Consider the following 288,358-nt stretch of genomic DNA (forward strand, 5'->3'; position numbering starts at 1 on the left):
CTATATTTTTTGGAAAAATCATTATGCTCAGATTTATCTCTAGGTTTAAACTTGCGACGTTTTTATATAAAACTTTTCAGTAGAAGGAGAAAGCTTTTTTTTCTTCTGAATTTAACAGGCATATCAATAACAAATTGATCACAAAATTTACCCAATTGTTGTCTTTCATTTAATCTATTTTTCTTAATATGATAATTCATTTTAATATCATTACAAACAGTTAATCCTTCTTGAGCACAAACACTAATTATCTTGCCATAAGTAAGCAATTCATAGGGAATCTTAGCATTAGTACCACGAAGACTTTTTCTAACACGTTCAGCAAAAATAGAAGGCAGTTCATCAATAAATTTTGACTTCCAATCATGCAATTCCATAACTCTACTAAGAAAAACATCTTTATACCATCTAAAATCAGATAATTGTCTATAACATAAATTCTGTAAAGTAGTTCTGATAGTTTCAGCTTCATCAGTCCAACGACCACAAAAATGCTCAACCATTGTAGTAACTAAAGTATACACCGCATTAGACTGCATTTGGAAAGTACTAGCATCCTCAGTTTCATAAGTTAATTGACCAACTATAGAATGGATACTAGTGATTTTCATAATCGTAGTATGTTGTTCTTGATTTAAAAAATTATCCCCCAAGTCTTTTAATTGACCAGTAAAACCAGCAACAATCATAGAAGCAATATCCTTATCAGTATTTTTATTAACTTTGCAAATTGTATGTACTATACATCAACATTCTATGCATAGTAGTAAAAATCTGTTTGTCATTAAAACCATCAATATTCCATTCATAAATTTCTCGACTATTATAACTGTTACTAAAAGTGTGATCACGTTCTTCATTTAAAACATCAATAGGAGTAGACCTGTTATAATAATGCATGCGTTGAATTGGCTTATTAGCCCATTTAGTATTAATTCTATTTACAGAAAAATCTTGTATTGCCTGTTGGCTAATAAAATCTTCTTCTTTTGCAGATAAAATAGGTTAGGGTTGCAAATCTAAATTAGTAACTTGAGAAGATAAATCCAAATTTTTTAATTTATCACGCAACAATTGTTCAATATCACCAGAAGATTCTATTTTAAAATTTTGTACTTCAGGAGGTGGTTGTAAAATATTTTTAACAATTTTTTGTTCAACCTTTTCCTTATTTTTGGTAAAAGACTCAATCTTTTCATGTAAAGATTTAGTTTGTTTTAAATAATTATCTAGATTTTTATGCAAAGACATAACATGTTCACCAAAAACAGTCAAATAATAATTAGCATAATTCTGCTGTTTAAGAATCAGATTAACATGTTCACAATTTAATACAACATTTTTATTTTCAAATAATTTGGAGAAAGCGGTAAAATTAATAGTTTTACCATCTTTACGAATATCAAAAGCTTGAATAGGAGGTAAAGAAGAAATAACTATAGCACCAGAAGCAAATAAATGATATTCATGTTCAATCACAGATAAATACTGTCCTACATATTTAATCATAGACCAAGGCACAAATGACAATATAATATTTTCTTTTGCTAGATCAGCATAAAAATCATCTTGAAAATATTTATTTTTTTGGGGGGGGGGGGTAAATGATGAGAAAAACCATGTTCTAAAAGATTCCTATTTTTGACAAAAAAATTCAGTTGATATTTATTTCCTTGCCGGTGAACCCGGACTAAAATCAATGGTTGTATTATCCATGTAAACCAGTTGGAAAATTCATTTCGAAATCTTTAGGATCACTTAAATTATCCTTTCCCCTAGCAATATTATTATTATCTAATATAATATGGTCAAAAGTCTGGAAAATAGTTTCTCTAATCTGAGATGTAGATGCCCTAGAAAGTATATCTACCAAATAATTAGCAGGTGAAATATATGAAGAAACAGATCTAGTTAATCTAGAAGAAGAATTAGTAATTCTAAGAATATTATCATTTTTAAAACTAAGTCTAACAGTTCCATCAGAAATTTGTGAAATCTCAGAAATCTCTTCACAAGTAATGTTTTGAGGAACAACAGCCTCCTCAATAATCCATTAATCAGGGAAATTAATTTCTTCCTATTTAATTAATCTACGTGTAATAATTCGTGATTTAGAAAAATTATTTTCAAACAAGACAGTTTCATTATTTTGGTCAGCAATTCGACACCTAGGAGATAAAGTATATAAAGGTCTAGAATTATTATTATTATTATTAGTAGTAGTATTAATATTTTTATTTATTATTATTATTATTATTATTATTATTACTATCATTATTTTTGTTATTATTATCATTATTTTTGTTATTATTATCATTATTATTAGTACATTTTGTTTGCTATTATTATCATTATTTTTATCATTATTGTGTTATTATTATTATTATGATTATTATTATCACTGTTATTATTATTATGGCTATTATTATTATTTTTATTGTTGTATTATTGTTGTTGTTATTATTATCATTATTATTATTACTACTATTACTACTACTACTACTACTACTATTATTAGTACTATTATTGCTATTACATGTTAAACTTGCATATATGATTTGAATATGTTGTCACTCTTGAATGCAATAGCTAACATTATATAGATGTTTGGGTTTGGGTACCTCTAATTAAAGTAGGTCATTATAATGGCTAACTTATTTTATGTATAAAACAATATTCGTCTATTATTTTTAAGTTCGAAAATCCTTTTCTCACTTAACTATTAGCTTTATTTTCGAAATTTTAAGCAACATTTTCCAGTTTAATTATTTAACCTAAGTTTGGTCGGTAATCGTTTTTAACGAATCTTAAAGGATGTTTAACCCCTTCCCTTTAGGATAGCTAGAACCCTTACCTAGAATCACATAAGTTAATTAGACCACTAATTGGATTTCATTTATATTAAAATTAGTTAATTATTTAGGTATCCTAATTTACCTTAAAAATAATTAGGTGGCGACTCCATAAATTAAATAATTTAGAAATCATCAATATGTTGTACACCGTTTGACCTCGAGTTAAAATGGGGTATAACACACTATTTCACACAAAGATCAGTAAATACTTCAATCTTACGTATATCGAATAATATAAGCACATATGTATAGTTGAAAAAAAGAAATCTGGGAAATAAGGAAAGGGGTGTGGCAGAATCCATATGGAAATATAACATTTGTATAGCAGCATTTCATATTTCTATAAAAGTTTCACATTAAAGAAAAATAAGAACGTATCTCTCTGGAAAGCAAAACAAGGTATTAGAGAGTGATGCAGGTTGTTAACATGGTGATTGGTCTTTTCTTAACAAAACGAAGGGAGCTTCGTTATGCTTTCTTCACAAGTGTTCCAGAAAATGAGACTCCTCAACTAGGTATGTGTATGTTGTAGGTTTCATTTTCTAAACTAGTTCACTTTTAACCATTTATCACCAACTATTCAAAAGTCTCAAGTAGGAGCGGCAAATGGATAGTTCAGATATGGGCAGGTCAAAAATGAATAAATATTCTATTCAAAGTTAATCGAGATAGCCAACTAGCATTAGCCTTATCTTTGAATTCTTTGGAGTCGTTTTATTGGTGTAGTAAGAATAATAATCCTAGGATGGGAACCAAAGGATACTATGAAATTTTTTCGATAACCAAGAAAATCCTTGTGGGTTAACTCGCCTAACCTTAATTATGCTCACAAATTAAGAACTTAGGTTCACCTTTCTATCCTGCTCCTACTTAAATACCATGCTTTAGTCAAGACACTATCTCCTTAAAGCTTGTCAGAACTACCCTTGAGAGACTTATCTAGAAGCAATACTGACCCTATGTTTTGCAGCTGAGCTGAGTCCAAAAAATGACCCGATGTCTGCTTCATAACCTGATCCGAACCAATGTTTTCAGAACCTAAAATTTGCATCGGAGTTGAACACAATTCACCACAAGTTCCTTGCATTTGATCAGCTCTAAAAGACTGACCCCCACAACCAGATCAAACACAAATTTTTGCAGCTGATCTGAACACAATCTTTTATCAAAATTAATACCCAAAACTAAGACTGGAGAATTCAAAAGTTGGTCAGAATCAAAGCCTAATGACCCTGACGCCTGCAGTTTTTTTGAACCATCATTTTCTTGCATCTGATCAGTTATAGAGGACAGACCCTCAACAATATCAGAACAAAAGATTTGCACGAGTCTTTAGCAGTATAACGATCCTGATTTTGAGCCAAATCTTGAGCATGAACAGCTCCTAGCTCATTTGTTGTTACTGAGCTAGACTTCACTAACAAATTCTGATTAGAAGCCAAATTTGGAACTTGAGCACCATCTAAATTTTCCTCGTTCTTAGTTGAAGCTAAGGTCTGATCAGGAACAAAACAAGAACCTGAAACTGCAGCCAAATTTTGAGTCAACAATGAAGCTTTTTCTGAACTCAAACCAGTAGAATCTTACATGTGAATAGGTGCATTAATGTTGGCATGGGACTGCATCATCCAGATACTCATAGAACCTGGTTGAAGGGGCTGATTTTGGCTCATAAACTGAGCTTGATCAGCTCCTTTCTCCTTGGTCATAGCTGTACTAAGTTGCAACTTAGAATTTTGATTGGTTACCAAGTTCTGTGAACCCATCCCTGTACTCTCATGCTGAAATAACATTTGCAGGTGATTAGGAACCAAACCAGAGCTCAAAGCATGCTGCTGATCAGCACCCAAAATTGAACACTGAATTTGCATCAGATAAGTGCTAGAAACTTTAACCGAAATCATTAAATTCTGATCTGATATCAAGTTAATTTTCTGAACCTGAGACTAATTTGAAGCTATTTTCTGAACCTTCTGAGAGCCACAAACCCGAGCATTTATACCCAAACCAACCTGAACTTTATCAACACTCAAAGCTGAAGTTGAATGATGCACAATATGATTTGTACCATAATATTCTGACGCCATAAGATCAACCTAATTTGGTCCCAAATCATGAGCTGAAATATCACCTATTTGATCTAATAAATTTTTCGAAACTTGACCAAGACTTGCATCCAAGTCATTTGGCATAACTGAGCCAGATTCCACCAAAAACAAAAATTGATTCAAAGCCAACAGATGTTCTGAACCCACAGAACCAGTAACAACAATAGAACTTTGAGGCTGAGCTGCTCGAGCAATTTGCTGACCAGTGATTTAAGAACTTAGGGTTCACCTTTCTATCCTTCTCCTAATTAAATACCATGCTTTAGTCAACGACGGTTAAAAATATGACCTATGCCTAACCTGCAGTACATGTGTTGCGTCGTTACCACTAAACCAAAACCCTATTGGCCTTAAAGGGTACTAACATTAAGTATGAAGATTGGAGAAAAGAAACGGAATAAGATATATATTGTTTAGAGATAACATAATTTAGCTAAAATCAAATAATTTCTGACCAAATCTATATGAATATCCAATAAACATTTAATAGAAAATCTATCTGAATATGTATAAACTCAATAATTTGAAGAAATATGAAGAAATCAGAAGAACATACCCCAACAATATCCAACGACAGATTTTTCCTTCAGCTAATGGCGTCAATTTCTTTCTTCTTTCACACACACTATAAAATCGACAATTGAAAAAATTGACCAAGTAACTTTATAGCTCAGAGAGAGGATAACCTAAAATTAGAAAATAAACCCAAAACAGAGATGAGTAAATAGAGAATATAGCCAAACTTGTGAACTCGATTTTAGAGCTCTGTGTATCGGGCAATAAATTTTGGAGCTCTGGTGTGAGTTAGAACAAACTCACACCAGCGATTTTATGTATCAACCCACCACAGGATGGGGATAGAAATGGAGAATGGCTGGCGACACTGACGATATTCTTAGGGCTTTTTGTATGCAGACATCGATGATGAAGAGAAAGGAGGTTCTTAGAGAACTGGACTGTTAATTCAATTCTTAAGGGAAATGTATATGTTATTATATTTTTGGGAAAAGAAAAATATTAGTAGTATATATTTTTTTAGCGGTATACTGAAATTAGGGGGGGGGGGGGGGGAATAAGGAGGGAAATAATACACAGACCGTTGGCATATCCACTCTATTGCAACGGTTGAGCATAATCGTTGCACTACATGTTCTATTGCAACGGTTCTTTTTTAATTGCAACGGTTATACCACATCTATGGTAATGGGTTTTGAACCGTTGTCATAGATATGGTTGCTATAGGCCCAGTTTCTAGTAGTGATGCTACTCCTAAGGGGCTTGAGTATAAATAAAAATTGTTGTACAAATCCTTGCATATTTATAAAAAAGTTCCTTTTTAAAATTTTCTATACACTCTAGAAAAATCTAGGCCTTCCAAGACTAATCTATAAAATTTTAGATTTCTCTAAGTCTTTTCAAGAATTCTCTTGAACATTCTAGAGCCTTCTATTAACCTCTCCAAGACTCTAGATTTCCCCCTCTTCTTCATGATCAAGTGACGGATAATGCCACTCTCCCCCACCTGATATAGCGACGATCTCGACGCACTGTTGCTACAAAAGCTCTCATATTTTGTCTTCAAGCTACCATAAGTCTTCATATCGTTCCTATGTGACCTCCTTCGGATATTGTCCCTTCCCATGGATAAGGAACATGTCAGTGGCCTGTTGTCCCTATTTTTGCCTGGTTTAGTCAACACTGACCTCCGTTTCTCTTGGCGCCTTGGAGGCAAGTGGCTGGGCAATTCCTTTGGCATCATGTCCTTCTACATGCAAGGTGGCAACACCTCTCCAACACCATTGTCTCCGTTCAAACTTGAAATGGTGTCTACGAACATCGGTACTCCCTTCTCTAGACCTTTCACAAGTTGCATGGCCGATAGTTGGGTTGGTCCTTCCGTCTTCGACACCTTAACTAGGGGCACCATACACGATCCTCTTGCTCTATGACCAGGAGTTGTTGGAGGTAGGGGTCGATCACCGTGTGGCATCATTGAAGAACTCCTACCCAAGAATTATATCAAATATATCTAAGGGAGCGAAGGTAAAGTTGGCCTTACCTTGCCACTTGCCCAACGTGATGCATACTCCATGAGAGACTGTGAACATTGGTGTCAGGGGTGCATTAACCGTCCTAAGGCGACCGTCACTTGGACTGTAACTTAGCCCCAACTTCATAGGTACTAACTTGGTCATTATGTTGGCCTCCGCACCTGTGTCAACCATTGCATGAGTGAGTCGTCCATTGATCGTGATGTTTGCATACTGCGCGCCGTACTCCTTTGGCTTTTTTGATTGCTTTGCGATAGCTCCGCATAGTCCAATCAGGCCCAATTGCGTCGTGTCTAAACCTTGCTCTTTCCCCGGTGCATCTTTCTCCTTCCACTCCCATAAGATGGCACCAAGGTTCTTTAGTTCAGGACATCTTTCATAGCCATGCGGCCCTCCGCATATGTAGAATCCATTCCCCTTTGTAGTTTGTGCCTTCCTGTCGGCATCACTATGTCATCCAACTTTCTTGCCATCGAACTTATAGGTGTCATAGTTTTTGGGATGGGGTTGTTGCTCTTCTCCATAATCTCCCCCACCTTGGTCATGACTACCTCTTATCTCCTCTCCTCTTTCTCGGTTATGCTTGTCATGCCTGAAGTCTGTTAGAGCTTTTGCTTATGTGATGGTTTCATTGATAGTCTTGACTTGTCAGCGTTCCAACTCTTTCTTGGCCCAATTTTGTAGCCCATCTATGAAGTGGAACAACATGTCATCATCTATGAGGTTGGGAATCTGAAGAGTGAGAGTGGTGAACTCCTTCACATAGGCCTTTATGCTACCCGTCTTCTTTAGCTCCCTGAACTTGTGCTTTGCCTCATAAATGAAGTTTTTGGGGAAGAAGGCCTTCTTGAACTCATTCCAGAACTGCTCCCAGGTATTGATGGTGCATTGCCCCTTCTCTATTTTTGACTCCTTACGGTTCCACCACAACATGGCCATCTTCGAGAGGTATAGCACAACTGTATCAATCCTTGCCTCGTCATTCTTCACTTTGTTGCACTTGAAATAATTCTCCAAGTGACAAAGGAAGTTCTCCACCTCTTGTGCATCACAGGTACCTTTAAACATATGTGGCTTGTGTCATGACCCGACCTAGGGCCTAGTTGTAACACGGTGATCGGAATGTGAGGGACCCCAACCATAAGCCATCTTAGCATACATCGCATACGTAAGGTAAAAAATAATATAAAGATGAGAAGAAGTAATCCACAAGTGAGAAATGGGACTAAGGGAAGTCAACTCCATAAACGTCCAATTCGAACTACACCAATATAGCGTCTAAACATACCTCTAGTCTAATCTTTGATGGGGGCTTAGGAAAAGCTCCTAGCTCACCCTAACAATAGATGAAAGTGAAGACAATAGTAATCATGAATAAAATTCTTGTCCTCGGTAGAATGAGGACTCACCAACTTCTTTGAAATCCAAAGAAAATCTCTAGCCATGAGTAGGATGATCGTGCATGTCGTCCGTCCCTACATTATGAGACAATGTAGGCAAAATATGCGTTAGTACGTTTGAAAGTACTAAGTATGTGAGATATGCATGAACAAGTAAAAGAACGTATCAATATGCCATAAGATGAATGACCAATCATAGTGAACATGAGTATACCTTAAAAACAATTTAAAACATAAGAAACGCTTGGTCAATGTATATCATAAAACTTCAACTTTCAACTCATAACTTGACACTTCATAGCTTAACTTGAACTAGAACTTGTGTAGGATAAGACCGTTAATCGACAACTAAGACCATGCAAGCTACTATGTGGAATCCAATGACTCCTGCATTGAAATAGGCCGATAAATCCTGCATCAAAACAGGGGAGGCTACCTTGCCAGGGCATACTCTAAGATAACTCAAGTCAACTCAACTCAACTGATCTATGTGGATCCACTAGTTAGGCCATGAAGGAAACCTACGTAGGCAATGCAGTTTGGGACTTTAGGTTGCTACTAGGATTACCTTGGATAACCAACTACGTTATCCGACCGAACCCCACTTAGAAGTTCTCTCGATGCTTAGTCAATATCCTAATGGAAACCCATAAAACATAATCATAACATAGTAGGGAAAGATAGTAACTACCTATAGATTCATCTTTAAAATATTTAGAATAACTCATCTAACTTGGTGATTCATAAGAATCTATAACTTCGGTGAGAATTGTCCTTATCACCATCTCAAAACATCTAATGATCTTAACTCTGATCATCATCTCAATCTTTAACTTTAAAATCATAATCTCAGCTGTAACTCATTGAAAACTATCTTTATAAATCATTTAACTCATGATTAACTCATAAAATCATCTTTACTTCATAATCATAGCTTGAAAGTATAGCTTTATTCATGACATCTATAATTCAACTTGAAATCATGCAATTCATATAAGAACATGCATATAAAAATCATTGATAACATTTAAAAACGAAATCAAATCATCTCAACGCAATTCATCAAAACTAGGGTTCCTAATTAATTGTAAATTGAATGAAAACTTTAGAAATCTTTAGGAATTCATGGGTGAATAGGGCTAATGAATCAATCCTCACACACCTTGCTTGAATTCACTAAGAATTGAAGAATAACCTTGCAGAAATCTGGAAACCCTAACTTGAATTTAGAGAAAAACCTTGAGAGACCTTGTGAGTTCTTTCCTTGGGAATTTGGAGAGAATGAATTGAATAGGAGGGGATTTTGAACAATGGAGCATTTATAGACTTTGAAGTTGGACATAAAAGTGAAGAACTGATCTTAGGAAAATACACAATTGCCCTTCATTAAAATCTGAAAGTTGACCCTATGGACCCCTTTATACGGACTGTCTTGGCAACGATGAGCCATCTGAACAACTCATCCTGCAAGTCTGAGAAATGGGTCTAAAAATATAGTCTCTGAAGTTTGGAAACGGGCAGGGTTTATGACCTTTTTTTAAGTAAATGACCCATCTTTTGGGCTCATCCCGCAGGTCCCAAAAACTTGCAAAATACAAGTCTCCAAAGTTTTGTGATGGGTGGTCTTTACGACCCGTCCTGCAAGTTCGTAGACTTAACCCTGAGGGATCCTTGAAACTTAGCCTCTGAGCTTAGCTTATACGGTGTTTCTACGAGCCATCATCTTGAGGACGATTCATCCTAACAAGTTGTAGAGCCTCTCCTAAGGGCAACTTCAACTTTTGTTCGAAGGGTCACTCTACTACTTAACTTTCGAGCCGTAGAGGGACTCGTTCACCTGGATAGGTTCGAATTTCTGGGACTTTGCTCCTTGGTTCCAACTTTCCAACTTATGGAGTCTTATAATATATCCCCCTTGGGAATATTCGTAATATATCCCCCTTGGGAATATTCGTTCTCGAATAAGATTAACTTATCATAGGAAGGACACGGAAAGAGGACTAGCAACACAACATGAGCATGATAACATCTTACTATGCATGGAACATGAAAACTTCAACTTTAACTTAAAATCATAACTTTTAAAATCAACTTTTTTATGAACATGCATGCATATGAATGACATAGGAGGAACTGAATACGCAATAGTCCAACTAGATTGAATAAGAACACTTACTACTTTAGGCTTGAGTAGAGAAAAAGAGGTACAAGTATCGTTTCATCATATCTGCCTCCACCTCTCAAGTAGCACTCTCTACTTTCTGATTCCTCCATAACACCTTGATGGACACAACTTTTCAACTTGCCGGTCTAAGATTTCTACTAAAACTTCTTCCTAAGTCAAATTTTCCTCAACACTTAAATCTTTCAATGGCACAATAGAGTTTGGATCACCCACGAACTTCCTTAACATAGACACATGAAACACCGGGTGAACCATAGCCAACTCAAGTGGAAAATCTAACTCATAAGCCACTTTGCCAACATGTCTCAATATCTTATAAGGTCTAATATATCTAGGGCTCAATTTCCCTTTTCTTACCAAAACGCATTACACCCTTTATGGGTGAAACCTTCAAATAGACCCAATCATCCACCTCAAATTTGAGCTCTCTTTTCCTAACATCAGAATAAAAATTTTGATGACTTTGAGCTATCTTTAACCTCTCTCTTATGAATCTTACTTTCTCCATAGCATCTATCACCAAATCCGGACCAATCAAGGCCATCTCACTAATTTCAAACCATTCCACCGGGGATCTACATCTCCTTCCATACAATTCTTCAAAGGGAGCTATTTGAATGCTAGAGTGATAACTATATTATAAGCAAACTCAATCAATGACAAGTTTTCATCCCAACTTTCTTTGAAATCAGTAACACATGCCCTTAACATATCTTCTAAAGTTTGGATCATTCTTTTGGCTTGATTGTCGGTTTGAGGATGAAAAGTGATACTTAACTTGACCTTTGTAGCGAGACTCTTTTGAAATAACCTCCAAAAGTATGAAGTGAATTGTGTACCTCAATCTGATTTGATGGAAAAGGGCACACCATGAAGTCGTAATAACTCATAAACATACAACTTAGCATAATCTTCGACACCAATGGATGTTTTAACCGGTAGAAAATGAGCCAAATTGGTCATACAATCTACAATAACCCAAATAGAATCATGTTGCTTCGTAGTACGAGGTAAACCCATTACAAAATCCATATTTTTATCTTCCCACTTCCAAGTAGGAATTTCAATATCTTAGGCTAGACCTTCCGTTCTTTGATGCTCAACTTTAACTTGTTGACAATTTGGACACGTAGCTATAAACTCCGCTATGTTCTTCTTCATGTCATTCCACCAATACACTTCTCTCAAGTCATGATACATTTTGGTGGAACCTGGATGAATCGAGTATTGGGAACTATGGGCCTCATTCAATATCAACCCGCTCAACCCATCAACATTAGCTACACACAAATGATCTTGGTAACATTGCACACCATCCCCCCCTTGGGAGAAAGCCTCTTGGCTTTTTTGGCAACTGACTTCTTTAACTCAACCAATATTGGATCTTGGTCTTGTTGGCCTTGACATCCGTTACAATAGATAATTCTGAACCATTATGAACAAGAACACCTCCATCATTGGAATCAACCAAATGCACACCTAAACGTGCCAACCTATGAACAAACTTAATCAGTTCCTTCTTATATTTGTCAACATATGCCATGCTACTCATAGACAATCTACTTAGTGCATCGGCAATCACATTTTCCTTACCCGGATGATACAACCCACTCATATTAAAATCCTTCAACAATTTAAGCCACCACATTTGCTGAACGTTCAAGTATTTTTGTTTAAACACATATTGTAAAATCTTGTGGTCAGTGAACACATCCACATGGACACCATAAAGATAGTGTCTCTAAATCTTCAAGGCAAACACAACCGCCTCTAGTTCAAAATCATGAGTTGGATAGTTTCGCTCATGCACCTTAAGTTGCCTAGAAGAATAGGCTATTACCTTATCATGTTGCATCAATACACAACCAATACCAACCCTTGAGGCATCACAATATACCACGAAACCATCAGACCCTTCCGGCAAGGTCAAGATAGGAGCGGTAGTGATATGATCCTTCAATTCTTAAAAACTCTTTTCACATGCTTCTGACCATTGAAACTTCACCTTCTTTTGAGTCAACTTGGTTAAAGGTGACAATATCGATGAAAACCCTTCCAAAGATCTTCTATAGTATCCATCTAGGCCCAAGAAATTTCTAATATCCAAAGGATATAATGGTCTAAGCCAATTCTTAACCGCTTAAGTTGTTTTAGGGTCCACCATAATTCCTTCACCGGACACAATGTGACCAAGGAAGGATACCTCCCTTAACCAAAACTCACATTTGTTGAACTTTGAAAATAGTTGTTTATCTCTTATAGTTTGCAATACAATCCTCAAGTGACTTGCATGCTCCTACTCATTCCGAGAGTAAAACAAAATATTATCGATAAACACAATCACAAACATATCTAGATATTGCTTGAACACCCTATTCATTAAGTCCATGAAAGCCATGGGAGCATTGGTCAAACTAAATGACATGACTGGATATTCATAATGTCCATACCTCATCCAAAAAGCCATTTTGGAAATGTCACACTCCCTCACCCTCAATTGGTGATAACTGGAATGAAGTTCTATTTTGGAGAAGTAACTTGCCCTTTACAATTGATGAAACAAGTCATCTATTCTTATAATTGGGTACTTATTCTTGATGGTTACCTTATTTAATTGCCAATAATCAATGCATATACGTAGTGAACCATCCTTTTTTCTAACAAATAATACGGGAGCACCCTATGGAAAAATACTTGGCCTAATGAACCCTTTGTCTAATAAGTCCTTCAATTGGTCCTTCAACACCTTTAATTCCATTGGAGCCATCCGGTAAAGAGGAATAGAAATAGGTTTAGTATCCGTAAGAAGGTCTATATCAAAATCAATCTCCCTTTCAGAGGGGGGGGGGGGGGGACACTGGGTAGATCATCGGGGAACACATCCAAAAACTCATTTACAATAGAGACCGACTCTAAGATAGGGGCTTCGAAATTTTCATCCCTAACCCTCACAATATGGTATACACAACCCTTGGAAATCATCTTCCGATCTTTAAGGCACAAAATGAATTGACCTTTAAATATGGAGTTACTACCTTTCCATTCTAGGACTGGCTTATTTGGGAATTGGAACTTAACCACTCGGGTTCTACAATCAATAAAAGCATAATATGCATATAGACAATCCATCCAAAGGATGATATCAAAATCGGTCATCTCAAGGTCAACTAGATCACATAAGGTAACTTTATGGAAGAGTGTAAACAGACAACTTCTATAGACTCTTTTAGCCACAACCGGCTCACCTACGGGAGTATAAACGGAGAAAGGCTCTAAAAATATCTCAGAACTAACATCAAATATCATGGCCACATAAGGGGAAACAAACGATAAATTTTCACCCAGATCTAGCAAAGCATAAACATCATAGGGAAAGACCCATAACATACTGATAATAATATCGGGCATCTCCTCCACCTCTTGCCTATCATGGAGAGCATAGAACCTATTATTGTGTTGATTACCCTTTGGTTGTACTTTGCCACCTTGAGTGACTTGGCCTTGACGACGAACATCTTTAACCTTACATTCCTTAGCATGATGACCTGGCTTACTACACCGATAGCATATATTTAACTCGGCTAGGCATTAACCCTTGTGGTTTCTACCACACTTCTTGTATGCGGGAGTAACTTGGCTTATAGGATAACCTCCTTGAGGTTTAGGGTTGGGAACCCTATCTTTGTCAAACTTTAGAGTAGTAGCATTAGAAGACCTTTGGACGGAGTACCTTTGGCAAAAATGAGAATGTCCACCGCTTTCGGACTTAGCATGAGATAATTCACTTCATCGGTCCTTGGCCTCTTAGACTTCCTATTCTTCAACTTTAACTTTCCACTTTCTACTTACTCCGAATAGGTCATGAGTCTAGATATATCCATCTCCCAAATTAACATAGCCATTTTGCACTCCGTTGCAACCATATTCGACACACCCGATACAAACTTGCTCATATGAGCTCTTGAGTCGGCAACCATGAATGAAGCATATTTTGACAATTGAGAAAACTTGAGGGCATACTCCCTCACACTCAAACCACCTTACTTAAGGTTGATGAACTCTTTCACCTTAGCCTCCCTCAACTCTAATGGCAAAAAGTGATCAAGAAGCACCCTTCTGAACTTATCCCAAGTCACGAGCTCCGCCTCTCTAGGCATTTCACTTCTCCATTGATTAAACTAAATTTGAGAAAAACCTCTTAATTGGTATGTAGCCAACTCCGCCCTTTCAACCACCATAATCCCCATGATCTTAACAATCTTATGGATGCTATCAACAAACTCTTGTGGATCTTCATCAACTTTAGAACCCGAAGACTCCGAAGGATTCATCCTCATGAAATCACGAACTTTTATTGCCACTGTACTAGCATTCAGATTCATGGGAGCAACCACCTTATAATTTACTTAAGCTGTAATGGCTTGAGAAAGTACTTGGAAGGCCGCTCAAAACTTGGCATTGGAAACTTGATCATTCATAGGGTTATTCGGAGCTTGTTGATCCTCTTCAACCATGTTCCTTCTAACAGGGTATCTTCGTGAAGGCATATTCTGAAAATTATAAAGAACAAGCATTAGAGGGAAAAGACTTAACCACTCTACCGCACAACATAGATCATAAAAGAAGTGAGACTTTTCCTAAGATGTTTCCTAGCATCCTATTCATGAATATAGGGCGCTTCACACCAATGAATAAGACTCTACTTAATGCGGCATGTTAGACTCCCTAGGACTATTCTAAACCTTATGCTCTGATACCAAATTTGTCATGATTTGACCTAGGGCCTAGTCATAACATGGCGATTAGGATGCGAGGGACGCCAAACATAATCCATCTTAGCATACATCACATACGTAAGGTAAAGAACAATCCACAAGTAGGAAATGGGACTAAGGGAAGTCAACTCCATAAATGTCCAATCTGGACTACACCAATATATCATCTAAACATGCCTCTAGTCTAATCTTTGATGGGGGCTTAGGACAAGCTCCTAGCTCACCCTAAAAATAGAAAAAAATGAAGACAATAGTAATCATGAATAAAAGTCTTGTCCTAGGTGGAATGAGGACTCACCAACTTCTTTGAAATCTAAAGAAAATATCTAGCAACGAGTAGGATGATTGCGTGTGTCATTTGTCCCTACATTATGAGACAATGTAGGCAAAATATACGTTAGTATGATTGAAAGTACTAAGTATGTGAGGTATGCATGAATAAGTAAAAGAACGTATCAATATGCCATAAGATGCATGACCAATCATAGTGAATATGAGTATAGCTTAAAAGCAATTTAAAACATAAAATCTTGGTCAATGCATATCATAAAACTTCAACTTTCAACTCATAACTTGACACTTCATAGCTTAACTTGAACTAGAACTTATGTAGGATAAGAGCGTTAACTGACAACTAAGACCATGTGAGCTACTATATGAAATCCAATGACTCCTACATTGAAACATGCCGATAACGCTTGCATCAAAACAAGGGAGGCTACCTTGCCAGGGCATACTCCAAGATAACTCAAGTCAACTCAAATCAACTGGGCTATGTGGTTCCACTAGCTAGGCCATGAAGGCAACCTTTGTGGGCAACATAGTTTGGGAATTTAGGTTGCTACTAGGATTCCCTTGGATAAGCAACTACGTTATCCGACTGAACCCCACCTAGAAATTCTCTCGGTGCTTAGTCAATATTCCAATAGAAACTCATAAAACATAACCATAACATAGTAGGAAAAGATAGTAAATGCCTATCAATTCATCTTTAAAACATTTAAGAATAGCTCATCTAACTTGGTGATTCATAAGAATCTATAACTTCAGTGAGAATTATCCTTATCACCATCTCAAAACATCTAATGATCTTAACTCTAATCACCATCTCAATCTTTAACTTTAAAATCATAATCTCAGCTATAACTCATTGAAAACTATCTTTATAAATCATTTAACTCATGATTAAATAATAAAATCATCTTTACTTCATAATCATAGCTTGAAAGTATAGCTTTATTCATGACATCTATAATTCAACTTGAAATCATGCAATTCATATAAGAACATGCATATAAAAATCATTGATAACATTTAAAAACGAAATCAAATCATCTCAACGCAATTCATCAAAACTAGGGTTCCTAATTAATTGTAAATTGAATGAAAACTTTAGAAATCTTTAGGAATTCATGGGTCAAAAGGGCTAATGAATCAATCCTCACACACCTTGCTTGAATTCACTAAGAATTGAAGAATAACCTTGCAGAAATATGGAAACCCTAACTTGAATTTGGAGAGAAACCTTGAGAGACCTTGTGAGTTCTTTCCTTGGGAATTTGGAGAGAATGAATTGAATAGGAGAGGATTTTGAAGAATGGAGTATTTATAGACTTTGAAGTTGGCCATAAATGTGACTATGTTCATTGAACCGATTTTGAGAAAAGAAACAATTGCCCTTCATTAAAATATGAAAGTTGACCCTACAAACCCTTTTATATGGGCCATCTTGGCAACAACGAGCCATCTAAATGACTCATCCTGCAGGTCTGAGAAATGGGTATAAAAATATAGTTTCTAAAGTTTGGGAATGGGTAGGGTTTACGACCCGCTTTTAAGTAAACGACCCATTTTTTGGGCTTGTCCTGCAGGTCCCAAAAACCTACAAAATATAAGTCTCTAAAGTTTTGTGAAGGGTGGTCTTTACGACCCGTCCTAGCTTCTATGACTTGTCCTTCAAGTTTATAGACTTGGCCTTGAGGGATCCTTGAAACTTGGCCTCTGAACTTAGCTTAAGAGGGTTTCTATGAGCCGTCATCTTGAGGATGACTCGTCTTGACAAGCAGTAGAACCTCTCTAGAGGGCAACTTCAACTTTTATTCGAAGGGTCACTCTACAACTCAATTTTATGAGCCGTAGAGATCTCTATAAGCCGTAGAGGGACTCGTTCACCTATATAGGTTCAAAATTCTAGGACTTTGCTCCTTGGTTCCAACTTTCCACCTTACGGGGTCTTACAGCTTGGGAGCCGCAATCTTGGCCTCCCTGTTCGCATCGTACGTCAAGCATCTTCAAGCCTCAGTGTCTTCCTTGAGCACTTTTATCTTGTCCCTCATGGAATCCATTGTGCTTAGCGCTCTCATAAGCCGATGCTCCATGGAAGTGATAGTCTTCTTCATCTTATACTTGACAACCTTCCACACATCCAACTCCTTCCAAATATCTTTATTCTCCTCAAGGGCGAATTCCTCCAAGGTCCTGAACTTGCTGTCAGACTTGTTCAAGCATTTGCCCAAAATCTCTATGGCCTGCCGGGAAGCATCCACCCTTGTAATCCACTCCAAACTAGGAATGATGTCCATAGGCTCTTCTCCTTACTCATAGTCACTCACCTTACTAGCCAAGGGTGAGTAGGATGTTAGGGCCTCGGTGTAGGCTTGAGAGATACCTCTTTATTCCTCTTAGAGTTCTTGTTTCCCCTGCGGTGCTTCCTTCTAACATCTCACTTGACTTTGGTGGCGGTAGTGGCATTGATGTCTCTCTCACTTTCCATTTCCCTTAGTACAACCTCGTTCTGATACCACACTATCACGGACTTAGACTTCAACTAAGATAAACTTCAACTAAGACCTCCTTGTAGCCCTTGACAACTTACTCACACATCTTTCAAGCTCAAGTAAGCCTTTAAGACTAGATCGCTAAGAGAACATGATCTAAGAAAGACAAAAGAGCTTTTATGAAGATGGCTTTATATTGCTTGGAAGAATGCTTGATTTCTGGATGGTTTGTTACAAATGAATGCCCCTTCTATTTATACTACTCCTAAGGGGCTTGAGGGTAAATAAGAATTGTTGTACAAGTCCTTCCATAATTACAAAGAAGTCCCTCTCCAGAATTCTCTACACACTCTAGAGAAATCTAGGTCTTTCAAGACTAATCTAAGAGATTCTAGATTTCTCTAAGTCTTTTCAAGAATTCTCTTGGACATTCTAGTGCCTTTTATTAACTTCTCTAAGACTCTAGATTTTTCTCCCTTCTTTATGATCAAGTGATGAGTCATGACACTTAGTCCACCTAAATGTTTCCCTCTTTCAAGTGAGATGCTAATTATTTTAGGGCTAGGTGTTGGTGTGAAAGCTAAAGGTAGTAAATGGGTTAGACAAATTTTATGAGCCCCGTAGTTCAGAAACTCATGTTTGTGATAAAAGGGATAGGACTTGATCCAGATTAGAGTTGGAAGTGGACCAACTAAAGGGGATGAGAGTTAGGTTTGAATGAATTTAATGAGGTTAATGAGAATGACGAGAGTTTTTGCATAAAGGTTGCCAAGTGTAATTCCTTAAGAGCACTCTTCTTCTTGTTAATTTCTTTATATTATGCGGTGGGTATCGAGTTAACTGATGATGCCTACCAGTACGTGATATTTGTACTAATACTACTCTTGCTATGCCATTTAACATAGTCGGATTTCAGAATCAGCGATGTTTTATAAGTGAAGAAAAAGATGAGTCTCCAACAGCTTTTACTCTTCATTCCTTATGGTGGGAGCTGTGTCTTATTTTTATTTATACTCTATATCTTTAGAAGATTTTATACTTATTTAGACTAGTATCCTTGGGGATGTTAAAGTATTTTTCTTGTAATCAAACTTGGATTTAAAATTTTAAATATGGTGTATTTGTAACTTTTTTAAGACTATGAATGGTATTTTGTTAAACTTCCGCATAATATTTTGTAAGTGTTTTTCTATCTAGGTGTTAGAGTAGGTGCCTGTACGGTCCGATGAGTTGGGTCGTGATAATAAGTTTGAATTATTACCCTTTCCATTTAATTTTACTTGTTATATTTGCCTATTAAAATAATAATAATTGACATGGCTATTTTACTATACTACCCCTATTACGTCTAAAAATGATTTGGAAAATAAGTAGTTAATCCTAAGGATAAATTATGCAAAAAAATTTAATAATACCAAATAAAATAAAATTTTATTTTTAAAGTAATAGACAAGTAAAAATGAATAGAGGAAGGGAGTAGTATTTAACTATGTTGATTTAAAATAAAATAAAATATTTAACTATGCCCAATACCTAAGGGCCGAATCAATTGAAAAATACTCTATGAAGTACTACCCATGTCTGCATTTATGAAAAATAGAAAAAGGAAAAAATGACATGAATTAGCAAACATACACTAGTTAATTAATATACATAGCTATAGTTTAAGTAATTCCACTCGCAATAAATTTTTTTCAGTAATTAATATACATAGCAATAGTTATCCATAATTTGTATAATTAAGCTCCAATTGTATAAATTCAGAATTTGTTTGTATAAATTCAAAATTTTCTAATTGAATAAATTCAGATTTTGTATAAACTTATCCTACCATGTATATAATTATAATATTGATACATTTAATTTGTATAAGTTCTAAAAATTTCCTATTAATACATAATTTATATATACTTACTCTATTTGTGTATTGATATCGTATTATACAAACAGCTATGCAAATTATACAAATAGTTGTTATATCTATAGTTACGAAATGTAATTATCTAAATTGTAGCTAGTTCAACCTATTAGGATTTTTATAGGAGTTATTTGTGACATTTTCACATAGAAAAATGAGCTAACTACTTAAATGATATGTTATATAGAATTAATTATGAGTTTTAATAAATATTTTTACTTTACTAAAAATGACAGTACTTTTCTTATCCGAAATAATAACAATAGAATAAAAACACCCTTCTTTTTCTTCCCCCCTCCCTCTCTCCTTTTATTTTTTTCTATCCGTTTTCCCCTTTCTCTTTCGTCCTCTTTCTCTTTCTTCCTCTTTCTCTTTCTCTCTCTCCTTCATCATTTTTTTAATATCCGTTTTCACCTTTTTGCTATCCATTTTTTCTCTCTCTTTCTCTCTTTTTAAAAAATAATAATTAATTATTCTAATTTAAAACTTAATTTTAAATTAGATATTACAAAAATGATGTTTTTTACAAATGTATAATACATATATAATGCGTTCCTGACACAATAATAATAAAAAATATAAATGATAAGTGTAATACATTTTGAATTCAATATATTATACATATTATAAACATGTTTCAATGTATGTGGTGAATATATAACTAAAATATTTTTTATACAAATGTATTTTTAACTATTATGTTTGAATTTCAAACATTCCAGTTCTATTCAAATTAATTTATGTTTTTAGAAATGTATTATATTTGTTGAAATAACAACAATCGAATTCATAACAATGTATAATATTAAATTCTAATTGTAATACATTTTGAATTCAATATATTATACATATTATAGACATGTTTCAATACACGTGGTGAATATATAACTAATTTTTAATAAAATAATATATTCCATTAATAAGAGAAAAAATAAAAAAATAATTATAATTGATTTTGAATTCAATATATTATAGACATGTTTTAATGTACATGCTGAATATATAACTAAAATATTTTTAATAGAATAATATATTTTAACATCATTAATGAGAGAAACAATAAAAAAAAATTATAATTATTTTGAAATCAATGTATGATACATATTATAGGTATCTTTCAATGAATGTAGTGAATATATAATTAAAATATTTTTAATACAAATATATTATAAGTATTATATGTGAATTTCAAACATTTTGGCACTATTTCAATTAGTTTTAAATTAAAATAATTAATTATTACTTTAAAAAAGAGAGAAAGAGAGAGAGAAAAAAAGGACAAAAAAAGAAGAAGATTGAGGCAAGGACACAAAAAAAAGAGAAAGGACGCAAAAAGAGGGAGAGAGAGAGGAAGAGAGAGAGAGACAGAGAGAGCATGTAATGTGGTGATTTTAGTTATTAATTAAGATAAATATGTTACAGACCGTAATAAAAAAAAAATACCTTAAAAATGGTAGTTATTAATATAAAAGAATTTATTTATGTAAAATATCCAATAAAAGTTTTATTACACCATCATATCTTCAACTTCAATAGCATTATATGGTATCATTTGTAATTAAGAGCTTGTTTGACTTATGATTTTTGGCTTATTTTTGTTATTTTGGCTTAAAAATAAGTGCTTATAAGCACTTTTAAATTTTATCTAAACACTTCAAAACTGCTTAAAAATTATTTTGGCTTAAAAGCACTTAAAATAAGTCAATTCTGTCACGACTCGATTTCTTAGATCATGATATTGCCTACTATGACCCACGAATAGACAAGCCAACCCATATCTCAAAACTACAAGTAATAGAATGTCAGGGTAGAAGACCAACAATCTAATCATAAACAGTAAAGTAATAATATGAGCATACAATGAACGGGCGGAAGAAACTAAATATATATACAAACAAAAATGATCCCTCCTAGAACCTAAAAGTCATATGTACAGAGCTTCTAATAAAAGAGTACAATTACCAAAAGTGGACCCCCGAAACAGAGTTGTCTCAAAAGAAAAAGACAGGCAAAATATATGTACAGAAGGAGACAGGTAAATCCAGAACGCAATGTACTCACCCTTGCCTCCGATCAAGACTGCGGCTAGCTCGAATCGACGTCGGTAGCTAGTACTCGGACCTGCATCACAAAAATAGATTGAGAATGTAGTATGAATACAAAAACAATAAGTACTCAGTAGGCATCATAGGCCTACTGAGCAAGATAAGAAAAAGTAACAGAAATGTGAGTAACAGATCATAACCAAAGACAGGGTAAGAAGTAAATGTAGATATGTACACGAGCATACTAGCAAACAAAGAGAAAGAATCTAACTAACTCAGCTGGGCTCTCATAAACCAGACGGGTACGCTCGTGCACAAGTAAAGAGTAACCACCTGCACGGACTCCCATAAGCCCGACAGATGCAAGAATAACTGATAGAAAATGAACGAAACCAAAAGGATTTTAATAATATCACCATTTCTTGGACATGAACCGAATCATTTCCAAACTCTAAAACCTCAACCTATAGATGAGAGTCGATGAAGACTTAAATCGAAGATTTATCAGGGAATCAGGAATTTAACCACTTGCAAGCTGGACCACGGACTGTAACTTGGTAATTATAGCTAATGAGTCGACATGAATAAGCTAGACCACGGACTTTTACTTGGTAACTTTAGCCAAGGGTCGAACACGGGTAAGATAGACCATGGACTTCAACCGGGTACCTATAGCTAAGGAGCCGAACATAAGTAAGCTAGACCACAGACTTTAACCGAGTATTGTAGCTAAGGAGCCGAGCACAAGTAAGCTGGACTATAGACTTTGATCGGGTATTTGTAGCTAAGGAATCAGATCGAATTAGACCCAGCGACCAATCATGAATCACGGGGAGTACCCCTAACCCGAGTTTCATCAATGCACTGCTTCAGCCCGAGCCAAATATAACCCGAATCACCAAGAAAACTTCCAAAAATAAAGAACCAAGTGATACAGGACCGATAGGAGAATAAAGCATTATGGAGGTAAGGTCACAAGCTAAATTACTGCCTAGCTAAGGCTCAAACTATCACACTCCAGTCTTCTATATCAGTCTACAGGGATCTAACCGTTCAAAACGACGTCGGAGAACTTCTAAGTCCCAACGACACCAAACTAGCGCAAGTCCAGGGAAATCACTAGTCTAAGACTAGACTAAGGCCCAGCATGCTTCCAAACATATAACCACTGGCATAATATTCATCACAGGATAGGGACAACCAACAAATACAAGAGTCATGCTTAAATAGTCCAATAATTTCCCGAAAATAACACCTATAACATGGAACCTTGGAATTTAGCATGGTCAACACCCAAACATCCCCAAACTCCTACAATTCAATATACAATTGCCTAAACATGCTCAATCTAATAAGGGAAAAATCGTAGCCTACCTGTAAGACGACCATGCGTACTCCAACTCATAAAACCAGAGCTTTTCCCTTTTGAGCGGCCTTTGAATTCTGCCACGCTATCAATAATAGAATCGCAATATTATTACGATCGTTATGACACTAAAAATATCAATTTCGGAGATGGAACAATTTTGGGGTCTAAAACAGAAAATATAGGACCCGCGTCCGAAATTCTAAAATTGATCACAAAAATAGGTTCTAAATAGCACCCCAAGCTCACAAATAAGTTTGATAAATAGTGTGGGGTTGGGAAACTATGCAAAACGAGCGTGCAATGAGAATTCTCATAATTTGGGCTCAAAAGATGCAAATGGAAGTAACTTTATGCAGTTATTTCTCACACATGAAACCCCCATAACCCAAACCAAACATACCACGATGTTCGTTAGAAAAGCCCCATAATCTAGCCTAAAAAATCACTAAAAATGGAGTTAAATTGGCCAAGTTACAGTTCTCCAAAGATTAACAAAATATCACTCCAAAAATAACCAAATCAGTAGCTAATTACATAAATTATCCCACACAAAGCTTTCTCTCAAGTTTTTGAGCTCACCAATGAATTTCCCACAAAATTGTCTTAAATTTTAACCTTTGAATGCCTAATTTGAGCTTGTGATGAAGGAGATATCAATGTTGGAAATAAAGAACTATGGCTGATTCCCATTTCTGGTCTTAATGAAAAGATCATGTGATTGCTCTTCGCGATAGCGGGGACACGTGTTGCGATCGCGAGGGTCAGGTCTCGTGATTGCAAAGACCAACTGGGTCAACCCCCAGTTAACTCTTCATCTCGATCGCGGTGGACTCTTTGTGAACGGGATGAGGAAAACGACCTGCACTAGATATCAGCTAAAAAGCTGAGTTTTCTCAAGCTCAAATATTCCGACAAGGTTCTTAGAATTCATTCGGAATTCTGTGTGCGCAAATGAGATATGCTACCCCACCAAATTCGATGTTGCAGACTCAATGATGCAGTCAAAATTTCCATACGAGGTTGTTATGACTAAAAGTGGGTCCTACACCCTAGCCAAATTCCACAATGGGCCTCGGGATTAGACCAAAAGCCTCGAGAAGCGAACAAAGGTCCTTCTGGACCAAGCTCGTTATTTCAGAGCTAACTGCGCTGCCAAAATTTTTATCCGAGCGTGTTTTCCAAGAATGTTGACCAAAGTCAACTATAGGCCAAATATTAAAGGCAAAAGCGCCAAATTGTCCTAAACAACTAATTGCCTTAGTACTCGTGCCGACCATGCTACTAGTCTAATTTGGCCATTTCATTGCTGATGGAACTGTCAGAATTTGATTCTGAGGTCGTTTTCCTAAATTTATACTGAAGTCAACTTTTTAAGCTATAAAAGCTCTAAAATAGGGAAACGGGCCTAAAACTCAAATGAACAACCAGGCGACCGAACAATCATTGCCAGCAAGTCATAAATGACTTGGGGTCACTAAAGGAATGCTCTAAACGACAAAATGAAGGCTTAAATTCAAAAATGACATCGAGGGTCATTACAATATCCACAATAAAAGAACTATTATCCGCAAAAGTAAGAGTCAAGAAGTATCTAAAGGCTCAAATAAGCTGGGGAACTGTGCCCGCATCTCATGCTAGATCTCCGAGGTAGCCTCCTCGACTGGACGATGCCTCCAATGGACCTTAACGATATGAATGGCTCTAGAACGCAACTGCCTGGCATCTCAGGCCCAAATAGCAACTAGCTTCTCAATATAGCTCAAACGATCATCCAAGTCAATTGCGTCATACTGAAGCACATGGGACTCGTTTGGCACTTACAGATGCAGTATTAAAACATGGAAAACTAGATTAATAGCTGAAAAGGCCAGGGGAAAGGCTAACTCATATGCAACCTCACCAACTGTCCTCAATATCTCAAAAGGGCCATTATACCTAGGACTAAGCTTGTCCCATCTTCAAAATCACATAATGCCCTTCATAGGTGATACACGGAGGAATATTCTGTCACCAATGGTAAATCTCAATGGTAGACACCTACGATCCGCATAGCTCCAATGTCTACTCTAAGCCGTCCTGAGCCTATCCTGAATCACCCTCACATGATCTAAGACCTCCTGTATCAATTCTGTACTGCACGACCTGGGCTCCATACACTTAAACCAACTAACTAGTGAGCGACAACGCCTACCATATAAGGCCTCAAATAGGGGAATTCAAATACTGAAGTAGTAGCTATTATTGTATGCAAACTTCACCAAGGCTAGAATTGATCCAACTGACCTCCAAAATCCATAACACAAGCCCGCAATATATCCTTGAGAACCTGTATAGTGCACTCTGACTGACCATCAGTTTGCGGATGGAAAGCTGTGAGCCCCGATCGGAGATGATAGAAGTAGGCACACCATAAAAATAAACCACCTCCTAAATATAGATATGGGCTAACTTCAGAGTGTTGTAGGAAGTATGAATGGGAAGGACATATGCTGACTTGGTCAATTGATCCACGATGACCCAAATACTATCAAGACCACGGGAAGTGCGAGGCAACCCCATAGTGAAATCTATAGTAATCCACTCCCATCTCCACTCGAGAATAGGTAATCTATGAAGCTCGCCACCAGGCCTCAAAAGCTTGGCCTTAACTAGTTGACAACTCCAATAAGCGACACATAATCCCCAATATCTCTCCTCATACTGCTGTACCACTAGTGCTGCCTCAAGTCACGATACATCTTATCAATATTCGAATGGATGGAATATCTGGAATCATGGGCCTCACTAAGGATCAACTAAATCAAACCCCCCAGCTCTCGAAACAAAATATCGACCACCAAACCTCAAAACCCCATCTGAATCTAAGGTAGCTAGGCTAGCATCACCTCTCAAAAAACAATCTTACAGTGCAACTAACTCCTCATCCTCAAACTAACGACTGCGAACCCGGTTCAACAGATATAAATGAGCTACCACATAAACGTGAATCCCTCGCCCTCAACTGGAAGAGTCAATATAGGAGCGGTGGTAAGCAACTCCTTGAGCTTCAAAAAGCTTCTCTCACACTCCCCCGACTAAACAAATGTGACATCCTAGTGAGTTAACCGAGTTAGAGGTATTGCTATAGTAGAAAACCCCTTAATAAAGTGCCTATAGTACATTGCCAATCCGACGAAGCTACGAATCTCAATTACAAAGGTGGGCATGGCCCAATCACGAATAGCCTCAATCTTCACTGAATTTACCATAATGCTATCCTAGACACCACATGCCCCAAGAATGCTATGGACTTAAGCCAAAACTCACACTTTGAGAACTTGGCGTAAAGTCGCTGATCTCTCAAATTCTGAAGCACTACTCTCAAGTACTATGACAAATAAGTCCAAGTACGGCCTAAACACTCGGGTCATCAATTCCATAAATGTGCCAGGAGCATTTGTCAATCCAAAAGACATCACTAGGAACTCATAGTGGCCGTAATGAGTCCTAAATGCGGTCTTTGGGACGTCCGCTACCCTAATCCTTAATTAGTGGTAGTCAGATCTCAAATTGATCTTAGAAAACACCACAACACCCTGATGCTAGTCGAATAGTCATCAATCCTAGGCATAAGGTAATGGTTCTTTACCATCACCTTGTTTAACTGCCTGTAATCGATGCACATATGCATAGTACCATCCTCCTTCTTAATGAACAAGACTGAGGCACCCCAAGGCGATACTCTAGGTCTAATGAATCCCTTATCCAAGAGATCCTAAAGCTGAACACTGAGCTTCTTGAGCTCTAGGAGGGCCATATGGTACAGTAAGATAAAAATAGGATGAGTACCCAACTCTACAAATAGAAAAGTCAATATCACGATTAGGAGCGAGGCCAGGCAGATTGATAAGAAATACATCTACAAACTGTCAGACATTAGGACCCTCCCTACTCGCATCTCTAACACAAGCCAAGTATTCCAAACACCTACTAGCCACTAACCTTTGGGCCTGAACAAAAGAGATCTCCCCAACCAGCGTGCAACAACAAGAGCCCTGCCACACCACCTATGGAATACCAGGCATAACTAAGGTAATGGTCTTGGCATAGCAATCCAAGATCGTACAGTGAGGGGATAACCAATCCATGCCCAGAATCAAATCAAAATAAGATAAACTCTAGTGTCATGCCCCTGAATAGTCACCACACAGGATCTAAAGACCTGATCCACTACTAAAGAATCACCTACCAATGTAGAAACATGCAACGGCTCAACTAATGGCTCTAGGCTCATACTCAGCCAAGGGTCATAATAAATAGATATATAAGAACATGTAGAGCCTAGATCAAATAAAGCAGATGTGGGCTGATGGCATAATAAAATTGTATATGTGATCACATTATCCGAGGCCTCAGCTCTTCTCTAGCTGGAGCTACATAGAAATGGGCCTGGGCTTCTCTACCCTGTGTATTGACTTTGCCTCCTAATCTGCCTCCCCGAGGACCTCCCTGTGAACCCTGATGATCACTACTGCAGTCCTGGACCTGGCCTTCACCTCTAACTAGAGGTGCTAGCGTAGGTTTATCTGCCTGTGGAACTTTAAAAGGCTAGCCTACCCTGAGGGCACTCGCATGAATAATGATCTAGCTTTCCGCACTCATATCACCCCTGTGAATATCAGTTGAAAACTAAAGGTTGGCCACCTCGGCCGGGAGAACCCATTTTAGAACCACCTCGGCCATGACTCGGACTAGAACTAGAGCTAACCTGAGGGTCCTGACCACTCTCTGAAGTCTGAAGAGAGACCTGGAAGGGGGATAGACTGATCCAACTAAAATCTCTAGTGTGATCTATCATAGGCCTCCCGGGGTCTAAAATGGTGCTCATCATGGATATCTTCCTGTCTAGCTCTCTTGCTACTACCTCTTAGGGCCTCACGATGGAGCTACTCGAGTGTGTGGGCATGGTCTACCACCTCCAAAAATAAGTGGCCCATTAAGACTAAAGACTTCGTCTAGATCTGAATTGGAGCCTCAATCCTCTGATGAAGTATCAAACTCTCGCCTCTTCTGTTGGTAAGATCATGGAGGCATACCTGGAGAGCTCATGGAATAGGGCCTCATACTCTAATAATATCATGGATCCCTGCTTCAATCATGAAAACTGATCTTGGAGCTAATCTCTGATGCTCCTAGGGATAAACCAGGCTAAGAAGGCCTTTGAAAACTCAGCCCATGTGACTGATGGAGACCCAACTAGCCTAGTCTCCAAATATGTACGCCACCACTGCCAGGCGGGATCGTCTTGTTGATAGGCGGTGAAGTCAGCTCCTCGCGACTCCACTAAACCCAAGGTGTGCATCCACTCACGGTAAGTAAGTATAAATGCGTGGGCATCCTCACCCACAGTCCTAGAAAACCTCAGCAGTGATAGTTTAAGGAACACCCCAAGTATCTTTTACTCTCTAAGAGGCATATCGCCCTACAAATCATCCAGCTGAGTAGTGGGTGCCTGCGACTGCTGATCGACCGGTGCTTCTGGTGAGTCTGGTCCTACGCACTTGAGTGACGGGAGCTAGGGCCTGCTGCACACCCCCAATGATAGCCAAAATCTGGGTGAACATCGCCTATAAGTTCGGAGTTATAGCTAGCTTGGGCAGTGGTTGGGATGGTCCTGGCTTCGGAGTTTGCTCTCGATCATGGGCTAGTGCTGCATCTATGGCATGACACCAAGGTCGGCCTCTACCCCCAGCGCATGTGTGAGCTATCTTGTAAAAGAGTGGAACAAGTGAGATTTAAAGAAACCAATAAGATACATACTATACGACAGCGATCCAAAAGAGACATGTTCCTAAAGAAATCCTGTAGCCTCCCAAGGATAAGTCATGTACGTCTTCGCACCAATCCACAAGACTCTACTAGATGTTAGCTTTATACAAGTGAGACCGGTGAACCTAGGGCTTTGATACCAACTTTTCATGACCCAATTTCTCAGGTCATGATGAAGCCTACTATGACCCACCAGTAGGCAAGCCGACTCATATCCTGAAACTATAAGTAATGAGATGTCAGGGTAGAAGACCGACAATCTAATACAAAACAACAAAGTAATAATAGGAGCATCCAATGAATAGGAGAAAGCAACTAAATATATATACAAACAAAAAGAATCCCTCCCAAAACCTGAAAGTCACATGTACAAAGCTTCTAATCAAAGAGTACAAGTCCCAAAAGTGGATCACGGAAAGAGAGTTGTCTAAAAAGTAAAGGACAAGCAAAATATATGTACAGAAGGAGATGGGTAAATCCAGAATGCAATGTGCTCACCCTTGCCTCCGATCATGACCACAGCTTGCTCGAATCAACGCTAGTAGCTAGTACTCAAATCTGCATCACGAAAATAGATGCAGAGTATAGTATGAGTACCAAACCAACAGGTACTCTGTAGGCATCATAGGCCGACTGCGCAAGATAAGAAAAAGTAACTGAAATGCGAGTAACAGATCATAACCAAAGACAAGGCAAGAAGTAAATATAGGTATGCACACGAGCATACTAGCAAACAAAGAGAAAGAATCTAACTAAATCCATCAAGCTCCTATAAACATATGGGTATGATCATGCACAAGTAAAGAGTAACCACATGCACAGACTCCCATAAGCCTAATAGATGCAAAAATAGCTGACAAAAAATGAACAAAACCAAAAGAATTTTAATAATATCACTATTTCCTGAGCTTGAGACGAACAATTTCTAAACTCTAACACCTAAACCCATAGCTGAGAGTCGATGAAGACTTAAATCGAAGATTCATCAGGGAATCAGGAATTTAACCACTTGCAAGCTGGACCACGGATAACAATCGGGTAATTGTAGCTAATGAGTCGACATGAGTAAGCTAGACCATAGACTTTAACTTGGTAACTTTAGCCAATGGTTGAACACATGTAAGCTAGACCACAGACTTCAACTGGGTACTTGTAGCTAAGGAGCCGAACAGAAGTAAGCTATCCTAGGGACTTCAACCGAGTAATTGTAGCTAAGGAGCCAAACACAAGTAAGATGGACCACAACCTTTGATCGGGTATCTGTAGCTAAGGAATCAGGCCTAATTAGAATCAGTGACCAATCGTGCATCATGGGGAGTACCCCCAACTCGGGTGTCATTAATGCAATGCTCTAGCCCGAACCAAATATAACCTGAATCACCGAGAAAACTTCCAAAAATCAAGGATTAGTGATACATAACCGATAGGAGAATAGGGCATTATGGAGCTAAGGAGACAAGCTGAATTACATCCTATCTAAGTCTCTTACTATCAAACTCCAGTCTACTATATTAGTCTACAAGGAGCTAATCATTTGAAATAACATCGGAGAAGTTCTAAGGCCCAACGACACCAAACTAGCGCAAGTCTAGGGCAATCTCTAGTATAAGCCTAGACTAAGGCCCAACATGCCTCCAAACATATAACCACAGGCAAAATATTCATCATAGGATAAGGACAACTAACAACCACAGGAGCCATGCTTAAACAGTCCAATAATTTCCCAAAATAGCACCTACAACATGAAATCTAGAAATTTAGCATGCTCAACACCCAACCCCCCTAAACTCCTACAATTCAATATACAATTTCCTAAACATGCTTATTCTAATAAAGTGAAAACCGTAGCCTACCTGTAAGTCAACCACGTGTACTCCAACTTATGTAATTGGAGCTTTTCCCTTCCGAGCGACCTCCGAATGCTACCATACTATCAACAATAGAATCACATCATTAATACGATCGTTATGACACTAGAATTATCGAATTTGAAGATGGACCAATTTTGGGATCTAAAATGGATATATAGAACCCACGTCTTCGATTCTGGAATTGACTCAAAAAATAGGTTCTAAATAGCACCCCAAGCTCATAAATTAGTTTGATAAAATAGTATGGGGTTGGGAAACTACGCAAAATGAGCATGCAACGAAAATTCTCATAATTCGAGCTAAGAAGATGAAAATTATAACAACTTTATGTAGCTATTTCACACAAACGACACCCCCACAATTCAAAACAAGTATACCATGATGTTCCTTACGAAACCCCCCATAAATTAGCCTCTAAAATCACTAAAAATAGAGTTAAATTGGCTAAGTTACAATTCTCTAAAGTTCAACAAAATATCACTCCGAAAATAACCAAATTAGTAGATAATTACATAAATTTACCTCACATGAAGCTTCCCCTCAAACTTTCAAGCTCACCATTGGATTTCTCATGAAATTCTCTTTAATTTTGACCTTTGAATCACTTAATTTGAGCTTGTGATGAAGGATCTATCAATATTGAAAATAAAGAACTATGGCTGATTCCCGTTTTTGGTCTTAATTAAAAGACCAGGTGATTGTTCTTCGCGATCGCAAGGACACATATCGTGATCGCTACCAGCTTCCAAAAGAGACTATCTCGATCACGAAGACCAACTGGGTCAACCCTCAATCAACTTTTCATTGCAATCGTGGTGGACCCTTCGCGAACGCGATGAGGAAATCCACCTGCACCAGATATCAGCTAAAAAATTGAGTTTTGTCAAGCTGAAATATTCCGATGGGGTTCTCATAATTCATTAGGAGTCCCATGCGCGCAAACGAGATATGATACCCCATCAAATTTGATATTTCAAACTCAACGACGCAATTAAAATCTCTATACGAGGTTGTTATGAATGAAAGTGGGTCCCATACCCAAGCTAAATTCTATAATGGGTCTCGGGATTAGACCAAAAGCCTCGAGAAGTGAACGAAGGGTCCTTCTGGACCAAGTTCGATATTTCGAAGCTAATCACGGTGTCAAAATTTTTATCTAAGCGCATTTTTAAAGAATGTTGACCAAAGTTAGCTATAGGCTAAATTTCAAAGGCAAAAGAGTCAAATGGTCCGAAACTTGTACCAATTGACTCGGTACTCATGCCGACCATGCTACTTGCTTAATTTGGCCATTTTGGATTTAATGGAATCATCAAAATTCTGTTCTAAGGTTGTTTTCCTAAATTTATGACCGAAGTCAAATTTTCAAGTGATAAAAGCTTTAAAATAAGGAAACAGGCCTAAAATCCAAACGAACGACCAGGAGATCGAACATTTAGTGCCAGCAAGTCATAAATAAATTGGAGTAGTTACAGAAATACTCTAAACGATGAAATAAATGTTTAAATTTAAAAATGACCTGGAGTGTCATTACAAATCCAAATGGGCACTATGTAGTAAAGGATGGACTATTTTTAGAACTCTTGATAAGGTCCAAATAAGAAAGCATAAAAGATAATTTTTTTAAGCAAGTTTATTTTTGCAAAATTATTTAAAGACTTTAATACCCTTGAACTCTTATTTAACACCCATAAACTAACATGTTGAAACCATCCAAAACATATAAAAAAATTGACCCACAAGTTTATATTTTTTAAGAAAAAATCCACCATAATATCTAACATAATATTTTGCGAGAATACCAAATGACTGATGAAATATTCACGAAATATTCACATGATTATATAATTACTAATGATATTGACCATATTCAAAAGTAGTACACTACAATTCATGTTCAATTTTACGTTCTTATTGAAATAAAATTTAATAAATAAATATTGTATTTTTTTTGAATAACTTGTGATAGTATATTACTCCTTTGTTATGAACTTTTGCTTATTTGATAAGATTGTAGTGTTTTTACAAATTATGACATTTTTATGTTTATGAGCAAAGTTCAATTTTACCTTTTTATTGAACTAAAATTCAATAAATAAATATTATGTTTTTTAGAATAACTTATGATAGTGTATTATACCTTTGTTACGAACTTTTGCTTATTTGGTAAGATTGTATAGTTTTCACAACTTATGAAATTTTTATGTTAATGAGCGAAAAATACAACTTAAAAATTTAAATTGCATGTCCAAACAAAACTTCAACTTCATCTCATATGATTTTATATAATGATTTCAAATCATGCTTTTATCTCACATTAACAAATGGGCCCTCAGACTGTTGAATCGTTTAACCATTTCATCTTCTCGTATCATTAAATAGTATTTTTTATAGAGTAATATTTTAAACTGAAATAGTAAAGTTATATTAATTCAGAGCCTTCTGAGTACACTGTGTGTCCTTAAGAATTTTTAATTCTCTTACTCTCTGGATAAAACGGTACAAACCATTCGGTAATAATCGCAATTTAAATTACAAAACTGTGGCTTATTCAAAGAATAGAGCAAATCACACTTGATAATTACAAATATTAAATGTGAAGTATTCACTGATCATCACAGTTTGCAATATTTGTTCACTTAGAAGGATCCGAATCTAAAGCCGAGAAGATTGATGGAGTTGCTCAAGTATTATGATGTGACCATTCAGTACCATTCGGATAAGGCCAATGTGGAGGAGATACATTGAGCCTGAAGATAGTTAGCATGGCCAGCTTAGCTTGCTTAGGGGGTGTCCAAGTGACCCTTAGACAGAGAGATTCAAGCCTTGGAATCTAAGTTCATACAGGTGGGAATTTCAGACAAAGGTGGAGTGTTGGCCAATATTGAGATCAAATTTTACATTTATTGAGGACATTAAGTCTAAGCAATTTGAGGATGAGAACTTGAATAAGATTTGAAACAAAGTGGTGTATGGAGAGACTCAATATGCCACTCCTAATACAAGAGGTGTGCTTAGTTTTAGAGTGTGGATTTGTGTCCCTCGAGTTGATGAGTTGATCAAGAATATGTTGGTAGAGTCACATGGTTTGTGGTATTCAATTCATCCATATGTGAACAAGATGTATCAAGATTTGAAGCAGCTTTATTAATAACATGGGATGAAGAAAGACATTGCTGAGTATATATCTAAATGCCAGAACTATCACTGGGTAAAGTATAAACACCAAAGATCTGCAGGTTTACTCCAAAGGATGCCTATTCTTGAGTGAAAGTGGAAACAAATAGCCATTGATTTTTTAGTGGGTCTTCATAAGACCTTAGGGAAGTATGACTCAATTTGGGTCATTTTAGAAGGCTGACTAAATCAACCCACTTTATTCTAGTCAGAGTGGACTACAACTCTCAATAGTTGGCTAAGATTTATGTCAAGAAGATAGTAAGGCTGCACAAGGTTCCCCTTTCTATCATTTTACACCATGGGACTCAGTTTACTCCTAAGTTTTGAGGTAAGTTGCCTGATGCGTTGGGTACTTAACTCACTTTCAATACAACTTTTCTTTTACAAACTGATGGTCTTTCAAAGAGGATGATTCAGGTATTAGAAAAAATGTTGAGACTGTGTGTGATAGATTTTGAGGGCTATTGGGATCATATCCTACCCTTATGTGAGTTCTCCTACAATAACAGTTAACACTTGAGCAATAGTATGGCACCAATTGAAGCACTCTATGGGAAGGGATGTAGATTGCCTATAGAGTGGTTTGAGGCTAGAGAGATGGATCCTTTGGGTGTTTATCTAGTTAGGGAAGCTCAAAAAAAGTAAGAAAAATCCAGACCAAGTTGTTGATACCTCAGAGCATACAAAAGAGTATGCAAATAGTAAGGTAAGAGACATGACTTTACAGGTTGGTAACAAGTATAGTTGAAGGTGTGACCTATGTACGGAGTTATGAGATTTGGTAAAAAGGGTATGTTTAGGCCTTCTTACATTGATCTATTTGAGATTATTAACAATGTTGGGCCAATGGCTTACAAGTTAGCACTTCCACCAACTTGTCTAGAGTTTATCCAGTTTTTCATGTGTGTATGTTGAAGTAGTACCATGGGATAGAGATAACATCATCAAGTGGGACTCATAAGTGCTATATAAAGATATTTAATATGAGGAGAAACCAGTTACTATTCTTGATCGGGATGTTCGAAAGTTGAGGACAAAAGAAATCAAATCAGTAAAGGTTTAAGGGATGTATTGTCTAATTGAGGAGGCTACTTGGGAGAGTAGTAGGGACATGCAGGACAAAAATCCTCACTTCTTTGAGGATTCAGGTACTTCTTTTTTTCAAACTTAGCCAAGTTTTCTTTTTGATCACCTAGAGATGAGTGATGGATAAATTGATATCTATTGTAATGATTCATTCTGATCATTGTGGGTAAACCAAATGGTGAAAGAATTGGGCCAGAAAACATTTTGGGTAGTGACTCAAAAATTTTAGGCTAGGCTAGTCTTAGATAAAAAATGCGTGAGGTGAGGACTAGGAAAATTCTGGAATGGTTTGAGATTGAATTCTTAGTATATATTGGTTTTTCGAATAAACAAGACATTAAAGAGTCCATAGGGCTTTACATAATTAAATTTGGTTGAGTAGAACTTTTGAAATTTAACTTGGCTTAAGAAGGTTGGTTTGGAACGTCAAGAATTAAAGGTGTGTTATAAAATAGGGACTTTTGGAGAATTGCCAAGCTGTAAGACCGTGCAAGCCGCTATAGTGAGCGGGTGGTGCTATAGAAGGATACACTTTAGCAGGCACTATCATAGGGGAAATTAGGTGTTGTAGCAGGGTTTTGGACGTTATAGCAGGGTAGGGACACTATGAAAAGGTCTCTATAATGGGTCATACCACCATAACAAGCCAGGGTAGGTTGGGATTTAGTTCAGAAAATTCCCAAAACTAGTCATTAATTAGCCATCTCATTTTGGGAAACTGCAAGGGAGACTTAAGGCATTTTCACTAGTTTTTCATCTTTTTCATCGATTAAGTTGTTATTTTCTTCCCCAACTTGTAAATTTGATTATTAAGCTTTAGAATCTATGAGGGTAACCTTGGAGAATGGTTTTAACTTAAAATTGATGGTGGGAAGCCTTAGTATTTGTCGAATAATCATGAATTGTCCTGGGTTTAGGATTTGAGTATAATCTGGGTATTGTTAGGCCACTATCGATTGATTATTTTGTTTTATTATTGATTTAGACCAAGAATAACTCAGGATTTGTAACAAGAGGAAAACTTAGGTTTCACAGATTTTCAAGGCTTGAATCAAAGTAGGTAATGATTTTTGTGTTTCCAAATTATGTATGTATGCGTGTTTATTGATTTTTAGTGTTACTTGTGTAGTGCATGTGAAGAAAATTATAAGGCTACTGTGAAATGACACAATATTGATAATCTTATGCAGTGAACCTATTATATTTACTTGTGGCTTTAAGTGTGTTATTTGTTGTGATTGTGCATGTTGTTTGTGATTGATAGTTGGATCAGGTACTACATCTGGTATGATTATTTATATATGGTTAGCTTGGGCACCATGCCAGTAGAGTATATCTATATGGTTAGCTTGGCTACCACGCCTATTATGATTTATAAATAGTTGACTCGAGTACCATGCTGGTACACTAACAATTGTATTTAGGTTCCATGAGAGGATTAGGTATGTGCTTTGTGTGATCATGTGGGACATGTTTTATTTATTGGTTGTTTAGGATATTGTGATTGGAAATATGTGATATGTTGTGACAATAATATACACGTATGTGTATGTTGGTGTATTTTACTATGTTATAGTTGCTTGTTTATATTTGTGCTTTGGACTGGCCGTGTGATCTTGCCAATACACTATGGTTGTTTACTGATACTGCACTTTCTCTTTCTTTGTTTAGTATGGGGCATATTCAAGTAGCTGTTGAGAGACACTTGACCATTAAAATCTAAGGGTGTGCTAGTTCTTTCGAGTTGTCAAGGGTTCATCTTCATCTCTTGATCCATCTCTTCGAACTTAGATATTGCTTAGAATTTTTAGACTATTAATTCTTGTTTAGGTTGCATCATCTTTCTTTTGACATTTAGAGTTTTGGTACTATGACCTTCAGGTTCTAGGGGGTTTGTTTTTTCACCTTGATTTTTGATAACTATTGAGTTTATGGGAACTCAAGTTTTAATTTTTTTAAACCACTTTACTCTTATATATTACATGTTTTATTTTCTTTAAAGGGTTTTATTGGTTAAGATGAGTTAGTTATTGGTTCTCCCATTCTAAGGTTAGTGTGGGTTCCACTAATGATGGGCCTGGGATGTGAAAAAGTTGGTATTAGAACCCTAGATTCGTTGATCTCATATTACCAAAATGAGTCTAGTATAGTCTTGCAGAATGGTACGAAGACGTCTATATTTTTCTTTAGGAGACAACATGATTTTAAGTAAACTCTCTTCTTCATTCCTTCATGCTATAACTTGATTTTAATTGGTATATGGTGATCCAAGTTGGTATCTAACCTTTTTCACTCTTCTATCTACAAGTGGTTTACACAAGGAGAAATAATGTGAGGATAGTAGCTCCTACGCTGGAGCCAGTAGCACATGGTAGAGGTTGAGGAAGAGATTGAGGTTAAGATAAGGGAAAGGGTAGAGGAAGGTCAGCACCTTCCAGGGGTAAATCTCACCTGCCAGGGGTAAATCTTAGGCAAATAATGCACCCAGGAAAGCAACCCCTCCCCCACCCCAAGATCAGGTAGAAAAAGAGACTGAGGTTGAGATTGAAGAGAATGATAAGCTAGAGTTAGTAATACAGGCTAGAGGTATAGGTTTCCCCTATGTCTTCTGAAGTATTCTAGTAGGTATTAGCCTTCTTGAGTGAGATGGCAGGTACTGGAGCCACTCCCCCGCTGCTCAGGCTCCATTTTATCATCTTGTTACTTCTATGATCCCGAAGGCTAATAAAGTATTGGGTACAATTGCATTTTTTTGCCCATTGATGGGATTTGTTATTACTAGTATAGAGCATGATATATTGACCAAGTTCCTCAAGTTGAAGCCTCCAGTGTTTAACAGGTTAGAGAGTGAGGATGCCTTTGAGTTCATCTTGGATTGTTATGAGAGACCGCACAATTTGCACATTGTACAACAACATGGGGTTGAGTTTATGACCTTCTAAGTTCAAGGTCAAGTGCACTGGTGGAGGAATTTTGTAGAGTATCAATCATTAGTTCTACTCTCATTGACTTGGACTTAGTTCTATGCTTTTTTCTTAGAAAATTACATGCCTTGTACTTTAAGAGACCGGAAGAAGGATGAGTTTATGACTCTTGAGTAGAGAAACATGATCATAGCTGAGTAATATGAGGTCTAGGGAAATTTGATAATGACTTAGGGTTAATGTCTAAGCATGCATTGTATTTTCTAGTAGCTAAGGAGTTAAGAAGTCTATAGGACTTTTGGGAACTGAAATCGGGTTAGTAGAACTCCCGATATCAAACTTGGCATGAATGGGTTATTTTAGAACATCAAGGTTAGAGGGTGTGTTGCAAAGTAGGGCCTGGGGGAGAAATTCAGAGTTTTTGTCTCTAGGCAAGCCACCATAGCGAGTGGAGTCCTATTATGGCAGGGCCGTTAAAGCGAGTCAATCGGGGATTTAATACAAAAATATCCCATAACCACTCTTTATTCTAAAGCTTCATTCTTGGAAGTAGAAAGGGAAACCATGGGCTATTTCCTTCTATTTTCTACCAATTCTTGCGGTAAAGGTAATTTTATTACTCCCCTAACTTGTATTTTGATTCTTGGACCTTATAATCCATAGTGGTTATCCTTAGGGGAGGGCATTTAACTTTGAATTAATGGTGGGAAAATTTGTAGTTTAGGTGGGATGATAATGAATATGGCCCGGAGGTTAGGATTTGAGTATAATATGGGTATTATTAGGCTATTGATCATTGATTATTTGATTTATTGTTTCTTTTAGACCAAGATCAAGCCAATGCATTATGAAAAGGGAAAGCTCTAGTTCTTTAGAGCATTCAGGCTTGTTTCAAGGTAGGTGATAGTTGATGTTATTTTCCCATTTAGGTTATATGTGCTTGCCAACTGCTTTGTTAGTATTGTATGAATGATAATGGTTAGGGAAAAAGAAAGAACATGAAATGAAATAATAAATGATGTCAGTCACATGCAATGAATGTGCTTATTTGGGTGTACATGTGTGTTTACTATTTATTATGGTAGTGGTTATGATATGTGTGATGATTGGATCGGGTTCCATACCAGTATATATTAAGAGTGGATTGGGTATAACAATAATACATATTTATTGTTAGACCGGGTACCACCTGGTACACTAACTAATAGTTAGATCAGGTACTAGGTCAGTACACTAAAAACCTATGTGTGGTTTCATGAGAGCACCGATTGACTGTTCTGCTTTGATTGTCCATGATTTATCGTTATATCAATTCAGAGTAAGTAGTAGAAGTTCATGTTTTGCTATAATTCTAATGTTAGTTGTGTATCATATGTTTTACCAAGTTGAGATTGCTTGTTAATATTTCATGTCTTGGAGTTAGCTGTATAATCCTATTTGTACACTATGGTTTCTGTGCTAATACTGCACTTGCTCTTTGTTTGTTGCGTGTAGGGTATCTTCAGACGGTTTCTGAGAGACCTCAACTGTGGGACTACCACTACTAGAATCCAAGGGTGAGCTATTTCATTCATGATTTCATGGATTTCTCTTAGTTTTTTGTCTATCATTTCGGATACAAACATTTTAGATTTGATTATGTTTCTTTCTTGGGGTTGCATCCTCTTATTTCTGGACTTAGTTAGAGTTTTGGTACAATAATTTTTAGATACTAGAGGGTTTATTTCTGCACTAATTTTGCAATATTGATTGAGTTTATGGGAATTCAACCTTTTACCTATTTTAAATTATCATACTAGTATTCTATACAATGTCACTTGCTTCATAAATGGTTTTATGGGGTTTACAAAATAGTTCTTCCACTAGAGGATTAACATGAGTGCTACTCACAGTGTGTTAGAGTCCTAAAAAAGTTTTTATTAGAACCCTAGTTTCATTAATCTTATCTTATCAAAATGAGTCTAGTAGAGTCTTGCAGAATGGTACAGAGACGTTTGTACTTTTCTGCAGGAAGCTACACGACTTCAAGAAAATTAATTAGTTTCTTCTTTCATGCTATAACTTGATTCCAATTAGTATATGGTGATCCAAATTGGTATCTTATCTCTTTCACTCTATTATCCGCAAAAGGTTGACACACAATGTAATAATGCCAGGACAATAGCTTCAGTGGCAGAGCCAACATCAGAGGACATGGTAGAGGCAAGAGAATGGCTAGGGGTAGAGAGAGAGCAACACCCACAAGAGGTGGAGCTTGGGTGCCAACTAAGACAAGGCAAGCAACCCCTCCGCCATCATAGAATAATGTTCAAATTAAAGTTGTAGAGGAGGCGAAGGTAGAGGTGATAACTCAGGCTGGGGGTATAGGTCTTCCTCCCATGTCTTCTAAAGTGGTTTAATAGGTATTGGTCTTCTTGAGTGAGTTGGAAGGAATGGGAGCCACACCCACTATATTGATTCTTCAAGTTCAAGGTAATCAACCTTTTGCTACCACAACCCAAGGATAGAGGGAGTTTTAGGCACTGGAGCATTCTTCCATCCTTTAATAGGACTCGTGATGAGTGGTATAGAATATGAGATGCTGACTAAGTTCTTGAAGTTAAAGCCTCTAGAGTTCCAGGGTACAAAAAGTGAGGAGGAATTTGAGTTCATCTTGGATTGCTATGAGAGAATGCATATGCTTTGTTTTTTGCAGCAGCATGGAGTTGAGTTCATGACCATCCAGTTATAGGGTGAATCAAAACAGTAGTAGAGAGTCGATGTGGAGTGTTGATTATCAACCTTGTCTCCACTAACTTAGACTTAGTTCCACACCTTTTTCCTTGAGAAGTAGTGCCTTGCACTTTGGGAGATCGAAAGAAGGATGAGTTTCTGGCACTTGAGTAGGATAGTAAGATAGTTGTAGCTTATAAGGCTAAGTTTCATTCCTTATCCTATTTTTCTACTCAGTTTGTGAGCATTGAGGAGGAGAGGATACATTTGTATGTGAAGGGAATGAACACTCACTTGCATCTCTTATCTATGCATTTTACCTTTGTAGGTAAAGGCTTCAATGAGGTGTCATATAATGTGAAGGAAATTTAAGGAGTTTGGTAAGTTGGGAAAGCCAAGCTATTGACTAAAAGATACAAGAATGTGGGAAATTTTAGTGGTTTTTATGCTAAAGTGTATTTAACCCGTCCGATAAATCTGTCTTTCCCACTTCTATGTGTGGTTTCTTAGGGGACCCACAACAGGTTCTAACTCTGGTTGTTCAAGGATCTTCTTACTCGTCAACCAGTCAACCATCACTCGATCAGGTATGTTATAATTGTGGTGAGCCAGGACACTTTATGAGGGAATGTCCTCACAAGCAGATAGTTGGCCAGGTACAACAATAGGTAAAAGCTGTGGTACCAGTGGGTAGAGGTGGTAATTGTATAGTATGCTCATAGGGTAGGCAAGGTGGTTATTAAGAAGGTCGTAGAGGCCGAGTAAATAGTAATGTATAGAAAGGAGCGGCGTAGCTAGGTATAAGGGTTGCCCATAATTATGATAGATCATAATGTTATGCCTTTCTTGGCAAGACTGAGGTTGGGGCGTCTGATCCCGTGATTACGTGTACTATTCTTATCTGTGACCGGATGACTACTATTTTGTTTGATTCGAGCTCTACTTATTCATATGTATCTGTTAAGTTTTTCTTGAATCTTTACTTGATATGTGATATCTTTGATGCCCCTATCCATATTTCTACCCCAGTTGGAGAGTCTGTTATAGTTACCCATGTGAATCGTACTTGTTCTGTTGTGTTTGTAGGATTCCATACTTGGGTAAATTTGATCATTTTAGACATGTATGATTTTGATGTGATCTTGGCTATGCATTGGTTGTCCCTTTATTACACTGTGCTAAATTGTAATGCTAAGACAATGACTCTAGAGATCTCGGGTAGGAAAAAACTAGAGTGGGAAGAGGTGTACAAACCTAGGCCAGTAAAGATCATATCTTTTATTTAGCTAGCAGGCTACTGAGAAAGGGTTGTTTGGATTATTTTACTCACCTATGGGATGCTAATTCATAGTCCCTTTCTAGTGAGTCAATCCTAGTAGTTTTAGAGTTTCAGGAAGTCTTTCCCATAAATTTGCCTGGCATGCCTCCAAATCGAGACATTTATTTCTATATTAGCTTGGAGCCAGACAATCACCCAATTTCTATTCCTCCCTATCACATGGCTCTGACAGAGTTGAGAGAACTCAAGAGCCAGCTTCAAGAAATGCTTGATAAGGGTTTCACTAGTCCTAGTGCTTCTTCTTGGGTGCTCCAATTTTCTTTGTAAAGAATAAAGATGGTAACATGAGGATGTGCATAGATTTTAGGAAACTAAAATTTAGGTTTTACTCCCTTAATTCTTTCCTCCTCTTTTTCCTTTTCGACTCTTTATATCAATGTGATTTAATTCCAGGTCAGCCTAGTTATATGATAGATGTTAGGAGTTTTGTGGGTTTTGGTAGCGACTATCGCAAATTTGTCAAGAATTTTGCCTCTTTCTCTACTCATTTGACAAGGTTGACTCAAAAGAAGGTATCATTTAAGTTGACTGATAATTGTGACCAGAGATTTCAAAAGTTCAAGACACTCTTGATCACTGTTAGTATTTTGACATTGCTGCTGGAAGTTAAGGACTTTATTATTTATTATGATGCTTCACATTCAGGATTAGGTGTAGTGTTGATGCAAAATAGGAATGTCATAGCCTATGTTTTAAGGCAGTTAAAGATTCATGAGAAGAACTACCTTACACATATTTGGAGTTGGTAGTTATAGTGTTTTCTCTCAAAATATAGTGGCACTATCTCTACGGTGTCAAGTGTGCGGTGTTCACTAAACATCACAGTGTACAACATGTGTTCACATAGAAAGGTTTGAATCTGAGGCAACGAAGATGGATGGAGTTGCACAAGGATTATGATGTGGTTATCTAGTACCATCTGGGTAAGGACAATGTGGTGGTAGACACATTGAACCATATGACAGTTAGCATGGGTAGCTTGGATTACTTGAGGGTGTCCAAGCTATTATTAGCTAGAGAAATTTAGGCTTTAGAATCTAAGTTCACATAGTTGGGAATTTCAGAGAAGGGTGGGGTATTGGCCAATATTGAGGTCAAAACCATATTTATTAAGGACATCAAAGCAAAGCAAACTTAGGATGAGAATTTGAAAAGCCTCTGAAATAAGGTGTTAACTGGAGAGGCCCAGGATGCCACTCTTGATGTGTGTGGAGTAGTTAGTTTTGGAAAATGAATTTGTGTTCCTCGAGTTTATGACTTGATCAAGAATTTATTTGCAGATTCTCATGGTTTGTGGTATTCTATTTATCTGGGTGTAACCAAGATGTATTATAATCTGAGATAACTTTATTGGTGGCCAAGGAAAAAAAGTACATAACTGAATTTGTGTCTTATTGTTAGAATTGTCAATATGTGAAGTATGAGCACTAAAGGCCTGCATAATTGCTTCAAAGAATGCCTATTCCTGAATTAAAGTTGTAAATAATGGGCATGGATTTTGTAGTAGATCTTCCTATGACTTTGGGGTAGTATGACTCAATTTGGGTCATTGTTGACAGGTTGACTATATCAGCCCACTTTATTCTAGTTAGAAGGGACTACAAGTTGGCTAAGATTTATGTCAAGGAGATAGTGAAGTTGCATGGTGTTCCCATATCTATCATTTTAGATAGAAGTAGGCAATTTGCTTTAAAGTTTTGGAGTACGTTGCATGATGAGTTGGGAACTCAACACACTTTTTGCATAACTTTTCACCCTCAAACTAATGATCAGTCAGAGCGAATGCTTCAAGTGTTGGAGGACTTGCTGAGAGCATGCGTTTTTGACTTTGAGACCTATTGGGATCAATTATTATCCTTATACGAGTTATATTACAATAATTATTATCACTCCTGCATTGACATGGAACTGTTTAAGGTACTCTATAGAAGGGAATGTAGAAGGCCTATAGGGTGGTTTGAGGCTGGAGATGTGAAACCATTGGGCATTGATTTGATAAGATATGCTTAGGAAAAGGTAAGGGGTATCAAACTATGTTTTTGGTAGCCTGGAGTAGACAGAAAAAGTATGTGGATCGCAAGTTTATAGACACGATTATGCGAATTGCAATTTTAGAGACACGACTTTTTAGGTTAGTGAACAGGTTTTATTCAAGGTATCACCTATGAAAAGAGTCATGAGGTTTGATAAGAAGGGTAAGCTTCGCCCTCGTTACATTAGCCCATTTAAGGTTCTTGACTTTGTCCGGCCAATGGCTTACATATTAGCCTTTCCACCTAGTTTGTGTGGAGTCCATCCATTGTTTCATGCATCTATGTTGAAGAAGTGCCATAAGTATAGAGATTAAATTATCAAGTGGGACTCAATATGGTTAGCTAAGGATCTTCAGTACGAAAAGGAACCAATTGCAATTCTTGATTTAGATGTCTAAAAATTGAGGATTAAGAAGATCAGATCAGTGAAGGTTCAATAGAAGCACCACCTGGTTGAGGAAGCCACTTGGGAAACCAAGAAGGACATACAAGACATGTACCCTCACTTGTTTAAGGATTCAAGTACTATTCTATTCTTGATGTAGCCCAGTTTTCTTATTTGATCTCTTAGAGATGAGCAATGGGTAAATTGGTGTCTATTACAATAATCCCTTCAGTCATTATGGGTGAACCAATCATGTAAGAATTGGTCCAAAATTGTTTTTGGGTAGTAACTTAAAAATTTCAGGCTAGGATAGCCTTAGATGAAATCTGAGTAATATGAGACTTAGGGAACTCCTAGAATAGATAGGGATTAATGTATAATTGTGGATTGTATTTTCTAGTAGCTAAGGCATTAAGAAGTCCATAGGACTTTTCAGAACTAATATTGGGTAAGTAGAACTCCTAATATCAAACATGACATAAAAATGACTGTTTTGGAACATCAATATTCAAGGGTGTGTTGCAAAATGAGGGCTAGGGTAGAAATTATGAGTTTCTATCTCTATGCAAGACACCATATCAGGTGGAATCCCGCTATAACTAGCTGGTGGCCCTTATAGCGAATCAATCATGGTAGAAAAGTACCAAAATTGCTTTTTATTTTACAACTTCATTCTTGGGAGTAGAAAGGGAGACCTAAGCTATTTCCTTCCATTTTCCACCATTTCTAGTGGTAAAGGTAATTTAATTACTCCCCTAAATTGTATTTTTATTCTTGGACCATAGAATCTATAGTAGTTATCCTTAGGGGAGGTCTTTTGTCTTAAATTAATGGCTGGAAAAGCCCTAGTTTGGATAGGATGATCATGAATATGTTCTGGAGTTAGGATTTGAATATAATTCGGGTATTTATTAGGCCATTTATCATTGATTATGTGATTTATTATTTATTTTAGATCAAGATCAAGTCAAGGCATTACGAAAGGGGGAAACTCTAATTTTTTAGAGCATTCATGCTTGTTTCGAGGTAGGTGATGATTGTTTTTCCCATTTATATTATATGTGTTTGTCAATTGCTTCATTTATATTGCATGCATGATATATGGTTAGGGAAAAAGAAAGAACATGAGTTAAAATAATAAATGTTGTCAATCGCATGCAATGAATGTGTTTACTTGGGCGTACAAGTGTTTTGCTATTCATTGTGTTTGTGGTTGTGATGTGTGTGATGATTGGATAGGGTAACATGTGAGTACATATTTATTGTAGATAGGGTACCATGACGATACATGTTTATTATGGATTGGGTGTCATGCCAGTATATATTTATAGTTAATAGAGTACCCCACCAGTACAATAACTAATAGTTGGATCGGATACCATGTTGGTACACTAACAAACTATGTGAGGGATCAATGAGAGAACCAATTAACTGTTGTGCTATGCTTGTTCATGATTCATTGTGTATATCAGTTAGAAGTGGAATTCTGGGTTTTGCTATGATTGTAATGTTAATTGTGTATCATCTGTTTTATTAAGTTGAGGTTGCTTGTTTATATTTCATATCCTAGAGTTAGACATATGATCCTACCAGTATACTGTAGTTTGTTTACTGATACTACACTTGCTCTTTGTTTGTTGAGTATAGTGCATCTTCAGACGGTTGCTGAGAGAGCCCAACTATTAGACTTCCACTACAAGACATTTTAGATTTGATTATCACACACATCACAACCAGACATTTTAGATTTGATTATGTTTCTTGCTAAGGATTGCATTACCTTCTTTCTATACTTAGTTAGAGATTTGGAATGTAATTTTGATAATGGAAGTCTCCCAGACTCCCATAGAGTGGGATTTCTATAATGATCCTCCAGGTAATTTTCTCCATTGTCTAGTATTTTTGGCATTTAGAGATTTTCTATAGAGCCCTTAAGTCATTTATGACTTATTTTATAGCTTCTAAAGTTTAGATATTTGATTGTGGTAAAAGAATTAGACAACAACCTTGAAATGCAATTCTTATGATTCTATTAGCTTTGGAATATCAATTTTAGTCTAAAGGACCTTTAGTTCTAGTCCCGAGACTTCCAGGCTTATTTTGAGCTTCTTGATGGATTTAGCTAAACTAAGAGTATGTGGTGTGGGGCTAATTTATTTTAAAATGACTTTTCATTGATGTTTCGATGGTTTCATTAAGACTGAAATGTCAAATTTAGTGGGGTAGCATAGTTCATTTGCGTCCATGGGGTCTTGAATGAATTTTGAGCACTCAAACGAACATTGAAACCTTAGCTAATTTTTTTTACTTTACTGGTGGGACCACTTTAGCGTCCTCCGAACTGCTTTAATGGTAGATGCTTTAGCGTCTATGACCTCTTTAATGGCCTCTTGACCACTTAAGTAGTAATTGTCCACCTATGGCCTGACCACTTTTGCAGTACTTGACAACCTTTGATCGGACTGCTTAAGTGGCCATGTGGCCTCTTTAGTGGGTAATAATTTAGCGGTCACTTTGTTGCTTTAGCGGTTATCACTGATGCTATATTTCTATCATCTTCTTCATTTTTCATAATTTGAAGAAGTGAGTTATAGAGCTCGGTCTTGGGTGATTTAGTAGGGATTTCAAATGTTGAAGTTGGGGATTGCTTGGGAAAATATTAGGGGTAAGTAGGTTTTCCCGCTGGGTGAGACTTCGATGGATTAATTTGTTGATGTTGCGTTAACATAGGAAAAAGAAAAAGGACAGGTTATTTCAAGCTATGAATTTTGGTGAATCCCGAGAGGAGATGCTTCATACAGGTGTGGAAGGGCTTCACATCGAATGAGTAATCTTTTATTATCCTTGTATGTTGCCATAAATTTTTCCGTTAAATTTCCTTTAACTAGTATTCTTGAACCTTAAATTGAGGCTGATTTGGGGCCCTATTTTTACTTTGATTGTTCTCAAATTTGGAGTAGAGTTCTTTCATTTATTAGGGACCTAGAGTCGAGTTCAATTTCAAAATTCCATTAACGGATCCCATGGAACTAATTTTAATATGATTTTAGGCTCAAGTTACATTATAACAATATGGGTATTGTTCTTCTTATAGTGACACGTAGTTTATAATATTGATAGTATCTTAACATTCGGAGGAAGTGAAGAAGAGATGGGAAGCTCATGGACGGTCTGAGTTTGCAGTTCGACTTTTAGGTTGGCTACGGTCTAATTTTTTTTAGATTGTACTCTATGAGATATTGTTTAGCATAGATTGTATGTAAGTTAGGAGTGTATATAATGGTTTAGGATTACTTTCTTATTCCTAATTTCTTGATTCTATAGGAGCCTTTGACCAGTATTGCTTGGCGAAATCCTTAGCTTAGGCAGGAAATTCCTTACTTATGGCTTAGTTTGGTGTCTCTATCCTCTTTGAAGTTGATGTTTGAGGTTTTAGTATAGTTTGGTGATCTATGTTCCTTTGAATGAATCCTTAATGATCCTTTAATAATATAGTTGCTCCCTATAGTAATTACTATGGTTTGGTACCCTCTGCTAGTGCATGGATTAGGGGTTTTCCTTGGCATTATGGGAATTCACCCTCATTAGACTCGTACACTTGATGTTTATCCTTATATCAGATTAGGCTTTGAAATCTTAGCTGCTTGGTACAGCCGTAGGCTGACACTAGTTGTGCTTAGTATGCAATTGAATTATACCTTTGGGTAAAGTTTGAGATCCTAGAGTTACTCTTTCGGTTTCTTGATACTTCATAATTTCCTGAGTAATGGTGATCATATTGTGATTTTACCTTGTTATATGTGGTATATTATTGGGCTCGAGGCTTTGGTCGAGGACTAATTGAATTCCAGGTTAGTTTTCTATTCTATAGGAGCGAGGTGATTCTGGTTATGTACTTTAGGTTGTTTAGAACTATTGTTTGGATGCTGGTGATGACATGAATTGCATTGGTACTAACTTTCACGTGTTTGTGGTACGATCCCTGCAAATGAATGGATTTTCACTTCCACTTTTATGAGAAAGTATGGTTTTGCACTTTTAATCGAAAGTTGGTTTTTAATGAAAATGTACCACCTTTACCATATTGATAAATGGACTTTTGAGATAAAAGAGGAATCAAGAATATGCTCACTTTACTTAATCGGATAGGGGAATCACCGACCTTTTCTAAAAGAGAAGATCCAAGTGGATTAATTGTTAAAGTCCTCAATCGGGACCGGACAGGTATATGAGCTTCCCAGATTCCCGATGAGACCCTCTGTCATTGTCACCCATTGAAAAGAGAAGAGGCGCATAGGTCCTACCTAGTATTTCGAGGGTAGGAGGTAGGTGTATATACTTGGTACGTGACACTTTGCATTGATGGCACTACTGATATTATTGCATAACTTGCATTTATATTGTAACACCCCCTAAAACGTTATATGTGGTATTTCAATTCACTACAAAAATGATACTGCTTCTAAATTTTGGGCATAACTTTTCATAGGTTAGTCCAAATTAGGTGATTCAAAATTTCAAATACCCCAACGTCATTACCTAAACTTTCGTGAAGATCATATCTTAAGATTCAGAGGATAAGTAGGTCAAATAAATTAATTATTGCAAGACATGGTGTTGTGACAAAATAGAGTGCTTGTAGAAGAAAAATCATATCTCATGGTAAAATGCTCCATATCAGTTGATTCTTAAACGACATAAAAGTACACTTCTAGAGCTAAATTTCAAATGAAGACACCAAATTCTAATTAGAAAGTTGTCTTGTTCAAATGCTACTCCGAAAAGGGTATTCCATTAAAAGAAGGTTCATCTCACCAATCATGGAAAGAGCTAGATCCATTTGACATCACCCATGACATTAATAGTCCTCCATTTAACATCACCCATGAAATAACAATCCTCCATTGAATTTTCAATAGCATCTTTTGTAATTATTATTATTTATTGTCAGGTCCCACCTCCAAACCTATAAATACCCACCTTATTTTCTCATTTTATTCATTAAGCTTTTTCAAGCAACTCTTCTCTCTATATACTTCTTTACTCATTCTCAAGTATAGTTTTAATTTTTAATAGTATGAAAATACTATTCCGATGATTCTTATACTCTGAGTAGTACACCAAAATACTCCAGCAAGGAGAAAACACTAGGGGTTCAAGAGTGTTCATTGAGTTCTTCAATTCAGAGTAAAGCTTCGAATTCCAGGTATGTAAGGCTATTCATAGCATTGGATTGAGTTCGTCCATGCGCTCAATATTTAAATTCATCGTACTTGAGTTATAATTTAGTTTTACCCTAATTCTTGAATTTTAAATGAGTTAATTCTTCTTTGATTGAGTTAGATATATTTATGTATTGGAATTATTATTATTTTTATCTCTCGTATTATTGAAATTGTTGTTTATTGCTACTTTCTCATTAACCCTAATTGATTTGATGTTCATGCATGTTTTGAGTAAAGATGTTGTCTTTTAATATGTATTAACAAAAAGGGTAGTTTGAATTAATATTATATATGTATTTTATTGAGTTTTGAAAGAGCAAAAGCATTAAGTTTAAATGAATTTAATTTTTTGGGTTAAATGAAATTTTGAGTAAGATATTTTTAAGTATAATGATTTGATGAAGAGGTAATGATGATGATGTATTGAGATGAGTTTGATATTTTAAATAAAAGTCCAATAAGACAAGATGATCAGGTTAATATAGGCACATATTTTGGGAGTAGTATTGAACATCGAGTTGGGTAAGAGTTTAATTGACTCAAACCCCAGAACTACATAGCTAGTGTTGGATGAAGGTTATGCCTCTTATGTCCCAAAAAGAGGTCTTTGATGATTGGATCAAAGATGGTGATATCCTTTATCCTGGCAAGGTATTAGATGGATGTGGCAACTTTATCGCTTCGTTGTATCATCACTAGCTTATAAGTGATGATTGTCGGTTAGAGAAAATTCCAACTGAGTAAGTATTATGTATTGGTGTTGAGATGATGTTGAGTTCTGAGCTGAGTCTTCCTAAGAGGAGTTTCTTGATATATATCCTTACTTTTTGGCTAATTTACATAATCATACATTCCATGTACTGACATCATTTGACCTGCATCATTTTATGATGTAGATACAGGTTTAGCGATCCTCAATAGGCGCTTCGTTAAAGATTATTACTTTCTAGCTATTCGGTGAGTCCTTCTTATATTCAGAGGAACTCTTTATCCTTTTATTATTATTGGATATTATGTTTCTTTTGAGGTAGCCATGGACATGTCATTGGCACCGTCTAATAGTGTTAGAGGCTTTGTAGATAGAGTTTGATGATGTAATTGGAGTAGTTCTCCTTTGAAACTACTTCATCTAAGAATTATTTCTTTCCTTTGATGTTGATGATGACGAGCCCACATAATATTCTTATTTTCACTTAAGTCTTTCGCTGATGAATGAATGAGTGGTGAGACTAAGTAGTTATCACCAGTATAATTGATTGTTGTTTGCACCTTACGGTCATATGGGGTTTGACTGGGTTATGCTTATTGTTATGTACCTTCCAAGCTTAAGGAGGCTCGTTTAGGTTATTATTTGATTATGATTATGTTGTTTGTGATAATATGATTGATGGTTTAGATGATTGGTTTAGATTTTCCCTTGTTTTTTGCTATTTTGACTCTCGCTATTTTGACACTTTCATACTAAGTTGGATTGGATTGTCCTAGTTGCTTTTATTATGTTTCATAGTTGATACTATTAGTATATATTTCATTAGTTGATTTCCATGGTAGAATTATGTTATGGTTAGGTTATTGGGTTAGTGCCTCAAGGTACATTCCTTTGCCTCAGCTATCTGCTTCTTTTATCATCTTTCCTGGACTCTACTTCCTTTATTATGCATTATCTCTTCTTTAGCAACTTGTGATGTATATTCCTACTCTACCTACTTTTTTTGCTTACTTTTATCTTTGTGCTTAGTCAGTCTATGCCTATTGAGTACCATATGTTTGGTACACATACTACACTTTTATACCCTGCAGATCCTTGTACAAGTCCTCGCGGTTGACCTGTGCCTCATGCATACCAATTTCTTGTATTTGGAGGAACTCTTTATCCTTTTATTATTGTTTAGTATTATGTTTTTTTTGAGGTAGCCATTGACATGTCATTGTCATCGTCTGATAGTGTTATAGGCTTCGCAGACAAAGTTTGATGATGTAAATAGAGTATTTCTCCTTTAAAACTACTTCTTCTAAGAATCATTTCTTTCCTTTGATGTTGATGATGGCTAGCCCACATAAGTATTATTATTTTTACTTAAGTCTTCCACTGATGAACAAATGAGTGATGCGACCAAATGGTTCTCTCAAAGGCTAAAGATGGTTTTTGAGTATCGGCCAGGCCTAAGGTATCCTCTCGGAGCGTGACAAACTTGGTATTAGAAAATAGAGTTCAAGAGTCCTGGGGTGTCTATAAAGCTGTGTCTAGTAGAGTCTTGCTTTTGGGTGTGTCGTGTACCACACTTATAATCAAGAGGCTACAGGAGATTAGGAATTGTTTCACTTCTTTAATAATCTGAGTTCGTGCGATCAGGTTTAACCCTATAAAACTTCCTTTCTAATTCGTGCGTTTACATATTGCAAACCATGCCTTCTTAATGTACAACTAGTCATAGGAACGCTGCCAGCACTGAGGTTCTATAGTCCGAGATGCCTCTACTGAGAAATAGTGGCTGACCTACAAGGTCTACTGTGGTACCCCAAATACTTACTGTTCAGACCACTCCTACTTCAGAGGTAGAATTCAAAGGAGCTATTGCCATGCTCACCCAACTTGTAGCTTCCTAGATGGGTAACCATAGTTCACCAACTCCTAGCTCTAGCTCTCAAGAGTCGTGTTCCACCATAAGGATTAGAGATTTTATGAGGATAAACCTGTCAGTCTTCATAGGGTCTAAGGTTGAGGAGGATCCTCAAAATTTCATTAATGAGACATGGAAGATCTTGAAAGCGATGCATACTATTGAGGTTGAGGGTGTTGAGTTGGTTTCCTACAAGCTTAAGGATATGGCGAACGTGCGGTATGAATAGTGGGAGAAGAGTTGCGATAAGAATGCTGTACCTGTAGTTTGGGATGAGTTTAAAAGAGCTTTCCTTGACCACTTCTTTCCCCAAGAGCTACAGGAAGCAAAAGTTGAGGAGTTTGTGAACCTCAAACAGGAGAGCATAATTGTAAAGGCATATAGTTTAAAGTTTATTCAGTTGTCCAAATATGCCCCAGAAATGATTCCTCATATGAGGTCCAAGATGAGGAAGTTTGTCTCTAGCCTAGGGAAACATGTAAAGAAAGAATGTAAGGAAATGCTAATAACTTCTGACATGGATTTTTCTAGATTGATGGTGTATGCTCAGCAGGTTGAGGATGACAAGAAAAATAACCGAGAGGAACACTTAAGCAAGAAGGCTAAGTCTGCTGGGCATGAGAACGAGCAGAAGCAAGGAAAGGGTAAAAAGTCCTTCTTTCAGAAGAGGTCTTCTAATTATGCACCTTTCTCAACAAGTGCTTTTATACCTAATCAGAGGTCGCTGAGTCACTAAAACTTCTAATCTCAGGTTTCTCAGTCCTAATTAAGTATGGCTCAAGGTTCTAGAGGAAAGCCACTGTGTGTTAGATGTGGGAAGCTCCATTTGAAAGAGTGTCATATGGGCATCAATGCTTGCTACGGATGTGGAAAGATAGGGATATGGAGGTAGTAGAGCTCTGTTTTCTTCTGCAGCACCGCAGAATAAAGGTAATCAGCGAGGTATATTTTTAGGTGCAGGTGGAGGAACAAACAATCTGTATGCTATGGGTAGTCGCCAAGACCAAGAGAATACACCCGATCTTGTTACTGGTATGCTCTGAGTCCTTTCTTTTGATGTGTATGCATTACTTGATCCGGGTGCTATATTATCTTTTGTGACTTCTTACTTTACTAGTAAACTTGAGATCCTTCCTGAGTGTCTTCGTGAGCCTTTAAGCGTGTCGACTAGTGTTGATAAGTCTATCTTAGCTGATAGGGTCTATAGAGATTGTACTGTGTAAATCAATCACAGGGATACCATGGCTGACTTAGTTGAGTTGGATATGGTTGATTTTGATGTAATTCTTGGCATAGATTGGTTTTATGCTTGTTATGCCTCAGTTGATTATAGAACCCGAATTGTCAAGTTTCTATTTCCAAATGAGCCTATCTTAGAGTGGAAGGGCATTTTGTAGTGCCTAGGGGTAAATTTATTTTCTACCTTAAGGACAAAATTTTAATCTCTAAGGGATGAATATATTATATATTCTGAGTCAAAAATATTAATGATCAGACTCCATTTCTTGAGCCAGTTCCCGCTGTGAGTGAGTTTCCTGAAGTCTTTCTTGAGGATCTACCCGGAATCAATCATGATAGAGAGATAGACTTTGATATTTATGTCCTTCCTGATACACAACCTATCTCTATTCCTCCTTATATGATAGCTCCCACTGAGTTGAAAGATTTGAAACAACAACTAAAATGCCTCCTAGATAAGGGATTTATTAGGCCAATTATCTTACCTTGGGACACTCTTGTCCTATTCATGTGAAAGAAAGACGGGTCCCTTAGAATATGCATTGATTACCCACAACTGAACAAGGTCACCATAAAGAACAAGTACCCTCTCCCTAGGATAGATGATTTATTTTACTACCTTCAGGGTGTCACATGCTTCTCTAAGATAGACCTCAGATAAGGTTATCATCAATTGAAAGTAAGAGAATGTGACATCCCGAAGACGGCTTTTTAAACCCGCTAAGGTATTTTTGAGTTTCTTGTTATGTCCTTTGCATTGACAAATGCTCCCACAGTTTTTACGGACCTCATGAATCAGGTATTCAAGCCATAACTAGATATGTTTGTGATTATCTTCATCGATGATATTTTGGTCTACTCTAGAAGTAAGAGTGATCATGCTAACCACCTTAGGATTATCATTCAAACTCTCAAGGAGAGGGAGTTGTATGCTAAGTTTTCAAATTGTGAGTTTTGGCTTGCACCTAGGCCATATTGTATCTGTTGATAGAATTCGAGTTGATACTCAAAAGATTGAAGCAGTTAAGAACTGGCCCAGACCCACCTCTCCAACCAACAAATAGAGTTTCATGGGTTTGGTTGGTTACTATAGGAGGTTTGTTGAGGGATTTTCATCCATATCCTGATCATTGACTAAACTGACTCAGAAAAAGGATAAGTTTCAATGGTCTAATGCTTGTGAGAAAAGCTTTCAAGAGTTGAAAGCTAGATTGACTACTACTCTAGTGTTGTCCCTACCCGAGGAAATGAATGGTTTTGTAATTTATTGTGATGCTTGCAAAGCTGGGATGGGATGTGTGTTGATTCAAAAAGGTAAGGTCATTGCCTATGCCTCCAGACAGCTTAACACCCATGAGAAGAACTACCCCACTCATGACCTTAAGTTGGCAGCTGTGGTATTTGCTCTTAAGATCTGGCGTTACTATCTTAATGGTGTACATTATGTATTCAGTCAGAAATAGTTGAACTTAAGGTAGATGAGATGACTAGAGTTGTTCAAGGATTATGACATAAGCATTCTCTACCACCCAGGTAAAGCAAACGTAGTTGCTGATGCTCTTAGCAGGTTATCCATGGAGAGTACGGCCCATGTGGAAGAGGAAAAAAAGGAGTTGGTAAAGTAAGTGCATAGACTTGCGCATTTAAGAGTTCAACTTATTGACTATAGTGAGGGTGCTACAATAGTTCGAAATGGAGCTGAATCATCTCTAGTTGCAAAGGTGAAAGGAAAGTGAGATCAGGACCCCATTCTCCTTCAACTGAAAGATGAGGTTTGCAAGTAGAAGATAATGGCTTTTTCCAAAAGGGAGATGGAGTATTGAGATATCAAGAGAGATTATGTGTTTGAAGTGTTGATGGCATTCGAGAGACAATCATAGTAGAAGCCCATAATTCCAGGTATTCCATCCATCCAGGTTTGAAAAAGATGTACCAGGACTTGAGAGAAGTATACTGGTGGAGTAGAATGAAGAGAGATATAGCAGAGTTTGTGTCCAAGTGCCTGAACTGCCAACAAGTTAAAGTAGAGCACCAAAGGCCTTGTAGAGTGGCTCAAAATATAGAGATCCCAAAATGGAAGTGGGAGATGATCAATATGGACTTCATTACCAGTTTACCGTGAACCCGAAAACAGCATGACTCTATTTGGGTGATTGTGGATAGGATGACAAAATTAGCCCATTTCTTGCTATCTAAGACTACGGACACTGCAGAGGATTATGCCAAACTGTATCTTAGAGAGATTGTTAGACTGCATGGATTTTCTTTGTCTATCATCTCAGATAGGGGAGCTCAATTTTTAAAGTCATTTCAGAAGGGTTTGGGTTCAAGAGTGAACCTTAGAACTGTTTTTCATCCGCAGACAGATGGCCAGGCTGAGCGTACGATACAGACTTTGGAGAATATGTTGAGAGCATGTATCATCGACTTCAAAGGTAATTGGGATGATTATTTACCTCTTATTGAATTTGCATACAATAATAGCTTCCATTCGAGTATTCAAATGGCTCTTTAAGAAGCTCTATATGGAAGGACATGTAGATCACCAATTGGTTGGTTCGAAGTTGGTGAAGTTGAGTTGATTGGACCAGACTTGGTTCACTAATCTATGGAGAAGGTAAAAACCATCTAAGAGAGGTTGAGGACTGCTTATAGTCGCCAGAAATCCTACACTGATGTTAGAAGGAGAGATTTAGAGTTCGAAGTGTATGATTGGGTATCCTTGAAAGTTTCACCCATGAAGGGTGTGATGAGATTTTAAAAGAAAGGGAAATTTGGTCCCTGCTATATTGGTCCTTATTAGATTATGAAGAGGGTTGGTAACGTAGCCTATGAATTGGAGTTACCCTCAGAATTAGCATCTATTCATCCCGTGTTTCACATCTCTATGCTTAAGAAGTATTTGGTAGATCCTTTACTTGTTTTCTTGTGTAAGAGTATTGGGGAGAAAGAGAGTTTGAGTTATGAAGATATTCCAGTCCAGATTCTTGATCGTCAAGTTCGCAAATTAAGAACTAAGGAAGTGGCATCTGTTAAAGTCTTATGGGGAATTCAATTGTTGAAGAGGCTACATAAGAAGCTGAAGAAGATATGAAGGATAAATATCCCCCATCTATTCGTGCCTTCTGTGGATGATGTTCAAGGTAATATTCCTTACTTCTACCTTTGAGTCGATGTGTATTCTTGAGTTTGAATCATTGACTATTTCAGTATGGGTTGTTTGAGCATTTGATTATCGGAGTTTTTGAGAAATTGATGTCATGAAGATATTCATTATTTATGTCCCATAGTTTCATCTTCATTCGAGGACGAATGATCCCAAGGGGGAGATATTGTAACACCCCCTAAAATGTTGTATGTGGTGTTTCAATTCTCGATAAAATAATACTGCTTCTGTATTTTGGGCATAACTTTTCATAGAATAGACCAAATTATGTGATTCAAATTTCTAAATATCTCAACGACATTACCTATAACTTTCGTGAATATCATATCTTAAGATTTAGAGGATACGTAGGTCAAATAAATTAATTATTGCAAGACATGGTGTTGTGACAAAATAGAGTGCTTGTAGAAGAAAAATCATATCTCATGGTAAAATGCTCCATATCGGTTGATTCTTAAATGACATGAAAGTACACTTCTAGCTACAATTCAAATTAAAACATCAAATCCTAATTAGAAAGTTTTCTTGTTCAAACGCCGCTTCGAAAAAGGTATTCCGTTAAAAGAAGGTTCATCTCACCAACCATGAAAAGATCTAGATCCATTTGATATCAACTATGACATTAATAGTCCTCCATTTAACATCACCCATGAAATAACAATCCTCCATTGAATTTTTAATATCATATTTTGTAATTATTATTATTTATTGTCAGGTCCCACCTCTAAACCTATAAATACCCACCTTATTTTTTTATTTTATTCATTAAGCTTTTTCAAGCAACTCTTCTCTTTATATACTTCTTTACTCATTCTCAAATATAGTTTTAGTTTTTAGTAGTATGGAAATACTATTCTGGTGATTCTTATACATCGGGTAGTACACCAAAATGCTCCGGCGAGGAGAAAAGGCTAGGGGTTCAAGTGTGTTCATTGAATTCTTTAATTCGGAGTAAAGCTTTGGAGTCCAGGTATGTAAGACTATTCATAGCATTGGATTGAGTTCGTCCATGCGCTCGATATTGAAATTCATCGTACTTGAGTTATAATTTAGTTTTACCCTAATTCTTGAATTCTAAATGAGTTGATTCTTCTTCGATTAAGTTAGATATATTTATGCATTGAGATTATTATTATTTTTATCTCTCATATTATTGAAATTGTTGTTTGTGGCTACTTTCTCATGAACCCTAATTAATTTGATGTTTATGCGTGTTTTGAGTAAAGATGTTGGCTTTTAATATGCATTAAAAAAGAGTAGTTTGAATTAATATTATATATCTATTTTATTGAGTTTTGAAAGAGCAAAATCATTGAGTTTAAATGAATTTGATTTTTTGGGTTAAATGATATTTTGAGTAAGATGTTTTGAAGTATAATGATTTGATGAAGAGGTAATGATGATGATGCATTGAGATGAGTTTGATATTTTAAATATAAGGCCAATAAGACTAGATGATGAGGTTAATATGGGCACATATTTTGGGAGTAGTATTGAGCATCGAGTTGGGTAAGAGTTTAATTGACTCAAACCAAAAACTACGTAGCCAGCGTAGGATGAAGGTTGTGCCTCTTAAGTCCCAAAAAGAGGATTTTGATGATTGGGTCAAAGATGGTGATGTCCTTTACCCTGATAAGGTATTGGATGGATATGACAAATTTATCGCTTTGTTGTATCATCACTACCTCATAAGTGATGGTTGTGGTTAGAGAAACTCCCAACTTAGTAAGCATTACTTATTATTATTTTTAAACTTGCATTACATATTAATGTTGAGATAATGTAGAGTTATGAGCTGAGTCTTCTAGAGAGCAGTTTCTTGATATTTGTCCTTACTTTACGACCATTTTACATACCCATACATTTTATGTACTGACATCATTCTACCTGCATCATTTTATGATGTAGATACAAGTTTAGCAATCCTCAACAGGCGCATCGTTGAAGATTATTACTTTCCAGCTATTTGGTGAGTCCTTTTTATATTCAGAGGAACTCTTTATTCTTTTATTATTGTTGAGTATTATATTTATTTTGAGGTAGCCATGGACATGTCATTGGCACCGTCTGATAGTGTTAGAGGCTTTGTAGACCGAGTTTGATGATGTAATTGGAGTAGTTCTCCTTTGAAACTACTTCCTCTAAGAATTATTTCTTTCCTTTGATGTTCATGATGACGAGCCCACATAAGTATTCTTATTTTCATTTAATTTTTTCACTAATGAACGAATGAGTGATGAGACCAAGTAGTTCTCTCAGAGGCTAGAGATGGTTTCTAAGTGTCAGCCATGCTATTTTGACACTTTCATACTAAGTTGTATTGGATTGTCCTAGTGGCTTTTATTATGTTTCTTGGTTGATACTATTAGTATATATTTCATCAGTTGATTTCCATGGTATAATTATGTTATGGTTAGGTTATTGGGTTAGTGCCTCAAGGTACATTCCTTTGTCTCAGCCATCTGCTTCTTTTATCATCTTTCCTTGACTCTACTTTCTTTATTTGTGCATTATCTCTTCTTTAGAAACTTGCTATTTATATTCCTACTTTTTTTGTTTACTTTTATTTTTGTTCTTAGTCGGCCTATGCCTATTGAGTACCACATGTTTGGTACACATACTACATTTTTGCACCCTGCAGATCCTTGTACAAGTCCTCGCGGTTGACCTATGCCTCATGCATACCAGCTTTTGGATTTGGAGACTGGGTGAGATCTTGGCATTCAAAGTTGTCCTTCACCTTCTATTTTTGGCTAGACTAAACTTTATTTTATATTCGGAGATGGTTTGATATATTTATATTTACTTTGTACTCCTATTTTGATTAGTATCTCAAATATTGATTAATACTAGGTGTTGGAACTATATTAAATATATTTCATTCTCGACTTTTCATTTATTTTTATAATTGTCCTTTATATTCAGCATTCTTCTCTTCCGCATAATAGCTATTACTTTTGATTCCGGGCTATGGATTTAGCTTACCTATTGGGGGGCGTAGTAGGTGCGATCATAACATTAGATTTTGGGTCATGACAATTTTACTAGGTATGTTTTTGTTGTTGATGTATTTGTTGTTAGTTTTATTTAATCAATTGTGACATGTAAGAATCGATCTTATCAAATTTAGACTTATATTGAAGATTTTAGGGATGTCTTAGGAGGGGTGTGTTTCCAAGTGGTGAAAAGTACTCACTGTTTTGATAAAAAAAATTCTACTCATTTAATAGTTGATATTACAACCCAAAAGGTCCTATTGATCCTATGTATCAAATTCTTTTGTTAATCAGGCATGACAGTAAGAGAAAGATTGTGGTATATCTTGTATGCATGAGAGTTTTTGTAAGAATGAGCGATATTATTTTCTTAAATGGCTCGAAGATTGCGATATTGTAAATGAGTGAGGGGACATCTCTCTTGAGAAGTGAAGGCACATAAATAATTTAAACTTAGGAAACTATTTTATTTCTTTTCTTAATGACGTGATTATTTTTTCCCTTTATATTATGTTGGTGGGTTGCTTATAGAGGCCACACCGTCTAAATAAAATCGTCTTTGTGTTGAATTGCTAAGAGCACTTAGAAATTGAGAGTTGCTTTGATTTTTTAAGTATCTTGGTGATCTAAGTAGGAGTAGACCTTTTTGATTAATGAATTTAGATAGGCAACATGTTTTGAGTGTTTAGTAGTTGTTTAAGGATAAACAAAGGTTAAAGTGTGATGTGGTGATGTTAGGCATATATACATATGTTTTAGCCATGCTTTGCCTATGTTTATACCTTTTCAAGGAGAAATACGCTAAATACTCCTAAATTTTACTCATTTTTATATTTTGAAACTAATTCAATGTGCTATATGATTTGTAAGTGAAAAGACTCAAAATTCGACTAAGTGTTAGACAAAAGCAACTTCATCACCAAGCAAGGCTGAGGATGAACAAAAGCACCTCGCGGAGCGAGCCATATGGAGAAGGCCCCCTGATTTTTCAAGCTATCTAAAGTTAGACCTTGCCATAAAAAAATAGGAGTGAAGGCAGGAGCCTCGTGGTGCAACCTCTAGGGTGAAGCACTACCCTTTGCGATGCGAGGCAGTGAAGAAAGGGCCATTTTGGATTATTTTGTCCACCCGTTTAGGTGTGCCCTCCCTCTTAGGTGTTTGCCCTTTTAAAAAAAGTCACTCTTAGACATTTATAAGTCATATTCGATCTGTGGAAGCACAAAGCAAAGGCAATGGCCTATTTAAAAAAAATACAGAGCTAACTAAAGTATCAAAACAAATAAGAAATTACATAAGCTCAAAAAAAGTTATTTGTGTTGTTACACTTGCATAATGCCAAATCCACCTCCACCTCCGCACCCGTGTTGTCTTGCCTCGTTCTATTTTCATCTCTATTAGTGACTTTTACCAAAGAGTAGTATAATTATTATGGTTTGTTTGGTCTTATTTTGAAAACCATCCGGCAGAAGTATTAAAATACCATAAAGTGCACTATTATAAGGTTGTCAATTGGATAGGGTAGGGTCAGCCCAACTCATTAAAAACTTACACATGATTTCGATACTAGGACAGATCAGATTAGAACTAATTGGATCAGATCCAATCCGAGTTCAATTGATGGGTCTGACAGTCCAACCCATATACCCTTTTCCTCTGGGTTTATTGGGTCGGATTGGGTCATGGGCCCGTGTGCCTTAATGGGTCAGGTTCATGGGTTGGACCAATTTATTTCTTTTTTATTTACTTAAACAACATTAAATCGTTCTCCAATTTATTAATTTGGTATCTATTTAATATATTGTATTATTATCTATCTAATTTTGAAATAAGACCCATGTGTCGGACCAGTTTAATCATTTTTTAAATTTATTTTAAAAACATTAAATTGTTCTCCAATTTATTAATTTGCTATCTATTTAATATAGTGTATTATTATTTATTTAATTTTAAAATAATTATAACAGTTGAATTTAAAAAGTTGAAAGTTCAAATTTTATTTTTCACATAATATTTTCTCCATCTATCTATAATTTCTAATTAGTTCCTTCCTATTATTCAATTTTTCAACTTCATCTTCCATGAAATTAAATGAATTAGAATATTTAAAAACTTTTTAGTGTATTGGTCAATTTGGAAATTGAATTTTGAAATTTGCAACTTGAAATTTGAATTTTGATATTTGAAATTTAAATTTTAAACTTAAACTAATTTGAAATTTGAATCAAGCTATACAAAAAAATAAATAATAACTAACCAATATATATATAAAAAAATATAAACATTCACATAATATACTATCAAGATGTCACGATCTGAAAACTTGAGTTATGATGACACCTATCATAACCCACCAGTAGGTAAGCCAATCATATCTAGGAATCACAAGTAATATGATATTAGGTAGAATCATAATGAAAGAGTAAATAAGGATAAATCATAAACAAACACATCGGGAATGAGAAAAACAACAATATATATATTGCCTTACAAAAAGATACAATCCCACGACCTGCTAGGCACAAGTACAAAGCTACTAAAAGAGATACAAGTCCCAAAAGTGGACCAGTAGTGCAGACTTGTCTAGTATACAAAAGACTAGACAAAAACTATATATAGAAGGAGATAGAATACCATCAATTCCCCCTCAACTCCGAAGATCTCCGTAGCCGGTTGAATGCAGTCAGCTGGTGCTCAGATCTGCATCAGAAAATATATGCAAAGTGTAGTATGAGTACCAAAATAATAGGTACCCAATAGGCATTATTGGCTGACTGAGCTTTGAAAGTAAAAATAATATGAAAACCGAGAAGGTAAAGCAACTAAAGGTCAATCGAGCGAAACAATAATGGAAAGCCTAACAATAATGCCCATGAGTGTAGCAAAGGAAAAAATGATAAAGTAAACAGTTATCTAAAATCTAATTGTATCCCCATAAGCGCAGAAAGTACAACACAGTTGAAAGTAAATAACCTAAATAGATCCCTATAAGCCTTATTAGTACACAGAAGAGCTAAGGAAACCACTAGTTGAGTCTAAGAGATATCCCAGAACTACAAAGTCCATCCAGGGACTCTAACCGCGGTAAAGGTAACTCGATGAACCCAATAGAATCAACAAATTAGGGCTCGAACCTGACAAATAGGAGTGATGCACGGACTAGAACCGAGGCTAATGGAGATGTGCAGGGGTTCAAACCTCGGTTAATAAGAATGTGTCAAGGCTGCGAACAGTGACTAAGAGATGCGTCATGGCCTCAAACCGTGGCTAAAAACTCTAAGGTTCTCCAAAGCTCACGCTCTTCTTCATGTGAACACGAACCATAGAGCAAAACCATTATCAGAACCACCAGGAGCCCACTCCAGCTTGAAACCCAAGACCCGATCCAAAATAACCAATGAGGCCAAATATCACAACGCAAACACAGCAGGGCTAGAGCATAAGCAAAGTTATGGATGAACAATCATAACAACTGTGTTGTCACCTAGCTAAGGATTCATTCTATTAGACTCACGTCTGTTATATCAGTTTACTAGGAGCTAATTTGTCTGAAGCAACATCGGAGAGTTCTAAGTCCTAAAGGCTCTAAAACGCAAGTTTAAATCAATCACCAGCCTATGCCTAGGATAAATAGCCTATGCCTAGGCTAAGGCAAAGAAAAAAATATCAATGTCAATATAATCCAACATACCACAAAGCATGATACATCAATAAACACATGATAAAGATGCTCATTTTACCCGAAAGGAATCTAAGGCATGGATTCTAATCACAAAACATGATATCAACTATAAATCCACCCCAAAATTAGCTAATCAACCTGAATTTACTAACACAAGTTTAGTCTAAAAGCGGTAAGCCACAGTTTACCTCAAAAGTTGACCACGCATGCTCTAAAACTATTATACTAGAGCTGTCTCTTTTCGAGTGGCCTTCGATCATTGCCTTGCTATCAAATATATAATCACAACATCAATACCGATGTTTAGACACCGTAAACCAAAACAATAAGAGATGTACCCAAAATTAAGTCAAAAATAGAATCATGGGACCTGCATAGGAATCTTGAAATTAACTCTGACAAAAAGTGCCAAATAGCTCACGGTACTTGTGCTCCAAATATTAGCACCATTGGAGCTCAGAAATTGATCAAAACAAAGCATGAAACAAATTCACTAGGAAAACACCATTAAATTCTACCAAGGGAGGTTCAAGATGAGAATTACCTCCTAGACAAGTCCCCCACACTTTTTCAAAGGTCCCAATATATAACCTCTTAAATTACCAGCAACTAGCAACTTGAATCACCCAATTTGGAGGTCTAGAGATCAAGATATCAAGTTTTCATATTTGGAAATGAAGATGAGTTCGTGACTGGTGTTTAATTAAAAGACCAATCAACTGATATTTGCGAACACTGGACCTAGTCTGCAAATGTGAAGGGTTGGGCCCCCAAAGATCATTTAACATGGCACCTAGACTGTGAACGGGGAGGGCTAACTCCATAGTCTTTACAAATATGGCACCAAACTTAAAACGTGGAGGCCAAATACTATAGAAACCATGATCGTGGCCTGAGGCAAGTGAACATGAAGAGGAATAGGTGTTGCACCAGCTTGTTTTACTAAGTCCCAAAATTTCTGCCGGGGTGCTCAAAATTCATTTGGAACCTTGTGCATGCAAACAAACTATGCTACCCCACCAAATTTGATATTTTAAACTCAATAACGATGTTGAGAGTTCCTATAGAGGTTGTCTTGACAAAAAGTGGATCGCACACCCAATATCCACTTTGGCCATAAGCCACAAGGTTGTTTGAAATGAGTCTGGAATCCTCGAGACCTGAACCAAAGGTCCTTTTACATAAAACTCGATGTTTCAAAGTTAAGAAACTATTAGAATTACATTATGAGGTTGTTTACCAATGTTTTGATCAAAGATACAAATCACAAAACTCGCATAAAAAACAAATAAATGACTAAGTGACCAAACTGTCGATCCGAGTAAGTTATAACTTACTTTGGTTTGCAATAGGAATGTTCAAAACACTGAAAGTAAAGTAATAAAGAGGAAATAACCTAAAGGGTCATTACAACATCCACTATTATAAAGACTTTCGTCCTCGAAATTAAAGAGTCAAGAAGTACCTAAAGGCTCAAACAAGTTGGGAAACTTCTTCGCATTTTGTTCTCGGTCTCCCAAGCAGTCTCCTCGACTAGACGGTGTCTCTATTGGATCTTTACAACAGGAATGGCTTTTGAACGCAACTGCCTCACATCTCTTGTAAAAATAGCAGTTTGCTCCTCTACGAAGGTCAAGCAGTCATCCAATTGAACTAAATTATACCAGAGTAAATGGAACTCATTAGGAACATACCAGCTAAGCATAAAAAGATGAAAAACTTAATGAATAGCTAAAAATGTAAGAGGTAGGGCCAACTAATAAGCAACATCATTAACAGTCTGACGAATCTCAAATGGCCCTTTATACAGGGATAAGCTTACCCCACCTCCTAGATCTCATCATACCCTTCAGGGCGATACTCAAAGAAATACTTGATCACTAACTCTAAACCTCAAAGGTCAGTTCCTATGTTCTATATAACTCATATGCCTGCTTTGAATTGCTCTAAGGCTATCCTAATCACCCCAACACTATCCAACGCATCTTGAATAAAATTAGTATTGCGTGGCCTAGGCTCTGAAGAAACCAACCAGCTGGAGAGCGACACTACCTACCATATAAGGCCTCAAAATGAGCCATCGAATACTCGAGTGGTAGTTTTTCTTATACGCAAACTCTACTAAGGCTAAAAACTTATCCTACTGACCTTAAAATTCCAATAAACAAGCTTGCAGCAAATCCTCCAAAACTTGAATAGTACGCTCTAACTGCTGTCATTCTACTAATGGAAGGTTGTTCTAAGATCAATATAGGTATCCAGCTCCTCCTAAAAGGTCCTTATAAAGCTGAAAGTGAACTGAGAACCCTTATCTGAAATAATGGACATAGGCACCTCGTATAGATGAACTACCTCCCAAATGTAGAACAAGCCAACCTCAAAGATCAAACGACAAAGTAGTGTGTTGACTTGGTCAATCAATCAATAATGACCCAGATATTGTCAACACCTCTATAAATCTAAGGAAATACCATAAAAAAGTCCATGGTGATGAGGTCCCACTTCCACTCTGGAATGGGTATTCTTTGAAACTCACCACCAAGCCTCAAATGTTCGACCTTCACCTACAGCAACAAAATCAATGTGATACATAGCCTACAATATCTCTCCTTGTACCATACCACTAGTAGTGCTGCCTTAAATCACAATACCGTATCAAGCCTCCAAGTCTCAGAAAACAGATAGGATCACCAAACCTCAAAATACCATCAACACCTAAGGTGGCCTTCTTGGCACTAACTCACAAAACCCGCTCTTTAAAAGTTACCAAGGTATCATCCACAAATTGCGAACCACAAATTTGATCCAAAAGAGATGAATGAACCCAAACATAGGCTAGATTCTACATAAAATCTTAAACATCAAGCTGAATTATCCTATTGGCTAAAACTTGAATGTCTAAAGCCAAAGGTTGCTCTGAAGTAGAAAGGAAGGCTAGACTACCCATACTCACAGCGTTTGCTACCATATTTGCCTTACCTGGATGGTATAAAATAGAGAGGTCATAGTTCTCCAAGAGCTTAATCCACCTACTCTGCCTTAAGTTAAGGCCTTTTTGGCACATAATATACTACAAAAACTCATGTGATCCACGTAGATCTCATATCTCACCCTATATAGGTAATACCTCCAAATCTTAAGCACAAAAACTACCGCTGCCAACTATAATTCATGAGTGGTAGTTGCACTCATGCACCTTAGGGTGCCTTAACACATATGCAATGACATGACCCGCTGTAAAAATACACAACCCAAACCAACACTAGATGCTTCATAATACACGATGAAGCCCTCGCCCTGCACTGGAAGAGTCACAACATATGCAGTAGTACGAAACTCCTTGAGCTTCTGAAAGTACAAATCACACCCATCTGACCTTTTAAAAGGAACATTAAAAAGTGATTCAATCGGATCAAAGATTTTGCAATAGACAAGAATCCCTCCACAAACCAACTATAGTAACCCACTTATCCGATGCAAGTATGAATCTGAGTTACTGTAATGGCTTTGACCTAATCACGAATAGCCTCAATCTTCTCTAATCTACCATAATGTCATCCTTGGTTACCACGTTCCCTAAGAATAGTACAGACTCAAACCAAAATTTGCACTTTAAGAACTTTGAATAAAGTTGGGGTTCTCTCAAATTCCGGAGCACAGTCCTTAAATGTTGTCCGTACTCCTCCGAGCTCCACAAGTACATAAAAATGTCATCAATTAACAAAATGGAAAAAGAATCAATATACGGATGGAACACTAACGACATCAAGTTCATGAACGCTGATAGGGCATTGGTCAGCCCAAAATACATCACTAGAAACTTAAAATGACCATAATAAGTCCAAAATATTGTCTTAGGGATGTCTGTCACCCTAATCCTCAGCTGATGGTAGTCAGATCTCAAATCAATCTTAGATAACACCACAACACCCTAAAGTTGGTCAAATAGATCATTAATATAAGGAATATAGTATCTATTTTTCTACATCACCTCTTTCAGCTGCTAGTAATTGATACACATAAACATACACCCATCATTTTTCTTCAAAAATAGGATTAGGGAACCCCAAGATGACACACTGGGTCGAATAAATCTCTTACCTAAGAGATCTTAAAGCTAAACACTAAGCTCATTGAGCTCTGCAGGGGCCATACAATAAGGAGGAATAGAAATAGGATGACTGTCGGGCTCAAGGTCAATAGCAAAGTCATTATTGTGATCTAGGAGAAGGCCAGGTAAATCAGTATAGAACACATCTACAAACTCTCGCACAATAGAGAAATGATAGGGCCCTCCCTACTAACATCCCTCAAATAAGACAAATAAGGTAGACACCCACAAGCAACTAATCTTTGCGCCTAAACAAAAGTGATAACCCTAGTCTGTGTGTGACTAAATGAGCCTGCTACACAACTAGAGGGATACTAGGCATGGCTAAGGTAACGGTCTAAGCATAGTAATCAAAGATGGCACAGTAGGGGGATAACTAGTCCATGCCATGAATAACATCAAAATCTAACATATCTAACTTAATAAAGTCAGCCCAAGTGTCACACCTCTGGATAGTTACCAAACAAGATCTATAAACCTAATCTACCACTAAAGACCACCCACAGGAGTCGAAACATTCAACGGTGCTGACAAAGTCTCAGAACACATATGTTCACAACCCAAAAACTGGGTGTGATGGCACCCGTCTTATCCTACCAAGACAGATCATCCTAAACAACCCTCGATAAGATAAAATATAGAAACTAAAAAGGAAAAAGAACTAATTATAACTTAAATGTGTGAAAATAGAATATAACTCAAATTTCCACAAAACCTGATGTCACGTGTACAAGCCTCTAAGTAGTATAATAGAATTCAAACAATTACAAGTCTAGATATCTCCGTTTCTATAATAGAATAAGGAAATAATAAAAAAGTCAATGAATTTTCCAATATAACAAGCAACTACCTCACGAGCTCCAAAAGTAAGCCTCGAATGAAGATGAGAATGGGTAATGAAGACGTCCATGGCCCATAACCTACAAAAGAGTAGAAAGTTAGGGATTGAGTACCAAACAACAACAGTACTCAACAAGCATACCTATCTATCCCCAAGTAAAGCAATACTGAACACATGTATTCCCAACACCCCATCAAAACCTCCACATACTACAACCTACACAAAAGTCAGACAACCTAACTAGCTATTCACAATATATAGGACAACATATTACATATAACACATCATGAAATACGCCTCAACACATACATATTATCATCACAGAATTTCATACTCAATAATCACACGGCCATAACCATTCACTCAGAAAGTTCAAGAAGCCAACAATGAAGTGCAATGCAATGTCGTGCAATTTTATATAAAGTGATACATGTCTATTCTAATGATATAAACCCGCTAAATATCAGGCTGGGACCTATGGGAGACTTCTCAATTCGTTTACCTACCACAGCGCGTGGCACATTCCCTCTTTCTTGATATGAATCTATCATGACACATGGCACATCCTATTTTCCTTAATATAAATCTATCACGACTCTGGCACGTCCCCTTTTTTCTCATCACTTCCATAGAGCACATCACAACACTGTCATAGAATCAATGCAAATAGATATGTACAAATGCTCAATGAGAGAAGGGTAACTTTCACACTAACAACCAATCATAATTAATCTTGGCACATCATCAAAGAGAGTTAATATAACCACTCAACCCATTCTTGGCATACCATAAATTATTATAGCTACGAATTCCCTTTTACACCATAATATCATTACTAGAATTCAATCAACATTTAACAATAAAAATTAATTACTAAACCCTTCACCAATTCTCATTACTCTCATCCACACAAATAGAGCATACAAGATTCAATACGCTTAAAAGAGAAAGCAATCAACCATGCACTTGAGACTTCCCTCTATGATAGGTCCACATGCCTTAAAAGATAAAGCAATCAACTATGCACTTAAGCCTTCCCTCTACGATAGGTCTTCGAATTAATAGAATCTAAACAATTATAGAATCCCAATAAGAAATCACAAACAATGTTACACATATTGATAGTTTTGGAAATCAGTTCCAAGTTAACCCAAAAAGTCAATTATGAGGGTTAGGGGTAAATATAGATTTTTAATAAAATTCTGATACCAAAAGGTTTTGAAACTCACTGGTGAAAATCAGTGTGAAAATGAGCTTAAAATCCCAATTTTTCTAAAAGTCCAAGTTCATAAGAAAACCCACAAGGTTTGCATTCAAAATCAACAATTATGTGTTAAAATCATTACATAATCAATGGGTAATGAAGGTTTGAAGTCATTATTACTTACCCAACAGATCAATCTCAAAAAATCCCTTAAAAATTGCCTCTACCGAGCTATTGGGGTTCAAAAATGAGGAAATGGGGATGATAGCCTAACTTTTGGAAATAATATCTACCTAGTATATTTCGTTCTTTTCAATCACAATCAACGTCTCGCGATTGCGATGAGGAAGGTGTTCACACCCAATTTTCACCCTCCACAATGCAAATTCGCTATCGAGTTTCTTTAAATTTTGAACATTTTTGAAATAATTAGCTTTTGCAAAAACAAATTTTATTTTTTTTTATTTTAAACTATTTTTATCTTTTTTATAAATTTTAGTATAATATACATATTTCTATATAACTATATTTATTATTATTATTTATGTGGTTATTCGAAAAGAATCTCAAATTTTTTTTATTTTTAACTAAATACAATGTTAGATAGGCAAGTTTAATTATAGTTTGTATTTTTGAAATTTTTAGTTTTATCTTAAAAAAACACTATTATCCCACATTGAAAATTCATAAAGAATTTGGAGGTTTTGGAGTCTATATAAAGGCTCATATTCTCATTAAGAAGAGGGAAAGAAGTGGAAAGTTTTTTAGGCACCCAAAATTAAAAATTTTCTTTACTTGGATATGATTTTGGACTCTTGTCCCCAGCCTAAAAGTTGTAAAAAAATTTAGCTTACAATATATATATTTTTTTCGAGGAAAATAGGAGATTGAAGTTGAAATCTAGGCTAAGAACATAATTCTTATAACGTCGAACTCACGAAGGTTCGAGTCTAAATTTTCAATTATTTTTTTTGGGATTGGAATTCTGTTAAACTCTTGAATGGTGGTGAAGTCGTCTTCCGCTCATGTCTTCAGTCTTGCTACCTAGAAATAGGTAAAATCTTTTTTTCAGCTTTATTTCATGTTTTATATTTAGTTGATTCGTAATCTTTTTTTAGTTAGCATGTATTAAGAATAATTAGATTAATGATAGAAATTTCTTATAGTTAGTATGTGTTAGAATTAATTAGCTAGCATGTTTTAGGATTATTTTATGAAAGCTCTTAGTTTTGTTCAGTAATTTTCCAAATAGTTTTCTTTATCAATATAATTTTTTATGTTTTCAATTTCTTTTTTTAACATGATTTAGATAGAAAAAAATATATGTAAGTTATTATTTAGTTAGAACTTTCATGAAATAATTGATTTAATTCTTTCTTTAAAATTTGAGTTGTTATAGCGTATATATTAATTTTGTATCCTTTAGTTAGTTGAATATATTTCTTCATTCCTTTCTTTTTCTCTGTCTACATATATATGTTGTTAGTCATCTCTAAGAGGCCCATCAATTTGATACCTTAAAATATCATGGTATATTCCTTAATTTAACTTAATATTAGTAGATGCTTATGTAATTTTATTTTGATACATGTGATATCAATTCGAGTACATCTTTGGACTCCATCCTTGCATATCGTTGAGTTTTGAATCTCTCATCATCTTGCTCGAATTGCTGGAAAGTTGATACATGAAAAGGAGGCTAATATACATGGTTTGAATATTAATATTGGGTTGTATACACGAAATACAGGTAGAAAACAGTGTTGTAGACACTAATATAAAGTATACATATAAAGTCCGATATGCAAAAAAATAATATTGTATACATTGATATACAGTGTATATGCAGTCTGATATACAGTGATATACATCAGATATAGAGAACGAATAGGTGGTATACAATGTGTATATAGTTCGATATACAGAAATAATATTGTATACAATAGAATTAGGCCAAAAGCCCAAAACGCAGGTGGCTTAATAGCTTAGTCCTAGCGTACAGATATTAGGTGTCGGGCCATATTTCATATGTTATTTATTATTTATTTTTATTGATTCGGTTTGTAATAATTGATTTAGTTATGTTGTTTATGATTGCTTAGATATTAATCTTAATTTAGTTGAACTTAATTCGATTCCCATAAAGATAAACCATTTTATGTTAATTTATTTTTTAAATAATTTTCTACCTTTATTTAGCCATTTTGATAAACTTTACTTTCTTTTCATATTATTTCCAATGTATAAGCTTAATCATTTTTTTCAAAAAACAGTTTTAAAGTCTTTATTTCCTTTTAAATTAATATTTTCAAAAGTTAGTCAAATAATTTTTAAATCATCGGATAACCGCGTATTAGCGGCGACTTTGAATGATAATACCTTCTCAAATTGAAAATTTGAACCCTTACCCATTTTCTCTAATTTTAAGACTTAAATCTTTTAGGGTCTTTAAAATTAAGGTTTCTTGATTTTCCTTAAAAATTAAGCGGCGACTCTCTTTTCTAAAATTGATTTTTCTCTAAAAAATTGAAATTAATTTTAAACTATTTTTTTCGACATATACAGAAATGACGACTCTGCTGGAGATTTAATTAGGTTCTAACCATTAGATTTGCTTGATTTATTTGACTAACTATTTTGGTTGTGATAATTTGTAACTCTTACTTTACTTCATTGCGCAATTATATGTTTACTCTATGCTATTAAACTCTCATTTCCATTCATGGCATATTTTGTCAATCGACTCTAATTTCTTGTATTTGAAAGAACAGTTTTGCGAACCCGCAACTAGTCTTTCTTATACATAACCCTTTTCAAAATGCATGATAATTTATGGATTCGTCATGCGGCCAATGATTGCCACAAGTTCTAGACTAAGTTGTCCGCTTAGGTTACCGATCTTTCGTCACCACCCGACCTAGGGCCTAGTAGTAACACGGCGATCAAAACCCCGTAGGGCTCCAACCAAGCCTCTTGTACATATCATAAGCATACATAAGGTAAAATATAAAAGCGGAAACATTATAAGAGAGTCTAAAACATGAATAGAAATCTGAAAATGCCTTATGACAACATAGACTCGAACATATGTCCAACTAGATACCTCTAAACAGGAGTGTGGGCGAGGGATAAGACATGTCCTTAGCTCACCCTCAACATATAATGTAAACAAAAAGTCTTTTGAAAAGAAAACAGTAAGTAACTTGAAACTAGTCCCCGATCATTGAGGACTCACCACAACACCATCAGATGGAGAACACCTACTAGTTACGTGGACGATTAGGATCTTCAACCTCAACTCCTACATTATGAGACAATGTAGGCAAAAAGTATGCACTAGTACATTGGAATGTACTAAGTATGAGGGCGTGACATGGAATGTAAATCATGGAATGCAAAGGTCAAGTAAAACACATGATAAGATGGAATAAGTAAAGTCATGAGAAAATCATATTGACCAAACCTTTTAAAAGCATAAATTCCAAAATTATAACATACTTAAGAGATCATACATATGTGGGATAGGAACCATAATCGACAATGAAATCATGCAAGCTATAACATGGAATTCGATGATACCCATATCGAGAAGGAGGAGGCTACTTGCCAAGGTAGACTCTTGATCATGAACATGTGCTATTTGTGGATCCACTAGCTAGGCCATAAAGGCAATCTACGGTGGCACGTAGTTTATGGGACATGAGGCTGCTACTAAGACTTTTGGTAGGTCCCCCACCTCAAGTCCACTCGATGCTAAGTAAAATCTCATAGAATACATACATAACAGAAGATCATAATTTCATATATCATAGTTATGATCATAGGTTTGAAATCATATAGTAGCTCATTTTCATAACATACTTGTAATGTGAGAATTTTCTTTTCATCATTACAACCATATTTGCATAATTCATATCGTTAGGCCTTAGGTCACCACATAGGGCCCAAAGTCACCTTACTTCATAACTTGCATGAAATTCATACCTTCAACTTAGAGTAAAACTCAATTGCATAATCAATTGACTTTGAAAATCATGTAATTCACTTGAAAACATGCATGATCATAAACTTTATATCAGCCCATACATAATTCATATAGATAATATCCTTTGGAAATATAATTCAAAATACTCATAATTTACAACATGAACCTTAGAGATTAAAATAGGAGAATTCATAGAAAATACTTCAATTTCAATGCAATAACCATCAATTTATATCAAAATAGACTAATGATCATACTTTAAATCATAATTCATGCAATAGAAATAGAGATCATAAAACCCATAAAATACTATACTTTAATTTGATAGAAAATCTTGAAAAATTGATTGGGCTTCATGGATGAAAGGATCCATGAATCAATATCCACATACCTTGAGTTAGAACACTAATTAATTTGGAAGAACTTGAGAGTTTTGAAGGAGAGCTTGAGTGAATTTACTTGAAGTCTTGAATGGAAACCCTTGAGAACTTTTTTGTAGAGAAAGAAATATTTGATAGATGAATTGTAGAAGAATGAATAGAATTAGAGGTTTAGGTAAATTTATAGAGTTGAATTAGGTCCAAAAAACGTCTAGGTTCATTAACTAATAATTTGGGAAAGGTCTAAAACACCATTTAAAAAAACTCAACTCGGCCAAATAACCCTCCCAGGTCCGCGCCCAGACCTGTCGCGATCAACTCGATCCGAAAACTGTCATAGGTCAGCGATGCGGACCTATCACGGATCCTACTATTTTATGAATTTTCTAAATCTATCTTCCGATATATGGGTCCTAAAAATCCACCGCGGCCATTTTCCTGTAGATTTTGACCCCTTGACTGATATTCCGAACTCAGATTTTTAAAAAAGATTAAGGATAATGCATTACATGAGCGGTCTATTCCGAAGGCATTCTTAAGATATTTTGTGAGCATTGTTTAGGGATGTTACATCTTTCAAAAGCCATACTTAGTCAACCTAGCGCAAAGGGAAACCAAAACCCCGATTTTAGGGCATTGAACTAAGTTGATCCAACATCCAAGATGTATTGGCCCATTAGAAAGACCACCTTGAGTCCAAAATGACCTTCGGCTTAAAAGAAAGATCATACCTATATGTTTAAATTTGAAGGTTGTATACGCCATTTGGAAAACTATTATCCCTTGAGGTTGGAGTTGATTTTAGTTGCTTAGTCTAGTCAAAGAAGGATCTTCACAAGCTGTTATTTCATCCAAAAGGCGTTGGATTTCGGAGATGTCAAGAAGTCAAAAATGAAAGAACATCATGCGATAAATGATTGGATCTCAATTTTGAGAGATCAACAACCTCTTCCTAACCAAGTTTTCTTTGTAGAAGGAGAGATGAAATTATTTCAAGAGAGGAAATCACAGAAATCCCAAAGCTACTGCAATATTCAACGACAAACTTTAACCCTAATCTTTTTCAATTATTTAATCTAAGAAAAATCATAACCCTTTCTCTTATGGATCTTGTAGGAACAAAGAGTTCATGAAAATAACGATGACCTTATATTTCACAAGACACCAATACACAGCTTGAACGATAAATTGGGGGAGTCTTTGACTATGAAGTTTTACTCTTATATTTTGTTATTTATTTTTTATAATGACCCCTCTTTCACACTTTTCTCATATCTTTGCAGAAAAACCATCCCCGATAGTCGGGGATGGTTATACCAATGTATGATTCTCGTGAATAGTTCGAAGAATTCAAGTCATAAGAAACAATCCCTAAAAAGAACATAACAACAAGTGATTCCTGCAGGAAATTGGAAGAACATACCAATTTATAATCTCTAAAAAATATCTAATAAATAATACAACGATACCTGCCCTCACTGATGATTGAGAGGACATGAAAGATATTGGTTCAAATAGGCAAAAGACACTCTCCAACTGAAGATGTCAACGAGCACTAGACTTACGAGATGTCACTCTGAGTTTGTCTAAATCTTTAAATTATTTTATATATTATATCTGCAAGAACTATGCACACCTGATTCTCATCTAGGTGAGATACGTAGGCAGCCTTCTTAGGTTCAGTATTTCCTTTTTCAATAAAAAATAAAAATAAATTGTGTACATATTTTAAGAGTCATATCTTCTTGATTGGGACGAATACAATTGGGAGCATGCAAAATATTTGGTTGATGAAAAGGATTGGCTTTGTGGTAAACCATAGCTTCTGTTGGTATCTTTTATTTGTACTTTTGTGATGCTTGAAAATTCTCTTGCAAGCATTCAAGGTAAGAATAAAAACAACCTCATGGTTGCATGTGCATTGTGTGGTGAGCTTTAGATTAAAATTCAATTGCATCGCACTATTGATCTAGAACTTGACCTGAATGTTTGTTGAGGCGAAATCCTGAGTAATCATTGGTTTGAGAAAGGATTGTAGGTCTTTTTTGACCTCGATTGTTCCTTTCAAAGCCTACCAAATAATATTAATCCTTATTTTTCCCCACTTTGAGTCTAATGTCTTTTCTTTGGACAACCACATCTTAGCCCTTTCCCTTATGAGTGCTTACATGCACTATCCCTCTCTTGGACCAACCTTCTTGAGCTCACTAAAGACATGTAAATCACAGAAGAGGATCCAACTTTGAAATTGTAAAGGGCAAAAGAGCAAAGTCTGCAAAGTCAAAAAAAATGAAGATGACTTCTAAAAAAGGGAGAAGTTGAAAGAAATATGAAAAGATAAAAATACTCTTACAAGGTAAATGAAATATAAGAAAGAAAATACTCAAACAAAAGAGGTAAAAGTTCAAAAAGAAGGGGTGAAAAGAGGGAAAACTCTGTCAAATAAGGACTCAAAAAAGTCAAGACAAAAGAACGAGGATCAAACGTCAAAGGCGTATCAATTGTCAAAAGCACATATTCAGTGTGACACTCAAGTAGGAATTAAATCACTTTTATCCTAAATAAATATCCTACATGTCCCTAAAACCACATTAAAAACTAATGACAAGCCCTACATGATCTCATTCCAAATATTTTCACATTAGTGGAGACTTACATGCAGGCCAAGCATATGATCTGACAGTTGCATGAGTTGAATATTCTTGAGAGTGTGAGTGCAATTTGGAAAATATCCTTAAATCAAATACTTTAGATATGTGTGAAATAAGACTTTCTTTATTTAGAAAGCACTTGAAATATGAGGATTGGTATAATTCTAAACTTTTGTTTGAAGCAAGATGAAATATCTTGTCGACACTTAAATATGTTTGAGGTACTACTTGATGCTATAAGAATTACCTCGAAATCAATCTCAGTTATAAGAAAGGAAATGAGATAAATTTCTACGCAATCCTAATTGTTGGTACCAATTATAGTCAATATTTGATCTCCTTACATTAAAAAAACACAAGCACCCATGTTTTCTAATACATTCTAAAGCAACTTCGGGTTCATTCTCTTTTAAAATTACTTTTTTTTGAAATTGGATGGTTTACTCTAAATAATATGACATTAGGCTAATCTCATTGGTGTGAGATGCCTATTTTACTTCATTGGATCGCCCATATCAAAAGGGTGGCATATCTCATGTTTTTAAGCGAAAAATATTGCAAGGAATACATTTTTTCCTTTCATTATGCTCATATTACACATGTGTCTACTGATAGTCTTGTCTCAAATTTTGTAGTATTCATCACCCATAAGATTGGAACTACATTTGACATGATTCCTACACCAACAGGATATATAGACGCCACAATGGATCAGTCATGTTTCCCATTAGATTTTCATTTCTCCCTTACAATGAAAACTAGGATAGAATTTTTGAGAAGATCTCAAAAATTCACAAGAAGATACTATCTCCAGCAAGTCAAGATTGGTGATCATGTTAGTATATGCAAATGGGACAGAATTTTTGAGAAGATCTCAAAAATTCCACAAGAATGTCAAAATTCTTTTTTCAGCAGCTCGAGATTTGTCAAGAGATCTAATTGGGATAGAATTTTTGAGGAAGATCTCAAAAATTCTGTCAAGAATTGTCAGAAGTTCGAAGTCAAATTAAAATGATCTCCAATATTGCTAGAATGGAGTGAACATAATTTCAAGATGTGAGTCACTGATGCCTCGTATAAACTTCCATCAAAGAAATGAGTCCCAAAGAACACAAATTGTTCAAGAGAAAAAATGAAGGAACATGTGAAAGCATCGAGAGGATGACATTTTCACAATCATTGAGCCATCCACCTCGTTACAGTGGACAAACATCGAGCCATCTACCTTATTACAGTGGACAATCATTTAAATTATCCAAGAGGATGACATTAGCATTTTTATTTGCCAAGAGGGCCATTTTATTTTTATTGCATTACCAAGAGGGTCATGCATCATTCAAATCATCCAAGAGGATCACATTGCATATTCATTTCCTAGAGGGACATTTCATTACATTGCATTGCCAAAAGGGTCATGCATCATTTAAATCATCCAAGAGGATAATATTGCATATTCATTATCGAGGGGGCCATTTCATTTTCATTGCATTACCAAGAGGATCGTGCATCATTTAAATCATCCAAGAGGATGATATTTGCATACTTATTTATTGATGGGGACATTTCATTTTCATTGCATTACCAAGAGGATCATGCATTATTCAAATCATCCAAGAGGATAACATTGCATATTATTGTCGAGAGGGCTATTTCATTTTCATTGCATTACCAAGAGGGTCATGTATCACTTAAATTATCCAAGAGGATGACATTTACATATTTATTTGCCAAGAGTGCCATTTCTTTTTCATTGCATTACCAAGAGGGTCATGCATCATTAAAATCATCCAAGAAGATGACATTGCATATTATTGCCAAAAGGATCGTTCATATTATATTACCAAAAGTGATAATATTATTGCCAAGAGGGCCATTCATATTATATTATCAGAAGTGGTAATATTATAGCCAAGAGGGTCATTCATATTATATTATCAAAAATAGTAATATCATTACTGAGAGGGTTATTGTATGTTGATCTTGTCGAAGCGAAACATCAACATTTTCCAGCGTTATAAACGCTTGAAGGGAATACGTAAGACACATCAAATATCAGAGAAGATTTGAAGTGCAACTTGCCAATGGATCATTATCCTACCGATGGAGCGGCATATATCCTACTAATGGATTATCATCCTACAAATAGATCATTATTTGTTCTATTGATGGACCAACTTATTCTACCAATGGATCATCATTCTTCCTATAGATGGACTAACGTATCCTACCAATCGATCTTCATTCATCCTATCGATGGACACACATTTATATCCTACCAATGGATCTTCATTCGTCCTACCAATGGACAGACAGTTATTTTGCCGAAATATTCTATTGATGGATCACCTTCATTCGTCCTACCAATAGACATGCATCATATTCTGTCGATGGATCACCTTCATTCATCCTACCAATGGACATGCATATATCCTATCAATGAATTATCATCCTACCGATAGAGCAGCATTATCCAACAGATGGAGCATCTTTATTCGTTCTACCGATGAACATGTATTTATTTTGCCAAGTATCGTATTAATGGATCACCGTCCTATCAATAGAGAAGCATTATCCTACCAATGGATCAATGGAGATTTTCAATATGCAAAGAGGATGAAAGTGTCACAACCCAAGCCTAGGGCCTAGACGTGACATGGCGAATGAGGAACCCGAAAGTACCTCAATCAAGCCTCTTAGCATTCTTTTAGCCTTTCATAGGTAATGATGATAAATAAACAAGCGGAAATCATAATAGTAAATCTTCAACTTACATATGTCCAACAATACCTCTAACTATTAGATTTAACGGGGCTAAGACAAGTCCCTAGCTCACCCTCAATCATAATAGAAGAAATGCCATAGTAAAATATCTTAACATATCATAAGCTAGAAAGATAAAGGAGTATTGTTCTCGGAACATGGGAACTCACCAAAAGTAGTCTTCAATGGAATATCAACTAGCCACATGGAGGAGAACGAGGAGGATCACTGATCCCTACATGGTGATATCATGTAGGCAAAAGAGTATGCGTTAGTATTTTGAATGTACTAAGTATGTAAGGATGCATGAACATTGAGGAAACATTAAAACATTTATGTAATATGGAACATAATTTAATGTATGCATAATAAATAATATATATATATCCTTTAAAACATTCATTTTGTGGGAAATTAACCATAACCGACATTTAAGACCATGCGAGCTATTACATAAAATCCAACATAACCCCCTACGTTGGCCGGGGAGACTACTTGCCAGGTAGAACTCCGTCAACTTCATTCATTTCTTTAATTTTAACTTTAAGGGCTATTTATAGATCCATTAGCCTAAGCCTATAAGGGATCCTATGTTGGCACATAGTTAATGAGACAAGGGGTTGCTACTAGGATTCCCTTATCGAATCCCACCTCAATGCCTCATTCGGTGCTAAGTCAATCCCACGGAATAGTTTAATACTTCAAAATATTCATAGCATATAACTTGAGAATTCAAACATCATATTCGGTAGAATAGCTCATTAAAACATTTGATAATTCAAATATGCAAGAATTGTCCTTATTGCACAAAGAATCCATCATTCATATTATTTCATTATTCTTTCACTTCATTAGACTCTCTTTTTGATCATAGATATTGCTTTCATAAACATTTATTTAGAGTCAAAGCTTTCAAGTCAAACTTTATTAAAAACATAGTAAAACTAGGTGGGTTCAAATCACTTCAACTTGCAAATATGTATGTAAATAAATATACATAAATACTTTGAAATCCATTAATTAAAAATCATGTTTTAAACAACCCACCATGAATTTTAAGAACCTTTAAATAGATAAATAGAGGAATTACTTGTAAACCATCAATTCATACATATAAAATTATGTTGCATCAAAATAGACCAATAATCATTAGTTTAATCATGATTCATACTATTAAGTAAAAATAAGAATTACCATAAGAAAATATTATTTAAAATCAAAATACTTAATTGAAAGAGTTTTTGGACTACATGGGTGAAAGAACCCATGGATAAACACCCACATAACTTAGAGTAGAGCTTAAAAAAAATATAATTTATCATATGATCCAAATAATTTAGACATGAGAGTGGAAGGAATACTCTCATTGAAGACTTACATACCTGGAATCCGAAGCTTTAGTCGGTACCGAAAGACTTAATGAACACTCTTGAGTCCTAACTTCTCTCCTCGCCGGAACGTTTTGTGTACTACCCGGAGTATATGAATCACCGGAATAGTATTTCTTCACTACTAAGAACTAAAACTATATTCTAGAATGTGTAAAGAAGTGTATAGAGAGAAGATTTGCTTTGAGAAAGCTTGATGAATAAAATGAGGAAATAAGGTGGGTATTTATAGGTGGAAAAGAGGGACCTAACAATAAATAAAATAATTATAAAGAAAAATTTAAAAATTTAATGGAATATATTGATATCATGGATGATGTTAAATGGAGGACAATTTATGTCATGAGTGATGTCAAATGTATCTAGATCTTTCCATGGTAGGTGAGATGAGTTATTTTTAACAGAATACTCTTTCTCGGAGCTGCGTTTGAATAAGATAAATTCCTTATTAGGATTTGGTATCTTTAAAAGAATTGTAGATATGGAAGTCTAGTTTCATATCGTTCAAGAATCAACCAATTTGGATAAACCTATAGTGAGATATGATTTTTATTCTATAAATACTCCTTTCCATCACAGCATCCTACCTTACAAAAATTAATTTATTTGACCTACGTAACCTCCGAAACTTAAAATATGGTCTTCACAAAAGTTGTAGGTAATGATCTTTTGGTTACTCAAAAATTTGAATCACCCAATTTGGATATTTCTATGAAACGTTATGCCCAAAATATAGAGGCTGTATCATATTTAGGCGAGAATTGAAACATCGTATACAACGTTTTTAGGGGATGTTATAGAAAGAAAGTGCGAACGGCATCAAAAAGGATGCAAAACAACGTGGAACCTTTTCTTAGCATCGAATTAAGATACAGTCCAAAGAAGAATATCAAACTCATAGGACACGAGCTGAGGAACGACTTCCACCACAATAAACCACATTCCTATCCGAAGGTGTGTGGGTATTTCAGGGTTCGGCCATAATTCAAAAATTCATACCAACCCCTTTTCAAAAAGATGAAGAAGGAGTCGGTCAAAATTGGATTTATCAATTTTCTTTGTCCAGGATAACTTTTATCGATCCTATCTAAAGAAAAGGACAGTTGTTGACACCCAATTTTGACCCTACACATTGCAAATTAGCTATTGAGTTTTTTTAAATTTCAAACATTTTTGAAATAATTAGCTTTTATAAAAACAAAGATATTTTCAGGACTGCCCTTTTTATATATATTTCTATATAACTATATACATATTTTAGTTTAGTTTAACTTTATTAGATTCTCATAAAGATAAACCATTTCATGTTAATTTACTTTTTAAATAATTTTCTATCTTTATTTAGCCATTTTGATAAACTTTACTTTCTTTTCATACTATTTCAATGTATAAGCTTGATCATTTTTTTCAAAAAATAGTTTTAAAGTCTTTATTTTCTTTTAAATTAATATTTTCAAAAGTTAGTCAAATAATTTTTCAAATCGTCGGATAACCACATGTTAGCGGCCACTTTGAATGCTAATACCTTCTCAAAGTTAAAATTTGAACCCTTACCCATTTTCTTTAATTTTAAGACTTAAATCTATTAGGTCTTTAAAATTAAGGTTTCTTGATTTTCCTTAAAAATTAAGTGGCGACTGTCTTTTCTAAAATTAATTTTTTTCTCTAAAAAGTTGAAATTAATTTTAAAACCTTCTTTTTCGACATATACAGAAGGTAGGGCAACTCATTTATTTGACCATCGCAGTAGCGACAAGGGCCACGCGAAGGTGCTTTACAATCAGAAGACCCTTTATTATCATGGTACCCCTCTCACAATCTCAAAGCTTGAAAACATACCCTTACACGATCGTGAAGGATAAGCCGCATGAATAGCACATTAGACACCAGAAACAACAACAACAGTAATCCAAGGCATAATAATCTCCAAATGAACCCTTAGGATTTGTTCGGAACACCTTGCACACAACTTATATACCTTTCTAAGACATAATTTAACTAACTTTCACCCAAACAGACCAAAACTCTCTTAGAACCTCTAAAAATAAACCAAAGCTCAACCTAGACTAAAATCACCTCTTAAATTCAATATAATTAATGGAATTCGAATTTGAGCGTTCGAACTCCAAATATTGACTAAAGTCAATTCTTGTCCTAAATTCACATAAAGTTCCAACTCAAAGGCTTGATTCCATATAAAGACTTAAAAAGTGTAGACAACAATTCTAGACCAATTCGGTATTTCAGAGCTAATGGAATAAATAGCATTCTATTCTAATACTTGTAACTTTGGATGTTGTCAAAACTCACTTTTAACAACTCTAAGCTTTAAAAACTCTACAACTTCTAATAATATCAAACTTTTGAGTCAATTTCTGTTATAACCTCAAATACTAACCAAACATTACTCGAAGCAACTAACGGAAGGGGTAAAATAATAATTTTCTAAAATTTTCCAAAACTGACCTTCAAGGTTATTACATATACTCAATTAGGAAGCATAATACATTGATATATTTGAAAAGGTAGAATTCGAATCAAAGAAATTCGAGGTGGGCTAATAGCATAAATGAATCATGTCTTTGCTGGAGCTGCATAGAAGTGGCCCTGTCCACCTCTGACCTAAGAATCCAATATACCATATGACCAGCCTCCTCAAGCTTCTTGATGACCACCTTATCGGTCCAAACCCTGGGCACAACCTCTAGCTAGAAGTGCTATCATTGAAACAAACTGAGCTGAATGTGGAACAGTTGTAATGATCCCTCACTAAGGACACTTTTTAGACCAACAACTAAGCTCTCCACAATCAAAACAACCCAAGAAAGCATGGACATAAGAAGATCAATCACCCTGGCTAGAAAAACCTAAATATGAGCCTCTAGAACCCTGACACGCATTCGGAACACCCTTACTATACTGACTGGCCTCTAAGGCCTGGAGTGTTGCTTGAATAGGCAAGCTAGACTAACCATACTGCTGATAACGCTGTTGATACCTATCATAGGAGCCCTTTTCCCTAGAATGAAAACCACTATAACTTTCCTAGTGATGAGCCCTCTCGTCGCTGTCCCCTTAGGCCTCATGATGGAGCTCCTCCATGGTACGGGTGTGATAAAAAAAAACATGCAAGAATGAGCATCCCACTAAAACCATAGACTTAGTCTTGATCCACACCTGTAACCTCAAACCATAAAAAAGCAATAGACTCTCTCCTACTTAGTAGGTATGTACAGAGAGCTCATGAAATGTCCTCATACTTTGATACGGTCTTGGTGACCTACTCCAATAAAGAAAAATGATCTCGAAGTCTATATTTGATGCTCCATGGTATAAATCTAGCCAAGCCATTCTGAGAAAACTCAGTCTATGACACCAAATGCAACTCAGCTTTTCTACACTCTATAAACATGTGCCACCACCTCTTGGATCACCCATTAAATTGATAAGAATTGAAGTCGGCTCCTCTAGACTCCACTAAAACTAAAGTATACAACTGCTCATAGGCATCCTCCCTTATAGTCCTAGAAAACCTCAGAGGAGATAACCTAAATAATACACCGAGCATCTTCTACTCCTCCAATGGCATAGCTTTTAATATAATAACTGGCATGGTGAAAATAGGTGTTGATGGTACCTCTATCTGGGGTGATGCTTCAGGAGGATGATCCTATAGTGTTAGCCTAGCTGGAGTTGGGGCATACTGCATGCCCCCTAGCATGAATAGTAGTTAGGCGATAGCCTTCTATAGATATGGAGCCATATCTTGTCTAGGTGGTTGATGGGTTGGTCCTAGACCTACTAGATGTGGAAGGATAGAAGCTACCTGAAGCTCCTCTACTGGTTCCAAAGTCACCTCTCTACCACAACCCTGAGCTGGTGTTGTATCTCTTTTACGACCTCGAGGTCACCCTTTATCCTCTAACAGAAGTTCTATTTACAGGCTTGGGTGAATTACTCCTAACCGCTAAACCCCAAGTACAAGCCATTCTGTGAAAGAGTAAAGCAAAAAAGATTCAAGAAACCAAATAAGACAAATAAATGCATGATAATGAACCAAAAGTAAGAAACTTTTTAAAGATATCATGAAGCCTCTCGAAGATATGTTACAGACATCTTCACACCGATCCAAAGAACTTTAATAAAACATTAGCTTTGTATAAGTGACACTAGCGAACCTAGGGCTCTAATACCAACATGTCATGGCCTAAAAAATTGAATCACGATGTCATCTACCATAACCCACTAGTAGGTAATCTAACCCATATCCCAAAAAGATAAGTAACAGATATATTGGGTAGAATCACAATCAACAAGTAATAAAAGGACAATATATAAATGAACACAATGAAAATGAGAACAACAACAATATATACACAACCCAACAAAAAGATACAATCCTACGACCTGGTAGGTGCAACAACAAAGCTACTAGAAGTGGGTACAAGTCCTAAAAGTTCAAACTTGTCTCGTATACAAAAGACTAGCTAAAAACTATATACAAAAGGAGATAGGGTGAACTAGGACGCTATTAGCTCACCCTCAACTTCGAAGATTTCTGCAATTGGCACAAATCAGCATTATCATCTATCATTCGAATCTGCATCCATAAATAAAAAAAGAGTGTAGTATGAGTACCAAAATAGTAGGTACCCAGTAGGCATCATAGGTCAACTGAGCTTAGAAAGTAAAAACATTATGAAAAGGAAGAAGGTAAAGAAATTATAGGTCAATTGAGCAAAATGATAACGAAAAGCCTAACTATAGTGCACATGAGTCTAGCAAAGGAAAAACGATAAAGTAAATAACTATCTAAAATCTAATTGGACCACCATAAGCTTAGAAGGAAAACTCATGCAAAATTGAAAGTAAATAACCTAATAAGACCCCTATAAGCCCAATGAGTATACATAAGAGTTAAGGAAGCCGCTAGTTGAGTCTAAGAAATATCCTAGAACTGCAAAGGTCATCCATAGACTCGAACAACAGTAAAGGAAACCTTATGAACCCAATCGAATAACAAAGTCAAGAATCCAATCTCAAAAATAAGAGTGATACCCGAGCTTGAATTGAGGCTAATAGAGATATGTCAAGTCTTTGAAGCTCAGCTAATAGGTATGTGTCAAGGCCTTAAATTATGACTATGAGTTGAGCCAAGGCCTTGAACCATGGCTAGAAACTTTGAATGTCTCCAAAACTAATTCTCTTCTTCATGAGAACATGAATTGTAGAGAAAAAACATCATCAGAACCAATAGGGACCCACTCTAGCTCAAAACTCAAGATCCAATCCAAAATAACTAGCATGTCCTAAAATCACAATACATACACACCAAGGCTAGAGCATAAGAGAAGTTATGGATGAATGATTATAAGATTTGTTTCATCGTCTAGCTAAGGATTCATACTATCAAGCTCAAGTCTTTTATATCAGCCTATAAGGAACTAAGTCGTTCAAAGCAACTTTGGAGAGTTCTAATGCCTAACGAATCCAAATGCAAGTTTAAAGCAATGACTAACTTATGCCTAGGATAAGGCCAAGAACAAGCATATCAATATAATCCAACATATAAATTCCATAAAGCATGATAAATCAACAAATATAAGATAAACATGCTCATTTTACCCAAAAATTACTCAAAAAGAAGCTAAGGTTTGGATTCTAATCACAAAATATGATATCAACTATAAACCCAAAAAACTAGATAATCAACATGAATTTACTAACACAAGTTCAGCCTAAAAGCGCTAAGTCATAGCCTACCTCAAAAGTTATACATGCGCGATCAAAAACCATTATTCTAGAGCTTTTCCTTTTTGAATGGCCTTCGATCGCTATAACACTATCAAAATATATGATCATAACACCTATACAGATGATTATATACCAAAATTGAAACAGTTGTAGATGGGCCCAAAACTGACGCAAAAGTGAAATTGTGGGACCTATACTGGGATTCCCAAAATCAACTATAAAAAATAGTTCACATAACAAGTGCAATGAGCACAATTCAAGCTCGAAAACTAATCAAAATAGAAAATGCAAAAAAATTCACCAAGAAAGCACCATTAATGTCCACCAAGAAAAGTTCAGGCTGATAATTTACCTCCTAGAAGAGTCCCGTGCACTTTCCTAAAGGTCGCAACCTGTAGCCTATTATATTCCCAAGAACTAGCAACTTGAATCACCCAATTTGGAGGTCTAGAGTTCAAGATATGGAGTTTTTAAATTTGGAAATGAAGCTAAGTTCGGGACTTCTCTTTAATTAAAAGACCAATCAACTGTCCTTCACAAACACGGAGCCTAGTCTACAAATGCAAAGGGTTGGGCCCCCAAAGCTCCAAAACATGGAGATTAGCCAATAAAACACCAAGGGAAAAATCCACTAGTCTCCACAATGCGGGACTAGGTATGATGACCCAAAAACTTGAGTTATGATGACACCTACTATAACTCACCAGTAAGTAAGCCAACCCTCAACTCTAAATAACAAGTAATGGGTTTACGGGAAAAAACTATGTAGGAATAATCAAATCATAGAATTAATAGGAGAAATAAAGAGGAAGCATCATATATACACGTCAAAATAAAAGATCATTCCCACAACCTGCAAGTCACAAGTATAGAGCTACAATAAAAGAGTACAAGTTCAACAAATAGATCAAAAATATACAAACTTATCTCAAAAGTAAAATACTATCCAAAACTATATAGAAGGAGACAAGTATATATGATCTAGAATGCTATAAGCTAACCCTCGTTTCTAAATCCAACTGTATTAGTGATTGGTGCTCGGACCTGCATCATGAAAACAAATATAGAATATAGTCTGAGTACCAGAACAATAGTGACCCAATCATAGACCGACTGATCTTGAAAATTAAAAGTAATATGAAAATCAGGAATTAAGCAGAATTGATGTCAAAGTGTGGAAGTCTAATCATAATGCACACTAGTGTATTAAGGAATTGAAATAAAGTATGTAACTAGCTAACTAAAACCTAACTAGGCCTCCATAAACCCAAAAGGTACATTCATGCGCAAGTTTAAGTCAAAACCCGAATGGACACCCATAAGCCCAATGGGTGCACAGAATAGCTAAACTAAGAAGAGTAGAACCTGATGAGTCTAGAGACAGAGAGTGTGTAGCCTAAACCTCGAATTGCAGATAGTCTCCAAAGTAACAAATAGAGTTATCCAGAGGACAAAGAGTGCATAACCCGGACGTTGAACCATGGATAGACTGTAAAACAATCAATAAGATCTAGCTAGTAGAAATCAACTCCGTAGAGGATAAAAGAGCCCAAATTACGGACTGGGTATGTAGATCAAAAACCAAACCCTGAATCTATGACATAAATTTTATGGAGATTCCATGTATACTACTCATCATAGAACCACTGTGGAATGATGTCCATACCAAGGTAATCAATGCCTTGCTCCAAGCTCTACCCGAATCTAATCCCAAACCATCGAATGAAGCCCGATCTATTAACCTTGAACCACTAGGGCCGGAGAAAAGGGACTTATGGATAAAATACCATCGGAGCTAAGTTACCTCCTAACTAAGGCTCATTATATTAGAACCAAGTCTTTTACATAAGTCTGCAAGGAGCTAAGACATCTGAAGAGATGTCGGAGAGATTCTGAGGCCTATCGGCTACAAAATACACAAGTCTTAGGCAAATACAAGTCCACACCTAGACTAAGGCCAACATGATCTGAAAATCAATAGAAAATAAGTACAATTCATAACACAAGGTAAGGATGATCATAAAATAAGAAAAACATATCGTTAAGTCCTGAAAATATTGAAAATAAGCTTCAAATGTGATTTTGAAGTAGATAAGCATAATCACCTAGAGTCCCGGTCCAAATTCAAAATAATCAACATATATTTACGTTTCCAAGCTCAATCTAAAGAAAGGGAAGTTATAGTCTACCTTAAAGTTGATCACGAGTGCTAACATCACAATTCTATAACCTTGCCATTCTAAATGTCCTCCAAATGTTGTCGCATGATGAAAATAGGATCACAACATCAACAAAGTTGTTTAAACTCTAAAATCACATTAATTAGAGACAGACCCAAAATTGGGTTTATAACGGAATTGTGGAATCCCCACCAGGAATCTAAATATCGACTCCTTAAAGAGGTTTATTTTTACTCCCCGAACTTGTGTCCAAACATGGAACACAATTCGGGGCTCAAAACATAGAGAATTGCTCCATGCAATAAAAATCACAATTAAAGCATAAATAAGAGAGTTGGCATCCCCTTTGGGGTTGAATTTATCTCAAATAAAGAGTCTCAAGCACTCCATGAAAAATCCAACACGTTCTCAGAAACTCCCCAAATACACCAGACTTGAAATCACCCAATTTGGACTTCTATAGCACCCACAATCACCAAATTAAATATTCAGCTCAAGCTGATCGCGTCAGTCTTTTATTTAAAAAATCTTCTGTGATTAACTATCGTGAATGTGGATAGGGGATCCTATGAACATGGAGGCTCATTTATCCTTGTCTTCGTGAATGTAGAGGTAGCCCATGATTGTGGAAGGCAGGTTGCTAGGGCTCCACAAATGAAACATAATCCTTGCAAACACGGAGAAGGAAAGGCCAGGCCTCCATGAATGCAGAGACCATTTCATGTGGCTTCCAAAAATATAGCCCAATGCACGTCAACATGAAGGGAATTTCATGCATGCACCAGCTAATGCACATAGCTAGTGTTGGCCAAACACAAAATATATAATGGGGTGTTCTGTCATGCCACAAGAGAGTACCCTAGACATGGCCAGTACTCGGAGACCATTTTTGGCCTCAAGCTAACCACTCGGTCTGACCATTCATTCAAACACTAAGAGGAAGACTTATATATATCAAGTAAGATGAGACACTCAAGTGGACCAACAACTCAATAAAAGAATAGTTTAAATAAACAATATTAAAATTCACCTCAATTCTCATTTCCTAATACCAAAAGTATGATTTAAAACAGACTCTAGAATTAACCATCTACTCAACTCTGACTTTATCCATAAAGCCTCTATAGACTATCAAGAAGGTGTCGAGATAGGCACACGGCTACCTCAAAAGTAACTACTCAATAGTAATAGTTGAACCAAATGTTATTCATCCAAAAGCAAGAAGGTCTTACCACTAATAGAGGAAGGAAATAGATCTTCAACGGAGCGCTAGTTGATGATCTCTAGTATATGTATCTGCATCATAAAATGATGCAGGATAAATGGAATTAGTACATAGAATGTAAGAGTATGTAAAATAGCTAGAAAGGAACACAGTCAACAATACTCAACCTCATGAAACTCAACTCAAGGGACTCACTCTGAAATGACTTGGCTCTAAAAAGCATAAAGTAAAATAATACAATGCTTTAAATAATATGCAGTAAGAGATGCAACTCAATATATAAAAAATATAATATTTTACTCTCGGAGAGTTTCACAACCATCACATATTAGCTAGTGATGATACAACACTTAAAACCGCCATTGCCACAACCATCTAATACATCTAATACCTTATCAGGTTAAGGAATGTTCAAACTTATTGGATCCAAAATCAATCAAAGTTCATCATTTTGGGACTTAGAGAGGTATAGCCTCTATCCTACGCTGGCTACGCAATTTATGAGGTTTGAGTTCCCTCTACTCTTATCCAAATCGGTGCTCAATACTACTCTCAAAATAATTTATTATGCTCATATAGTAAATAAAATATTCAATTAACTCATTTAGTCTCTTTGGACTTAGCTCAAAACTCAACTCATCTCAACTCAAAGAATGCATTTAAAGCATTATTTAACTCCTCAACTCAACCTCAAAAATAGATGTTTAATCAGCTCATTTATACTCAAAATATTGAATGGATAATATCTCAAACTCGACTCATGTTCAAACTCTTTCTCAATTAAAGATGAAAATAGTCATTCTTTAAACTTGAAATAGTGCATAAAATAATGAATGCAAAAACATTCACAAATCATTCTTTAAAACCTCCATCAATGCATAAACAAAAAATGATATTTCAATTAGGATTCATGTGAATGAAAACATGAATCCATACTCTCAACAAGGCTCAACTCAAGAAACTCATCAAGGAGTATTGTAATATATATAAGAAAATCATGGAATTTATATACAAAACTCAATAGGAATTATAAGTAACAAGAACTCAATTTATGGAACCTCGAAACACAAATCAATGAATATGTAGGGCATGTGGACGAACTCAATCCACATTATGATTAGCCTTACATACCTAGAAATCGAAGGAACTATTGAAACTCGAAGACCTCGCTTGAAAACCTTGAACCCTATTTGTTTCTCCTCTCTAATCTTTGATCTCAAGTAATTCTAAGTGTTATGAGAGTTTAAGTGTATATGGTACCAATAAAGAACTTAAAATAGCCCTAAAATATTAGAGTTTTGGTTTGTAAAGAGTGGGAAAAGACCAAAATACCTTTTATTAAAACTGATTATGGCCGTCTACGGGTTATCATACAAGTCGTAGAGTCTTCTATGAGACATAGAAGACCAGTCATAGAAGCCTAGGTCCAAAATTGGACTCCACTAGAAATTACATCATGGGTCTACGACCACCCTTCTACAAGTCGTCGACCATTTGATGGGTCGTAGAACTCTCTCGTAGACTTACCTGAGGGTTTGAGATTGGGATCCATGGGTCCCTTCCTTCGACTTGTAGATTTCTCTATGGTTCATAAGGTTCATTCATAGAACCCTTGTGCACATTCCAATAGCTAGTAGAATGTGACACTCAATTTTGCGCCCAGTTCTTATGAGTCATAGAAAATGTTACCACTCATAATATTGACTCGTAGGAAAGCATTGAAGATTGAGATTTGACTAAGTGTCAAGGGGTTTTATGAGTCCTTTATATGACTCATAGAAATCCTTATGAGTCATAAGGTCATTCATAGGAAGGGTCTTCAAAACTCAAAAATTCACCAAGTATTGGAGGGACCTACGAGTCATCCCTTCAACTCATAGAACTTTCTATGCTCATAGGTGATACTCATGGTCTACTAGATAAGTCCCTTTTCTAACCTTTTCTCATAGTCCTCAAACTTAGTCTAGGCTAGAATAATATGGGGTATTATAATATCTCCCTCTTGGGATCATTCATCCTCGAATAAAGACCAAGCTAAGGGTTTACTCAAGGCACAATACAATCAAGAACTCAGATACTCAGACACTCAAACAATCAACTACTTGGACTTAAGAATACTTATCATATACTCAAACTCGGAATGAACATCAACTCAAAGATAAGAGAAAGGAACATTACCATTAATATCATCATTATAAGGCACGAATAGATGCGGGTATCTAGCTTTCATATCCTCTTCATCTTCCCATGTCGCCTCTTTAACAAACTGATTTCGCCATAGAACTTTGACGGATGCAACCTCTTTAGTACTTACCTTGCAAATCAGACGATTAAGTATTTGGAATAAAATCACTTCATAAGTCAAAATCTCTTTCACCCAATGTTCTCAGTCAGAACAACAAGCATAGAGATGTGAAACATAAGATGAATAGCTGCTAACTCTAATGGAAACTCCCACTCATAGGCTACATTACCAACCCTCTTCACAATCTGATAAGGACCAATGTTTTGGGGACTAAGCTTCTCTTTCTTCCCAAACCTCATCACACCTTTCATGGGTGAAACCTTCAAGTACATCCAATCATGCACTTCAAAATCCAAATCTCTCCTCCTAACATTAGTGTAGGATTTTTAGCGACTCTGAGAAGTCCTCAACCTCTCTTGGATGATTTTCACCTTTTCTATTACCTGGTGAACTAAATATGGTCCAATCAACCCCACTTTACTAACTTTAAATCAATCAATTGGTGATCTACATCTCCTTCCATACAAAGCTTCATAAGGATCTATTTGGATACTTGAATGGAAGCTATTATTATAGGCAAACTCAATAAAAGGTAAACGATTATCCCAATTACCTTTAAAGTCGATGACACAGGTTGTCAATATATTCTCCAAAGTCTGAATTGTACACTCTACCTGGTCGTCTGTCTGTGGATGGAAAGCAGAGCTAAGGCTTACTCTTGAACCCAAATCTTTTAGGAATGACTTTTAAAACTGAGCAGTGAATCGATCTTCCCTATATGAGTGAATAGAGAAAGGAACCCTATAAAGTCTTATAATTTCTCAAAGGCATAATCTGTCATAGTCCTTTGCACTGTTCATAGTCTTAACTGGTATGAAATGAGCTGATTTGGTCATCCTATCTACAATCACTCAAATAGAGTCATGTTTCTTGTGGGATCGCGGTAAACTTGTAATAAAGTCTATATTTATCATCTCTTATTTCCAATCTAGAATCTCAATGTTCTGATCCATTCCACATGGCCTTTAGTGCTCAACTTTGACTTGTTGGCAGTTCAGGCATTTGGACACAAACTATGATGTATCTCTCTTTATTCCACTCCACTAATATACTTCCTCAAATCGTAGTATATCTTTGTAGAACCTAGATGGATGGAATACCTGGAGTTATGGCCTCTGCCATGATCCTCTCTTGAATACCATCAATACATGAAACACGCAACCTTCCTTGATATCTTAACACTCTATCTCCCCCTTTAGAAAAAGTCATCACCTTTTGCTTATGGACATCATCTTTCAACTAAAGGAGAATGGAATCTTGATCTTTCTTTTTCATCACCTCAATAACTAGGGATGATTTAGCCCTATTCTAAACAATAGCACCACTTTTACTAGAGCCAATAAGTTAAACTCCCAAACATGCAAGTCTATGCACCTCTTCGGCCAACTTTTTCTTTCCTTCCTCTACATGGGTAGTACTCCCCATAGATAACCTGCAAAGAGCATCAGCAACAACATTAGCTTTACTTGGGTGGTAGAAAATGCTCATCTCATAGTCCTTGAGTAGCTCAAGCCATCTCCTCTGCCTCGGGTTCAGCTCTTTTTGAGTAAACATATATTACAAGTTCTTGTGATCAGTGAATACATCAACATGTACACCATAGAGATAATGACTCTAAATCTTGAGATAGAACACTATAACTGCTAACTCAAGGTCAGATGTGTAACGCCCCTAATGACTCTAAATCTTGAGATCGAACACTTGATGATATGATCAACTGCTACTAATTCGAATTTAGAAATTTAGGAAAGCTTATAAAATGAAAGTTCTCGATAATTGAAATACCTTTCCAACCATAGGTTGTGCGCTTATATGAGACATCGAGATAAGACGTTATAGACGTTTTAACGCAGAAAGGTCAAGCAGGGTGATGATTTTGGGCCCAACCCGAATCCAAGTTGGGTCAGGCCCATTTTCTTTGACATTTAAAGGATAAGTTCAGTTTATCTCTTTCATTGTAGATCATAACTTTCTAGAACATCATAGAGAAAGAGGTAAAGAGAGAGCTTCTAGGCTAACAAGCCATTTTCTACCCAAATCCGAGTCCCGAATTCTGAAGCTCGTGAAGACAAAGGTGTTGCACGTTATGTTGTCTTCACTTTGAGCTAAAAATCAGATATTAAGGAGTGTGTGGTCATAGTTACTTCACACCTAAGGTAAGATTGAGATTCTTTTTCTTGTTAACAAGCTTGTTTAGAGATTTAACAGATTAAAATGGAGGAAGTAGCGTTGTAAACTTGTTGGTTGCTTTGTTGAGACTTATGGATTAGGGACTGTTTTGGTTAGATTAAATGAGTGGAATTAGTTAATTTATTATGTATAATGATTGTTTCTATTGTTGTTGATGTTATTGATAAGTAGTTGTTATCAAAATTGAGGGAATAAACTTTGTTTGCAAACCCATTTTTGGAGGGTACTTCCGTTAGTGCGTTGATGATATCTTTTTGTAAACAATGAGTTTTGTGTTTATTTCTTTTGTATTGAAAACTTAAGACATAGATCTAAATGTTTTGTGAGGGAATAAAGTTTAGTTTTGCCGTTTTCAGTTTGCAAACTTAGATACAACCGGATAAGTGTGGCTGTCCAGATTCTCATTTTTAAGTAGCTGTTAGTATTTGGATGATATCTTTTTGTACAAATTTATTTTTTCATTGATTTCTTTTGGGTTGAAAACTTAAGACATAGGTATAAAAGTTTCATGAGTGAATAAAGACCAGTTTTTCCATTTTCAATTCCAAAAGTTAGATACAACCTGAAGTGTTTGGCTTTTTGAATTTACTGTTTTAGTAACATAGTTCGGGTGGAAATATTCTAGGCTTATTTTTAATGAGAAATCTTGTTTTATGTCAATATTATGGAGATGCTGGGAATTAAAGAGGGCATTTAATGGTATTTTCAAGGTTGTTTATATCGTGTACAAATTGAAAAACTTCAGACACGGTTTGGTCTACGGTTTGAACTCCTGAAGTCGTATTGGATTGTGGTATTCTAAAAGACTGAGGTTTGTGTATAAACTCTTGTTTCCTACTAATATATTGAAATTCTCTCTTGGTATGGTTGTTATTATCTTGAAATCTGTCTTGTCATGTTGGTATCTTTGGAACTTTGCAAGACACTTGCTTAACTCGCCCACTTGTACGGATTGCTCGATCACTTGACATTCTTGTGGACCTTGTCCTTCTTGTAGTTGTGACTTTGTGACTATTGGCATGCCTCTTATTTCAGACCCTTTGCCATCTTGATTATGGATTTTTAGTTCGTCTTAAGTATGGAAGTTGTCTATTTTAAGTATGAATTAGGAAGCCATTTTTAATATGGTTCTTGGTTCTCTTGATTATTGGGTCTTTACCCTTCTTGATACAGGGCTCCGGTCCTTCTTGATACTTGATCATGTTGGTGTGATGGCATGAAGTACATATTGGGTGAAACATGATGCTAAATCTTGTAAATGTACTTTTATGAATTATTTACACTTAAGCTTTTACATTTAGAACTTGATACTCGTGATATAGTTGTTGGCTTGATTTAATTATTATTGTACATTGGTGCGGCTCATGACTTGAAAAGGATATGGTGGAGAACCTAAAGGCTCCAAACTTGTATTTTTGCACCACTAAGTTTTATGCTTAGCGATAGTTGTTTCTATCGTAGGAAATGTCCGAGAAGATGCTTGAGGTTGGCCATTGGAGATAAAGTTTTTGGGAGCTTAAAGGAATATCACATTTGCATATAGACATCTATATTTTGTAATATGTTGGGACATGTATATGATCTATGGGGTACTTGTGTATATGTATTTATGTATTTATTTGTGATGGTTGACCCAGTCATGACACCATGGATTGTAACTTAAAGTTGGTTGCTTGTTTGGTTATTTTGGGGCATGTAAATTACCAAGTCTGATGTACTAAATTACCTTTGGAGTTGGAATATTTGGATGACGCATGAGTTAGCTAACCTTGTGTACTTATTTGTTGATAATAATTTATAGCATGAATTGTAGTGATAAGGAATAATACATGAATATCTCAAACATTGTTTCTTAAATTATTTTGAAACATAGCCCCATCCTAAGTTGGAGCTTTTATTTGATTTAATTGGAATCAAAGAATTTTTAAACTAGCAAAAAAAAAGAAAAAAAAACTTACACCTTTAGCCTTTTTTATTTTTTTTGTGTCACAAGCTTTATATACGTTTTTTTAAAGAGTAGTAGCATCCTCCCTGGAGGGTCACTATAAGTGTTGGTATCAGAGCCTAGGTTTGTGATTCTAGGAATTTTGTTGTGATTTACTTACACACTTGTTTTTTTTAAAAGGTTTGGGCTATATTATGTGATCACTATAGGGTAAATAGCATATTTAATTCATACAAGTTGAAAATGCATCATATTCATGTCCCTAATGCAATGTGATCTTCACTTTTTAAGGAGTTACGTTATGGCCTCTTCTTCTCATAGACCTATGGAAGCTGCTCGTGAAGATACAGGTGACTCTTATTCCCAACCTTATACACTAGAAGGGGTTGGCGAACAGTCCTCGGGTCAATCTATTCCTCATACTAGTGGGTCCGGTATGGGAAATCAACAAGGTGTAAGAGTTGGTTCGCATTCTCACAGGAGCCCTGGTATTCAAGTTATAAATCCTCCTTTTCAATAGATGGCTGAATTCTTTCACCGTATGGATGAAACGATTCATGATCCCAATGGGTTGAACTTCGAAAAAATAAGAAAAATGGGTGGAGTTGAGTTTGAAGGCACGGTTGATCCCATCGATGCTGAACAATAGCTTGAGCGCATAGAGAGGGTGTTTGAGCAGTTAAAGTGTTCAGATGTTGCCAAATTTAGGTATGCCATCTCGTTATTGCAGAAGGATGCTTATGACTGGTGGGTAAGTATGTCAAATACAAAAGCAAAACCTCCAATTCTTACCTAGGATGATTTTGTTAAAGAATTTCATATGAAGTATGTCCCACTGATTATTGTGATGCTAAGAAAAAGAAGTTTTTGAATCTAAGGCAACGAGGCATGTCTATCGCTGAGTATCAACAAAAATTTCTTAGACTCTCTCGTTATGTTGGAGGCATTATTAATGATGAAAAAGATAAATGCAGGAGGTTTGAAGATGGCCTGAATGATTCCATCAAAAAGAATGTGGCAATCTTGCAACATGAGAACTTTTGTAAATTAGTTTTTGCTGGTTTTACTTGGGAAAGACTTGATAAGGAAGAAGCTAGTAGAAATGAGAATAGATTTCGGAAGCCTAGGTCAGAATTTGGAGGTCCATCCAAAAAGGGCAGGTTTGATGATTCTAAGGCTGGTAGTGTCAACAGGTCAGATCAACAAAAGCAAAGCAGACTAAATTTTTCTACGGCTAGTACCCCGAGTTATAGCCAAGGCAAGACTCGTGTTCCCACTTGTGCAGAATGTGGAAAGAATCATTATGGTGCTTGCAGGAGAGCTTCTGGTGCATGTTTTAATTGTGGCAGCTTTGATCATAAAGTGAGGGACTATCCTAAGCCTAAAAATGTCCCTTCCTTGCATACTGAGGGCTCGGTTCAAAAGTCTTCTAATAATTCTCCTCAAACCAATAGAGGTGCAAGTCCTAAAAACAACCAAGCAGTGGGGACAAGTGGAGCAACTCAAGCTAGCGGGTCTAGAGCTATTGTACGAGCTTATGCTATGAGGCAGAGAGATGATCAAGAGGGACATGATGTGGTTGTTGGTAAATTTCACTTATATGGCTTATCTGTGTTTACACTATTTGATCCTGGCTCTACACATTCCTATATTTGTTCATCATTTGTTCTTCCTGAAAATATGAAATCTATGAGACTTAACTTTGACGTTCTAGTTGAAAGTCCTTTGGGTTACCAAGTTGTTTGTAATCGAGTTTACCAAGCTTGTCCCTTCATGATTCAAAACCTGGTCTTTCTTGCTGATTTGATTGAAATGCCTTTCCACGATTTTGATATTATTATCGGTATGGATTGGCTGTATAAATATCATGTTGTAGTGGATTATAGGTCCAAGCATGTGACTTTTAAGGACCCTTCATTTTCACACATTATTGTACAAGGTGAAAGATCATTGTCATCTAGTATTATTTATGCGACCTTAGCAAGAAAGATGATTCATCAAGGTTGCAGTGCATATCTTGCTCACATAATTGATACACGTATGGAGAGTACTAGTCTTAACGATATACCTACTGTGTGTGACTTTCCGAAAGTGTTTCCAGAAAATCTTCCTGGGTTACCACCAGAAAGAGAAGTTGAATTTCCGATCGAGCTCATTCCTGGATCTACTCCTATTTCTATCACCCCTTATAGAATGGCACCAGCAGAATTAAGAGAATTGAAAACTCAATTGCAAGAACTTCTTGAGAAAGGTTTTATTCATCCAAGTGTTTCTCCTTGGGGAGCCCCTGTGTTATTTGTGAAAAAGAAAGATGGTACTCTTAGACTTTGTATTGATTATCGATAATTGAACAAAATAACAATCAAGAATAGATATCCACTACCAAGGATTGATGATTTGTTTGACCAGCTAAAGGGTGCCAATTTATTCTCAAAGATTGATTGAAGGTCTGGGTATCACTAACTGCGTGTTAGAAAGGAAGATGTTCCTAAAACTACTTTTAGAACTCGATACGGTCATTATGAATTCTTAGTGATGCCATTTGGATTGACTAATGCTCCTACAATATTCATGGATTTAATAAATCGAGTATTTAGGCCTTATCTTGATCAATTTGTGATGGTTTTTATAGATGATATTTTAATATATTCCAAGAGTAAAGAAGAGCATGATAAACATCTTTGGATTATTTTGTAAACTTTGAAGGATAAGGAACTTTATGTTAAACTGTTAAAGTGTGAATTTTGGCTTAATGAAGTGGCTTTTCTGGGATATGTTGTGTCAGCCGAAGGTGTGAAGGTGGATCCTAGTAAAAATTAAAGCATTTGTTGAATGGAAAACTCCTAAAAGTCCTACTGAGGTAAGAAGTTTCTTGGGTTTAGCAGGATACTATAGAAGGTTTGTGAAAGGTTTCTCCATTATAGCCTCTCCTTTTACTAGACTTTTGAAGAAGGAAGTGAAGTTTACTTGGGATGAAAAGTGCCAACAGAGCTTTGAAACACTCAAATCCTTGTTGACACAAGCGCCTATACTTACTCTACCAATGGAGAGTAAAGAGTACGTGATATATAGTGACGCTTCTCATCGTGGTTTGGGATGTGTGTTGATGCAAGAAGGGAAAGTTATTTCTTATGCTTCTCAGAAATTAAAACCACATGAATTGAATTATCCTACTCATGATCTAGAACTTGTTGCTATAGTGTTCGCCTTAAAGATATGGCGGCATTATTTGTATAGAGATATTCACTGATCACAAAAGCTTAAAATACTTGGGTATGCAGAAAGAGCTGAACTTAAGACAACGCAGATGGCTTGAACTCATCAAAGATTATGACTACACGATTGACTATCACCCAGGTAAAGCTAATGTGGTTGCAGACGCTTTAAGTCGCAAATCCTTTACAAGCTTGCATCTGAATCCTTTGCCTTTGCTTCTGAGAGTTAAGAGCCATGAATGTCTATTTTACACTTGATTTGTATGGTTCAGTGGTTGCTAATTTGCGAGTCAAGCCAACATTGCGTAAACAGGTGAAAGAAGGGCAAAAGTTAGATGAGAAACTCATAAAATTGACCAAAGAAGTTAAAAAAGGGGAAAAAAGATTTTGAATTAAAGGAGGATGGTGTCTTGTTATACCAAAATAGGTTATGCATTCCTAATGATGGCAAATTGAAGAGACAAATCATGAATAAAGCACATACTTCACCATATGTAATGCATCCGAGAGGTACCAAAATGTATCAAACCATCAAAGAACATTACTGGTGGAATGGTATGAAGAAGGATATTGCAGAATATATTTCTAAATGCTTAGCTTGTCAACAGATAAAGGCCGAGCATCAAGTACCAACAGGGTTACTATAACCCTTATCGATACCTGAGTGGAAATGGGAAAGGATAACCATAGACTTTGCTTCTGGGCTTCCACAAACTCAAAGAAATCATGATGCAATTTGGGTTATAGTGGATAGGCTAACCAAAAGTGCTCATTTCTTGTCCATCAAAATGGACTACTCACTTGAACATTTAGCAGAATTATATGTTAATGAGATTGTGAGGCTACATGGAGTTCCTATTTCTATTGTATCTGACCGAGACCCAAGGTTTACATCTAGATTCTAGACTAGCTTGCAAGAAGCTTTGGGTACTAGGTTGAACTTTAGTACGTCTTTCCATCCTCAGACAGATGGCCAATTCGAGAGGGTGATTCAAATCTTGGAAGATATGCTTCGAGCTTGCATTATGGAATTTGAAGGTAGTTGGGATAGATACCTAGCCTTGGTAGAATTTGCTTATAATAATAGCTACCAATCAAGTATTGGCATGCCTCCCTACGAAGCCTTATATGAGAGAAAGTGTAGAAATCCTCTTTGCTGGAGTGAAGTTGGTGAACAAAAACTGATTGGTCCTGAGATTGTACAACAAACTGAAAATAAGGTAAAAGTCATCAAGGACCATCTAAAAATTGCTTAAGATAGACAAAAATCTTATGTTAATCTTAAGAGGCGTGAAATTGAGTACCAAGTGGGAGATAAGGTATTTTTAAAGGTTTCTCCATGGACGAAGATTATGAGATTTGGCCAAAAAGGAAAACTTAGTCCTGGATTTATTGGACCATATGAAGTACTTGAGAGAGTTGGTCCAGTTTCTTATAAACTAGCTCTTCCACCGAAGTTAGATAGAATCCACAATGTCTTCTATATTTCTATGCTTAGAAGATATCGCTCAGATCCATCTCATGTTCTTCCTGTCGAATCCATTGAGATAAGCCCTGATGTGACATATAATGAGGAACCTATCCAAATCTTAGCCCATGAAACAAAAGAGCTTAGAAAAAAGAAAGCTTCTTTAGTAAAAGTCCTTTGGAGAAATCATTCTGGCAATGAAACAACCTGGGAGCGAGAAGAGGACATGCGAATTCAATATCCCCATTTGTTTTGAGACTAGCATAAGGTAAATTTCGAGACGAAATTTCTTAAGGGGGAAAGAGTTGTAACACCCCTAATTATTTACGCTAATTTTGACATTAAAGTGGTTATTTCTTGATGATATGATCAACTGCTACTGACTCAAATTTTGTTACGAGAAAACAAATATTTTTGTTTAGCTACGTTTTCGGGTGATCAGACTTGGGTAGGCCATACACCCATTAGAATTTGGAAATTTGGAAAACTCATAAAATAAAAGTTCTAGATAATTGAATATCTTTCCAACCATCAGTCGTGGTATTATATGCGACATCGGGATAAAAAGTTATGGATGTTTTAACGCAGAAAGGTCAAGCAGGGTGATGATTTTGGACCCAACCCGAATCTAAGTCGGGTCAGGCCCATTTTCTTTGACATTTAAAGGATAAGTTCAGCTTATCTCTTCCATTGTAGACCATAACTTTCTAGAACATCATAGAGAAAGAGGTAAAGAGAGAGCTTCTAGGATAAGAAGCTATTTTCTACCCAAATCCGAGTCCCGAATTCTGAAGCTCATGAAGAGAAAGGCGTTGCACGTTACGTTGTCTTCACTTTGAGCTAAAAATAAGATAGTAAGGAGTGTGTGGTCGTAGTTTCTACACACCTAAGGTAAGATTGAGGTTATTTTTCTTGTTAACAAGCTTGTTTAGAGATTTAACAGATTAAAACGGAGGAAGTAGCATTGTAAACTTGTTGGTTGCTTTGTTGAGACTTATGGATTAGGGGCTGTTTTGGTTGGATTAAATAAGTGGAATTAGTTAATTTATTATGTATAATGATTGTTTCTATTGTTGTTGATGTTGTTGATAAGTAGTTGTTGTCAAAATTGGGGGAATAAACTTTGTTTGCAAACCCGTTTTTAGAGGGTACTTCCGTTAGTGCGTTGATGATAGCTTTTTGTACAAAATGATTTTTGTGTTGATTTCTTTTGCATTGGAAACTTAAGACATATATATAAATGTTTTGTGAGGGAATAAAGTCCAGTTTTGCCGTTTTCAGTTTGCAAACTTAAATACAACTGGACAAGTGTGGCTGTCCAGATTCTCGTTTTTAAGTAGCTGTTAGTATTTGGATGATATCTTTTTGTAAAAAATTATTTTTTCATTGATTTCTTTTGGGTTGAAAACTTACGACATAGGTCTAAAAGTTTCATGAGTGAATAAATACCAATTTTGCCATTTTCAATTCCAAAAGTTAGATACAACCTGAAGTGTTTGGCTTTCCGAATTTACTGTTTTAGTAACATAGTTCGGATGGAAATATTCTAGGCTTATTTTTAATGAGAAATCTTGGTTTATGTTAATATTATGGAGATGCTAGGAATTAAAGAGGGCATTTAATGGTATTTTCAAGGTTGTTTATATCGTGTACAAATTGAGGAACTTGAGACACGGTTTGGTCTACGGTTTGAACTCCTGAAGTCGTATTGGATTGTGGTACTCTAAAAGACTGAGGTTTGTGTATAAACTCTTGTTTCCTACTAATATATTAAAAGCCTCTCTTGGTATGGTTTCTATTGTCTTGAAATCCGTCTTGTCATGTTGGTATCTTTGGAACTTTGCAAGACACTTGCTTAACTCGTCCACTTGTACGGATTGCTCGATCACTTGACATTCTTGTGGACCTTGTCCTTCATGTGGCTGTGACTTAGTCACTATTGGCATGCCTCTTTTTTCAGACCCTTTTCCATCTTGATTATGGATTTTTAGTTCGTCTTAAGTATGGAAGTTGTCCATTTTAAGTATGAATTAGGAAGCCATTTTTAATATGGTTCTTGATTCTCTTGATTATTGGGTCTTTACCCTTTTTGATACAGGGCTCCGTTCCTTCTTGATACTTGATCATGTTGGTGTGATGGCATGACGTACATATTGGGTGAAACATGGTGCTAAATCTTGTAAATGTACTTCTATGAATTATTTACACTTAAGCTTTTACATTTAGAACTTGATACTCGTGATATAGTTGTTGGCTTGATTTAATTATTATTGTACATTGGTGCGGCTCATGACTTGAAAAGGATATGGTGGAGAACCTAAAGGCTCCAAACTTGTATTTTTGCACCACTAAGTTTTATGCTTAGCGATAGTTGTTTCTATCGTAGGAAATGTCCGAGAAGATGCTTGAGGTTGGCCATTGGAGATAAAGTTTTTGGGAGCTTAAAGGAATATCACATTTGCATATAGACATCTATATTTTGTAATATGTTGGGACATGTATATGATCTATGGGGTACTTGTGTATATGTATTTATGTATTTATTTGTGACGGTTGACCCAGTCATGACACCATGGATTGTAACTTAAAGTTGGTTGCTTGTTTGGTTATTTTGGGGCATGTAAATTACCAAGTCTGATGTACTAAATTACCTTTGGAGTCGGAATATTTGGATGACGCATGAGTTAGCTAACCTTGTGTACTTATTTGTTGATAATAATTTATAGCATGAATTGTAGTGATAAGGAATAATACATGAATATCTCAAAAGTTGTTTCTTAAATTATTTTGAAACATCGCCCCATCCTAAGTTGGAGCTTTTATTTGATTTAATTGGAATCAAAGAATTTTTAAACTAGCAAAAATAAAAGAAAAAAAAAACTTACACCTTTAGCCTTTTTATTTTTTTGTGTCACAAGCTTTATATACGTTTTTTTAAAGAGTAGTAGCATCCTCCCTAGAGGGTCGCTACAGGATGTGTCATAATAGATCATAAAACCATCAATTCTATTAGGTAGGGACAAAACTAGATCAGTAGTCAACCTAATTTTAAGCTCTAGAAAACTTTTCTCAAAATTTTCTGACCATTGGAAATTAGCCTTCTTCTGAGTCAAATTAGTCAATAGAGATGATATAGATGAAAATCCCCCAACAAACCTTCGATAGTAATCAGCCAAGCCCAAGAAATTTCTTATGTTAGTCGGGGATGTGGGTCTGGGCCAGTTCCTTAGCACTTCAAACTTTTGTGAATCAACTTGTATACCCTCATCAGATACAACATTACCTAAGAATGTCACCGAACTAAGTCAAAATTCACACTTTAAAAACTTATCATACAACTCCCTATCTTTGAGAGTCTAAAGAACAATCTTGAGATGATTGGCGTGCTCCTCTTCATTTTTGGAGTAGACCAATATGTGATTAAAAACACAATCACAAACATATCCAAATATTGTGTGAACACTCAATTCATCAAGTTCATAAATATTACAGGAGCGTTAGTAAAATCAAAGGACATAATAAGAAACTCGAAGTGACCATACCGGGTCCAAAAAATGGTTTTTGGGATTTCATATTCTCTCACTTTCAACTGATGAATGTCTGATCTGATGTCTATCTTTGAAAAAATAATAGTACCCTGAAGTTGGTCAAACAAATCATCTATTCTAGGAAGAGGGTACTTATTCTTAATGGTAACCTTTTTCAGTTGATGATAGTTAATGCACATCCTAAGGGAACCATCTTTCTCTCACATAAAAAGGATAGGAGTGCCCCAAGGTGAGACACTCGGCCTAATGAATCCCTTATCTAAGAGATCTTTCAACTTCTTTAACTCAGTGGGAGCTATTTTATATGGCAAAATAAAGATAGGTTGTGTATCAGGAAGAACATCAATTCCAAAGTCGATCTTCCTATCATAAGGGACTCCAGCAGATCCTTAGAATAGACTTCAGGAAACTCATTATCCATTGGGACCAACTTGAGGGATGGATACTCTACACTATCATCTCTAACTTGAACTATATGTTAGATAAAACCCTTGAAGATTAAATGTATGGCCCTAAGGTATGAAATGAATTTACCCCTAGGTACTGCCGGACCACTCTTCCACTCTATGACAGGTTCATTTGAAAATTGAAACTTGACAACTCGAATTTTATAGTCAACTGAGGCATAACAAGAATATAATCAGTCCATGCCAAGAATAACATCAAAATCAACCATGTCTAATGCAACTAAGTCACCCATGGTATCTCTATGATAGATAGACACAGGAATATCTCTATAAACCCTCTCATCTAGAATAAACTCACCAACAAGATTAGAAACACTAAAATGCTAAAGAAAATGCTCTGGAAGAATCTCAAACTTATTAGCCACATATGGGGTCACAAAAGATAATGTGGCACCCAAATCAAGCAAAGACATCAAAATAAAAGACTCGAAGCATAACAGTAACAACATCTGGCGAGTTTTCCTACTCCTGGTGACTAGCTATAGTATACAGATGGTTTGAACCTCCGCCTGTACCAGAAGTAGTACCCCTCTGATTATCTTAGCCAAGTGGTGCCGCACAAAAATATTGGGCTTTGTCACCCAACATCAGAATTCTCTCTAGAGATCACCCACTTTACCATATTATAGCAACCCCTGATGCCTTCTCTACACTATCCCAAATGGAGCCCACCAAACTTGTTGCAAGGCAGCTTCCCCTTCAGACCTTGAGCAATACTTCCTTGGGATTGAAAACCCTAAGCTCTGAAATTTTGGTGACTCTGGGATTTCTGATCGTATCTGTAGTTGGGTACAGGTGTACTCGCTGATGATGGAGCATAGTTAGAAGAGCTCTTCTAAAAGAAGAACATGTTTTCTTTACCTTGTTTCTGCTCATTCTCATGCCCCGTTGACTTGTCCTTCTTGCTCAAGTGCTCTTCTCTGTCTTTCTTCTTGTCATCCTCAACATGCTGAGCATACACCATATGCCTGGAAATATCTATGTCAAAAATCAATAGTGATGCCTTACACTCCTTCTTCACATGTTTTTCCAGGCTGGAGACAAACTTCCTCATATTAGATCTCATATTTGGGATCATCTCCAGAGCATATCTGGACAGCTAGACGAACTTAAGACCATATTCTTTCACTTTCATTCCCTCTTGTTTCAGGTTCACAAATAAGAGAAAAGCACCATCAAACTCATCCCAAATAGCAGGCTCAGTATCCTCACCTCTACTTTCCTCCCACTAATTGTACCAAATATTTGCCACGTCCTTGAGCTAATAATAAACCACTCAACTCCCTTAATTTTAGTAGCATGCATCACTTTTAAAAAAAATTACATCTACTCGATGAAGTTTTGGGGGTCCTCCTCCATCTTAGAACCCATGAAGACTGGTGGGTTCATCCTTAAGAAATCTTGGATCCTCACTAAAGTTAACAACCCTTGAGAGCTAGAGTTGAGAGATGGGAGCTGGTGAACTCTAATTACCTTTTGGGTTGCTACCAACTGAGTGAATATGGCAATAGCTCCTTCAAATTCTGCCTTGGAAGTTGGAGCAGGCTAAAAATTAGGCATTTGGTAGCTACTCCCAAGCACGTAGACCAAAGATCTCACCTGTCCTGGATAATTATGTAGAGATCTGCATGGGGGTTTCCTTTGTAGATCAGGCAACTCGGCCCCAAGTTCTCATTCCAAAAAATGGGGGCATCTCTTACTGCGAAACCTCAGTGTTGGTGGCATTCCTCTGACTGGCCGTATGTTTAGGAGGTATTATCTGCAAATATGTAACACATGAATTAAGAAGGAACTTTTCAGAGTTAAACTCCTTCGCACGAACTCAGAATATGAAGAAGCGAAACAATTCCTAATGTCCTATAGCCTCCTGATTATAAATATGGTGCATGACATACCCATAAGCAAGACTCTACTAGACACAGTTTCGTAGATACTCAAGTGGGTGAACAACTCAACAACTCAATAAAAGAAAAGTTTAAATAAACAATATTAAAATTCATCTCAATTCTTATATCCCAATACCAAAAGTATGATTTAAAAGAAATTTTGGAAATAACCATCTTCTCAACTCTGACTCCATCCATGAAGACTTCATAAACTATCAAGAAGGTGACGAGATAAGCCCACGTTTACCTCAAAAGAAACTACTCAATAGTAATAATTGAATGAAATGTGATTCCTACGAAAGCTAAGAGGTCTAACCACTAATAAAGGAAGGAAATAGATCTTCAACAGAGCTCTTGTTGATGATTTCTAGTACCTATATCTGCATCATGAAATGATGCAGGCTAAATGGCATCAATACATAGAATGTACGAGTATGTAAAATAGCTGAAAAGGAACATAGTCAACAATACTCAACCTCATGAAACTCAACTCAAGGGACTCACTCTGAAATGACTTAGCTCCATAAAGCATGAAGTAAAATAATACAATGCTTTAAATAATAATATGCAGTAAGAGATGCAATCAATATATAAAAAATATAATATTTACTCTTGAGAGTTTCTCTAACCGACAAGCATCACTTATGAGCTAGTAATGATACAATGCTTAAAACTGCCATTGCCACAACCATCCAATACCTTGCCAAGGTAAGGAACGCTCAAACTCACAGGATTCAAAATCAATCAAAGTACATCATTTTAGGACTTAGAGATGCATAGCCTCTATCTTACGCTGGCTACGTGGTTTATGGAATTTGAATTTCCTCTACTCTTACCCAACTTGGTGCTCAATACTACTCCCAAAATACTTTATTATGCTCATATAGTTAATAAAATACTCAATTAATTCATTTAGTTTCTTTGGACTTAGCTCAAATCTCAACTCATCTCAACTCATCTCAACTCAAAGATTGTCTTTAAAGCATAATTTAACTTCTCAACTCAACCTCAAAAATAGATATTTTAATATAATAATGTTCAACATGTTTATACTCAAAATATTGAATGGAAAACTACTCAAACTCGACTCATGCTCAAACTATTTCTCAGTCAAAGATAAAAATTGTCATTCTTTAAACTCAAAATAGTGCATAAAATAATGAATGCGAAAATGTTCAAAAATCATTCTTTAAAAACTCGACCAATGGATAAACTAAAAATCAAAAATCTCAATTAGGGTTCATCTGAATGCGATCACGAATCCGTACTCTTAACAAGACTCAACTCAAGAAACTCATTAAGGAATATTGTAATATATACAAGAACATCATGGAGCCGTTATTGCGGGATGGCCCTATGATGCTGGTGCAACTGGAGTTGGAGCCTGCTACATACCCTTCAAAACTATCAGTAGCTAGACGATAAGTTTAGGAGCCAGAGTTGGTACATGTGGTAGTTGGGCGGGCCACAACCCCATCGACTGTGAAGGAACATAGGTTGCATGAGGAAACCTCGGGGTCGTCCTTGGCCCCTAGATGGGGCTATATCAATGGGCTCGATTACATCACCCCTGCGTATTATGCTTTGCATGAGCCATCCTGTAGAAGAATTTAACAAATTAAATTCCATGAAATCAATCAAACACACGTTTCATGAAAGTGATACAAATGACAGGATCTTCCTAACGATATTTTGTAGCCTCGCAAAGATAGAATGCATATGTATATGCACTATTCCGTAGGACTCTTGTAGACATTATCTCTATACAAGTGATACCGGTAAACCTGGGACTCTTATACCAACTTGTCATAACCCAAAAATTGGATTCATAATGACGAATACTATAACCTGCCAGTAGGTAAGCCAATCTATAACCCGAAATAACAAGTAATGGGTTAAAGGAAAGAAACTATGCAAGAATAATCAAATCATAAATTTAACAGGAGAAACAAGGGAAAAGCATCATATGTATACAAACTTCAATTAAAAACCTAGAAATCAAAAGTATAGAGCTACTATAAAAGAGTACAAGTCCCAAAAGAGGACTAAAAATATACAAACTTGTCTCAAGAGCAAAAGGCTAGCCAAAACTATGCAGAAGAAGACAGGTAAGATCCAGAATGCCATAAGCTCACCCTCATCTTCGAATCTAACTGCAATCGGCTCAAAATCAGCGTTGGTGATTGGTGCTCAAACATGCATCATAAAAATAGATGCAGAGTGTAGTATGAGTTCCAAAATAAGCTGACTAAGCTTGAAAAGTAAAGCAATATGAAAAGAAGGAATTAAGCAAAATAGAGGTTAAAGTATGGAAATCTAATCAAAACGCACATGAGTATAATAAGGAACTGAAATGAAGTAAGTACCTAGATAACTAAAACCTAACTGAGCCCCCAGAAGACAAAAGGTACACTCATGTTCAAGTTTAAGTAAAACTTGAACAGACACCCACAATCCCAATGGGTGCACAAAATAGCTAAACTACTAAGAGTAGAACCCGGTGAGTCCAGAGCTGGAGAGTGCGTAGCCCAGACCTCAAATCGTAGATAGCCTCGCAAAGTAACCAATAGATTCATCAACTATACAAAGAGCGTGTATCTCGCACCTCAAACCGTAGATAGCCCCTAAAATAATCAATAGGATCTAGCTGTTATGAATCAACTCTATATAGGGTAAAAGAGCTCAAATCACGGACTGCGGCTTAAGATTTATTACCGGACCTTGAATTTGTGATATAAAATGATTGAGGATGCCATGCGAACTCATCATCATGGAACCACTATGGAATGACTTCCATACCATAGTAATTAATGCCATACTCCAAGCTTGATCAAATCCAATTCCAAACCATCGAATGAAGCATGATCTATCAAACATAAACCACTAAGGCCGTTGAAGTTATGGATAAAATATCATAGGAGTTAAGTTACAACCTAAGTAAGTGTCATTCTATCATACCCAAGTCTTTTGCATAAATCTATAGTGAGCTAAGTCATCCAAAGAAATGCTAGAGAGATTCTAAGGCCTATCGGCTCCAAAATACGCAAGTCTAAGACAAACAATAGTCTAAACCTAGACTAAAGTCAAATATGCTCTCAACATAAGGGACCATACATATTTGGGATATATCCATAACCGACAATAAGACCATGTGAGCTATAATATAGAATTCTGGTGTCTCCTATACAATGGAAAAAGTAAAATCTACTTGTCAAAGTAGATGTTACCCTACTAAGCAGGTAATCATGAGCATGTGCTATATTTATATCCACTAGCTAGGCCATATTAGTAATAATCCTACTATGACAACGTAGTTAAGGGACTAAAGATTGCTATTAAGGACCCATCGGGTCGAGTCCCCACCTTAAAGTCTTTTCGATGTTGATTTAACATACCACGGAATACATATCATCATCGTAAATCATACTTATCATAAATCATAAGCTTGTCATAAATCATGATACATACTTGTCTTGAAATCATAACTTACCATGTGGAAAGGCAATCAAAAGCTACCAATCCAATTCATAAAACTTGTTCATAGGAATAGCTCATTATTATGTAATTTATATAATGTTGGTATAGGTCTTCCATCATTACGAATCTTATTTCATAAGGAGTATCATTAGGATCTTAAGTCACCATTAAGGATCTTAAGTCACATGTATCATTAGGGTCTTAAGTCACCATTAAGGATCTTAAGTCACCCTTTTGTATAAAGTTTCTTGAAATATCATTAAAAAACATTTATGACCTTTCATGAGTCATTCATAAACCTTGATAATAAGCCATAACATTCATTGAAATCCCTTGAAATTCATGATCATAATTCCTTGAACACATACTTGAAAATAGCATATAGCATGGGTCAAGGAAAATCAACTTGAAATTCATGCAATGGGATGTGAATTATGCATAAATTGATCGATAATAATAAGATAAATCATAATTGATAAGATCTAATGCAAACTCATGAAAATAATATCAATTTGAAGTATAACTAGAAACACTCATCATCCATACCATGAACCCTAAAGAGTAATGTAGAAAATTCATAAAATACTCTTTAAATTTATGCAATAATTATTATTTCATGTTGAAATAGGTTCATAATCATATTAAATCATAATTCATGTAATTTAAATTGAAATCACAAGACCCATAAAATACACACTTTGAATTGATTGAAAAAGTTGAGACTTTGTTGGGCTCCATAGGTGAAAGAGATCCATGAATGAATATCCACATTCCTTGGATAAGAAGTTAGAAGAAACATGAACAAATTTTGAATTTTGATTAAGAGCTTGAGAGGATTGCTTGCTTGTCTTCAATGGAGATTTCAGAGCCTTTGTAGAGAGAGAAATTTTGAATTTCTACCAGTTGTCTAGATATGCCATGGTTGTCCTTCCTGATGAGATAGAGTGGATTCGCAGATTTGTGCAAGGACTGAACTATTCCATTTGTACAGCAGTTTTTTGACCCTCCATAAGGGTACTTTCTTTCAGTCCATTGTGGGTGCCATCTGGAGAGAGACGAGTTCGGGGACCCTAAAAGGGCTCATTGTTCTGGTCAGTTTTTGGGTACCTCATCTGGAGGTAGAGGGTCCTATAGAGAAGGTGGTTCTTTCCAGCATAGAGGACCAATTCATGTATCTATGCCGACTTCTGAGGATGATTAAATACCCCGTGGGTCCTACAGTACAAGTTAGAGTTATCAGGGCTCACAGCAGAGGTCGGTGAGCTGGGGTGGTTATAAAGGTTCATTGTAGAGGTTTTCCTATGGTAGAGCATGTTATACTTGTGGAGATTTGGATTATCTTTTATGGCAGTGTACATCTTAGGGTTGAGAAGGTACCTAGCCTAGTTCTTCAGTTTTAGTTAAAGGACCAACACCACTGGTCAGAGGTCGAGGTAGAGCCCAGACTAATAGAGGTGGTCGCACTCCTGGTAAGGGTGTTGGTGGTTCTATAGTCCCTCAAGGATGAGGTAGAGGTGTTGTGCAGGATAGAGGTGGTAGGGGAGCTCAGTGTTATGCTTTTTTAGAGAGACCCGAGGTTGAGGCTTCAGACATAGTTATCACAAGTATCGTCCCAGTCTACCATCAACCTTCATCTGTGTTATTTGATTCAGGGTCTACATTTTCCTATGTGTCTACCTATTTTCCATCTATCTTTATTTGACATATGATTGTATGCCCATGCTTGTTCATGTTTCTACACCCATGGTTGAGCCCTTAGTGGTGGATCGAGTGTATCGATCCTATCTTGTTTCCTTGGCCGGGTATGATATTTAGGTAGATATGATTATTATGGGGATGGTAGATTTCGATGTGATATTGGGTATGGATTGCTTTCTCCCTATCATGCTATTCTTGATTTTTATGCTAAGACTATTATCTTAACGATACCTAATACCCCGAGGATTGAGTGGAAGGGTAATAATGGCTCCTATCCTAGTTAGTTTATCTCACATATTCATGCTCATAGGTTGATTGATAGAGGGTATAGGTCTTATTTGGACTTTATTCAGGATACCAGTATTGAGTCACCTCCTATGGAGACTATTCTGTGGTTAAGGAGTTTTTTGATGTATTTTCTACTAATCTTCCTGGTGTTCCTCTGGATATGGACATTGATTTTGCTATTGACTTATTGCCTGGCACTAAATCTATTTTTATTCCTTCATATCGCATGGCTCCAGCTGAGTTGAAGTAGTTGAAGGATCAGTTACAAGACTTGTTGAGTAAGGGGTATATTCACCCTAGTATGTCACCTTGGGGTACACCAGTTCTGTTTGTAAGGAAGAAAGATGGGACTATAAGGATATGTATTGATTATAGGCAATTGAACAAGGTAATTATTAATAACAAGTATCCTCTTCCCCGTATTGATGATTTATTTGATCAGCTTTAGGGAGCGACATTATTTTATAAAATAGACTTGATGTACGGTTATCATTAGTTGAAGATTAGGGCATCATATATCCCTAAGACATCTTTTCAGACTCGTTATGGTCACTATGAGTTCTTGGTGATGTCATTTAGGTTGACCAACACCCCTGCAGCATTCATAGAGTTGATAAACAGGGTGTTTTGCCTGTACTTGGATTCTTTTGTGATAGTATTCATTGATGACATCTTGGTGTATTCCAAGATTAAGGTAGATCATATCCTCCATTTGAGGTTAGTACTTTATAAGTTGAAGGAAAAAAAGTTGTATTAGTACTTTAGAAGTTGAGGGAAGAAAAGTTGTATGCAAAGTTCTCCAAGTGTGAGTTTTGGCTTAATTCTGTGACATTCTTGGGACACGTGGTGTCCAAAGAGGGGATTAGAGTGGATTTGGCTAATATTGATGTAGTTAGAGGTTGGCCAAAGCCTACTTCTCCTACTGAGACTTAGAGTTTTGTAGGGTTAGTCGGTTACTACAAACGGTTTTGTAGGGCTTCTCCACTATTGCAGCTCCATTGACTAGATTGACTCAGAAGACCTTGGATTTTCATTGGTCTGACTAGTGTGAGGTGAGCTTCCATCTGCTCAAGACTTTATTGACTTTGGCTCCTGTTTTGATGCCACCCAAGAAGGGTGTGGGTTTGACTGTATATTATGATGCTTTCGGTGTTGGTTTAGGCGATGTGGTGATGTAAAAGGGGAAAGTTATTGACTATGCTTCAAGACAGTTGAAGGCCTATGAGAAAAACTATCCTACTCATGATTTGGAGTTAGCGGTTGTGGTCTTCGTGCTTAAGTTGTGGCATTATTACCTATACGGTATGCATTGCGAGGTCTTAACCAATCATAGAAGTCTTCCGTATTTATTCAGTTAGAGGGATCTGAACTTGAGGAAATGTAGATGGCTTGAATTCCTAAAGGATTAGGACATAACTATCTTGTATCACCCAGGAAAATTCAATGTGGTGGCGGATTCCTTAAGTAGGAAGTCCTCTATTATAGGAGTCTTGCTGCGATTCGAGTTGAGGAGCGACCATTGGCTAGAGATATTTAGAGGCTGGCTAATAGCCTTGTCCAATTGTAGATTTCAGAGGATGGTGGTGTTCTTGCCTTTGTGGAGGCTCGTTCTTCCTTAATTGAGCAGAGTTAGGAGAGGCAGTTTAAGGATGAGAAGTTATGTATCATTCGAGATAAGGTATTAAGAGGTGAGGCTAAGGAGGCGGTACTTGATTCGAAAGGGGTATTAAGGATTGGAGATAGAATTTGTGTGTCTAAGATGGGTGACCTAACTAGACTTATTTTGGAAGAGACTCATTATTAAAGGTATTCTATCCATCCAGAAACAACCAAGATTTATCATGATCTGAGCCAGTACTATTGGTGGTGTGGGATGAAGAAGGACATTGCAGAGTTTGTGTCCAAGTGTTTGACTTGCCAGCAGATAAAGTGTGAGCACCACTGGCCTAGGGGTGTAAGTTAGAGGATTCCTATTCCCACTTGGAAGTGGGAAATGATCACTATGGACTTCGTTGTGGGTTTACCTCCCACCGTGGGTGGTTATGATTCTATATGGGTGGTTGTTGACAGACTGACCAAGTTCGCCCATTTCATTCCAGTTAAGGTGAGGTACACAGCGGATAAGCTAGCCCAGTTGTAAATTAGTCAGATCGTTTGCTTTATGGTGTCCCAGTATCCATTGTTTCGGATCTGGTTTAATATTACTTTGCACTTTTAGCAAGCATTATAATATGGTTTGGGCACTAGACTTGATATGAGTACAGTTTTTCACCAACAAACTGATAGTCAGTCCGAGCGAATGATTTAGGTGTTGGAGGACATGCTCCGAGCTTGTGTTATTGATTTCGGTGCTAGATGGGATCAACACTTGCCCCTAGCAGAGTTTGCCTACAACAACAGTTATCACTCTAGTATCCAGATGGCCCTATTTGAGGCTTTGTATGGTAGGCAGTGTCGATCTCCTATTGGGTGCTTTGATTTAGCTGATGTCACAACCCAAATACGGGTGTGATGGCACTCATCTCAATCCACCGAGATAAGTCAGCCTAATACCTAACGAAAAGTAGATGCGGAAGAAAAAGAAAAGAATCAAAATTTAACTTAAGCGAAAACACAAAAAAGAAACTCAACATCCCCCAAGATTGGTTGTCACGTGTACAAGCCACTAATTTATTATCAAAGTACGGAAAGAAATACAGTCACAATGTCTTTGTCTCTAGAATAGGACTAAAACATAAGAAAAAATCAAGAGGTGTCTGCTAGATGAATGTAACAGCTACCTCGACACTCAAACTGATAGCCTCGGATGTAGTAGAAAATGCTAGAAGATCAAGCAGGTCCGGGCTCACAACCTACACAAGATTGGAAGCAAAGGGTGAGTACCAAACAACACAGTACTCATTAAGTTGATAGCTAAAACTAAGCAAAGCTTAATAGATACAAGTATTCCTATCCTCCCAACCGAACCTCCTTAACTACAACCTGCATAAAATCAGTCTAACTCTACGCTTGTATAATAACAACAGTAATACAGTCCACAAATACTCATCAATAGTCTCATCAATGAATCATACCAAGTCAAGTTCAGCACACACAGAGCAATATGGGGATAAACACAAGTTCACAAATATCAACAAAATGCGATGCAATGCAATGAAATGATGCATGTCTGTCCTATCGGTACACATCCGCTGAATCACATTCCGGAACCCAGGAGGGATATTTCTGTCCATGTAACCTGCCATAGAACGTGTGGCCCATCCCCTCAACATATATATCTTGCCACGGAGCGTGTGGCCCGACCCCTTTTATTTCATAATACTTGCCACGGAGCGTGTGGCCCGACCCCTTTTGTTTCATATCAATTTTAGTCTCAACACAATAGGTCAGAACCAATGCAATCAATTCATGTTCATATAATTCACGATAAAAACATGACAACAACAATAATTTTTCCTATCTCACATCAACATAGTCATTTCACATGTCCAAAATCATAACATATCAATTCCACCAATACATGTCATTAGATCACCATTTTATACCCCTCATCTCCATTTTTAAGGTCTATCATACAGTCAATAACCCAGTCCAATTCCCATTACTCCCTAGTATATATGACACGGAAATACAAGTATCTATAAGCTTAAACTGAGGTTTAGAAATTCACTTGCTTAATTACTCAGGTAATCACTTCGAAACTTGAGCCTTCCCTTTTTGTTGGCCTCCGAATCAATGTAATCTAGTTAAATAAATAATCACAATAAAATTTCAAGACTAATAATACCTATATTATTATATGTCTAGCCTAGACCCAAAAATTCACTCAAATCTATAAACATGTTCCTAATCTTGATTCCAAATAACATATCAACTCTCATATTTCTAAATTTTAAGCCTAGGGTTAAACCTTAAGTCCTCCAAATAACCTAAATCTAATGATATTTATACAATACAATACACCTAATATTTAATTACTTATATCAATATTTCAAAATATGGATTATATATGATAACATATCAGAAACCCTAACATCGAGATCGAACTTGTATGAACATTTCCACTCATCCGGGACTTTCACATCATGACAACAAGATATGGCCAGGGGAACAGATGAAAACAAATTATATTTAAGTTTAGGACTTTCAGGAGAGACCAGAACAATCCGAGCTTTTCCATCAGTTCATGTTGCATCCCTATTTACACTATCACAGTGCTTTTCTCTGTTATGTACGAATATGAATAATTTTCTTGCCACCCATCCTTATCACCTTATTGGCCAATCAACTCCGAACATTAGTGATCAATATGTAGGAATTATAATTCAAACTTATCTTTAAACGATACATTACTTATCATTCTATATACTACTTAACAAAACAATAAAATAATCATAATAGGATTTCATCAAATACATATATATCTAATTAGCTGTAGAAATTCTAGGATTAGGCATGGGTTTCTCTTACCTTAACTGAAGTGCGGCGAGCGCTTCCCGTCGTCGTCTGCAAGGTAGGTTTCTATTTTATTTTTTTTATTTTCTTTTCCAAACTAATTATGTACTAAAAGTGACAAATCCTACTAACCTATTTTATTAAATATAGGAAAAGTGGTATAAGTATTAAATAAATTAACACTTTAGTCCACCAATTAAATTAATTCTCTAAAATTATCCCTCAACTAATTAACCGAAGTTATCGAAAGGTCCAAATTTCTAATTTAAATTTATGGAGAGAGTATTTTATGGAAGAGAGATGACTCATTCTCAAAATGATCAAATAGGTCATTATATTATCCACCATTAAAAGTCATGTTCGTCCCCGAACATAAAGCTAAGGATTATACCTGAAGATTCAAAAAGCAGGGGATAACTGGCATGCATATCAGCCTCTGTCTCCGAAGTCACCTCTCCGACTGAATGGTGCTTCCATTATACCTTCATTGAAGCTATCTCCTTGATTCTAAGCTTACAAACCTGCCTATCTAGAATGGCTATAGGCTCCTCCTCAAATGTCAAGTCTGGACCCAACTCCACTGAATCGAGTGATAACACATGAGACTCATCCAGAACATACTTCCGAAGCATGGAAACATGAAACACGTTATGCACAGCCGATAAACTAAGTGGTAAGGCCAATCTATAAGCCACCTCTCCAACTTGCGCTAAAATCTCAAATGGGCCAATGAATCGAGGGCTGAGCTTGCCCTTCCTCCCGAACTGCATCACGCCCTTCATGGGCGACACTCGAAGCCAAACGTGATCTCCCACTATGAACTCCAATGGCCGAACTCTCCGGTCTACATAACTCTTCTGCCTACTCTGGGTTGTCAAGAGTCTACCCTGAATCCTACGAACCTGCTCCATAGCATCTCTAAGCAAGTTTGTGTCTAAGGAGTCCATCTCAGCTAAGTCAAACCATCCAATAGGAGATCGACACCGCCTACCATAAAAAGCCTCAAATGAAGCCATCTGGATACTGGAGTGATAACTGTTGTTGTAGGCGAACTCTGCTAGGGGCATGTGTTGATACCATCTAACACCAAAATCAATAACACAAGCTCGGAGCATATCCTCCAACTCCTAAATCATCCGCTCGGACTGACCATCAGTCTGTGGGTGAAAGGCTGTACTCATATCAAGTCTAGTACCCAAACCATGCTGTAATGACTGTCAAAAATGCGAAGTAAATACTGAACCTCGATCCTAAACAATAGATACTGGGACACCATGAAGCCAAATGATATGGCTAATATATAACTGGGCTAGCTTATCCGTTGTGTACCTCACCTTAACCGGAATAAAATAGGCAGACTTTGTTAGTCTGTCAACAACCACCCATATAGAATCATAACCACCTACGGTTGGAGGTAAACCCACAACGAAGTCCATGGTGATCATTTCCCACTTCCAAGAGGGAATAGGCATCCTCTGACTCACACCCCCAGGCCGCTGGTGCTTACACTTTTCCTGCTGGCAAGTCAAATACTTGGACACAAACTCTGCGATATCCTTCTTCATCCCATACCACCAATAGTATTGGCCCAGATCATGATACATCTTGGCTTCTCCCGGATGGATGGAATACCTTGAATAATGGGCCTCTTCCAAAATAAGTCGAGTCAGGTCACCTACCTTAGGCACACCAATTCTGCTGCTAATCCTCAATACTCCTTCTGAATCAAATACCATCTCCTTAGCTTCACCTCTTAACACCTTGTCTCGAATGATACATAACTTCTCTTCTTTAAACTGTCTCTTCCGAATCTGCTCAACCAAGGAAGAACGTGCCTCCATAAAGGCAAGAACACCACCATCCTCTGAAATCTGCAACTGGATAAGACTATTAGCCAGCCTATGAACATCTTTAGCCAATGGTCTCTCTTCAACTCGGATCACGGCAACACTTCCCATACTAGAGGACTTCCTACTCAAGGCATTCGCCACTACATTGGCTTTTCCTAGGTGATACAAAATAGCCATGTCGTAGTCCTTCAGCAACTCAAGCCATCTATGTTCCCTCAAGTTCAGATCCCTCTGACTGAATATATACTGAAGACTCCTATGATCGGTGAAGACCTCGCAATGCACACCGTATAGGTAATGACGCCATAACTTAAGTAGGAAAACCACCGCTGCTAACTCCAAATTATGAGTAGGCTAGTTTTTCTCATGGGCCTTCAACTGTCTCGAGGCATAGGCAACCACTCTCCCCTTCTGCATCAACACACCACCTAAACCAACACCGGAAGCATTACAGTATACAGTAAATCACACACCTTCCTCGGGTAGCATCAATACAGAAGCTGAAGTCAATAAAGTCTTAAGCTTTTGGAAGCTCGCTTCACACTAATCAGACTAATGAAAATCCACAGCCTTCTGAGTTAATCTAGTCAATGGAGCTGCAATAGTGGAGAAGCCCTGCATGAACCGTCTATAATAATTGGCTAACCCCACAAAACTATGGATCTCAATAGGAGAAGTAGGCCTTGTCCAACCTCTAACTTCCTCAATCTTAGCTGGATCCACTCTAATCCTCTCTTTAGACACCACATGTCCTAAGAATGTAACAGAATCAAGCCAAAATTTACACTTGGAGAACTTTGCATATAACTTTTCTTCCCTCAACTTTTGAAGTAGCAACCTCAAATGGCGGACATGATCTACCTCAATCTTGGAATACACCAAGATGTCATCAATGAATACTATCACAAAAGAATCTAAGTACAGGAAAAACACTTCATTCATCAACTCTATGAATGTTGTGGGGGCATTCGTTAACCCAAATGACATTACCACAAACTCGTAGTGACCATAACGAGTTTGAAAAGCTGTCTTAGGGATATCTGACGCCCTAATCTTCAACTGATGATAACCGGACCTCAAGTCTATTTTGGAAAATAATGCCACTCCATGTAGCTGATCAAATAAATCATCAATACGGGGAAGAGGATACTTATTTTTAATAGTTACCTTGTTCAACTGCCTGTAATGGATACACATCCTCATAGTCCCATCTTTCTTCTTTACAAAAAGAACCGGTGCACCCCAAGGAGACGCACTAGGGCGAATAAACCCCTTACTCAACAAGTCTTGCAACTGATCCTTCAACTCCTTCAATTCAACTAGAGTCATGCGATATGGAGGAATAGAAATAGGTTTAGTATCAGGCTCTAAGTCAATAGCAAAATCAATGTCCCTATCCGAAGGAATACCAGGAAGATCAGTAGGGAATACATCAGAAAACTCCTTAACCACTAGAACAGTCTCTATAGGAGGTGACTCAATACTGGTATCCCGAATAAAGGCCAAATAAGACATACACGCTCTATCAATCAACCTTTGAGCATGAATATATGAGATAACTTTACTGGGATAGGAGCCACTAGTACCCTTCCACTCAATTTGCGGGGCACCAGGTATCGCTAAGTTAATAGTTTTAGCATAACAATCGAGAATAGCACGATGGGGAGAAAGCCAATCCATACCCAATATCACATCAAAATCTACCATCCCTAGAATAATCATATCTACCCAAGTATCTTACCCGGCCAAGGAAATAAGACATGATCGATATACTCGATCCACCACTAAGGGTTCACCCACGGGTGTAGAAATATGAACGGGCATGGACATATGATCACATGTCAAATCAAAGTCAGATGCAAAATAGGCAGACACATAAGAAAATATAGACCCTGGATCAAATAATACAAATGTAGGTCGATGGTAAACTGGGACAATACCTGTGATAACTGCGTCGGAAGCCTCAGCCTCGGATCTTCCTAAAAAAGCATAACACTGAGCTCTTCTACCACCTTTGACCTTCCCAAAACCTCTACCTCCTTCCTGAGGAACTATAGCACCACCAGCACCCCTACTAGGAGTGCAACCACCTCTACTAGTCTGGGCTCTACCTCGACCTCTGACTGGAGCCGCTGGTCCTCTAACTAAAACTGAAGAACTAGGCTGGGTTCCTCCTCGACCCTGAGATGTACACTGCCATGAAAGATGATCTGGATCACCACAAGTATAACATGCTTTCCCGTGCGAAAACCTCTGCGATGAACCTGAAGAATTTATATAACCACCCCATCTAACCGACCTCTACTGTGACCCCTGGTAACTATGAACTGTACTGTAGGACCCACGAGGTGTCTGACCATCCTCAGAAGCCGTCATAGATGCATGAACTGGTCCTCTATGCTGGAAGGAACCACCTCTTTTATAGGACCCTCTACCTTCAGATGAGGTACTCGAAAACTAACCAGAAGCACGGGCCCTCTTAGAGTCCCCAAACTCCTCTCTCTCCATCAACTCCGCCTCCTTGGCAGCACCTATAATAGACTGGAAGGAAGCGCCCTCATGGGCGGGTCAAAAACTGTTGTACGAATGGTATAGTTTAGTTCTCGTACAAATCTGTGAATTCGCTATGTCTCATCGGGAAGGACAGCCATGGCATGTCTGGATAACTGGTAGAAACGAGTCTCATATTCAGCATTTGTAAGTCCCTCCTACCTCAAATTCTCAAACTGTAATCAGCTCTCTTTCTTCACACTCCAGGGGATGAAACGGTCATAAAAGGCACTAGCAAACTCATCCCAAGTCATCTGGGGTGACCCAACTGGCCTGGAACTTGTATACACTCTCCACCACTTTCTGGCTGGTCCACGCAACTGTATTATAGTATAACGAACTCTGTGAGTCTCAGTTAACCCTACTGCCTCCAACAACTCTCGACACATGGTCAGGAACTCATGGGCATCCTCAGTCTTTCCACCCTAAAACTGTGGGGGGTTCATTTTTCAAAATATCTCATATCGACGTTGCTCGTCATCAGTTAATATAACTACAGGTGCACTCTGAGTTCCTCTTACATGTACTTCACCCTCATTATCTCTAAGTCTAGTAGGTAGCTGGCCTACTAGATCCTGAACAACTGGAATCTGATGCTGCCCTAGGGTTTGAGCTCCTGCTCTAATCTGAGAACCCTCAGGTGTACCATTCGCCCTCATAGTCTAATTAAATCCTTCGAGTGCATCCAATACTCGCATCAAGGTGGCCTGAAGCAATGGTGTAGTAGCAGGCTCTGAAGGGACCTGATCCTCTCTAGCATCAATTTGTGGCTCAAGAGAAGTCACTCTAGCATGACCTCTAGCTGGCGCCACTCCTTGGCCATGACCTCTGCCTGCCGCCGCACCCCGACCACGGCCTCTATCTTTACCCCTAATTAGGGTCCCAATATCAACCTCAGGAAGTGCCTCTCTTTCTCTACCTCTAGCCGTAGTCCTGGTCCTAGCCATCTGTCATAAAAGACACGCAAAAGTTTAGTACCAACACAACACACATAATACAAAGTGAAAGAACAAAGGGAAAATTTCCTAAAAGTACTTATAGCCTCTCAAAGATAAGTACAGACGTCTCCGTACCGATCCTCAAGACTCTACTTAGACTCGGCTTGTATACACGTGAGACCTATGAACCTGGGGCTCTGATACCATTTCTATCACAACCCAAATACGGGTGTGATGGCACTCATCTCAATCCACCAAGATAAGTCAGCCTAATACCCAACGAAAAGTAGATGCGGAAGAAAAAGAAAAGAATCAAAATTTAACTTAAGCAAAAACATGTAAAAGAAACTCAACATCCCCCAAGATTGGTTGTCACGTATATAAGCCACTAATTTATTATTGAAGTACAAAAAGAAATACAGTCACAATATATTTGTCTCTAGAATAGGACTAAAACATAAGAAAAGTGCAAGAGGTGTCCGCTAGATGAATGTAACAACTATCTCGACACTCAGAATGATAGCCTCAGATATAGTACAAAATGTTAAAAGATCAAGCAGGTCCGGGCTCACAACCTACACAAGTGTGGAAGCAAGGGGTGAGTACCAAACAACACGATACTCAGCAAGTGGATAGCTAAAACTAAGCAAAGCTTAATAGATACAAGTACTCTTGTCCTCCCAACCGAACCTCCTTAACTACAACTTGCATAAAATCAGTCCAACTCTACACTTGTACAATAACAACAGTAATACAGTCCACAAATACTCATCAATAGTCTCGTCAATGAATCATACCAAGTCAAGTTCAGCACACACAGAGCAATATGGTGATAAACACAAATTCACAAATATCAACAAAATGCGATGCAATGCAATGAAATGATGCATGTCTGTCCTATTGGTACACATCCGCTGAATCATAGTCCGGAACCCATGGGGGACATTTCTGTCCAAGTAACCTGCCACGAAACGTGTGGCCCATCCCCTCAACATATATATCTTGCCACAGAGCATGTGGCCCAACCCTTTTTATTTCATAATACTTGCCACGGAGCGTGTGACCCTACCCCTTTTATTTAATATCATTTTCAGTCTCAACACAATAAGTCAGAACTAATGCAATCAATTCATGTTCATATAATTCACGATTAAAACATGACAACAACAATAATTTTTCCTATCTCACATCAACATAGTCATTTCACATGTCCAAAATCACAACATATTAATTCCATCAATACATGTCATTAGATCACCATTTTATACCCCTCATCTCCATTTTTAAGGTCAATCATATAGTCAATAACCCAATCCAATTCTCATTACTCCCTAGTATATATGACACGGAAATACAAGCATCTATAAGCTTAAACTGAGGTTTAGAAATTCACTTGCCTTAATTACTCAAGTAATCACTTCGAAACTTGAGCCTTCTCTTTTTGTTGGCCTCCGAATCAATGTAATCTAGTCAAATAAATAATCACAATAAGATTTCAAGACTAATAATACTTATATTATTATATGTCTAGCCTAGACCCAAAAATTCACTCAAATCTATAAACATATTCCTAATCTTGATTCCAAATAACATGTCAACTCTCATATTTCTAAATTTTAAGCCTAGGGTTAAACCTTAAGTCCTCCAAATAACCTAAATCTAATGATATTTATACAATACAATACACCTAATATTTAATTACTTATACCAATATATCAAAATGTGGATTATATATGATAACATATTAGAAACCCTAACATCGAGATCGAACTTGCATAAACATTTCCACTCATCCGGGACTTTCACATCATGAAAACAAGATATGGTCAGGGGAAAAGATGAAAACAAATTATATTTAAGTTCAGGACTTTCAGGAGAGACCAGAACAATCCGAGCTTTTCCATCAGTTCATGTTGCATCCCTATTTACACTATCACAGTGTTTTTCTCTGTTATGTACGAATATGAATAATTTCCTTGCCACCCATCCTTATCACCTTATTGTCCAGTCAACTCCTAACATTAGTGATCAATATGTAGGAATTGTAATTCAAACTTATCTTTAAACAATACATTATTTATCATTCTATATACTACTTAACAAAATAATAAAATAATCATAATAGGATTTCATCAAATACATATATATCTAATTAGCTGTAGAAATTCTAGGATTAGGCATGGGTTTCTCTTACCTTAACTGAAGTGCGGCGAGCGCTTCCCGTCGTCGTCTGCAAGGTAGGTTTCTATTTTATTTTTTTTATTTTCTTTTCCAAACTAATTATGTACTAAAAGTGACAAATCCTACTAAACTATTTTATTAAATATAGGAAAAGTGGTATAAGTATTAAATAAATTAACACTTTAGTCCACCAATTAAATTAATTCTCTAAAATTATCCCTCAACTAATTAACCGAAGTTACCGAAAGGTCCAAATTTCTAATTTAAATTTATGGAGAGAGTATTTTATGGAAGAGAAATGACTCATTCTCAAAATGACCAAACGGGATATTATAGCTGAGATGAACTCTTTAGACACAGACTTGCTTAGAGATGCTATGGAGTAAGCTCATATGATTTAGGGTAGACTCTTGACAAACTAGAGTAGGCAAAAGAGTTATACAGACCAGAGAGTTCAATCATTGAATTTCATGGAGGGTGATCATGTTTGCTTCGATTGTCACCTATGAAGGGCGTGATGTGGTTCGGAAGGAAGGGCAAGCTCAGCTCTCGATTCATTGGCTTATTTGAGATTTTGGCCTGAGTTGGAGAGGTGGCTTACAAATTGGCCTTACCACATAGCTTATTGGTTGTGTATAACGTGTTTCATGTTCCCATGCTCTAGAAGTGTGTTCCAGATGAGTCCCATGTGTTATCACTCGATTCAGTGGAGTTGGGTCCAGACCTGACATTTGAGGAGAAGCCTATAGCTATTCTAGATAGACATGTCCATAAGCTTAGAATCAAGGATATAGCTTCAGTGAAGGTACAATGAAAGCACCGTTCAGTCTAAGAGGCAACTTGGGAGATGGAGGCTGATATGCGTGCTAGATATCCCATCTTTTGAGGATTCAGGTATATTCCTTTACTTTATGTTTAAGGACGAACATGATTTTTAGTGGTTGATAATGTAATGACCCGTTAGGTCATTTTGAGAACTAGTCCTTTCTTTTTCATAAAAGACCCTTTCCATAAATTTTAAATAGAAATTTGGGACTATTCACTAACTACGGTTAATTAGTTGATGAGTAATTTAGATAATTAATTTAGTTGGTGGGCTAAAGTGTTAATTTATTTAATAACATATACCACTTAGCCCATCGATTAGATAAGTTGGTGAAATTTAGTATTGTTAATTCATAATTATTATACAAAATAAAATTGCCCTAGCACGTGACTTCGTGAAACATTGACAACGAAGATACAACTTCCTGTAAGCGAATCTCAATTTAGCTTTAAGTTTGTCATGAATTCACTGATATTTGGTGGCTTCTTGCTTCAATTATATATTAAAATATGGTTGGATAAGGAAATAAAAGTGTAGCACTATAGCATTCTTTTTGTTTGGAGTTTTGAGGGAAGAAGATTTTATTTTTCATTATTAACTAAAGGATTGTGGAATTTATTGAGAATTAATGATTAACTAATTAGTGGGTAATGATTGTAGAATGATTAGGTGTCATTAGTTGGAAAGAAAGTTAAAAAAATGTGGCAATGTAAGCTTTAAAGTTGTTGTGCAATATTGATGGATTCTGGTGGGGGGGGGGGCAAATCCTAGTCGCTATCATCATCATTAGACAATGATTGGGTAGGAAAATGTAGGTTTGATATGATTAGGAGAATATAAGGTTATGGATAGTATTTCTACAACCTGTTGATTCTCAGTGAATTAACGTATTAATTCTTAGATTGTCTTTTAGATTTTTCTTATAGTTTTTATACTTTGATTTAAGTTTTGATATATTGGTATACGTAATTGAATAATATGTCTGGTATATTATATAAATATCATTAAATTTATATTATTTGGAGGAATTGAGACTTAACTCTAAGCTTGAAATTTAGAAAATATAAGATTTGAATTATTAATTGGCATCAAGATTAGGAACTTGAGTATAAATTTGTGTGAGTTTGTGGGTCTAGGCTAGACATATGGTAATAAGGATGTTGTTAGTTTCAAAATCTTGTTGTGATTATCTATTTGACTAGATTACATTGACTTAAAAGCCCGACGAAAGGGGAGGCTCAAATCCCAAAGTGATTGCTTGATTTTTTTAAGGTAAGTGAACTTCTAAACCTCAATTTAATCTTGTGGATGCTAGTATTTTCTTGTTATGTGCATTGGGGAGTAATGAGAATTGGACTGGGTTATTCACTGTGTGAGTAATCTTAAAAATAGCGATAAGGAGTATAAAATAGCAATCTAATGACGTGTATTGGTGTGATCGATGTGAGGAGATTATTGACTTATTTTGGACATGTGAAGTGACTTTATTGATATGAGATGTGAAAATTATTATTGATATCATGATATTATTGTGAATTATATGAACCTTAATTGATTGCATTGGTTCTGATATACTGTGCTAACACTAGAAAATGATATGAAATAAAAGGTCTGGTAGGATATGTATATTGAGGGAATGGGCCACACACTCCGTGGCAGGTTACATGGACAGGAATGTCCCCCATGGGTTCTGGACTGATTCAATAGATGTGTACCGATAGGATAGACATTCATCATTTCATTGCATTGCATTACACCATTTAGATATTTGTAAATTCGTGTTTACCCCTTATTGCTCTGTGTATGCTAAACTTACCTTGATATGATTCACTTGATGAGACTATTGATGAGTATTCATGAACTATATTATTATTATTATTGTACAAGGTGTAGAGTTCGACTGGTTTTATGCAGGTTATAATTAAGGAGGTTCGGTTGGATTGACAGGAGTACTTGTAATTTATTGAGCTTGGCTTAGTTTTAATTGTCCACTTGCTAAGTACCGTATTGTTTGGTACTCACTCCTTGCTTCTACACTTGTGTAGGTTGTGATCCCGGACCTGCTTGATCTCTTAGTATTTCCTACCACATCCAAGGCTATCATTTCGAGTGTTGAGGTAGTTGTTACATTCATCTAGCAGAACACCTCTTACTCTTTTAGTATGTTTTAGTCCTATTCTAGAGACAAAGACATTGTGACTGTATTTTCTTTCATATTTTGATAATGTATTAGTGGCTTGTACACGTAACAATCAGTGTTGGGGGATTTGGAGATTATTTACTTATTTTTGACTAAGTTAAACCTTACTTTATCTCATTTACTTCCGCATTTACTTTTCGTTGGGTTTTAGGCTGACTTGTCTCGGTGGATTGAGATGGTGCCATCACACTCGGATTTGGGTCATGACACTGGAGCCTCGGGACTTGATCCAAAGGTCCTTGTAAACCAAACTCAATATTTCGAAGCTAAAGGAATTATCGCAATTGCATTCTGAGGCTGTTTACCTAAGTTTTGACCGAAGTCACCTGTTCAAGTTTTAAAATCTTCAAAATATGAAAAATTGCATAAAATCAAACGAACGACTAGGTGACAGAATTGTCAGTCCCAGCAAGTCATAAATGACTTGGGGTCGCTATAGGAAAGCTCTCAATGCCAAAAATAATGTAATAAAAGGGAAATGACAAAGAGGATCATTACACAATAATAATAAATATTGATATTATATAATATACTTAAAATATATACCAAATATTCACATATGATAATTACAATGTATACCAAAATTTTCAATTTGAATCAATATATACAAAATAAATAACCAACCAATATATAAAAAAATTATAAATATTCACATAATATGCTACTTACACTACATAATACTTACAATATATACTAAATATTCACATGATATACTATTATAATAATAGAATACTTACATTACGCAGTATACTTACAAGGAAATAACCAACCAATATATCAAATAATATAAATATTCACATAATAAAATATATTTTAGACTTATTATAATAAGTATATTTAAGTATTGATTTATTATTTTGTTTATAAATTTAATTTTGAATAATGTTTATGTAATGTATGCTAATAATATATTAAAATTATTTAATTAAAGATATGTAAATTTTATGAAAAAAGAAATTAAGAAATGTAAAGACTCAATGAGCGTTTGACTTTATTAATATATTGATAAAATTCAAATTTTACAAAATTATAATTACTTATCTCTAATTTCATAAACTTAAAATTAGAAAAATAAAATTTAAATAAATAAATTGCAAAATCTATATATTTCTAATCATTCTTTTCAATTCCTTTGTATTAACATTAACAGGAATTAGCTCATAACTTTCAAATGAACAAATTCATACATTGGACTTGCTTGTGCTGAAGGATCTCCAACTAACATTATTTCTTCAAGTTCTTATTTTTCTTTCATATCTCGTGCTCTTCCTTTATTTCTTTGTTTTGATCTAATCCAATCTCTAAGAAAAACTAAAACATTTGATGGCATTGCTCCCTAATGAGTGTCGATTGTCTCCGATCTGCTGCCTTCTTTGATTAAATGCGCTCTCTGGTGCAACAATTGACATTGAAATATTTAGTACATTCCTAGCCATTGTTGAAAGTACATTATATCATTTTTGATTGTTCTTCAACCAATCCAATGTCCTAATATTATTTTGATAGGACTCTTGGGCCTATCTCAAACAATAGTTAAGCTCGTCTCAATTTACGTTCCTTTATGATGTAGGATGTATTATACTCCAATTAGATAAATTAGTAACACATTGCCAGTCATACATTATGCGTATCTTTTAGAAGTTGTTGCCTCATCAAAAGGACAAGATAAAGAAACAGTATGAGTAGGTACAACATTGTCAAGTAAAGAGACATAATGATTATATAATGTTTGGATGTGATCATTCGTACCATTTATCGCCTTGAACATAGTAGGTTCTTTATCATTTTTAATTTCAAAAGAGTTATATATAATACGAACAAATTCAGACATAGTAGCAAATTTCATGCATGGATTTTACATACTACTAACCAAATAAATAAGATGAATAGGAAAAAAAATATTTTAAAATTTTTTAAATTATTTCAGAAAAACGTCTTTGTAATCTTCTTTAAGATTATATTCACTAAAAAATAAAGAAAGGTTGGCTATGTAAGCTAAAATATTACAAACAGTAGGATAATAAGTACATAAAAATTCAACTGTAGTGGCATAAAAAAAATTCAAAAAATTAACAACATCATTAATGTTAACCCAATTAGATTCTAGCAATTTGACTTCGAGAAATTGTAGGATATTTGTTAAATGTTGTAGTTAAAGAAACTCTATAAATATTGCAAGTCCTTAAAAAATCATAAGTAGAATTTCACCTAGTCTCTATTTCTTCAGTCATTAATCTTGGTCTAAGATCATTTTTCTCACATTATTTTAAATTCTTTAAATCTAGCCTTTCTATTATTTTCTTGAATAAAACCAATAGCATGCCTAATTTTATCAATTACGTACTCATAAAATAAAGATCATCTTTTACAATTAAATTATATATATGGCAAGCACATCTAATATGAAAATATCTTCTGAAGGGGGAGACAATCTTTTAAAGAATCAAAAGTAGTGATGTTGTTAGATGCATTATCACACAATATATATAAAATTTTGTGTTCAAGACCATAATATTTCGCAACCATTGATATAGTTCAGAAATAAATTGTGCAGTATGTCTATGGTCTTCATCATATTGAAATGCTAAATACATTTTTTCATGAAAAAATTACTATCTATCCAATGACAAGTAATAGTTAAATAATCATTTTTATTTTTTAGCACAACCAAAATCAAAAGTAAGAGAAACTTTACATGAATGATTTGCTAATAATCAACGTAAATAGTATGCATATTGTCCATAAAATCTAAAAATATCTGATCGACAAGTACTTTTAGGAATACCCTTAAATATGAGATTATAAACTAATTGTACATAATGGAAAAAAAATCATGAGAAGAAGCAAATGAAAAGGTAAACAACTTAAATCTATCATTTTTTGCTAACTCGTCACGGTCCTTCATTTTATTATAGGTGTCAACTAACTTACCAGTATGTGGATTGAATCTAATTTGGGTTGACACTCCAGTAAAACCTCCAGCTTTTTCTCATCGCTCTTTTCAATCTGGATGCATTTTATTCAAACACTACTAAAAAAATTGAGTTTAGCAAAGGACAAATTTTGTAGTTAAACAGCAACAAACATTGCTAATTCTATTTAGCGACAAATTAACGATGGAGCTTTGTTAGCTACGAGTGAAATAACAATGAATTAGCAACGATGTTCGTAGTTCATTGCATTTTTTAGTAGTGAAATGTCTAATCATTTTGATCCGTCCCACCAAGATAACCCCCGGTCTTATGCTCATATTTTTTCTGACAAAGTATGCATTCAACCATAATTGTTTCTTCTATTCAAGTAAAATAATTTCACACTTTACTATTTTTTTTTGTAATTTTACAGGCCATGGAGGAAGATTACGAGTTTGAGATTGAGCATTAACAATAACATGACTAGTTGGTGTATCATTATCTCATCATCTTCATTATAGTTTTGTTCTACTTCATTTCTTCCTCTATACCGTAAGTTTTTTGAAGCTCAGATTCATTCATATTATTGCACCTACACTTATGTCTCTAATTTCACTAGGTGGTGCTTCAAGCATACAAGAATAAAATCTACTTGTACCATCATTATCAATATCGTTTTTTTTTCTTAGTACTACTACTACATTCGGGGCACAAATTTTCAATATTTTTACCTACTTCCCTTAAATGATCCATTATTCAAACTAAATTAACAAAAATTATAAACACAAAAATAATATGATTAATTATTCAAGAATTAATATACTAAACAAAGTAAGATATGTAACGAATATACCAAATTGCTAGAGACAAAGAAATAATCAAGCAACCGTAAATTGATGAATTTTTGAATACTTGAAAGTTAAAAAATTTCACTTAATGTTGTTAATTGCCAAAAATAATAGGAGTTTGCTAACACTTTAAAAGAGAAATTGAGAGGGAATTAGATGAATGTTGTAGAAAGCAATTATGAAATGTGGAAAGTATTTATAGGTAAACATGTAATTTTTAAAACTTGGGGATTAATTTATTTTTTTGGGATTTGGGGGCCATTTGGGCTCATTTTTTGAAAAGTGATTGTTGGCCGAATGACCACTTTTCAGAAAATGGCCCAAAAATTTTCAAAACAACCACATTTTAGCATTAATAGGGCTCATTAGTTACACTTTCAATATTTATTGACAATAACTATATTTTGGTTTGCTATGGGGCTTATTTGTGTATGTTTTTTTTATTATTTAACTAATAGAGTACAACTTATAAATAACAAATTAACGAAAATCAAGGGAGATAATCTCTTAAACTAGGTAAATGATGTTGAAAAATATAATTAGTTACATTACAAAGTAGGAAAGAGAAATAGGTGATCTCCTTTTGATTACACAGATTCTTTCTCTCTTCTTCTTCGTCCTCCATTAGAGAAATTAAATTCTCCATTGATTATCATATGTTTTAATAGAAGGCGGAACTATTTTTCAGAATTTTTCTGCGAAAAAGGAGATCGACATCAGTGAAGAAGATTTCGGGCAATTACAGTTTGATCCTCGAGCTATAATCGATCAAAATATGATGATTCGTGAATGAGATTGGAATTAAGTTTCGAATTCAATTTTTTTTTGTATCCAAAATTTTCAAAGTTTAAATACGTAGTGAAACGGTATTGAACTCATAAATTGGAAGATTGATTTCGAGTTCAAAATGACATTTTACAGTTTTATTAGAAAAATACATTTTAATTGTGAGTATAGGTGATTTGATACAAATTGTATATTCAACATAATACATTATAGAATACAAATCAATATTTGAAATACATTTTTTTACTTTGTAATCTGTTTGGATTGGGATACAAATACTTATTGGTTGAATGTTTTGATTTATACAAATAAATTTCTTAAGTATACAAATTAGACATAAATACAAGTTAAGATGACAAAAGACATACAACTACTTTGAATACAAATATAAATGAGAGAATACAAGTATCAGAATGAATACAAATAAAACTAATATAAATACACAAATTTAATTGGCATAACTTTGAAATGAATGAAAACTCATGAATACAAACTTCTGAAGACTTAATTCAATTGGCACAACTTTGAAATGAATACAAACTCCTGAAGATTATAATAGTAGGAGAATACAAATATGGATACAAACATATTTCTTAAGTATACAAATTCCACTGAATACAAACTAATTTGAATACAAATACAAGTAACATGTAAATTATAATGAATACAAAATAAGAAAGGAACCAATATACTGAAAAAATACAAATATATAAATTAGTTTGGTATACTTATTAGATTAAATACAAACTAATAAAGGACTTACAATGTTAGTAATAAATATACAATTACTCTACCTAGAAACAGAATATCCTGAACATCAAACAAATTAAGATAACAATTCAAGATTGGATACAAATCTGTTTATTGTATTGTATTTTTACCTAAAACTTCGATTCAATTGAGCATGCAACCATATAAATAAATACAATGTTAATACACAAAAAAGGAAATTGCAAAGAAAATCCCGATAAATAAAATAAATTCGTAAAAATACAAAAATAAATTGTAAAAAATACATATCAAAAATAGGATACCTAAATCAATGGGACTGTTGTGTAAATCTTTTAGGATATTCTTTCAATTTTTGAAAAAGAAAAAAAAAGTGGGAATTGATAAGAGAGATGCGGGAAGAACAGAAGAAAGTGGAATTAGAGAGAGAAATTATGAATTAATTTGAAAATTGGAGAGAGAAAGATTGACAAAATTAAAAGAAAGAGAAAAAAAATCAATTTGTTCATAAAACATGGAATAAAAATCAATTAAATTAAGAACTAACTTAGGATACCATTAATTTGATATACAATTAAAACATTGTTCTTTTTAATAATATTTTAAAACTATAGTTGTTTTTAATGAATTAGTTATAAAATTTGCCTAGTTAAATATTTTTTCCTTTTTTATACCGGGCCAAACTTTTGCTAGGCGGCCCAGCAAGGGACAGACCCACATTTTAAAAGGCCGGCGATTGGTCTGGCTTTATTGGTTCTGGGTCCTTAACAAACTGGGCTTATCGAGCCAGAATCAGGTCAATCCGGCCGAATTGATGGGTTTACATTAGGAAAATTTACCTATTTACACATTATTTTTTACCATATTTTTAATTATTTTCTACCATTCTAAAATATTATAAAAATTCTTTTTTTTTCCTTAAAATCTCACTGATCCAAATACATAACTCCTCAACTTCATTCTACACGTTTCTCTTCTTATTTTCACTCCCTCAATCTAAATCTCTTTCTATTTTCACTCTCTCAATCTCAGTAGTTACTTTCCACAATTTTAAATCTGTTCTCTGCCTAGTCATTCAATATCAATATCCTCAAGGTAGTTTTTTTTCTTCACTATATTTTAGTTTATTGATTTTTCGTTCTATATATTATTTTTATTTTTCATCTACAAAGTTTTGATATATATGGATGAAGCTCATTTTTTTAGTATTTGGATTACCTAGTTAGCATCACATAATATTGATCGTGTTTATGATTCTAACGACGATGATTTTCTTAAAAATAGATCCAAACGATTGCGCGGTTCATTATCAATGAAGAATTAGAGTGTGGAAAATGCGAATTCGAAAAAGGATGTACCTTCGACTTCTAAAGTGAATGTGGAAAAAAATCCCAAAAAAGCGTAGACAAGTAGGATCTGCAATTTCTCTCCCTACACTACCTTAATTATTGATTTGTGGTGTATTTACTATATGTTGATTTCTAATTTTATCTATGTTAGTTGCTTCAATGTTTTGATACATTACCCATACAGGTAGAGAACCATTATGCAATGTATTACGATTTGAATTTAATGATTAGTCGAAGAAAGATGCATCTTCGTCTTTAAAATCAATTGTAGAAAAAACGCCCCAAAAAAGGAGAAAAATGCCAAGTTGTTGGTGGCTTCCAGTAAAGACTTTGGGCCTAGATCCATGGGTGACACCATTGTTGAAAGTGCCATTGTTGAAAGTGAAAAAAGGCTACGAGAGTTGATACAGAGCAAAGGAGAAAGCTCGAAGAATTTCTTCATCATTTTTTTCAGTAGATCAGATTGTTGTTTTTTCTTCTTCATTTTTTTGTTGTTATCTTTTTTTGATACATATGGGTTCAGATTTTTAATGTATCTAGTTGTTTTGTTTCTTAAATTAATGTATAATGCCTTCGTTTTAATATTATGATAAATTATAATTTTATCATGCACAATATATCGTGTTCAAATATTGATTTTGATTTATCAGTTTAATTTATTAAAATACAAATTAGTATGTATCATGTTCATACCTATACAATTACAAATTTCGTTATTTTTTTACTACCAGATACATACACTCAAACTTATTCAACTAGAAAACTATGTATTTATAGACATTATCAAATATTATTGTTGATACTTAAACACTAATGTTTTATAACAATATTAGTTTATATCATAATTTATGTATATGACACAATATTGATAGATCAACTGGTTGGTTTTTTTATTTATTTAATTTTTTATTGTTAATCTTTTTCTGATCTATATGAATTCTCATCTATTTTCATATCTCAACTTGTGTGCCTAATGCCTTTAATTATTTATCTAAACCATAATTATTATAATTTGTATAATTTACCATGTATCAGTTGTTGTTATTTATTTACAGTTTTTAATTTTTGTTCAGACTTATTCAAATTAGAAGGTTATGTGTATGTACACATTATCCAATAAATACACTTGATACATAAATCCTAATGTTCTATATCTACAACACTCTAAATCAAATTAATTGATATGTACATGATACATAATATATATCAAATTCAATAGTTTTTAAATTTTATTACATGTATCATATACATATCAACTCACCATTGTGTTATGTATCACACAAAAAAATGCTATTGGGAACAATTACATGTATAAATGTACCTTTTATAAAATACAGTATTTCTCAAACAAAATAAGATACATAAATAATAATGTATCATGCACTAATTTTTTGGGCATTATACATAAATTCAAACTTATACTAAATGTATCTGATACATAGAAACTACAACACAACAATCTATCAATCTCAAACCTAACATCTTGTGAGCAACAATTACTTATTTAATGTATCTAGTAAAAATACAGTACTTAACAATTTAAACAAAATATATAAATAGTAATGTATCATGATAAATCTATTCATCTCGAAAACACAATTTAAAAAATGATTACACAATATTATAAAAGGTATGGATGATCCATCAAAGTTATGTATCTCTTCAGTGTTTTGTCTGTTGTATCAATGCATAGCGGATACATTAAAAATCCAGGCTCTTGTTTCGTCACCTCAACATATAATTTTACTCTTATGTCATTCCTAATTATCATTGGAGATGAATTACCTCTGCGATGTGTCGGATCTCCAAATTTTCCTCGACTCATCGATTTCTAATTCAGCTGAAATTGCTTATTTGAGATTCACAAAAGCAATTATTTGTCCAACAACTATTTCATCACTTTTGTATCGTTCATATCTCACCTCACTTTTTCAGATTCCGAAATGTCTCAACAAGATAGATATATTCATCATGTATCATCTGTTGTTTTCGACTTTTTTGAATCTGTTACGATTTGGGAGAGAATTGAGAGAAAAAAAATTAAATTTTGAATTGTTTGAATCTATAATGATTTCGGAGAGAATTGAGAGAAGAAAATTTGAAATTTGAATTGTTTGAATCTGTTATGATTTGAGAGAGAATTGAAATAAGAAAATTTAAAAATTGAATTGTTTGAATCTGTTACCATTTTAGGTTAGATTGATATCTTTTTTTTTTGCTTAATTTATGGGATTTTCCATTCCTTCCCCCCCCCCTCTTTAGCGTAACAACTTGTTACATTATTTATCTGCAGTAATATATTCGGCGTGTGAGTTATGTATTCGAAAGTTATAAAAATAAAGAAATTATTATAATTTAAAAAATAGAAATAAAATATAATTTACTCCTTACACTAGGTAATTCCTAAAATTTTTACTTTACATTAGTAGCTCTTCAACCTTGGTCCGATTTCACGCTAAACCATAACTTATAAGAACATACATAAATCAACAATAAGCGTTTCTTCTTCTTTTCTTTTTTTTTTGGTCGACAGCAAGAGCTAGTGGTTAACAGTTGGAGATTGGCTCAATTGGTTAATAATTACGAATTAAAAATAATGAAATTGAAATTTGACGGTGGTTAAGCTGGAGTACATCATTACTAGCTCAGAATAAGTAGTTGCCTTGCACACTACAGCTTTGCAGCTTTGCTTGACCTTTACAAGTGCTGCCAGATATTTTAGTTTTTCCCCTTATTGAAAATGACACTTAGTTAAAATCATAATTTAATTTATCAATCTTCAATCAAATAAATTGACTACAATTACAAGTCACTTTCAGCACAAAACGTGTCTCTTTCTTATTTAATTTAATGTGTTGACAATAAGTACCGTCGATTGAAACTTCCAATATATATATAACTAGTGAATTGAATTGATCCGTTTCGCGCGATTATTAAAATTTAATTAAATTTATAAATTTAAATATAAAAAGAATTTCGTTATAAAAAAAATTGACTGATGTTGTTCACAATTTTTTTTAAAGTAATCAAATATTTTAAGCAATTTCTTGAGACTTTTAATTGTAAATATACTACAAAACATTATCTCATTTGGATTCAATCTTCTACATAGTTTTGAAATTTAATCCTTTATGTTATAAATATTATATTTTAATCTCTCAAATAATTAATATTTTAGTCTTTTCTTTTGTTGTATACAATATTTTGTATGTAGTTATTAAATATGTAAATTTTCTTTTTTTAAAATTCTATATTCAAATGTAAATAAATGAGAAATTATTTTTTAAATCCTAGATTTTGAAATGTGTCACCTCACCTTCTTCTTTCTCTTTTAATTGAGCAATGAATGTGGGTAATAATAAACTTATTGATAGAGTTATTTTAAATTTTCAGCAAATATTTAGACAAAAATTTAAGAGAAAAATATTAGAAAAAAATAACAATAATGATCTTAGAAAGGTATTACATCATCAGGTTTATATATATATATATATATATTATAAAAAACAGTTATAGAAAAAGTGAAAAAGTTTGAAACGTAGATATGTGTTAAAGTATCCAATAAATAAAAATTATCGAGGGAAGACAGCAATTTAGTTAATTAACCTTTAACTAAAGAAAACTGACAAAGAAGACAAATATAATATTGAAGTTATTAGCATATTCTAAGCATTTTTCTCTCATAAGTGCTTTTAAGAGAATTAAAGGTAGCACATTTAACATAATAAAGAGGTAGTTAAGAGATAGTTAAGAGAGTTAAAAGAAGTAATTTTCAACATCCACATAAATGAGAAAAAAAGAGAATAAAAGGCAAAAATAGAAGAAAGAAGAAGAAGATGATAATTGTATTTCTTGATCATAAAAAAGTCCACATCTCTCATTTTTTTTGCTTGACAAATATTTTTTTTTATTGATCGTTACATTTTTTCATGTTAGTCACAAAAAGATTCATTCTTTTTGAATTTTTCTTTGTTAGTTTTCTTCTTTTCATTCTATTCACTCGAATTCTCTTGATTTTTATTTTCTTATCAAAAAATTAATTTTCGCAATTAAAAACTTTAATGAAGTAGTTTTTCTTAAATAATAATAAATAAATAAATTTGGCAAAGTTTGAGACTTTTGTTAAGCCATTTAGGCAGTAGAATATTTTTAAAAATAATTTATTTATTTTTGGTATAGGAAAAAAAATATAAATTTAATTCCTAACCACAATTTTTTTAATTGGTTGTCATTTTTTAATGTTAGGTTATGAGATGTTGGATTTATTTATTCTAATACTTGAAGAAAAAACTACTCAAATTTGGGGTATTAATTGTAAAAATTGAGTTCTTAATAAGAAAGTAAAAGAAAAAACCAAGAGAATTGCATTAAAAGAAAGAACAATTATGGGTCTCAGGCGTCGTTTGTTAGAGTGTGTTAGAAAAAATAATTCATGCATTAATTAAGTGTATTAGTAGTACCTTGTTTGATACACTTTTTCATGGCATGTATACTCTATTATGTATTAAGGCTTTTATTACTAATACCATGAATTTCTATATATTAGTAATGCAAGGAGATTTAATGCTTGCAATAGTATGATTAAAGACCCAATTAATTACTCATCCAAACCCCTTTTACATCTTTTCCATCATAATTGTTGAGGATGTTTTTATAAATAATTTTTTTTATGCAATGCATGTTATTTTTAATACACAAAATCAAATAATGCATAAGAAATATTCTATGTATAGCTAATGCAAGCATAACTAATACAAGTATGACTAATGCAAGCGTTACTAATATACTCTATTTAGCATTATTTTGATACACTATATCAAACGACCCCTTAGTGATATACCACATCATCCAAATTAGAGTGAATTGAACAAAAAGAAGAAAAATAGTGAAAAGAGTTTATAAAAAGAACAAAAGAAGATGATGAATTTTTTATCAAAGAATTATGTCACATCATCATGCTTAACATGCACAAATAGATAAAGCTAATATTTAAAAGATAAATATTTATATAATGAAACACTAATAAGTTTTATGCTTGTAACAAAAAAATCACTTGAAACTCTCTTTTGATGATTAAACACATGATTTATTAAAAAAATAAAGAAAAAAACAAAAAAGGAGAAAAAGATATACTAATAAAAAACAAGAAGGAAAAAAAGGAAATGAACATCCAACAACTCCATATATGATTGATATTTATAGATTGATTAAGCTATAAAAATTAGTAGAAGGGAGTTGAGGAGAAATGCTAATTAAGTAGAGAATGTAAATAGATGGATATTTTTTTTAACTTATAAGATATAATTAGATATGTAAATAATAGAATTTATTTTAATTATACTAAACAAATTGATTAATGAAAAGAATGTAAGGAAAAATTTTCAAAAAGGAGAAAAAAGATAAATATGAATGATGGCCTTAGAGAGGTGCCACATCACTTGTCTACATTTGGTTTTATTATATATATGGGTTGGGGTAACATCCCATGAGAGGATTGGTTTATTGATGGAGAAGAATCATGAACGGAAAGAGTTAATGTCGTTGCATTCATTTAAAGTCTTTAGCGGTAATTATAAAGAGTGTTAGTTATAAATATTCATATTATATTATTGTCATCAAGTATAATACATTGACAATTACATTATTATTGCTAAATAATTGCTGCAATTTTTTTTATTTATTGTAGTGATTTCTTTGTAAACAATTTTGAGGATATTATCAGTTTTAAAATTTCTATTATAAAACTTGCATACTTACAATACTAATTAGGGACTTAGCGAAGTTGTTTACTTTATTCCAAGCTAAGGATGAACCCACACGAGGTTTGGGGCATGAATTGAACTTTTTCAAGTACCTAATATACATACATGTATTGGAGGGATGATGTCTGTCGATGTGAGGTAAAAAAATAATAATTTAGCTATTATTTATTTTATATTTTAATATTCTTAATTGTCTTTTGAATATTAATTATATTGTTTTATTAATATTATAAGTTGATGTGTAGAAATAAAATAGTATGAAAAATGAAGAGCTCTGGAGCAAAAATTGAATGGAAAAGCGGAAGAAAAATAAAAGAAAAGAGAGGAGGAGGAGGAGACAACAATAAATGGCTTGACGATTAGAAAATTATTTGATAATGAGTAGATCTATTGAATTGTTAATTGTTAAACAACAGCAAAACAATTGAAAAAGAAGAAAGCAAGTATAGAAAAAATGAAGAACGTAACGTACCTGGCATCAGTGAAGGGCTAGGGATCGGTCTGGCAAGGGTGGTGTGAGCTTGATGAATTTTTGTTCGATTCAATTTAATTTTGATTTTTAGAAGTTTAGACTTTTTCATATTTTATAAATACATTTTAAGTACATTTTTAACATAACTTGACCTGAGGAAAAGCTAGAAATCGTCGCAGAGGACAGAAAAATTGATTTTATCTTTTCTTTTCTATATTTACATTTTTATTTGGATGATTTGTACCATTTTCTCCATATCTATATGGAGCTAAACTTCTTGTTCTAGAATTGTGGTTCTTTCAAGTTCGTTGTTAATCTAATATTGTTTTCAATCAATTGGTTTCCTTTCATTGAGTTATTTGTTTATTCTTGATTTTAATTGTTTGACTATTTGACGAAATAGTTGAAGAATATTTATGGTTCAATAATTAAACTTGGAAGAGGGAATTACGAGCGTAATAAGAATAAACAAAATTTGTTTGTAAACCTTATAGCGAATTGATACGCTAATGAAAATAGAAATATACTCTCTAATATTTCTCAATTGATACACAATGTACATGCACTTCATTATTTTTCGACTGCCATGAATATATTGATATTAGGAAATCGAATAGTCTTAGAGTTATCGACATAATGCTCAATAAGTGATATCAACCTGTAATTTTCTCAGGAAAATCAATTAAAGAATACGACATGATTGTTAGATGGCGCATAACCCTAGATCTATTTCAACTTATCAATAACGTAAAATTTGTTCTTCATTTTTTTTTAGTTAGTTTATAATTATATCTTTAGAATTTAGTGCTTGAATTAACAATTAGCATTAATTTAATTTAATAAACAGCTGAATTACAAGTCCATGTGGGTACGATGTCTGGGCTAGTAGAACTCCATTAATTGAACTTGGCGTGAAGTTGGCGTGAAGTATTGATTTTAGAGCATCATGAGTTGAGGGTGTGTTGCAAAATGGGAGCTTGAAATTCAAATTTATACATTCTGTCTCCGTGAATCCGATCAGAGCGGAATTATTCTCGCCAGGGCGGGGCCGCTGTGTCGGGATTAAAAATGAAAAAAGTCCCAACAATGTTATTTTCTGCAAAACTTCGTTCTTGAGAGCTAAAGGGCGACCTAGAAAAGTTTCTCATTATGTTTCCATGAATTCTCACACCAAAAGCAAGTTAATTACTCCCCTAATCCGTATTTCGATTCTTAGAACTTAGAATCATGTTTGGTTATCATTGAGGAAGGGTTTTGACCTGAAATTAATAGTGGAAAAAGTCCTAATTGGCCATTAGGATCATGGGTTTGGCCAAGAGTTGGTATTTTGTTATAATTCAGATAAGTTAGGTCATTTTATTGATCCTTTGCATATGTGTGCTTGTTTTTAGACCAAGAACAAATGAAAGGCTTAGGAAAGGGATATCTCCAATAGTTTAGAGTTTCTAAGGCTTGGTTTTGAGGTAGGTGATGATTTTGTCTTCCCGTATGTGTCATATGTGCTGGTTAACTGCTTCATTTGTATGCATATATGTATGTGAATAGGGAAAGATGAAATGAACCACATGAATGATTGTTTATTGTCAATGGCATATAATGAACCTGTTACTTGATTGTGTAAGTATGCAAACTATTCATTGTGAATTGTGATTGTGATGTGTTTAATTGGATCGGGTGTCACGTTCTGACACATAACTGGATCGGGTGTCACGTTCTGACACATAACTGGATCGGGTGTCACGTTCTGACATATAACTAGATCGGATGTCACGTTCTGACACATATTTAGATCAGGTGTCACGTTCTGACATAATATTAGATCAGGTGTTACATTCCGACACACTAGCAAGTAAAGGTAGGTTCCATGAGAGAACCATTCTTGACTGTGAATTATAATTGAGACTGTTGATCTCTGAAAATATATATGTACGGTTAGGAGTTGACAAGTGGCAAAGTGTTCTGTATATGTAGGTTTATTGTGTTGTAGTTACTTGTTACATATCTCATTTATGGGAATAACCACGCGATCCTATCAATACATCGTTGTTTTGTGTACTGTTACTGCCCTTGCTCTTTGTTGAGTACAAGATATCTTTTGGCAGCTGTTGAGAGACCTTGAATAGACGATCGTTGAGTTTACAAAATTCAAGGGAGAGCCAGTTCTTTTAGGCTACCATGAGTTTCTTCTCAATTTTTTAGATATTATTTATTTTATGACTTTTCGGGGTTGCATCCTCTTTCTTTAGACTTGTTGTTTCGTAAGAGTTTTGGGACAATGACTTTTAAATTCTAGGGATATTTTCACATGTTTTTAATTTGAATTGGCTGAGTTTATGGGGACTCAACACCTTTTTGTTATTTAACTTGTTTCTATAATTTAAATTGCCTATTTCTTATTATTACTGATTAGTCTAGGTTGTAATAGTGGTTCTACCACTAGACAAAATCCTGACAAAGTTGGTATTAGAGCCCTAGGTTCATTTATCTCATTGTACTGAAACTAGTCTAGTAGAGTCTTGTGAAATGGTGCGGAGATGTCCGTATTTGTTTTCGAGAGGCTACCAAACTTTAGAAAAAAATTCCCTATCTTCTCTCCTTTTGTGCTATAACTTGATTTCAATTGGTATCTAACCTATTTAACTCTTTGTCCACAGATGGTTAACACGCATTACAATAGTGTCTCGCCCATAAATCCTGTTGATCCAGAGAAGGAGCCAGCTGTTATAGGATGTGGCCGAGGAAGGAGTAGGAGAAAAAGACGTGATAGAGGCTAGAGAAGGGCATCGCCTGCTAGGGGTGAAGCTTAAGGTGAGGATGTACCAAAAGAAGAGGCCGCTCCCTCACACCAAGTTAAGGTAGAAGAGGATATGGAGATTGAGGTAAAAGAGGATGCTGAACAGGTAGAGGATACACAGGCTGGGGTTTCAGGTCTTCTCCCTCTGGACCTGAATTTACTCAACAGATCATGACTTTCTTGAATGGGTTAGTCGGCATTGTAGCTACCCCACAGTTCCTATAGCCCAAGTTCTAGTTGCTCGTCCATTCCCTATTGCAGTTTCTTAGATGAACAAAATATTGGCATTGATGCCTTCTTCCATCCCTTTATGGGACCAATGATGACTGGCATTGAGCATGATATATTGACTAAGTTCGTGAAACTAAAGCCTCTAGTTTTCCAAGGTTCTGAGAGTGAGGATGCCTATGAGTTCATCCTTGACTATTATGAGAGGCTGCACAAGTTGGGTATAGTCCACCAGGATGGGGTTGAGTTCATGGCCTTCCAGCTTTAAAGTGAAGCCAACCAGTGGTAGAGGGCCTGTGTGGAATATGCTCGCTAGTTGTTTCCCCAATCATTTGAGTTCAGTTCCATGCTTTATTCCTAGAGAAGTATGTACCCCAAACCTTGAAGGATCGCAAGAGGAATGAATTCATGGATTTAGAGTAGGTTGGTCTGACCGTAGCCACTTATGAGGCTAAGTTTCATATGTTGTCTAGGTATGCTACTCAGTTGGTGACTACAGAAAAGGAGAGGATCCAGTTGTTCGTAAAGGGATTGAATCCCGAGTTGCAGGTATTTCCTGTTCATATAACCTCTACAGGAACAAACTTTAACAAAGTGACAAACTTTGTGAAAAAATGTAGAGGGAGTTCGCCGTGACGGACAGGCCAAGGCTTTGGCTAAGAAGCCCAAGAATACCAGTAACTTTCATGGCTCTTATTTCAGAGGATCAGGCAGTCTGGCAATTGCATCCCATCCAATTCAGTTAGGTATGCCTGCTTCTACGAATAGTTACTCCGGTACTCCACAGCAGAATCCTACCTAGGAGGGCTAAGGAGCTTCATTCATGTCAGGAAGCAGGCCTTCCTTTGAGTGCGACTGATTTAATAATGGAGAGCTAGGAATATGAAGAGAGAGTGTCCTCTCCCTAGCATGACTTATTCAGCGCCGCAGCAGACCAGAGTAATGGTGCCGATGAGTAGAGGTAATAATGGCAAAGGATGTCCACAAGGTGGGTGAAGAGGGAACCAAAAAAGTCGTTGAGGCCGAGGAAATTGTAATTCAGGTCAAGGAGTAGTGCAGCCAGACAAAGAGGTTGCCCGTTAGGATGCCAAGGCTCAGTTTTATGCCTTTCTAGGCAAGATCGAGGCTGATGCATCTAATGCAGTGATTACAGGTACTATTTTTGTGTGTGACTGGATGTCTACTATTTTGTTTGATCCGAGATCTACTTATTCATAAATGTCACTATAATTTGGCTTGGGATTTTATGCGATTTGTGATGTGCTTGATGTTCTCATCCATGTTTCTACCCATGTTGGAGAGTCTACTATAGTCACCCATGCCTATTATGCGTGTCCTATTCTGTTTATGGGTTTCCAGACTTGGGCTTAGTTGGTAATATTAGATATGACTGATTTTGATGTGGTCTTAGGCATAACTTAATTGTCCCCCTACTATGTTGTGCTTAACTATAAGGCTAAAACTATGGCTCTAAAGATCCTGGGTAGGGAAAAGTTAGAGTGGGAAGGGGTGTACAAGCCTAAGCCAACTAAGATTATATCCTTCCCCCGGGATAGAAAAATAGTGGGGCACAGTTGGTTGGCATATTTGGCTCATATTCAGGATGTTGATGCTGAGTCTCTTTTTATTGGGTCTATTCCTGTAGTGTCTGAATTTAAGGATGTGTTTCCTACCAATTTTTCTGATATGCTTCCTAATAGAGATATAGATTTTTTCATTGACTTGGAGTTGGGCCCTCGCCCAATCTCTATTCCTCCTTATCGCATGGCTCCGACAGAATTGAGAGAGCTTAAGCTCAAATCCAAAAACTACTTGATAAAGGTTTTATCTATCTTAGTACTCTTCTGTGGGGTGCTCTAGTCTTGTCTGTTAAGAAAAATAATGGTAGTATGAGAATGTGTATAGATTATCGGTAGCTAAAGAGGGTCACCATTAGAAATAAGTACATATTGCCTCACATATATGATCTCTTTGACTAGTTGTAAGGTGCGTCTGTCTTTTCAAAAATTGATCTAAGATCTGGGTACCATCAACTAAACATTAGACTTGAGAATTTCCCCAAGACAAGATTTAGAACTCAGTATGGGCACTATGAATTTTTGGTAATGTCGTTTGGGCTAGCCAATGTACCTGCAACCATCATGAGTTTGATGAATGGGGTATTCAATCCATTTCCAGATTACTTCATAATTGTATTTATAGATGATATTCTAGTTTATTCGAAGAGTAAGAAAGAATACACAGATCATCTTCGTATTGTTCTGGGTGTCTTGGGAAAGTGGAAACTGTATGCAAAATTCTCTAAGAGTGAATTCTGGCTATCTTAATTGCCTTTTTGGGGCATGTGGTTTCAAAAAAAGGGGTAATGGTACATTCTCAAAAAATTAAAGCAGTCAAGAAGTGGGTTCGGCCCAGCTCTGTGATAGAAATTAGAAGTTTTGTTGGACTTGCTAGTTAACATCACCGGTTCGTGAGGAATTTTGCTTCTATTTCCACCCATTTAACAAGGCTGAATTAGAAGGAGTTACCATTCGAGTAGACTAATAAATGTGAAAAGAGCTTTCAAAAGCTTAAGACTATTCTAACCACCCACATATTCTGACCCTGCCAGTTGAAGGTAAAGATTACATTATTTATTGTGATGCTTTACATTTAGGCTTGGGTGTTATATTGATGCAGGATAAAAATGTTATAGCCTATGCCTCACGGTAGTTGAAGCTTCATGAGAGAAAATATCCGACGCATGACTTGGAGTTGGAAACGGTAGTGTTTGCTTTAAAGATCTGGAGGCATTAACTTTATGGTGTCAAGTGTGAAGTGTTTACTGACCATTGTATCTTACAATATGTGTTTACTCAGAAAGACTTAAATCCTAGACAACAAAGGTGGATGGAGTTACTCAAGGACTATAATGTCATCATCTAGTATCATCTAGGTAAGGCTAATGTGGTGGCAGGCATATTAAGCCGGAAGCCAGTTAGTATAGGCAGTCTAGCCTATTTGGGTGCCTCTAAGTGGCCCCTGGATCAAGAGATTTAGGTCTTGGAGGCTAAATTTATGAGGTTAGGAATCTCTTAAAAGGGTGAGGGTGCTAGCGAGATTTGAGCTAAGGCCTAATTTTATTGAAGAAATTAAAGCCAAGTAGTTTGAGGATGCAAAGTTGAATGAGATTAGAAAGAAGACTTTGTTGAGCAAGGCTCGGTATGCATTCCTTGATGCAGGTGGAGTGTTCTGCTTTATAGGAAGGTTTATATCCCCCGAGTAGATGGCTTAGTTCATAAAGTGTTGTTCGAGTCCCATAGTTCATGGTATTCTACTCAACTCACTTTCAGCACAACTTTTCATTCACAGACTGATGAGCAATCAGAGAGGACCATTCAAGTGCTGAAAGATATGTTGAGAGCGTGTGATTGATTTTGGAGGACATTAGGATAAATTCTTGACCTTGTATGAGTTCTCATACAATAATAGCTATCACTCCAGCATTGATATGGCACCATATAAAGCACTCTATAGGAGAGGATGCAGATCACCCATAGGGTGGTTTGAGGCGGGTGATGTGAAACCTTTAGGGGTTGACTTGGTAAGAGATACTTAAGATAAGGTAAGAAGCATTCAAGCCAAGCTTATAGAAGCTCACAATCGACAAAAAGAGTATGTTGGCTGTAAGATAAGGGACATGACATTTTAGGCTGGTGAGCAAGTTCTTCTAAAAGTGTCACCTATAAAAGGGGTGATGAGGTTTGGAAATAAGGTCAAGCTCAATCCTCGCTATATTGGTCCCCTTGAGTTCCTTAACTATGTAGGGCTAGTAGCTTACAGGTTGAATTTATCACCTAGCCTATTTGGAGTCATTCAGGGTTCCATGTGTCCATGTTGAAGAACTATCATAGGGATGGAGACTATATCATCAAGTGAGACTCAGTCTTTCTAGAAAAATATCTTGAGTATGAGGAAGAGCAGTTGCAACTCTAGATCGCGATGTTCGGTAGCTAATAACCAAAGAAATTAAATTTGTGACAGTTCAATGGAAGCATCGTTCGATAGAGGAATCTACTTGAAAAACTAAGAAGGATATGTGAGACAAGTATCCCAGTTATTCGTCTAATCAGGTACTGCTCTATTTTTGACTTAGCCCAAGTTTTCTAGTTTGGTTACTCAGGGAAGAATGATGGGTTAATTGATATCTATTGTAACAACATATTTCCGTCGTTATGGATAAATCAATAGGGAAGAAAATTTGACCAGAAAACTTTTAGGTAGTGATTTGGAAATATTGAGCCTAGGCCAGACTTAGACAAAATCTGGATTAGTTGAGGTCTAGGGTAAACCGATAATGGATGGAGGATTTAATTTTTAGTTTGATCATTGGAATTGGTAACCAAGATGATACAGAGCTTGTAAATTTTTAAAGAATCATATTCGGGCGAGCAGAACTTTTGTAATTGAACTTGGCCTGAAGTATTGTTTTAGAACATCATGGGTTGAGGGTGTGTTGCAGAATGGGAGTTTGGGACGTAAGTATCTACATTCTGTCTCTATGTATCCCGTCAGAATGGGATTATTCCCGCTAGGACGAGGCCGCACTGACTGGATGGGATCCATTGTAGCGGGCTAGTTGGGACTAAAAATAAAAAAGTCCCAAAAATGTTATTTTCTCCAAAACATCATTCTTGAGAGCTAAGGGACGACCTAGGGAAGTTTCTCATTTTTTTCCCATGAATTCTCGCACCAAAAATAAGTTAATTACTCCCCTAATCCGTATTTTAATTCTTAGAACTTAGAATCATGTTTGGTTATCATTGGGGGGGAGGGGTTGGCCTGAAATTAATGATGAAAAAGTCCTACTTGGGCATTAGGATCATGGATTTGGCCAAGCGTTCGTATTTTATTATAAGTCGGATAAATTATGCCATTTTATTTATCCTTTGCATATGTGTGGCTGTTTTTAGACCAAGAACAAATTGAAAGACTTCAAAAAGAGAAAGCTCCAACAGTTTAGTTTTCAAGGCTTGGTTTGGGGGTAGGTGATAGTTTTTTCTTCCCATATGTTTCATATGTGTTTGTTAACTAATTCATTTCTATGCATATATGTATGTGAATAGGGAAAGATGTAATGAACCACATGAAATGATTGTTTATTGTCAGTGGCATGCAATGAACCTGTTACTTTATTGTGCATATAGGTGAACTATTTATTGTGGATTGTGATTGTTGTATTTGATTGGATCGGGTGTCACATTCCGACACATAACTGGATCGGGTGTCCCATTTTAACACATATTTAAATTGGGTGTCACTTTCTAAAACAACATTGGACTGAATGTCACATCCCGACACACTAACAGGTAGAGTGTAGGTTACATGAGAGAATCATTCTTGACTGTGAATTTTAATTGAGACTGTTGACCTGTGTAAATGTATTTGTACTGTTAGGAGATGACAAGTGGCAAAGTATTCAATATATATGTGTTGACTGTGTTTTAATTACTTATTACATATCTCACATTTTTGAATAGCTGTGTGATCTTACTAGTACACCATTGTTTTGTGTACTAATACTACACTTGCTCTTTTTTTATTGAGTACGGAGCATCTTTAGACAGCTTGTTAGAGATCTCGAATAGACGATCGCTGAATTTATAGAATTCAAGGGTGAGCCAGTTCTTTCAAGCTACCATGAGTTCAATCTTGGTCCCTCCTTCCCCGACTTAGATTTTTTAGACATTATTTATTTTATGACTTTTCGGGGTTTCATCCCCTTTATTTAGACTTATTATTTCGTAAGAGTTTTGGTACAATGACTTTCAGACTAGGGATATTTTCTCGTATTTTTAGTTTGAATTGGTTGAGTTTATGGGGACTCAACACCTTTTTCTTATTTAACCTATTTCCACATCTTAAATTGTCTATTTCTTATTATTATTGATTAGTCTGGGTTGTAATAGTGGTTCTCCCACTGGAGGGTTAGAATGGATGTCAATCATAGTGGATAAGGGTCGTGCCATGAAGTAGGATAAACATTTATTAATAAAATAATATTATTATTAGGAAAAAAATTCGGTTAAAAGAAAAAAATTATTTATTTTAAAAATGACATTTTTGACTCATTAAGTAACAATAGTCATTACTAAAATGCCTAAAAATCAAGGGCCAAAATCGACCTATCCATCGATTAATTGGGCGAACCCGGGTGACAACTGGTGCACTTATACTCGTCTCCTTTTGGATTATTTCGTTTTTATACCAAGTGACAATGTCAGCTAATCTTGATCTTGTTCCTTGATTTTTAACTTTTACTCCACGATGGTTTTATTTAATCATATTAATCAACCGACGTGAAAAATAAAATCGATGAACATAATTGGTTTGTCAATCAGTAATTTGAAAAAAAAGATCAAGAAACCCAGGCACCGACCATGTCCATCAATTTGTTCTTCATAATCAAAGAATGAACCAACGGATAATATCATTTTTAAAATTGTTTTGATCTAATTTTTTTTAGAAAATCAATGGACAAACGAACCATGTCAATTGGTTTTCTAAAAAAAATAATTAGATGTAGAAACCTGAAATATTAATATCTCACTTGTTAAAATAAAACACAATTCAATATACAGCTAATAACCAACACTAATTGCTGCCAAATCAATTCTAAATTAGTTATTACACCAACACCATACTAAATATCTAATAAAAACATCAATTTTTATATAAAAGATCCACCAAAACATCAATACTATACTCTCTCTCCCTCTCTCTCTCTCTCTCTCTATCTATCTATCTATCTATATATATATATATATATATATATATACTTTCAGTATTGTCTTCTAATCATCATCATCAAGTGAGGTAAGATAATGGGACACACCACTTGAGACTCTTTCAATCAGGCTATTCATGTGTACCTTCAATGCCTCGACGGTCGTATACATGGTGCTATTTTGAAATTCATGTAGCCTCTGTCTCTATCAATATACAAATAAATTATTTGATCTACTATGAATAACAACATTTTGAATACGGTCAATTACCTCGGCCTAACGTGAAGTGCCAACACTGTTCAGTCCTCACTAAATGTGTTGTACTGAATTTTTGAAGACTAGTCCATAGGCTCTCCCTTTTTGAATCCCTCCCGTTGCATATCGGATCCATATTTCAATAGTGACATTATGTGGAGGCTGGGTTGGCTCGCTAAGGACTTGTTGAGTCTGAATTTACTCAAACAAGTATTATTTTTTAGCAGTCTGCATATATTAAAATAAAACTTAATATATGCATATAGAGTCAATTTATATTATTACTTTGTATTAAAAAAATTCAAACTAAAATAGTCTTCTTGAGCTCCAGCCTCGACCCATTCATCCATATTCATCTCATTCTTCTTTTTTTGATATGTGTAGCCCGACAGAGCTTATCCTAAGTCAACGCCTACCCCAAAATTTTGACCTGCAAAGCAAATATAATTAAATTGCTCTATTCTATTATATTTACTTTAAAAGTATAAGTAGTAAATATAACTTATCAATTCTCTAGCTATAACCCCTTATTTCTTCACACCCAAGTGTGCAATGATCCACCTTTTCCTTCCTCTGAGGCCCTCTGAGCTTGCTTAACTTTAAGTTTTGATGTCCTCCAGTAATTCTGAAGTTCCTCATAAAGATAAGGTAGAAGTCAATTATGCTTCTTTTTCTTTTGTCTATACATCCCTAAATTATGCGGACATTTTGGTACTGACTTTTCTCTTGAGAGTCATAAAAAATTATGATTGTACATTGAAAGTCCAATACATAATATTTCAAATAGTAAGAGTAGAGTTAGATGACATAATATGAATAGCTAATGCAAAAAATTAATAATAATTTATAAGTTTTATTCCTTAACTCATCAAACATAGTCCGTATATTATTTGGGATATCACCCCAAGTCAAATTTTGATGATGATACAATCTTTGAATGCTCTCCTTAAGAACACACCCGTTCTTATTTGCTGGATGGAACCTAAAAAAATATAATAAACATATTATCAAATCATGTATAATTAAGATGAAAAAAAAGAATGAAACTAAATGAATTTTGAAAAATAAACTTATCCAACTCCATAAGGCTCATTCATCATTCTACTAATACTGTCTAATAAGTATTTAGGTTCTTTTTCGTGCATTGTGTCTGAGTACTAAAGCTGGGCAGGTACCACTAGAGGTGGCAGTAGTAAAAGTTTATATCGCTGAGTCAATAATGGGATGAATGTATGTGTATCAGAGTTAGAGTTGCTATCTCTAAGTTGCAAGTAAGATAGATGTGGAATGCATCATGTGGGGACAAAGTACATGATGAAGTAGATGCCAAGTTGCCCTGTAATGAAAATAAAGATGATGTAGGCATGAAAGTACAAGATGGTGTAGGAGAAAAGTGTGTCTGATGAAACGTACTCAGTGCGAAATGCCTAGTGTTTAATGAATTATAAATTATTTTTTTAAAATATTGTCACGGCCAAGCTACGCTCTAGATGTGGCATGCTGATTATAATTCAAAAGGACTCCAAATAAGTCTCTTAGCATATATAGCATGACAATTCAAAGTATGAAGTAGAAGACAAACTTAAAATGCGAAATAGTCTCAATATAAAGAATCTCGAACACAGAAGAATTCAAACATAAAAGCCAAATGACTTAAACATATTCATATAGTCTATACATGCCTCTATTAACTTTAGATGAGGCATAGGCCAAGCCCTAGCTCACCGAACATAGAAGAACATAAGTCTTGAACATAAAGAAATGACACGACGGGTTCGCCATAGAAATATGAGGACTCACCAAAAGCTATTCTGAATAGATCACCAATTAGCCACGTGCGAAAAAATGAGAATCGGACCCTATATTGTGAGACAATGTAGGCAAAAATATGAGTTAGTACATGAAATCTAGTAAGTATTAAGAAATATGCATGAATATGAATAAGCGGACATAATAAGTATGCACATGTGATGCATGACCAAATATCTTGAAAAGCATAAAGTAAAACATGAAAACATATAATTAGGTCAATGCATCATAAAAAACATCATTTAAGAGCTTATAAGACAAATATAGTCATTTTGTGGGATATTAACCTTCGCTGACATTTAAGACCACATGAGTTATAACATGGAATCCGATGTAACTCTCACATCGAGAAAAGAGAGGCTACTTACAAAAGTAGACTCCGTATTATAATCATAATCATGTTCTATATGTGGATCCACTAGCTAGGCCAATTAAGACAACCTATGTACACACTTAGTTTTGGACTAAAGGTTGCTACTAGAAACTCTCTTACCAAGTATCCACCACAAAATCCTCTCGGTGCTAAGTTAATCCCAAAGAAATAAGTAAATTATTAACACTGAAAAGGCAAACATGTACCAATTTATATTCATAAAATACATCATAAGAATAGCTCCTTGAATCATGAATTCATAACTTTGTTCATATAGACACTGTCACGCCCCGAGAGGGTACTCTAGACGTAACCGGCACTCGAAAACCATTTCTGAATTCCAAGCGAACCACATAGCCTGATCACACATCCATTCATTCATTCAATCAGCGGAAGACAAAAAAAATAAAGAGAATATTCGATGGGCAACCCAAAACATCAATCTAACTCAAAGAATAAAGGCCATGGGCCAACAAATCAACTCTAATATTTGTTATTAAAAATAGTTTGACAAGAATAATTTAAGGAAAGAAAATACTCAATCGACCCTTCACTATCTAGTCTATGAAGCCTCTATCACTACTATCTAATTGGTGCCAATGACATGTTTATGGCTACCTCAATTCAAAATGAAAAGGGCTAACTCGATGCAAGAATGATATAAGCGGTGTCCTCCGGATATAGGGAAGGACTCACCAATACGCTGAGTGTGTATAGATCCTCAATGGTGCTTCTATTGACGATCTCTTAAACCTGTCTCTGCATCATGAAATGATGTAGGTCCAAATGGACGTCAGTACATGGAATATACGAGTATGTAATATGGCAGAATGAAACATACCTTAAGGAAGAATAACGTTGGTTCAAATATCTCCAAATCAGAAAGATAAGAGAGACTCAAATAAGGCGTCATAAGTCTAAAGTAAGAATACATTTTTAGACAAAGACCAATCACACATCATACAATCCAATACAATCATACACAATACAGTTTAATCAAATCGTATACCATTCGATTCAATCCAATCGTATACAATCAGTTCAATCCGATCATATACGATCCGATCCAATCCAATCATATATCTTTCCATCGTACACTATCCAATCACATATCATATAATCCAATCCATCACACATCATCTAATCCAATCATATAAAATTAACTCAATAATCAACTCAATAATCAACTCAAAGGACTCAACTCAATAACTATGGAAATTAAATTATGCAATGTTTTACAATTCAACTCAATCATCTACAATCACATTCAAACCAATCATATCAGGCACAATCCATTCAATTGGGAGTTTCTCTAACCGACAACCATCACCATATGAGCGAGTGATAGTATAACAAGCCGACGTTGTTGCCACGTCCGTTCATACCTTGCCAGGGTATGAACGAATCAACCAATCATGGATCCAATCCAACCAAGTCCTATAATGTTAGGACAATAAAATGGGAAGCATCCGACTTTAATGGTTCCATCCCCTCCTACGTTTGGCGATGTAGTTTATTGGTTCGAGTATGGACTATAATCTTACCCAATTCGGTGCTCAATACTCCTTCCAAGACTCAATATGCTCATATCTATCAAGTGAGTAAAATACTCAAAATACTCATTTAGTCTCATTGGACTCTTTCAAATCAACTCATTTAGTCTCATTGGACTCTTTTCAAAACTCAAATCAAATCTGGCCTCATTGGACCTTCTTTCAAATCGACTCATCTCAAATCATCAAACTCTTCTCTTTAAATTGATATCATCTCAACTCAATGGATGTAGAAAATATTATATGCATTTAAAATATAATTCCAACTCCTCAACTCTACCTCAAAATAGACATTTTTATGTAAAAATATTCAACTCATTTATACTCAAAATACTCATATTCAAAATAATTAAAAGACTTTTCAAACTCAACTCATGCTTAAACTCATTTTAAATCATAGATGAAACTAATAATTCTTTAGACTCAAAATAGTGTGTAAATAGTTTATGCAAAAAGGTTCACAAATAATTTATTTAAAGCTCCTCCTCAAAAGATCATTTATTTTCAAAATATTCCTAAGACTCCAATCAACTCAATTTATGCACATCAGATACCACAAAATTACATTAGACTCCAATCCACTTCATCACACAACATCCTCATCAACATAACCTCTTTATTCACATCATCGTCAAATACCAATATTCACATCGTCATCAAACATCATCATCACATCATCGTCATCATCAAACATTATCATCACATCATTATCAAATATCATCATCACATCAATCGTCAAACATCTACTTCAAAATCCTTATTTTAGTCCTATGTTCAATTTATGGGAGCAAAAGGACATTCTTAACTATCCAATTCATTCTTTCCATTCCAATCAATAAATATATACACACAACTATCCATCTCAACCTCAAGACAATTATGACAAAAGAAATCTCATCTTGGGTTCATGTGAATGAAATATGAATCCTTACTCTCAACAAAACTCAACTCAAGAATATCGTCAATACCTATAAATCTATATACAAAGGAACATTTGTAGTCGATAATATGAAAAGTAACTATTTAGTAACTCAAGTTATAAAAAAACATCAATCAACCAATAGTATCTAAAAACATTCTATGGTTTATGAAAACTTTTAAGAAAACCTTCTTAGAAGGTTCAACTCTTTCACAACTCCTATCCAACACATCTATGGGCATATGGAAGAACTCAATCCATATTTTAGGTTAGCCTTACATACCTTGTTTGAAGACTTTGAAGAGACCTTGATGTTAGACCTTCAATGGGAGACTTGAATCCTTGAAACTCTTGAAGGCACCCTTTGTTGGAGATGGATTTGGAGAAGAAGAAGAAGAAGAAGAGAGGGAAAATATTAGGACTTTTTAGAGAGAGAGGAAGGACTGAAAAATGGTCCAAAAATGTCCAAGGATGGTGTATATATAATTAGGAAAAAGTCCAAGTTGTCCCTCTTCAAAAATCTGAAAAATTGGGCAAAAACCTTGCTGGCGCTATAGTGGCGCGTCGCGCCACTGCAGTGCCAAGCCAAAATAGGCTTAAAACCCTGCACATCTAATAGTGGCGCGTCGCGCCAAGCCCCAAACTACTGAGGTTATTTTCTGGCGCTATAGTGGCGTGGGGCGCCACTGGAGCGCCAAGCCCAAATTTCGCCCAGATTTGAAATTCCTACAGTACTAGTCTGTAGTAAAATAGCCATAACATTTGACCCCAAACTCCAAAAATTGCAATCTTGATGGCGTTGGAAAGAAGACTCAAAGACCTTTAATTTGATAGGTTGTGGGACACCCAGTTCTTTATATCCTATGAGATATGGTCGTTTGAAGTTTACCCTTATACTAACTCATCCGAAAACTTAATCGATTGGAGTTCTTTGGACTCGACTTGGTGTTAGAGATCCCTTATGACCCCTAAACACATCTAACAAACTTAAAATAATTAGGAATTAATTCTAACTCATGTGTAGAATTACAAGTCCTCCGGTTCGAGTCTACCCACACGTGAGAAAATATTCAAGGCTTTGCGAAAAAATTTCTGGGGTGTCACAGACGCTTAAGCATATAAATCATGATTCTTCATATTGTGATAAAACCTTTCACAATTCATTCATTCATACTTGAAACATACTTCATAACTTTTCATAAATCCTTCATAAGTTCATGATCATAAATTCATAGTTCGTAATAAAAATCATTGAGATAACGCATGGGTCCATGTGAAATAAATTTAAAATCATGTAGTAATGTGAATTCATGCATAATATAGAAGAATAACATTAATTGAAATCAATTGAGAAAGACCCATAAAGAGTTGAGATGAGACCCCTTTAAAATTGGATGAAATTAAATTAGGAGAATTGAGCTCTTTTGGGACCCAATGGATGAATGAAATCCATTGGTGAATTCCCACATACCTTATCTATCAAAAACCTAGCAAGCTCTATCAATGGAGACTTGAATTTAAACCCTTGCTTGACTTGAAGAAGAAGCTTTAGAGAGAGTTCCTTAGAGAAGATTTTAGCTGGGAGATTATTTAAGAGAATGGGGGTCTTGAGGGTTTGGAAATCAGTTATAGGTATAGGAAATAACCCAAAAACGTCAAATATTTTATTATAAAAGAGTGGGTAAATGTTCATATTGCCCTTAAAATAATAACTGGACGATCCCTTATACGGCTCGTACAAGCTTCTATAGACCGTATATGTGTTAGTGAAAAAGGTTGCTACTGATTCCTGAGAGGGTAACCTTATACGGAGGGCACTATAGGTCGTCAACGTCTTCACGACCAGTGTTCCCTCTGGTGGACCTTGCATTGCCCTTTTCATTTTCTCCGAGCACTTCCACGGGACCCTATACAGGTATTTGTTACTTTCACGGACCGTGTGAGGATCTTTATACCCTTTTCCTTTGAAGTCTTCTAGTGGTAATACCTACGAATGGGTCTACGATCCGTAGGACCTTGTATGGACCGTATGACAGTCTTTATGAAGTCACTTCCCATTAGGGTCTCTTGTACGGGCAGTTTTTATGGACCGTAGACTTTTATACGGTTTGTGAAGGACCCGTAGAAACTCAAAATATTGCAATTTCCTTGATCTAGACACGAACTAATCCTTCTCTCTCGAATGTATGCCTAATTTTCGTCGAATTGTTTTTATCACCTTCAAAAACAAACTGGAATTCCTTCTTGACTTGATAAATAGTGATGTCCACCTGTAGAGCGTAGTCCTCCCTGAATCTTCGTAAAGTCGATCATTATGAGTGTTATGATTCATTCGATTGGCAGGTCCAATCGATTCATAGCCTCTCGAGCACAACCCATATTCATGCAAATGTTTTCCCTTTTTCTAAACTTTCCAACTTCTAGGGTCTTATAATATCTCCCCCTTAGGAATATTCGTCCTCAAATGGGACTCAAGCTAGCATTAAAAGAATATAAAAAGAGATCTAACAACCCAACATGAATGCAAGAACACATAAATATGCATAAAATCAAGGAGTAATCAATCTCAAGCTAAACTATGACTTAAAAACTCATTTCATGAATATGCATACGAAAATATGATAGTGACTAAAATACATGAATTCGAAGGAGTGAACATGAAGGAACTTAATACCTCAAATTGAAATGGAAGGAAAGAGATGAAGATAATGGAATATCATACTAGCTTCGGCCTCCCATGTAGTACCCTCAACTAATTGGTTCCTCTAAAAAACCTTCACGGATGCAACTTCTTTGTTTTTCAATTTCCAAACTTGACAATCTAAATTCTTAATCGAAGTCTCTTCATAAGATAGACTCTCTCTCACACAAATGCTGTCCAATGGCACAATGATGGTAGGATCACCAACACACTTTTTCAATAAGGAGACATGAAAAACCGAATGTATCGATGCCAATTTTGAAGGCAAATCCAACTCATAGGCTACCTTGCCAAAACGCCTCAAAATCTGGTATGAGCCTACATATCGGGGACTAAGGTTACCTTTCTTACCAAAACACATCACACCCTTCATAGGTGATATTTTCAAGTAAACCCAATCATCAATATTAAATTCAAGTTCTCTTCTCCTTGGAACCGAATAGGACTTTTGTCGGTTTTGAAAATCTTCAACCTTTCTCGAATGAGTCTAACTTTTTCCATAGCCTCACAAACCAACTCGGGCCCTATCAAAGAAACCTCTCAAATCTCAAACCATCCAATAGGAGATCTACATCTTCTACCATACAAGGCTTCAAATAGAGTTATTTTGATACTAAAGAGCTAACTGTTATTATAGGCAAACTCAATCAATGGAAAGTGATCATCCCAATTTTCTTTGAAGTCAACTACACAATCCCTCAAAATATCCTCCAAAGTCTTAATAGTACGTTCAGCTTGACCATCGATTTGAGGGTGAAAATTTATAATAAGCTTAAATTGAGTACCAAGACTTTTTTTAAATGACCTCTAAAACTGAGATGTAAATTGAGTACCACAATCCGAAATGATAGACAACGGAATCCCATAAAGCTTATCCAACTCTCGAATGTAAAGTCTAACACAGTTCTCGGTTGAATAAGAAGTCTTAACAAGAAGAAAATGTGCCAATTTAGTCATTTGGTCAATAACCACCCAAATAAAATCATATTGCCTACAAGTATGAGGCAAACCTGTAATGAAGTCTATATTCAAGTCTTTCCACTTTCAAGTACGAATCGCAATGTCTTGAGCTAAATCTTTCGGTTTTTAATGCCCTACCTTTACGTGTTGACAATTAGAAAACTTAGCCACAAACTCTGCAATATCCTTCTTCATGTCATTCCACCAATACACCTCCTTTAAACCCCAATACATTTTCTTGGATCTCGGATGAATAGAATACCACAAACTATGAGTTTTGAACAACATCATTTCTCTCAAGCGATCCACATTAGGAACACATGGTCAATCTTGATATCTAATCACACCATCTCCCACCTGGGAGAAAGCCTCAATGACTTTTTCGGAGACCGTTTTCTTTAACTCAACTAAAATCGGATCATTGTCTTATTTTGCTTTCACATCCTTTATAAGAGATGATTCAGAATTATTTTGCACAGCTACACCGCCATCTTCAGAATCAACCAAGCAAACACCCAAACAAGCTAGTCTATGAACAACATGAACTAACTCTTTTTTTCATCCTTAACATGGGCAACACTGTTCATCAATAACCCACTAAGAGAATCATCAACCACATTTGCCTTACCCGGATGGTAGACAATACTCATATTGTAATCCTTCAATAATTCAAGCCATCTTCTTTGTCGAAGGTTCAAGTCCTTTTGGTTGAACACATATTGAAAACTCTTATGGTCAGTGAATATATCAACATGGACACCATAGAGATAGTGTCTCCAAATCTTCAAAGCAAACACCACGACCATTAATTGCAAGTCATGTGTCGAATAGTTCTTTTCATGCACCTTATGTTGCCTAGAATATAGGCTATCACTTACCGTTTTGCATTAGAACACAACCAATACTAATCCTTGAAGCATCGTAATATACCACAAACCCACAGAACCCTTCTGGTAAAGTCAACATTAGAGCGGAAGTAAGTCGATCTTTTAACTCTCGAAAGCTTTTCTCACATGCCTCGGATAATTGGAATTTCATCTTCTTTTGAATCAAAGTAGTCAAGGGTAATGCAATGGAAGAGAATCATTCCACAAATCATTGAATATCGGAAAAAAACAAAGGTCTAGGCCAATTCTTAACTGTATTAATCTTCTTAGGATCCACCATAATACATTCACCGAAAATGAAATCGACCTCAGCCAAAACTCATACTTGCTAAACTAAGCAAACAATTGACGTTCTTTGAGAATTTGCAAGTCAATCCTCAAATGATCCACATGCTCATCCTCACTCCGAAAATATACCAATATACCATCAATAATTACAATAATGAACATATTCAAGTATTGCTTGAATATCGTGTTCATCAAATTCATAAAAGAAGCAGGATCATTTGTTAGTCCAAAAGACATAACCAAGAATTCAAAGTGACCATACCGAGTTCTAAAATCTATCTTCGCAATGTCACATTCCCTCACTCGAAGTTGATGATAACCTGATCGAAGATTGATCTATGAAAAATAACTTGCTCCTTGAAGTTGATCGAACAAGTCATCAATCCTTGAAATAAGATTCTTATTCTTGATTCTGACTTTGTTCAATTGTCGATAATTGATACACATGCTAAGAGAACCATCCTTTTTTCTAACAAAGAGAACCGGAGCACCCCATGTAGAGATACTCAGTCTAATGAAATCTTTATCTAATAAATTCTTTAATTGATCTTTTAACTCTTTAAGTTTCGCTGAAGCCAATCTATAAGGAGGAATAAAGATAAATTGGTTATCAAAAAGAAGATTAATACCAAAGTCTATATTCCTTTTGGGAGGGATACCTGGAAGATCATTGGATAACACTTCCAGAAATTCATTAACAACCAAAACTGACTCAAGAGTTGGAGCTTCAGAATTTGTATCCCTAACCCGGACTAGATAGTAGATATAATCCTTAGAAATCATTTTCTGAGCTTTAAGGCACGAGATGAATTGACCCTTAAACACGAAATTACTACTTTTCCATTCTAGGACTAGCTTATTAGGAAATTAAAATTTAACCACACAAGTTCTACAATAAATGAAAGCACAACATGCATGAATCCAATCCATACCAAGAATAACATCAAAATTGGTCATGTCAAGCTCTACAAGGTCACCTGAGGTGATTTTATGAAAAAATGTGACCAGACAATTTCTATAGACTCTTTTAGCCAAAACTGACCAACATGAGTATAGATCGAAAAAGGATCTAATAAGATCTCGGGACCAACATCAAAGTTCATCGCAAGATAAGGAGTAACAAAAGAAAGAGTAGCACCAGGATTTAACATGCATAAACATCAAACTCAAAGACTCGTATCATACCAGCCACCACATTAGGAGAATCCTTCAACTCCTAACGAGTCTGTAGAGGATAAAATATGTTCTGCATTGACCACTAACAAAACCTTAAGTAGTACCATGCTAAGTCGGACAATCGGAAGTAGTAGTCTGATTCTTAGGACAACCACCTCCACCCTCTAGTAGCAACTGAAGAAAAATCTTTTACTTGGTGATTCATCTTGCCGCACCTAAATCATGCACCTAAATCTTTCAAGCACTCTACTCGATGGCTTTTCCCACACTTCTTGAATGCGGGGATAGTCTGACCACTAGAAGCTCCTCTTTGATACTTAGAGTTAAACACCCTATCCTTATTAAACTTTGGATACAAAGTGTTAGAAGAAATTTGATCAGAAAACTTTGGACGAAACTGAGAATGACCACCATTAGCGGACTTCCCATGAGAATAATCACCACCATCAGACTGAGCCCTCTTGGACTCCCTAGTTCTCTTCTTTAAGTTTTCCTCCTCTATTTTCTCGGCATATGTCATTAACCATGAGATATCCATTTTTGTGATCAACATGGCAGTTCAACACTCTTTGACCACCAAGTCCGATACAACCGAGAAAAACTTGCTCATACAAGCTCTATAGTCGGCAACCATGAACGAAGCATACTTTGACAATTTAGTAAACTTTAGTGCATACTCTCTCATTCTCATGTTATCTTGACTTAGGTTGATGAACTCTTGGACCTTACCTTCCCTCAACTCCAATGGAAAGAAATGGTCAAGGAAGGCACCTTTGAACTCTTCCTAATCATCCGGACCCGCATCTCTAGCCCCGTTACCCTTCCATTGCTCATACCAAATTTGGGCAACTCCCTTTAGTTGATATGCAGCCAAGTTCTCCTTCTCCACCGGACTAATTTCCATGATGTCCACAATCTTGCTAATACCCTCGATAAACTCTTGTGGATTTTCATCCACTTTAGAACCATGGAACTCCGGAGGGTTCATCCATGTAAAATCTCGGCCTCGAGTAGCCGTCGTACCCACATTTTGGTTCACCAGAGAAACCACCTCACAATTAGCTTGTGTCGTAATAGCTTGAGAAAACACTTGAAATACCACTTGAAATTCAGCGTGTGAAACTTGTTCGGCTAGAGGATCGTTGAAAACTTGTGGAGCTTGTTGCTCCTCATTCACACTGACATTGGCATCCTTCGGACGTAGGCTTTTCGTGGATGCATGATTCTGTAATCGCAAAGAGCGTTATAAGGAAAACTTAGGGAGGTCAACTCTATCACACGACTCAAGAATGATAAATTTTAGGATTCACTCCGCGGAGAGTTAGTTCGAGTGTCAGTCACATCATATCTCAATTTTGGGAGACGTGATATTTACTTAAACACATAATTAATTATTCATAAAATTAGTTTTAACGGTTTAATCAATTTTCACTGTTTAATTTTTATCAATTATTTTTAATCAACTTATTGAATCCGATTCTTACGCCTTTTTGATTAAGAGATTTATCCAATCAATTTCTTTTATTTCCTTGTGCTTCATGTTAATTTTTGGTCTATCAAAAACAGGACTAAGATTTGTATATATTGTACATTTTTCGTATCCTAAATTTAAAACTATACAAAATATGTTGTTGTTGATGTCGACGTTGTGCTTTCATATTAAATTAAGATTTTAATAGAAGCAAACATGAGGACATATAATATAATCCTAACAAGTTGATCTGTCAGCAGCAACATCATGAGTTCCTATAATATGCATAGTTCCAAAAGATATGAAGTCGTCAGAATGATTTGAAGGGTTCAGTTGCAGCTCTCGATATGGTTGAGAGTTTGAGAGATAATAGATATATCCACAACACCGCTATTGGTGTCATTGGGGATTTCGACAACAATGGTTCCCTCCACCCTGCCTGCCTCCCCAACCTTTTTTCCTATTTCTTATACACTCCAAAAATAATCACAGCCACAAACCATTTGAAATTCCATAAATATTAACTCTTTTTTTTCTTCTCATTTAAATATCACATAATTTCATTTAAATCCTTGCATTGCATGCTACACTCTTACCTTTAAATCAAAGCTACGAAGGGTAAATTTTATAGATGGTTAAACAATTATTATTATTTTTCAAAAAAAATAAAAATCACTAACCATCTTTATAACATAAAAATCACTAAACTTATCATGTATAAATAATTAAAAAATACAGCACACAAAATAAAAATTGAATAAATAATTTATTTAAAAGATAAGTCTAAATAAGATAAGCTCCACTTTGATATATTCGCGTTTAGTCCTGTCAAATTGTTGTGACACTAAATTTATTTTATTTACTAAATTGCTAATACTTCCTATAATATTTTAATTGTAAATATAGCAGGCACTTTGTTAAGAATTTAGATGATGTCCATATCCTATTTAATTTAGTGATGGTATAAAAGTAAGAATACTAATTTTGATTGATTTGAGTACCTAGAAAAATTACCACATTATTTTGAACCAAATATGTTAAAATGGTAGTGAAAATAAAATAATAGTGTCAGCGGTTCATGGGATATTTAATTTTTTTCACATGAATTTTGGGTTTCTGGTTGATCAGAATTTTTAATTGAGTTTTGTTTATTAGATTTTAAAAAAGAGTATAAAGATATATTCATCAAAAAGTTAAAAATTTTCAATGGTATGATTTTTGTGTTAAAAAGATAGTTAAATGAGTGCAAGTAATATTTCTAATCCCCCAAACGTTCATTGAAGTGAAGTACTTTTGGAGACGTTTCATCAAGATTTTTTTTTGGAGGGTTCAATTTTAAGAATCTTTTTTATATATATATATTTTTAATTATTCATCAAAAATCAAAAATAACTTCAATTTATATTTATGGTCAGATACAACTCTAATTTTAAATATTATATTGCATTTTTAAAATACAAATTAATTTTATTTTAAATTTTAGAAAATATGTGTTGGGTTTTAATGATGTGAATGAAAAATGAAAGGTTGTGACCTTTTCGAAAGGTTGTGATCTTTTCAAAAAGTTGTGACCTTTTCAAAAAGTTGTAACTTTTTTAAAGAGTTGCGACTTTTCTGAAATGTTGTAACTTTTGAGAAAGATTGTGTCTGTTCTAATAAGCCACAATAAGCACCTGTTCACACTACCCTTTGTTGTCTATAAATAGAAGATTTTTCTCTTATTTTTAAACATCAAATTTCTCTTTCTGCATATATATTTTCTTTCAAACAAAGTTGAGTCTTTGTGTGATTTTGTTGCTGACTTTTGAGTTCGCTGAAATTATTAAAGTTTGAGGTACCGCTACTTCTTTAATAGTTTATCCGTTTTACCTTGGGAGAAAATAATCCTTAACCTCTGATACAGTGAGGGGATTAAATTTCTTAAAAACACACGGTGAATTCTGTGGACTCGAATATTATTTTTTATTTTCATATTTATTGTTTCTGATTTGCTAACCTTAATACTGGAGCGATAACAATCTTAGAGAATTTAATATTTTTTTTTGTATCTGAGATTTTTGAATTGGGGCACGACAGATCTTAGAAGTCATTGTCATGGTATTTATATGATTCTGCTATGTCTAAATAAGTACATTATTAAGGAATCTTTGACTTGATACTATAAAGTAGTATTTTTTTTCTTACCATAACCTTGGTCAAATTAAAGATGATTAAGTTAAATAATGTGTTAGTGTCTTAATAACTTTCACAAACTATTTTCAAAGGTTTATTATCCGTTGTGATAAAATTGAATAGAGAAATACTTTTGTGTGTATTACATTCACTATTGGATGCATCTTTCAAGAATCTTAATCCAAAAACTTAGATAGGAAGACATTTTTTTTTCCAGAAAAGAAGAAGAAAAGAAAATATTCAATTTGAAGAATATAAAAAACTTCATCGAATATTAAATTTGTTCCATAAAAAAATATTATTTGAACTGACTACGCGAAAGCTCTATAGAATTTACCATTTATAGATTTAAAATCAGTCCAACAAACTTGGTAATGAGGGATAGTTTTTTGAAAAGAAAATCATATCCTTACAATTTTCTAATTCTATTTTGGAGACTAAAACTTGTGTAGTTTACTACTCTGTGTGGAATTCGATTCTATCTGATGTTTGAAAACTAATAGCTTTTGATTTTCTACTCCTTTGATTTGAAGAATATAAAAACTTCACCAATTTATGAAACATTGTGTTTGAATGAATATTCTAACTTGAAGAGTATAAAAACTTCGTCAAGAATACAAAGGGTAAACGATTTGAAGAATGTAAAAACTTCATCGTTAACTGAAAACAGTGTTGTATTTTTTATTTTTGGAGATTAAAACCTTTTGATTTTCTGCTCTGTTTGAATTTGAAATTGATTTGAAGTCATAAAAACTTCATCAGCATTCAAAGTTCATTCAGTTGATGATTTGAAGAACATACAAACTTCATTGTTAAGTAGAAACAAGCCGTACAAAGATGTAGTCTTTAGTGTTAGTATTTTCAATACTAAGTGGACTGTCTAATTGTGACACAAGAAAAAAAACATACTAGTAACATAAAATTAATAATTTTGTGCCTACAATTGATGCTTCTATGAATTAAACTTTGACAATATGTAAAGATTGTCAGAGAAAATTGAAGCACTACAATTTTTTTGTAGAATATTATCTTTAAAAGAGATTTATGCTGTCAATATGTATTTTGATAGTATACATTTGAAAGCATGGAAAAACGAATATGTGAAAAATTATTTTCAAATACTTGAAATAAAAAATTGAGATCATATTTAAAATATGGGGTTCTTTGCTTGTGATAAAGACAAAATTAGCCTTGGCATCTAATTTAAATGTTGAAGCACAAGATATGCAATTGAATGACATTCTTGTATTCTGTTAGACCCACAAAATTCTGGGAGTATATTTTGACCGTTGAGTTTCTCTTTTACTAGTATATGATATGATATGACTAGTATGAAACTACCAAATTATATATATATACACACTTGTTCAAAAGAGTTGTGTTCTCTTATGAAAAAGTGTCATTTAAAATATTATGATCTTTCATGAAAATACATGTCTATTAAAATACAATTATTTGTATAGACATGAATATTGGTTTTAAAAAAAATTATGTGTCATGTTTTCTTTTATAAAGAAGCATTCGGTTCATATACTCTTATTGGACTCGATGAGATTATGTTCATGGGTAATTCTGCAACAATCAAAATTGAAGGTTATGGAAAAGTTCTCTTGAAAAGGACAATTATCAAGGTATTGACTTTAAACAATGGTTGTATTTGACAAAGTTGTAATAAATAAGAACAAAATATTTGTAGGAGAAGATTAATCTCACGAAGGGTCTTTTCAAACTCAATATTTCTAGTTATTCTTACTTGCTTGAGTCAAATTATTTATGACATGAACGTTTGAAAAATGTCAATTACAAAACCTTGTGAGAACTAATCAACTTAGAAGATTTACCTAATTTTGAGTGCAATAAATCAAAATGTCAAGTTTGTGTTGAATCTAAGTATACTAAGCATCCTTGTAAATCTATTAAAAAGAATTATTTCTTAGAATTGATTCACACTGACATTTGTGATATGAAGTCAACACCATCTCATGGTGGAAAAAAGTATTTCATAACTTTTATTGACAATTGCACTATTATGTCTATTTGCTGAGTGGTAATGATGAAGCAATAGAAGTATTTAGATAATACAAAACTGAAATTGAAAATCAGGTAGGTAAAAAGATAAAAATGATAAGAAGTAATGGAGGTGGAGAGTATGAATCTCCTTTTGCAGAAATATGTTTGGAAAATAGAATCATCCATCAAACTACTACCCCTTACTCACCTCAATCAAATGGAATTGAAGAAAGGAAAAATCAAATTTTAAAAGAAATGATGAATGCCTTACATATAAGTTCAGGTTTACCACAAAACTTGTGGGGGAAAGCCATCCTTACAGCAAATCAAATATTCAATAGAGTTCCCCACAGCAAAACACAGTCTATTTCATATGAGAAATGAAAAGGAAGAGAATCAAACTTGAAATATTTCAAAGTATGGGGTATTTAGCCAAAGCCCAGTTCCAAAACCTAAGAGGGTCACAATAGGATCTAAGACTGTGGGTTGTGTTTTCATTGGATATGGTACAAATAGTAAAGCATATCGATTTTTGGCTCATAAGTCCAAACATCCGGATATTCATGAAAATATGGTAATAGAATCAGATAATATTGAATTTTTTGAACATATCTATCCGTATAAAACTAGATTTGAAGTATCTAGTGAAAGGTCTAAACGACTTCGAGAAGAATCAAAGGAGATTGTACCTAATAAAGAGAATCCAAGGCACAGTAAACGTCAAAGAACATCTATTTCATTTGGATCTGATTTTGTAACATTTCTTCTTGAACATGAGCCTCAAACATTCAAAGAAGCTATGTCCTCTACGGACTCATCTCTTTGGAGAGAGGCTGTCAATAGTGAGAATGATTAAATATTGAGCAACCATACTTGGGAATTGGTTTATCTTCCTGCAGGAAACAAACATTTGGATTTAAAATGAATTTTCAAAAAAAAAATGAAAGCTGATGGAACTATTGACAAATATAAGGCAAGACTTATCGTCAAAGGATTTGGATAGAAAGAAGGCCTTGATTATTTTGATACATACTCACCTGTAACTAGGATTATATCCATTTGGATGTTAATTGCACTAGCTGTAGTATATGGACTTGAAATCCATCAAATGGATGTAAAAACAACTTTTTTAAACGGAGAATTGGAGGAAGAAATTTACGTGGAACAGCTCGAGGGCTTTGTGGTTCCTGGTAAATAAAATAAAGTTTGCAAACTTGTTAAGTCACTTTATGGACTAAAACAAGCACTTAAACAATGGCACGCGATGTTTGACCAAATCATGTTGACAAATGGACTTGAAATTAATGAGTGTGATAAATGTGTTTACATTAAACACACTCCAAACAAAGTTATTATTGTTTGCTTATATGTGGATAATATGCTAATAATGAGTAACGACATTGCAAACATAAATGCTACTAAGCGTATGTTTTCTAGTAAATTTGATATGAAAGATGTAGGAGTTGTCGATTTAATATTGAGAATTAAAATTAACAAAACTTCTCAAGGTCTAGCATTGTCTCAAACTCATTATATCTAAAAGGTACTTAAAAATTCAAGTACTTAAACTTCAAAAGTGCGAAAACACCAATTGATGTGAACTTTGATCTTACTAAGAATAAAAGTAAAAATCAAGATCAATTGAATTATGCAAGAGTGTTGAAGAATAAAAGTAAAAATCAAGATCAATTGGATTATGCAAAAGTGTTGAAAAGTTTGATGTACATCATGAACTGTACACAGCCAGACATAGCTTGTGCTATAAATAAATTGAGTCGATACACAAGTAATTCCAACCAAAATCATTGGATCACAATGAAACGAGTTTTGAGGTATTTAGAACATACTCAAAACTTTGTTTCACATTACAATAAGTATCCAGCAGTTGTTGAAGGATAGTAATGCAAATTGGATTACTGGGTCAAATGAAACTAAGTCAACAAGTGCATACGTTTTGACCATTGGTGGAGGAGCGATATCTTGAAAATCATCCAAACAAACATGTATAGCTCGCTCTACAATGGAGTCTAAGTTTATAGACTTAGACAAGGTCGGTGAAGAAGGAGAATGGCTCTGAAATTTCTTAGAAGATATTCTATTTTGGCACAAACCAATGGCTCCTATATGCATACATTGTGATAGTCAAGCTGCAATAGGAAGAGTTGGGAGCATTATGTATAACGATAAATCTCATCACATACAACGAAGACATAATACCGTTAGGCAATTACTCTCTAGTGGAATTATCACAATTGACTATGTAAAGTCAAAGAATAATGTGTCGAATCCACTTACAAAAGGCCTAACTAGAGAGGGAGTTGAGCGATCATCAAAGAAAATGAGACTATGCTGAGGACAAATCATCGTGGCAGTAACTCTACCTAGAAGACTGGAGATCCCAAGATCTAAGTTCAAGGAGATCAAACAAAGTCATTGATGACGGTTCAACATTGTCAAAATAATTTTTATAATCCATTCTCATGATGCGACAATGTTCAATAACAAGGATAAGACATTAGTACCTTTTAATGATATCTAAGTTTGATACATGGCATATCAAATGGTGTTTTTATGGGATAACACATTTAAATATCACCTATGTAAGTGTGAAGTGTAAGCCGCTTCAAGGAGAATCCGGTAAGGCTAGTTCTCTACACACTTATGAACCAAGAAGTGTTCATGGTTGAAACGAACAAATCAATGAGAACCAAAAACAATTAAAGGATTGATTGTGTGACTTATGTTGTCTAGGTATACACCAAAACTCGACGGTTCAAAGATATCAAATCTATCGATTGACCGAGTATATTCGATATATGTTCACTATGAAAAGTTCAAAGGGAAACCTACTTATCCAGATGCAATTAACTCTTACTTACAAATTACACAGTTTTTTATGCATATGTTTTAACAATAGTTATTTCCCCATTCATGTAGAGGATTGTTGGGTTTTAAAGGTGTGAATGAAAAATGAAAGGTTGTGACTTTCTAAAAGATTGTGACTTTTCCAAAAAGTTGTGACTATTTTAAAGAGTTGCGATTTTTCTAAAAAATTGTGACTTATGAGAAAGGTTGTGTCTGTTCCAAATAGCCACAATAAACACCTATTCACATTACCCTTTGTTGTCTATAAATAGATGATTTTTCTCTCATTTTTAAACATCAAATTTCTCTTTCTTCTGCATATATATTTTCTTTCAAACAAAATTGAATCTTTGTGTGATTTTGTTGCTGATTTTTGAGTTCGCTGAAATTATTAAAATTTGAGTTACCGCTACTTCTTTAATAGTTTATCCATTTTATCTTGGAAGAAAATAATCTTTAATCTCGAATACAGTGAATGGATTAAATTCCTTAAGGACACACAGTAAATTCTATGAACTCGGATACTATTTTTTATTTTCATATTTATTATTTCTGGCTTGCTAATCTTAATACAGGATAACAATATGATCAATCAAATGTCCACTAACTTAAAATGTGAAAATATTTTAGACTCGACAGATTACATACTCACCTTCCACTTTGGATTTAGTTTTTCCCAGTTATACGGACTGTAATCCAAATCTAGTCCTGCTCAGAAAGCACAAAATGTAGGAAAAAATTGTAGGATAAATCTTATGTTAGAATAAGATTTATTACGTACCCAATAGTCCGCCTAGTACAATTATTCTCTTTTCACCAAAGTAGGAACCCAAAATAACCTTTCAAATTTAGGCAAATGATACTATAATATACTTTCCCAAAGTTATAATTTTTTTCCAAATATATTAAATTAAAGCTGAAAAGAAATTGTGGGGGGTCTTTGTTATTTGTTTGTCATCTAGTCGAGTAAGGTAGTTAAAATTGTTTCTTCATTTGACCAATTCCAAAACCCATGTGTTAACTCATAAATTATTGTTTATTAGTTTCGCACATAACTAATAGAAGAATTAATAAATACTCAACAGGTAAGTCACTGAGCTGTCACCTTAGATCAACTACATATTATTATTTTGTGAATATTCACTTTGCCGACAGGAAGTAAATAGCTTTTAGAAGCACATAACAAATACAAGAAAGATTCTTTAAAAACGAATATTAATAATTAGAGTAATTGTATAATTCTTTGTAAAATATGCTTATGCTACACTTATTTTAAGATTTAAAACTAATAATAAAACCATAATATCTTATGCACTTAGGAATCTTTTAGCATTGTAAAGAAAATCAGAAACTATTGTTTATTGTAATTACTATTTGCAACAAAAAGTGAAACTTCTGGCCTAATCTAATCTAGAAGACCAAGGAAAAAGCCCCAACTTTGGATCATGGGGTCGCTCATAACTTGTGAATGGGACCTATCAACAAAATTACCATTAATTAAAAATAAAAATTTGTGAAAAAGGGTTTACTCAGTAGCTGTCACCATTTACCCCATCTACCATCATAATATCATGTGATTGCCCCAAAGCAAAGGAAGAATACTAGTGCAAACCCATTAACTTCCCTCTAAAGATCCAATTAGCAACTCTCCATTAAAAGGTGAAAAATTTATTTATAAGATGTTGAATTATTCATAATAATATGAGAGTTTTGACTCAAAATGATTGTGTTTAGCCCTAACACAAAATTTAGCCATTTGTTTATGCAGTTACTAAAAGCTTGTCTATGGGCTAATTTGCTACATTTATCAATAGCTTCAAAGAAAACACACAACAACAAAAAAAAGTGAACTCTGTAAACAAGATCTCTTACATGGGAAGTAAAAAAGAAACCGTTTATAAGGAGTCAAATGTTTTTATTGACCCAAAACAAACAATACCACATAATGAATCAAGAATTTCAGTTCAAGTTTCACTAATCTCTTATGCTCGAAATTCTTTTTTTGATAGGTTATACAAGGGTAAAAATAAAAGTCTCAAACAAGAGGTTGTTTACAAAATTGGTCTAATTTCACAAACAATAAATTATCCACAATCAACCTTAGTTAGGGTGGACACAGTCTTAATTTATTTTCCTCGACTCAATAAAAGTTATAGCAACTCCTTAAAAATGTATTCATAGTAAAAAAAAAAAAAAAGGTAACATGGGATACTCATCCAAATTCAGAACCAAAAAATTATATGGTGACTGTTTTCTTCACCATAAACAGTCATTAGGAACAATAAAGTTAAAAAAAATACATCAAAAACAGAAGAAAAAGCAGAGATTTTCTTTGGGGACATTTGTTGAAGGAAAGTAAAAAAAGATGACCTATTTGAACAGAAAATTTAAAATGTGGACTAAATTCACAGTACACTGAAATTAGTTCTAACAACACAATAAGCAAATCTATAGTTTGCCACCGAAAGAAAAATCTTTTTTTTTAGACACTGCAAACCATACATTTGCGGTGTAGTTGAATTACTAAAATGCCCATCGACAAAACCCCTGATTTGTCAAGTTCCAAGGACAAGACAATTGACCAAAAGGTGCAACATTTGGATCTTACTTTTTCAATTTCTACAGTTTGCCCCAACAACTAATTAGAAACTGAAAATTAACCCCCAGAAAAACAAGAAATTTATACCTTTAGCTCCCTCCGCCAATCATCTCCTTGTACTTGAGAATGGAATCCAACCTCTGCAACTTCAACTGTTGCTTGAACTTGTTAATGAAATCATCGGCTTTCGCATCGACTTCATTGTCTTCATCGCTTGTCTTAGCACTCTTCTCCCTTGTAGTCGCCGGTCGCCGAGCTTCCACAATGGCTTCTTCTTCAAAATGCGCAAATGGCGATTTCATACTAGCTGATTTCCTCATCTTCGTCGGCAACTTCACCGGAGCTTCACCGGCCGACGGCTTCGTATCTGATCTACTTCTGCTCACGTGTCGTTCCCTTAACTGACTGTACACTTCATCCAAGCTTTTTATCTCACCTTCCTCTTCTTCATCATCTTCATTTTCTTTTTCGAATTGCTGAAAATCGAAATGGGTATCCATATCTTTAAGTTTCTGTTCACGGCTTTGCTGGAAAATGTACTGGGTGGATTTCGATTTATCTGGAAGGCTTTCTTCGAAGTGGAAATCCGGTTCCATATTTCCGAGTTTCTGTTCATGGGTGTGCTGAAATAGGTACTGGGTTTGTGTATCTGGAAGATTTTCTTGATGGGTTTGGTGGAAGTCGTACTGAGATTGTGCCTTTTGGACATTATTCTCTTGATTGAAAATATACTGAGCGGTGGTGTCTGGTTGTATGGTAGTATGTTCAGGAGCTTGTTCAAAAATGTAATGTGTTGGTGGTTCGAATGGTGTTTCTTGTTGATGGGGATGTTCAAAGTCGTAATCCTTAACAGGTTCTTGAGATCTGTAATTGTAGAAATTAATGGATTTGATGCGTTGAAGAAGGGAAGGAGATCTCGCAAGTTTAGTGGGCTGTTGTTGTTGTGGATGATTTTGTGAATAGTCTTCGTGTTGATGTGGGTTGTCTTCTTGTTGATGGTGCTGCTGTTGTTGTTTTGGATGATTTTGTTTTTGGCTAGCTAAAGAAGAAGTAAAAGCTATGGTACCTATCATGACATTGAGAAGAACAAAAAGAACAGTAGGAGTGAACCAGCTATTCATGGATGTCCAGATTGAAGAATAAACAGTAGATACAGAATCATCGAACATGGTGATTTTCTATAGAGAGAGAGAGAGAATGGAAGTGAAAGTGGAGAGCAAAGATTGGAGAGTGGAATCGAACAGAGTTTGGAGATAGTAAAAGCAGAGGAGAGAGAGAGAGAGAGAGAGATACAGAGGGGCGAGAAGATGGCAAGTAGTGGGTGGGATCAGGACATGGGGATGAATGATAGTTGGGTGCGCTACACTTTATTTTCTTGCATGGGATTTAATTTTTTCCAAACAAAATTAAATTAACATATAAATACTGAAATACATGTAGGAGTAAATATGTGATATGATAACATACTAGTATTATAATTGGTAAGATTAAAATGATAATATAAATATTATTTCATAAAAGTACATAACTTATAGCTTTATCTTTAATAAGTTAAATTTATATATGATGAGTACAATTTTGCCAATGACAATAAAATTATCTTTTGCATGTGAACACTTCATACTTCTTAGTTAAAAATTACATGTAATTAATTTTTAGCAAAAAAGGAATGTAACATGAGAACTTCTTAAAATGATAGTGAAGTTTGTTGTAGTCGATTAGATGGTCTACACACATCAGGATATCTCCAACATGATGACCTACATGCACCAAGAAGAGGAACATGAGTTAAGGTTTAGATTAGATGAAGAAAGAGGGCAAAATAATAGGCTCATACCAGAAGGCAATTGTAATGAGTTCTAGACAGCATGTGTCAGGCCCATAATCTTAGGGAGGTATAGGCCAATAGAGGCCACTACGAGCTATTTGTGGTAAGTATGGGAAGTGCCATTCTGGAGTATGTCAAAAGGGCCCAAGTATGTGTTATAGCATTGAGGTAGTAATCACCCTATGAGGGATTACTCAAAGATTAGTCATAATATGGATGGTGATAGTGCATTCTTTATATAAAGGCACCAGGACATTCACAACTAGTTGACTGTTCTATATACAATATTTCAGACTATGTGGCCAAAGTATGAGCAAAGAAGTCATTCTTATTAGGTACAAATTTCAAGACATTATGCCCCCAACTTCAGAGTAATATGAGTTCAAGATCATACCAATGTTCACATTATAGCAAGTTTGGAAAGATAGACCAAGAGGCATGTCACAAGGATATTAACATATATTATAAGTGTGGCCATCAGAGCCATAGCCAGAGAGAGTGTACTGTAGCTACAATAGAGTATGCTTGTGTCAAGGGTAGTAGTGTAGCTTAGCTAACAAACCCAAAAACAACCACGACAACAACACAAGGTAGAAGAGTATCAGGGTTTAGAGTAAGTCAATTTTGTTCCTATGTTTTGTGTGATCATCGAGTTTAGATGCTTCACCATACACCATTATGTTAATTCATTAGTCCTTTTTCATCGTGTGTTCATGAATTCATTGATTCCAAAGTGTAACACCTCAGAAGTTGGAAGGTTGATTTCGAAAGAAAGTGCAGAAAGTTGTTGGTGCAACTGGTTCTACGGCCCCTTTGTACGGATCTTAGAAGGTATTACGGGCCATAGGAACCAGTCGTGGTTTGAGTGTTGAGAAGTTGAAAAATGTCAAGTCTTAGATGAGTTTGTATGAGCCAATTGGATGACTTGTAAAATGGTCTACGGGTCGTAAATGATGCTCGTGGATCGAGATTCAGAGAGTTGTGATTTTAGTATTTTCTTTCTACGAGGGAATGTTACGGAGTGTCTAAAGTTCTACAATCTGTAGTCCTTAATCGTGGATAGTGCTTAGGACTTGGAAGAATTTCTTGACTTTTGTTCTACGGAGAAGTTCGATGGCTCGTGGTATGGTTGACTTATCATAAAGATGGTTCGTGGTTTTACTTCAGAGAGGTTGGTTTCAGTACTTGATTCAATGACTGGATAGGATGGTTTGTGGATCAGTGTACAGATCGTACATAGTGCCCGTAGAAGTGATCTGACAGTTATTTTTCAGAGTTAATTGGGTCTTTTTTTATCCTTTTAATAACTATGTTGTGTCATTTTAAGCATATTACTAAGTCTTATAACTGATTTTACATTTTAAATTAATCCCGTTCCCTCTCATTCTCTCAAAAACCCTAACAACTCTCTCAAGGTTTTCTTCTCCGAGGATTCTCTCAAGATGAATTAGGGTTCTTCAACCTTCAACTTTCTTTTTAATTCCAAAGTTAGGAATCATCAAGGTATGTAGGAAGTTCATCAATGGGTTATTTTTCATCTATTTAGTCCCAAGAAACCCTAAATTTCTCATTATGATTTTACCCAAAATCTAGGATTTTTCTATGTTTATGTTATGGTTTCAATTGATTATTACTCTATTCATTTCTATTGATCTTATTATGCAGGATTTGATCATAATTATATGATTTCAATGATTTTCACAAGAATACATGCTATATGAATATGTTGATTTTGAAATCAAGGTTTGAATATCTTGCATGCATTATGAATTTAAGAACTACGTTTTAGGGATGGTTTCAAATAAAGTGTCAATATGATTTTGTGAAATAGGCTGCTTCCTATCGAAGTATTCTCCTTATGAAAGATTACTGTGATTTAGACACTTCCGATTGAAGTAGGATTTTACTATGAAAAGACTATCATGATTTAGGTACTTTCTATAAGACCCTAAAAGTTGAAAAGTGAAATGGAAAGGAAAATGTGCAGAAGCAGTGTCTGGTGCATTTTTCATGAGCCGATCTATAGGCCATAGGAAGTCTTACTGATTGTAGGAGGGTCTCGTAGGCAAGGCTTGGAAGAAGAAAACTTTGCTAAGTATTGGGTAGGAATTACGAGTGGCTTCTTAGATTATATAAGGTTCTACAGTCCATAGAAGGGGATCGTAAGAGTGGTCCTGAGAAATGTTAATTTCCAACAGCTCAGTGCGACTTCCACGAGGGGTCCTATAGACCATAGAAAAGCTTACGAGTCGTAGGATGAATCATAGAGTAAGGTTCAAATAGTTGAATTTTTGAGTTTGTAATAGTATACAAGGCAAATGTATTCTACGATTTGTAGGACTATCTACGACCCGTAGGACGAGGGTAGTAGGATTGAAGTACAATTCTAGTAGCCTCTGATTTTGGACAAAGGATCTATGGACACCTTTGATGGACCATGGAAATTCCTACGAACCATAGGTCCCATTGTTAGGTCACTACAACAAAATTTATCCAGGGTTATTTTGGATATTTTCTATTCTCTTAACTCCTAAACTACATCGTTTTGGACTATTTTGGATGTCCTATAAATATCCAACCCCTTCAAATATTTTCCACTCCCTATAAATCTTCTAAAATTTTCTAAGACACTAAGAATTTGTCTCCAAGGTGAATTTTTCTCCAAGGGACTTTTCCCCAACAAGATAGGGTTTCAAGGAAAGTCAAGTCTCCTCTCAAGTTCCAAGCTAGAATTTATTGAGGTATGTGAGAATTTCATCCATGGATCTTCTTCCATCTATGGAGTTTCAAATATTTTTATCCTTTTCCTATAAATTCTAATTTAATTGTTTTAGGATTTTGATGATTTCATATTGAGTTCATTCACTTATGCTTTTTACTCAACGTTAATGATCTTATTATGTATGAATTGATGTCAATTATATAATTTCAAGAAGTTTTATATGAACCCATGAATTAAGCATATTTTATGACTATTAACCATGATTTGAGATTTTACATGCATAATTGATTTATGAACTATGATTTCAAGGATGCTTTTATTTCAAAGATGCTTTTAGATAAAATATCAATATGATTTTATGAAACTGAGGTTTGCTTCGAAAGGGAAGTAATCTCATCATGAAGGTTTTCCATGACTTAGCCACTTTAAATTAAGTGTGATTCTATATAAAAAGCTTATCATGATCTAGATGCTTTTAATTAAGTATCTCTTATGGCTTGATTAGGTCGAGTTTCATGATATGGTTTAAGGAGCTTTTCTTATGATTTTCAGAGTATCTATGATGAATGTGGTCTTAAAGATTATTACCATTTTTCATGACTATGCTATGATTATTATTGATATTCTTGTTGAGAGTTTACTTAGCACTGAGCAGAATAGGAGCAATCACCTAGATCCCATAACTACGTGCCACCATAAGATGTCTTAAATGGACAATCTAAGCTTAATCTCATAGATCCACATATAGGTCACATAAATTATACTTGCCTTGGAAAGAGGGACAACCTCTTTTTGGTGTAGGGAAGACACTGGATTTCATGATATAACTCTCATAATTTATATAGGTTAACGGTATTTTTTGCAAAGTTTTATGACTCATCTATGTTGTGTTTACTTGATGAATTTCTTACGAATTTGGATTGACCATGTCTTATGATTCAAATGATGTTTTTAAAGGCTTTAACTGTGTTTAACTTGGTTATTGCATTATTATGATTTATTTCATGCATTGAACATTCTTCATGCTTAGTACATTTCATGTACTAATGCATACTTTTGCCTATATTGATTTATAATAAAGGTCACAACGCTCATGTCCATTCTCGTGGCTAGTTCATGTTCCATTTGGAGTTGCTAGCTTTTGGCAAATCCTCATGATTCAAGGGAACAACCACCTATGTTGTCTTTTACTTTCAGAATTAGTTCAATTCTATATGTTTTGGGTGAGCTAGGTCTTGTCCTATGCCCCCATCTATGTTAGTAGAGGCTTGTCAGACTAGACTCGTACGATTCCCTTTATTTTTGGATGATATGTTTGGATTCTCCTTTATTGAGATTTCTACTTTGAGACTTAATTTCCATATTTACCTATACTCTTGATTATTATGCTATTCCTAAGTCATGCTATTTTATTGTCACACCTCGAGCCTACACGCTGGATGTGGCCGACACTCGAAAATCATTGCTAGTCCCAAGTGAACTACTTGTCCTGGTAACTCACTTAACAAAAGACTTAAACTCATAAATAAAATCAGATAGGCACAATAAAATATGCATTTAATACTCTTTAACATAATTTATTAAACTCAAATATATAGAATGTATGAGACTTAATTCAATGTTTCAAAATATACTCAATGAAATAACTGTACTCTGTCTACTAGTCTATGAAGACTCTAGAATATTTACTCTGAAATAGGCATCCGGACAAGCCCACAACTACCTCAAACTAATTATTAAATAACTGAAAAATAAAGACTCAGGGGCGCCACTGAATGCAAAGAGGTCTCATAAAAAGTTGGGTAGAAACTGATCTTCAACTGCGCGTGTGTTGGTTGAGGATCTTTATCACCTGTATCTTCATCAAAAAATGATGCAGGTCGACTAAGGTCAGTACATAGAATGTATGAATATATAAAATGGCAAAAGGAAATTTACTCAGGATACTTAACTCAAGAACACAACTCTGAAAACAATTCAACTTAAATAAACATGAAATATAATAAGACATAGTGCTTTAAAAAATAGTGATGCAACTCAATGTATAAAATATAATAATTTACTTCTTGGAGAGTGTCTCTAACCGACAACCATCACTTATGGGCTACGTGATGATACAACGAATGTTGTCATTGCCACATTTTTCCAATACCTTGATAGGGTAAGGGCTACAAAATCATCTCTAGATTCGATAAAAGTCCTCTTTTAGGATAAGGAGGAGTCGCCTGAATGAATGGTACGTACATATCCTATGCTGGCTACATAGTGTAACACCCCTAAAAACGTTGTATATGATGTTCCAATTCTCGATGAAAATGATATCACTTCTGTATTTTGGGCATAACTTTTAATAGGATGGTCCAAATTAGGTGATTCAAATTTCTAAATAATCCTAACATCATTACCTATAACTTTTGTGAAGATCATATTTTAGGTTCCAGAGGTTAAGTAGGTCAAATAAATTAATTGTTGTAATACATGGTGTTGTGACGAAATGAAGTGTTTGTAGAAGAAAAATCATATCTCACTATAGGATGCTCCAAATTAGTTGATTCTTGAATGACATGAAAGTAGACTTCAAGAGAAACAATTCATATGATACACCAAATCCTAATGAGGAAGTTATCTTTATCAAACACAGTTTTGAAAAATGGTATTTCATTAAAAGAAGGTTCATCTCACCAACCATAGAAAGATCTAGATTCATTTGACATCACCCATGACATCACAATCTTCCATTAAATTTTCAGATTTTTCTTTATAATTATTTTAATTTTTGTTAGTTTCCTCCTTCACACCTATAAATACCCACTTTATTTCATTATTTTGTTCACCAATCTTTCTCAAGCAACTCTTCTCTCTATACACTCCTTTACTCATTCTCAAAATATAGTTTTAGTTCTTAGTAGTATAGAAATACTATTCCGGTAATTCATATATTTTGGGTATTACACAAAATACTCTGGCGAGGAGAAAATGCTAGGATTCAAGAGTGTTCATTAAGTTCTTTGATTCTAAGTAAAGCTTCAGATTCCAGGTATGTAAGGCTTCAATGAGAGTATTCCTTCCACTCTCATGTCTAAAGTATTTTTATTATATGATAAATTATATTTATTTTCTTTAAGCTTTACTTTAAGGTGCGTGAGTATTGATTCATGGATCCTTTCATCCATGAAGCTCAAATGTATTATCAAAGTCCTCTATTTAATTCAAGTATGAAACGTTATGGATTTTCATATTATAATTCCAAATGCATAGATTATTAAGTATTTGAAGTTTAATTACCTATCTTATATTAGCGTATGTAAGGTTTCAATGAGAGTATTTCTTTCACTCTCATATCTAAAGTATTTTAATTATATGATAAATTATGTTTATTTTCTTTAAACTTTACTCTAAGTTATGTGGGTGTTTATCCATGAGTTCTTCCACTCATGTAGTCCAAAAACTCTTTCAATTAAATCTCTTGATTTCAAGTAATATTTTTTTATGGGTAATTCTTATTTTTACTTAATAGCATGAATCATGGTTAAACTACTGATTATTGATCTATTTTGATGCAACATTATTTCATATGTATGAATTGATGATTTCAAGTAATATTTTTTATGTATAATTCTTATTTTTACTTAATAACATGAATATGGTTAAACTAATGATTGTTGGTCTATTTTGATGCAATATTATTTTATATATATGAATTGATGGTTTGCAAGTAATTTCTCTATTTATCTCTTTAAAGGTTCTTGAAATTCATGGTGGGTTGTTTAAAGCATGATTTTTAATTAATGGATTTCAAAGTATTTATACATATTTATTTACATACATGTTTGTAAGTTGAAGTGATTTGAACCCACCTAGTTTTATTATATTTTTAATGAAGTTTGACTTAAAAGCTTTGACTCAAAATAAATATTTTTAAAAGCAATGTCTATAATCAAAATGGAATCTTATGAAATAAAAGAATGATGAAATGATATGAATGATGGATTCTTTATGCAATAAGGACAATTCTTTCATATTTGAATAACCAAATCTTTTAATGAGCTATTCTACCGAATATGATGTTTTGAATTCTCAAGCTATATGCTATGAATATTTTGAAGTATTAAACTATTCCGTGGAATTGACTTAGCACCGAATGGGTCATTGAGGTGGGATTCGGTAAGGAAATCCTAGTAGCAACCCCTTGTCTCATTAACTATGTGCCAACATAGGAGCCTTGTAGGCTTAGGCTAATAGATCCATGAAAGCCCCTAAAGTTAAAGTTAAAGAAATGAATGAAGTTGACGGAGTTCTACCCGCCAAGTAGTCTCCCCGTCTAACATAGGGGATTATGTTGGATTCCATGTAATAGCTCGCATGGTCTTAAAAGTTGGATATGATCATTTTTCCACAAAATGAATATTTTAAAGGATATCTATATGATTGATTATACATACATTGCATTATATTTCATATTACATAAGTGTTTTAATGTTTCCTCAATATTCATGCATGCTTACATACTTAGTACATTCAAAGTACTAATGCATACTCTTTTGCCTACATGATATCACCATGTAGGGATGGTGCTCCTCCTCGTTCTTCTCCATGTGGCTTGTTGAGATTTTGTTTGAAGGCTACTTTTGGTGAGTTTCCATGTTTCGGGAACAATGCTCCTTTGTCTTTCTAGCTTATAATATGTTGAGACCTCTAAACACTTACTATGAAAATTTATTCTATTTTGATTGAGGGTGAGCTAGAGATTTGTCTTAGCCCCAGTAAATCTAAAAGTTAGAGGTATTGTTGGACATATGTAAGTTGAAGATTTACTATTACGGTTTCCGCTTGTTTTTTTATCATTACCTATGAAAGGCTAAATGAATGCTAAGAGGCTTGTTTGAGGTACTTTCGGATTCCTCATTCGCCGTGTCACGTCTAGGCCCTAGGCTTGGGTCGTGACACATAGTTTATGGAGTTTGAGTTGTTCTATACTCTTACCCAAATCGTTGCTCAATACTACTCGTAAAAATATAATTTATTGTGCTCATAACTCAAATAAGTGCATTTACTCAATTAGCTCAATTAGTCTCTTTTAGACTTAGCTCAAAACTAAACTCATCTCTTCTTTTTAAAATAAACATAAAATCAACTCAATGAATGAATTTAAAGGAAACATTTGACTTCACAACTCAATCTCAAATTAGGTGTTAAAAATATTCACATCATTTATACTCAATAATTCTCATGCTCAAAATAGTGATTAAGGGACTTCTCAACTCATGCTCGAAATGATACTTAAAAAATTTCTCAAACTCAACTCTATGCTCAAAATGATAAATGAAAGACTTGTCAAATTCATGCTCAAGCTATTTTTCAATCAAATAATGAAATTAATTATCATTCTTTAACTTAAACAATGCATAAAATAATATTTATAAAATTCAACTAGGGTTCATGTGAATACAACCATGAATCCCAAATCTCAAATTTCAACTCAAGAAACTCATCCAGATATATTTGAATATACCCAAGAACACAATAAAATTTAGATAGAATACTCAAGAATTCACATTATCAGAATTAAAAACTCAATCTTGAAACTTAACTTGACTATATAGAGATATAGGACACGAGGACAAACTTAGTCCATCGTTATGATAGCATTACATACCTGGGATGAAGATGTCCTAAGCAACAATTGAATGGTAGGCTTGAATCTTTTGAACCCTAGCTCTTCTTTTTCTCTTCAATTCTTACTTTGCAAAGGTGTTAATGAGGGAAAACTCCCTTTAGGTACTGATAAGGGATGTGTTTTAGCCCAAAAAGGGTGGGTTCAATTTGGGAAAGGTAGGAAAAAGACCAAAAAGGCACCTCATTAAAACAAAAGATCGGGAAAAAATAAATCTCCAGGTCCGTGATGCGGACATGGTCTCCAGATACAGTTTTTTAAAATTTTCTTCTCCGCGATGTCTCTTTCTAAAAAAATTTCAGATAAAAATTACCCTTCAAGGTCCGCGACACGGACTTGGTCCCCAGTTTGATTTGTGGAAAATTTTCTACAATTTCTTGGAATAAGCTAAGTTAAATGGTATGGGGTGTTATAATATCTCCTTCTTGGGATCATTCGTCCTCGAATGATGAGCTCGATTAGAATTTACTCAAGGCACGAATAAAATGCAAGATCTTTAAAACATTAACTCAAGAATAACTCATAAAATTTCATCAAATTCAATAAGGTACTAACTTATAAATGGGAATAGGAATATTACCTTCAATATCAACACTTGGAGAAACGAATAGATGTGGGTAATTGGCTTTCATAGCCTCCTCAACTTTTCATGTATCCTCTTCAATGAATTAATTTTTCCATAAAACTTTGATTGAAGTGACCTATTTGGTCCTCAATTTATGAATTTGTCGATTAAGAATTTGAAAAGGAACATCCTTATAAGACAAGCTATTTTTTACTCAAATGTTTTCTATAGGAACAATGAGTGAAAGATCTCCTAAATATTTCTTAAGCATGGAGATATGGAACACTGGATGAACAACATTTAACTCTGAAGGAAGCTCTAACTCATAGGCGACGTTGGCCACTCTCTTTATAATTTGGTAGGGACTAATGTAACGCGGACTTAACTTTCTTTTTTTTCAAATCTCATAACTCCCTTCATGTGCGAAACTTTCAAGAACACCTAATCATTTACCTCAAACTCCAAGTCTCTTTTCCTAACATCAGTGTACGATTTCTTACTACTTTGCGCATTTTCAACCTTTCTTGGATGATTTTCACTTTCTCCATAGCATGATGGACTAGATCTGGCCCTATCAACTCAGCCTCACCAACCTCAAATCACCCAATTGATGATCTACATCTCCTCCTATAAAGAGCCTCTTATAGAGCTATTTGAATGCTCGAATGAAAGATGTTATTGTATGCAAACTCAATAAGCAGCAAATGGTCATCCCAATTACCTTTGAAATCAATAACACATAATTTCAACATATCCTCAAGATTCTGAGTAGTATGCTCGATTTGAACATCCCTTTGAGGATGAAAAGCGATGCTAAGATTCACATTCAAACCCAAACCTTTCTAAAAGGACTTCCAAAACTGTGCAGTAAATTGAGTACCTATCTGAGATGATGGACAAGGGAACTCCATGAAGTCGAATAAATCTTAAATGTACAACCTTGTATAATCATCTGCTGTATTTGTAGTTTTTACAAGCAAAAAGTGGCTGATTTAGTCATCCTATCCACAATCACCCAAATTGAATCATATTGTCTACGAGATCGTGATAAGCCTATAAATGAAATCCATGTTGATCTTCTCCCACTTCCATTTTAGAAACTCTATATTCTGAGCTACACCACAAGGACTTTGATGCTCAATTTTTACTTATTGGCAATTCAGGCACTTGGATGCAGATTCTGCTACATCTATCTTCATACCATTCCATCCATAGACCTCACATCTTTGTAAAACCTGGATGGATGGACAACTTGGAGCTATGGGCCTCTGCCATTATTCTATCTTGAAAAATATCAACACTTGGGACACATAACCTGCCTTGATATCTCAACACTCCATCTTCCCCTTTGGTGAAAGCCATTACTTTTTGCTTATGAACATCATTTTTCAATTAGAGGAGAATACAATCTTGATCTTATTTTTCTCTTACCTCAACAACTAATGAGGACTCAGCCCTATTTTGGACAATAACACTTCCCTCATTAGAGTCCATAAGAAAAACTCCCAAACGTGCAAGTCTATGCTTTTCCTTGGCTAACTCTTTCTTATCCTCTTCAACATGAGTGGTACTACCTATGGACAACTTGATAAGAGCATTGACAAAAACATTAGCTTTACCAAATAATAGAGGATACTCATGTCATAGTCCTTGAGAAACTCAAGCCATCTTCTTTGCCTCAAGTTGAGCTCTTTCTGACTGAATACATATTGTAGGCTTTTGTGATCCGTGAACACATCTACATGCACACCATAAAGATAGTCATGCCAAATCTTGAGTGCAAATACTATGTTGCCAACTCCAGATAATGATTCAAATAATTTCTCTTGAACCTTAAGTTGTCTAGAAGCATATGCAATAACCTTGCCTTTTTGCTTCAGAACACAACTTAATCAAACTCTGGATGCATCGCAATAAATCATAAATTCATATATTCCCTCGGGTAGGGACAAAACTAAAGCAATAGTCAATCTTGTTTTCAGCTCTTGAAAACTATTCTCACAAACATCAAACCATTGGAACTTAGTGTTATTTTGTGTCAACTTAGTAAATGGAGATGATATAGATGAGATCCTTCAATAAACCTTCCATAATAGCTAGCCAAACCCAAAAAGCTTCGTATGTCATTCAGGGATGTGGGTCTTGACTAGTTTTTTACGACTTCAATCTTATGTGAATCAACTCGAATACCTTCTATAGAAATAATATGATCTAAGAATGACACAGATGCAAGATAGAACTCACACTTTAAAAATTTAGCATATATCTCATTTTCCTTGAGAGTTTGAAGAACAATTAATTCTAATATGGTTGACATGCTCTTTCTCATTTATCGAGTAGATCAATATGTCATCTATAAAAATGATCACAAACATGTCTAGATACTACTTGAATACTTTATTCATAAGGTCCATAAATGCTGTAAGAGTGTTAGTCAAACTAAAAGACATGACTAGAAACTCATAGTGACCATACCTGGTTCTGAAGGCTGTCTTCAGGATGTCACATTCATTTACTTTCAACTGATGATATCCTGATCCGAGGTCTATTTTGGAGTAATAAGTGTAACCCTAAAGTTGGTCAAAAAGATCATCGATCCTTAGAAGGGGATACTTGTTCTTTATGGTAACCTTGTTCAACTGATGATAATCAATGCATATTCTTAGGGACCCATCTTTTTTCCTCTAAATAGGGCAGGAACGCCCTAAGGTGAGACACTCAACCTAATGAATCCCTTATCTAAAAGATCCTTTAACTACTTTTTCAATTATTTTAACTAGGCAGAAGCCATTCTATATGGTAGAATAGAAATAGGCTGTGTATCGAGAAGAACATCTATTCTGAAATCTATCTTCTTATCGGGAGAGACTCCAGGCAAATACTCAGGAAATTTTTCTGGCAACTTATTAATGATCGAAATTGATAGGAGGGATGGTGTCTCCACACTATCATATCTAACTCGAACATTGTGGTAGATACACTCTTTTGAAACTAACTTTCTGGACTTAAGGTATGAAATGAATCTACCTTAGGCAAGGCTGACTACCTTTTCAATCAATAACTATCTCATTCAGAAACTGAAACTTGACTACTCAGGTTCTACAATCGACTGAGGCATAACAAGGATAAAACTAGTCCATGTTAAGAATGACGTCAAAGTCAACCATATCTAGCTCAACTAAGTCTGTAGAAGTGTCTTTATGGTAGATAGAGACTATACAATTACAGTAGACTCTCTTATCTAGAATGGACTCACTATGGGTATAGAAACACTAAATGGTGCTAAGATTCATCCAGGAAGAATCCCAAACTTAATGGCTATATAAGGAGTCACAAGAAAAAGGTAGCACATGGATAAAGTAAAGCATAAACATCATGAGAAAAGACTCGAAGCATACCAGTGACAACATATGGCTAGTTCTCTTAGTCATGTCGGTTGGCCATAACATATAGACAATTTGGACCCCCGCCTATCCCTGAAGTAGTACCTCTCTAATTTTCTTTGTTGGGTTATGCTGCCAAAGATGATTGTGCTTTATTTACCCCATTACCCTACCTATCTATCGAATAATCCTTCTTAAAGTGACCTATATGGCTATACTTATAACAATCATTAGTGTCATTTTGATACTATCTCAAGTGGAGTTTTCCACACTTACCACAAGGCAACTTGCTTGTTGAACTCTAAGCCATACTTCCATGGGACTGAGGGCCTTGGGCTCTGTAATTCTAGTTACCTTGAGACCTCTGGTCATTTTTTTGTTGGCTGTAGCTGCACTTGTTGTAGATGGTTCATAGCCAGAAGGCCTTTTCTGGAAGAAAGAGCGGGTTCCATTACCACCCTTCTAGTGGTTGCCCTCATTACCTGCGAATTTGTCTCTCTTTCTTTGATTCTCCTCTATGTCCTTTTTCATATTCTCCTCAACTTACCAGGCATACACCATGGTTATAGAGGTGTCTATATCTGAGATCAACAAGGAAGCCTGACACTCCTTCTTTACATGCCTGCCCAAACCTGAAATAAATTTCTTTATTTTTGATCTAACATCGGGAACCATTTCAAGAGCATACCCGGACAAATGAATAAACTTGAGACCATACTCCTTAGCTGTCATCCTTTCCTGCTTCAAGTTTATGAACTCCTCAAATTTTTCCTCCCTCAGCTCTCACGGAAAGAAGTGGTCCAAGAAAGCATTCTCAAACTAATCCCAAACTGCAGGCTCAAGATCCTCACCTCTACTTTCTTCCCATTGATTATATGAGACATTGGCAACATCTTTCAGTTAGTAAGTGACAATTTTAACTCTCTCTATTTCTGTGGCATGCATGGCTTTAAAAATCTTCCATATGTCATTAATGAAGTTTGAGGATCTTCCTCAACCATGGATCCAGTGAAGACTGGTGGGTTCATCCTCAGGAAATCACAAATTCTATTTGCAGCAGAAGGCTCTTGAGAACTAGAGCTTGGTATTAATGCATTCTGATGACCTTTCTGTGCAGCAATTAATTAGGTGAGCATAGAGATAATTCCCCAAAATTTAGCCTCAAAAGTTATCATGGGCTATGCGGTCTGTGGAACTTCCTAAGTCCCATTCTCAACTTTCTCCCCAACTACTCTAGCTTGATTTTGGGTCTGCATTCCAGATGGTTGCAGAACCTCATTCTCAGAAGCGTTCCTTTTACTCAATCTTCTATTTGAAGGCATGATTTGAAAATTGTGAAACGCACGAATTACAAGGAGATTTCATAGAGTTAAACTTTATAGCACGAAATAGAGTAAGAAAGACGTGAAACAATTCCTAAAGTCTTATATCCCCCCTATTATAGATGTGACGCGCTTCATAATGATAAGAAGGACTCTACTAGACTCGGCTTCATAGACATCCTAGGACTCTTTAACTCTATGCTCATAATCCAAGTTTGTCGCACTCTTGGCCTACACCCTAAATGTGGCTAACACTCAAAAACCATTGCTGGTCCTAATCAAACTACTTGTCCTAGTTAACTCACTCAGTCGAAGACTTAAACTCAGAAATAAACTTAGATGGGCACAATAAAGCATGCATTTAATACTCTTTAACATAATTCATGAAACTCAAATATATAGAATATATGAGACTTAACTCAATATTTCAAAACATACTCAAAGAAATAACTGAACTCTATTAACTAGTCTATGAAGCCTCTAGAATACTGATTCTGAAATAGATATCGGGAAAGACCCATGGCTACCTCAAACTAATAATTAAATAACTGAAAAATAAAGACTCAGGGGCACCTCTGAATGCAAAGAGGACTCACCAAAAGCTAGGTAGAAACTGATCTTTAATGGTGCACTAGTTGAGGATCTCTATCACATGTATTTGTATCATAAAATAATGCAGATCGAATAACGTTAGAACATGGAATGTACGAGTATATAAAATGGCAAAAGAAAATTTACTCAAGATAATCAACTCAAGAACTCAACTCTAAAAACAGTTCAACTCAAATAAACATGAAATGGAATAAGAGACAATGCTTTAAAAGATAGTGATGCAACTTAATATATAAAATATAATAATTTACTTCATGGAGAGTTTCTCTAATCGATAACCATCACTTATGAGCTATGTGATGATACAATAAACTGCTGTTGTTGCCACAACCATCCAATAATTTGCCAGGATAAGGAACGCAAACTTATGTCCAGATCCAATAAAATTTCTCTTTTGGGATAAGGAGCCTATGATATGCTGGCTACGTAGTTTATGAGGTTCAAATTGTTCTATACTCTTACCCAAATCGGTCTTCAATACTACTATAAAAAATATAATTTATTATTCTCATAACTAAAATGAGTATATTTACTCAATTAACTTAATTAGTCTCTTTTGGACTTAGCTCAAATCTCAAATCATCTCTTCTTATTAAAATAAACATAAACTCAACTCAAAGAATTCATTTAAAGGAAACATTTGACTTCTCAACTCAATCTTAAAATAGGCATTTAAAAATATTCACGTCATTTATACTTAATAATTCTCATGCTCAAAATAGTGATTAAGGGACTTCTGAACTCATGCTCTAAATGATACTTAAAAGACTTCTCAAACTCAACTCTATCTTAAAATGATAAATGAAAGACTTCTCAAATTCAACTTCATTCTCAAGCTATTTTTCAATTAAATAATGAAATTAATTACTCATTCTTTAACTCAAACAATGTATAAAATAATATTTATAAAATTCAACTAGGGTTCAAGTGAATGCAACCATGAATCCCAAATCTCAACTCAAGAAACTCATCTAGATATATTTGAATATACCAAAAAATACAATGAAATTTAGATAGAATACTCAAGAATTCACATTATCAGAATTAAAAACTCAATCTTGAAACTCAACAGGACTATATAAAGATGTAGGATACGAGGACGAACTTAGTCCATCTCAATGATAGCCTTACATACGCGGGATGAAGATTTCCTAAGCAAAAATTAAATGGTAGGCTTGAAAATTTTGAACCCTAGCTCTTCTTCCTCTCTCCAATTCTTGCTCTCCTGAGAATTTGGGTGTTAATGAGGGAGAACCCCTTTGGGTACTGATAAGGGATGAGTTTTAACCAGAAAATTGATTGGGTTAAGTTTGAAAAAAGTGGGAAAAAGATCAAAACGCACCTCATTAAAAGAAAAGATTGGGCAAAAATAAGTTTCCATTATCATGTCGCGGACTTTATCTCCAAATTCAATTTTCTCAATTTTTCTTCTCCGCGATGCGGAGACATCGCATACTTTACTGTCTAAAATTTTTTCGAATCAAAATTACCCTTCCAAGTTTGCATTGCGGAGTGGTCCCAAGTTTGATTTGTGTCAAATTTTCTACTATTTCTTGGAATAAGATTAGTTAAAATGGTATGGGGTGTTACAGTTATGCTAAGAGGCTTGGTTAGGGTCTCTCAGAATTTTAATCGCCGTATCATGTCTAGGTTTTGGCTTGGGTCATGAAAATTTTGGTATTAGAGCATAAAGTTCAAGTGTCCTAAGGTTTCTAACATGTCGCATGAGTAGAGTCTTTTTCATGGGTGTGAAGCGCATCACATATATGATTAAGAAGCTATAAGGCATTTAGAAAACTTTACTTGTTTCATCATTCTTAAGTCATGCGATAGAGTTGAACTCCATAAGATTTTCATTCTAACTCTTGTTCTTTGCGTTATAGAATTATGCCTCCAAAAAGAGCTCCATTGATAAAAAATGTGGACCAAGATAAGGAGCATCAAGCACCTCAAGCTCCATTGATCCCTTGGCTGAGTAATTTAGTGTTTGCCTAAGCCATGGCAACCCAAGGCAACTGAGAAGTGGTATCGCCTGTGAACCCAAATGTGGGTATGATGACTACTAGAGTAGGACTTCACAAAGATGATTCCTTTAAAATTTTATGGGTCCAAGTTGGATGAGGATCTACAAGAGTTTATTGAAGGGATTCACAAGATCGTCAATATCATGGGTGTAATTATGGTGGAGAAGGTATATTTGGCTGCATATAAATTGAAGGGAATGACTTGGTTCGACCAATGGAAGGAAGAGAGAGCTAGGGATATGGGTCCCTTGGATTGGGAAGAATTCAAGGATGCTTTTATCAACCATTTCTTTCCCTTTGAGTTGAGGGAGACTAAAATCCAAGAGTTTATCAATTTGAATAAAGGTAACATGAATGTGATGGAGTATATCTTAAAATTCACACTATTGTCCAAGTATGCCCCGTTTATGGTTGTCGACTTTAAAGCTCGTATGAGCAAGTTTGTTTTGGGTATTTTGAACTTGGTGGTCAAAGAGTGTAGAACCACATTATTAATCAAAGAGATAAATATCTCATGGTTGATTACACATGCTGAACAAATTGAGGAGAGAAATATTAAGGAGAAGACTAGAGAGTCAAAGAGGGCAAGGACCGATAGTGGTGACTTCTGCAATTGAGGTCCGATAATGGTGGCCGTTCATAATTTTGCCAAAATCTCTCCGGTCAAAAATCTTCTAGTACTTTGGCTCTAAAATTCAATAAGGATAGGGTGTCTAACCCTAAGCCTCAAGGGAGTTCTCTGACTGGTCAGACTTTTCCCACTTGTCAGAAGTGTGGAAAGAGTCATTTAGGGAGATGCTTAGCTAGTATAGATGGTTCCTTTAGATGTGATAAGATGGGAGACACAATGAGGGATTTCCCTTTGGTTGCTAGAAAAAGTGGAGATGGTAGACGTTTGACACAGACTACTTCTTCGGATCGCGCAACTTAGCCTAGTACTTTATTAGGTTTTGGTGGTGGTTAGAGCCAGAATAAATTCTATGCTCTTCATACTTGACAGGATTTTGAGGATTCTCCGGATGTAGTAATTGGTATGTTATGAGTCTTTCTGTTTGATGTTTATGCTTTGTTAGATCCGGGAGCAAATCTTTCTTTTGTGACTCCTTATCTTGCTATGAAGTTTGATGTTAGTCCCAAAATAGTGTTCGAGAATTTCTCAGTATATACTCCTATTAGTGATTTACATTTAGCTACACAAATCTATAGAAATTATCTAGTTTCAGTCTCTTATAAAGTCACCTCAGCTGATCCCGTAGTGTTTGATATGACTGACTTTGATGTTATTCATGGTATGGTTTGGCTTCATGCATGTTATACCTTTACTGACTATAAAACCCGAGATTACAAGTGTCACTCTGGTCGAGAGTGTAGATTTGGATGCCTATCAGTTGAAAGGAGTTGTTTAGAGTTGGTTTACATATTGGAAAGAGTAAAGGGCTATTGATGCAGTTGTATTCTATTAGGACAAGTTTAAGGATAATTTTCTAGACAAGTTCTTCCCTCTTGATATGAGGGAGGCTAAGGTGTAATAGTTCATAAATTTGAATCAAGAGATTATGACGGTGAAAGAGTACTCTTTGAAGTTCACCTAACTTTCAAAGTATGCTCTGGCTATGGTGGCCAACTTTAGGGCATATATGAATAAGTTTGTCTCCTGTGTTTCTGAGACCATGGTGAAAGAGTGTAGGATGACTATGTTAATCAAGGATATGTACATATCTCGTTTGATGATTCATGATCAACAAATTGAGGAAGAGAAGTTAAAAGAGAGGGCTAGGGATAATAAAAGGGCCTGAACAGATAGTGTTGACTACTCTCATCAAAGATCAGGAGGTGGTGGTTGATCTCTATTTTGATTAATGTTTTCAAGACAAACCCCATCTTCTTCTAGTGCTCCGGTGCCCAAGTTCAACAAAGATAGAGCACCAAGCTCTAAGTCTAATGGTAGTATTTCTAGTGGTCATTATTTCCCTAATTGTCAAAAGTGTGATAAGAACAATCTGAGATAGTGTGTGGCTAGTACTAATAGCTGTTTTTGATGTGGTAAGATGGGTCATATATTGAGGTATTTCCCATCAGCCAAAGGCAAGGTTAGAGATTTTCATCTACAAACTCAGCCTAGTGCTTCAGCAGGTTTCCCGCCTCAACAGGGTACCTCATCTAGTTCTAGTGGTGGGCAGCACCAAGGCAGGTGTTATGCTCTTTAGACTTGACAAGATCAGGAGGATTCTCCTGATATGTTCACTTATATATTATGAGTCTTTCAGTTTGATATTTATGCATCGTTAGATCCAAGAGAAAATCTTTCCTTCGTGACTCTATATATTGCTATGAATTTTGAATGTTAGTCCCAAAATCTTGTTTAAACCTTTCTGATCTCTTGTTCTTCTATTGGTGACTCAATTCTAGCTAAACAAGTATATAAGAATTTCCTGGTCTCAATTTTTCATAAAATCACCTCAGTGGATCTAGTAGAGCTAGACATCCTTGATTTTTATGTCATCTCGGCATGGATTGGCTATATGCTTGTTATGCTTTCAGTCGACTTTAGAACTAGAGTCATAAAATTTTTGTTTCCTAATGAACCATTCATCGAGTGGAAGGGTAGTACCTCTACGCCTACAGGTCAGTTATTTCTTACCTTACGGCTAGAAAATTGATTTCCAAAGGTCCGAGTCAAGGATACTGATGTACCGTGGATTTATAGTACATGTAATACTTTAAACTTAAGATTTTGCATGTATTTTAATCTTTTGTTAGTAGATTTGATTATGTTTTATTTTTGATTTGCAGGAAGATAGGTTTCGGCAGCGGAAAAAGAAGAAAATAGTGTAGCAGTGAAATTTTGGTCATCTATGAGTCAACTTATGAGTCGTGGTTCTTTCCACGAGCCATAGGTGAGAAGTCTGAGGAATTAAAGTTTGGATTGAGTTATGAAGTGAAGCTACGAGATGTAGGAACTCCTATGAGCTGTATGAATATGTACATAGAAGATGATCAAGAAGGAAGCCTCAATACTTGGCCTACAAATGAACATGATGGACTGTGAAGTTGTCTACGGACTGTAGGTCCCGTTCGTAGAAAAGATACTGAAGGCATACTAGAAAGTTGTTTCCACAAAGGGATTCCATGACCCTAGGATGAGCTATGACCCATAGGTCAGGAGTCGTGGATGCCCGCCGACCTAGTTTTCTTACTTTTCCTAAATTTTGTTTATTTTGGATTAGATGTCTACAAATACACTTTTGGATTTTTTTATTATGTTACACACGTTTTTGAGTTTGGGAATCAAGTATAAACTAATTTTGGATTTAATTCTTGAATTCTTCGAATTTTATCATCGATTTTTCTTTTGCAATTCAATTTATGTTTCTTGATTTTCATACTCATTATTGTAAGTGCATGATTTATTGTAACCAGATTATTATGAATTGTAATCAACTAATTATGAGTAGCTAATTCCACAACTAGGGTTGTGGGAACCATGAAGTATTAACGACTTAGACTTAATAAATAGTAATTCTTAAATAGTGTGCATGCATTTATTGTCATTTCCTTTACTTTGATTAATTTTTAACAAGTGCACGCGTTAGAACTCGTCTTATTCCTACTTGCCAGACCAAGGAGGTAACGAATAAGAGAAGGAATTATACAATGGATATTTGAAGCTACCAATCCTTATCTAATAGCTTGAACGGACCAAGGAATAGCTAAAGTAGGATCACTGATAAGGGTTAGCAAAGCATACACTCGTAGACAAACCAAGTTGCATGATGACAATCACTTATTTAGGGGACCAACCACTTAAGTGAAACTAACTTAACAATGTTTCATGTTACACACTAGACATGGATTACTAATATAAGGTTCTACTGAGTTAAGGATTCGTGGGGAACACATATACCCTAGTTTTGTCTTTTATTGAAATCAAACACAATAATTTGTTACTTTGATATTTGTTGCTCACAATCGATATAATTTATTACTTTTATATAAAATTTCCTTTTTATGGAAATAATATGACTACGAGTACGAGTAATAAAGCTAAGTCTAAACCTTATTTCTCGGGGGATCCACCCTAACCTCTATTAGGTTCTTTATTTGAACAACGACCATTTTATGCTACTTTTGGAGGTGTAATTTGGGTGTCCCAAATTTTGGCACCATTGCTGGAGAATAAGGCTTTTAAATAAGATTAATTGTGTTATTTCACTAGTAGTTATTATTTCCTAATTTTTATTTTCTTTCTTTTTGTTTGTGGTTAAACAAATTGAGTTCTAGTGCATGCCAACTATGTGGAGTACAAGCAGACCCTTGATTTCATTTAATCGTAAAATTCAAAGAGACATAAGGAGAATGACAAACAATGGCTGTCACAAAATGGAAGAAGAAATCGTAGAATGACTTACAAAGGAAGAGGAGGATGCTCACCAGAATCCTCCTCAACATCCACCGTGGAATGTTTATAATAACTAATAGATAGGGAGAGACCATCCTCCACGCTGACAGAGTCCTGAGTTTGGTAGTTGGAACAAATATGGGGTCAATGATGATGCCATTGGGACAACAGGTGCCACCGTGTTACCTCCATTGCCTCATGGAGCAAAGTTCAATATTTCTAGTAGTTTAATTTAGATTCTCCAAAGTAAGGGATTGTTTGCAAGCTTTCCATTTGAAGATCCATACACTCATCTGAATAACGTGGTGTATGTCTGCAAGAGAAGTGTTGATAACTCAAATATTAATATAGACATCATCAAATTGCACGTGTTCCCATTTTCTCTTAAAGGTGAAGAACCTACTTGGCTGACAGAGCTCCTATACAACTTTATCACTACTGGGTGTAAGACCCTATAAGTGGAAAGTAGGAAACATAAAGTGGAAATGAAAAATCCCTAGATATTTCAATTTTTTGGGTTCCACGGAGGTCCTTCGTGGACCGTACAAATGTTTGTGGTCCGTAGAGATGAATCGTTGAACTTAACCTATGCGTGAGTTGGTCAAGTGACCTTATACAGAAGGTCTTACAGTCCGTACAAGGTCCTACAGACAGTATATCCAACCGTAGAAGAGCCAGTAGGAAGTGGCTGTGAAAGGAAGGTTCACGGACCCTTTCACTGACCGTGAAAGGAAACCACAGTCCATCAAGGGCTCCCGTTGAAATGACTAAGAAAATATGACCCATAGACTTGTTCATGGGCCGTAAAGTAGTTCGTGGAACTTGACCCTCAGAATATTGAGAGGAATCAACTTCACATAGGCTGTCATGGCCCGTCATTCTTTGATGACCTGTACACCCCACCCATAAAGTGTCCCTTTTTCCCAAGTTTGAACATTTATTTCTACATACCTTTCTATGTTTCTTTATTCCCTTCACGGCCCATAGTCCCCTTTGTCAAAAGTCTCTTGCCCAGATTTGACCAAGTTAGTTTCTACAAAAGGTACTTTTCATGGACTGTAGAGGGTGCCCGTCTAGAGCCCTTGTCAATTTTCATTAGGTGCATTTTGATCTTTTCCTATTATTTTAGTAATATACTTGGACATTTTTGAGGGGATTAATTCCTAGAATATAACTAACTCCTAACCCTCCTAAATCACTCATTCACTCTTACTCACTTTAAACAAAAAATCCTCTCACTAGAATTCTCTCCCAAGGCTACCTTCTTTCTCAAGCTTCCATTGAAAGGGTTTCAAGGATTTTCAAGTTCAAGGTTCTCAATTTCAATTTCATCTAGGGCCTTGAATACTCAAGGTATGTGGGAATTCATTCATGGATCTTTCCATCCATGGAGTTCCAAGGATTTTCTTCAATTCTTCTTCTACGAATTATCTTCTAAAGCCCTAATTCTTATGATATTACATTGGGTCATCTCAATTATGGTTTATTTCATTATTGTTGATCTAATTATGCACATTTCAAGTTATATTATGATTTAAAGTTGATTTTCATGCATCCATTCCATATGCTATTTTCAAGTATGATTTTAAGGATTTATGATCATCACTTATAAAGTATTTTTATGAAGAATTTTATGAATGACTCATGAAAAGTAATGAATGATGCTTCAATGATGTTTTTAGGAAAGTATGAATGAATTGCAAAAGATTTTCTCATAATATGCAAGGAATCATGAATTTGACGCTTTTGATTAAGTGTCTCTTATTGATTGACTAAGTTATGAAATAATGATGTTATTAAGGAGCTACTCTCATGATATATTTTATGATGTGGATTGGTAATGATTATTGCCTTTCCTAACGTATTTAATAACTATGATTTAAGTATTCTATTGTGAGTTATACTTAGCACCGAGTGGACTAGTGGTGATTACCCATGTCTCATAACTACATGCCACCATAGGTTTAAAAGAGATTATAGACAAGTACCCAATCTCAAAGACTAGAGGTGAGTATCCAAGTCTACGAACTAGAGGTGAGTAACCAGTTCTCATGATGACAATGCCTTTATATCCTGGGAAGATATATTTTGCCCGTTTCAATGGGGAAAATCATCGGACTCCATTTTATAGCTCACATGGTTATATGACGGTTGACGGTCTCTCTCTCAAAAAAGATTATAATAGGACTATGTTATTCTTTAACTATGACTATCATTATGACTTATGATTATCTCACTATATTATATTTGATTTTCAATTTTCTTACAAGTTTGCATTTACCACATGATTATGATTTTCAAATGCTTTCAAGTATTTTACTCATGTTTTCAAGATATTGGTCATGCATCCCATGTTCATAGTGCTTATGTCCTATTATTATTTTTCATGCACGCTTCTTACATACTTAGTTCATTCCATGTACTAATACATAATATTTCCTACATTATATTATAATATAGAGTCCGACTATCATCGCGCATCTCTCACTCATGGCTAGAGATTGAGCTTATTCTCCTACTATTGGCAAGTCCTCATAATTTAAGGATGAGAAATTATCTTTTAATTGTTCCTCATGACTTTTAGCTTTTATATTTGGGTGAGCTAGTATCCTATCTTATTTTACCATCTAGACTAGTAGAGGCAAGTTAGATATTCATGGAGTCTATGATATCCTTCTATTTTGAGTTGAGACTTTACTTCATCTTTCATGATTTAGTCTTATAGCTATTATTACCTTATTTATACTCATGTATAATATGCTAAGAGGCTTGGTTAGGGTCTCTTGAGATTCTGATCGCCTTGTCACACCTAGGACCTAGATTGAGTTATGACAGTGGGAGTAGTTACATGAGACTTTTATAGAAAAATACTTCCTATTGTCGAAAAGACTTGTCATGCCCCGAGTCTACACCCAAGTCATGGCCGATACTCAGAAACCATTGTTTCTCCCTAAAAAAAACATTGGTCTGGATGACTACTAAGCAGAAGACTTAACTTGATAATCACAATTTAAAATCAATGAGCATTTTAAATACTTAGAAGAAATCTCATAAAGATGCCTGAAATACTTTGAATATATATAAAAAAATGTTTAAAACATAATCTCCACAAATACTAAATCAAATTCTTACACTTTCTATGAAGCCTATAATGTACTATACATAGGTACCAAGACAGACCCACGACTACCTCAAAAGAACTAATAATGCTGAATAAAAGAACTAAAACATGTTCTTTTGAAAAAAGGAGGTCTCACCAAATTTGGAGGAATGTGATCTTCAATGATGCACCTGTTGAAAATCTCTATATGATGCCGTGTCGAAACACCTCTATATGTAAAATAACTGAAGGAAAACATACTCACTGAATACTAATCTGAAATGAACACTAAAAATAACTCACTGAAAGTAAAGTATGCAAGTTTAATGGAAAACTTCAAAGCATTATAATAAAATAAAACAATGAATGAAACTCAAAATAATATAGTATTTTCTCTTCTTGAGAAGTTTCTTTAACCGATAACCATCACTATAAGCCTTCTGATGATACAATGTACTACTCACATTGCTAGAGCTGTCCATTACCTTTCCAGGGTTGGGGTGGAATCTTAACTCATGCATCAATATAAAAGTCCGTATCAATGGTTGAAGTGAGGAGTCGGCTAAACCAATAGTACGATCCTATACTACATTGGCTACGTAGTTTATGGAGTTTAAGTTATCTAAATTCTTAACAAAATCAGTGCTAATACTACTCCCAAAATCACGTAATAATGCTCATATAATAAAGTGAGTAAGATACTCAAAATACATCTCATTTAGTCTTATTGGACTTTACTTTGATTACCTCAAACTCTTTCTCAACTCTTTATGCTCTCTCTTTTAAAATCAACATGTATTTGAGACTACTCAATTCCCTCAAAACTCTTCTCAAAACATTAATTATGCATAAAACTCCAAATCTTTTAAAATATGTTATCATGCATAAAATCAGTAATGTAAAACTCCATAACTCAAGTTATATAATGCACTTGGGACACACATGTTCCCTAAAAACGCTTCTTTCAATCAAGACATGAAAATATATCATTTTCAACTCAATATAACGTATAGTAAGAAACAATGTAAATATTCAACTAGGGTTCATGTGGATGTAAGCACATGAACAATAATTTCAAGAATTCAAATTATGGGAAGAGTCACAATATCAATAACTATACATAAAACTCAACGAAAAGAAATAATGACTCATTTTAAACTCAATAATATCTGGAATAAACTCAAACTTGAACTCTTTAGTGATGAAATTGAGATGTAGGGTGCAAGGACGAACTTAGTCCAACGTTATGATCAGCTTTATATACCTAGAAGAATGATATTCTTGGCAAAAATCAAAGAACTTAATGAATACTCTTGAAACCTAGCTTTTATCCTCTCCAAACCTTGCTTTAAGTCTTTAAAGTGTTAATGAGGGAAAAAGGGTCATAGGGTACTGATAAAGGACTTAACTTAATCCCAAAACATTAGGGTTTTAACTGGGAAATGGTGGGAAAAGATAGAATAACCCTTCATTAAACCTGACTGGAGTCGTCTATTAGTGGCCATCTATGGTCAATAGAAGTCAACTATAGAAAGCCTACTAGAAACTGGACTCTAAAGTCTGGGTGTATGGGACCCTCTATGGTCCGTAGACCCTACCCATGGAAGATGCATAAGTAGATCCTTCTGAGGTAGGGTCTACGGAACCTTTAACAGTTGGTAGACCCTTTTACGAGTCGTAAAGGCAGGGGTAGAAGATGAACTAGGGAATGCGTATCTAAAGTTGGGTCTACTGGACCTTTTATGTCCGTAGGCCCCTCTATAAGTCATATGGAGGTCTGTTCAGCACACCTAGAATTTCTAAGGCTTTAAACTTGATATACAAATTAGGTCTACAACACGTAGAAGTTTCTATGGTCCGTAACTTGGTTCGTAGATCTCATCCCGTATGAATGGTTTTTGAAGTCTAACTCTACGAGCCCATATATGGCTCGTGAAACTTTTATGGTCCACAGATGACATCCATGAAGGTCAGGTTTCATCAAAAGCTGAAGTCTCTTGGGGGAGCTTTTCTAGATTGGTCTGAGTTAAAATATTTTGAGTGTTATAATATATCCTCCTTGGGATCATTTTTCCTCGAATGGTGACTAGGATAAGAAGCTACCCTAGGTACATATGTAATACAAGAATAGAAATACTCAAATGCATGAAAAGACACTAAATTTGAGATAGAGAAATGAGTATTACCTTCATCATCAACTATAGGTGGAACGAATAGATATGGGTATCTAGACTTCATATCTTCTTTGGCTTCCCATATAGCCTCTCAACAAACTAATTTCTCCATAAAACATTGAGTAAAGCTATATCTTTGGTCGTCAACCTGACGGTCAAGAATTTGAGCCATAATCTCCTCATAAAACAAACTATCTTTCACACAAACAATGAGAAGCTCACAAAATATCCTAACTCTCTATGGGCAAGAAGCAAGGGCGCAGCTGCTGCGCAGCCGAGAATGTTATGTAAAAAGGACCAAGGAGGATCCTATTCTAAAGGAGAAGGAGGAGGAGTAAAGGGTCTTTTAAGAACTTCTTGAGCATTGAAATGTAAAACACTGGATGAGCGTCCGCTAACTCTGATGATAGTTCTAACTCATAAGCTACATTGCCAAGCCTCTTTATAATCTGATAGAGACAATGTAATAGGGACTGGGCTTTCCTTTCTTCCCAAATCTCAAGACACCCTTCATGGGTGAAACCTTCAAATACACCCAATCATTCACCTCAAACTCTAAGTCTATTCTCCTAATATCAATGTAGGACTTTTGATGGCTTTTTTTGGTTATCAACCTTCCTTGGATAATCTTCACCTCCTTGATAGACCGATGAATCAAGGATGGCCCTATCAACTTAGATTCATTAACTTCTAACCAACTAACTAGTGATCTACATCTTCTCCCATATAGAACCTCATAAGGATCCATCTGAATACTTGAGTGATAACTGTTGTTCTAGACAAACTTGATGAGAGGCAAGTGGTCATCCCACTATATTTAAAATCAATGACACAAGCTCTAAACATGTCCTCTAGATTCTGAATGGTATGCTCTGCCTGAAAATCTGTCTGAGGATGGAATGCGGTACTAAGATTCACTTTCAAAACTTGACCTTTCTAAAAAGTCTTCTAAAACTGAATGATAAACTAAGCTCCTCTATCTGAAATGATAGACAAAGAAACTCAATGAAGTCTGACTATCTCATGAATGTATAACTTGGCATAGTCCTCTGCTGAATTAGTAGTCTTAACCAGTAAGAAGTGGACTGATTTAGTCATCCGATCTACAACCACCCATATCGAATTATGTTGTTTGCAGGATCATGAATAACTTGTAATAAAATTTATATTGATCATCTCCAACTTACATTTTGGAAGTTCTATACTCTAAGGTACACCACAAGGCCTTTGATATTCAACCTTGACTTGTTAACAATTCGAGCACTTGGAAACTAAGTCTACAACATCTCTCTTCATGTCACTCCACCAATAGACTTCTCTCAGGTCATGGTACATCTTTGTGGAACCTGGATGAATCGAATATCTAAATCTATGGGCTTATGCATGATTCTTTCTCAAAGTCCATCAATATTTGGAGCACAAAATTTATGTTGATATCTCAACACACAATCTCCCCTTGTGCAAAAGCCATCGCTTTCTACTTATGAACATTTTCCTTCAATTGAAGTCGGATGGGGCTTTGGTCTTTCTTCTCCTTCACTTCTACCACTAGTGAAGATTCAACCCCATTTTGCACAATGACACCACCTTTATTTAAGTCCATAAGGCGAACTTCCAAACATGCACGTCTATGTACTTCCTCAACCAACTCCTTCTTTTCTTCCTCCATATGAGCAGTACTCCAATGGATAACCTGTTAAGAGCATCAACAACAACATTAACTTTGTTTAGGTGGTAGAGAATGCTCATATCACACTCCTTGAGCAACTTAAGCCATCTTATTTGCCTCAAGTTTAGCTCTTACTGACTAAAAACATACTAAAGACTCTTGTGGTTAGTAAACAAATCCACATGTATGCCATAGAGATAGTGAAACCATATCTTTAAAGCAAAGACCACGATTGCTAACTCAAGATCATGAGTCAGATAGTTTCTCTCATGGATTTTTAGCTCTTTGAAAGCATAAGCTATAAATTTACCTTTCTATATCAACACAAAATAAAGCCCAACTCTGGATGTATTGCAATAAATGACAAAACCATTTGTTCCCTCAGGCACGGACAACACTGGAGCAGTAGTCAATCTGGTTTTAAACTCCAGAAAGCTTTTCTCACAAGCTTTAGACTATTGAAACTTAGTCTTCTCCTAGGTCAACTTAGTCAATGGAGATGATATGAATGAGAACCCTTCTACAAATCTTCTATAGTAATCATACAAACCCAAGATACTACTTATATCTATCAGGGATATGGGTTTAGGCTAATTTTTTACTACCTCGATCTTTTGCAAATCCACTCGGATACCTTCACTAGAAATAATGTGGCTTAGGAATTCCATAGATGTAAGCCAAAACTCACACCTAGAAAATTTAGCATACAATTCCCTAGCTTTGAAAGTCTGGAGAACAATTCTGAGATGGTTGGCATGCTCTTTCTCATTTCTAGAGTAGATTAGGATGTCATCGATGAAAATGATAACAAACATATCATGATACTGTTTAAACACTCTATTCATGATATTTATAAAGTCTACGGGACCTTTAGTCAAATTGAAGGACATAACAAATAACTCATGATGACCATAATGGGTTCTAAAAGTTGTCTTCGGGACATCACTTTCTCTTACTTTCAACTGATAATAGCCTGGTATGAGGTCTATCTTAGAGAAACAAGTGACACCCTGAAGTTGGTGAGTAGGTCATCAATCTTGGGAAGTGGGTACTTATTTCTTATGGTGAACTAGTTACATTGATGGTTGTCAATACACATTCTAATGGAGCCATCTTTCTTTCACATGAATAGAATAGAAGCGCCACAAGGTGAGACACTCGACCTAATGAAACCCTTGTTAAGAAAATCTTTCAACTGTTATTTTAACTCTTTTAACTTGTCTGGAGCCATTCTATATGGTGGAATAGAGATAGACTGAGTATTAGGAAGAACATCTATTCCAAAGTCTATCTCCTTATTGGTAGGAACTCTAGGTATCTCCTCAGGAAAGACTTCAGGAAACTTATTCACAACTGAAACTAACTTAAGGGACCGTGTCTGCGTACTAATATCTTTTACTTGAATAATGTGGTAGATAAATCAATTGAAAACTAACTTTTTGGCCTTAAGGTATGAATTAAAATGACCCTTAGGTAGTGTTGGACTACCCTTCCACTTAATGAATGGGTCATTAGAAAATTAAAATTTGATAACTTGAGTTCCATAATTGACTAAGGCACAACTAGCATAAAGCAAATCCATACCTAGAATAATATCAAAATCTACCATATCCAACTCAACTAAGTTGGCTATGGTGTCTTTATGATAGATGGAAACTCTACAATCTCTATACTCATTTTGCTAGAATGGACTCACAAACAAGAGTAGAAATACTGAAGGGTTCTATAAGGCATTCGGGATGGATCCCAAACTTCACGGCTATATATGGAGTTACTAATGAAAAATTTTCACTCAGGTCAAGTAAAATAGAAACATCAAGAGAAAAGACTTTGAGGATACTAGTGACAATATCCGGCGAGTTCTCCTGATTGTGGCGACAAGCCATAACGTATAGACGGTTTGAATCTCCGCCTATGCTTGAAGTAATGTCCCTATGAAACCCCATGTTTGTTTTCTTGTATAATATACGTAGCATGGCGTGGTTATACAAGGTGTATATGACTTGAGATAGTACATCGAGAGAATGATACTACAAATGTGTGGTAATATCAAGAAACTAAACAAAAGGTTTAGGTATAAAAAATCCCTTAAACAATGGTTCAAGGTTAAAGAAATAGTTCGGATAGTACCCCATCCGTCTGGAAGGGATAAATTAACTTAAACCTTCAAGATAAGACTAAGAGTATCTATTATGCAAAGAATAATGATATGAGGCAATATAATATCACAATGATCGTATATAGAGTCTTAAAGTCAAGTAAGTGGCAAAATAAAGGTCGGCAAAAGTTATCTTAAGTTTTTTATATAATTTTTTTTAAACATTGGGTCAAATGCCTCAGATTATTTCTTCCAATATATAAAGTGTTATGGGCCCCACAACCTATCAAATAAAAAGTCTACGAGTCTAGATTGCAACTAAAAAATCGTACATCAAACTAACATTAGAGTAAATAGTTATGAAAGTTTTACCGAGGACTATTTAAAATGAAACGAGGTTGCGAATAGGGTCGAGTCAAAATTTTGGTTAAGTCAACATTTGGATGTTTTAAACATTAGCAATATTTCATTTCCACTCATAAATAGTGAGCAAGTTTAAGAGAGGGTTCCATGGTGTTGTTGAGTGATTGAGATAGGTTTTTAATGATTTCTATCGTCAAAGTTTGTCCCCATGCCTAGAAATATGATATCAACGCATGGCAATCATTTTCCACTTCTATTTACTGCAGTTGGAGCTATTTTTAGAAGATAAGATTTTGTATTTTGTTGTGTTTATTCAATCTTTACACTTGATCTGCTAAGCTAATCATCTCAGGACTCTATAATGATCATATTTACAAAGTTCTACGGATGTTTCTCCAAGTTTTAATCATATGGAAAATATGCCAATTTAAGCTCATAAACTATTTATACGTGCGTATAATCTGCGTATATAAAGTGTTTGTGAATCTTAGGATGTAAGGAACAAATTTCACGAAGGCACTACGGGTATTCAGACATTCGTTGGAAAGGTTTATTAAGGCTAAGCTCCGTCTTTCCTTTTAGTACAAATCATGTAAAATTCCTAAAATGTCAAATGCAATATTTTACTATTCTATTGCTCGAAATACATTCTGTGAAAGGCATTGTGTCACGAGCCAATTTCTCATGCCGTGATGACAACTACTAACACCTACTAGCAGGTAAGACTAATCCTTAACCCTTATCCAAAAATGCAAGGCAACGGGCTATCACGCGGAAGATTAATAAATAAGCGGAAGGTAAGATATAATGAGAAGAAAGAGAACAACTGAAATAAAACACAAGGAACCATTCCAAGACTGACATCAGTCGGTAATCGAGCATCTAAATACAAATAGGAGTACAAGGCTTCTAAAATACAAAATAAGTACAGACAGTCTTCTAAAGCAAGTAAAGATTAGTCCTAGTCTGTCATAGATGTAAATCAACAACTCCAAACTCTAGGAGCTCACCAAATATCCAAACCAAAAGCAACTCTGTACTAGTCCAAATCGATGATGAAAACCCATACTATGATCTGTAGGGAGGCAAAGTATAGTATGAGTACCAAAAAAATGGTACTCAGTAGGCATAGACCGACTAAGCTCCACAGATAAAGCAAGTATAAATAACATATAATCAGGCAAATATTGTACAAGTAACTAATCAGGAATTATCACAATAATGATAGGAAATAAGAGAAGGAGACTGGAGACATAGATAAAGGAGTAGAGTCAAAAAAACGTACTTGAAATACAATCTAACAACCTATTAACAGGAAGAAGGCATCATAGGAGTCTACTAACAAGAATATAGTGCTAACAGACAACTCTAACTACATAATCACCTAGGAACTATTCCGACTGAACCTAGTAGGAAGTACCAACCACAATCTAACTTAAATACCATGTATACCAACAACTAATACAACCAAAGGTATGAATAACAAGTACGACAAGAGATAAGAACAAGTATAATCAGACAATAATCAATCGGATGCCCATACACCCAAAAGGTACAAACAATGACAAACATACCCCGTGCCCTATAAACTGGGGGACTACACCATAAAAGTATATTGGTAATAGGCGATGCTAATCAATGCAAGTCTGTAGTAAAAACCATAGTGTCGTCTGTAAACAGGGACTTTAACCTGAAGTGTCATCTGTAACCAGGGCCTTTAACCCAAAGTGTATAGACTCACCTTAGTCCTCGACCTACCAGGTGGGACCCATGTAGCTCCCTCATCCGATATAAGTACTCACGGCCAGAGGGACCATGGGGGATGAAGAAAGTTCATATACACTTCCTGGGCCCAAACCAGGTCTTGTATAAGTCATCTCCATCGATGGTATTAGAGGAATATATAGTCAGATCAGATAGAAAGTGAGATGATGCGCCAGATATCAATAACCAGTAACCTCAAACTATGAGCACCTTGAAAAAGGGGCCACCAGCCAGCCAATAAACTCCCAAGAGCATCGCCCCAGTAGGAAGAGTAAACCTGGAGGCGTTGGTAAGTTAAGAAAGGTTTCTAAATGCCTAATATCCAAGTAAAATTGAGCATATCCTAGATGCCTCTAATGCCTCAAATAGAAAAAGAGTACGTCATTGATGCCTTATAAGTTTCAAAACCAGTGACCAAGTATTTCAGGTGGTATGAATCCCGTTAAAATACAATTTAAAAATAGTAAAAGTGTGAAAAAGCATTCTCAAAATAGTAGTGAAAACACATAAAGAATCTGGGATCATACCACAAAATGAGTAAATATGCTTAATCAATGCAAGCCTTCTATCATTAGTATTTAAACAAGATACACTCATTATGAACAGTACATCAAGTCATACCATACTAACAAGGCAAAGGAAGTAACCTGGGTTCCAACTACTCCTTGAATACGGCCTTGGGCCCAATAATGAATAATGGATAAGCAGACCTTATAAGCCTATCGCTAAATAAAAGATAAACAATTGAGACATGGCTCAGAATCAGATAGGGGAGAAATATCTCTAGGAATGATTCCCTACCCCAAAATAGGCCTTCTCAGCTATCAACAAGCACAACTAAGCCAAACCTACAGCTACAATGAGTCTCAAAGGTCTCCAGCACTAGCACTAAGTTACACCATCCATAATAAGCCCTATCAGATGCTACGCCTAGTTATAAGGGCACTGGAACACACACTAAAGCATCTAAGGATCAACTCCAACTAAGGCCATCAATACTGATACTAAGAAGGATAATCTTACCCAACTATAATGCAACCAAAACCATAAACCAAAAATAAGGATTTCAAGAGACTATGCTAGTCCAAGGTCCAACCAGAATAAAGGAAATGAGATAAAAGGAGGATGGCCCTAAAACCAAATAATACCAGCCTAAATCATATGCAATAGATACTATACGATATCTAGAAGAACATAGTTAAAAGTAGGAGACCAGAACCTACCTCGAAGCCGAATGCACATATTTTCTCATTGGATTTGTGATACCCACAAAGATAGAGAGCATAGTAAGAGGTAATGTACTATGGGGTGTTATAGGGAGATACGATGTGATTTTAGGCTCCCACTACATTGATATCCACCTCAGCAATTGGTAGTGTCCATTCATAGATATAGGGTCTGTGGTTTGACTGTTATAGTTATTCAGGGCTAGGGTAGAGCTAGGTTAGCCTAAGGGCCATTAGTAGGAGTCTTTTACACAAATAAGACAAACGATTCTTCCAATGTATACAATGCAGCAAACCACACAATGGACAGTGTAGACAGGGTTCAGGTGTATGTTATCTTATAGGCAGACAAGATAATTTATTAGCTGGTGCCTGAGGTTTAGTGAAGCTTGGCCAGCTTAACCTTCAATATCCATAATATCCTCTTCACCCTCACCCCCCGACCAGGACCACAGTCTACTCATAGGCCGATATGATTCAGAATCATCCCCAAATATTGTCACAAGTATATTGACAATACATTCTCATGTTATTTATGTATTGATAGATCCTAACCATACATTTTCATATATTAATCCATTTATTGCCGGTAAGCTTGATGTGATATTTGAGTAGTTTCCACAGTTAGTTAAGGTGTTTACGCCAATTGGTGACTCTATTATAGCTAGTTGTGTATATCGAGGTTGTACGATGTTAATTAATGACCGTCCAACCTCTGGTGATTTAGATGAAATAATTATGGTATACTTCTATGTCATTATGAGTATGGATTGGTTGGCAGTTTGTTTTGCTAATATTGCTAGTCGTGCAAAGCTGGTCTAATTTTATTTTCTCGATAAGCCCATCCTTGAATGGAAAAGTAGTGCAGCCACGCCCAAGAGTAAGTTTATTTCATATGTCCTGGCTTAGAAGTTTATAGCTAAAGGTTGTATATAGCTTATGGTTCATGTTAGAGATATAGATAAGGAGTTAGTGAATCTTTATTCGGCACCTACTATGAATGAATTCCTGATGATATTCCTTGACGATCTTCCTAGAATTCCCCTCAAAAGGAAAATCAATTTTTCTATAGATTTACTTCCTGATACACAGCCTATATCCATTCCTTCTTACGGAATGACCCTTGTTGAACTAAGGTAATTGAAGGAAAAACTGAAGGAATTTCTCGATAAAGGCTTTATCAGACCAAGTACATCCTTATGGTGTGCTCCAGTTCTCATTGTTCAAAAGAAAGACGGCTCTTTGCAGATGTGTATTGACAACAGACAACATAATAAAGTCACTATCAAGAATAAATATCTTTTTCCACGGATTGATAACTTGTTTGACCAGTTACATGGTGCCAAATGTTTTTCCAAGATCATTTTGGAATCCAGTTATCATCAGCTGCGGGTCAGGGATATTGTTATCCTAAAAATAATATTTAGGAGTAGGTATGGCCATTTTGAATTCCTTGTTATGTCTTTCGAGCTTACAAATGCCTCAAAAGCCTTTATGGATCTTATGAATCAGGTATTCAAACCATTCTAGGATGAATTTGTGATTGTGTTTATTGACGACATCCTAATATATTCATAGTTGGAAGCCAAGCATGCAGACCACTTGCGATCTATATTACAGACTCTCCAGGACTACAAGTTATATGTTAAATTCTATAAATGTAAATGTTGGCTAACTTCTGTAGCTTTTCTTAGTCATGTTATTACCAACGATGGTATCAAGGTCGATGGCCAAAATATTAAAGTTGTTTAACATGGCTGAGGACCTTGAATTTGATAGAGATTTGTGCCTTTTTAGGCATGGCGGAGTATTACCAAAGGTTTGTGGAGGGATTCCCCTCTATGTCTGCACTAGTGATGAAACTGACACATAGGGCAACTAAGTTTCAATAGACTAAGGCAAGCGAATTGAGTTTTTTGGAGCTAAAGATAAGTATTACCACTGCATCTATTTTGACTCTTTCGAATGGCACCAATGGTTATGTTATATGTTGTGATGCCTCGAGAATCGGCCTAGGCTGTATTCTTTTGCAACATGGTAAGGTTATCGCATACACCTATTGATAATTTCAAAAACATGAACAGAACTATCCTATGCATGATCTTGAGTTAGACGCAGTTGTCATTGCCCTAAATATTTAGAGGCATTATCTATACATGGTGCATACTGATGATTTCACTGATCGCTGATCATTCCTGTTATTCAATGCTAATGTACTTGCTGCTAATGATGTATAGCCAAAAGACTTCTCAAAGAATGACTTGTTGCCATTACTATTTCTTTAATGGTTAGGTTCATTCGCGGCCGATTTTGCTTTCTTACTCTGATGCTCCTCCCTATTCTTTTTCTAGTCTTCCTCAACTTATTATGCATAGATCATGATTCTGGAAATGTCCATTTTAGAAATCAGTGCAGTGGTCTTGCACTCTTTATTCACATGCATCCCAATCTAGAGAAAAAGTTTCTCATCTTGGACCTCATATCTGGAACCATCTCTAGAGCATATCTTGACAGGTAAATGAACTTAAGGTTGTACTCCTTCATCAATAACGAAACCGACACAGATAAAATAGAGTAATCCAAATAATGAAAGTAGTAGATAATAATGGAAGTCAGAGCACATGAAATTATAGTGCGCTAATGCGCCTACTAATATGGAAAAATAACGAGACTATGTAATAGCCTTGTACCCTAATATGGGTCCTCCACACCCTCCTATCCAAGGTCATGTCCTTGGTAAGCTGTAAATATTTAAGTGAAGAAGGCTCTACGGAGTGTTTCTACAGGTCGTAGTCTATCCTACTGCACGTAGACACAGTCTGTAGAAAACAATAGACATCATCAAGGAATTTAAATACGAACCCTTTTTATGAGTTGTGCATCTTTTGACGGACTATAATTAGTATTTGTAGAAGCTAGAGTCCAGGACCTCCTATAGATTTATGTCTAAGAGTGCACACTATGGATCGTATAAAACTCTATGGACCTATGTTCGTAGGCCTTAAGTATATTTCTCAATTTTTCTAAGTGTTGAATCAATTTAAGAAAACCATCTACAGATCGTAGTCATGACTACGGTCTATATACAGGGTTCACCAAAGCCCAGTACCTTTAAAGTCACTGACCCGACCCATGATTAAAATTAAATAAAAAGACATCGATTTAAATCTTTCCCCCAAATTTGTTTCTTCTCCGGTCTTCAGTCCCTCCACTTCAAATTCCCTCCACTTCAAACTTCAACCACTTAAAAATTCATCCACTATTTTCATCCCAAATTCTCACCATCAAATCTCCATTATCCCTAATTACCCAACAATTACAATCACAAATTCAATACTTTGTAATCGAGTGGGACAGTGAAGAAGCAAATTGAAAAGGATCATTTTTTATTTAATTAATACTGACACAACCTCAAAACTCCACACACCTAACCTCATGGATTGAGAATTTTGGTTGCTTAAAAAAGCTTAACTTAGGGTTCAATTTGAAATCATAAATGGACAAATTTATCGAATCGGACCTTAGGAATGATAGTTTGTGAGTTTGGACATAGTTATGTAGATAAAAAGATGGGCTATTAATTTTCAATAAATTGCAAGGCTTGGGTTTTTGATTCTTGGAAACTGACCTGGGAATTATGCCTACAGAGGTTTTCTATGGGCAGTAGTTCATCCTACAATCCCTTAGTTAACCTTTGTAGCCTAAACCCTTGAGGTCTAATTTTTTAGTTTTAAAAACACCAATTTCATGTGTTATCCACATGTCATAGAATATTCTATGGCTCGTAGATAGGACTCGTGAAATTGAGTTCTGAAACCATAGTATGAAAATAAAAAATATGTTCAAGATGAGTACTATTTATGGATCGTAGACTATTCTATGGATCGTAGATAGGGCTTGTGCAACTTAACCCTGAAAACTAGTAGCTCAAGTTGTGAGCTACAAACTGACCTACGGTCTATAGAAATTTTGATGAACCGTAATATCAGTCCATAGCTTCAATTATAGAGATCTAAAAATTGAGGCCTACTTTCTATGAAAGTGGTCTATGACTCATAGTCCCTTCTATGGTCCGTAGACACCCTTAGTAGGACCAAAAATAGTAAAGTCAGTTTTAATTTATTCTTACTGGTATGTATTTCTTTATTTTATTTCCTTGTTCTAATTCACTAATACTTGTCCCGCAGGTACTATGCCGGTAAAGTTGAATCCCAAATAAGGGGGAAATGCCATCACACCATCCAGAAAGGCTGCAACTCAAAAATTTAAAAATCGACTACCAAATGAGCCCAATGATTATGAAGCTAGTGGCTCCGAGAAGGAGTACCCTAACAAACCTAACTCACCTATCGAGCTTCGGACGATGTGCAACTAAAGTAAAAAAATCATGACAATACTGGAGCCTGTTAATATTGCCTCACCTACAGCTCCTCGGTCTAAAGAGGTAGCCTAATCATCTAAGGAGGAGAGTAAAGACTCAGGATTCTAATCGGGCTCCTAGTATGAATCTGGTTCTAACTCTCAAAGTGAACCAAAAACAAAACATCGGCCTTTACAAGCATATAAGTAATTAGGAAACCAAATTGATTATGTGTAAAATGGATGTTTGATATCTACCAACACGGATAAGAGAGAAATGATAAACATAACTATAATTAGGGAATTATTGAGGAGCCTCGCATTTTGACGTCCAGCCTAGATGCAGTCCCCGATATTCAAGATTTATTTCTTTGGCATCGGTATGGGTAGATGGCAACCCCCTCTGGCAAGTACAGTCCAACGATGATCTGAGATTTCTATGCATCCTATATACCCACAATAAAAAAAACACCAACCAAAGAAAATGAGATAGATCAGCCTTCTCTTTTGACCATTCTAGTCCATGAGATTTTGATCAAACTATCGGAGAAGACTTTGTGATAGGGTCTTTATAGATGGCTTATCAGTAAACAAACCTGAGCAATGAATAGGATCAGTTCATGTAGACTGTTCGGGATCACGATTTAATGAAAGACCCAATATACAGAGAGAAGCTAATGAGATATATTGCAGGCTCTATTGTTAAGCAGGGTATTGCTGCTGAGTGGGTTTTGGGTTCCATCCCGATCAAAAAAGCCACACTCACCTTTGCAGCAATGTTCTGGTGGGCTATTGTCCGACACAATCTATGCTTGACTACTTATAACCATTTGACTCTAGACGATGTGGTGATGGTAGCATGTATTCTGGACGGCTACAAGATTGACTTTGTCTGAATTATTATAGCCAAGATCCATGAGAGGGCACTCTAGAAAACCATTATCATTCCCTTTCCTTTCTTTATTTTTCAGTATGTAAGGAGTCCACCATGTCATTGAAGCTGAGGTAGATAACCTGATAAATATTAATATGACTCAGGATTTAGGGATGATAAAAGATTATACAAATCTAGTTATCCAGCGACGAGCTCCACAATCTGATGTCAGGGTGCCTAAGATATTTGAGGGTTCGGCCAAAAATTTGAGTGATGCTATATAGCATGGAGAAGGAGCCTACTATTATAGGGTTTAGTGGGGCTAACACTATGATTTCCCCAACTATTAGCGCTCCTGCTAGCACTTGCCCATATTCTGCTAGCTTGGTCACTATTTTAATCGAGTATATTCCAAGACTAGTATAGAGGCAAACTTACACCGAGACCTAGTTGGCCGAGTTAGTCCATCAGCTCAAGTGATAGGTTGGGAGGGCCATCAAGGAGAATGAGGAGTGGGACACAACAAACCTTAAGTCTACCTTAGATGAAATGGACCATCGGATACATGGTTTGATTAATGCATTCGAGTGGAGGGTGAATGAGTGCTTTAGGACATCCCAAACCCAGACTTGACTAATATTCAAATAGAGATAGAATGACTCTAATTAGAAGTCACTGCATTCGTAACCACACAATACCTCCTCTCTCATCTCTGCCTGTACCGTCTATCCCTACATTTACTATTGATCTTTTTGCTGAGAAAGAGCTACCATGGGTAGCATTTGATAAGTTCCTAGATAATAAGACTACCACTGAATCAGAGGCTAAGGAACGGGCTACAAATAAATAAAAGCAACAGCTTGAGAAAGCGCAATGTGCTTCCATATGAAATGAGGTAGTGCAATGAGAGACAGAGACATCAACTGATCGGAGACTCTAGATCAAGGGATGCTACTGATGGTGTCCCTCATGCTGATTTGGAGATGTCTGCCAACACACTGATGCCACACCAATGGACCTGACGACCTCTCTTAAGTACTTCAGTGCATAAGCACCATAGGTTTGTCTTCACCCTCTGTCATTACTTTTTGATATAGTACATTAGAGACAATGTACGACTTTTCGAAAGGAAGTAGGATGGTCTCTATGATTATGAGTATTGAGGTAAAGTCTGAGTAGCCTAGATACTTGGATGAGTCGTTAGGGTCTTCTTTCCTATGTTGTTTCCTTGAGGACCTTTTAATTTATATTGAACCGGCATTTGTAGGATGTAAATATGAAAGAATAATATGAATTATGGCATGATAATTATAATGTTAATCGGTAAAATAGATTCCTCCAAAAATGTGAAGTGTTGCATATGCTTCTTTGATATGTTGACTAAGTAGGATCTTTGTATGATATGAAATAAAGTGATAGGATATGCATGACTTAATCTGAAACATAAACCAGAGATTGATAATTAATAATGAAACTTGATGTCATGTGTGCGGTGCGGTAATTATTTATTCTTACTATTTGTATCAACCTAGAACTTTCCCCATTAATCCCACTGTTATAATTGAATTATTTATTAGGAAAGGATCATAGGCCGTTGTTGAAAATAATCGATTTAGCCTTAAAAAAACCAACCAAATGGAATTTTACACCTCGATGTAAAACTTTGATCCTTAAATAGACCTTTTTATTAAACTTACATAATTCACCTTCCCTGTCATTAACTGCTAAACCTTTGTTTTGATCCTGGTCCCTCCTTGGAAAATGTGCACCTTAACTCAAGCTAAAATTCTAAGTTGAGGGTGACTACTATAGAGGAAAGCGAGAAAAGTAGGGGTATGAAAAGAAATGTGTAATGAGAAAAAGAAGAATAATGGAATGTGCCCGCGATAAAGAATAGAGTAAATCAACAAAAACAATAAAGTGGTCAAACATAAGAAAGCATTTAAAAAAGAAGAGATAAAGCCACAACCGAGCATCAAGAAAGAAGAGAATATGGGTGAACAAGTTATTGGTTGTAAAATATAGAATTAAGCTAATGTAGTGTCAAGGAGGGTAAAAATTCACTATAATCCAAATATACCACACCCGTCCCTAAGCCTATGTTACCAGTCAAGAAAGTCCTATAGTAGTCCTAATTCAACTGTAAGAGAGTCTAAGTACTGAAAATAAGGGCAAGCCTATGCTATTGTGCATGAACGTTTAAATATTTCTTTTTGTGATAGTAAGGGTATACTAAGTCCCTATTCTTGTAAAATATCTTGACATTTGTGTGAAAATGAGAAGTCTTTATAGTGAGGACACAAGTAGCATTATCGAAAAGTTATACTCTTAGTGATTATTGGTTGTGTATGTAAATGTGTCCAATGGTATAAGAGAAGTCATAAATCGATCCGCTTGAGTTAGCTTGATTAAGAGATAATGATTGCACTGATGCTTAAATGAAAAATTAGGGTAATGTGAATGTAAAAGGCCATGCAATTGTCATAGTGTCTTGATCTTCTTTTGCATAGAGTCATTTTGAGATAATGATGTCGCTTGAGGACAAGAAACCATTTTAATTTGAGGGTATTGATGTATCATGTGTTTACGATACTTGTAATTCTTTAAACTTAAAGTTCTGCATGTATTTTAAGCATTTGTTAGTAGATTTGATTATGTTTTGTTTTTAATTAGTAGGAAAATAGGTTTTAACAGTGGAAAAAGGAGAAAACAGTGTAGCAGTGAAATTTTGGCCATCTATGAGTTACCTTATGAGTCATGGTTCTTTCTACGAGCCGTAGGTGATAGTCGTAGGTGAGAAGTGTGAGGAATTGAAGTTTGGGTTAAGTTACGAAGTGAATCTATTAGTCGTAGAAAGTTGTCCGTAGAAGATGATCAAGAAGGAAGCCTTAGTACTTGTTTTATGAATGAAAAAGATGGACCGTGTAGTGGTCTACGGACCGTAGGTCCCGTCCATAGAAAAGATACTGAAGGAAGACTCGAAAGATGCTTCCACAAAGAGATTTCTGACCTGTAGGACAAGCTATGACTAGTAGGTCACGATCATGGATGCCTGCCGACTTACTTTTTTTTGGCTTTTCCTAGATTTTGTTTATTTAGAATTAGATGTCTATAAATAAAATTTTGGATTTTTTTATTATGTTACGCATGTTTATGAGTTTGGGAATTAAGGATAAACTACCTTTGACTTTAATTCTTGAATTTGTGGCATTTTATCATCGATTTTGGTTTTGCAATTCACTTGAAGTTTCTAGATTTTCTTACTCATTATTGTAAGTGCATGATTTATTTTAACCAAATTATTATGAATTGTGATCAACTAATTATGATTAGGTAATTCCATAATTAGGGTTGTGGGAATCATGAAGAATTAACAACGTATACCTACTAAATAATAATTATTGAATAATGTGCACACATTAGAACTCACCTTATTCTTACTTGCAGGACAAAGGATGTAACGAATGGGAAAATGGATTATACAACAAAGATTTGAGGCTATCAATCCTCATATAATAGCTTGAACAAACCAAGGGATAGCTAATCTGGAATCGCTGGCAAGGGTTAATAACGCATACACCTATAGACGGACCAAGTTGCATGGTCATAATCACTTATTTAAGGGACCAACCACTTAGGCGAAATTAATTTACCAATATTGAATATTACTCACCAGACATGGATTACTAATATAAGGTTCTACTGAGTAAAGGATTCGTGGAGAACACATATACTCTAGTTTTGTCTTTTATTAAAATCAAACACCATAATTTGTTACTTTGATATTTGTTACTTGTGATCGATACAATCAATTACTTTTATATAATCCCCCCCTTTTTTAAATAAATAATACAACTGCAAATATGAATAATAAAAAATTAAGCTAAGGTTAAACCTCAATCCTCGTGGGATCGACCCTAACCTTTGTTATGTTCTTTATTTGAACAACGACCATTTTATACTTTTTTTGAGGTGTAATTTGGGCATATCAGTAATCAAGCTTTCTGGACCAATCCAGTTACTCATATTCGCTGTGTTTGCCAAGATTTTCTTTATCTCACAGTTTAAGACGTTGACTTGCCCACTAAGGGTGGTCTAGTTCTCTTTATTCAAAAGAAGGATGTTCTCTCCGTATGTGCATTTATTATGGATAGTTGGACAAGGTTACAATCAATAATAAGTATTTCATCCCAAGCATAGATGACTAGTTTTATCAACTTCAATATTCTAGTTACTTTTCTAAGATTTATCTTTGATCGGGTTGTCATCAGCTTAGAATGAGAGACTGTGACATTCTGAAGATGATTCTCAGAACTTGGTATGGTTTTTTTTGAATTTTTTGTTATATCTTTCTAACTAACAAATGCTCCTACAACTTTTATGGATTGATGAACTAGGTGTTCAAGAAATATTTGGATATGTTTGTCATTGTGTTCATCGATGATTATTTGATCTAATATCGGAGTGATGCTGAGCATGCCGATCATTTGAGGATTGTATTGGAAGTTCTCAAGGATTGTTAATTGTTTGCTAAGTTTAGAAAATGTGGATTATGGTTGAGGTCAGTGGAGGTACTTGGCTATAATGACATAGGGTGATGATATTAGATTTGATCCAAGAAAGATCGAGGCTGTTAGAAATTTTCCTAGATCTCTTTCTCCTTTAGATATTCGGAGTTTCTTAGGTCTAGTCAGTTATTACAGTCGGTTTGTGGAAGGACTTTACTCTATTGCTTTACCTTTAACTTGGTTGACTCAAAAGAAGGTGAAATTTCAATGGTCCGAATCATATTAGAAGAGTTGCGAAGAGTTGCACAATCAACTTACTTCCGCCCTAGTTTTGACTTTATATAAAGGATCTGATAGCTTTGTTGTTTATTTTGATACCTCGAGAATTGTTCTTGGTTCCATGTGATGTAAAACGGTAAGGTGATAGCCTATTCTTCTAGAAAACTTAAGGTTAATGAAAAAAATGACTCGACTCATGACTTGAAGTTAGCTGTGATAGTGGTTTCTTTAAAGATTTAGAGACACTATCTTTGTGGCGTTCATATTAATGTATTCACCGACCATAAGAGTTTGCCATACATGTTCATGCAAAAAGACCTAAACCTTCAACTTGAAGTATTATGACATGAGTGTTCTCTATCATCCAAGAAAATGTTATGCTTCTATTGATTGTAGAACCCGAGTGGTTAGGTTTTAGTCTCTTAATGAACTAGTCCTGAAATGGAAAGGTAGTAATTATGTGTTCAAAGGACAATTTATCTAGAGACTTAAATATCATAAAAGGATTTCTAAGTCTTGCATCTATCATCTAGATAGAGTTAGGAATACAAATTTCGAAGAGCATACTCTTGAGTTAGTCTTTGTAGTTAATGAGTTTCCATAAATGTTTCCCAACGATCTATCTGATATTCCTCTCGAAAGGGAAATCCTAATCCTAATTTCATCTTTTTTTGAGTAAAAGTAGTCAAGGATGATGCAATGGAAGAGAATCCTTCAACAAACCATCTATAATAACCAGCTAAGCGCAAGAAACTTTAAATATAGAAAGGAGACAAAAGTCTAGGCCAATTCTTAATCGCTTCAGTTTTCTTAGGATCCACCATAATACCTTCACCGGAGACAATATGGCCAAGGAAACAAACTGACTTCAACCAAAATTCTCAGTTGCTAAACTTAGCAAATAGTTGACGGTCCTTGAGAATTTGTAAGACAATCCTCAAATGATCAACATGCTCCTCTTCACTCTGAGAATAGACCAAAATATCATCAATGAACACAATTACAAAAATATTCAAATATTACATGAACACCTTGTTCATCAAGTCCATAAAAGCCGCAGGAGCATTTGTTAGTCCTAAAGACATAACAAAAAATTCAAAGTGACCATTTAAGTCCTAAAGTTCATCTTTGGAATGTCACATCCCTTACTCAGAGCTTAAGATAACCTGATCAAATTAATCTTGGAAAATTAGCTTGCACCTTAAAGTTGATCAAATAAGTTATCAGGCCTTAGAATGGAATACCTATTAATAATTGTGACCTTGTTCAATTGCCAATAATAAATACACATCCGGAGAGAACCATGCTTCTTCCTAACAAAGATAATTGGAGCTACCAATAGAGAGATACTCAGCCTAATAAAACCCTTATCTAACAAATCCTTCAACTTATCCTTGAACTCTTTCAATTTTTTTGGGGCCATACTATAAGGAGGAATGGAGATAGTCTAGAGAATATCGATACCAAAGTCTATTTCCCTTTTGGGAGGGATACTTGGGAGGTCATCAAGTAATACTTTTGGTAACTCATTAAAAACCAAAACGAACTCAAGAGTAATAGCTTTGGAATTTGTATCCCTAACTCAGATTTGATGATATAAGAAACCTTTGGAATTTATTTTCCGAGCTTTAAGGCATGAGATAAATTTACCTTTAAATACAAAATTACTACCTTTCCATTCTAGGACTGGTTATTAGTAAACTGAAACTTAGCCACACGTATTCTACAATATATAGAAGCATAACATGCATGAAGTCAATTCATGCTGAGAATAACATCAAAATTGGTCATATCAATTTCTACAAGTTCGACTGATGTGATTTGATGAAAAACTGAAATGGGAAAATCTCTATAAACTCTTTTAGCCATAATTAAATCACCAACAAGAGTGTAGACCGAAAACGTTTCTAACACGATCTTAGGACTAACAATGAATTTCATAGTAAGATAAGGAATAACAAAGGATAGAGTAGCACCGGATCTAAAAATGCATCACTATCAAAGTCAAAGACATTCAACATACTAGTCACAACATCACTAAATCCTTTAACTCTTGATGAGTCCGCAATGCATAAAACCTATTTTAGTACTGACCACCACCCTAAGTAGTGCCATTCTTAGTCAGTTGGCCTAGAGACTGAGTCTGATCCTCGGGTCGACCACCACCTCTATAATCCTTTGCTTGAAGACTTGTCTTAATACACTTATAGCACGCATTCGAACCCACCAAGAATTTTTCCTTATGGTTTCTCCCACACTTCATGCATAGAGGAATGACTTGGCCAGTCAGAGCTCCTTTTTGAACTTTAGGGTTAGACACCCTCTATTTGTCTAACATTGGAGCCGAAGTATTTGAAGAATTTTGGCCTGAATTCCTTTGGCAAAATTAAGGGCGAATACCATTACCAGATCTAGAGTGTTAAAAGTCACCATCATCAGTTCTTGACCTTTTTGACTCCTTTTCCTTCTCGCTAGGCTTTTCATCCTCAATTTGTTCAGCATAGGTCAGGAGTCTTGAGATATCCATCTTTTTGCTTAGCATGGAGATCATGCACTCTTTGGACACCAAGTTTGAACACCCAACATGAACTTGCTCATGCGAGCTATTAGGTCAAACACCATAAATAGAGCATACTTTGACAATTGGGTGAACTTGACGGCATACTCCTTCACACTCTTGCTACCATGTCTCAAGTTGATAAACTCTTGAATCTTATCCTCTCTTATCTCAAGGGAAAAGAAATGTTCATGAAACACCTTCTTGAATTTATCCCAAGAAATAAGATCCAGTTCTCTATCCCGTTCAACCTTCCATTGATCAAACCAAATCATAGCAACTCATTTCAATTCATAAGAGGCTAACTCCTCCATTTCCACTGGACTAACCACCATAATTTTCACAATCTTATGAATACTTTCAAAGAACTCTAGTGGATCCTCATCAACCCTTAACCCATGAAATTCTAGGGGACTCATCCTCATGAAAGCAAGAACCCTTGTCAACATTGTTCCCAATTTTAGGTTGGCTTAAGCCACTACAACTTGAGCAAGAACTTGGAATGTGGATCAGAACTTTGCATAAGAGACTTGCTCATTCAAGGGATCATTTGGAGCTTATTTTTCCTTCTCAACATTTCCTTGCATGGGGATTCTTCATGGAGGCACAGTTCTAAAATTGCAAAGAGAAAATACTGGAATGAAAGCCTTAGAGTTTAACTCTATCGCACGATAAGATCATGAAAGAAGTAAACATTTTCCTAAAAAACTACGTAGCCTCCTATTCATAGATGTGCATGCTTTAGACTGATGAACAAGACTCTACTTGAGTGGCATGTTAGATTCCTTAGGACACTTTAAACATTGTGCTTTGATATAAAGTTTGTCACGACCCAAGTTATGCCCTAGGTGTGACATATCAATTAAAATCTCGAGAGACCCCAACAAATCCTATTAGAATATCATACATGAGCATACATAAGGTAATTAAAAGCATAAGACTAAATCATAAAAACAGAAGTAAAGTCATAGCATGAATATCTCAATAAAATGAAGAAACAACTCCAAAGTAACATGACGACATAGACTCTATGAACATCTAACATGCCTCTACTACTTTAGATGGGGGCATAAAACTAGCTCCTATTTCACCCTTCATAAGATATAAAGTCATAGAAATGATAAAAAGGTAAATGTCGCATCCTCGAAATATGAGGACTCACTAATATTGAGAGAGTAATGCTAAACTCTAGCAATGAGTGGGAGGTGCGCAATTGTCTGACCCTACATTATGATACAATATAGGTAAAAAGTATATGTTAGTACATAAAATGCACTAATTATGTGAGAAGTATACATGAATAATGAAAATAGGAGATAATCAATATGCACATGGTATGCATAACCAATATCATGAAAATATGCATAAAACGTTAAAATATTTGAATAACATCATAATCATGTTCTCAATGCATCATAAACATCATGAGTACTATTAGGAAATTTCCCTTTATTCTTTTACTTTGTGTCGTGTGTGGTTACTTGTATTACTACTGAGTTGTTGTGTGTTTTTTGAAAGATGGCTAGGAACAGAGCTATTGCTAGTTGTAGAATAGGGGAGTCCATCCTCGAGGTTGATATTGGGAACCTATTTAGGGATAGAGGCAGTGGTCGAGTTAGAGGCCATGGTCTTGGAGTGGCAGCAGGCAGAGGCCGTGTCAAAATAGCAGCACCAGCTAGATTTTATGCTAAAATGGCTTTTACTGAGAAAGAAGTTGATGCTAGATAGGACCAACTCCCTTTAGAGCTTGCTACTACACTATTGTTTTAGTCTACTTTAATGTGATTATTAGGTGTAGTTGAAGGATTTACTTATAGTGTGGGTGCAATAAGTATACTTGAGGGCTCTCAGACTAGAGCATGGGCTCAAACCCCAAAGTAGCGTCAAATTCTAATTATTCAAGGTCCAGTAGACCAGCCACCTATAATACCTATAATTGACAAGTGTGGAGTACAGTGGGAAAAAGCTAAGGGTGCACCTCTAGTCATGTTGACTCAATATGAGCAGAGCCGATATGAGAGGTTTTGAAAGATAAACCCATCGTAGTTTCAAGCTAAGAAAACTGAGGATGCAGATGAGTTCCTAACTATATGTTGAGAGTTTTTAGAGACATTGTGGTTAGTTGAGACCTATGGAGATTATTATACTACACTTAAATTACGTGGGCCAGCCAAAGAGTGATGGAGGGTGTATCTGAGTTCCAAGATAGTTAGGTCACAATAAGTGACTTAGAATGAGTTTGCTAGTTCCTTTTATGATCATTTCATCCCCTGTAGTATGAGTGAGGATAATTGGTTATGTTTTAAGAGTTTAAGGAAAGAGGGTCTCATAGTTACTGAGTATGAGATTCATTTCTATTAGTAGTCTAGACATGCCATGGCCGTCCATCCTGATGAGATAAAGTGGATTCATAGAATTATGTGAGGATTGACCTATTCCATATGTACATAATTGTTTTAATCCACCCTTTAGGGGGATTTCATCCAGTCCAATATGGGTGCCACAGATGAGGTGTAGTTGATAGAGAGAGAGAAGTTCATGGATCCTAAGAGGGCCTCTACCTCTGGTTAGTTTTCAGGTACCTCATCTAGAGGTAGAGGGTCCTATAAAAGAGATGGTTATTTCTAGCATTGAGGACTAGTTTATGCATCTATTCTAGCTTTTAAGGATGGTCAGAAACCTCATGGGTCCTACAGTGTGGGTCAAAGTTACTAGGGGTCACAATATAGGATGGTGAGCCGAAAGGTTATATAGGTTCCTTATGTTTGTCATAGAGGATTTCGTATAGGAGAGTCTGGTATACTTGTGGAGATCTGGATTATCTTTTATGGCATTGTACATCTCAAGGTTGAGGAGGACCCTAACCTAGTTCTTTAGCTTAAGTTAAAGGACTAGCGTCGCTGATCAAAGGTCGAAATAGAACCTATACTAGTTAGTAGGGGTGGTCTCACTCCTAGTAAGGGTGCTGGTGGTGCTATAATCCTACAAGGAGAAGATAAAGGTATTGTGGAGGCCGGAGGTGGTAGGGGAGCTTAGTGTTATGCCTTCTCAGAAAGACCCGAGGCTAAGGCTTTTAATACAGTTATCACAAGTATCATCCCGATTTTCCATTGACCTATATTTGTTTTATTTGATTCATGCTCTACATTCTCCTATATGTCTACTTATTTTGCATCTGGATTTGATTTGACATGTAATCGTATGCCTATTTATGTTCATGTTTCTATACCAATGAGTGAGTCCTTAGTGGTAGATCGAGTGTATCGATCCTATCTTATTTCCTTAGACGGGTATGATACTTGGGTAGATATAATTATTCTAGGGATGGTAGCTTTTGATGTGATATTAGGTATGGATTGGCTTTCTCTCTAACGTGCTATTCTTGATTATTATGCTAAGACTGTTACCTTAGTGATACCTGGTGCCCTAAGGATTGAGTGGAACAATACTAGTGGCTCCTATCCTAGTAAGATTATGTCATATATTCTTCCTCAGAGGTTGATTGATAGGAGGTGTATGTCTTATTTATCTTTCATCTAGGATACTAGTGTTGAGTCACCTCTTATAGAGTCTATTCCCATGGTTAAGGAGTTTGTTGATGTATTTCCTACTGATCTTCCCAGTGTTCCTCTGGATAAGGATACTGATTTTGCTATCGACTTGGAGCCGAGCACTAAGCCTATTTTTATTCCTCTATATCGCATGGCTCCGGCTGAGTTGAAGGAGTTGAAGGAGTTGAAGGATCAGTTAAAAAAATTATTGAGTAATATTCACCCTAGTGTGTCTCCTTGGGGTGCACCAGTTTTATTTAAAAAGAAGAAAGATCGGACTATGAGGATGTGTATTGATTCTAGGCAGTTGAACAAGGTAACACTCAAGAACAAGTATCCTCTTCCTCGTATTGATGACTTTCTTGATCAACTTCAGGGAGCAATATTATTCACTAAGATTGATTTGATGTCCAGTTATCATTAGTTGAAGATTAGAGCATCAGATATCCCCAAGATAGATTTTATGGCTCATTATGGCCACTTTGAGTTCTTGGTGATGTCCTTTAGGTTGAATAAAGCCCCTGCAACATTCATGAAGTTAAAGAATGCGGTGTTTCTCCTATATTTGAATTCTTTTGAGATTATTTTCAATGATGACATCATAGTGTATTCCAAGACTAAGGCTGATTAAGTCCGCCATTTGAGGGTAGTGATTCAGCAGTTGATGGAGGTGAAGTTGTATGCAAAGTTCTCCAAGTGTGAGTTTTGGCTCAATTCAATGGCATTTTTGGGACGTCGGTGTCCAAGGAGGGAATTAGAGTGGATCTAACTAAGATTAAGGCAGTTAGAAGTTGGACGAGACCTACTTCTTCTACTGAGATTCATAGTGTTATAGGGTTAGCAAATTATTACAAGAGATTTGTGCAGGGTTTCTCTTCTATTATAGGCCCATGTTTGACATAGAAAAGTATGGGATACCATTTGTCTAATAAGTGTGAGGTGAGGTTTCAAAAGCTCAAGCTTTTATAGCTTCGGCTCCTGTTTTGATTCTACCCAAGGAGGGTGTGGGCTTTATTATGTATTGTGATGCTTTTAGAGTTAGTTTAGGTGGTGTGTTGATGCAAAAGGAGAAAGTGATTACCTATGCTTCTAGACAGTTGAAGGCCTATGAGAAGAACTATCCTATGCTTGATTTGGAGTTAACGATTGTGGTCTTCGTGCTTAAGTTGTGGCTTCATTGCTTGTACGGTGTGAATTGTGAGGTCATCACCGATCATAGGAGTCTTTAGTATTTATTCAGTCAGAGGGATTTCAACTTGAGGTAGCATAGATGGATTGAGTTGCTGATGGACTAGAACATGACTATTTGTATCACTCTAGAAAGACCAATATAGTGGTGGATGTCTTGAGTAGAAAGTCCTCTAGTATGGGATTCTTGTAGCGATTCTAGTTGAGGAGCGACCATTGGATAGAGATGTTCAAAGGTTTGCAATAGCCTTATCTGATTGCAGATTTCAGAGGATGGTGGTGTTTTCTCCTTTATGGAAGCCTGTTTTTCCCTGATTGAGCAGATTAGAGAGAGGCAATTTAAATATGATAAATTATATATCATTCAAGACAAAGTCTTGAGATGTGAAGCTAAGAAGGTGGTACTTGATTTGGGGGGTGTATTGAGGATTAGCGGCAGGATTTGTACGCCTAAGGTGGGTGATTTGACTAGACTTATTTTAGAGGAGGCATATTATTTGAGGTATTCTATTCAAATTGGAGCGGCTAAGATGTATAATAATCTTAGCCGTCATTACTCATGGCGTGGTATGAAGAAAGATATCTCGAATTTTATGTCTAAATATTTGACATGTCAACAAGTCAAGTATAAGCACTAGCGGTCTGGAGGTATGCCTTAGAGGATGCCCATTCCCATATGGAAATGGGAGCGGATTACTATGTTGTAGGATTATCTACCATCATGGATGGTTATGATTCTATTTGGGTGGTTGTTGATAGTCTGACTAAGTCTGTCCATTTCATTCCTCTTCGGATGAAGTATACAATAGAGAAGTTAGCCTAGTTTTACATCAGTTAGATAGTCCAACTTCATGGGGTTCCTATTTCCATCGTCTCTTATCGAGGTTCATTGTTCACTTCTCACTTTTGGATGGCCTTATAACATGGTTTGGGTACTTGGTTAGATATGAGTACAGCCTTCCACCCTCATACTGATTGTCAATCTGAACGAACAATTTAGGTGTTGGAGGATATGCTTCGAGCTTGTGTGATTGATTTTGGTGCTGGATGGGATTAGCAATTTCCTTTAGCAGAGTTTGACTACAATAATAGTTATCATTCAACATTTAGACTACCCCATTTAAGGCGTTATCTGGCAAAGAGTGTAGATCTCTGATTGGGTGGTTTGATTCAGAGATGGATTCTTTAGATATAGGCTTGCTTAGAGATGCTATGGAGCAGGTCCGGTTGATTTAAGATAGGTTGTTATCAGCCCAAAAGTCAGCAAAAGAGATATGCATATCGGAGAGTTCAACCCTTAGAGTTCATGGAGGGTGATCATGTATGGCTTCAAGTGTAACCCATGAAGGGCATGATGCGATTTGGGAAGAAAGTCAAGCTCAGCCCTCAATTCATTGGGCCATTTGAGATTTTACGACGAGTTGGAGAGGTGGCTTATAGATTGTCCTTTCCACCTAGTTTATCGGTTGTGCATTCTGTGTTTCATGTTTTCATACTCCAAAAATATTTTTCAATTGAATCCCATGTGTTATCATTCGATTCAGTAAAGTTGGGTCCTAATCTGACATTTGAGGAAGAGCCTATAGCTATTCTAGATAGGCAGGTTCAGATGCGTAGAACCAAAGAGATTGTATCATTGAAGGTGCAGTGGAAGAACCATTCAGTTGGAGAGGAGACTTGAGAACGGAGCCTGGCATGAGTGATAGATATCCTCAACTTTTCAAAGCTTCAGGTACTTTCTTTCCTTTATGTTCGAGGACGAACATATTTTTTAATGGTATATAATATAATGACCCGTTAGGTCATTTTGAAAACTAGTCCTCTTGCTTTCATAAAAGACCCTTTCTGTAAATTTAAATTGAAATTTTTGGACTATTTTGTAACTACAGTTAATTAATTGATGGGTGATTTTAGATAATTAATTTAATTAGTGGGCTAAATTATTAATTTATTTAATACACTATACCACTTGACCTATATATTAAAATAAATTAATGAGGCTTAATAAGATATTATTATTATATAAAATAATTGTTGCCTCCACTCCCCATTCACGAGGACACGCTGTGATGAGAAAAGGAAAATGAGTATCGTAGGCAGAGAACTTTTCTTTTCAAGGTATGCTTCTTATATTCCTATGTTGATAATTATATGTATAATGGGTATTGTAGTATTTGGTGGAAGGATAACAGAGAGTTGATGGTTAATTTTGGTTTGAAAAGAATAAAATAATTAGAGAGTTAATGTTGGGTTGATTCTATGGCAATAAGGGGTAATTATTACGGGTGCGAAAGACATGCCAGCTGTGATTGGATTTTATATTCAAAGGGAAGGATGCATTTTGGTTCCTGGTTGTTGCCACTAGTTTCGTAACCAATGGCTTCAATTTTAGTTATTATTATTTTGTTATCAAATTATAATGTAAGATTTTATATATTGAGATAGGTAATTAAATGTTAGGTGTATTATGTTATTTGAATTTCAATAGATTTATGATATTTAAAAAAATTGAAACTTAACCTATGCTTGAAATTTAAGAAATATGAGACTTGACATGTTAATTGGCATCAAGATTATGAACCCGATTATAGATTTGAGTGAGTTTTTGGATCTAAGATAGACATATAGTAATATAGGTGTTGTTAATTTCAAAATCTTATTGTGATTATTTATTTGATTAGATTACATTAATTTGGAAGCCAATGAAAGGGGAAGGCTCAAGTCTCGGAGTAATTGCTTGATTATATGAGGCAAGTAAACTCCTAAACATTCGTTAAAGATACTTGTATTCCTTGTTTTTATACATTGGTGAGTAATGTGAATTGGTTCAGGCTATTTGATTTTGTGATTGATCCTAATAACAAAGATAAGAGGTAATAAAATGACAATTTGATGACTTGTATTAGTGCGATCAATGTGATGATAATTGTGACATATTATGGACATGTGAAATGACTATATTGATATGATATGTGAATTGTTGTTGATATCATCCTATTATCATAAATTGCATGATCATGTCTTAATTGTATTGGTTCTGATATACTGTATTGAGACTGGAAAGAATCTCAGACAAAGGGATCGGATAACACGCTCTATGACAGATATTATGAAATAAAAGAGGTCGGTCCACATGCTCCGTGACAGGATATATATATTTGAGGGGATAGGCCACAAGCTCAGTGGCAGTTTACATGGAAAAAAATATCCCCCATGAGTTTCGAACTGTGATTCAGTGGATGTGTACCGATAGGACATACATGCATCATTTTATTCCATTGCATCACACCTTTCAGATATGTATAAATTTGTGTTTACCTCTTGTTTCTCTGTATGCATTCGGCTTGACTTGATATGATTCATTTGATGAGACTATTGATGAGTATTCGTGGACTGTATTATTATTATTATTGTACAAATTATAGAGTTGGGTTGGTTTTATGCAGGTTGTAGTTAAAGAGGTTCGGTTGGGATGATAGGAGTAATTGTAATCTATTTAGCTTTGCTTAGTTTTAATTGTCCGCTTGCTGAGTACCGTGTTGTTTGATACTCACCCCTTGCTTCTACACTTGTGTAGATTGTGAGCCCTAACCTACTTGATCTCCTAATATTTCTTACCACATCCGAGGCTATCATTTTGAGTGTTGAGGTAGCTATTGCATCCACCCAGCGGACACTTCTTATTTTTTTATTATATTTTAATCCTATTTTAGAGACAAAGTCATTGTAACTGTATTTTCTTTCTTGTTTCAGTAATGTATTAGTGGCTTATACACGTAACAACCAGTCTTGGGGGATTTTGAGACTATTTACCTATTTTTTACTAAATTGAACCTTGCTTTATTTTATTTACTTCCGCATTCACTTTTCATCATGTTTTAGGCTAACTTGTCTCAATAGGTTGAGATGAGTATCATCAAACCCGAATTCATATCGTGATTTTATTGCATTTTCAATCCCTCGTCAAGATGGTGGGGGAGAAATATCATAGTTTTGGGCTAGGTGTCTGATTATTATATTTGATTGTGTCTATCAAATCCATCTAATCCAGGTGGATTTAACATCTAATGCCCATGACGAGTAGCCGTTTTTCAATATATCCAGAGCAATAAATTTAAGTTTAAAAATATTAGACATTATTTAAGGAAATAAAGTATGTACCTTCCATATTTTTCAAATTATTTGCTCTAGGTGGCAGAGACCTGTGCTGATAACGTATTATAAAAGAAACACTATAAAGTAAATGTACTAGAGAAAAGTATATAGAGAAAGCATGATATCTTATTCAATTTCAAAATTGATATTCAAATGAACTAAAATAACTTCCTATTTATGAAAGAACTGAAGTTGCTGGAAAAGTTGTTTGTAAGCTGCTGACAATGCTGCATATTAGAACTTGCTTACATAGTTGTTTGTAAATTGTTTAAGGAACCTATTTGTAGTGCTATTTATATAAGATAGTAAGATTTTTCAAGTATTATTATATTTGGTCATTGATAGTTCTTGGGATCTAGTTAATGGGAACATGTGGGAGAAAGAGGGAGGAAATAGACAAAAGACCCTGCAAAAAGCCAGAAAGTTTAATGTGAGGTTCATTTATTTTCTTTTATTTTTTCAAATAAAATAAATAAAGGTGTAAGTTAGAGTGCTGCAAAAAAAAACATTTAACGAGGGACGGTACAGGCCCACAACGAGTTGATCTAGGATATCTCTTCTTTCCATATATATATATATATATATATATATATAAATTAAATTTATTTATTTTAAGTAGTTTTGATTTTTAAGAATTTTTTTACGATGTTTGGGAAAGATACAAAAAATATTTTTAATTATTTATTTTTAAATTAAAATAGTGCAAAAATAAGCTAAAGTCAAAAATTAGATATGATCAACTTATAATTTTTAGCTTTTAATTTATAAGCTATTTAAAAATAAATTCAAAAACCTTCTTTACTGTATAAAATTGGGATAAATATTTTTTTAATGAAACTTAGTTTAAGAGATATATATTTTTGGTAGTTATTATAGTACTTATATAAGTGATGGTTTTTGAAATAATCCTTTTTATGGATTTCAAAAAGTATTTGATTAGTGACACCCATTCCTTCAATTTTAAAATCTCTATTTACGTTTACTTTGGTGGTGTGGAAGCTCTCTGTATGTGGACAAAAAAGTAGATTTTCTCCATGCAGTAACAATTGCTTACAGTAATAAGTCAAAAGCGTGAATAACATGTCTTATACACAAACATGTCCAAAGTAATCAATTGACACATAATCAAAATATTATATTGCATAAATATGTTTAAGGTTTCCTAATATGTATTTGGTATGTATGTTGTAGGTGTCAATTTAAGTGATCCTATAATTTCCCGCAGAACTCCAATTAAACATTTGTAAGAAACTCAAGCAGATATATTGTGAGTAACTTCAACAAATAAATTGAAGCAATTTTCTGAAAAGCCGCAATAACTTTTTGGCTAAATCTATTGTTGTCTTGTTTTTTTTTTTTTTATTTTATAACATATTATCAAATAAAACTTTATCATTTTGGATAATATTTAGAAAGATAAAGAACACGTTTGAATTGGCTTATAAGTTACTTATAAGCTATTTTCATCTTTTTTAGTGTTTGGGATAACCAACTTAAAGTCATTTTGTGCTTAAAATAAGCCCCAATAAACAATTGGGTTTGTTTGGATGACCTTATTTTAAGCAGCTTATATAAGTTGAAAATAGTTTATAAATCAAAAAAAATAAGTTCGGTTGCACCTACTTATTTTTTTTTAACTTATAAGATGTTTTCAACATATAAGTTACTTAAAATAAGTCCATCCAAACAAGCTAAAAGTCAAGTAAACTATTAGTCCACATGTTTTTTTTTAAAATTTCCAAGCATTTTATACGACACCTTACATAGACCATTAAGAATTATATGATTCCTGAAGGTCAGCCGTAGGAAAGAAGAGCCTGAGATAGATGTGGAGCCCAAGTCAAACACAACGATGTATCTCTACGTGGCGTGAAAGTCACTACGAACCGTGAAGAGTGGACGTGAACCTATGCAGACTTAATTTTCCTACTTTATTTAGGATTTGGTTTTATTTTCTATAAATACTCTACATAGGGTTTATGTTTATGTTATGTAATTTTACCAATTTTTGAGCATAGAAAAACATGCGAGACATATTTTTGAACAACGGTTGGAGATCAAACGTGATTATTGATTCTCTTTCTATTCTCGATTCGTTGTTCGTCTATTGATTCAAAATTAACTACTTCTCAAACGTAAGTGATAGAGATATGAATTCTACACAAATTCTTAATGCTTTTCTTATGAATATGAGTAGATAAATTTCATAACTAGGGTTGTGAGAACCATGACGAAATAACAAAGTAGGAGGACGTATAGGTGATTTTCGATTGATGTCCAAGCATGCATTATTGTTATCTTCGTCTTGTTTTCCTTTTAATGAATGCAAGCATTTAATCTCGCATGTATTCATTACTAGCTCAGGAGAAGGATAATGATTAGGAAAATATAACTACAATAGAAATTCAAAAATACAAAACTTTGTCTAAGAACTTATGCCCGGGAGGAAATGGTATTCTGAGGTCAAAAGCAAGAGTTGTTAGGCATACATTCTGAAACCAGAAGGTAAAGAGTGAAATTCATCTAATAGGACCAGAAGAAATTTAAATGACCATAACTTGTTAGATTTTACATGTGATGCATTGAAATGGAATCACTAATACTAGACGTTTACTAAGTTACATGTCATGGGAAATACAATCCTAGCTACATTCTCATACTATTCAAAATTTCAAGTCCATTTTACTTTGTTACTGCGAACCCTGTTACCAATTAATCAACTGAACAAACAAACCCAAGTTTACTTTATGTATCTTTTATTTTCAAGAAATAGTGACTACAAGTGAATATAAATACTATTAGACTCATTTCCTCCGCATTCCCTGTGGGTTCAAACCCAACCTAGTTGGTTTCTATATTTTATAACTACCGCTTAATACTTCCTAATTGGAGTGTAAGTTTGGGCGTATCAAATTTTGGCATCGTTGCCGGGGAATACGACTTTGAAATACTCTATTATTAGTTATTTTTGTTTGTAGTCATATTTTCTAACTTTATTTTTGTTTGTTGTGTTTATATAAGGTACATGTTTGTGCATGCCCAATACCCCGAAGTAAGAATGAACCAGTGATCCCTTACGATCCCGAGCTACAAAAGTGAATCTGAAAAATGAATGCACAAGAGAGTATAATGCAATAGGTGAGAGAACTTGCTGAGGCTTAAGCTAGAGACAATAATGACAACAATGATAATCTGGGGGATGATCGGGAATATGTGGAAGATGGGATAAAACCTCAACATCGTCAGCCGGTGCCAAGAGGTAGGGGCAACAACAGCCTATCAAAATTGCTTTGGATGATTATGATCCAAATATGGATGGAGTCGGAGCCACTAGGCTATAGTTTTTCCACCAGTGCCATCAAACGTGAAGTTTACCATAACTAGCACTATGCTTCAGCTATTGAACCTCAAAGAACTTTTTAAAGGAGTCGTTAGAGATGATGTGAACTGGTATTTAATGAACTTCATCGCTACATGAAAGTCTTCTGAGGTTCCTAGAGTTATCCAAATAGTGATTTGTCTAAGATTATTTATATTCTCTCTGTTTGGGAGGAAATCAAATGGCTAAATGAGCTCCCGCATGATTCAATCACTAACTGGAGAGAACTGAAATAAGTATTTCTGGAGTGATTCTTCCCATTTTTGAAGATATTGCAAATCAATTATGAGATCAATGGAGAGATGCAATGGCCCCATTAAACACTTTATGACTTGTGCTTGAGATTTAGCCAAATGTTGAAGAAGCGCCTGAATCATAATCCCACAAATGATCACTTGATGAAGCTATTCTACGAATCTTGCAACACTTTGACCAAGCCGGTTGTTGATCAAGTTTGTGGTGGATCTTTCATGTCTATGATGTTTGCTGAAGCTTCAACTATCTTAGACAAAATTTCAAAGAACAACAGGACGTGGCACACAAGATATTATGAGATAGAAGGTGTGAGTTATACATTTGAGATGTAGGCAAAATGTCAAAAAAGAGAAGAAGAGCTAGACCAGGACATGATCCACATCAAAACCCAAATGGATTTACTATCCAAGCGCATACTATCTGGAGGATTTACGAAGGTAAATGAAGCTAGACTAGGACATGATCCACATCAAAACCCAAATGGATTTACTGACCAAGAGCATACTATCTGGAGGTATTGCAAAGGTAAATGCAGTTGGGGTGAAAATAGATATGATGATCCAAAGCTAGACTATGATGAGGAAGCGATGTATCTGAGCAATTAGGAGTGTTTCAAACTTACAACTATGGAAACTAAGGTCGAAATATTCAGAAGGATAAATATTATGACTGGGCATAAAAACATAATCAAGGGAGTTGGCAAAATAAAGACAACTTTAAGAATGATCAAAGCAGCGTGTATGTGCCTCTTGGGAATAGAGATCGAGTTGGGAATGGTTCTAGTAGTTTTAGAATGGAAGATATGCTGGCTAAGGTACTACAAAAAGTGGAGTTGACTGAAGTTAGTGTCAATGATTTGAAAGGAGACATGTCTAATATGAGTCAGTTAGTGGACTCACACTCCACTTCTATTAAATAGTTAGAGCATTAGATGGGGCAATTATCAGATACATTGAATCAAAGTAAGAAGGACACACTTTGTAGCAACACCAAACAAATCTCAAGCAATGATGGGCAATGTATGGCGATGACTACTAGGAGTGGTAAAATGTTTGCGGCACTAACACCTATAAGTATTGAGCAGGAAAAGTATATTGAATCTGAAACTGATGAGCATGCTAAGATTAGTGTCAATCATACTGTTCTTATTGATGATGATGAGGCTGAGAAATAGGTAGTAGAGCCAAAGCTGACTGACAAGGTAATGGGAAAAGATCAATCTAGCAAAGAGGTAGTACAACAGTTGCCACCAATTATCAAACCTCCTCCTTCATTCCCTCAATCTCATGCCGCTAGTGAACTACAGATAGTTGGGTTTGGGAGACCCCAAACCGAAAATAATGAGTTTGTTAATAGTTGACCTATTAGTGAAGAGGACAGTGGGAATTCTCTGTGATGTGCTGGTGAGAGTTGATCATTTTATATTCTCGGCTGATTTTATCATCTTGGACTGTGAGGTAGATTTTGAGGTTCCTATAAATTTTGAAAGGCCATTTTTGGCCATAAATAGTGTTTTGGTAGATATGGAAAGTGGAGAGCTCGCCATTAGACTGAATAATAAAGCTATTAAGTTCAATGTGTGCAAGTTAATGAAGCAAACTAAAGACATAACTTTGGTTTCCGTGATCGATATAGCTGATGAAGTGGTTATTGAGGTATCCATTGAGGAAAGGTTCACTGTTGATACCTTGGTTGTTGTGATTATGAACTTTGAGGGTGATGTCTTAGAGTAGTATGATGAGACTCTGAATGACACACTTTTACACCTCTAAAAAGCGACACCTTGATCTGAAAAATAGGCCAACTCCTCCTACTAAACCATCCATTGAGAAGCCGTCTATACTTTGCCGGTCATGATTGCTGTAGATTTGAATGATGGGTAGGTTAGAGCATTTGTCTAGGTCCTGTAGAGGTATAAGAAAGTAATAGGATGGACCATTGCTAAGATCATAGGTATACCCTCAGCATCTACACTCACAAAATTTAGTTGGAGGAAGATTGCATTCCCAGCATTGAGCATTAATAGAGACTGAACCCACCTATGCAAAATATGGTGAAAAAGAAGATTATCAAGTGTCGTTATGCAGGAATGGTATATCTGATTTCAGATAACAGTTGGGTCATCCCTCTCTAGTGTGCCCCTAAGAAAAGATATGTGACAATTATTACTACAAACAAGAGTGAGTTGGTCCTCTTAAGGCCAGTCACAAGCTGTCGAGTCTTCATGGACTACATAAAGATCAACAAATAGACCTTGAAATACTATTAACCAATGCCTTTGATGGACCAAATGCTAGACAAGATGGTAGGTAGAGGTTGGTATTGCTTCCTGGATGGGTACTCTGGCCACAATTAGATTTCTATAGCACTGAAAGATCAAGAGAAAACCATCTTTACATGTCCCTATGTCACCTTTGCATTCAAGCAAATGCCATTAGGATTGTGTAATGTACCCGCCATATTCTAGAGGTGTATGATGTCAATCTTTTCATACATGGTTAAGGATACTCTAGAGGCATTCATGTATGACTTTTATATGTTAGGTGATACTTTCGAGGAATATTTTTTCAATCATAGCAAGGAATTACAAAGATGTGAAGAGTCCAACTTAGTTCTTAACTGAAAAAAGTTCCATTTCATGGTCGAAGAGGATATAGTGCTAGCCACAAGATTTCTGAGAAAGTCCTAGTCATGGACAAGGTGAAAATTAAGATTATTGAGAAGCTTCCTCCTCTTATCTCTGCGAAGGGTATTCAACGTTTCTTGAAATATGCAGGTTTCGATAGGCATTTTATCAAGGACTTCTCTAAAATTGCACATTTATCGTGTAAGTCATCAGAGAAGGAGGTAAAGTTCTGCTTTGATGAGGCATGCGCAAATGTGTTCGAGAGTCTGAATGAGAAGCTAATTCCAGCTCCACTGATCATTGATGTAGACTGGTCTAAACCATTTGAGATGATGTGTGATGCTAGTGGTGTTGCTTTGGGGGTTGTTATAGGGAAAAGTCATGACATGATCTTTCACCCCATATATTATACGAGCAAGGCACTGAACGAAGCCTTAAAGAACTATACTGTAACTTAGTAGGAGCTACTAGGGGTTGTGTTATGCCTTTGAGAAGTTCATATCGTAACTTTTAGGTACCAAAGTAATAGTGCACATTGACCATGCAGATTTGAGGTACCTAATGGTGAAGAAAGATGCAAATCTGAGGTTGATCAAATAAGTTCTTTTGCTACAGGAATTTGAGTTTGAACTTAAGGACAGAAAGGGTTGTGAAAATCAAGTAAAGGACCATTTGTTGAGATTACAAGCTGATAAAAGATATAGGGAGAGCTTGTGATTGATGAGTCATTCCCAGATGAGCGGGTATTAGCCACTACTTTTGATCTCATTCCTTGGTATGTTAACTTTACCAACTATTTGGTTAGTGATATTCCAGCAAAGGAAGAAGTTCTTACATGATGTTAACATATATTTATAGGATGAGCCTTACTTGTTTAGGGTGTGTGATAACAATCTGATCAGGCGGTGTGTGCCGGAAGTTGAGATGCTGAGTATACTTGAGGCTTGTCACTCTTCTCCAATGGGTAGATATCATAGCGAGCACGCACTGCTCAAAAGGGGATCCAATGTTTTTATTACTGGCCTACCTTCTATAGAGATGCATATGATCTGGCAAAGAGTTGTGACAAATGCCAAAGGCAAGGTGCAATATCAAGAAGCCAAAAGTTTCCTATGACTCCAATCTTGGAGGTTGAACTCTTTGATGTTTGGGACGTCAACTTCGTGGGACCATTTGTGAGTTTGTATGGAATAAAGTATATTTTGGTTGCAGTTGACTACATCTCCAAATAGATTAAAGCAGTCACTTTTGCTTATAATGAGGGTAAGAGCGTGGTTGGTTTCTTGAAGAAGAACATCTTTTCCATATTTGGCACTCACAGAGTAATCATCAGTGATGGGGGGTCCCATTTTTACAATAAGATCTTCCAGATTCTACTGGTTAAATATGGTGTGAAGCAGCACAAAGTGTCTACCCTATATCATCCTCAGTCAAGTGGGCAAGTTGAAGTTTCCAACTGAGAAATTAAGGTGATATTGGCCAAGTCCGTGAATACAAATAGAACTAACTAGCTGAGGAAGCTTGATGATGCATTATGGGGATACTTGACAACTTTCAAAAGAACTATTCATATGTCGCCATATCAAATAGTGTTTGGAAAGACATGTCATTTGTCTATAGAGTTAGAGCACAAGGCCTTGTGGGTACTTAAGAAGTTAAATATGAGTTAGAGTAAAGCTGTCAATATAAGGTTAGAGCAAACCAATGAAATGGATGAGTAACGGTTGAGAGCATATTAAAGAGCAGCTCTTTAGAATGCATGAATGAAGTTATATCATGATCCACATATTTAAAAGAGAGAGTTATGCCGTGGGGACTTGGTGTTGTTGTTCAACTCTTGACTTAGATTGTTTTCAGGCAAGTTGAAGTTGAAATAATCTGGAATCTTCACTATAGCTTGCGTATTTCCACATGGTTCAATTAATCTAGAGGCATAAGATGCGCACAAGTTCAAAGTGAATGGGAAGCATGTGAAGCTGTACTTAGGAGCGAAAGAAGAGGCAAAGATATCAAAGAGATCCAACTTGATGAAGTCTTAGTAATCAAGGAACCTACGTCGTACCGCAATGTTAAATTTGGTGCTTCATGGGAGGTAACCCATGTGGAATCTTGATGAAGTCTAACTAATCGAGTGACCTACATTGTGTCGTGATGTTAAATTAGGCATTTCTTAGGAGGCAACCCAAGGATTGTACTTGTAATAGTTAGGTTCAATTATGTTTTCAAGGTTATTATAGTGTCACGGTTTGTTCTATGAGTGCAGGAATTCAAAATAGGAGAAAACACTCAAAATTGGGTCAAGTCACTCCACCATGAGCCCTTCTACAGACCGTATAGAGCACTATGACCCATGGTATGAAGGCGTGATGGCAACTGGAAATATGGCTTTAGGTTCACAATTGGGTTTACGACCTGTGATAACTTTAACGAAACGTTTAGCCTTCCATGAACCCTAGGTAAGTTATTGTTGTTTTTCTCTATGTTAGTGACCATGTAAGAGTACCACAACACGTAATGATCTTCACTATCACCACCACAGATACTAAACTCTTGGTCGATTAAAGTTATAACAATTCGACCAAGTCCGATCCAGATCCCTAATTCCCAAAACAAAAATGAGATTTTACCCAAATTTCACATTAATTGGGTAATTTCAAATTCTTCTCCAACTACACCGGTCCCTTTCAATTCCAAACCACCAAACCTTAGCAAAATATCATCGCACTCAATAATTTTTCCCATTTCAAAATGATACAAGCACTGTGTGGTTGTCAAAATGAAGTTTCTCTATATCTCCAACTTCATTATAACCCAATTCTGCCAATTCAAATTATCAAAGTGAGTTCTTTTTTAAATTTTCAGAGATGATTTGTAATCATGTGATTAGGACTTGCTTTTAATGTTTATAATTGTTTTTAGGCTAGTTTGAGTGGGAAAATTGATTTGTGTACCAAAATGGCTTGTTGAAAGTGTTGAGAAATGGGTTGAGTATAGTGACAATGTGAGTTATGGGGATGAAGGCATTTTTCACAGCCTGTATTGCACTTTACGGGCCGTGGAAGGTGCCTGTTGTCCTCACCTTAGAAAAATTCCTAAGTGTAGGTTCATGGAAGGCATCATGGTCCGTGGATTTCTTCAGAGACTCTGAAGTCATCCGTGATCCAACATTAGAAATATTTTCACTGATACTTTTAAACAGAACCCTTCACGGGTCGTGTAATCCTTAACGGATCATAAAGTTAAATCGTATAAAAAAACTGAAAAACTGAAAAAGAGTTTGTAATCTCAAGTTTGCGTGCGATTGAACTATGATAGATTGAGTGATGACATTCTTAAGAGAAATCATCACTTCTATAATACATTGCACTAGGAAAGTCTAAGTATCGATCATGTCATAAATTATTATGTATCCGACTACTAATTAATTATGCCATGCATGTAAAATAGGTCCCAAATATAAGGTCATATCCACCCTGACACTCCTCAGTTAAGACTCCATAACCCTTCATCCAATAAATCGGCCAACAATTCAGATAATGAGTTGAGAAATAAAGCCTCTATCGGGTTCGAGGTGTAGTGCATAGTGGTCATCTCCCTTCACTCACCCCGTACCACAAGGGACAAAGGATCTGCTGAGGTCATGACCACTCCTTCCCAGCCTAAAGAGGAGGCAAGAGGTTTGGGTAATGACGAAAGTGTAGAAGAAAAGCAATCTGCGGATGAGCCCAGTCGCTCCGATAGTAGAGAAGAGGATGCAAGTGAGGACAACATTAAAAGGTAAGCAGTTGAGAGGGAATATGACCTCTTGGCTGATCCGTGATTTATTTAGTTCATGCGAAATAGGTGGTCGGTGCTTATTGAATGGGAGATCTTTATGAATGGCATGTCTAAAGGTTCTATGGGTATTTTTAAATGGGCAATTGTACCAAAAGTTTGAATAATCACAAATAACCTCTCTGAAATGCCTGATATTAAAGATTTGTTCGAGTGGCACCACTTTGAGTTGATGACAAGGCAGTAGGAGTACTAGGGCTAGATACTCACTCAGACGTTCTACTTTGCCTATGCCGCCACTATGTTAAATATTTTTACGAGAGAGATGACTAGAAAGAAAAAAAGGGTCGTGGCACTTAAGTCTCATCCTCTAAAGCATGTGCAGGTACGGGGGGTGCAGATCGACATATCTGGGACTACCATCCTTTGCTTCTTATATGGACGAACATACACTTCATAGGTCTGAACTGGCCTATATGAGCACAGACACCACTTGGTCACGAACGAGGAAATAATGAATGACTCAGAGGAGTAGATCAATACATTGAGGTAGATTGCATAGAAGATTGAAATTGAGGGGGCCAATATACCATGGTGACCAACCCAAGGTAACTCATCACCAAAGTCTCCCTCACATTTACGGCTAAGTTCTGGTGGGCTATTGTTTGTGCCCGACTATGATCGACTAGTATTAATAATACTCTCCATCCTTCACAAGCATTACTAGTGGCTCATAATATGGTTCTTTATGGACTACATTTTGGTGGCTTGATTTTGGTTGAGATTTTTGATAGGGCTTTCAATGAGAGAGCTGGACTGTCCTTTCCGTGTTTAATTTGGGAAATTTGTGAAGATGCATAAGTCCCGTTGAGTCACTTCTATTATTGTCACACCATAGTCAGAAAATCTATGAATTTGGAATTGATCGAGGACATGGACAACCCCTTGTACAAGGAAAAATCGGCCCGAACTATTCTTCCCCTATCTATCATTATTGGTCTGCCTCCTGCCACACTATCTTTAAAGGGACTTCCTTCATCTCTTTCAATCGATAAGGCCACTGAGATGACCAAGGGCAAAAGTAGGCTGACTTCTTCTACACCCACTACTACATATATCATGGTTACTCTACCTTATGCTTTCATTGAGAAGTTGGTGTAGGATCAACATTAGACTAGAGCACTATTTGAGCAAGTTATTGAGCGACTACTAAGGGTAGTCAAGTCTGTGGTTTGGGCAGTGGAGAATAGATTGTGCGGTGATGTCTCGAAGGAAGATGGGGTCCTGCAAAGTAGATTTGATGGCCTTAAGGCACACCTAACAGAGAGGATTGATGGTTTCGATGGCTTAGAAGTTGATCTAGTGAGGACTCTATTAGCAGAGATAAGAGGTGATTTGGATAAACTAAAAGAAAAATATGCCACTATTTCTCCTCTACTAGCCACTAATGCATTGATGCAACTATTTTCTGCCTCTTCGGAGACCATGAGATTAGATGAGGTATGGGATACTATGTTGGCACCTGAGCCCGATAGAATGGGAAAGGGTAAGATATGTCGTGATAGATTGATTCCTTTTAGAGATACAACCAAGGCCAAAGAAAAGTGGTTGTAGAGAGCACAAAGGGGTGCAAAGAGAGAAGTTAGGGAGAAGGATGAAAGAGAGTAGGAGCATATTGAAGATGCACAGGTTGGAGCATCGGCTAGCGGAGTCTCTCCAACCCAAACTTCTGAGGTTCCTGCTATTGAGATCACCACCGGTGGGGTGCCTTCAGGCACACCCACTCATACTATGAGAGAAGAACCTTCGGGCGAGCCCATATCATTAAGTACACTGGCTGCTACTGGTTTCACTTCTGAGACATCGACTAACACCTAGAGCATCACAGGTATGATCACCTTTTTTTTTCTACTTTTGAGTATGTTGATGTGCATTGAGGACAATGCACAACTTTTTGATGAGAGGTGGTGCATCCTGTCCACTTGGAAGTTTTTCTTGTCATGTTTCTTTTCTCTCAAGTTTATTAACTAGTAGAACTGACATGTTTAGGTTGTTTTTGTTTTGTGTAAATATAATTCTAGAAAATATTGCAAGTAGCCTGCGAGTCTGAACCATATGCTTTGATTTGAATAAAATGACCTCTATTTGAAAAATGAAAAATGTTATATGTTTGTACCTGAACTGTGAAAATTGACTTGCTAGGATCTTTGTATAACATTCTACTTATTAACGTGTCGATCAAATGCTAACTAGAATATGAATGTGTCGATTGGTGTTGGATAGTGTAGGCTATGTGCCATGTGTATGTGAGCTGTATTTCCCTCTTCAGACTTTGCATATGTAAGCTAGAATTTGCCTAGTTAGTTGCACCAAAATGATTGAATTGCTTGATTAGGAAAGGATCATAGGTCATTGTTGAAAATATTCTATTTAGCCTAAAAATAACCAACCAAATGAAGTTGTACCTTTTTGAACCAAAAGTTTGAGCCTGAAAAAGTCCTTTTTATGCGAAATAGCACAATTCACCCTCCCCATTTGATGATAACCTTTATCTTGACCCTAGTTCCTCCTAGGACAATGTACACCTCAATTCTAGCTAAAAGCCTAAGTTGAGGGTTGCTACTACAGAGGAAAGTAGAAAAAGTAGGGGTATGAAAAGCAAGTAATGTGAGGAAAAAGAAAAAAATGGGTTGTGGCCGAAAGGAAAATGAAAAATAAGAGTAAATGAGCAAAAAACTAAATGCAATGAGAAAATACTTATAAAAAGAAAGAAAAAAGAGCGGAAGCTACATCCGGGCATAAATAAAGAATAAAAGTAGAAATGACACAAGTTTGTGTTGTAAAACATGTAGCTAAGTCAATGTAGCATCTTGGAGGGGCAAACAGTCACTTATATCCTACCCGAGCCTGAGCCTACATTACAATCTAAGAAAGTCCTATCATGATCCTAATCAAACTTTTCGAAAGTTAATGTGTAGAAAATAAGGGCAAGCCTATGATCTGTATATGTTAATTGATTGAACTTCGTTTGAGAGTATGAGTGAAATCATTCCAGTCTCTGTTTTGCTTATATATGTTTTGAGAGAGACTTCTTTGTGGTGAGGGCACTACGACTGCACTGTTTGGTTGCTAACTTGACTATTACATTGTTATTTACATTGGTTTGATTGACTGTGAGTAGTAAAGTATTTTAAATAGATCCTTGTGATTTCCTTGGAATATTTGGTGTATTTCATAGCCGAGTTGGTTAAAAATGAAAAGAGGGTCATGAACATTATTGTGTGTGGGCTATTGTGCATCTTTTTGAGTTGTTTGTATTTGCTTGTCATTGTCTTTGTTTAGTATTCATTTCTTGAGGACAAACAATGGTTCTAAGTTGAAGGTGTTGATATATGGAGAATTTACGACACTTTCAATGCTCAAAACATTGGATTATTGTGGGTTCCAAGCATGTTTTTGTAAGTATGATGTGCGTTTGTATTTGTTTGCAGGAAAAGTAAGTCGCACACTCGGTTAGGGCTAAACAGCTGAATGATTGCTAAAATTCACTGTAACTAATGGCCCACAAGTGCCACCACAGGCCATGAAGACTTGTACGATCCATGGACTTGTCCTTCAAATTGCAACTAAAGAAGAATGTGCAGGAATTTCTTGAGTGAATCACCATAAGACCCTTCACGAGCCGTGGGATTCACCATGGATCGTAGACCTTACCGTGGAAAATGAGCTAAAAAGAATCTAGGAAATTTCTAATGAGATCTCCACGAGACCCACCATTTACCGTGGAAGCCTTCAAGGCATTATATACGACACCTTACATGGACCGTTAAGAATTATATGGTCTGTGAAGGTCAGCCATGAGAAAGGGGAGTCTAAGGCAGCTGTGGAGTGCTAGTCAAACACCACGATACATCTCTACAGGGCATGGAAGTCACTACGGACCGTGAAGAGTGGACGTGAACCTGTGCTGACTCAGTTTTCCTACTTTGTTTAGGATTGGATTTTTTTCTATAAATACTCTATATAGGGTTTATGTTTATGTTACACACTTTTACTATTTTTGAGAATAGAACAATGTGTGAGAAATATTTTCGAACAAATTTTGAAGATCAAACGTGATTATTGATTCTCGTTCTATTCTCAATTCATTGTTTGTCTATTGGTTCAAGATTAACTACTTCTCAAATGCAAGTGATTGTGATATGAATTCTATACAAATTATTAACATTTTTCTTATGAATATTAGTAGCTAAATTCCATAACTAGGGTTGTGGAAACCATGACGGAATAACAAAGTAGGCAAACGTATAGGTGATTTGTGATCGATGTCCAAGCATACACTGTTGTTACATTTGTCTTGTTTTTCTTTTAATGATTTCATGCATTAAAACTTGCCTGTATTCATGAATTTCTCGAGAAAGGGGTATTGATTAGGAAAAGATAACTACAACAGAGATTCAAATCTACAAACCTTCGTCTAAGAACTTGAGCCCAGGAGGGAATGGTTTTCTGAGATCAAAAACAAGGGTTAGACATACATTATGAGACCGAAAGGTAAATAGTGAATTTTATCTAATAGGACCGAAAACTGTTTATATGTCCATAGCTTGCTATATGTTTCATGCAACATATTGAAACGAAATCACTAATACGAGACGTGTACTAAGTTACATGATGGGGAACATAGTCCTAGCTCCATTCTCATACTGTTCAAAACTCTAAGTCTGTTTTACTTTGTTACTGTGAACAATGTTACCAATTAATCAACTGAACAAAAAAACCCCAATTTACTTTATGCATTTTTTATTTTTGAGAAATAGTGACTATAATTGAATATAAGAGCTAGTAGACTTATTTTCTCTGCATTCCTTATAGGTTCGACCCCAACCTAGTTGAATTCTATATTTGACAGAGTTTGCTTTATAATTTTTAATTAGAGTGTAAGTTTGGGCGTATCAAACACATACAAGAAAACTCTAAGGATACTACAAGTGTATGGACTACTTAAACTTCACCACGACACTCGCAAACACAACATAACACCCTACCCCTACTTAAAAAGTTGTGCATTATCCTCAATGCACTATAATAATAACTTAAAATAGAGGGTGAAAAGAAAAAACCTGTAGCACCTTAGCATGCGTGTCTGATACGATAGTGGATGGGTCCATCGGTGTGGAACCCGATGTAGCAGCAGGTGTCTCGGGATCAGCCCATGGGACGCCATCAGTAACGACTCTAGAACTCAAAGCACCAATACCCTGCTGCCTCAGTCTCTCCATAAAAATCTTCTATGTTACTACTAATGCATGTCTAGCTGCCTCAATATATCGATACCCTTTCTTACGTGAACCTTAAATCCAACAAAATGTCATCATCAGTACATGGAATTTTTGTAGGCGCCGGTGGAGGGTTATCCTTCAAAAATAAATCAACAATCACCAGAGGCTGGACAACTGGTAAAGCGAAAGGAAGTGGTGCAGGTGTGGCCAAGGCAGTGACCTTATATTAGAGATGTTCTATCTCTTTCTGAATATTTGCGAGGTCTGGACTTTGAGTGCTTTGAAAGCACTTATTCACCATCTACTTGAAGTCATCAATCCGACCATGAAATTAATGATTCCTCTTATCTAAAGTCTTTCGAAGCTTCACTTCATCACGCTCCTCAGACTCATCTATTGCTTTTCGGACCCATGGCTTTAGCGGCTGGATCAGCTAAGTCAACTAAGACTCAATATAAGTATGTCTCTACACCAAAGTTTGTAGCAGCTCGGCTAAAATGGTGACTAAGCCTACCGGGTGTGGACATGGCATACTAGTAGGGGGAGGTGTGGCAGTAGTAGTGTCAACCTCGGATGACTCCATAGTAGGGTTATCCTTCCCTAAAATAGGTTCCTCAACCCCTTGTGCTGCAGCTTGAACCTCAAATAATTTCCACGGTCTGACCTCGAGCTGTGAAGCACGTCTTTGGGCAACTGGATTTGTATCATATTTTATCAACCCGACATCTTGAATCCTAGTCACCTTAATCAATTGATCTACCCCGGTATGATTAGTACTCCAGAGTCCATGCAAAGTCAATGTATCAGACATAGGAATGGGATGGTCGTGGTGCGCCGGAATGCTCTTTCATGAATTTCCCTAATGATGCATCAATCAAAGTCGATATCATATTCGGCCATAAAACACGCCACCATCACTGCATGGTCTAGTGTCAAATAATTGTCTGAAAATAATAGAGGCATAAACGAGCTCGCACTATGGCCCACCAAAAATTTACTGTGAAGTTCAGTATGGGTTTCTTTATAGAAACCGGGTCGAATACCCACTCAACATTAAATCTGGTCTCGATAATGTTTATCTCTACCCATTTCAACACTTCTTCTTTTTGAGCTGGATCTTTTATAATGTTTTGAGTTAGAACATTGTTCATATAGAGATCATACTCGACTGTGGATAAGGTCTGCTCATATTTCTACTCATAAAAGAAATGTCAGATGGTGCGCTCTTATATGTCGGCCGAAACACCATGAACTAGAGTGCTCAGTAGTGGAGGTTGATTAATCTCCTTGGCTTTGGGTAGTTTGGTGTTGGTCACTATCGCCACATAGGATGCAAAGAATTCACGATTCATTTTGGACTGTATTTTATCGACGGGGCTGTCATTCACTCACACTTATGCCGAGCAAAAAGATCTCAAATATCGGGTACTGCCACTAAGTCTGCTTTCAAAATGTCAACTTCTTTAGTGATGCCCAGAGTGGAATTGTCTTTGTCATTGTATGCGAGGACATCATGGTATATTTTGAATATTCCTGAAACACACCACCTGTTAGGATGCCCTCCTACACATATGGTTTGTGAAGGCCTTTGCTGCATTTCTTATTCTCCTTTAGAGGCAAAAGTTGAAGGAGAAATGCTAGACTCAGACTCGGAGCTGCACTGTGATCTAGACTCGCCACTGCCACTCTCCTCTCCCAAAGATTGTTCCCCCTCTTCAGACTAGGGGGAAGTAGATGCCCCGCTGTGGTGCAGGGAGGAGAGAATATTCCAATCGGCTCCGATGTCATTGTTATTTATTTTGAGCGATTCTGAGTGGCTCGGAGCTCGATATGTGAATCAGACCAGAAAGGTTACTCCTCCTCGAAGACACTTTTCTCATCATCCATGGGCTCATTGTATTTTCAAAGGTTTTCTATTAAAGTTAAGATTGAGAAGTTTTTTGTCGATTATTTAAAGTGTTTTAGCATGTTCGTAACTCTTTCGCAATACCTATTTTAAACCAGATTGTAAGAATTTCCTTATCTAAATGTTAGAGTAGGTGCCCGCACAGCCGGCGGGCTTGGTCGTTACAGATAGAATCCCCAAATCACCTTAAAATGACTTAAAAATTTGAATCTAGATGCAATTAACACTAGAAAACATGAATCTAGTATAAAAAATAACAAAAATAAAAATCAATATAAATATATTTTAAAATAAAAAATAATTCAAGACTATATTTGTGAAAACAAATTTATACTTGGCTATGATACTAAATAATATAATATCGAAATGCATTATTTAAAGAAATCTTAAAACTAAGAACAATAAAATAAAATGATAAAATGCTAGAAAGTAGATGAAGAATAATTGACAATTATAACTATAGAAAGCAAAAACCTCCAATTAATTAAATCCAAAAAGTACTTAAACTATGGAGATACCCTCAAGAGGAATGATTCCTCTAGAAAGCAATCCCATCAACATTGAATATCAACAGAGGCCTTAACATCAACTCTCATAAGAGTTTTTCAATTCATAATATATCAAAATAATCTAAGTCTAAGCGAGCTAATCTCCACTAATTATAGCTTAAGTCAATTATTATAAAAATATCCTTAATAAAATAAAAATTTTCTTAATCAAGAGACTTGTATTTCAAGAATAACAATTTTACATTCATAGACTCTTTCTCCCTACATTGACTAGTCTTCTACGTGGATTCTTGTACATTCATTTTAGTATATTCTTGAGTTTCATGCATTGATTTCATTCACCCTCCAAGCCTCCAATGTAGAGACCCTATGAAAAGTCTACGAACTTGTTAGCTCATCTTCGAGTGCAAAATTTTGATGAAGTTCAACTTGCATAACATATGTTTGCTCCTAATTTTAAAATTCTTTCTATATGAGAAAATATGATAATATTTTATATTGCTTTCTTGTTTCTTCCTCCATTGAATTTGCTGTAATCATAATTCCTCAAGGAATTTTTCAATGCTCTGTAATTTATTTTAGGCTTAATCAACAGTTTTTTTTAGAATCTATTGTGAAGGGCTTGGGTTCTTCACATCTCGCATTGCACTTCTATAAACAGCTCTTTAGTAGACATATTAAGTATCCGATTCTTCAATAATTTTTTTCCATAAATATAACTAGTTCTTATTTGAGACATATTTAATATCTAATTCTTGTATATATTTGATATGTTTGTTAATCATCAAAACGTCATATTTTTATCGTTCCTCATAACTCTTTCTTAGCTCAATAAATTTATTTTTGATAATTAGATATTATTTGAACACTACTAGTGTCATGAAAGAAAATTTTGTTAGGCACTGCTGATATCATTAAAGAAACTAGTGATCAAATGTATATTTAAAATAATTTTATAATTACAATGCAAACGCTACGTTCTGAATTTCAGTACGTCAAACATGTCCTTCAAGGAGATTTTGTCATTAACTTCTGAATATTTTTCTATTAAAGCGACACCACATAATTATTACATCCTTCAAGAAAAAAAATATATGTATGACATGTACATATAATAATGACTTTCATATCTTTTTATTTTAATTCAATGACCCATTTGGTCGGATTTATTAGAATAAAAACAAGAAATGTACACGTCCAAAGTGCTTGAGCCCACTTAATAAAACAACAAGGAAACTAAAATATCTAAAGCAAAAAACAAAAGAAACTAAAAAGGAAAAAAAATGGAAAAAAGAAAATAGGAAAGTGGAAAGATCTGGAAAGAGGAAAAAGGGAAAGTCCAAATCCTCTTTGAAGAAGTTTCGAACCTCAACACCAAAGTTGAGTTCTTGAAACATGATTCGCCTTCTACACCATCAGTACCTCAACAACACAACCGTGAGAGATCAATTTTGGTTCATCTTTCACTGGAGAGGTATGATTTTGTACCCAATTTGATCTACTATTGTTTTGATTTTTAGTGAGCTGATGTGAAGTTTCTTTAATTGTAGATCTATGAAACTGAGCTGATGTGAAGTTTCTTTAATTTGATCTACTATGAGTCGTCTTGCATCTTTTCCACCTCAGGTAAAATCAGTAATTCCTTACCCAAATATAAGTTCAAGTGGGTTGAATCCAATCAAGGGATTAATACCACCACCCTCCCTTAAACCCAGGCAAAGTTCACTGACTTTGTCGATTTTTGTGATGTCTATTGTAGGATTTGTGATAGATGCTGCTGCATTATTCTTCAAATCTGTCATCTGTCTTTCTAACCTGGTATGTCGATACAATAGCATATTACTTGATTTTCTTCATTGTTTGAATGAACTTGAATAGTTAACTCCACTAACGGAAGATAATCTTGAAATGAATAGTCGTATCTTACAAAAGATTGTGAAGCTAAAGCAAATTTAGAGAAAAACATGAATCTGCCTGTAGCTTCATAGTCCTGGTTTTATACCACATGACACACCTCAAAGCTCTCACCAGGTGCATGGTATATTAACCAACTAAAATTACTTCAGACTATAGAAGTACTGTGGCATACATTTTAAAACTTTGTTGCTTTACAATTCACCATGAACACTGTAACTTATACCTGAACCTTTAGAAAATTGGAACATTTGTCTGTCTAACTCTCATGGTTGGAGTGTTTTGCTTATCCAAATTAATTATTTTCTTGCCTGTATTTGGAACCTCCTGGAATGTTGTAAATTCATAGTTACCTGCAAAACAAAAAAATCAGGTTAGCAAAAAAATCAGCAAGAGTATTTCCCTCCCTTAAGGAGTGTTGTACTCTTACTGATAATAATTCCCTCAGCTTATTGATAGAATTGACTTCCAAATTCACAGTCCAGGGTACTTCCCAAACTCCATTTAACATATGTACCATTGCCAATGAATCAGTTTCTACAATAATGTTGGTATATTCCTTCTCCCAACAATATTGTAGAGCCTCTCTAATAGCCACAGCCTCAACAACTAAATTAGTAGTATCTGGAATCTGCACGCCTTTAGCACCAACTAGATCTCCATTGTGATCTCTAATACAGAGTGCTGCAGCACTAGGACCTGGATTGGCCCTTGAAGCTCTATCAGTATTAACCTTCCACCAACCATGATTAGGAGGATACCACCTTACCCATCTAGCTTTAAAACAAGGCCTGAAACCATCCAACAATGCTACCATAAGAGACCAAGTACTAGAGTCATCCCTGTAATCAAATCTGCTTCTCATGAATTTTTGCCCAATGTTATTAATATCCCAGATTACCTTGTTGATTGAATAGGACCCACCATGAAACACAATATTCCTCCTTTTCCATAAGACCCATAATACTATATCAGGAATTGCTTGAAAAATTACTTTCTGCCTAGTATTACCAGTAGCATCCCACCAGATCTTCATCGTTTACTTAATTTGAATCAATGATCCAATGATACCAGCTGCAGATGTAAAGTATTTCCAAACTGTATTGGAAACCTCTCCTTTTATAAATAAGTGCTCCAAAGTTTCTCTTGGGTCACTACAACATGTACATCATTGGGAATTATTAGGATTCCAATTAGCCATCACAGTAGCCACAGGAACTCTATTTGACCATACTCTCCACCCAAAAAATGAAATCTTAAAAGGACGATCCTTCACCCATATATTCTTAAAGACTTCATTCACTTCCTCTTTTCTTCTTATTAGATCCCAAGCACTCTTAACAGTAAATTTTCCAGTGCTTGTCTTTGTCCACCAAGGCTTATCCCCATTATCAGACAATTTGACATGATCCATATGCAATCTAACCTGGTCAATCACATTTTCTGGCAAATGATGTTGCATATTATCATAATCCCAACCATCTTCCTTCAAGAAATTCTCAACATCTATCATTGAATGACATGTCTGTACTTCTGTATGCTGAAGATATAATGGACCTAGCATAGTCCAATTATCATACCAAACTGATGAAGTACCTCCCTTAGGCTCCCACCATAAAAATGTTCTATGCATTCTCTATTTTGCAGCATATTCTTCCACACCTGAGAACCCCCTCTCCATTGAACAAGTGTAGGAATTTGCTTCTTGAAATATTTGTTCCACATAAAATTAGACCATAGGGTATTTTGGGTTCTAAATCTCCACCAGAGTTTTGCATACATAGCTTTTGAGATATCAAACATCGACCTAAACCCTAAACCACCTTCTTGTTTAGGTAAACATACCTTCTCCCAAGCAGCCCAATGTTTACTCCTTCCTGTGACTTTGTTACTCCAAAAGAATTTAGCAAAAATTCTATGAAGATCCTTTAAGACACAATTAGGAGGAACAATGGCAGATAAAACATGAATGGGAACACTTTGTAAAACACTGGTAATCAATACCTCTTTACCTCCATATAATAGCATATTTCCCTTCCAGGCTTGCAATTTTGACTTCACTCTCTGAATAAGCTCTGCATAATGCTCTTTTCTTTTCCTTGAATGAGTAATAGGGCAGCCCAGATATTTAAAAGGAAACTGACCCCTCTTTATGTTTGTACAATCTTCCACTAGCTGTCTATCTTCAGTTGTTGCATTTTGATGTAGATAGACTGAACTTTTCTCCTTATTCACTTTCTGTCCTGATTGAGTTTCATAATCCTGCAAAATTGACACTATTTTCTTCAAAGAATATGCATTATCTGAGGCAAAGATAATAGTGTCATCTGCATAAGCAAGATGATTTAGATTAGAACTCCATTTTGTCAAGCCATAGCCTACATATTGATCATCATCAAATAGAAAGTTTAGAGCCCTGGTCAGAACTTCAGATTATAGTGTAAAAAGAGCTGGTGATAAAGGATCGCCCTGCTTTACTCCTCTAGTAGAGTGAAAGAACCCATGTGGTTGGCCATTACTTAAAACTGAATACCAGTTATTAGCAAGTAGTCTCCAAATCATATCAACAAACTTCTCAGAAAAACCCATCTTCGTCAAAACTTTCATAAGAAAGAACCAGGAAACTCTATCATATGCCTTGGACATATCCAGATTAATGATCACATTAGCAGGCTTACCCCTCTTCCTAATATCAGTAACAACCTCGCGTCAGCAAGACGTTTTCAATGATACTCCTCCCTTTAACAAAACCAGATTACAACAACAACAACAACGAGCCCAGTGTGATCCCACCATGTGGGGTCTGGGGAGGGTAGAGTGTACGCAGACCTAACCCCCACCTTAAAAGGTAGGGCGGCTGTTTCCGAAAGACCTTCGGCTTAAGAGAGAAGAAACAAGGGAGGAGAAACAAGGAAAAACAAGACATAGGTCAGTAAAGCCAGGCATATAACAGACAATATAAAGATATGAATAATGAGAGCGATAAAGCGATAAAGTCAGGGTAGGAAAGATCGGGGGTAAAGGAGCATTAACTACTATAGATAAAATAGGATACCCAAAGTAGACTGAGCCAACTAATATAAGCAGTAATCCCATGCAAAATCATATGTTAAGACAGATGAGCGCGACTACGACAACTATGGAGAATCGATCGGCCACCTAGCCCACTATCTTAGTCCGAGTCCTCCATAGCCTCCTATCTAAGGTCATGTCCTCGGAGAGCTGCAACTGTGTTATATCATGTCTAATGACCTCTTCCCAATATTTCTTCGGCCTCCCTTTGCCCCTCCTGAAACCGTCCATAACCAACCTCTCGCACCTCCGCACTGGAGCATCTGTGTCTCTCCTCTTCACATGCCCAAACCATCTCAGTCTCGCTTCCCGCATCTTGTCCTCCACCGATGCCACTCCCACCTTGTCTCGGATATCTTCATTCCTAATTCTATCCATCCTAGTGTGCCCACACATCCACCGCAGCATTCGCATTTTCGCGACTCTCATCTTCTGGACATGAAGTTTCTTGATTGGCCAACACTCCACCCCGTACAATAGGGTCGGTCTAACCACCACTTTGTAGAACTTGCCTTTGAGTTTTGGTGGCACTTTCTTGTCACACAGCACTCCGGAGGCGAGCCTCCATTTCATCCACCCTGCACTGATGCGGTGTGAAACATCGTCGTCGATATCCCCATCTTCCTGTATAATAGACCCAAGGTATTTGAAGCTTCTTTTCTTTTGAATGGCCTGGGTACCAAGCCTCACTTCCCCGTCAGCCTCACGCGGCAGGCCACTGAAACTGCACTCCAAGTATTCTGTCTTGGTCCTACTCAATTTAAATCCTTTAGACTCCAACGTCTGTCTCCAGCCCTCCAGCTTGTCGTTAACTCCGTTGTGAGTCTCGTCAATCAGGACTATGTCATCCGCGAACAACATACACCAAGGCACCTCACCTTGTATTTGTCTAGTCAATTAATCCATCACCAGGGCAAATAGAAACGGGCTAAGAGTCGATCCCTGGTGCAACCCCATCGTAACAGGAAAGTGCTCCGAGTCCCCCCTACCGTCCTTACCCTGGTCTTAGCTCCATCATACATGTCTTTAATCGCTCTAATGTATGCCACAGGTAAACATTTCGCCTCCAAGCATCTCCATAGGACCTCCCTTGGAACTTTGTCATAGGCTTTTTCTAGGTCAATAAATATCATGTGTAAGTCCCTTTTCCGCTCCCTATACTGCTCTACCAATCTCCTTAAGATATGAATGGCTTCTGTAGTCGAGCGCCCCGGCATAAATCCAAACTGGTTCTCTGAAATAGACACACTACTCCTCACTCTCATTTCTATCACCCTTTCCCACACTTTCATAGTGTGACTTAGCAGCTTGATACCTCTATAGTTGTTGCAGCTTTGAATGTCTCCCTTGTTCTTGTACACGGGAATGATTGTACTCCACCTCCATTCTTCCGGCATCTTCGATGTCCTGAAAATGACATTAAACAGCGCAGTCAGCCACTCCAATCCTACCCTACCTGCATTCTTCCAAAATTCCCCAGGGATCTCGTCAGGTCCGGTCGCTTTTCCCCTGCTTATCCTACGAACAACTCCCTTAACCTCCTCAACCTTTATTCTCCTACAATACCCAAAGTCGCGACGCCTATCCAAGTGCTCCAAGTCTCCCAACACAAAGTCTCTGCCCCCTCCTTCGTTCAAGAGTTCGTGAAAGTATGACTGCCATCTCTGTCTAATGCGGGATTCCTGTACCAGTACTTGACCATTCTCGTCCTTGATGTACTTCACTTGATCCAAGTCGCGTGACTTCCTCTCTCTCGCCTTGGCAAGCTTAAATAGCTTCTTATCCCCGCCTTTTTCCTCTAGTTCTGCATAGAGGCGTTCAAAGGCTGCCGTTTTGGCCGTCGAAACTGCCATCTTCGCCTCCTTATTCGCTAACTTATACTTTTTCCTGTTCGTTCGCTTCTCTTCATCATCCTTGCTATATACCAACTTTGCATATGCCTGCTTCTTTGCTTCTACCTTTTCCTGGACTTCTCCATTCCACCACCAATCCCCTCGATGCCCGCCATGGCGGCCTCTTGAGACCCCCAGCACCTCTCTAGCTATTTCCCTAATGCAGCTGGCCGTCCTATCCCACATACTGCTCGCCTCCCCCCTACTATCCCACGCCCCCATAGCCATCAGCTTCTCCCCCATCTCTAGGGCACTAGACGGAGTCAAACGACCCCACCTAATCCTCGGTCGGTCATCCACGACCCTCTTCTTCTTCTTCCTTCTTATCTCCAAGTCCATGACCAATAGTTTATGTTGGGTCGTAAGGTACTCACTTGGTATGACCTTGCAGTCCTTACAGAGGCTTTTATCCTCTTTTCTAAGGAGCCAGAAGTCTATTTGCGTCGCCGCCCTCGAGCTACGAAAGGTTACCAATTGTTCCTCCTTCTTTGGGAAACTCGAGTTGGCCACCCTTAAACCAAAAGCCTTTGCGAAATCCAAGAGTGAGGCTCCTCCACTATTCCTGCACCCGAAGCCAAATCCTCCATGCACCTCGTCATAGCCCGTCGAAACAGACCCAATGTGCCCATTGAAATCTCCTCCTATGAATAGCTTCTCAGTATGCGGTATACTGACCACCACTTCGTCCAAGTCCTCCCAAAAGCGCCTTTTTGTCTCCTCGTCCAACCCCACTTGCGGCGCATAGGCACTAATAATGTTCAGGGTGATCCCTTCAACGACTAACTCAATCGTCATCATCCTATCATTTGTCCTCTTAACCTCTACCACCTGATCTCTAAGCTCGCTATCTACTAATATCCCTACTCCATTCTTAAACCTCGACTTGCCCGAGAACCAAAGTTTGAACCCATCCACCTCCTTAGCTTTAGGTCCTACCCATTTAGTCTCTTGGACGCAAGCTATATTAACCTTCCTCTTCTTAAGAATCTTAACTAACTCTATGGACTTTCCCGATAAGGTCCCAATATTTCAAGGCCCTACTCTCAATCTAGAAGCTCCCTCCGCCCCCTTAGCCCTCCCAACCCTGGCCCTTGATCCCAACCGAGGACATGACCCTATTCTACCATCGCACACTAAAGCCAGAAAAGCAGAAATACGCTACTGAAAGGTTATTCTCAGATAAACGGACGATCAATAGTATAGCACAAGTTAGCAATTGTTTAAGAACAGTGAGACAGGTACTTAATTTGGCACTGCAATAAATATTTATAGGCTAAAATATCGGAAATGGACTATTGGAGGTACCAACTCCAAGTTAGTAAAACCTGATCACTGTCGAAACACTGTTCACTGCCGGAAAGTACTGTTCACTGCCGGAAAGTACTGTTCACCGCCGGAGCACTGTTCACTCGCCGGAAAACAGGATACAAATATATGGTCAGCCTCGGAATGCAGAGGCGACCACCCTGGGAGAAAAAATGGAGCCGAAAAATGGCCGGAAACTGCCACACGCGCCGGAGCGTGTAGCGCGTGGCGTCGCAGATCTGGGGCTGCTGGCGGCGCGTGACGGCGCGTGGCTGAGCAGATCTCAGAGGAGCTACCTGGTGTTTGCTCGCCTGAGTGTTCCGCTCCTCGTGGTGTTGTTGGTTTTGGCAGCAGACGCATAAAAATTGAGGAGAGGGAGAGAGAGAGAGAGAGAGAGAGAGAGAGAGAGAAAATACTGAAAAATGAAAAATGAAGAAGAAATCAATTTAGGTAATAAAACTTCAATCCTGTCATGCACAACCCTGGATATGATTTTGTTAATAAAATTGCTCAAACTAATTGGTCTTAAGTCTGAGAAAGATTGAATAAGTTCTTTCTTAGGTAGAAGCACCAAGTTAGTGTGAGTAATGAATTTAGGGAGAGTATTACCATTGAAAAAATCTAGAACCAACCTTAAAATGTCATTACATACGATCTCCCAACATGATTGGTAAAATCTACTAGTTAAACCATCGAGGCCACTTGCACTGTCTCCATTTAACTTGAAAACGCCTTTTTTAACTTCATCCAGAGAGGGCTGTTTACAAAGAACATCATTTTCAACCTCATTTATAAGGGGAGGGATATTTCTCAACTCATTTATAAGGGGAGGGATATTTCTCAACAAGGCGAAATCAGTAGCATCTTTCTCCTGTAAAAACTGATTCTGGAAAAACTTCACAGCTTCCTCTGCTATATCTCCTCCCTCCTCTAACCATGTACCCTGTTCATCTTGAATTCTTTGCAACTGTAACTTTCTTCTCCTACCCTTTACTATACTATGAAAAAATCTAGTATTTTTGTTTCCATTTTTAAACCAATCGTACCCATCCTTTTGTTGCCAAAACATCTCTTCATAATGCAAATATCTTTTATATTCCGCATGTGCTCTCTGTAATACTTCCCTGTTCTCAGCATTTGGGGACTCTTCAAATAACTTCACTTTAATTTTAACAATATCCTCCCTGATGATAAGCTGCTTGAAAATATCTCCATTTGTTAATGCTGCTTTGATTCTTTTGATATTATTCTTAAAGTCAAGACATGGATTTTGGGACTCATTAACAAACCAATTCTGCCTAACAACCTCTAGGAATTTTGGATTATCTACCCAAAATTTGAGAAACCTAAAAGGTTTCTTATGATAGACCTCTCCAGCCTTGCAAGACAGAAAACATAGGAGCATGATTTGAACCTGTCCTTGCTAGGTCCTCCACCTCCATATGATTAAAACTTCCGTGCATCTCTTGGTTGATTAGAATTCTTTCCAATCTTTCAAAGATGCAGTCATGTCCAGCCCTTCCATTCCACCATGTGAAAGGGCTTTCCTTAAACTGAACCTCTGTAAGATCACAAGATGAAATGCAATTATCAAAGTCCTCATGTTCAAAATCAAGCACGGGCAAATGACCAATTTTTTCTTCAGCATTCAACACCACATTAAAATCACCCCCCACTAGCCAAGGACTAGTCATACTTTATGCCACCTGAAATATGTCTTCCCACAAAACCAATCTTTCTACAGTAGGACATTTGGCATTGACATCTGCTGATCTAAATTCTTCACAACAGTAGGATCAAAACCATCATTTGCAAAAGAACCAAATTTTGCCATTAGAATTAGAAGTAGCAAATGGCATCCTCAATCTTCTTCTATATTTTTCAATGTGCCTAGCATTCTGAAAAGGTTCCAACAGTCCCACAAAAGAGAATTTATGGTATTTATGCAACATTTGAACTCTTTGAAAAGCTTGTTGGGATCTCACAGATCTAATGTTCCATATAAGAGCATTCATGGATTTGTAGATGCTATATTCCCCCGTTTAGGCTGAACCCTGGTAGGTATATTTTTATCACCATTCCCTTGTTTCTTCCCTTTTCTAGCACTCTTCAACAGTCTTGGTGATAGATCTGCCTCAAGATGAACCTCCCGCAGTTCTTCCATACTTTCCTCCCCTCTGAAGCCTTTAGCTATCTGAGTCACAACTGTATCACTATTACCACTGTTACAACTGTTGCCTACACCAATATTATGAGAAATAATATTATGTAAGACTCTATTAGGAGACTCCATCTGGATCAATTGATTTTCATCCAATTGAACCACATTTAGAAACTCAACAATAGCCTTAGAGAATTCTGTCACATCCACTTCCCCACCCTGTTCATATTCAACTAACTCTGAATATTTGTTATCTGATTGCTGAGTATTGACTTGTTTTGCAGGGCTAATCATGACAATTGATGGCGCATCAACATCTTGGTGAGATATTGGTACAATTGCCTTTGACACATTATCTAATGTACTCACATTTACTCCATCAGTTTCTTCAATCTTTTTTTCTAAGGAGCTAATTGACTTTAATGGATTGTGCAGGGCTACTGAAGGATTAGCAAAAGCATGATTTTCTGCACTGTTAGTTGAATTCTGACACTGCTCACTGCCTAAATTAGTATCTTCCCGGCGTACTCCGTCCCCTCCATTTTCCTCTTCAACCTTGTCTAACACCTCTTTATCTGAAATTGATTTCGCTGGACTATGTTGGATTGCTGGTGGAGTTGCTGCACTCCCAGCTTGATTCTGCTCACTGATTGATTTGTTATCCTCCTTTGGATTCAAATTCCTTGGAGTAGGAGATTCTTGCCTCCCAAAATATCGTAACACCCAATCCTTACTGGACTCCACTTGTCTACCCTGCTGATCACTAGTGTCCTTTTGCTGACTTGTTGATTTCTGTATCTCACAATTGCTTGAGTTGAGTACTTGATTACTTTGTGGATCATCAGATAATGCAGCAAAGCTGTTAGTAGTTTGAGTAGGTATCACAACTGCTTGTTTGTTAGACTTCCCAGTCCCAACCACATTCCAATCTCCTGGATCTCCTACGACTTTTCCGCTGGAAAGTATTTTAGCCTTCCCCTTTTGAAATCTGTGAACATGTTGATGCATCCTAGGTTGATGTTTAAATGTAGGTTGTTTCTCCTCTACTTTCTTTCCTTTTTTTCTATCTCCTTAGTTCCCACCTTCTGTTTATTGTGAATCCTAGACTCCTGAATGCTATGGCCTTGCATTTTACATTCATCACAATAATGTGGAACATAATCATATCGGATGTTTACTTCCCCAGAAGATTCGTTTTCAATATCCATTGAAATTGATTTGGGAAAGTCACCTTTTAAATCAACCAGTACTTTTACCCTAGCACAACTTGGTCTAGTTTTATTAATAGTGTCTAGATCAAGTTGCACTGGCTTACCTTCTGCCGATGCTAAAGAAAATAGACATTCTTGAACAAAGTAAGTAGGTAAAATATTCATATCACAAAAATAACACGTATGTTTCTTAAAAAGGTAAATTGCGGTATTTATTTCATTCACTTCGTGAAATAAAATTTGATTATTTGAATATGCTTGCAGTACACCATTCATCAATAGCTCATAATTTTGCTCAAGCACAAAAACATATTGCTTCATAATATTTCAGCAGATATTTTTTAAATTGCTTTTGCTTTAAAAGTTTTTTTTTTTTTTACTATTTCATGAGTAAAGTTCAAAGTTTTACGACTTCAGGAGTAAATTTTGAAGTTTTAATATTTTGAAAGTAAAGTTTGAAGTTGTACTATTTGTGGAGTAGATGTCAAACATTTACTACTTCGAAAGTAACTTTCAAAATTTTACTACCTCAAAATACAATACAAATTTCAAAGTTTTACTACTGCGAAAGTACAGTACAGAGTATTTACTACTTCAAGAGTAACTTTCAAAGTCTTACTATTTTGGAGTATACTTTAAAATTTTAATACTTCAAGAGTAAATTTTAATATTTTACTTCTTCGGGAAGTAAATTTCAAAATCTTACTACTTAGAAAGTAAGTTTTAAGATTTTACTAATTTGTGAGTAAATTTCAAAGTTTTAGATTTTAGAATTTACGATTTCTGAAGTAAATTTCTTGATTTACCATATAATAAATAAATTTTAGATTTACTACTTCAAGACTCTATGCCAGTTTTTTTTTTACTACTTCCGGTGTAAAACATAAAATATTCAGTATATTACTTCTCAATTATTTTATCTCCTCTTAGGTAAGTCATGATAACTTCACCATTAAGAGCACATATATATTTATAAATTTTACTATATATCGTTGTATTCAATTCAGAAAATAAATGTATAATTATATTATTTATCATCTTCATGAATGTAACATAATCATTTGAATATTATTGTGATACCTTAGAATCTCTTTTAAAGTGTTACAATTTTAGAAATAAATCGAGACATGAGTAATAATATGGAGAATTTTGTGAATGTGAAAGAAATTTAAGAAAATATGGCATGATTGATGTTGAACTGAAAAAAGAGGACCCCTCCAAAATTTTGATGTCTTGTATCTTTTTATTTGATAAATTGACTATGTTGGATCTTTGTATGAGATGATATAGACTGATAGGATAAGCATGACTTAAGTTGACACATGAACTGGACATATTCAATAATCGACAGTACAACTTGATGACATGTGTGTGAGACTATTTTTTTAAATTCTTAGTGTATGCCAATTCAAAACTTACCCTGTTAGTCATGCTATGATAATTGAACTGGTGATTAGGAAAGGATTATAGGTCATTCTTGAAAATAGTCCATTTGGCCTAAAAACAACTAGCCAAATAAATATGTATCCCTCGATCCAAAGTTTTTGAGCCTAAAATTGACTTTTCATTTGTCACATTACCTTCCCCATCATTCATTGTTGACTTATATTTTGGCCCTAGTCCCTCTTGGATATTGTGCACCTCAACTCAGGCTAAATGTCTAAGTTGAGAGTGGCTTCTATAGAGAAAAATGAGGAAACAAAAAGGATATGAAAACCAAAGCGGAATGAGAAAAGGAAAACAAATGGGTGTGGCCGCGAATAGAAAGATAAAGAGGAAAGAAAAGTAATGAAAAGAAGAAATAATATAAGAAGAAAAAGAGGAATTAATGTCACATCTGAACATTGATAAAAGATCAAAGGGAGAGAAAACAAGTGAGTGTTGGTTGCGGGAAGTAAAGTTAAGTTAAGGTAGTGTCGAGGAGGGTGAAAGTCAATATCATCCATATATACCATACTTTTCCCCGAGCATACGCTATAAACGAAATAGTCCTATTGTGATCTTTACTTAACTGTTCGAGAGTCTAAGTATTGAAAATAAGATCAAGCCTATAGTATTGTGCATACATGGTTTAAATTTCTTTTGTGAGCATGAGAGCTTACCTAGTTCCCATTGTCGAGAAAAATATGGTTATGTGTGAAAATGAGACTTCTTTCCGATGAGGGCACAAGTAGCACTGTCGAGAATGTATTGTATTGGTGAGTGTTGTTCGTGTATGTAATATTATCTATTGGCATAATTATGTCTTGTATTGATCTGCATGTGTTAGATTGATAAAAAAAATGATTGCACAGATTGGTTGAATGCAAACAGAGGGTGTCGTGATTGTAAAATTCCATGTGATTGCCATAGGTTCTTGAGTTTCTTTTGCATAGTGTCGTTATGTGATAGTAGTGTCGTTTGAGGATAAGCAACGAATTTATGTTGAGGGTGTTGATGTATTATGGATTTACGGTATTTGTAATGCTATAAACTTGAAATTTTATAAGTCTTTTAAGAGTTTATTAGTAGATTTGATTGTGTTTTAATTGTGATTTGCAGGTAAATAGGTTTCCACGGTGGAGAAGAAGAAGACAGTGTTAGCAGCTAATTTTTGGCTATCTACTATCCAACCTACGAGTCATGGTCCTTTCCACGAGCCATAGGTGGAATGTGTAGGTGAGGGATCTTAAGTGCTTAAGTTGAGTGTGAGTTAATACAAAGAGTGCTACGAGCCATAGAAACTCCTATAAGGCTAGGAAAACAGTCGTAGATAAGATTCTGAGAGATGAAAGTTTGGACTCAGACCATGACTCAACAGAATGAGTTGGACCTATGATCCGTAGGTCCCATTCATAGAAGAGATTCTGAAGGATGATTTGTCACTACAAATCCATGAGTGGACTCTATGAGTTGTAGGATGAGTGATGATATGTAGGTCGTGGATCGTAGATGCTGCCGAAATTCTATTTTTCCTACTTTTCCTAGATTTATTTTGCTTAGAATTAGATGTCTACAAATACACTTTTTAGGTTTATTTTATTATTATGCACATTTTTTGAGTTTGAGGATTAAGGAAAACTATTTTTGCTTTAATTCTTGAATTGTGGGATTGTGATTATACTTTTGTTTGTCTAATTTTAGCCTTGCAAATTAATTCACGATGTTGAAATTTCATATTTATTCTTGTAAGTGCATGATTTATTTTAACCAAATTACTATGAATCATGATCAATATATTCTGAGTAGATAATTCCACAACTAGGAATGTGGAAATCATGAAGAATTAACGACGTAGACCTAATAAATAGTCATTTTTGAATAGTGTGCATGCACTTTATTTTTTTCTTCGCTTTGATTGCTTTTTAACAATTGCAAACATTAAAACTCGCCTTATACTTACTTGTCAGACCAAGGAGTAACGAATGGAAAAAGGGATAATACAACGGAGATTTGAGGCTATCAATCCTTATCTAATAGCTTGAACGGACAAAGGAATAACTAATTTGGGATAACTAGTAAGGATTAGTAAAGCATACGCCTATAAACAGATCAAGTTGTGTGGTGATAATCACTTATTTAGAGGACCAACCACTTAAGTGAAATTAACTTACCGATTTTACATGTTACACACTAGACAGAGATTACTAATATAAGGTTCTAGTGAATTAAGGATTCTTGGGGAACACATATAACCTAGTTTCATCTTTTATTGAATTCAAACACATTAATTTGTTACTTGTGATCGTTACAATCAATTACTTTTATACGAAACCCTCCTTTTATAGAAATAATTTGACTAAGAGTACCATTAACAATATTTAAGCTAAGTCTGAACCTCATTTCTTATGGGATTGACCCTAACCTCTGTTGGGTTCTTTATTTTAACAACGACCGCTTTATATTTATTTTAGAGGTGTTGTTTGGGCTTATCAAAAACATGTCCCACATAATTACGACAAGACCGGTCCACTCATAGAACCAACACACATTACGTATTAGGCATGGTACCTGAGTCAACCATAGATATCTCATACCAAGCATGATACTCGAGCCAACCAATAATCTATACCAAATATGACACCTGAGCTGGCCAAGGGATATTCTGTATCAGGCATGATACCCTTGCCAATCGATTATATGTTTCTGGCATGGTACTTGAGCCAACCAAGAGATATCTCATACGTGGTACCCGCACATACTAATAATATATACCGAGCAAGTTATCCGAGCCAACCAAGAAATATCCCGTATGAGGCATGGTACTTGAGCCAACCAGAAATCACATACATCACACCAAATCACACATACAATAAAACAATCACACTTGTAAAACCTCAAGGAAAATAAACAAGTTCATTGCATGAGATTGATAATATGATATCATTTCAAATTCATTCATTTATTTCCTGGACATGCATTACACAATCATTACATATGGATAGTGAACATGCACACACATACATATATATGAAGCTAGATGTTGGACTCCATTATGAGTACACATTCATTTTCAAAAATTTCCTTTCCTTAATGATACCAAACTCAAAAATAGCTAAAACCCAGCAATATGTTATCCTTAATCCTTACTCGTGCCATAAGACACCTCTGAATCAGATTTCCCAAGTATTATCAATAAAAAAAATACCCAGTGACAATCATATATCTACCACAACAACCTTCCAACCTAAACGACCATAATCACCACATTTAACCATCTAGACTTTATGCCCAAAGGACAAGACATAAAATCTCCTGTAAATCTACTATATATATTATGCAATTAGAAATATGTCCAAACTACTTAGTTAAGCCTATCCTATCTGGGCGCCAAACAGCTGTTGCATAGTCAAAACACGAACGTATGACTCTGTGGAGACGAATTTTGATGAGAATAGGCATAAAATCCATGGGTTTCCACCCCATTTGCGAAGCTTTAGCTTGTTCTTGGTCTGAAACAATCATAAAACTCCCAATCAGCCTCAACTGGCCTAAACAAACCCAGATTATAGCTTAATCCCAACTCCATGCAAGTATTCATGATTATTTCACCCAAACCAGGGTTTTTTCCAATATTAACTCAAGTCAAACCCTCCCCTAAAGTTACCCCCAAGGATTTTAAGGCCTAAGAATTGAAATACCAAAGTAGGGGATTAACTTACTTACCTTTACGGATTATTTCAATGGAAATCTGCAGAATTTTTTCCCAAGTTGCCCATACTCTTCCCCAAAACATTCTAGAATAATAATGGGTGTCTTTTAAGATTTTTCTATATTTACAGCGACTAACCCCGCTATAGTGGCCCAATCAGGACCCCAATCCTACTATAGCGGGCTATTCCCTCCACACCGGCTCAAATTAGCCCCGTAATAGGAATTAATTCAACCCACTATAGTGATGTGTCACCTACTATAGAGGCTTGTTACCTGGTATAGTTGCTTGCATGGGACAAAACCTCAGAAATCCTCCCAAATTAGACCATTTTGCAACATATCCTTGATGTAGTCAAACCGCCTCATTTACTCCAAGTTCAATATTGGAAGTTATACTTACCCAAATTTACTTTCTAAAAGTCCTACAAAATTCATAACGTATTAGCTATAAGGAATACAAACTTTACATTAAAATTTCACACAATTCTTTTCTCGGATTTCTCTAAACTTCACCTCACTCAGATTTCATCTGAGACTAGCCTAGCCTAAAATTTTTAACTTACTATTCTAGAAGTTTTCTCATCCGATTTCTTTTACAAATATTTCACCCTTAGAAACCGAAAGAGTCGTTATAGTAGATACTAATTTACCCATTGTTTATCCCTGAGTGGTCAAACAATAAAAGGATGGGCTAATTTGAAAAGATGGTAGTACATGAATCCTCAAACAAATGAGGATAATTGTCCTCCATGTCCTTCCCCATTTCCTAAGTGGCTTCTTCAACCGGAATATGCTTTCATTGATCCCTCATTGATTTGATTTTATTGGTCCTTAACTTCTCGATATCCCAATCAAGAATAGAAAGGGATACTTCATCATACTGAAGATCCTTATCTAACAGGACCAAAACCCACTTAATGATGTACACTCCATCTCCATGGTGCCTCTTCAGCATGGATACATGGAACACTAGATGGACTCTGCACAATATAACAAATTCTAATCTTACCCTTATTGTCAAACCTCATGGCTCCTTTCATTGTGACACCTTTAATAAAACTTGTTCAACAACCTAAAATGTCATGTCCCTTACCTTGCGATCCACAGATTCCGTTTGTCTACTCTGGACTGCGAATAGCTTGGTTTGGGATACCCCTAACTTTTTCCTAAGTTTTCCTTACCAATTTAACGCCTTGAGGCTTCATATTACCTACCTTAAACCAATGGGTAATCTACATTCTTGTCCATAAAGTACCTCAAATGGTGCCATATCTATACTAGAGTGATAATTGTTGTTGTATGAAAAATTCACACGATGGTAAGAACTAATCTCAATGAGCCCAAATTGAATCATATTTCCCCAAGGTCTTAGGAGGACCCTCCACAAAGTCTATGTTTATCCTTTGAAGCAATATTGCATGCCTTTGGTGCTCATATTTCAGTTGTTGTAAATTCGGACATTTAGACACATATTCAGCTATGCCCTTCTTATTCCAGCCCACCAATAAGGTTGCCTCTAGTCTCAGTACATTTTGGTTATGCCCAGATGAATCGAATATGCAAACCTTGAGATTCTGCTAACACAATCAGAACTAAATCATCAATCTAAGGAAAGAAAAAATGCTCTCTAAAACTAAGCACCCCACACATATCAAGTGTGGCATCTGGGGAATCTCTAGACACCAACTTATTTTGGATCTTGTTTAATTGCTCCTACTCAAACTGTTTGGCCTAGATTTCCTCCTTTAATGTGGGTTCAATCTCAATACTGGCCAACACCCCACCTTTCTCTGAAATTCCCAAGTGCATGAACTTGGATGCTAGAGTTTGAATCTCTCTAGCCAAGGGCCACTTAGATACCCCCAAGCAAGCCAAACTGTCCATGTTAACTTTTTTCCATCTGAATGCATCTGCCACCACATTGGCCTTACCCGGATGATATTGGATGGTCACATCAAATTCTTTCAAAAACTCTATCCAACTTGTCTGTTATCATTAACAACCCTTTAAATCACGTCATGGTCTCAATTATAGCCTCAAGACCAACCCCAATAATGCATAATTACAATTTAGCATCACATTAACACAAAAATTAGTTATGAGTCACACCAGACACTTGTTAATAACCTTACATTCTCGCTATCCTAGAAGATAGCCCTTTTTCCTTCATGATTTTTAACCAATCCTGACAGACCTGTAATCAAAATTTCCCCATATTCACAATTTATTATTCCCCTTACCATTTTTATCAATGGTAAGTCCATGCATAATTTTTAATACAAAAATGTCCAGTTAAGCATATAGAGATTTATCACTAAATTATTACACATAATCAAGTTATGACTTTTCCCAGTCCACAATCTCACAGAAATTCAGACAATTACATCTCACATAATTTCAGTTATTCAGGCAATGTAGTGCACATAATCATATTAAAAAGCTTTATAAAAAATTATGTCATGTACATTGCCTTTATTTTGCCTTATAGATGACCATTAGTCGATCATTCATACACTTATACAGCCTCTACGACTAGATGACAATTGAAACCTTCCCGGCTCTAACTTCCCTCGCTTTTGTCCCTTTAGTGGCGACAATGGCATTCAATTTACTTTGTTGAGATATTAATAGGAATTTGAAGATATTAATTGGACTCAACTCAAACCACAAGCCACAAACCGCAGAAAAGGAATGAAAAAAGGGGAATAACTTCCTAGAATGCTTCATAGCTTCTTGAAGATTAGATGTGACGTTAACACACCAATCCGCAAGACTCTATTTGACACTTGCTCTTGTACTAGGCAGTAACCTTGCTCTGATACTAAATTATCACGATCCAACCCACCAAACTATATGGGTACCTACTCTAACACCTAGATAGAATAATCCTTACCACTCGATTTAAAATAAGTATTGCGGAAGAGATACAAATATGCTAAAACACTTTAAATAATCAATTGAAAACTTCTCAATCTTAACTTTAACAAAAAAATCTTTGAAATACAATCAAAATCCTTCCGAAAAACTATTCTAAATAGGTAGAAGAACTACTAAGAGAGTACAATATATAAAAAATAAGACAACTCCCACCATAAGAAAAAGAGAATTAGAAGTTTCCGGAGATTATCATCGTTTGCACATATGAAATATCACTGACCCTGCATTTAGACTATACCAAATCGTATAGCAAGAGCAGTATCAATACAAATAAGACATAATGATAGGTATCATCGATCGATATAAATCCACCACATAATATAAAATAGATGTTCAGAAGAAAACATGCAAAAAGAAAGTTACACCACCCCAAGTCTTTATCCACTTGTTCTTACTATCCCAAGTATAATACCCACAAACTAGTATACTTTTATCCCAGCTTCCTACCTTATTCTGCTTCTAACTTTATCGTTAAAAATGTGACCCTCTCGTAACTCTAAGGTTTCCCAAGCTCACCCTTTATGCCATCCTGAGGATTTCCAAGCCTAACCTTTGGTCCACCCTAAAGCTTCCTAAGCCTAACCATTATGTTACCCTAAGGCATTCCAAGCCTACATTGACCATATATATTTTAGACTATTTTAGAACAGATACAGAGTCCAAGTAAATCAATTAAGAAAAAGATTTCAGGTCATTAACCTGACCTGACCACCATATAAGACATGAAAAGACCATTATGCTTATCAATACCTGACTCCCAACCACCCTTCAAGTCACCTAGACCACTTAAGGATCCCCAAGGAATCTTCTACATTATTCAAAATGTAATCCCAGTCTAATAAAGAGCCATCCCTAAATTTAAAAACAACAACCCAACCACTTATAGAACAACATAATGAACATATCATAATGAGTAACTAAAACATAGTAAATACCAGACATCAAAATATCCACCAAATCAGCCATACCACATGACTCACAATCCCCAATTCTGACTTAACAAATACATGCAATATGTCCTACATGATCAAAGCAAGCCCGATCCACTCATGAAACCAACACACATAACACAATCAAAACTTACCAAGCATGGTACTTGAGATAATGAATGAATAGCTACTACCAGGCATGGTACCTAATCCAATCATTGATATACTGTACAAGGCATGGTACCTGAGCCAACTGACAATATATAACAGGCGTGCATACAAACTAGCCAAGAGATATCTTACACCAGGCGTGGTACCCATACAAAATAGTAATATGTACCTGGCATGGTACTCAAGCCAACTAAGAGATATTCTATACCAGGCATAGTACCGTGCTAACCAATAATCTATACCTGACATAGTACCCAAGACAACTAAGAGATATCCCATACCATGCGTGGTACCTAAGTCAACGATCAATCATAAAAATCATACAAAATCACACATCCAATGAAACAACCACACTTGTAAAGCCACAAGCAAAATAAACAAGTTCCTTGCATGATATTGAAAACATGATATCATTTTATATTCATTCCTCTATTTCCTGGACATAAATTACACAAGCATTACATATGGAAAATTAACATACGTGCACTCACTGTCACAACCCAAGCTAGATCCTAGGTGTGACACACCGGTAAGAATCCTAGGGGACCCCAATCAAGCCTCTTAGAATATCATTCATGAGCATACATAAGTTAAATAAGAAAATAAGCTAAGGAATACAAATGGAAGCGTAGTCTCAATAAAGGGCATAAGTCTCAAAATGAGGAACGTAAGAAAACATACACTCTCAACAACTAACATGCCTCTACTAATTATATGGTGGCATAAGACAAGATCTTAGCTCACCCATGAAAACATAAAAGTAATGAAGTAAACAAGTAGAAAAATGAAATAAGTCTCATGCTCTCGAACTATAAGGACTCACCAACAGTACAAACATAATAGCTCTAGGCACAAATGAGAGGATGAACATGATCGTTGGATCCTACATTATGATACAATGTAGGCCAAAAATATGTGGTAGTACATAAAATGCACTAAGTATGTGAGAAGTATGCATGAATAATAAATATAAAATATAATCAATATAAATCATGGGATGCAAGACTAATATCTTAAACGTGCGTAAAAGCATAAAAACTTTAAAGCATCATAATTCATAGGTCAATGCATCAAAACATCATCATCATGAGAACTTTACAACTTTACTTTAACTGGTATGGGATAGGACCATCAACTGACATATAAGACCATACGAGCTATTATATGAAATTCAATGAACCCCATATCTAAAAGGAAAGGCTACCCTGCCAGGGTAGACTTCTTGATGATACACTCTCTTTAACGGTGCTATATGTGGATCCACTTTCTTCACCATATTGGCATCTTTGAACCTATGTGGAAAACATAGTTTGGGACTAAAGATTGGTACTAGGAATTTCTTGGGTAGCTACAATGACATACCGGACCGAATCCCACTTTAAATTCCTCTTGGTGCTTAGTCATTATCCAACAGAGTTTTCATAAAAACATAATCATTAACATTATTAGGAGAGATAATAGTAGATATCAATCCATCTTATAAAGATAACATAAGAATAACTCATCCATCAACTTCATCATGAGTGTGTGAGGAATTATCATTACAAACTTTAACTTCTTTAATATGATTGTGCAAGATTTATCCTTATTGCACTATAATGTCTTTGATTATAGCATCATCAAAATATCATTCATAACTTCTAGCTTAAAATCATATTTGAATATAATTGATAAAACTTCCCATTGAAATTGACTTGAAAAATCATGATCATAACTCATAAATCGTGCTTGAACTATCATATAACATATGTCTTTGAAATTCATCTTAAAATCATGTAATATAATGTAAAATATGCATAATTTGGCTAATGTCATCAAAATATATCATAATTAAGAAGACCCAATGTAAATCATGAAATTAGGGCTTTTAGAAGAAGAATTCATAAGATATTTGAGAAGAAATCTTTAGGATTCAATGGGTGAAAGGGTCGAAGGATGAATTACCACATACCTTGACCTTTAGAAGTCCTAAATTGTAGAGAATTGAAGTTTGACCTTGAATAAATCATTAGAAATTGCTTGAGGAAGAATAACACTTGGAGAACACACTTTTAGAGAGAAGATTTTTATTTAGAGTGTTAGGGTGAGAATAAGAGAGTTATGAGAGCTTAGGAAAGTTAATAGGTTAGGATATTATCCCAAAAACCATCCACGTTCATTAATGAAAACATAGGGAATGACAAAACTACCCCTAACTTAAACTTGATTTGGGAATCTTGATGGAACCCTACAATGACCCACGAAGGCCAATAAGGGTCGTTAAAGGTTGTGGTGATGGACTTGGCTTCTAGAAAAGGGTATTTTCAAGTATTCCCCTCCACAAGACCCACTACGATCCTTTATAGGCTTTACAGCCCGTGGTGGTCGAGTATGGTGAAGGGATTATCTAGGGGTCTAGGAGAGTGTCCACCATGGAGGGCTCCACGGCTTGTGGTGCTCACCATGGACCATGGTCCTTCTCGATAACCCCTCCCTTGCACACCTGAGTTTTAAGACTTCTACCACGATGTCCTATACGGCTAGTACAGAGGTCCATGGCTTGTGGACTAATTCCATGGTGGCTACTTGGTGCAAAAATTGAGATTTTCTAGGAAAACTTCCTTGGGATCTTGTTTTCTGACATTTCAACTTCGAGGTATTACAATATATCTCCATTGGAAACATTCATCCTTTAATGGGACTTTAGCTAGAAAAAATGGAATAGGAAAGGAACATGGAAGCCTAATATGAATGCAAAACTTCTCAAAAATACATAAAATATGAAATACACGTGAATGCATATAAAAACATGAGAATGACTGAAACACTTAGTTTGTGCTGATTTGGATCATGAAAGAACTCAACACCTCAACTAGGCATGTAAGGAAACATATGAGGATATCATGACATCATATCGGCTTCGACTTCCCATGTAGCATCCTCAACCTCTTGGTTCCTCCATAACACTTAAACTGAAGCTATTTCCTTGTTTCTCAGCTTCTTAACTTGCCGGTCTAAGATCTCAACCGGAACCTCCTCAGAGGAAAGACTCCTTCATATCAATTCTTTCTAATAGCTCAATAGATCTAGGATCACCAACAAACTTCCTTAACAAAGACACATGAAACACTGGATCACTTATGCCAAATTAGAAGGCAAATCCAACTCATATGCCACCTTACCAATCCACCTCAAAATTTGATATGGTCCAACATAGAGGAGACTAAGTTTCCCTTTCTTACCAAAATGAATCACACCTTTCATGGGTGAAATTTTCAAGATAATCCAATCATTAACCTCAAATTTAAGTTCTCTTTTCCTCACATTCCAGTAGGACTTTTATCGGCTTTGGGTTGTCTTCAATATTTCTCTAATGAGTTTAACCTTCTACATAGCCTCAAATACCAAATTTGGTCCTATCAAAGCAATTTCACCAACTTTGAACCAACCGATAGGATACTTACACCTCCTACTATACAAAGAGTCAAAGAGAGGCAATTGGATGATGGAGTGATACTTATTACTATAGGCAAACTCCATCAATGGCAAATGATCATTCCAATTAACTCTAAAATCTATAACACAGGCTCTCAATATGTCCTCTACAGTCTGAATGGTATGCTCGGCCTAACCATCTATGTGTGAGTGAAAAGTTGTACTAAGCTTCACTTAGGTACAAAGACCCATTTAGAAAGATCTCCAAAACTGAGATGTAAACTGAGTACCTCGATAAAAAATGATAGACAATGTAATACCATAAAGCTTAATAGGAAGAAAATAAGCCAACTTAGTCATTTAGTCAACAACCACCCAAATAGAATTATGTTACCTATGAGTACGAGGCAAACCAGTAATGAAGTCCATATTCAAGGCTTCCTACTTCCAAGTAGGAATCTCAATGTCCTAGATAAATAATCTAGCATAGTCCTTGACTGAATATGAAGTCTTAACAAGAAGAAAATGAGCCGACTTAGTCATTCGGTCCAAAACCACCCAAATAGAATTATGTTGCCTATGAGTATGAGGCAAACTAGTAATAAAGTACATATTCAAGGCTTTTCACTTCCAAGTAGGAATCTCAATGTCTTGAGCAAAACCAGGCAAAACCTCTTAGATTTTGATGCTCAACCTTTAGTTGTTGACAATTTGGACACTTATCTACAAACTCTGCAATATCTCTCTTTATGCCATTCCACCAATATACTTCCTTCAAATCATGATACATCTTTGTGACCTGGATGAATAAAATACCACAAAATATAAGCCTAAAAAATATAATTTCCCTTAACCCATCTACGCCAGGAACACATAATCAACCTTGAAATCTCAAAATGCCATCTCCCTCTTGGGAGAAAGCCTCAATGGATTTTTTGGTAACCACCTTCTTCAACTCAACCAAGGTAGGATTCAGAACCATTTTGCATAATAACACCACCATCCTCGACGTCAACTAATTGAACACCCAAACGGGCCAATCTATGAACATACCAAACTAGCTCTTTCTTTTCATCGTCAATATGGGAAACACTGTTCATGGAAAATCTACTAAGAGAGTTGGCAACCATATTTGCCTTTACCGAATGGTATAGCACACTCATGTGTTAATCCTTAAACTCTTCAAGCTATCTCCTTTATCAGAGATTCAAGTCCTTTTGAGTGAACATATAGTGCAAACTCTTATGATCGGTAAATACATCCACATGGACACCATACAAATAGTTTCTCCGAAAATTCAAAGAAAATACCAGAGTTGCCAACTCTAAGTCATAGGTCGGGTAATTCTTTTTGTGAACCTTGAGTTTTCTAGAAGAATAGAACATGAAGATATGGAAACAAAATCTCAAATACGAAGTAAGTCTCAAAATACGGAAATAAGAGACAACATAGACTCCATAAACCTCTAACATTCCTTTAATACTAGATGGGTTGTGAGACAATCTCCTAGATCACCCAACAATAAGGATAAAGGAAGTCATAGACTGATAAGCAAGTAATTGTCTCATCCTAGGATATAAGGACTACCAACTAAGCGACGGTAATGAACTCTAGACATGAGTGGGAGGAGGATGGACGTGATTGATGGACCATATATTATGATACAATATAGGTAAAAAAGAATATATTAGTACATGGAATGCACTAAGTATATGAGAATATGCATGAACAATATACATCAGACATAATCAATATGCATCATGGATGCAAAACTAATATCATTTAAACATGAGTAAAGTCATGAAGACAATAAAACATTTATCTCATTGGTCAATGCATTAAAATATTATAATCATCATAAGAACTTACATATGTGGGAGATAACCATAATTGATATTAAATTTATGCAAGCTATTACATAGAATCCGATGATCCCCACATCGAGAAGGGGGAGGCTACTTGCCAAGGTAGGCTCCATCTAATCATTATCATCATGTGCTCTATGTGGATCCACTAGCTATGCCATATTGGCAACCTACGATGGCAATGCATTTTAAGAGACCAGAGGTTGCTACTAGGGCTTAGGTCTAGACCTCATCTCAAAGTCCACCCGGTTCTAAGTAAATCATCCCAAGGAATACATAACATATCATAATCATAAATAATGCTTGTCATAGTCATAAGATTTTCATAATCATACTTTATAAACATGCTCATAGGAATAGTTCATTATCATGCGATTTATGTAATATGAGTGTAGGCCTTCTATCATATGAATCCTTTTCATAAAAATATCATTAGAGTCTTATGCCACCTTGTTCGTCAAGGATCTTAAGTCACTCTTTCATTAGAGTCTTGAGTCACCTTCATGGATCTCAAGTTACCATTTCTCATATACTTTCTTGAAACATCATTAAAACATTACTCATAAACTTATTTTCATAAAGCATCTTTAATCTATTCATAAATCTTTCATTGAAATAACTTCAAAATCATGATCGTACCTCATAAATCATACTTAAAACTAGTATATAGCATGGGTCAATAAAATTTAACTTGAAATCATCCAACATGATGTGAATTATTCATAATAAGGCTAATAACATAGATACATATCATAGTTGAGAAGACCTAATGCAAATAATGAAATTGGGGCATTTAATTTAAGAAATAATAAGAGAACTGAGAAGGAATCTTTGGGGTTTCATTGGTGAAAGGAACCCATGGATGAAGTCTCACATATCTTGACCTTGATAATCCCTAAATTGTAAAGAATAGAGGCTTGACCTTGAAGGAATCCCTTAACTTGCTTGAGGAAGAAGAAGACTTTTGAGAGAAAACTTGAGAGGGAAGGTTTTGGATTTTGGGGAATAATGTGAGAATGAGAGGGTTAAAAGACTTTTGGGTGGTTAATCGGTAGGGATTTTATCCCAAAAACCATCCACATTCATTAATGAAAGCACATGAAATGACCTAAATAGCCCCAACTTAAATTGAATCCGAAACCTAAAATGGACAATCACCATGACTCGTGAAGGAAAATATGGGCCATGGTCCATCCCCATCATGGAGTTGGACTTCAACTTCTAAAAAGGGGCCTTGCTCACCACGGGATACTCCACTGACCGTGAAAGGCAATATGGCCCGTGGTGGCCGTCTGTGTCATGAGACTTGAACTGTAATTTTTTTGTGTTGCAGAAAAAGTTTTAGGACTTCCTCCATAAAGACCTTCACGGTCCGTGAAGGGACAATACAGTCCATGAATCATGGGAGTTGTGTAGGACTTGCAAGAGGGGTCCACCACAGAGGCCATTATGGACCATGGTCCAAACTATGGATCATGGTGGCCTCTCGTGGTCCTCACATCAGGAAGCCACATGGATGGTATGGACCAAGATGGCCTCTTCACAACCCATAGTGGGTCCTGTGAAGACCACATGGTACCAAAACTGAGTGTTTTTCTAAAAATTCATCTTTTGTTACTCATTTTCCATCTTTCCAACTCCTGGGGTCTTACACTTAGTATGTTATTCATGAGCATACATAAGGTAAATAAGCAAATAAGCTAAAGCATAGACATGGAAGCATAGTCTCAATAAAAGACATATGTCTCAAAATGAGGAACGTAATAGACTCTCAATATCTAACATGCCTCTACTAACTATATGGGGGCATAAGACAAGCTTCTATATCACCCATGACAACATAAGGGTAATAAAGTAATCAACTGAAAAATGAAAGAAGTATCATGCCCTCAAACTATGAGGACTCACCAACTGTACAAACATGATAGCTCTAGCCATGAATGGGAGGATGAGCATGATTGTCGAATACTACATTATGATAAAATATAGGCAAAAAGTATGTGTTATTACATCGAATGCATTAAGTATGCATGAATAATAAACATAAGATATAATCAATATGAATCATGAGATGCAAGACCAATATCTTAAAACATGAGTAAAAACATGAAACCATTAAAACATCATAACTCATTGGTCAATGCATCAAAACATCATCATCATGAGAACTTTATAACTTTATTTTAATTGGTGTGGGATAAGACTATTAACTAACATATAAGACTATACGAGCTATTACATGGAATCTGATGAATCCCACATCAAAAAGGAAAGGCTACCTTGCCAGGATAGACTTCTTGATGGTACTCTTTCTTTAACTGTGCTATATGTGGATCCACTAGCTTCACCATATTGGCATCTTTGAATCTATCTAGGCAATGCAGTTTGGGACTAAAAGGTTCTACTAGGATTCCCTTGGGAAGCTACAATGGCATACCTGACCGAACTCCACCTTAAAGTCCTCTCAGTTCTTAGTCATTATCCCAACAAAACTTTCATAATAACATAATCATTAACATCATAAGGAGAGATAATAATAGATATCAATCCATCTTATAAAGATAACATAAAAATAACTCATCTATCAACTTCATCATGAGTGTATGAGAAATTATCATCACAACCTTTAAGTTCTTTAATATGATTAAACAAGAATTGCCCTTATTGCATAATAACTTTTTTTTCTTATAGCATCATCGAAACATCATTCATAAATTCTTGCTTAAAAAGTATCTTTATGTATCATTGATAAAACTTCTCATTGAACTTAACTTTAAAAACATGATCACATCTCATAAATCATGCTTGAACTATCATATAGCATAGGCCTTTGAAAATCATCTTAAAATCATGCAATATAATAAAACTATGCATAATTTGGCTAATCACATCAAAATATATGATAATTAAGATGACCCAATAAAAATCATGAAATTAGGGGTTTTACAAGAAGAATTCATAAGAAATTTGAGAAGAAATCTTTGGGATTCCATGGGTGAAAGGGCCCAAGGATGAATTCTCACACAACTTGACCTTTAGAAGTCCTAAATTGCAGAGAATTGAAGCTTGAACTTTAGAAAAACCTTAGAACTTTCTTGAGGAAGAAAAAGACTTGGAGAGCACACTTTTAGAGAGAGGATTTTGAATTAGCATGTTAGGGTAAGAAGTAGAGAGTTATGAGGGCTTAGGGTAGTTAGTCGATTAGGATATAGTCCCAAAACCGTCCACATTCATTAATGAAAATATCGGAAATGATAAAACTATCCCCAACTTAAACTAGATTTGGGCATTTGGAAAGAACCCTACCACAAATCGTGAAGGCCAATACGGGGCATATTCAAGGTTGTGGTAATGGAATTGGCTTCAGGAAAATGGTCTTTGCAAGGGTTCCCCTCCATGAGACCCACCACTGTCTGTTATGGTACTATGGCCCGTAGTGGTCGTGTGTGGTGAAGGGACTGTCTAGGGGTCTAGGAGAATGTCCACCACAGAGGGTACCACAACTCATTGTGCTCACCATAGACAATGGTCCCTATTGTGAACCCCTCCCCTATACACCTGAGTTTCATGACTTTTACCACGATGGCCTGTACAACTAGTAGTGACATCCACGATACATAGACTGAGCCCATGGTAGCTACCTGGTATAAAAGCTGAGATTTTCTAAGAGAACTTCCTTGCAACCTTATTTTATGACTTTTTACTTTCAGGGTCTTACACTCACTCACGCACGCGCGCCTGCACGCAAACGCACACACATACACATACATATATAAATAAATAAAGATCAATGTTATGAGTACACATTCATTCCTGAGAATTTCCTTCCCTTAATGATACCTAACTCAAACATCTCTAGAACCCAGCTATGTGTTACATTAATCCTTAACAGTGCCATAATAGATCTCTGAATCTTATTTCCCAAAGATTATCAATCATAGAACAAATACCTAACAACAATCATACAGTTAGCATTATCTACCATAAGAACCTTCTACCCTAAACAACCACAATCACCATATTTAGCCATCCAAACTTAGTGTCTATCGGCCTAGATATGTAATCTCCCATCAATATACAACATACTATGCAATTAGAAGCAGGTATAAACTATTCAGTTAAGTGGAGCCAACCTAGGCATCAAACAGTTATTGTAGAAGTCTAAACATGAACTCCTAACTCCGTGGAGATGAATTTTGATGAGAATAGGCTTGGAATCCATGGGTTTCTACCCCTTTTGCGATGCTTTATCTTTTTCTATGTCTAAAACAGTTACAAAACACCCAATTAGCCTAAACTAGCCTAAACAAACATGGATTTTAACTTAATCCCAACCCAGGCTAGTTTTCATAATTATTCCATCCAAACTAGGATTTTTCCACCATTAACTCAAGACAAACACTCTCTGAAGTTACCCCAAGGCTTCTAAGGCCTAAGAATCTAAATACCAAAGTAGGAGGGTGGGGGGGTAATTTACTTACCTTTATAGATGGTTTTGATGGAAAGTTATAGAACTTCACCCTAAGTCGCCTTTGTTATTCTCCAAAATATTCTTGGATAATATTGGGTGGTTTTGGGTGGTGGTGGAGGGGGGGGGGGAGTTATATATTTACAATGACTAAACCTACTACATCAGCCTAATCAATCCTTTAATCTTTCTATAGCAGCCTAAATAGACCCAAATCTCACTATAATGGCCCCAATCCTGCGATAGCGACACAAATCAGCCTCATACCAGGAATTAATTCCACTCGCTATAGCAGCGAGTCACCTGCTATAGTTTTCATGACCCATCCCCGTAAGCTGTGACTATTGCCCGAGTTAGACACTCATGTATATAGCTGTTAGACATCATCAAACTGAAACTAAAGACAATACAGAGGCTTTGTGAAAACATAATGTCATCTCAAAAGGTTACATACATGTATCATGGTAATATGTCTCTTGAGAAGTTACAATTAATAAAAATATCATAATACACAAGATGACATGGCTGATACTACATACGGAAATATCTCTAAACATATACGCAAGCCAACAAGGCTGCCACTACATAAAACATTTGAAAATATATAAATATACACGCAAGCCGATGAGGCTTCTACTACGTACGGGAATATCCCAAAATAAGTCATGCTAACACAATCGAACAACATCTATACAAAACCCACACGTGTGTCTATAGACCTTTAAGAGTATCAATAGTAACATATGACGGGACATGACCCCTTCGTACCCCTAGATAAACATACATATACATCAAAAGGATTTGCACCAAAATCTAGGCTCTGAGACAATAGAGTACTCCAAGACAGCTGAATAGAAGTCCTAAGCTAAAGGATCACCAAAGCGAGCATCTGTACCTGCGGGCATAAAATGCACCCTCCCAAAGAAAGGGGGTCAGTACGAAATGTGTACTGAGTATGTAAAGTATGAAATACAATAAAAATGATCATACTAAAGTAAAGATCCCAGAAGACAAGTATGATAATCAATAAATCACTGCACCTGCATCTTATGAAATGAAATTATGTATATCATTATCATATACCGTACCCAGCCCATTATGGGACTCAGTGCCATAATCATATCATCATATACATATACTGTACCCAACCCTTTAGTAAGGCGATCGATGAATAATTCAATCACATTATGTATATTAACATACCCGACATAGGACTCAGTGAAAGACATATTGAGGCATGCACAAGTAGAACATCATGGGCAACAATATATAATTAGATTATCATGTGAGACTCAATAGAATCAGTAGAATAATTAACGCTCAATTATCAAGGCAATAGTCATGCTAAGCACTCTTTGTATATCAATATGAACTATATCAAATAGAACCTCGGGAATCATATGTTATGTATCAAAATAATGCGAACGTCTTTTGTAAGTTAAGGACATTAATTATTATTAAGTTGGTAAGAATAGGAACTTTTATACACCAGCTACTATGGAATGCATAGAGGACTCGAGGGGCAATAGCTCGATCACATTAGAAAATCTAATATCAAGAAGTAAATAAGGATTGTGAACTACACTCGGAACTTATGAATAGAATTACCCCAAGCTCATATCATTCATCACTTAATCTAAGACATGCCAAAAGAAAGAGGGGACAACTTTACATACCTTTGACACTTAATCCATCATTCAATGAGTATACATGGTCTAAAATATCTCAACCTATATTAAGACGTCAGGACTATAGTTAAGCTACGAAAAGGCATAAAGCGTACTTTAATATTAGTAGCTTATTTCTGGATAGTTGGGCAGCACCTCCTCTATGTCCCTCACTCTCTTCACATCCAACCAGCCGTACAATAACCAATAGCATCAACAATCACACATTCAAATGCCTTATTAAGACTAGCCAAGACAAGATTTCTGAATACTCTGAACAACCCACAACCACCATGCTTTTTCGAAATAATTTATAACAGCCCAACAATTACAACCATACAATGTATATTTGTAACTATACTTAATCCTTCAATTCAACACCACACCAACACATTGTAACCAAACTTTAAACAATTACACTTCTAACTTGAAGTATCATATTCTTCTATTCTTATTATATAATCAGCCACAACAATAACATCAACATTAATTATAATTAACTCTATTATTTTTAGATTAAGGCATCCCATTAATTACCATCAACACAATGCAAGTATTAACTCTTAATTCCTCAAATCAACAAGAACAACAGCACAACCAAAACAACCCCCCTTACATGGCTAAAACCATACCTCAACATCAACATGCATAGTTTCTTATATCCAATTCACATCTACCAAATTATAACAAGTCCAAACCATTTCTAAAATATGTAGAAAAGGATTAGATTTTACCTTAACAAATTGTCTCCTAAGTTGGCTGAAACTTGTGGATTGAAGTGATGATTATTCTTGCTACCTCAATAACTACTTCACATTGTTAATCACCTCTAATTAATTGAAAATATCTATTAATTGTAGAACCTATAGGGTCAAGATTCAATCTCCTAATGAACTGATTATTAAATGGAAGGGTAATGATTCAGTGATTAAGTATCGATTCATCTCAATTCCAAAACCCCAAAAAATATTTTCTAAGGGGTGCATCTATCATATAGTGTGGGTTAGGAATATTGATTCTGAAACTCCTACTCTTGAGTCGGTTCCTATTGTAATTGAATTCCTTGATGTATTTTCAATGATTTACCCGATGTTTCTCTCAAAGGGGAAATTGATTTTGGTATAAGTCTCTTTCTTGGTACTCAACCTATTTCTATTCCTCCTACCATATGGCTCCGACGGAACTTAAGTAATTGAAAGCGCAATTGAAGGACTTATTGGATAAGGGTTCATAAGGCCAAGGGGTGATCCCGTATTGTTTGTTAGGTAGAATAATGGCTCACTTTGAATTTGTATAGACTATCAACAATTGAATAAAATCACCATAAAAATCAAGTATCTAATTTCGAGGATAGATAATTTATTTGGCCAATTGCAAGGTGCAACTTACTTCTCTAAAATCAATCTTTGTCCGATTATCACCAATTAAGGGCAAATGAATGTGATATTTCCAAGATGGAATTTCAAATAAGGTATGGCCATTTTGAATTCTTAGTCATGTTATTTGGGTTGACTAATGCCCTCCCTATCTTCATGGATTTGATTAATCAGATTTTTAAGATGTACTTAGATATGTTTGTGGTGGTGTTTATTTATGATATCTTGGATTATTCTTGTAATAAAAAAGAACATGTGGGTCACTTGAGGATTGTATTGCAAACTCTAAGGGACAAACAACTATTTTCCAAGTTTAGTAAGTGCAAATTTTGGATGTGTGGTGTTCGGGGATGAAATTAAGGTTGACCCAAAGAAAATGGAAGTGGGGAAGAATTGGCCTAGAAGATTGTCACCTTTGGGTATTAGAAGTTTGTTGGCCTTAGCTGGATACTATAGAGGGTTTATTGATGGAATTTCTTCTATTGCTTTGCCTTTAACTAGGTTGACCTATAAGGAAGTAAAGTTTCAATGGTCGGACGAATGTGAGAAAAGTTTTCAAATATTGAATGATCATCGTACACTGGCTCCTATCTTGACATTAACAAAAGGCTTGGATAGATTTGTGGCCTATTGTAATGCCTCACTGTTTGGTTTGGGTTGCACCAACCCCTATCTTGATATTACTAGAAGTCTTGGATGGATTCATGGTCTATTTTAATGCCTCACTGATTGGTTTGGGTAGTATTTTGATCCAACATGACAAGGTTATAGCATATGGCTCAAGGCAACTCAAAGTGCATGAATGAAACTACCAGACTCATGATCTTGAACTTGTTGCAGTTGTATTTATATTGAAAATTTTGCATCATTATCTTTATAGGGTGCATGTTGATGTGATCACTGACCACAAAAGCTTGCAATATGTGTTTAGTCAGAGGGACTTGAACCTTAGGCAAAATAGGTGCCTTGAAATACTAAATGACTATGATATGATTGTGTTTTACCATTTGGTATAGATAATATTGTAGATGAGGCTCTTAGTCGATTGCTCATGAATAGTGTTTCTAATGTGGATGTAAGTAAGAAAGAGTTGGTGAAAGAGGTGCATATATTGGGCCGTTTAGGTGTTCGTTTGGTTGATTCTAAGGATGATAGTGTTATTGTGCATAATGGATCAGAATTATCTCTTGTGGTGGATGTTAAGGCCATATAAGACCATGATACGGTTTTTGTTTAATTGAAGAAGTCAATTATGGAAAAATCCATTCAAGCTTTCTCCTAAGGGGAAGATGGGGTATGTCGTTACCAAGGTCATTTGTGTGTTCCTAATATTGATGGTCTAAGGGGATTGATATTGTATGAGGCTCATAATTCTTGATATTCGATTCATCATAGATCCACTAAGATGTGTTGTGATTTAAGGAAAGTGTATTGGTGGAATGACATGAAAAAGTACATAGCGGAATTTATGGCTAGGTTTCCTAATTCTCAATAAGTGAAGGTTAAGCATCAAAAACTGAGAGGTTTAGCTTAAGAAATTCTGATTCCTCTTGGAAGTAGGAATATGTGAATATGGACTTTTTGATGGGTTTTCCTTGTACTAGAAGGAAACATGATTCTATTTGGGTTGTTGTGGACTAAATGAATAAGTCAGCATATTTTCTACCAGTTAAGAGTTCTTATAGAGTCGAAGATTATGCTAAGTTGTATATTCGTGAATTGCTAAATCTTCATGGTATTCCCTTCTCCATTATATCGGATCAAGGTACTCAATTCACTCCACATTTTTGGATGTCATTCCAAAAGGGTCTAGGTACGAAAGTCAAGTTAAGTACCGCTTTTCACCCTAAAACATATGGCCAAACCAAAAGAATAATTCAAACTTTGGAGGATATGTTGAGGGCATGTGTCATTGATTTTAAAGGATGTTTGGATGAGAATTTACTATTTATTGAGTTTTCCTACAATAATAGCTATCATTCTAGCATTCAAATGGCTCATTTTGAAGCTTTTTATGGGAGAACATGTAGGTCTCTGGTGGGATGGTTTGAAGTGGGTGAGATGGCATTGATTGGTCATAATTTCTTATTAGATACAATGGATAAAGTAAGGCTCATAAGAGATAGATTGAAGACATCTCAAAGTGGAAAAAAGTCATAGTTAGATATAAGTAAAAGAGACCTTAAATTTGATGTAGATAATTGGGTCTATTTGAAGGTTTCAATCATGAAGGGTGCAATGTGTTTTAGTAAGAAAGGGAAATTGAGTCCTAGGTATGTGGGAACCTATAAAATCTTGAAGCGTATTGGCAAGGTGTTATATGAGTTAGAATTGCCATTAGAATTGACTATGGTTCATATGGTGTTCCATGTATTAATGTTGAAAAAGTTTGTGGGTGATCCAAATTCTATTATAACATTAGAAAATGTGAATGTTGAAGAAAACTTGATTTATGAGGAGGTTCTGGTGGAAATTTTAGATAGGCAAGTGAAGAGGTTAATAAACAAAGAGGCTACATCTATAAAGGTATGGTGGAGGAATCAACAAGTGGAGAGTGCTACATGGGAAGCGGAAGCAAATATGATGAAGTGATATATGTATGTCTTTCCTTTCACTCAAACCTAAGGTATTAGGTTGTTGTTTCTCAAATTGCCTAAATGCCTGTATTTTAATTCTCCTATATCTTTCATATGTATGCATGCTCATGAAGTTGATTTTAAAGTCATGTTTTATGTTAAGTTTGAAAATATCATTTTCTATGTATTTTGATGTGTCATTGCATTCATGTTGGGGATCTAGTCCTCTTTCAGTGTCCTTTCTATACTAGTTGAATCTCATTCGAGAATGAATGATCCCAAGGAGAAGATATTATAAGCCGTGGAAGTGTACAATTGACCTACAATTTGTAGGAATTCCTAAAGATTGTAGGAATACCTCATAAGGTTGATATTGTGGTTGAAAATTTGACCAAGTGTAGGATTGATTCAATGACTCAGTTGATGACTAATAGAGTCTCTTACGACTCGTAGAAGGGATTCATGGAGTAGAAGTCTAATTTCTGAGAAATAAAAAGCCTCAGTACTTTTGTCACGACTTAATTAGACAAGTCCTAGAAGAGTTTACGAGTTATAGATGGACTTGTAGGGTTAGGTGCTGAGTTCTGATTTTGATCTAGTGAAGAGGGAGATTGACGAGATGACCTTACGACTCTTAGACTCATTGACGATATGTAGAAGGCCATTCGTAGGTTCTTCCAGCCAATTTAATGAAGGGTATTTTCATCCTTTTCCATTATTAGTTCAATGAACCTAGAATCTTTGTGGGTTTTATGTAACACCCCATATATTTTAAGACGTACACGCAAAATATTGTATTTTCGTCTTACGTTATTTGTTGGCGAGTTGTCGGGAGAATTAATAAGATTTTAAATGGGTGATCATACTGAGTATTACTTATATTATTTCAAAATAAGTGATATACCAAAGTTATAGGCCCAAGGAAATCTTGGAACAATAGTACAAGTTAAAGGTCATGTCACGATGGATTATTTCATATGATCTCATATATAGTCTGACTTGGGACAGACATATCTCCATGTATGTAAGGAATTATAAGGCCCACTTATATCAAATTAAACATAATTGAGTCTAGTTTGCAATTAAAAATTCCGTTCATCAATACAACTTCAGACTAAAAAGATATCTATGTTTTACTATGGACAACACAGAGGCCTAAATTGGTTGTGCTGGACACGTGATCGGCACATGTTAAGTCGGTCTAAAGCTTTTAAAACTATTATATACGTATTGGATTCATTATAAAATGATCCTATGTCATTTTATAAGTTGTTACCTGCTGGTTATTCAACCTTTGTCCTCTCCTAAGCCCTAGTTGAGAAATCAGCCAAGAACTAAGTGTGTTCTTCAACCTTCCCTAGAGTTTACTCAAGTCCCTCTTCGGATTGAAGGAACAACATTTTCTATAATTTAATATGAGTTTAAGGAACTGTATTTTCTTTAATTAAGGTATGACCATGTCCCCAACTTTCATGTATGTGATATTCTCGATAATCTAGCTATATTCTACTGGTAGGACTCACAAGATGGCGATAGGAAGCCGTGAGTCCAAGTTTCGCCCATTTTAATTGATGTTTTGGGTGAGAAGGGAGTATGTGGAGTTGTATGGAACCTGCTGGTTACTGCATTAGAGTTATTTAAATGTAGGATGTTGCTGTTAGTGATATGAAAGATTGAATACTATGAACACTGATTGATTTGAACATCTCTTGAGTTTACGCCCACCAAGTGTTTGTTGAATTGACAACATGACTCAGATGTGTTGCGTATTTGTTTAAAGTTGAATTTTCATTGGCTGTTATTTTATATTAAAGGAGCAAGGGATATGTTAGCTGGTATAGTACGTTAGAGGACTCATATCAACATATGTAACAACGCTCCCTTTCTTTCATTTTCAAGCACGAATCTATGTCACTGATAGGACTAGTACTCCTATATTTAAAACTCATATCAAGGTATGGTATGGTAATTTTAAAAGGTTATAAAGACATGGTGATGGTCTATAGTTTGTTAAGTGCCTATGATACATGAAGGTGACGTAAATGACAATATATATATATATATAATTATTGTCGTAGTTGAAAATAAAGTTTGGAGATCCCTTATTGTGGGACTGTGAGTTGGTCCTACACGTGTTTTCATTAAGAAATAATCGTATTTATGAGTTTCGTGTTTCCATATGAATAAGGCAAAAGAATTAAAAACTATTTGTGATTATCAACGCGATAAGTTAATAATGGAAGTCCAATTATATAATTGTCGGCACGTGTAAAAGAAGCACTTATGGGCAGAATATATATATATACATACATATTCAAAATGTTAGGGAGTTATATAGAAGTAGAAATATATGTTCTCTTATTCAAGATATATACTAAGGTGGCAGAAGTACCTTTAATACATCGTTCATAAGTCTATTAGACTCTTTGTGAAATCTAAACCTTATTAAGGTTGTTTAAGTATTGAGTAGGTGTACTTATATGCTATTTTAAATATTTATATGTTATATGTATATAGTTGCATTTCAAGAGTATTAGAGATACCTATTGAGGTTGAAATCATACAATTATCTTGCATATGTACTATGTTAATTAGATATACTCGATACGAGCACGGTTGACTCAGTAGGTGATAATGGTTATGAATTTATGTTACACTACTGATGGGGTAATATAGTTAGGCAGATATAATAATAGCTGCAACTATAGTTTTCTACATCACATGTCTGGTGGGAAGTTATTTATTAAGTTACTACACCACCGAGATGGCCACTCAGTTAGGCAGGGTCACCATTATGGCAGGACTAACATATAGTTCACCGTTAGGAAAGTATGATTTATATATGTGCTTACTTACTTGTTTCCATGTAGAAAGGTTATGTTGTTATCAAATTTTAGTTCTTGGGGTCACATGTTGTTTCTATAGCTAACTCCCCGTATTTTTGATATACTTATCTTTACAACTTTCAGCATTACATATTGGTACAAGTTATTTCTCCTAACGTCCCTTTGTTGGGGGACGCTGCGTTCGTGCTGCAGGTCTAGGTAGAGCCCCTAGTCATCAAGTGTAGTGGGAGCCTGACTTCAGTTGAGAGTTGGTATGCTCTTTTCTTTCGGGATCTAGGTTCTAGTTTGATAGTATTACATTTTGATCTTTTGTACGGGTAGGCTAGGGCCCTATCCTGTGCATTATATTAGTTACTCTTTAGAGGATTTTATGGATGCATATGTATAGTTTAGTTCGGGTTGGTTTTACAGTCTTGTCGGTTTTTGTTGCTCAATTTAATTGTATTATGGCCTAGCTGACCTTATGTGATTTTTTAGATTTTATTTAGTTGTGACCTCGTCAATCTAGGTTATTGTGGCAGGTGGCCTGATTGGCCTAAGTGTTACAACTTCAGAGGTTTAGTCAAAATCGAGGCCAGTCTCGCCCTCCCCCAGGTTTGGGGCGTGACATATTATTCATGACCTATAACTACCCATATCCTTCAAAATTCCCCTACTTTCACTCATTCTCTCATAATCACCCAAAATTCCCAAATTCTTCTCCTCAAATTCTCTCAAGCTCAAGGAAGAAGAAGATAGGGTTTCAATGAGTTCTTCAAGGTTTTCAAGATTGTTTATGGCCTTGATTACCATGGTATGTTGGGTAATCATCCATGAATTCCCAAAAGTTCCCTCTTTTTCAATAAAATTCATTTTTTAATGATTATAGGCTTTTATTCAATTTGCATTTGGTCAATTAAATTATGATAATACTTGTTTTAAATGCTTAAAGTATGTATGAATCAATCCCAATTGTATGATTTGAACTTTATTTAAAAAGACCCATGCATGGTTCTATTTTCAAGTATGATTATGAACTTATGATTGGAGGATTTTTACATGAATTATGTACCAGATATGATGAATTGAATTATGATTACATGTATGTTTAAAATTATGATTTACATGCAAGTTTATGAGAAGAGGTGACTTAAGATCCTTAAATGGTGACCTAGGAACCTAATACTATTCTCATGAAAGTAAGATTGTGATGATGGAAGATTTTTAACCACATTATATTTATGTTATGAAAATGAGTTATTCCATGAACTATGAACTCTATGATCAAACTTATAAATATATGTTAAGTATGATTTTCATTATATGTATTCTGTGGGATTGTGACTTAGCACCGATTGAGGCTTGATGTGGGGGCTAGACTTACGAGATCTTTATATAAAGTCTCTAGACCCATAACTATGTGCCACTATAGGTTGCCTTTATGGCCTAATAAGTGGATCCACATATAGCACATGTTCATGACCCATCTGGTGGGGTACATTTTTACCTTGGCAAGTAGGGCTCTTTTTTCTCCGATGTACAGGTAGATATTGGGATTCCATGTTATACCTCGCACGGTCTTATTGTCGATTACAGTTCTATCCCACCTACGTATGTTTTTTCTAATGTACTTTTTATGATCCTACTTATGTTTTTCAAATGATTTGATCTACTATAATTTTACTTATGTTTCTATCTATCACTTATGGCATGTACTTCACTCAATTATTTCATTAAATGTTTTATATGTTAAATGGCATGCCCGCATACTTAGTGCATTCAAATGTACTAATACATACTTTTGCCTATATTGTATCAAAATGTAGGGTTGGACGACCATTCCGCTCCTCATCTCCGTGGCTAGGTTGAGGTCTATTTCCTAGAGTTTGGTGAGTCCTTATTCATTTAGGGCATCATTTATAAATTCTTTTCATTTAGAAGATATTTTCTTATATTGAGGGTGAGCTAGGAACATGTCTTAGCCTCTGCCTATCTTAGTATGTTAGAGGCATTGTTGGACAAAGTATATGTCGAGTCTATGTTGTCTAGTCCCTTTCTTGTTATGATGTTTTGTTTGAAATCCTCATTTGATCTTCCACTTATTTATGGTTTATCCTGTTACCTTATGTATGCTTTTGACATGCTAAGAGGCTAGGTTGGATCCCCTTGAAGTTTCGATCATCGTGTTGCACCTAGGACCTAGATTGGGTCATGATCAGAGCATGAGGTTTAAGAGTATTCTAGGGAGTCTTACATGTCGCTTCAAGTAGAGTATTATTCATGGATGTGAATCTTGCCACATCTATGATTAGGAGGCTATATGACATTTTTAGGAAATCTTCACTTTTTTATGATTTATGTCATGTGATAGAGTGTACTTTAAGACTTCCTCTCTCTAACTACTATTCTTTGCGACATTTAGAGAATGCCTCTTAAAGGAGCACCTATCTAAAGAGTGTTCGATGCAAATGGAGAGCAAGCTCCTCTAATCCCTCAAGATAATTGTCCTCTATATGACCAAGAGAATAATATGGAGTTCTGGACCATCATCACTATGTTAGCTCATGCTATGAACAACCAAGGTGTGGTTGCTCCTCCTAATGCTTCTACTCTGGTATCTAGAGTGAGGAATTTTTCAAGGATGAATCCTCTCAATTTCCATAGTTAAAAGATAGACGAAGACCCCAAAAATTCATTGATGAGATGTATAAGGTGGTGGCTATAATAGGGGTGACTTTGGAAGAAAAGGCGGAGTTGGCGGCCAACCAACTCAAGGGTATTGCCCAAGTATAGTTGTAATACCCCGAAAATCAGAAAGTTGGAATCAATAAAAAAATTGACTGAACCCAAGTTTACGACCTATTCTACAAATCGTATAGTATGGAGGGAGTCTTGGGTATTGATCAGGACCAAAGCTCA

The 288,358-nt window shown here is 35.7% G+C and overlaps 1 protein-coding gene across 3 annotated transcripts; it reads right to left on the reverse strand.

Annotated features, from left to right (window-relative positions):
• Positions 1-167,633: 167,633 nt before the first annotated feature.
• Positions 167,634-173,743, reverse strand: LOC129889237 (pathogen-associated molecular patterns-induced protein A70-like). 3 transcript variants are annotated; one of them, XM_055964459.1, is made up of 2 exons: positions 172,486-173,743; positions 167,634-167,827 (listed from the first exon to the last, which is right to left on the reverse strand). In XM_055964459.1, exon 1 carries the CDS (start codon positions 173,565-173,567, stop codon positions 172,488-172,490), a length of 1,080 nt encoding a protein of 359 aa, XP_055820434.1. In that variant the 5' UTR covers positions 173,568-173,743; the 3' UTR covers positions 167,634-167,827; positions 172,486-172,487. The 3 variants fall into 3 exon arrangements, with proteins under 3 accessions (XP_055820434.1, XP_055820435.1, XP_055820433.1); XM_055964460.1 differs by lacking the exon at positions 167,634-167,827 and adding an exon at positions 169,064-169,081; XM_055964458.1 differs by lacking the exon at positions 167,634-167,827 and adding an exon at positions 170,998-171,274.
• Between the last annotated feature and the right edge of the window lie 114,615 nt (positions 173,744-288,358).

This window comes from Solanum dulcamara, chromosome 5 (genome assembly GCF_947179165.1).
Source record: "Solanum dulcamara chromosome 5, daSolDulc1.2, whole genome shotgun sequence".
Taxonomy (NCBI): Eukaryota; Viridiplantae; Streptophyta; class Magnoliopsida; order Solanales; family Solanaceae; genus Solanum; species Solanum dulcamara.

Bases quoted from the DNA above. Each gene is read 5' to 3' on its own strand.
- LOC129889237 (XM_055964459.1), bottom strand. From the start codon at position 173,567: ATGTTCGATGATTCTGTATCTACTGTTTATTCTTCAATCTGGACATCC.